Below are 241537 nucleotides of genomic sequence, written 5' to 3'. Positions count from 1 at the left end.
AAAAAGGAGCTCCCCGCTTCTTATTTCTCTCGTAAGACTCATTTTCTGACATAAAGCTGGTTGCTTTGCTGATCTTGTCCTGATGTAAATACTCATGCATCCCCATAAAAGACACACAAATAAAAGGAGTGCAAGGTCCCAAGGACACACCTTGCACTCCCTTTAGCGATGTCCTCTCTTCTATTGGACACGCAGAAAAGCAGCTTTTGAATGTAATTATTTTTTGTGAGTGGTGATTTCCATCATAAAGATCATTTTAGTTTTATTTACCTCCGCCTCCCCTATAGTTGCTGGGTCCAGCATATAATTCTCAAAGCAGTAGTAATAGAAATAGTGATTGTAGCCTAACTGTGCAATGATATGTCATTTTCTGTTATAATTTATAATGTTTTAGTAGCCTACTAACTAGTAATAGTTGTAGGTCTATTAGTGGTAGGACTACTTTGCAGTGTAGTGTAACAAAATAATAATACTTTGTTCTAAGTATTTTTTGGGAGTATCTGTACTTGTGTTTTTATCTTTCTGTCCTCTTTTACTCCACTATATTTCCCCTAAAAAAAAATTAGTTATTTACTACAAAATAGGTAAGGACAGAGGGATGAATGAAGCATTTAAAAAAAAAAGATATTTTTTGGGCATTTTGCCTTTAATTGATAGGCCAGCAGAGGTGTGGAGGAGGGAGAGAGGGGTGGGGTGACATGCAGCAAAGGTCTGAGGCTGGAATTGATCTTGTAGTTGTAAAAAAGTTGTAAAAAAGACCTTGTTTTTCTTCAAGTGTATTAAAGGGTCCATTGGTGTACATTTCAAAGAAATGAACATAATTCTCAAAATTTGGACTGCAATACTTTTTTATTAACAGAATGTACTTTTACTTTCAATATTTAAGTACATTTGATCATAAAATTAATATCAGATACTTTAAGACTTTTACTCAAGTAATATTCTAGTGAGTGACTTCAACTTCTAGCAAAGTAATTTTTGGGTAAGCTTTCTGTACTCAAGTGTGGCTTTCAGGTACTTCATTCACCACTGTTGATACTGATGGTTGTTTAATATAAGCAGTGATAAAGAGTTATAGCAGCACGAACAGTATCAACAGAGATAAGAAAAAGCTAATGCTTGTGGTAGTGACAAGTACTAAGTACTGTAGTAAATAAAGTAGTAAAGAAGTACTAGTTTTGTAGTATCAGTAATAATGGTGGTTGTAATGGCAGTAGTGCTCCTGTATGTAGAATCTTTTTTACTTAAACAGCGATGTTTGATTAACATGATAAAGGTGGGGTTATATAACACGTTAGGGTCTGTAAAACCTGTATCAGCGTCAGCCTTCAGTACCTGCATGTAAACACCACAGTCATCTCAGTAAAATAGAAATAGCCATTATAAAACCTTTATTTAGGAGTCAAACAGGATATCAAAATGGTTCAGTGGATGATGTCAAACACAGAGAAGTGGTGACTCGTTTGTCTCCAAAATTAGCAATCCATCATTTGAAAGAGTGATTTGCAAAATTTGTAGGTCTGTGGTTAACTCGAGTTGTGTTTTGACTCTGTTGGAATTTGAAAGAAGCCTGTCACATGACTGCAGGGTCACAGGTTTGACCTCCACAGCAGCTGCAGTTTGTCCATCAACAACGGCCCCGTGTCCTGTCAGCGGGCTCAGAAATGAAAACCAAAGGTTTGGTTGCTCCCACTGATCATCCAGATTCTGAAATTTTCAACATTCTTCTTGAAAAACAAACCCTTAATAACTTTTGTAAATCCTCAAAACTAAGGCATTTAAGGGGACTAAATGAAATAGTAAAGCTTCCTCCCCATTTTGATAAATTTGACGTGGCAAAGAAAAATTCCCCCATGCACAGCAGTACTTCACGGGGTGCGTGTGATGTGAAGCAGCTGCATCCTTGAGGCCACAGGAAACGCTGAAATCTGCTGATCGACCCCCAAAACATTAGACAGTATGAGATGTGCTGCAGACATGCTGTTACTGTTACTTACTGTTACTTTTAATCTTACTTTTCATTGTGCCCGTTTGTCTATGTACACCTGTAGCCCTTTTCTGTCTGTGTTTTTCTGCTAATTCTTCGGTTTCAAAGTCAACATCTGTCTTTGCACAGGGAGCTCAGACCCGGCCTGATAGATTGTCCTTAAATCCGGCTTTTATGTATCTTTTTGGGGCTTTCCTTCTCGGTGGTGCCCTTCTTTGTCTCCATGCTCCTCCTTTCTTCTTCTGCGATCAAATCTGCTGACCCGGTCAAGGAAGCTGCAGCATGCAAAAGTTCTACGGTGGAAATTATGGTCATATAAACAACAAATTTCTCATCCACCTCTTTGCATACTTCAGGAAAGTAAAACTTCTCCGGCCACAGACTAGAACTTTAAGAGCATTAGAGACACTCCCAAATAGAAATGAGTGAAAACTCCATCTAAATATACCATTGTTGGATCTTTTGGTCACCCTTTTACTTCTTCTTTTGGTACAAAGCAATCTAAAAGTTTGTCTCACAAAGCAAGATCACTAATTATGTGTCCACACCAAACGCAAAGCTAGCGTTTCACATGGCAATATTGCATACAAACTCAACGCAAATAAAATTATATAGCCAAAATTCGCGCTGGTTGGTGCGAATGACACAAAGACACAAAATTGGCTCTATTTGCGTATTCCTGCAATAGAGCTATCTACCCAATTACCTATCAGCATTAAGATCCAGTTGAGATACTCCTGATGCTACTGAGAATCAGATACGGGGGAAAAACGTCTTGTTGTTGACTGTGGGAAACTGGACTTCCATGACTCAATGTCGGTACTCTCCAGAGACAGAAGAAATAAGGAGAGGGCTAAGAGATTAGTGCGGGAGGCCACAGGACTACATGGTAAGTTCTGAAAATATGTAATTGTTACTTGTGTACGCTTTTTTGTTCAGTAGTTTTCTTTAGCAAAATGCTTTAAGTTGGCCTTTTATTGTGGCAGGTAAATAATAGGAGGAGAGAAGCAGTATTATGCTGCTGTGATGGTATGAAAAATAAAGGGTGTTGTCATCTTGGTTCACACTGGTCCAGAGCACAGGGCCTCCATGTTTACCGTGTTTACATCACTTGACTCCAGCTATTGGTTGTACTTTTACAACCAAGGGAGCCATTAGCTGCCTGCCTCGGTTAGTTAGCGCAACTGTTGGCACTGCTGTTGCAAAACACTCCAAAAAACACTTCAGTGGTTGTATTTGTGCTGAAAATTTGCTTCACGTTCAGTGGGAATACACCATAAGTCATCATAAATTTTGATATATAAATTTAGAAAAGCTTTTTTTTTTTTCAACTTTAGTACTCCTGCTTGGTGGGACAGGTCAGTGTTTAGTCAACTCGGTTGAAAAAAGAAAAAAAAAAAGATGACAGTGTGCTTTAAATTAAGTCATATGGTCACTGTGCTCGCTGGTGAGTTCCCGATGAGGTCCCAGGAAGAATGGATTCTTAATTTGACAGTTTTATCTAGATGCTCCTACTGCAGCAAAGACAGTGACAGGTATTCGACCAAGTAAACTAAAAACTCGAGTTGTGCTTGGTTTTAATTCCCATATTCATAAACATCCTTTGAAACAGACACTTTCATTGCAAAAGATTACAATTCCGATCACATTCTCCAATATTTTTTCTGTCCAACTGGAGTCTTTAAAAGTTTGGGGATTTTAAGGTGCACTTGGTTTCACTCCTCTCAAAACTTCTCAACAGCTGCATACATACATACACACTTCAACCTCCAGATAAGTAAACCAGACATTTCTGATGTGTCTCTTCCTTTAGCAATGTTCTGATCCAGCACAGATCTTCAGTAAACCAGGATTTTAGACCCAACAGATCCGCACTTGATTTATTCTTATTCATGATAAACAGTGAAGAGGCGTCAAAAAGTCTTAAAAAACGTTCCATCCAGCTACAGCACCTTGACATGACGTGCTCATGCATCTTCACTCTGTCAGAGCAGCTCACTGTGCAGGTCTTTGAGGCTGTGAATGGGTGGCGGGGTTCGTGGAGGCTGAAAGGTCACAGGGACGGGGTTAGGGGTCAGGAGAAGGGGACTTCCCATCTCTGTGTGTACGCACTCAGTTCGCAGGGGCTAATGACGAGCATTCGAGAGGAGTCCATCCCGTCTAGAGCCATCTCCGAGTCCAGACAGAACCGAGAGACGAGGTGTTCCAGGTGAGTCCCCGACTTCTGCCACCGCTGGAGGCAAAAACAAAGAATGTGTTTAAAAATGAACAAATAATACTGTCAGCAAATTTAAAAAGGTTCAGAAAAAACCCCAAAGTAATTAAAATTGACTATTTGCAATGAAAATAAAAATCTAATGATCATATATCGTTGTTTGACAACCTGCAATGTTTTCTAAAGGTAAATATCTAGAACTGGTAATATTACTAATTCCATGGTAAATATATATATATATATATATATATATAATATATATATATATACAAGCATCATGGGTGGTCATGGTGTTTTATTTAGGTTTTTTTTCTGTTTTACAAATACTATGAAGTAACATCGTTTGGTAGAGGCCTATTTAAAGAAACACAGGGTCTTAAAACATTTAAAAAAAAATGTTATTATTGATATATATAGACATTTTCAAAAGTTNTTTTTTTTCTGTTTTACAAATACTATGAAGTAACATCGTTTGGTAGAGGCCTATTTAAAGAAACACAGGGTCTTAAAACATTTAAAAAAAAATGTTATTATTGATATATATAGACATTTTCAAAAGTTTTAGTTCACTGCTCAGTTTGGGAAAACATCAAACCACCAACTGACCGTTAGTTTGATTTCTATGCTTGCTATTAATTATATTTTAATAGAAGGAGGCAATATTGCAGCATGCAAAGCAGTAATTAGCTGAAAAAATCAGCTGAGACCAACTCAGAAAAGATCTTCAGTTGTGCTCTGCAGGGCAGGTACAGTACTGTGCGACCAAGGTGCAAAATGCAAAAAAAAAAAAAACAACAACCATAAATCTGCCACAATTTGCAATGAGATTTGATGTCACACTCAGTTAGTCATAATGGTCATTTCAGAGGGCTTTTTTTCTGTGTTTTTGTTTGACTCAGAGACAAACGTTTGACATTCTGTAAAAAACAGGTTTTAGTTTTTTTTGGAAGGCTATATGAACGATATACATTGTTTTATTTAAGTCCTCTTTTCCTCTAAGCTCTGCAATGAAGCGCAAAATTGAAACAACCTTTAGAGCCACAATGGCCAAATTAACTGTAAATACACTAGACTGAAAAAACAACCCGCATTTGGGTAACTGTGGTAGTGTCTAATATATAACACTCAAAGAAAATAGAGTGGGTATATTGCAGCATTAACATTTGCAACCACCACAGCTAAAAAAAAATAAAAAAAAATCAAACCCTCACAGAAATTACAAGAAAAAAGACACTGCAGGGTGCAGAAACACCACAGTAATCAGGGTAATCATGAGGGTTAATTACAGAGAACTTTGTCTAAATTGAATATGATTATAGATGAATAAAAACAGGCTTATTAAGGAAATGCCTTTTGATTTTTCTCAAAACCTCAAAATCAAACTGATAAACGTTAAAGGTTTAATCCATTGCACATTTACCTACCGAACATTTCCAATAACCTACATGTCACTGCAGGTGTATAAAGTCTGCGATTGTTGACAAAAGATGAGATTTGAGACAGTGAAATGTTATTATGTAAGGGAAATTATTTTATAATGGGCTAATGAATTTCCAACAGCAGGTATATATGAATGCCATAGAGAGTTTAATTGTCAACATTCAACTTGGAAATTATGCTGAAAACATTGGAAATATGGACTGCAGAAGCATCAGGTTTGATACCAGCCAAGCACATTTTAAGATAGCTTTTATAATAAATCTTATTAAAAAACCTTTTAAAAAAAAAACAATTTTAGTCTATGACGAGTAGTATTTCATTCATTCATTCATTCATTCATTCATTCATATATGGTTTATTTGCTCATGTTAGTGTATAATTTCCAAAACAATAACAAAAACCCATTACACCTTTTCTTATAACAATTCTACACATTCCCTGAACAAACAGCAGCAGGAAGAAGACAGTCTTGTAATACCTTCCCCTTCCTTACTAATAACAAAAACTGCTGTAAATAGAGGAACAAATAGCCATCCTTTCTATATTTACCAATCAAATCATATTTTTAAAAAGCTGATTTAAGTCCAAATTACAGTTTGTTTGGGTCAAAATTTATATTAATTTATTTTTTCATGACATTCATTGTCATTGACAAACACATCGGAAGCAATATTGAGTTTAATGTCTATAGCCAGTTACTGGGTCACCCGATCAGCTTGTTTTGTATTGTATGTCATACTTCTTGATAAAGTTGGTAACTTTTATGAAAATAACTTTGTGTCATATTTTCTGAAACTGTCACTATATTCTAAAAGAAGTAAACAAGACAAAAACCTCCTCCTCTTCCACCTGCTTCTACTGGCATTTGCTCAAATCAACCCTGGTACACCAACAACAATCAATCAGACCAGGGAAGTCACTAACGCAGCTCTCAATCATGTAAATCATGACTTGTAAACTGCGGTCAAACTGTCAAAATAGGCAGCGCTGATCAAAAATGAATCAAGATTCGGTCACTGCATTGCTTATTTCCCTCCTTAAATGTTTTCAGAAACAGTCATGGATCAACTTTCTCATTTTACAGCTAAACAGTGCACTAAAATAAGTTTCTGAAAACATCTGGGACAAAAAAAGTGCAACACAGTAACAGAATCTTGATTCAAATGTAATCAAGGCTGCCTAGTTTTACAGTTTGACCACAGGTCACGACTGTGACTGACGTGATTGACAGCTGCATTAGAGACTCCTGATTGGTTGTTTTCGTTTACGTGTCATAAGGCACTGGGAAGTACTAAAAGACAAAAGAGAGGGCAGAAGAATGCGATTTTTTTTCACAGATTATCTGTCTCATGTAGTGCTGTGTCACAATCGAGTCAGTTTCAGCAAATATGACAAAAGTTTTTTTAAATTTTTTTATAAACATTACCAACTGCAGCTTTATGAGGTCACATGGGAACTGGTGCTTGAACTAACTGTGATTTCTATCAGTCACCACTAGATGGAGGCCTCATCTGACTTTTTGCTTTGATCCAGAGGTTCTCTGACCAACCACAGTTGAGAGTGTGTGTTTGTGTGTGTGTGTGTGTGTGTGTGTGTGTGAGAGAGAGAGAGAAAGTGTGTGTGTCATTGTGTTTGTGTGTGTGTGCATTATTCATAGCTGGATTCTTTAGCTGGGAAACAAAGCGGCAGATATGATCAGACATGAAAAGAGGCTTTCATCCAGCTGTGGGTGTGAAACCCAGTCATCAGAGACACAGAGAGAGAGAGAACGAGAGAGAGAGCTGAGATTGACAGACAAAGAGAGACAGAGAAAGCGAGGGAAAAAAGAGATGAGAGGAAAAGAGAGAATCTGGGTGTGAGCATGTAATATCTATAAGTGTATCTGTGTGTGTGTGTGTGTAATCTGAGCGTGCACATGGATTTATGTGTGTTTATACCCGTGCATAAGTGTGTGTATTGGCAAAGATCTGCCATGTGTTTGTTTGCTGGGCCTGTGAAGCGTTTTGCTGTCATGTATCTTGATCTTGTAAGACCTTGTAACAACATGCACACACACACACATACACACATAAGCTGGCTTTGTTCTGTAGAGTCGCATTGTGGATCCATTGCGGCGTTGTCAAGATGACACGCTCATCACAGTGTAGCGATGGGCCGAGGAGCTTTTTAATTGAAAAGAAAAAAAGACGAAGGGGATAATTAAAAGTAAATCAATTAGTATTCACCTCATTACTGAGTGCTGCAGCAATGCTGACGTCGGCCTGCGAGAATAACACTTTGCATCTGTCCCTCTCTACACATCACCATCCCTCTCTTATATACTGTACATACATAAAGCTTCTCAGTCTGTTTGTTCCTTTTCAGGGTGACAGGGGAGGAGACTGGATCCCAGAATGCACTGCGATCGGGTCATCGTAGGGTGAACACAGATAGACCTGAAATCCCCTCCTTTGAGGCTTTTGCGGGTATTAAAATTTCATGACTACTTGGCTTCCCTACTTCAGGGGAATTCCACGAGTTAGGGATTTGATGCATTGTTGTTTTGCATAAAATAATTTGATTACACTCCATTTAGTGCAGAAAAAAACAGTGAAAGTTACACAATCAGTCAGTTGTAAAATACACAGGGATGCACAATATATATCGAGGCTGATAATGTAAAATTGATATTATTATTAGGGATGTCCTGATCAGATGGGAAGGATCAGTATCGGACCAGAGCAGTTCATGTTGTATTTATCAGGATTGGTTATTTTGAGCACGAGCCCTGCTCAATCCTTTGTTAACGTCCGTTGTCACTCAGGTGTCTTAAACAGAGCACAATTTGCAGCAGATATTCAATTTTTTTGTAATGTTGCTACTCCAATAAGTAGGAACTGATTATTTTTTCATTTTCAAATTAAGCTGCTACACCATTTTATGTAGAATTGAAATATTTGTTTTTTATTTTTAGTAAACTAGTTTTACTATAATGCTGTAATAAGCAGAACTGTGACCAATTTTTCTTTGTTGTGACTGGGAGTGTTGAAGTTCAGCTACAACATGACTTTGAAGTGGAACTGTGCTTATAAGACTCGCTTTTAGTGTTCTCTACTTTTATTGCAATGCTACATTAAATGGATTTGAGGGCAATTTCTGAAGACACATTTCACTTTGTTAACTTTGTTATTTTGCTGAAAAAACAAATGTTGCACTAAATGGAGCTGTTGTGAGAGCCATATCAAAAATAATTAGTTTGTTTACTTTGTTTTCATATACAGTGGATTGATCTGAATCACTTCAAAGTACTTGAACAGTGCGCTGGGCAGCTGTACAGTTCAGGTAAATAAAAGTATCAGATCAGGACTTAGCATTGGCAGATACCCCATGTCAAATAATTCGGATAGAGGTAGGGGGCAAAAAAAACTTGATCGGGACATCCCTAATTATTATGTATTATTCTGATGATGAAATCATAGCTGATAAATACTGTTGATAATACAAAGCCAGACCGCATTCATTGACAAAACAAGGGCAGCATCTTTACACTTTTAAAGGTTATTTGGGAAACGCCTAAAAATACGGAAATATGAAGAAGAACAAGTGCAGCACGCTGACTTGAGAGCCAAATACGTTGTTGTCAGTGTGGACAGCTTTAACAGTTTCAGAGGAAGACAACAATGCTGATCCCCAACTGCCCAACTCCCCACCAGATCAGAAAACTTCCTGCTGCTATTAAACAGGTTAGGTACAGTGCTGAAGGGCCGTCTCCAGAGTGTTACTAGCAAACACAGCAGCAGCGGCTTATGTCCAACATCAAGCCTTTTAACAGCCCCAGAAAACTCACACCAAAAAGGCCAGACTCTGTCGTTAAACTGATGAATAACTGTTAGGTAACGCTAGCCGTGTGATGCTACAGTTAGCCCTGTCACTGTGTGTGTGTGCAGTTGATCTATCGCCCACTGTCCCTGGTGCAGCATTTATACATCTACAGCAGGAACATCGGTCTTCTAGTGTCTGTGTGGAGTAGCAGGGGACTTTTCTCTCTGTTTCAATACTGGTGTAAAACACATTGACATGTCTCTTTAACGGATTACGTTGAAGCGTTTAATTTAAATTCTTGGGCAAAATGCTCTATAAAAACCAAAGTATGTTTGGGAAGTATTTATATATATATATATATATATATATATATATATACATATATGTATCTATATATATTACTAGTAGACATAAATGTATATATATATATATATATATATATATATATATATATATATATTACAGAAAACATAAATGTACATTTGAAGAGTCAGAGTCAGTTTTTGTTTTTGTTGTGTTAACAGTGGGGATGTAATTTAAATTAGGTTAGGTCAGGGCTATGGAATACTAAATCATCCAAATTTTCTCATTAAATCTTAACCTTCTTATCCTCATATGTGCTCAAGCTAAAGGCTATAAATACTTTTTTAAAATTAAGAAATGGGAAATAATTGGTCACCATATCTGTATCGGACACGAGAAGCAGGTAATCATCAGTTTCGGCTGAAAAAAACGTTTTTTTCCCCAAAATTACATCCTGATGAATTATTGTCATTATATTATGTTATTATATATTGTTACTATAAAATACCCTGATCCTCAATAACTGGAATACACTTCTCACAGGCCTTGAACTCTGTGGCAAACCTCATGAGGACATGATAGAGAGGCCAGCATGTCTGAATGTTTGCTACCAAGATGCTCTGTGATACTATGGCTGTTGACATTCTTGTACATCTGTCTCTGGCTCCCGCTTTTGCGATCGTATCTGCATGTAACGAAGGTTGAGACGCACCACAAGGAATGATTGGACAGGGTTCAGCCAGTCTGACGTGTCTTTTGGCTTTGTCATGCCAGGAATTTAAGGCACCATGACAGCCTTACATAGTGACCATCTCAAAAGACGTGACTGTCATGCATGTCATCCTGGGCTCAGAAAATTGTGTTTGCTCGGCTTGGTGGTAATTTAACACAAAACTGGTGAGTTAGAGGGTCTATAGCACTGCATCATTTTGTTGGAGAAATTCTTCCTGTACTGTAGGTATCCCCAAGAGGTGGAGACAGGCGCCAACAGCCACAACAACGTGATAGAGATAGCTGTTCCTGATCCAGCTGAAGCTCTGTAATTACAGACTGCAGGCACTGAGACAAAGGTAACAGAGCAAAAAACAAGATACTCAGGACTTGAAGCCCTCACTTTATTTGACAGAAAACGTTATGACAGTAACTGTGTGGAACAGGAAGTTACGCCCATGCTACTTTTAAATTTGAATAACTGGCTGGAATCTCTATTTATGCAACACATCCTCATACAATTGTTTATATATCATAAGAATTAGTGCTATGATAGTTTTCAAATAATTGTAATAAACTGTAATTTCCCTTTGATTTACCAAAACTTGGCTAAATCCTGCACAACACCATTTAACCAGGCGCCTCCTTTTCTATATTATCATCTAGTGGAGCAGAGGACACTGGCAAGAAGAGAGGAGAAGTCTGACTTTAATAACGAATGGCAATTAATAACGAATGGTGTGTCGGAGGGAATGTGAGGTGATCCCGGTTCAGCTAACCGCCTTAACATTTCACTGTGCGGAGGCAACTGCGGTGCAGTGTTGCAGAGTTCAGGAATAGTGACCCTTCTGATTGTTTTGTCGAGGTCTGAAAACATGGACATTTAAATCAGTCTACAGCCAGAAACCACTGATTACCAGAACCATCCAGAAACATAGACAATTACAAAGCATCAACCAAAGATGTAAAAACACCAGCTCATTCTCATTCCAAAGTCATCAAATACCGCCGCTGTGACAGTGTTTTCGGCATATGATCAAACACCAAAAGCCACCTTTCGCGTCTGCATGATCTACCACTGGACAACATTAGCTAAGAAAGGGGCTAGACAGAACCGGTCACAGCATAATTAGATGCCACCAGAAGACAACTGCTGTAGCAGCCTGATACGCAGACAGGCGTTGTCACTTGAGAACATGGTCGAATGGAAGCTGTTGTGTCTGCATTATACACCACAATCGGCATCAAGAAACACTGCCAGTAACCCTGTTACATAAGGAGCGCGAAGGATGTGTCCAACAAACCCGGGACTTTCATGCGGGAGTCATGTGTTCGCCTCCCATATGAATGTGATGTTTATTTTCTACACCTTGCCATGTGCCTCCTTTCCCTAATCCTACCCATCCATGGCAGCATGTGCGTTTGTTGATGTCCCAGAGTTGGACACCATGTGCAGCGTCATCCCACCATTTGCGTGTTTTGACATCGCAGTAGTGGCATCCTGGAACGTAAGAGCCCTTACCAGTCAGGTTAGGTTTAACAAAAGATTCATAGATGGGTGTTGTCGGAAGTTACATTGTTACTTAAAATAGCTCAGGGTTGACTTTGGTTTCACATGACACACAAACTGCAGTCATACTGAAAGTTTTCACCATGACTTTACTTCTTTCTATTTATACCCCCCCCCTCTCTCTCTTTCTCTCTCTTTCTGTTGTGGCTTGTGTAGTTCTACTGTCTCCACCACTGTCAGTTTTTTTGTCTTTCTCCATGTCTCTTGTCCCATCAGCCTCCCCATCTCTCTCTATCCTTAATTTAACCTCACTCTGAATATTCCCCTGTCTTTCTCTCTCTCTCAGCAGTGTGTGTCAGTGTCTCTACCAGTAAGCTCTGGGCTGTGTTTCTCCAGTGGATCTTCACTCTAATTAGCTATCATCGCTCTACTTCCTGCTTTCTGACACACGCACGCACACACACACACACACACACACACACACACACACACACACACACACACACACACACACACACACACACACACCACTGGGACATTTGACAGCACTCTGTGCAAGTGTGCATGTTTGTGTGTGTGTTGGTACAAAGGTTTACTCATTTCAGTTACATGACAGCGATGTGCTTCAGTGGCTTAGCTCAAGTACAAACACAACACACACACACAAAACATACACAGGCTCTGGTATGCGAGAGGGTGTGCTATGTTTTACCAGCCTTGTATCCGATATATGTAACAGGCCCAAATTCCTCCAGCTATATATGATCTGCCTGAGTTGTACATACAGTATGTATGTGTGTTTGTGTTGTGAACACCTCTCTTATTTAATGGTCACCTCAGCTCTTTTCTTCACTTCCTTCCTTTGTTTTCTCCCCCTCTAGCTTTTTCTTTGTTTTAGGGCTGTCAGCGTTAACACGTCAATCGCGATGCGATTAAGGTTGGAACGTTTTTTTTATTTATTTATTCATTTTTTAAAAATTGCGTTCATCACTGACCAACATTCCTGTCTTCAAAAGACTTTTCCAGGCTGGGTTTTAAAGCGACAGTGATGATACTGGTTTCATATTAAACTAAAAGAAAATGTTATAATAGCTTGTCAGGAAGGGGGCTAAATAAAACTCCAAAGTTAGGCTAAATTTTGGTGATGGAACAGCATGGCTATTTCACTGGGATCACTTGACCTCTGACCTGATATCTGAATGAAATTGGGTTCTGTGGATACCCATGAGTCTCTTTTTTACAGATGTGCCCACTTTATGCCAGTTCCATGCAGGTTTTTTGCTGTCATTGGATTCTTAATCAAGACAACCTGTTAATAATTGCTTTACCTCATCAATGTGGACTTCATAAATACTTTGTAATGCAAAATAATGAAATTAAAAAAATGCCATTTATTGTAGTTAACTACTGAAATTGTGTGATTAATTGCAATTTAAAAAATGTAACATTTGACAGCCCCAGTTTTTTCTCCCTTCCTTTCCCTCTGTCTTTTAGTATTTCTTCCTCTCTTGCTGTCCAGCCTCCCTACATTTTTCTTTTTTGTTGCCTACCTTTGATCCTTCCTTCCTTCCTGTCATTATGCTTCCTTCCTTCCTGCCTACCTGCCTTCTCTCCTCCCTTTGCTTTCTTCTTTTTCTCCTCCTGCCCTTTCTGTCTGTCAGACACCTGCTCAGAAAGAACGAAATATACCACTGTTCTAATTTTCAGCTCTGACATCAGTGGACACATTTTTATTTTTATTCGCTCCCTCGACTGGCATGTCTACCGCACTTCGACTTCTTGTCTTGTGTGCTGATAGCACATCTTCTTTTGTGGTGCTGCTGCTGTCACAGGGGAACCAATTCTCGCGGTATAAAAATATCCAGACCTGTTGAGGCCACAGACTCACTATTGTGAAGCCAGAGCAGGAAGAACTGGTTAGAAAAACATACAAAAGACTCCTGAATTCAGAGTCCTGGGTCAAAATTCACTGTGTTTGATGTATTATGCTTCTGACTTTGCTTTGAGGTTCTGTTGACGCGCTGCTGTGTGTTCACTGTTCTCTATGTGTGTAAACTGATGTCTTATATGACGCACTGCTGACCAGTTTGTTGGACTGGACTCCTCCAGTTTTGCTTTTCAAATATTGCCACTTCCTTTCTTTTCTCCTCTTCCTTTATCCTTCTCTATAGTTCCAGATTTCTATCTCTTTCTCAGCTCCTGTGTTCACCACGTCATTCTTCCCGTCCTCCTTTTAGTTGCCTTGTCTTTTTGTTTGCAACCTTTCTCCTTCTCCTTTCTGCTCGCCTTTCTTTTCTCTCTTTACTTCCTTATCTTTGTTCATGTTTCTTCCTTCCTCTTCCTTCAATTTTCTCTTTTCATGTCTTTCTTTCGGCCCACATTCTTACCCGTCACCAATGCATCATAGATCAGAAAATTCATAAAAACTGCAGTGACAAACACAGTGACACACACACACCTGATGATATCCAGTAGATTTGTTTCACATTGCAAGACTACAGATTCTCTCACACACACACACACACACACACGCACACACGCACACACACACACGCACACACGCACACATGCACAACCACACACACAACCTTCAGCACATTTTTCCATGCAGACTGAACAGTTGGTGAGGTGTAATGAGCTAATCTTCAGCTACCTCGCTCTCTCCCTTGACTCCCCTAGCTCCCTCCTTCTCCGTCCTCTCTCCCGTCTCTTTTTCTCCCCTACTTTCTCTCAACCCTCCCTCCCTTTCTCTTCTTCTCCTCCTTTGTCTGTCTTGCTTCACCTTTCCACCTGCACTTCTCCTCCTCCTCCTCTCTCCCTCTCCTCGCTCTCTCTCTCAGGTGATTTATTGGTTGTCAGGTTGTTCTCTGCTGCAAGGGCTTCTGGGACGCCGTCAAGGTGCCCAGTGGTCAGGCAATGACAAGTGTGTGTGTGTGTGTGTGTGTGTGTGTGTGTCTGTGTGTTCAGAGTATTTCAAGAAGCCTGTCCAAAAAAGTGTCAAGCATCTGCCCCTGCAGCATGAATGTGTGTGTGTAACGATCATCTTTGGACAAATTTAGCTTTAGATTAATTAACATTTAGATTAATTTATCAGCCTTATGATATATGGTAGTGGCTTGCCTGCAGCTACACACCACATTAAATGTACTTTTATTTGTGTGTGTCTGTGTGTGTGTGTGTGTGTGTGTGTGTGTGTGTGTGTGTGTGTGTGTGTGTGTGTGTGTGTGGGGCTACACAGACCTGCTTGCCATCAGCCATGTTGCAGGGCATCAGCAGGACCTGGGAGGCAGGGAAGGTGGTGGACAGAGACAGACAGTGCTGCTGCTGTCGGATCTGTTGCCCATGAGTGTACACCCACTCCTGGAGACAGACAGAGACAGAGAGAGTTATGATTTTTTTTTTTATCATTTTAGTGTTTCAAGTGTTGTTTATCAGCCAGGTTTCTCAAAATTGACATTTACAACTGCTCTGCTGGCTTTGTTTCTGATAAGCAGTCATGAGGATAAAGTCTGAGAGAGGGGAGCAAAGTGACATTTAGTTAAAAGGCAATTTAACTCTATTGGTACTTGTGCATTTCCATTGTGTGTTCCTACATTTAGACTACAGGTTTGCTGCTATAACAGCCTCCACACTGGTTTCAGTCTCTCCACCAGATGTTGAATTTGCTGCAGGTACTTTCTCCCCTTCAGACACAAGACCATTAGTGGGGGGTCAAAAACGGATGTGTGTGTCTGGCTCACAGTTGGAGTTTAAGGTCATACCAAAAGGTATTAGATCGGGTTGAGGCCAGAGCTCTGTGCAGGTCTTTCACATTTCTTTATGGTTTGGACTTTGTGGAGTGGGCACTGTCATATTGAAACAAAATAGAAAAAGTCCTTCCCAAACTGTTGTCACAAAGTTTGAAGGACACTATTACTAAAATGTCAATGTATGCTGAAGCACTGAGATTTTTAAGGGGCCTAACAGCGAAAAAACAACCCCAAATGAAAGGTAAACAAAAGTATGTACTTCTGTTATCATAGTGTATGATTAATACAGATTAAGCTACACTGGCTCCTTAAACTTGAGTACAATTTTGATTGAGGTACTTTAACTTGTAATTGAGTTTTTTTTATAATGTGGTGCTGTAATTTTTTAATCAACTGAATGGACTGATTACTTTTTTTTTACACTGGATAGCAAGGCTCTATATTGTACTTCAAACTAAACCACTTTATTCGCCAACATTTTTTTGAGTTTTCCAATAAAAGCCCAAGATCAACGGCAAATCCCTATTGGCTCAGTGCTCACAAATCGGTGCTCGAGTGCCATGTGTGGACTGTTCAAAGCTGCGAGCCGAGAGGTTCTCCGATGCATTGCAGACGCTCCCCAAATATCTAGCGCACTGAATATTTGGACCTGTCTCGAACCTTGTTGGTGAACGACAGCCAATGAGAGTGCAAGACACAGGTTGTGGAAAGCAATGTTTTCTACGGCGTGTGTGTGAGAGAAAGGGAAAGGGAAAGAGAGTGACAGACAGAGGAGGAGAAGGTGGAAGGTGGACTATTGTGAGCAATGTTTCTGTAAGTTTTTAGCCTGATAATTTCTTTATTTTCTACTGAGTACCCCCAGACCCTGGGGTGCAGTATGTGCTGCGCATCACATTACACACTCATTGGGGATTCGTCATGGTGATTGGATCTTGTAGTGTGTGGCCCCTTTTCTCTAGTCAGTCATGTAGTTTGACAACCACAAAGACTTCAAGAATCAAGATTGCAGGACATCTAGTTGTTTAGTGTGAACAATACAGTGATCTGACGACTTTGATAGTTGCGTAGTGTGAACTTAGAGACCCACTAGAGACATACTTGGGACTAACAAAGGACAGACAGCATAGAGTATACTAATAAAGAGGTTAAGAGAGTGGAAAGAGCAATATTTAGAAGAGTAATGGGGAAAACAGATTTTAATTGCTGGGCTGTTGAAAATATAGTTTGCTATAATATATTAGTATATAATGCCTGTGATAGTGAAAAAATAAAACACAATATTCAAACACACACAGACAGAATTTGTGGTAGCAGTTGTATACTGATGTGTATTCATAACCACTCTGACAGTCTGACATCTCGCTCTTTCTCTCTCTCACACGTACACACAGACACTTTTGCACATTGTTACAGGCAACAAATACTAAAGAGGTCAAGGTTTAAAGTTACAGTGGCCTGATGTATTAATAATCATGTAGGAGAAAACGTGTTAGGAAAGAAAATAAGAGCTGAGAGGAAAAGCACACACACACACACACACACACACAGAACGTATAACTAGGTCAGGGTTATTATAGTAGCAAACAGGATGGTAAATTGTCCAATGTTTGTGTGTGTGTGTGTGCGTTAAGGGCTTTCAACACCCTTGGGGGACAGACAGTGTAAAGGTCACATCAAAGTGAACCACATCTTGACACATCTAGAGCACAAAGTTGCACACACTTGCACCTCATATTTAAGTGATGTTTAAAAAATATCCAGTTAACTACTTTAATAATTGCCATTTTGTGGTTACAAGACATTAATGGACAGTATTATTACATTATTAATGATTAATAATGCTAATGATAACTAATGATTAAATTAATTATTGTCTGTTTTATTTTGTCAGACTGAGAGCCAAACATATCTAATATGCAATACTATGAAACACATAATAGCAGAAATGTGTGCATGAGTGGTGCATGACTCATACTCATGTATTTAAGTGTAAATTTCAGGTCCAACTACGCATTTTTTACTCCATTACAATTTACTTGACAGCTTTAGTTACATATAACTTTAGAGATTTAGTAATGAGTTAGCAAAAAATGTGATGCTTTGTTATAGATTTATCGCCAACAACATATAAATTAGCTCCAATTTGATAAAGTACATTAATGAAGTACTGCTCAGACACAAAAGCGACATCGATCTAATGGCAACAAAGGTGATCTGTTGCGTCACCTCACATAGTTGCATTGAAACGCAAAGCAAAGACCACAGCCAACGGCCCACTGGCATGTATGCTGTGTGTTAGAGGAAGTAACTCTCCATAGCAGCAGATAGTCTGTATTCTTCTTTCAAAAAGGGAAACCAGGAGACCGACATTACGGATTCAAGACACTAGTTAGCCAATTAGCACATTAACAACACAACTCAATGCTGAAAGATCAATGGATATTTACTATGTGTGAGCGAACAATAACAATCATTAAACCTTTCTGCTAAATGGCTAAAAACATTATCTGACCTATTTTCACTTTTTTGAAACATTTTGGTAATAATCATTGGGTAATGATACTTAAATGACATTGTGAAAGCAGGATTTGTAGTTTGTACTATATTTATATTATTACAGTATTGCTATTTTTACTTCACTTGAGTAAAGGATCTGAGTTTAAATTGTTTGACTTGTTCACTTGAACAACTTCATCACAATAACAACCAGTGGATTATTTGTTGAGTTTATCAACTGTTTTCATCATGTGGAAATTATTAACAATTATTATATTTCTAATGATTTACCCTGGATTTTAGAGTGACATATCAATACATCTTTAAAAGTTATGGCCATAATCACACTACTATAAGGCTGCTCACTGGCCTGTACGAGGTAATGGAGGGTGAGGGTTGGCTGGAGTAGAGACAGTGACAGTGGGAGGTCTTTTCAAAGCAGCTCTATGATTTATGGAGTTTTGTCTCGAATTACTCAACGCCAAAGGGTTTATTTCACCGTATGATTGATTTATTGAACTGCAGCAAAGAGAATGACATTAGAGGTTAATTGGTGCTGTAGCTCAATATATCTTCTCCGCTGGAGCCTCCCGGGGAGTCACCTCACTACTGAAACTGTCATGTGAACACATTTTGTGAAACATAACCAGTTTGTTATGTTCAAACATAATGCGGACATCTTTGTATGGTTCCTATTTCAATTTTAAATTTACTGGGTTTTTTTTATTATTATTATCATTTATTGTAGGAGTAGAATGCAACAGAACTACACCATAATAACACCTTTCTTGTGGTATTATCTTAATATATTCACATCTCATATAGTCATAATCAATATATCATTCCTAAACTATATCATATTTTCAAAATTGTAATGTATTATATGTAATTATATACATGTTCAACAAAATATATAATTAATTGTTTGTCATTATCATTATATTAACTCTTTTATATAAAGATCTATAACTATTTTGCATATCTTAAATGCATGATAAAGACTTAATTGCACTTTTTTTGCACACTTGTTGAGGGTTTTGCACTGAGCATGCCTTACTAACTCATTTTATTTTCTTTTTGTATATTTTTTCAGATTATGTGTATCCTGCTCCGACTTCCTATCTCCTCTCTTGTGCTGCTTTACTATTTAATATCCCAGGGGGTAAAAAAGATCTTACGTTATCTTATTCAAATACATCGAGCTTCAGTATTGTATTTCTAAACTAAACAATACGTTAAAATGCAGCACAGTGATAATTAGCAGACCAAATGTTAAGTGAAAACATGATGTTAACAAGCCTGTTTTAGGCAGTTTTTTGAGTAGATCACTTAGTGTAATCAGAGTTGTTGGTTTGCAGATAACCATGCTCAGTGGTTGAAGCATGTCAGAGCTGAAACAGAGCCTATGTGCTCAGCAGAAATGCTCCCCGGATGAATGGAGGTTAAACACAAAGTGCACTTTGGCTGAAAATAATGTTGACACCTGCGGCCCTGTCTACAGAGATGTGAATAAGCATTATTTTTCTGACAAAGTTGACTGAGCTGCCTCGTATTCATGCTCACACTCACTTCCAGCAGTAGAAACGATACAGCACCATGCTTTTACACTCATTACATTTGGGCCAAATTGTGTTCAGAATGATGTTTTTGTGGCTCAGTGGGTCGCGTTTCACACCTGTCACTCTCCTCCTCCCTCACCTCTGTTATACACAGCTGTCACCTTTAAATTTTGCGAAACCTTTAGAAACTTGTAATGGAACAGTAGAATACATTTGACTCCTAGATGACTGGCATTACAAACTGTGGTATTTTTTCTGCTGGTGTGGATTTAGAAATTCAGTCTCTCTGCTTCTCTGCTATTGGTTTCTGTTAGTATGTCAAATGCTGCTGTAAAGAAATCCTGTCTTTGTTTCAGAAGGACTGAAACTATAATCTTAATGCATACAATGAATGGTTCATATTACTTTCACATTTCTGCTATTGGCTGCTAGAAATGTCTCAATAGGATCAATACGGTCTCTATAAAGCTGTAAAGTTTATTTAGCTGTTTTTACTCAAAAAGGTTATTGTTTTCATGGTTTGTATGCTTTGCTTCTACTATGATAACAATTTACTCATCAACTTTATTGTTAAAAAACTAGGATGCTTCAACCAAGCGGAAGCCTCTGAGGCTAAAAAACGAAACATTTTTCATGCTATGAGGGATTCTATCCACCTTTTTGGGTGCAATAACTTTAGCTTTCACTTTCAAATAATAATAATAACTTGACATATTGATTTGTGTGCTGTGCATAATGACTCAATATGTCCTATTTTTACTTTTACCTTCAGCTCAGGTTAGCTTTAAAACTCATACACTCCATTCTTTGCTAGACATGGGAGGTTGAACTAGAGGCTTAGTAACTGGGATATATTTACTCTTAATGTCTGCAAATCACTGGCAGTTCATCAGATCTGATTTTCAAAAATCCAAACCATAAACTGATACAGTTCAAATTTCTGCAGAGGTTGTTTCCTGCTCCCAAAAAACTTCACCTAACTGCAAGCTCTGCCCTAATGGCGACATGAGGTCTTTTCTGCATATGCACTGAAAATGCCCAGGGGTAGTATATTTCTGGAAAATGGTATCTACAACCTGATCTGACCTACTTAATACTGAAGTGCCATATTTTCCAAAGCTGCTCCTATTGAATGATAGAGACTCTAGCATGCCTCTGATGGCACTTTGTTGGCAGCCTGCTCATTCTCTCTCCTGGAATCATTGGCTACAATATTTATTGGATCTAACATATATGGAGATGTCAGCAGCAAGGATACATAATGCCAAACAATCTGCCATCTGCATCTGGGCCCTCCTTACTAACAAAGTAAAAGATCTTCTGAGGACTCCCACAAGGTCACAGATCCCATATGATTATTATTACTTTTTAAAATATATTCATTTCTTCCATAGATTCTTCATTTTCCTGTAGATAAATTGTTATGTATTTGTGTGTGTATGCTGTTTGTTACCTATGTTAAATAATAAAAAAGTTGTTAAAATAAAAGATAATATGGCTTAAGACCCTCCCTTTGATGAGGAGGCTTAGTGCTATTGACATGTGAGTTGGCAGTTTAACATATCTGCAAATATACAGTAACTTTTAAGATAATAAACAATTAATACTTGAAAAATACATCAGGCTATTCCCTAAATTAATACATTGGCTATGTTTACATGCACAAATATCACATGTATTCTGAATATGACAAATATTCTGAATTTGATGCTGATTATGTAAACTACATATTCTGAATTAGGCCCTTTTCCCGATTTAGCATTTTCAAATAAAGACATGGGATATTCTGATAATATTCTGGCTTTAATATTATTTGGGCATGTATACCGCACATTTGGAATATGCATCTTAATTATTTTCTTTCATGTATGACTGGGAATGATTAAAAGAAGCTAACATTAACTGTAAGAAGGAGATGTGATTTGAACATCCTCTTCCTGTGTAAAAGTCAGACACTATGTACGTCCCACCAACACTGGCAAAATGGTTTGGCTTCTGACAGTTTTGCTTTAGAGATAGGATGGTCGATATTTGCATGACCGGAAGAAATAAACATAGATAATTTTACATTATGTATCTGACAGCACATGTTACTGCTCTGTTAGACTCTGTGTTTCGTTTTGTCACCAGTATTCAGCAATTAACTTGATGATTATCAGAACCTGATAGTAATGATCACCAAAACCGTAAAACACAAAGGATGTAAAAAAAAGAAAAAAACCTTGAATGTGGATTTTGTCTTAGAATTAGATTGGCTACGGATATTTGCAAACACAAGGGGAAAAATACCTCACTTTTTAAGGGAAAAACTGATAGAGGAGAAAAATTAATTTAATTCTTTAAGTTAAAAAAACATTCCCACCTGGGAGCCACTCAGTTCAAACTAGACTTCTAAAAATGAACAAACAGGGATTAAGAGCCTTCCTTCAGGGCTTCTCTACAGAAGCTGATAAAGGAGAGTTTCTCACTCATACACACAAACATCTCAGTGGTTTTCCCTGTCAGTTCAGGGATCTGAACCAGCAACCTTCCAGTGAGAGGCCAGCCTCTCCAGCCTTCAGGCATTTCAGCTGCTGACATATTCGCTCTCCGCAAGGCAGCTTGTTAGAGCGGATCACAGCCTCCACACTCGCTCTAAACACAGAATAATGAGAATCCTACGGGTATTAATTATGGCTTAGAGAAGGCAGAACGTGCGCGCGCGCACACGCACACGCACACGCACACACACACAAAGTGTGCATGCACACGCACACACAAAAACAAATACACACACTCACACACACACATCTATATAACAGTGGTTATATAGCAACAACTACGGCTCCACAACGACCAAAAGTGGACCACTTTTTCTGGTCCTTTTGACAAAACAAAAGTGAAATATAAAATTTTCTTGAAAGGAATTTTTTTAGGATACAAGCAAAAACACATTTACATTTTTTTGTTTGTTTAAAAAACTTAATGGTCGAGAGAAGGGTTGCATTCCCTCATGATGTTTACCTGTTAAAGAGGGGACTGCCAGCCTGCATTGGAACACAAACTTCATATTTAATACCTTAGGTATATAAATAGGTATAACAACTTTCTCGATGTCTCTCAGAATGGATAGCTTAATTATATTATATATTTTCATATGTGTCACAAATCTTAACAAAATCTTCACAGCCACTTCAGAGTTTGAATAAACGTTTTACTATAAATCTTCAGTTACTTGGCTTCAAGCACTTTTATACTACACATACTAAGAAGTGTAATATCAATCAAATTTTTAAAATATACGTACCTCCCCAGTGACTTTTTAGTTTCTTTTAGGGGTAATAACATTTTTGCTGTTACTGTATGTGAATATCATGAACTCAGTGGAGTGCTGGAGTATGAATTGTAACTAGGATTACTTTTTTATCCTGGGGATCTTTTGTTTGATTTGAATATATGACCTCTCTGTGGAAAGAGAAAACATTTTCACAAATCTCAGGGTGTGCTCTGAATCATGCTCGGACAAGAGTTACTTGTTTGAGCATCTCCAGAGCATTTATTTCAAAGTCATCCATGAATCGATAGTTTGAGAAAACATCCGGAGTCAATCTTTCTTTAACAAAGACAAGTCATAATTCTGATTTGATCTTCTGTCTCTTTGCATCCATACTACAGTATGAATATTACTCCATGCTGTTAAAGAAGGAACCGGTATGACTTCTCACACACACACACAAACACACACACACACACGCACACACACACACACACACACACTCTCTGCTGAAGCCTCATTATGTTTAAATTTGACCACTCTCTCTTAGAGGAATCTTGTTTACATCTACTAATGAAAGCGAAAGAGAGAAAGAGGGGGAGAGGTGAGCTGAGGTGAGCAACATTGCCTCATCCATCTTAATAGATAACTTATTTTTTAACATCAACCCCGCACAACACATTTCCTACTTCTCAATACAGCCAGAGTCGGGTAGAAGCCACTATGTGTAGAAACCTTAATGTGATTCTAATTGTGTACATTTAGTTGGAAAAAAGACAACTCCCTTCATCCTCCCAGGGGTGGGTAGAGTACTGAAAATCTATACTCCAAAGTACAATTACCCCCACGAAAATGACTCAAGTTAAAGTTTAAATGTCCATTTAGGAAATATTCTCATGTAAAACTCAAAATGTTCCTGGCAAATAAATTACCCCAGTTCAGGTTACCATCCATATTGTTGCACTTGTTGGTAAAACTGTATTTTGGGGTTTTTCTTTTACATTAAGCAGAGCAGGTAGGGTTAACAAATACATAAAGATAGCCTATACAATTGAGATATGAACAATCTACCTGTCTCTCTCCACCTCTTCCTATGTACCCCTCTCTTCCTTGTAAGATCAAATATGTTAGTAGCTAACTACATTTCACTTACAGTATTTGCAGCTTATTTCAATGCACTTGTGTGGGTTAGAAGAGGAGTTTTTAAAAGTGGAAATCTCAGTGTTTTCCATCGGCACAGCAAGCATCATTTAAGTAGCCAGATGTGGTCAGCAATTGTCACTTCCATCATAATTGCATCAAGCTCAAAAGACAGGTGGTACTTTTTGTTTTGTTTAGGCACCTGGAAATATGGAATCTGCAGTAGAGGTGATCCTTGCATGCTCTCCTCCACTACACTCAATCTTCTCTTTTAGTGCAAACTACATGAAACAAAGTTATAAATAGCAAATGTTGCAAAGTATATTTTTAGCTCAAATTTAGATTAGATTTATATACATATCGTAGGTGTACACTTAGATGTACATATCTCACACATTTTCTGGTTTCACTACAAGATTTGTATATGTTTGTATATCTGAAGTAATGCCAGACAACAATTTTGCAAAATGTGCAATTTCTTTTAACATTATTTCCCTTTTACAAATTCTTACAATTCCAGATGAGAAACAAGGCTAATTGAAGGATTTCTTTCAATGCTTTCATGGGTATTGGAAAAAAAGAACACAGCCGCAGACACCATTTAACACCAATATTTACAGAAATATCACTACAATATGTTTTATGCTATGATCACATGGAAATGGCGGTTGCTTTACATAACACATTCAGTGTAACTAGATTTCTAGATAGCTCCTGTGTTGTGGGGAATAAAAAAAGGAGCATCTATAATTTCACATCAGCTGATTTGATGGTTTGTAAACTGACTTGTTAACTGTATTTTGTAACCTCTCCTCGTGTTTTTACACATCATTGTCTTTCTAACTCATGGTTGACCCACCTGGTTGGGAGCAGGGACCCCCTCTTTTCCTATGCAGGGAGCCAGTGTGAGGACGGGCAGCTCCTGGCCCTCTAGCTTGCGAGACTCCAGGCAGTTCTGCCGCTGTCTGATCACCCCAGACTGAGAGTCAGAGTCATCTGGGACCCTGATGGAGGAAACGCAATGTTTAATTTATGCACTTAAGGGGTTGATTGTATTGAAGAGACATATTACAAATCCTAAATAGAACCAAAACTGCATAACTAGAAACCACTTGAGGTAAGTGAGAAAATATTTATTTTATTCTTAGTGGACTGACCCTTTAATCCCCAAAACCACATTTTTGTAAAGTGGAAGCAACAGGATTTAGAGGATATATCATCTTAATTTTGAGATACACGAACAGCCTCACTGAGATGAGACAGAAGACCCCAATCATCTCCACCATGGTCTCATTAACTACATCAAGATATCACAGTTAATTTGACAGTGATTTATCAGCATTTTTTCCAAAACGACGTGCTGCACCTTTAAAAATCCGCTGAAGGCCACGATTCTCTAAACTCATTACTTTGGAAAGTTTCTTTCCAATCTTCCTCTCTGATAAACTTCCTCAGTCTTTCTTGTTAAATTCTCGGCCACGCTATAAACTCGGGCTTAAGCCCTGTAGCATTAATTCAATCTGCTATCTCTCTCTCTGTTTTAATAACCCGTTAAAGGTTATTCTGCGTTTTAAGGGTCAGGTCTGTCCTCCCCTGAGAGCAAGCCTGTTAATTCCATTCTGAGGGATTAACACCAGCCTCCAGTGGATAAATGGGTATTTAAGTGTGTGTGAGTGTGTGTGTGTGTGTGTGTGTGTGTGTGTGTGTGTGTGTGTGTGTGTATTAAAATGTGTTTGAAAGAGAGAGAAAGTGTTTAAATGAGAGTGCTTATGTGTCTTAAAAGTTATTTGCAGTGGCATGTTTGTGTGAGTGTAGACAGTGTATGTGTGCACTGTGTGTATAAGGAAGAATCATTGCATTAAAGGCGTGCAATGTTATAAAGTGTTACTGTGTGTTTACATATGAGTGAGTGTGCTGTGTGCTGTGTACTGTGTGTGTGTGTGTGTGTGTGTGTGGACAGGGCAGTCAGTCTGAGTAACCAGGGCCCCTGGGAACTCAGCCAATCAGGATGGTGGGAGAGATTTAAGACACACTATGAGGTTTTCAAAAAGACATAAAGATGGACTGCATGCGCGCATGTGTGTGTGTGCTTAAAGGCTGGTGACTCACTGCAGGCATGAATTTCAACGACTAAAACCAGACGTGCATTCAGCATCACATTTGCAGACAACAGAAAACATTTGCACAGGTGTGTGCAGTTTTTGAAAAACATGATAAATTTACAACCATTTCCACCATAATACCCATCCTGTGGTCTTTTTGCCTCAAAATTTGACTACATTTTGCCAGAACAAAAAACCAAAAATGCTCTGACTGCATAATAATTACGCTCCCCTCTGCACCGCTATACCACAGAATCCTGCTTTAGGTCAGATACCTGTTGGGTGACCAGCAACAAATATGATTCAGAGCTGGCATTTTGTCTTAATTTTTTGGTTCTGGAAGAAAAAAGAACATTCAGGTCGGATCATGGGTGTTGGATGGTAAATAAGTTAAAATAAAATGAGAGTAATAATAACTTAATTGAATGTTTTCATCCTCTGACAGCTGACTTTATGTGTTGGCTCTGTTCTCTGTGCCAGCAGGGATATTACAGCTGCTTCAATCAGGTGCATTACTAACAAGCCTGTTAACTGTGGAGATGTGCTGCATATTATTATAAAATGTAGCCTAATCCCTTACTTTCCTTTGTTTTAAAGAATATTATCTTTTTCACATGTAAGGAATATGCCAAAATGATTACTTTAAATGTGCTGTCTAACGAGGATTTTCCGTTTTGGGTCGGGCTGTATATCTTGAGTCAGCGGGTCGGGTTGTGGAACTAATTGGTCATATGTGCTGGTGGCTGGGGCAGATGTGGTATTGCACATTACAGTTCCAGTTCAGCATGAAGTCTTGAAAATCCGATTCATATAGAACTCTCGCCTATTATCTTTTATTGAAGCTACTTTTCATTTGGGGTCCCTGGGAATGTTGGGGCTTAACTTGACAAAGCTCTTGCAGAGCCATAAGACATATCATATATACACCTGATTTTACAGGCTGATTAGTACTCCCCATGGTGAATAAACTGACCCGATGTATAAAGACAAAGGCATTTCCGTTTAAAAGTTAAAAAGACACAAAAACAAACCAAAAAAAGTAATAAAAGTGATCTCATCTTTAAAATGCCTCAGACAATAATAAAGCCAGTTTTGGTGTCAGTCTTGAAATGTATCTTCTCTCTCAGTTGTGTGCTCAGCAGAAGCTTTCTCTGGACAGATAGTTCAAAGACACACACACACACACACACACACACACACACACACACACACACACACACACACACACACACACACACACACACACTTACTTGAGCTCTGGGTAGACATTGTCCAAGTACCACTTAAAGGATTTGCACTTGAGCTTCTTGCGGAGTTCCACTCTGCCTCGGATGCTGGTGACACACACAGATATACACACAAGCACACAAAAGCAGACAGTCAGATAAAGAGAAAAGCAGCCAGATAAACAGTCAATCAGATAAGCAGAAGCCTTTTCACTAATGCTCAGACAAGAAGCATTCAAAGACAGAACAAAATTGTCACAGATATGGGAACATTAACGTACGGCCAGGACAAATAATGGAGTGTGTGATGTGAAAAGGCAGGTAAAAGTTTACAGCTGTGTTTAAATGTCAGTGTTTACCTGTGTCTGACAGATAAACACTGACATTTAAGCACAGCTGTGGGCTTTAATGTCTGGTCCTGCTGTGTTTGCATTAGTCTTGTATTAAATCACATTGTGGGGATTTGCCTCCCACTTGGGGACAAAACATTGGTCTGAGGTAAACCATTTATTTTAGGCTTAAGACTTTCTGTTTAGAAAGTAACACACCAGGCCGAACAGCAGTGTTTCAGTTAAACTTAAACCTCTGGATGTCAGCAAAAACATGATTTTCAGAGGGTGTTCAGTTACTCCTTAATGTCCAGGGATTGAATTATGGTTCCCTTTTCACTCCTGTTAGTATCTCTGGTCGTATTAGTCCATTGTGAGCAGTGTTGCAAATCAATATACAGGGCTACTTTATGACCCTATTTGAGTCACAGGATTTTTGCATTATTGTGATGGAGTACAGCTGCAGAAGCTGTTAAGAGCACTTAACTCCTTTTAAGAGTTTATATTTCTGTCACCTTCTGCAAGTAGCAACGATCTGTATAGCTGTGCCAGTCTATCCTTGTTTCCACTGAAATTGGCCATTTGTCTAAGTTTTTTTCTTCCATTATTTGGTAGTTTACAGCTGAGATTAAAAAAAAAAAAAAAACACTGAGAAAGAACGAAACGGGTGACATGCAAATAAAGAGAACCCATCTCAAGACATAATGTTGCAGTTAAATGGTATGCAACTTAATCTTATCTGTGTTTCTGGCAAAAGATCAATGCCATCAGTATTAGCAACAAAGCTCAGGGTTGACTGGAGATGCACGCCCAGTTCAGAGATCTGGAACCAGGCTCACCAGTACAAATATCAGGTGTGTTTCAGTTGTGTGTTTCTGTGTTCTTACTCTCCGTAGGATTTCCCGCGTGCTGCTGGGCGAGCAGAGTAGTAAAAGAGACGGAAGTCGTCCATCCACACCTCAGCTGTGCGACGTGTGTTCCTGTAAAAACACACACACACACACACACACACACACACACACACACACACACACAGTTTAGTCCATGATAGCTCGCAACGTAATTGCTTGCTGCAGTAAATTTGCTTTATGTAGATGGATAGATACTTTTATTTGTCTCCGTGGGGAAATTGGTTTGCAGTACATTACAAAGGTATTTTAGCGCACAATCACAAAGTCACCATAAACATATACATACCAATATCCTGAAAGTCACACCAGTAGACTTGCTTAGACATAACAGACATACTCATTCATATACTAAATAAAATATTATGAGGCAGGGAACAGACCAGACCAGCTGGACAACTTTTGAGACCAGGAACTAGTGGCCTCAATGCATATGGGAAAAGGTGCTAGAGAATTACCAATTTAAAAACTACATTATATCATGAAAGTCAATGATGGCAGTAGAGGCTGAGATGAACATTCTCCTTTTCTCTTGCAATCAAACTCTCAGTGACTGAACGCACCAACAACAGCAGTTTTGAAAAAAACAATCTCCGCTTGCAACTTCCAAATAACAATTATGTGACCTTGATCTAAAATGAAAGCAACTATTATTTATTTACTTGAATGGATTACTGAACTCCAAAATGTTTCAAGCCTGAGTAATTTTATTCTCAACAGAATAAAACATAATATGTGGTAAATGGATTAAAAAAAACTTAAAACTATTGGTACAGGCATTGAACAAGCTTCAGATTTTGCTTTGCTAAATTAAAATGTAAAATTTTACAGGTGTGGACATGTGACAAATTCAATTTGGGACAGAGGAGTGATTCATTAATCACACCAAAGGTCTCCACATAGTATGAAAACACATAAAACAGCTTTATCACTAATATAAAACCATAATTTCTGTTTCCTGTACATGTTTAGGGTTGATATTTGAGGCTTGGCAGTTAAATTATGGTATCATTGGGCAAAAATCCCCTTAATAACATTTCAGCATAATAATAAGCATAAAATTTGAAGTGGTCTGAGAGAAAAGTAGACTTATGCACTTCCTGTTGGCTCTTTTTTCAGGATTTTGAAAATCTAGCCTGTGATGGGAGACTTTTACATCCCGGAGAAAACCTGTTTCAATGGCAGAGAATCCTACAATAACAGATAATTTATTCTAATTATTCAATGCTATTTGACCATTGGCAACAACTGCCTACACTGCCAAGCAACCCAAAATAGGAATACTAACTTATCAAAGAGAAAATCTAAAAGAGAATCGGACAATTCACAAAATCAAACAATTGTCACTATCAGACGAGCATTTCAGTGATGGAGGAAAAATGTTCAAACCCTGCCTACAGGCTTACAGCTGTGGCTTCCAGTTTATGTAGTTAGCCAGTGCCTCAAAACACAGCATGTCCTGCACCTGGCTAGCTAATTCTTGTCCCATTTGTGGTCTGATAAACACAGAGAGAGGAGGGCTTGGAGGGGATTAGTAAATTCTGTGAATGTAATTCAGCAATTGAATAAGATTAAATAATTTAATGTATGTGAAACACCGAGTGCATGCATATTGCCGCGTTCCATTGTATGCAGAACTCTGGAAAAAACGACCGCAGACTCGGAAAACTGTGATGGAACGGCCATTCAAGTCGGTATTCAAATTGGGAAACTTAGGCAAGATCCATGTAGATCAAGTCAGTTGATGTCATAGCAATATGGCAGCGCACATGGTGAATGGTAAGCAGAATTACTTGTTCATCACTTTTTTTGTACTTTTTTGTAGTGCTATAACAACTTTGTAGTAACATTTCCATTCTGTTGATTTGTGTTTGATAGAAATTTTTGCAAGCATGTAGTGGCCTCCTAGCCTACTCCTCCTGTCTCTGTTAGCTAGCTACATCAATGAATCTGCATCTAGCCTACTATGAGATCTAAAAATCAGCCAAAAGTTTTCTATGAGAGGTGGGGTGTCTGCGAATAGTGTCAACAGTCTACATGCATGTGATGTTCAGAGGCTAGCCAAACAAACATGACTTTCCTGCAGGCAACCACGTTTTCTTGAACAGATGCACTGGAACGCATTTAGGTCGGAATTCAGAAAAAAAAACCCGACACAGAATTATAGACTTGCAGTGGAGTGCAGCATATACCCGCGGTCGTCTGGTGGGAGGGGCTTAGGAAAGAGAGGGGAGAGCTGCAGCAGGAAGGTGTATTTTCAAATTCTGATTTTTTTTTTTTTGTTGCCGTTTTATTTTGCATTTCAAAGAAAAGTGCATATCCAAGCTTCAAATGTTTAAATGAGAAACAAGTGATATATGCAACACTCCCTGAATGTGAGTCAAATCCGACCCCCCCTTCCATTGACTGCATGGACTCAGCTGATACTTTATCCACAGCGAAATAAAGGATAGGCTGCAGGAAGGAGGAGGGAAAGAAGCAAGTAAAAACAGACATCAGCAGTCGTCACCTGCTGCCTTTAAACATACAGCTCTGTTGAAGGGACATTAGCCCCCCTCAAGATGTGGTCTGGCCGATCCGTCCACATTCATTTACAACTCTTACCCTTCACTTGTGTTTTTCCTATCTCAAATACAAAAGCCAGATTCAGATTGCATGTTTATACCTGGTGTAAATCCTTCCAACTGCTGTATCTCTCATTTAGCTCAGTTCAGTTCAGTTCAACTCAGCGCGCTTTATTCACCCACACCAACAGCGGAGCACACTTTCTTTATCTCTCGCTCTTATTCAATCCTTTCTCCCTCATTCTCTTTTTCTCTCTCTGTAGTAATTAGCTATTAGCTGAGTTTCTCTGAGCTGTGAACTATCTCATTGAAATGACAGAAACCCTCCATTACAGGCATTACACACACTGGCTGTGGCGGTTTAATGAAAGGGGAAGAGAGAGAGGATATGAGATGCTTGTGGGCGTATAAACATAAATACGTGTCACACGCAGGCTTACAATTAAAAAATCACTCATCGCACACACATATATGCACACGCACGCACAAGAACAGATCAGCAGGCCTCGGTGAGGGAGGAAACGGCATAATCTTTGTAATCGAATTATTAAGCAGCTCTTTTTATTTAGCATATTCATAACCCAGACTGCCAGCACCGAGCCTCCAGCTAATTAACCGGCAGAGCACCACGCGAGCAGACAACTGCAGCTTTGTTTGGGAGATCGGCGTGTTGATCACAAACATCAGGCCATCGTGATACGAATAAAAGTCATCATCATCCACACTGAACAGATGTTGCCTCGGTAACAGCCAACAGGGAGCGCAATGACGGCCCGACTGAAAAAAGAAAAGTGTTAGTGTGGATTGGCTGGTTGGCACAAAACAATAAGTTTACATGAGGCGTTTGGCGGAAGCTTTGCTCCAAAGTGCCGTTCAGCAGCGGGGGTCCATCGTTTTGGGAGCTGAACCCCTCTGTCCTGGCAGCGTTAGTGTCTTGCTCCGCTTATTAAGCTACAAAGGGAATGAAACTTCCAACCACTGGCAGTGTTAATGCCTTGCTCACATGCTGATGTTCATGAGTTACTGAAGTGTTAAAGGAATAATCCGCCAGATGAATCATTGGCTTGTGGCGTTCAGTGGATCCCAGAAGTTATTTTGTGATTAAGTGCTGTAATTTCTGTGAACTCACTCTCTCAGTTTATCATTTACAGTGTTTCCCAAAATGCCTTTTAAATACATGCCTGATATTGGCTTTTCTGTGGATATTCACTAACGAAGGAAACAATCTATAAAACGCGTTTTAAATATTAAAGAATAAGTCTTTTTCTCGTGTAACCTCAGAAAGAAACAAGCATTGTTTTCCATACTATTCCTTTTTTTTTCCCCATACTATAAAACACTTTGATGAATACACCATGCAGGGATGTTGAAAATGCACTTGATTTTTGTAATCCGAATGGAAGCAGCATCCTTATTGTAGCCATGATTAATCTATTTATACGAGATCAATTCACATGCAGTCATGAGCACATTAGTCCTGTTAATGGATTATTGGACTGCCTGTAAACATCTTTCTGTTTGAACTGTTAGAAAGGGGCAGAGAACAGAATACAGCTTATGCTAATAGGATAATATTGTACTCGCAGCTCAAAGGCTCCCAGGCAGCTGTAAATCCACTTTAACAATGATGTGAACAGCTTTCGGTGGCTGTGACACACAGCTCAGAGTGCAAACGCTGCACATCTGTTTCCTGTGGGTTTTATTGGTCAAACAGTGAGTCAGTTGGCTGGAAAGTTAGTGGGATTATTGGTTAGGTCAGTAGGGTAGTGAGTAGGTGCACAACAGATGATATTAGGAATTGACAGACAAGTTCTACAAGTAATTTGTTAGTTTTAAACCAAAGTTAGACAATAAGGAGTTCTTTTAGGAATGGATCAGCTCATAGGTCAGTGATAGCTGTATGAGGACCTGGAAAGTCTTGAAATAAAAAAAATGGACACAAAAAGACTGATCTTTTCCACTATACATATGTAGAACATTTAGTCTTGACGGTAAGAAAAGCAGCACATGTTGAATGCAGATACAGAGAATAACACATTGTAAGAGTTACGTTGCCAATCAATCCTAGGGATCCTGCAAGAACACAACTTTTTGCAAAACCTAACCAAAACAGAAACTGACTTTAATCAGAAACACTAAAATGTATGCTCAGCTACAGACTTTCACCATTTTAACATTTGTTCTCAAGTTTTTTGCCATTTTTTTTATTATCTCTAATATCTATCTTTTTAATATCACTAATATCTCTTTTAATCACATTTTGTTGACGGTCCTGACAACAGTCGTACAAAATCAAGCACTTTGATGACTAAAAAAAATCTAAATGCCATCAAGAAATAAAGACGTGTAATGCATTCACTTAACAAAAAACTGATGAGATTACTACTTTGTTAATTTAAAAAAAAACACAACCTTTTTTTTCCATGACAACTTTTCTCTAAATTCTGAGATATTAATCTTGCTAATTCAGAAAAACAGTGCATACTTGCTTTTTTTTCTCAAGTGAAGGCATTATGCTTCCACAGGAAGTGGCTAGATCAGAGGGTAAATAATCCTTGAGTCCTTAAATGGGAACTGCGCTCATTTTCAAAATTCATACATGTTATTCCTTAGATCCAAGACAGTCCAAAAACATGAACATAAAGAACACCCTCTCAAATTCAAAAGAGAGCATGCTAAAACAAATTTGTGGCGTCATCAAGTATAAAGTCTGGAGCAGACAGACACTAAATTTGGAAAGATGTACTAATGATGCTGACAGCAGCAAGAGGAATGTTCTGAGTATCTGGGAACATTTTCTGTTTTAGAAGTGAGAACATTCTGTGGATTATCAGGTGACTGAGCAGCTCAAAACTTTCGAGAGAGAATGAACTCTCCTTGGCAACGGGGGAAAATGGAATTCCTAAATTAGGTGGCATTCCCTTTTAATCACTACACATCCTATAAAATCATTTGCCAATTATACTCCTACACTAAACTATACTGTACTCAAAATGTTGCTGCCGTATTGACCTTTTTCTTCGTGCCTTAAATTGCCACAAATCAAGCAGCCCTCTAATATCTCCAACATATTAGATGAATTTAATCTGTGCAGCAAAAAAAAAAAAAACAACAGAGAACAAAAAACAAACTGAAAATGGAAATTCTGACATCAATATGAGTCAAAGTTGTAAAGAGACTTACTTGATGTACGTGTTGGCATTACCCTCAGGGAATACATACGGGTGTTTCTTCCTAAAGACATGACCCACTCTGCTGCAGGGCAAGATTTCCAGACTGCCACCACACTGCCACACCCGGAATGAGATCTCTGCAATCAAGTATAAACCCAACTTTAAATGTATATATTGTCTGCTTGTTTTTATATATTACACATTTTCAACCAGCTTCATTCTCCTGAATATAAAAGACATTTTTCCTGCAACATGTTTTGGTTTCTTTTCTCAGGCCAACACAATACTCATCACTGATACCACAGCAAGAACAGATGTAACCCTCGTTATGTAACATTACCTGTGTTTTAATGCAGCTCCTCTTAAGTCTGAATTTGTGGTCTGTCTTACTGTTATTGTGCAGCACTTTGTGAGATTCTATTCTTACTACAGACACTTAATTAAGGTGGTAACTGGGTATCTTTACATGCTCTCTCTCTGTGTAACCAGGCTTGCTTGTTTGAATATCTTTTTCGTTCAGCGTCTCCCTGCTATCACGCCTAAGTGGGCCAAACTTCTCTGAATATTTGATGATGTGCTGACGAAGTCTGATTTGTTTGTCTGATTCTGATTTGTCTGTGTGTGTGTGTGTGTGTGTGTGTGAGAATGTATATGTGCTTCTGCTTCATGTGCAAGTGTGTGCATAAGTCAACATGCATGTGTGTTCATCTGACCTGCTTACATTGTGTTCATTTTCTGTGCATTGTATGCGTGTGTGTGTTGTTGGCATTTGTGTAATGTAATTGACAGAGCTGATGTCGGTCTGTGAGCTCTGAGGAGAGAAAGAGCAAAGTAAGAGTTTCCCCAAAAGAACGAGATGCTGAGAACTTTACAAAGTTGAACAGAGAGGGAGAGAGAGAGAACGGAGAGAGGAAGTGAAAATGAGAGCATGGACTGGGTTTGATGAGGAAGAGCAGAGATGGAAGTAAAGATGAAACACCAGAGAGTACAAAGGAGAACAAGAGAAGTCAGCGAGATACTGAGATACTGACACAGAGCCTGTGAGACTGACAGAAACATGACACAGAGCAAATTAATGTGTGTGAGTGTGTGTGTGTGTGTGTGTGTGTGTGTGTGTGTGTGTGTGTGTGGGCGTGTGTGCGTGAGCGTCAGAGAGAGAGAGAGAGAGGAAAAACAGGCTAACAGTCTTTCATTGATCTGAGAAAAGCAGCAGTACAGCAATCAGCAAACTGACTCCAACACTCTATTACTGCATGCGTGCGCACACACGCACACGCGCACGCGCACGTGCGCTCACACACACACACACACACACGCAGTTCAGATGACTGCAGGCAGGCAGCAGCAGGAGAGCCAGATGTTGCTCTAGATGGATGTCAGACTGTTAAGACTTTTTTTTCTGCTGAATGAAAAGTTCACTTTCATTCAGCTGATATTAACGGACCTTCGAATTCCTATCAGCTATCTTATCTTTGTGGGGCACCTGTGTCTTAGGATGTAGAGAGGGTCATCCACTAATTGGAAGATTGCCGCTTTGAGCGGTCAGAAGACTAGGAGGCCCTATACAGATGCAGGTATATTTACCAATTAACGTACAAGCTTGATCATTCCTTCCTCTTAGCTTTCTAATGAGCCATTCAATGATAGCTGATCTAAAAGCCAGTCATCCATTTATTATCCGTGACCTGTTAAGGGCCAGACTATCACAGGGCTGACACATAGAGACAGAAACAAAAACAAAGTGGGTGACATCACATTTCTGACAACATCATTATTATTATTATATTAGCTGTTAATGAACAAAACGTTAAGAGGACAAACAAATGAGCATTTCTTATGGGTACTGCTGCCTCATTAAGGCTATGTGCAAGTATGAGCATGCTATTACATTATAATCATAATCAAATCCTTGAAAACATTTAAAGGAGCTGTAAACAACATGTGGAGCATATCAATGAGCCTGGAGTCAGATTGTCTGCGAATAGTTCTCAATATGGAGGTGGCTGAGCTGGCAGCTTGCACCTAACAGTACTAACTCCATAAACAGCATGAAACAACAGCAACAGTGCTGACAGAGCTAACAGTGCTAACCATGGGGGAAACCAGAGTGAGGCCACTCCAATCAATAACGACACTGTGTGGTTATCAGTGGTGACTGTCGTGTGAGTGCAGTAATTAGCTGGCAAGAGGGACACACACACACACACACACACACACACACACGATGCACTAAGGCCTCATTTCCACCAAGTAGTTCAGTTCATTACACAAAAACAGTAAACCTGTCCAGTTGTTTTATCCACTGACAATATTGATACTATGATATTAAATTACAGATACCATGAAAAAAGTTTGTATTCCACTGTAAACCATTAATAACATTGTGAGAAGGAGGTAGTGGTGAACTCGAGCACTGTCTTTATCATATGAAACTCCAGAAAAAGGAAAAGGGTCAGCACAAATTGTTAGCTATCTTTTGAGGCTTTTTAACATAATTTACGTGCATTTGTTTCTGCTCCTCGCCGGAAATGTGTTTTTTCCTCCTATTAATATTACTATTCAAATTTATTTGGTAAAGATTTTTCAGTTGGTACATCCTGTAGTAAACTATTAGAACTAGTATAAATGATTAAAAATATGTTTTTGGATGAATTTTGTAGTGAGATTTTTATTTTTAGTATTTCTCCAGTAATATAAAGTAGTGTATTTTGTCTTTTACTTTTACCAGCTATCTCTGGCAGAATGATGATGAAAACAGACTGTCAGACTATCAGAGTTGCAGAAGCCAAAAAGGGATCAATTACAGCTCTTTGTATATTCAAACCTTTTGGATTCTGGCTTGGAAAACAGTTTGCATCACTATGGTTGCATTACAAATAATCGTAATTCTGATGTAATCACCCCACATCTGCAAAGTGAGACTTTGTTCTTTTATTTGTAAAAGAACCAATAGGAAAAAAAGAGAAAAAAGAAAAGGGAGAGGCTAGATCCGTTGATATTTTTTGTAAATAAAACTATAGTGCTGAAACAAGACGGACTAAAACTTGTTTCAATCGCAACATCTCAACCACTACATTTCCCTTCTTTCCTCTGTGATGATATGTCACAGTGGTCAGCAGTAACAGACACTACCGACGACTCACCAAAGTTCTCCCCACCCCAGATGTCCATAGCGGTGTCGTATTTGCCAAGGTGATTGAACCAGGATCTGTCAATTACAAAGAGGCCGCCGGCAATGATGGGAGTCCTGTCAGAGAGAAACAACAAGATAGAGTGTGTGTGGTTTCTCGTTGGATAAGACAGTAACAACGTATCAGTATGTCATTTTATTCATGACGTTTGTGCTTGAATTTCCCCAGAAACTGATCGAAAAGCAAAAAGACTAATTCAGTACTTTTGTTGCTCTCTGTGTTTTCCAGAATAGACAAGAGCAACTGGTTTGCTGCCACACACACACACACACACACACACACACACACACACACACACACACACACACAATCACAAACACACACCCAAAACTGAGGGTGAATCATGATGTGGACAATGTGACGAGTGTATAGCCGAGGGCCAGCATGTGTCATCAAATACCCTCTGTTTATCAACAATTATCCTGCCGTCACCACCTGCAAATAGCACTCTGTGTGTGTGTGTGTGTGTGTGTGTGTGTGTGTGTGTGTGTGTGTGAGATTGTGTTTTTGTATGTGGGTGGAAGCACATAAAACCTTTTTCAAGCTCAATTTGTCCTTGTGTGTTTAAAGGAAAAGGCTATGTGTGTACGTAAAATGTGCTTTGTGCGACTGAGGGAATTAAATAGCATAAAATAACTTGGCAAATAAATGAAATGAGACAAGACTGATGCATATTTGTGTGTATATGTGTGTGTGTGTGTGTGTGTGTGTATGTGCTCTTAGTACTGCCATCTTTGTTAGGACTGACGAAGGCCAGAAAACAAGTTTCAAGGCTTATCAGACACAAAAAGAAAGCACAGAGGGTATGAAACCATGAGACAGGATTTTACAACTCTGAATATTTGTATTTTATAGTACGGCTTGGCAATAGGGCCAAAAATATTTCCACTGTAAGATTCTCATATCAGCTGATATCAGCAATTATCAAAACAATTAATAAATTCCAGATGATTATTTCTTTCAATTTTAAAATCTGACCTTTGTTCTTGAGTGAAAGTTGAAAAAAACCTTATGGTTATTTTTTAATTAAACAATTCTTTACTGTCAGATAGTGGGAAAAACATTTAAGAAACTGCAGAATATTTGAGATAGATTCCAAATAAAATAATAAACACTGATAAAGGGTAATAATAAGGTTATAAATAAAACAAAATATGGGCAAATAAATCTCAATTTTCATTAGCAGCATGTCAAACTCTTTGTACAAACATTTTTAATTGTTTTAGCTGGCATAAGAAAAGGAATAAAAAAATAGAAGAATAATCTTGACTGTGGTCAGTATTTTCAGTACAAGCTTAAAATGCAGAGTAGGCAAGGTCTGTTGATTCTCAGTCAAAAAAATAACAAAACACAGGCTTTGATGATGTGGATGAGAAGGTTTGTGACCCAGCCGTGATGTTAGAAATAGTCAAGTGATGCACCAAGCACCATCTGGACCAACTTTCTGTTTTTTCTGGGCTGTTTAATTTGACCCAAGTTTAGGAGCAGCAATTAAAATGATTGACAGCTGTGTTAGAAGTTCTTTGCTTCTGATTGGTTGTTCTTGTTCATGAGCCATAAGGCCATGAGAAGTGCTACAGTAGGCGGAGGAGTATAATATTTTTCACAGATCTTTAGTGTCATGTAACTCTGGTGTAAATAGAGTGACAGTTTCTGCAGACATGACAAACAGTGTTTTTTTTAAATAAAGGATACCAACTACAGCTTTAAGCACAATTTGTAAAAATATATTTAGGAAATAACGACATTAATAGATGCTACATGTCCTCACAAATGTGTGCGTGTTCCCAGATGAACATGGTGACTCAGTGCAGCCCCCGCAGGTTCACACTGCACAGACAGAAGCAGCACACTGACATCCAGGTCGAGACAGATCATCATACAAAACAAGCTACAACATCTCTCTCTCACACACTCACACACTCACACACACACACACACACACACACACACACACACACACACGCACGCACACCACCACCACCACCACCACCACCCGTCCATCTGTAAGTGTTTAACACTCCATTGCCACAAAAAAAAACATGCACGAAGTCAGACAGTCACAAGTTGGCACAGCAGTAAATCTGGGTTCCTGCCACCAATCTGACTTATGAAGAAGGAACAGAGCCAAAGTTTATTATTTATAACTGTGTGTGTGTGTGTGTGTGTGTGTGTGTGTGTGTGTGTTGAGGCTGAGGCTCCTCTGCCTTCCCTTGCTTCTTCCTTGCCCAGCAGGGGGCGCTGCAGCAGTAACAGGGTGATATAGTATTTGTTTGTTAGTAATTGTTGCAAAAAGCATCTGCGTCATTTGTCATTGTAGCAGCGGTCGGTCGCCACAGCCCTGCAATTAACCACCTCAGCCACTGGAAATGAGACGTTGTTGATTTATTCATTATCTTTCCGTGCTCGTTTCTGTTTTCATGCTCTGTTGTAATAGCCTGTGATTGTGGGTTACTTCTACCACTTTTACATTATATTAAATTATTGTTTTTATACACCGCAATGTCTGGCGTACAGCAAATAAAATTTATGTATCATATTTTTTTAATTTCGAAAACTTGATGCATTGGAAATATATAATTTATAGCACAAACACTTGTTCTGAAGCATTGTGACAGTAACTGTCACATTTATGACGGTTTGACTTGCTGTGTATTTGCTGCTGCTCAGTTTCATTGTTGAGTGCAGCTCTTTGCTACATTTCAGACATTTAATGCTGATAAAGTCTGCTTCAAGTTTTCTGAAAGAATATTGTAGGATTTTTCGATATCAGCTAAAGAGAAATTTTATATTATATTTTAAATTTTAAAACCCTGTTATTTCGATATTTTGAGTTATATTTTTTCTTCCCTATGGAGACTTCTGAAAATGGCTTCTCTGTACAGAACAGATCGAAATCACACACACACACACACACACACACACACACACACACATACACACGATGTGCACACAGAAACACTCAGACCACATATAGCAGCAATTAAAACTCTCCACTCAAGCTTGAAAACTGGAAGTGAAGATCGGGGTTAAACGCCCACGTCAAACTTTGTGCAGCAACTTTTTCGACTGAACTTTCTGAACATGAGCATAACTTTCTCACTTTTTTGGTGAATAATTGGAGAAGGACAAACTCAACATGTTAGAGACTTGCTTGAGCTTTCAGATTTTAAAAGAAAGCAACAGCAGTGGTCGTTAAATTTCTGTGTCAGCTTTTTTCAGCATTGAATTTTATCTCCTTTCTTTCTTAATTCCTCACTCCTTTACTGTCTCCTTTCTCTTCTCTTTCAGTTTTTCTACTTGGATTTACACACTCTCTGTTATTCACTTATATACATTATACTGTTTGTGTGTGTGTCAGGGTATTACTTGATTGGCTGGGTCGGGTCTGTCCGACTGGCTCTCTGTTCAGGTGACAGTTGCTCCCACTTGAAATGGAGACTCCAATCAAAACCTGAGACAGAAAAAGTACATTCATTATAGTCATCAGCGAGATAAGTCCAAGGGCCGGAATTTTTCTAGAAGACACTGTGTGGGCCGGACTTTCAAAATATAGAAATATGTAGCAATGGCTTTGTCCATATTCTTGCATGAAGATATGACCCAAGCGTTTTAGCTTCACTTATCCAATTTGCACCTCTCAACCAGAAAAAATGGGTTGATCAGCTGTAACCTGACCTGAACTACAAACCACAAATTGTATGCATTGTAGTAGCACAGTTGTTAGGACTGAAGACGAAGACACAGACAGACACAGACTGAATGCCAAAGCTAAGTGTGTGTGTGTGTGTGTGTGTGTGTGTGTGCGTGTGTGTGTGTGTGTGTGTGAGAGAGAGAGAAAGAATGGCAGAAAGAGGGGAAGAGAATATGGAAGTTGAACTACTGCGTGCAATGTTTCTGTAAGTTATTAATAACTTGCTCATAACCAGTGTTAGGAAGTAAACAGTTACATGTAACTAGTTACAGTAATTAAATTACAAAATAAATGTAATTGTAATCAGTTACTGAGAAAAAATTATGTATTTAAATTACAGTTACTAATGAAAATCTTGATGATTACAAAGGGTTTAAATATGAAAAAGAAATATTTTATTATGTTGCTTTACATCTTTTTGCCGTGCAGTAATGCCTTCTTTTGGCAGATTTTTGGACAATGCAGGTCAGCAAAGCCATCAAGAAATGTTTGAGCACAACATCTATGCACTCAGGTTTTTAGGTCTTTTCAGATTTATTGTCCTGTTTAAAATGTTTTTGGGAAAGTAATCAAATGTTATAAGTTGAATTACTTTGATGAAGTAATTAAAACAGTTATGGAACTTATTACGTTTTTAACAGGGTAACTAGTAATCTGTAACCTATTCAATTTTAAAAGTGCCCTTCCCAACACTGCTCATAACGATACTTTGAAACTCTTTGATATTTTGAATTTTTTCTAGTTAGCTTACTGGACCAGCAGCATCCCTACCACTAACAATAACTAACTTATGGATTTGCAGTGTCTTTAGTTCTTGCGGGTAAAACATATTTGGGGATGGTAAATCATTCCTAATAAGAATTTTTCCATCTAGATAAAACACTAGATATCCCAAATACTGTTATGGATGTTTTTTCCTCTTCACATTGTCTGAATTTTTGAATATTTTGCGGGCCGGATAGAAAGCTATTGCAGCCCAGATGTGGCCCGTTGTTCACCAGCTGACAATTGCTGCATTGTACTGTGGATCATACTGTCCTGTATCAAGGCTTTAATTAAGATAAATGCTCTAAAAGCAGGGAAGCAGTAGTGAAATACCACAACAGACTGGAATTAAGTAAGAATTACAGGTGGGCAGATAATATATAATCTTGGTTTAATATGGTTTGGTTTAATATTCATATTACAGTAATAACAGTAACAACAGTAATAAATGAAAACACACATCCAGCCATATGGCCCTTTGCTGATATTGTGGGAAATACTCAAAATATGTTCAGAAACAAACATAGTGAGAAATTTATATGTTGGGATCAGTCAGTTAAATATACAAATTTCTTTGTGACATTTCTGTGTTCGATTTCTGTCTTTTGAATTATCATTTACTTCCTTTGTCAATAATCCATTTGTTTTATGTGTGTGGACTTACAAGCAAGCAAACATGTGTGTGTTGGCCTGTGTATGTGTTTGCTGATTAGGCAGTCCAGCGAGCCAAGGAGTTGCTGCCACAGCACTCCCATCCCCCATCTGTGAGTGTGTTCGTGTGTGTGACTGTGTGTCTCGACATGTGCGTGCGTGTGCGTGTGTGCGTGTGTGTGAATGTGTGTCTGGATCAATGAAAGTCCATCTTATAACCATCTTTTTTATGTTATGAGCGACAGCTTCATCTATAATTAAAATGTCCTTTGTGAGCCCAACTATCACCATCGATTTCGACAACCCCTTTGTGTGTGTATGTGTGTGTGTGTGTATGAGATAGAGAAAGAAAGAGAAAGAGACTGAGCCATGGACAGGGCTATTATCAGCATTGATTGGCGGATTGCTGTTACCAGGAGGAGAAGATTGGAATAAGACAGGCTAATGGAAAGAGAGAGGGACGATGAGGCTCTCAGGAGAGATTGGCTTCAGAAAAAGTGAGGGATGACAGACGGGTGGAGAACACTGTTGTGTGTTGTTCTGATGCATTATCAGACCATTTGGTTTCAGCTCATCTGTAACTGCAGGATCTTGTCGAGCTTAAAAGGAAAAGGCCCTCCTCTGATTGTCTGTTCTGCATCATCAGTCAGTGATGCTCTGTGCATTAGAGGACTAGTTACTGATTCATCCACAACTGCATCCACCACTTTCACTGCTATTAGTGATTATTTGGTTTAAAGCTTTCAAGCCTGTATTTTAGCAACGCACAAATAATTATCCTTGAACTGGCGTTTTTAAATGGTAGACACTCTGGAATATAAGACTTCTTAAAAATTAGACACCACCTCTGATATGATAGACAAGCATAAACTGGCTGGACATCTAAATGCACTCGCTAAGAGATTTTACAGTTTGTGTTCATTGCTTGTTTAGGCAATGACATGGATGACAGTTGGAGCACTTCAACAAATCGATGGACATGTTTTCCTTTTTTTTCGGTGTGTTGTAAGCATTAAAATAAATTTATGAACTACATTATGTCAGACTTTTTCAGAGATAAAATGGATAGAATGGGATCATCTTATTTAAATTGTTATTCCTGATGTTTTTACAGCCTGGACAACCATATCAGAAATGTTTCTTTGATAAAAAATCAAAGCTATCAGACTCTGTGCATTAAAAAGGTGCAAAGTCACATATGATTTACAACAAGAGATATTCTAATATGAGGCATTTAATCGCTTAACTTATAACTCTTCATGTGCGGGAGCTAAAACTTCAGCATTGTAGAAACGTTAAGACAATCAGCAATATGTTTTGTGCATATAGTTTTGCACTTTCAATGATGTGGCTCAGATAGTTGCTTTATATTCTGTTTTTATTCTTGATGTGCATTGCCTTTGTAAAGCCCTCTGCGACTTATGTCTGTGAAAAGTGCGATATAAATAAATTTTACTTGCTTTTACTTAGTAACAAACTGACGGGGAAAAAAACATAATTTCTCATAATAAGTTTAAATAATTGGAACTAATAACATCCATAACACAAACTAATCATACTATTAAATTATACACAAATCCCTTGACTTGTTTCATTTTTTTATGGCAGGAAATCATTTTGAAAAATTAGCAGTGGCCTGAATGGAAAATCAGGGATTTGGGGGTGCTATAGGCTGTTGTTAAAAAATTTGAAAATGTATATATAGTAACATAAAGTACAGTGTGGATGTTTTCATCTATCTCTGCATCAAGCATTAATCAAATATTAAATATATATATTTAACTAAATTACTTCTCAAGGTCCCTCTGAGATTCAACTTGAGGATCTTTGCTAGAAGCAAACAAGTGTTTTTGTTTTAGGTTCACTGCAGAGAGAACATGAACACATCATGAAGGGCTCCTTCAGAAATCAGAAACCTTCAGGGGGTTCTTTCTGTCATCAAAACACACCCTGAAGATGCCTTGGAGTCATTTTTATTTCTGAGTGTAGACAGAGGAAAGCCTTTCCATACCTCCACGGAGATCAGCGGAGGCCGCCACGTAGGCAAAAGTGTCCATGTTAATGATGTCGATGACTGGGCTGACCACACAGGTTGGGTCCTGGACACAAGCACACAGAAATCACAAATGATTCGTGAGTTAGAGCCATAACGCAAATTAAAATAAAAAGAAAGAGTATCAAAGGAATAAGTCAAAAGGGGAAAAAGAGGTCACAAACTTTGAAAAACAAAAATAACAGAGAATGGCGGAGAAAAGAGAGAAAAAGACGAAGCGACTGAGAAGGTGAATGTGTTCCTGTGTGCAGGCCATCAAATTTCATTGCGATTAATTCATTTTACAGTCCAATGTGTGTGTCTGTGTGTGTATGTGAAACAGACTGTATATTCCAAGGTCGTGATATTACACCACATTAAAAGGAATTTCAGTCATTCAGCACCAATCATGCACACAGCACATTTAGTGAGGTGAAAGTGACCTCTACCTCTGTTCACTTCTATTCAGCTCTGTTTTATTCACTTTACTGGCATAACTGTCAGACTGTTGAGCTATATGAAAATAAGAAACACTGAAAATTCTTCTAAATGAAAAGAGACTTCATCAGGATGGAGCAAAAATGAATAACTCTGAATATAGTGCCAATGAATGTAAGCACACAAGAACATCAGCAAATTGGCTATACATTTTATCGGTGATAGGGATATGACAGAGCTGATATCTCAAGGATACTGATATCCTGACAGCCTATTGGTCTGATGGGAAACAACTGCAGTGTCCTTTAGATGTTCCATAGATTTTTAACTTGATTTTATTGAAAAATCAAGAAATGTTTAGAAGTACATGATCATCAGTTGATTGATTGATTTGTTTTTATTGTTGTATTATGCATTAATAATATGCCCAGCCCAAACAGGCTTACAAGACACCATTATTTAGAAAAGAGACAAAATTTAAGCATTAAATCAAACAACCATTCCATTCTGTCATCGTCAGTGCCCCAAACATTTTTTTGAGTTTGAACAAACATTTAATTAAATATCAATATTCTTAACCCATCATAATAAGGACAATACAGAAGAGGACGTGACACACTCACAACTTTCCAACAAAACCTCAATAACATGAGGTTTAGTGTCATAATTGTGCTTGATTTGTATTCATAATTTTGGTTTTAACAACATGTCTTTTAACCATTTCTTAGCATCTAGCAAGTATTTTTCTTCTAAGTTTGCACTGCATGGTGAATAATTGTATTAAAATCACACCCATATCACCCTAAACAGCCAATATAGGAGCAAACCTATGAAAGACTAAAAATCATAATTATTTTGGCAGTTTCTACATTTAACCATAACTACACACAATACCCGACTGGGACTGGCAAGCTTTAAAGTTATAGGAACAGTCCAAAGTCTTCACCCTAAAGGCCTACTTTACCTCTAGATGTTAATGTTCCTACCAATGGGTTTAACATGCATTTAACTTACAAATACAGCCTATATACAGCCTAAATACAGCCTACACTGCGATTATTGCTAAAGTCATCACATCATGTCCCTGTGAAATGCAGATTGAGAATGCTGTGACACTGAGGCTTGCTTTTGGTATTCACCTAAAATTGTTTTCCACTTTGCAGATGATACACTTTTCTCAAGGAACTGACTCATGTGCCAGCATCTGCCTCACATAACAAGACCTTACAGTGGTGTGAATAATTGTTATGACACAACAGCACTTGGAAATACAATTTATGTTATTTTTCCCATTTCTGTTTATGTAAGAGTTAAACAAATAATATTTAGTGTAAATAATATATAATGTCTTAATTACTTTAGGTAAAATTTTAAACTTTGGGAACTTCAGGCTATAACTGTTTGTCTCAGCTTCCCGTTGTTATGAAAAGCGGTATAAGGTATGGTATATCTCCTTTCAATCTTGGAAAAAAGCAACTAGAAAATGCCTTGTTCAGACTGCCAAACCAAATTCCTTTTTTTGACATATCTAGATTGTATCCCGATTGATTTGAGAAAGTCTGGACAGCAAAAAAAAAAAAAAAAAGTAAATTGCAATTTTTGGAAACTGACCAGACCAGATTGACCAACCATGTTGGCAGGGTGAAAAAGAGAGAGGCTGGTACTTTTTAGTGTGCACATTTAAGTAGCTTACCAAAGTAATGCTTAATAAGTTCACAGATTTACGATGGCTTACACACAGAATCTATACCAGTGAAAAAATATTAAATTGACAGCTATCACTGCCCATATCGCTCATAACACTTCTTAGTGTTTAACCATCCATAAGGCCATACAAGTCTTATGGATTTAGCTTAGTCATTGCCTCCTTAACCCTTAAACTGAGTCCCAAACCCTTGTAAAAGAAAGAACTGGAAAAATGTCTGCACTTGATTTCCCTCATATTTCTTTCTTTATGGCACCATTTGCTCTTTACAAGGATAAAAGTACAACACACACACACACACACACACACACACACACACACACACACAGACACACACACACACACACACAGGGCCATGGCAGACTTCAGGTCCCTGTTAAATCATCGACTGTCCCTCTATTAGTTTGGTCAAACGGCTGGATGCATCTTTAGCCAGTGATATTACAGAGCAGGTGGAGCGGTTCTGGACCATTAGCTGCAGGGTCAGTGCAAGGGGACGCAGGCTGCATCCCTCTACGGCTCCAGCCACATTACAAAGCACTGCGTCTGCTTTAATAGCTGTTACGGTAATGACACTGTGCAGCACTCAGGGTGAAGCATTCGCAACATTACTGTTGTAATTGGATGAGTGTTATTCTCAAATCACTTGGGAGCAGTTTCTTAATTTCAGCCATTTCTTCTTTTTTTTCTGCTTGATTTGAAATGAGAACATTTGATAACCGAGCTGAGAGTAAAACTGACCCCCAAACATCCTGCATCATCATCCTTCATGCACGTCTCCTGCATTTGTTCTTTACTAAACATTATGCCCAATGACCACAGCAGATCATATAATGATAATTCAGGCGGGATGAACTTTCAGCTTTTATGTCCAAAATGAGACACAAGAATGCAGAAGTCAATCCAAACTTCACTTAACTAGTGTTAGACCACTTTAAGTTTGTCTTTAACATATATTAAGGTATTTGCAATTTGATATTGAAGAGCAGTTGAGCGAGAGAGACTGCTATCTGTTTTCTTTTGTTAGTCTGTAACTTGTTGTTGGCCAGGACTCTTGACAAAAATGTATTTAATGTCAGTGGGGCGTTCTATGAGGCTGGTTAAAATGTGATCAGCTGAAAGAAACACGTCAAGCATTCAAAAATGAAACTGATAATCTGCAAGTCTATCATCTCAATGTTGGCTTCTATGTTTTGCTTTCAGGACTGCAGCTAATATCAAAAAACTCAACCCATCATTTTTAAACATAAATAACTCCACACTGCACTATTGTGTAGGTTTCTCTTTGTGTGTGTTTTACCTAATCTTGACGAGGCAGTGCAAGTGTGCACTGTAGTTTCGATTCATAGACGCTCTTTGAGTACGCCTCCCTCTGTGCTGCTGAAATAACTCTCTTCATTTTGTAAATGAAGTTTGAGTTTCTGTGAGTGGCTTTAATTCCTCTGTTAATTAAACCTTCGCTGCTCAGGTATAGTATCAAATAAATGCTAAAACATAACCGTATCTGTTACTTACTCACTTACTTAAACTATCGAGGGAAACACCTAAAATCACTCACTATTATCAGTCAAGCACTACATACTTTTTACTGTGCTTACTTTTAGTGCTCACTGATTGAGACTATTTCTGCATTATGTAATTGAGTCAAATTATCTTTCAGTAAAACATCAAAATTAGTAACCAAGCAATGCCACTACACAAACTGTGGTTACCACCATCTCTTGAACATGACGTAAACTAACATTACTGCTCCATGGCTGCAGGCTTCAAAATTCAGTTCATCCCTATGTCTAACTTAAAGTGTGTGCCAAATTCTAGGAAACTCCCTCAAGGCCTTGTGACATTGCATTTACCTAAATGAGATGGAAGCGAGGTTACACTGACCTTGACCTTTGACCATCAAAATCACATCAGTTCATTGCTGAGTCCAAGTGAACATTTGTGTAAAATTTGACAAAATTCCCTTAAAGTGCTCTTGAGATATTGCGTTCACAGGAATGAGACAGGCGAGGTCACAGTGACCTTGACCTTTCACCTATGATCACCAAAATCTGTACATTAATCCTTGAGTCCAAGTGAATGTTTGTCTTAAATTTGAAGAAATTCCCTCAAGGTGTTTATGAGATATCGTATTCACGGGAATAGGACGGGCAGACAAACAGAAAACATAATGTCTTCGTCCACAGCTATCACCAGCAAAAAGGCATAAAAATATGAAAATATACTTTTTTGACAAATGACCTTTACAATTCCACATATGCTACACTAAAAAAAACAACCAAATAACTACAGTTTTTCTTGATTGCTGAAACACGCTTAATAAAACTGGGATCCACATTTAACAAAGATCTTGTTGAAAGACCCGAAACTCTCTTGGATTAACTGTTAATGAAAAGGCAAAAGGAACACATCTATTCACATCTGATAGAAATTACTCACATAATTATGAATCTTTGATGTACCTGTGTGAAACTCCTTTGCACAACTCTTCAATCAGCAATCAGTCCTCATTCATGTATAAAAGATGCCACCTCTGTGTTGCTGTTTGCAAGCATTAAACAAAGAGGTCAAAGGCACATAGAAGGGTTTGTTATTTCTGGTAAAAATCATTTTTGGAAAGAACAATTCATGCTGTGATATGCTTGCTTGCCTTTTGTTGACACATAATTTACAATTTTTCATATTCAAAACAGTTCACACACAGGCCTAAACTGAAAGTCCCCCGCCAAAATGATCCATTTTGTCTGCAAAATATTCCAACACTCACAAATGATTAAAAACATGCAATAAAAGCAAATACTTCCATCAAAAAATCTTTTGATCAATTATTTCACAATAGGCAATAAAACACAAAATTAAGCTTACAGAATGATGACAAACAAACAAACAAACAAATCAGAGCAAGAATGGTATTCTTTTCTCCAAAGATGATTTTACTAAAATTAACAAACCATACTGCACTCTGCACCTTTCTCACTTTTTGAGATAACCTGCTGAAGTATTGTAGAAAAAAGGAAGAGACATTTTCTAAGAAAGTTTGTATTACAAACATTCTTTATTTGTATGTGCCTTTGATGTCTTTGTTCAATGCTTGAAAATGACAACACAGAGGCGACATCTTTTATATATGCATTAGGTCTGATTGCTGATTGAAGAGCTGTGCAAAGGAGTTTCACACAGGTGCATCAGAGATTCATACATATGCAAGTAATTTCTATCGTCTGTGAGTAGATTCTTTCCATTTAATCAAATAGAGTTTGGGGTCTTTCTATGAGATTGGTGTTTGCAAGAAACAACTTCTGCTGTGCTATGAGGGTGATGATGAAATTTAAGTGGATCCTAGTTTTATTATGTGTGTGATCACGATAACTGTAACTATGTAAAGTATCAATGAATGGCAGAGGCATATGGTATAAATTACAGTTAGACAGGTTTATATCGACAGCTGTACTCCATGTAGTCCATTGTGTTATAATCGATGAAAAGAATATATTCATTTGACCGCAAGTTTTGCTGTTTGATGGAAATATTTGCTTTTGTTGCATATTTTTTATATTTTGTGAGTGTTAGAACATTTTGCATACAAAATGTGCCATTTTGGCCAGAGACTTTCCAGTTTAGGCCTGTGTGTGAAGTGTTGTGAAAATGTAACTTCTGAATGGACAAATTTGTTCAAGCAAATGAAAACTTATTATGGATTAATTCAGCCAGGTTAAATTACCACTCCACTGGATCAATCAGCAGAAGAGAATATCTCTCTCGTTTGACCATAAAATAAACACAAAATTTTGCATGAATGATTAAACAATGACTAGCTACAAAAAATTGACAACATTGTGCTCAATGAGTCTTAGATATTTAAATGCTATTAAAGCATCTTAGGAAATGTAAAAAATGTTGTCTTCTTCCCTAAAATCTTGTTTGGTGGCAGACATATATAATATAGGCAGTGCAGTAATACTCGAATGAAAATATAAACTCCTTATGTGAGAACACAATGAAAGCAAGTGGAGCAGACGACCACCAGGAAGTTGGATGGGACTTAAACTCTCTATATCAACAAGACAGACCATTATTTTAAGGGGAATATAACTTTATGGCATGGCGCTCTGCCTGTGTGTGTGTGTGTGTGTGTGTTTACCTGGATCAATACCTCATACATTTAAATCTAAATATATGACTATAAAGTGAGTGGGCAGACAGTGATGGATGACTCTCCTGCACAGACAGACAGACACACACACACACACACACACACACACACACACACACACACTTAAAGTGTGTGTATGAATATGGATGATGTCAGTGCAGCAGCAGAATCCGATCAGACTCTGTGGCTTACTTATCGATCGCTATTTTATGGATGGAGATCAAAGGTCATTAATATCAGCAAAAACAACTGTTGACTTGATGTATTGGAGGAGAAGGAGACAGGTGAGAGAATGAGGAGATGGGGAGAAATAAGAGGACAGATGGTGTGAGGGGGGAGAGGAGTCAGATAGGTGATAAAGGAGGAAATGGTGGAAGGAGAAGGAAAATGAAGGAAATGAGAGAGGATATATGGGAAAAGTGTGAAGGAAACAAAGGACACATGAGGGAAGGAGGAGAAAGATGAGATTAAGGAGAGAGGATGGAAGATTAGAGGAGACAAGTGGAGATAAAAAAAGACAATAAAAAGAGAAAAGAGAAAAAAGGCCCAGAGATGAGTAAAAGGAGGAGAGGAGGTGATGTGAGGACAGGGAACCAGAGAGGAGGAAATACAGGAAAAAAAAGAGAAGAAGTAAAAGATGAGAGAAAGATGATGAGAAGACAGGGGAGTTAAAAGGAAAAACACATCAAATGAGAGACAAAGAGTAAAGGAGACAAGAAAAAGGAGTTGGTGACGTAAGGAAAAGAGGACTAGAGAGGAGGAGATGGAGGCAAAAGGAGAGAGCAAGTGTAGGAAGGAAGATGACAGGAGACAAAGGGAGATAAGGAAAGAGGAGAAAAGAGGGGTAATGAAGTTGATGAGATGTTGTGTGGAAAGAGGACTACAGAGGAGGAGATAAAGGCAAAAGGAGGAGACAAAAAAGAGGGATAAGTGGTGGAACAGAGGAAAAAGGAAAGATGAGCAGCAATTAATAAAAACAAACCGAGATGAAAGGAGATGCGGGAAGAGTAGGTAGAAATAGAAAGGAGAGAAAGCATTGTGAGAGAGGTGCAAAGAGCACTAAAGGTTAGAGGAGGAGGATGGGAAAATGGAAAGAGCAAAGAGGAGAAGTGTCTAAATGAGAAGAGTCAAAAAAGGTGACAGATGGAAAGAAAAGGAGGCAGAAAGAGACAGTAGAAGAGAAGAAAAACTGATGTAAGGGAAGAGAAAATGGGAGGAGAGGTTTAGAGAAAGATAAAATGGATAAAGAAAGGAAGAGATGGAAGAAGGGGGAGTAAGAAGAAAGGCAATAATGTGACAGGAAATGATGTCAAGAAAGGAAAGAGAAGAGTCAAATAAGGCAAGTCAGTAAAAGTGAAGGAGATCAAAGAAGAAAAGAGAAGGGGGTGTGAGAAGAGGAAAGAAATGGAGAGACGGCAAAGGTGTGTAAGAGAAGAGGAAAAGGAGATGAGGTGTCTAGAAAACTAAACAAAAGGTTAGAGGAGAGACATGATGAGAACGATGACATGAGGTGGCGGGAAGCCCAAATAAGAGAGGAGAGAGAATTAGATGAGAGGAGAGATACAGAGAGGTAAGGGAGAGAAGAAGAGGAAAGAAGGAGGTGAAGAGAGAAACATGAGAAAAGAGGAGAGGAAACAGTTGAAGGACAAGAAGAAGGCAAGAGGAGAAGAGAGGGGAGGAAAGGACAGAGAAGGAGGCAAGGTGAGAAAAGGGAGGATGAGTTGACAAGTGGTAAAAAGTGAGGAGAAGAGAAGATGAGGAGGAGAAAGAGGAGACACAAACAGCGGCGAGCTGAGGGGAGGAGCAGGGTGAAGGAGAGAGTGCAGCACTTATTTCTTAATGAGAGGCAATCAGACCGACAGCTATTTTCTCCCATGGTGCTATTTCACCTCGAACACTGGAGTCATCTCACACACACACACACACACACACACACACACACACACACACACACACAAAAAAAATTTCTGTAGTGTAGTGAAGTGCTCCATATTTTTGAAGTGGCCTAGCTGAAGTTATTGACACTCATGATCCTATTCACACACAGTACACACACACACACACACACTTCCTCAAGGTTAGGCACGAAAGTGAGCAGAATACGGATTTAACAGTTTGCAGACATCAGCGTGTGGTTGCAGTCTACCTGTTTGATCCTCTGCAGCAGCGGAGGCAGCCAGTCCTTGTTGACCTCACAGTGGCTGTCCAGGAAGGTGAGGACCCCGGCCCTCGCAGCATCGGCCCCTCGAACTCTGGATCTGATCAGACCTGTCACATAAAAAGAAATACAAGTATGGTGTTTAGGAGTGCTTCATAAGCCCCATTCATAAATAATGATCCCCTTTGTAATATTCAACTTCTCATTTTGGGAAGGAGCTCCATTTATTATCATATGTGTTGATGTTAACAATAAGTTTCAGTTCAGTAACCACCTGCTGATGTATTCAACTTCAACTTCATGTCATAAGAGACTCAATAGAAATGTCATATGAAAGAGTCACACTGTATATTATCATGAACTAATCAAGCAATAACCTAAATGTATAATTTGTTTGGGTGTACAGAAAAAAACATGGGGCATGTTTTGGCAGTAGCATCCTCCTTTGATAAGTGCATTATAATGAGGTAGTGTCATCCAGTACAGTCCGCTGCTCTTTGTGAAAAAAAAACAGCTTTGATTTTTTTTAAACTTTGTATTACACAGTGTTTTTCCTGTGAGGTTTGAAAAGGTTTCTACAAGCATCATTTTATTTTATTTTGAGTTAAATATAGACTTTAAAGTTTTACTACTGTTTTAGCTTACTCCCACAGGATGATCAATGGTGTACTGAATACTGCCAAGAAACTGTACAGGGATTATGTTTTGTTGTTTGTAACGAACAAAAATGATAAATAAAGGTTTTCAAGTTTATCAGAACACCAACAGAAAGTAGGTAGTGACGCTATTGTGACAAGTTATCACATCAGTGAAGAAATTAGTTGTAATTTGCATTATTAGTTTTTGCTTTTCCGAATTGATTTTTTTTGTAAGTAACAAATAGGAAAACTGAGAAAGAAGAACTATGCATGGGTGTCATTTTAGGACCTAAGATTATATTATAATTGCAATACTACATCTACATCTTCTACTACTACTACTACTAATAATAATAATAATTATAAAAATAGTAAAACGTTGTTCTGAATAGAAATAAGAATTGTAATAAATGTAATGGTGTTGTGAAATTATGATTTGTGTTTAAATTTCTATGCAGCCAGTGAAGGAAGAAGAATCACAGATAATTTATTTAAGTAAAATTAGCAATAAAACTGTGTTAAAATACTCCCTGAGAAGTTAATGTCCTGCATTCAAAACTGCACATAAGTACATTGGTTCTATCAGCTAAATTTACTTAAAGCATAAATGTAAAAGACCCCTGTTTTATATTATATCACTTGATAATAATTACTGCATTGCATTTTTATGTACACAGCATTTCCATGTGGTAAGGTGACTGAATTTGAAATGTTAAATAAATACGATTGAGTGAAAAGCACGATATTTCCCTTTAAGATAGTGGAATACAAGAAGAAATGAAAATAAAATCAATATGCTTAAGTAGAGCACCTCAGAATTGTACTTGGGAACAGTACTTGAGTAAATGTATTTAGTTACTCTAAACCACTGCATGGAGCAGGTTTTGTGGCAGCTAACTAGAGTTTCAGATTTGAAGCCCACTTCTGACAAGTGGTCTTGATTCTTGTTAACTGTCTCAGTGACTCATCATCTCTGATACACGCTATGAATGCATAAATTCATACATACTTTAACAGCAAACCATGCAGTCTCCACACAGTAGACATGCACTGTGATTACAGCTGATATCCAACATCCAGCCTCAGAGCGGTCAGAGCTGCTCTCCGCTGAATTGAAATGCTCCTCTTTGCCTGCTGAAATTGATTCTTTTCAGGGCGGCAGATCGGATAAGACAGTATATATTCAACTTTCACGCTCTCGAGCTGTGACTATCAGTTACACACACATCCACCATCCTCCTCCCACACTTGCAGACATACACAGAATACTTTTAGACATTGGAAGGGCATGGAACCCTTAACCTTGCTATTGTTAGTGCCTTGCTCTTCCTATTGACATCCCCTATCTCTCTCTCTCTCACTCACTCTCACTCTCGCTAGCTCTCTCTCTCAGTCAGTCAGCAAAAGGGAAAATCGATGCAGGGCTCTTAGAGGCCCTGTCAGACATGGACACAACCTTTTAACAGGCCCATCACACTCTGCATGTGTGTGTGTTAGAGGAAAGGTTTCTGCGTGTGTGTGAGAGAGAGGAAGAGAAAGGGAGTGAAGGTGAGTGTCAGGAAGAGAGCGTGTGTGTGTCGGCTGGTTGTGTTGTAGGAGGACAGAGATAGACAGTGTGTGTGTGTGTTTGTGTGTGTGTTTAAATGAGCCTGTTAGGGAGGTCTCCCTGATGGGGGCCAGTGTTCTCCTCTATTTGGACTAAATGGTCTAATCAATACTCCCTGACATGGAGATGTACTCTCTGTGTGTGTGTGCTCCTTTGAATAAGTGTGTACACATGTGCACAAGGCTTGGCGTGCAATACTGCTTGTTCGTGTGTAACCGTGACTGTGCGCTGGGTCTGTCGTGAGTGTGTGTGTCGGTGACATTGTACGAGGGGCCGTGAAGTTTCACGCTGCGCTGTTAGGCCGAGGCTCAGCCAATTAAAAATCCCATTTCATCCTCAATAAGGCTTTATTTTCTGGATGGATGGACACACACACACATACACACACAAACACGCACACACACAGGCCTCACATGCAAGCATGCACATACATACATAAGCACACACACACACTGGACATTATTTCAGATACACACACACACACCGTATACAGTACAGGACAGGCTGACTTTGTACAGGGGAGTGTGTTAATACACACTAATAACTCTTAACTGTATCTACCCATCACACCTGTCCGTGTGTTACTGTTTTATTGTGTGTTTGTAAAGTGAAAATTTGAGTTTTAGACCTACCCTACATGAGGTGGGTGTGTATTTTGGATTATTCATTGAGGAAAATAATACAAAATTTCACTACCAGTGCTGGAAAGGTGTTCAGCAATTAATCAAATACTTAGTTTGAATCACAGTAATCCCATTAAGTCTTGGGTTTTAGATTAAAGGAACGGTCCACCAAAAATCTTTTAATACTCACTGACTGAAGCACTGAAAGGTTTTGGTCCTTCATGGGGAACGGCGGTTATAATGGATTCTTGCGTTCACACTACAAGCAACACAGCAACAGGCTCAAGACATTTTCAGTGAAAGTCAGGGACTTGAAGCTACAAGCCGACGTCCGATACTTGAGGCAGCTTCAGCTATTTTCAGCGCTCCAATGACGCATTGAAGCATCTAACAATCACGTTTTTATTTCTAGCTGTGGTTCTGTGTTATTTAGAGAAGTTAAATGACACTATGCTAGCCTTCTGCGCATTGTGGTGCACATGGGGATACAATGGGGTGGCAAAATGTGATGTTAAAATGGAGCTCAGACACTGATGATGTTCAGTCAAGGTGCTTTGTGGCAAAGTCCATAAGCTACTCGTTAACACTCACTTGTCAATGTAGCCGGTTGTGCTGTTGTGTTGTTGCTGGTAGTAAATAAGAATGACCCAGACACACAACGACAAACCGTCAATCCTTTATGGTTAGTATGCTCCAACAAATCTTAACACAAAGACATACTCATACGTCATATATCTGGGTTTCTCAACAGCTTCCTCATAGCTTTAAAGATCTGCCAAAATGGCGCTTTTAGCTATTTATTGGCAAAGCAACGATTGTTTGGAACATACTGAATATGTGGATGAACAGCGAACAAACGACTGCTCTTGGGAGGTAAAGCGAGGGCAGCTTATATCTTCTTTTGAAAAAAGAAAAACAAAAAACATATCCATCCCAGAGCTTAAGGACTCCACTAAATGCATTTACAGGGACAAATAGCAACATGACAGGGTCTGGTGGGGGACAAAAGAGAAAGTCCTAAAGTTTCCAGAGTTGTCATACAAACACAAATACGCTCATGCCACACAAACACACATACACAGTGCATTTGTAAGACATCATTTGTACAGATGGTACATTGGCTTTTTGTGGCAAATAAGTATGGACTATAAAAAATCTCTAGTCAGGTTTGTCTGAAACATAGATGAAGTGGATGTAGCTAGGCAGTACCCGAGTTATGCTGGTAAAATCAGATTTGGCAGTGCAATACGAATATTTGACAAGCCATTTTGTTTTCCATCCAAAGTCTGAACGGGCGGCAAGGGAGGTTACGTGTGACAGCGGCATTCATGTCATGTGGATAACAAGCTAACGGATGGATCGCAAATGCGCAACAACATTTGTTTTGCTGATACTAGACATCAACAAAAGACTGTCAGAGACTGTGTCGTATTAACCTGCTGTGATCTGTAAATTCACCACCTTATGGTGCAGTCTCTCTCTCCCTCTGTGCTGCTGCCTGCAAAGAGTAGCGTCAAAGTCAAGAGTACTTACTCCTCAGCAAAATCTGGGGACCAAAGTGTCCCCAGAAGTACACTGCACAGAAAAAAAGACTGCTTGACTTGAAGCAGTCTCAATCAACTGGGGGTCTCTGACTGATGATTCAAGTCTCTGACTTTCAAAGGGCAGCCCTTAGCGGAATTACCCACTGGTTTTTGGACTCCTGATATAAAGCCTGACCATCTTAATTTTTTGGAGCCAGATATGACCGTGTTAAGCGAGAGGATGGAGCTGTGGAGGAGCGAAGGGTGGAACTAACTGAAAACCTGAGGCTGCCATTGTAGAAGTGACTAGGCAAGCACAAGGTAGCAGCGCCGTAAAGCATAAGCTGCCTTATCCTCTATGTTACTCTGAATGGGACCATAATTTACAAAATGAACATTATGATCTATTAAACAAGACTTACAAGACTTGAGACCATAAACTCATTACGTAGATGTTTACCGAGGTAATAAATCAAGTGAGAAGTAAGATCATTCTCTCGTAGACTTCTGTACAATTGGACTACTTTTGGCAACCAGTGGAGCCCCCCCCCCCCTCTGCTAGCTATTAGAAAGAATGCAGGTTTATGGCACTTCTGCATTAACTTCACTTTTCTAAAACTAGATCATACTTAGGCTAATGTTAGGGAAAGCATTTTGCCTCAGATGGTCCTCACAAGTACAATAAGTAAGTAGTTATTGTGTGCTTGTGTGTGTGTCAGAGAAGACATATAGTATCAGCCTGGTGGGTTTTTATGGGCATTAAAAAGACAATCAAGTCACAAGGCCTGAAGCAATAAACTATTAACTAGCTGAACTGATGAACCCTGCCTGTGTGTGTGTGCGTGTGTGTTTGCCAGTGTGTGATCAGCATGACTGTGCTATAATGAAATCCTTCAGTGACAGCATGTAGGACAAGTGTTCCTGTTGTTAAAGAGAGAGAGAGGCAGGCGGCGAGGTGAGTGAGAGACGAAGGGAACAACTATAAAATACAAGAAACAGAAAAAAGGGGAAAATAAAAGAGAGAAAAAAGTGTGAGACGTGGAGGGGAAGAGAGAAAAGTACTTGCAAAAACAAGAGAAATAATGGTGAAGTGAGACTCTTATTTTGAGGTGTTTCTGTGCAGTAATCTGAGTTCAGATGGCACTGCTCTCACCAAGCCAACAACAAGCATGTTAAAAGTGGTTTCTGAGTGTCCTCCACTTTAGTTTGCCCCAGTGAGAACAGTGCTATTTGAACTCAGGTGTCACCAAAATAACAGCAATGAAAAGTCTGAAAATGTCTTTGCCTGTCATTTTGCAGAAGCACAGTGTGGAGGTTAGTCAGAGTCAGATGGTAATCTGAACCATCCAGAAAAGATGACGCTTAAATGTAACGATTACTGTGAAGGTTTAAGTGTAGGTTTGTTCACTCATACTTTGGACCCTGTTCACAATGGCAACTTTGAACTCTGAAAACCAAAGGTATTAGCTGAAATTACTTTAAAGGTCTGTGTTTCTATAGGATATGAATTACTGCTGGTGTGGTACTTATGTTCACTTGATTGAATGAGTTAGGCTCCGGTAATTACAGAGCTGTCAGAAAGTTTGGAACAGGGTGATGGTTATGTTTCAGGTATAGCATTCAGAGAGAAAGCTTTTAAAGAGGCATATATTGTATCAGACAGTTTTTCATGTTCTTTATATCCATGGCAAACATGATCGGAAAAAGAGTCATGCAGTCAGAAGTTGAGACTACAACCAGGTGCTGCTTCGGGCAGAGGTGAAACAGATTTGTTTTTATCTTAACACTAAATCTGCAGAGGGACTTTATGGGTCTTGTTTTTTTTTTTGTTTTCTTCTTGATAGTGTCTTCATGGTCTGCATGCTCTTGTCTGCATTTTGCTTATCACTGCATCATTTAATATTATTATTATTTAGTTCTCCATCAGCTTCAGTCGTTGCTTGTCATCCTGCTATTTATATACAGTGCTGTGAAAAAGTATTTGTCCCCTTACCGAATTCTTACTTTTTTTGCATCTTTGTCACTCAGCCATTTCAGATCAAGCAAACTTAAAGATAAGTTTATAAGATAACTCACAAGTAAACACAAAATGCAGTTTTAAGTGCCGATTTTATTTATTAAGGGAAAAAAAGCCATCTGAACCTACATGGCCCATGTGAAAAAGTAATTGCCCCTTACACCTAATAACTGGTTGAACCACCCTTAGCAGCAACAACTGCAGTCAAGCATTTGCAATAACTGGCAATGAGTCTTTCACATCGCTGTGGAGGAATTTTGGCCCACTCTTCTTTGCAGAATTGTTTTAAATCAGCCACATTGGAGGGTTTCCGAGCATGAACCGCCTTTTTAAGGTCATGCCACAGCATCTCAATTGGGTTCAGGTGTGGACTTTGACTAGGCCACTCCAAAACACTCATTTTGGTTTTTTTTAAGCCATTCAGAAGTGGACCTGCTGGTTTGCTTTGGATCATTGTCCTGCTGCAGAACCCAAGTGCGCTTCAGCTTGAGGTCACGAACTGATGGCCGGACATTCTCCTTCAGGGTTTGTTGGTAGAGAGCAGAGTTCATGGTTCCTTCAATCACAGCAAGTAGTCCAGGTCCTGAAGCAGCAAAGCAGCCCCAAACCATGACACAACCACCACCATGTTTCACTGTTGGCGTGATATTCTTTTTATCAACTGCTGTGTTCATTTTATGCCAGATGTAACGGGATGCACTCCTTCCAAAAAGTTCAACTTTTGTTTCATCAGTTCACAGAATATTTTCCCAAAAGCTTTGGGGATCATCACAATGTTTTTTGGCAAAAGTGAGACAAGACTTTATGTTCTTTTTTGTCAGCAGTGGCTTTCGCCTTGGAACTCTGCCATGCAGGCCATTTTTGCCTCGTCTCTTTCTATGGTTGAGTCATGAACACTGACCTTGACTGAGGCAAGTGAGGCCTGCAGTTGTTTAGATGTTGTTCTGGGTTCCTTTGTGACCTCTTGGATCAGTTGCCACTGTGCTCTTGGGGTACTGTTTGTAGGCCAGCCACTCGTGGGAAGGTTCACCACTGTACCATGCTTTCTCCATTTGTGGATAATGGCTCTCACCGTGGTTCGCTGGAGTCCCAAAGATTTAGAAATGGCTTTGTAACCTTTTCCAGACTGAGACATGTCAATTTTTTTCTTCTGATCGGATCGCGGCATGATGTCTAGGGTTCAATATGGCCTACTTCACCCTGTCAGACAGGTTCTATTTAACTGATCTCTTGATTTGAAAGGTCTGGCAGCAATCAGGCCTGGGTGTGGCTATGAAATTAAACTCAGTTTTCCACAATAATATGATTAATCACAATTACCTCATTATTTGACAAGGAGGGGAATTACTTTTTCACACAGGATCATGTAGGTTTGGATAGTATTTTTCTCTTAACAAATAAAATCTTCACAGAAAAACTGCATTTTATGTTTACTTCGGTTATCTTTGTTTAATATTTAAATTTGTTTGATGATCTGAAACAGTTGAGTGTGACACATGCAAAAAAGCAAGAAATCAGGGAGGGGGCAAATACTTTTTCACAGCACTGTAGTTTTAAGGGAAATACCCAACAAGTTTTAGGTTTAATGATTCCAATGGATGATGTGGGGCAAAGAACCTCCAACAATGCAAAAAAAAAAAAAAAATGCCGTAAGTAATCAGATTAAAAATACCACTCATTTATTTATATAAACAACTGATTTCGACCTTGTGTTGCTGTTTTAAATATCATATAATATAAATCCAGAGTTGTTTATACCTACAGTTAAATACTGGGTACATGCAGCCAATTCTCATTCCAAAGTTGTTCGATAAACCTGCTTACAGATAAGATCCCGATGCCAACAGCTACGTTTCACATTTGTGTGATAGGCCACTGGACAGCCGGTTGATAACCTGGCTGGACAGAACCGGTTGCATCTGCATGATACACGGCAGTAAGGCGTCAGGTTGAACAGCACAGTTGAACAGAATGCGATGCAGGTTTTTTTGCACTACACCATGTGCCTCTTTCCTCTAATCCTAACTATTCATGCCAACATGTGCGTTTGATGATGTCCCAGCATTGGCTGCCATGTGCTTTTATTGCCTAAACATAACCACGCCCTGGCTGAATTATGCTACAATTGTGGTCTCTGGGCTACTGCCTGCTCTCCTCCTGGCAAAGTAAGGCCAAAATACACCGCTGATATGCTCGTGTCAAAACAGCCACCTCTGTTGATGAACTGAAGGGCATCTCTCTCATCTTCCAAACCAGCCTTCAATCAGCTGAAGCACCAAATTATTTAATGCTAATCTAACAGCTTGCCATGGACTGAAACCCACACAATGTGATTTCTCCATGCAGCAAAAAAACAAAAAAAAAACTGTCTACATTTATATGCCCCTGACAGCTTCTGGGCCCCAGTGCACTGCGCAAGTTTCACTTTACACCATTGCACAAAATATGTCCATCAAAAAAACAGAAACATTGCGTGGTAAAATTTTAATGGACATCTTAAGTCCTCCACCTGACTGTTTCAAATAATAGTGAAACTTTCTGTGAGTCCTGAGCGTCAAACACCACTTTAAGCTCTCAGAAACATTCGCAGTGAAGTAACAGGAACCTTTTCTGGCTCCTAACCATGCATTTAGTTCCCAAAATGTTTGTGACCCCATCACATTGTCAGGCTGTCATGTTAATTCTCATATTGCATTCATTTGTATTCTATATTTAAGAGCATGCAGGCTGCTCCAAATGGATTACATAGAAAAATGATGAGCATAGCCATGATGTACGACTGTGTTAAAAACTAAAAATGAGGAGCAACATCCATATTTAGTGTGATTGAGGCATTCACTCCCTCACTGGTTGTCATTTATGCATTTTGCTGCTTTTACGCAGCTTTTCTAGCATTTTAAAGTAAGAAGTCAAATCTTAGGTTGTGGTCTTTTGCTTTTGAATCCACGGTATATTTGGATTTCAGCTGATGGAAGACATTTTCTCTTCAGTAACATTTCTTTTATGATAGTCGGCGTCTCTCTGCCTCTATTTCAGTAGCAGCTCCTGTCACTTCAATTCACTTCAGGTCATTTCGGTTCTGCAGCTCCATATGTAGCCAAAGATGAATGAATCAATTTCACATCACTCACTGTCTGTCTGTCTGTCTGAGTGTGTGCATACACATGGAAATGTTTAATGAAGGGATGCAAAGGCCAATTCATTCATTGTGTACACACACACATGCATACACACAGTACACAGCTGATATGCAGAGACACACACAAATACCAAAGCAGTGCTGATAATTAAATAGGCAAATACAAACTTATTAAAAATGCTATTATGAATTATCACACACACATATGTAAACAAAATACACATGCACACACACACACCTCCTACCTTCTCTCTTGTTGTTGCGAAAACATTTGACTTTGGGCAGTTTGGTGAGAAGCTGACAGTCACTTTCTGAAACAAACACACACACAATAAATTCAAATAAACGGATTAATGATAATAATATAATAGAATTGAAAAGAATATTGTGTGCTGTGTAATATATTCTGATAATTTCTTGACTCTGGGGGGAAATTAGCAGCTTGTTGAAAAGCTCAGCAGCAGCAGGATGGCAATTCAAAGCTTTCAGTTTGACAACCCAGACATTTGTTTAGTTGCTGTTCAGGCGACTGTGTGCTCCCCGCTGAATTTTAAAGTTGAATTAATATATTATCTTAAATATAACTGTCTGCTGTAATACATGTTTAAAATAATGCTCTGGTGGAAAAGTGTCATAATGAAAAGAAGAAAAAGAAATAGGGGAAAAAATACAACAGCTGGGTTATGAGTCAAAAGTGGACTGAATATTTAATACATGTTTTTGAAACAACAATGGCTTTCGAAAATATTGCCCGAGCACAGGGCAATATTTTGTATTAAATTAGATTTAATACAATTCTATTATCTCTGAGAAAGGGCTACCTTCAACAATAGTGAGGTAAAAATGAGAAAAGTAGAGAATTCCTAAAACTGCAACAACTGAGAAGTCAAAATAAACACACGTTTATTTCCAAGAGTAGGGCTGTAGATAACAGTTATTTTCATTATTGATTATTCTGCCGATTGCTTTCTGAATTACACAATTAAAGCTGTAGTTGTTGACTTTAATTAAAAAAACAAAAAAATTGTCATAGTTGCTGAAACTGTCACTATATTCACAAAGCACTAAATGAGACAGATAATCTGTAAAAAAAAAAAAAAAAAGCTTATATTCTTCTACCCACTCTGTTACCTACACTGTTTTGCAACATTTCTAATGGCCTTACCACACGTGAACAAAAACAACCAATCAGAGCCGAGGACCGTCTACTGCAGCTGTCAGTCATGTCAATCACTGCTCGTGAACTGCAAACTAGGCAGCGCTAATGAATCAAGATTCTGTTACTGCTTTGTCACTCACTTCAAATGTTTTCAGCAACCTATTTTAGTTCCCTGTTTGGCTGTAAAATGAGAAGGTTTGCTTTTTCCAACATGGCGGTATAAAACATTCTCATTTTACAATTAAACAGTACACTAAAAGATGCTTCTGAAAACATTTGAGGTGAGAAATAGGCAATGCAGTAACAGAATCTTCGTTCATATTTGATCATTTCTGCCTAGTTTGACAATTTGACCGCACTTCACGAGCAGGGATTGATATCACTGACAGCTGCATTAGAGACTCCTCCGCTCTGATTGGTTGTTTTTGGTAAGCTGCATTAGACTGCAGCAGATGCCATTAGAGGCAGTTTGAAGAGGATGGAAATTATTTTTTTCCCACAAACTATCTGTCTCATGTACTTCTTTCAAAATGTGGTGACAGTTTCAGCAAATATAATGAAAAGTCATTTTCATTATATTTCAGTTACTAACCGCAGCTTCAATTGTTACAGTGAAAATAACCCATCATGATGTTGTGTTTGTGGCATTTTTAAGTCGAATGTTTTGTCCATAAAACAGCCCAAAATCCAAATATACTTAGTTTACCATATTTTTTTATGATCTACAACAGAAAAAAAGCAGCAAATCATTAAAGAGTTTAAGGATTAAGCAATTAATTTTCTAATTGACCAATTTCTTAATTTCATATTTATCTGGTTCTGTCCTGAAACAATCAGTAGTATTATCTATTATATACTAGAAAACAACATTGTTACATCCTCATGTTGTCATTGGGCTTATCTTATATGGTGATGTGATCAATTTATTAAGTTTTCCTAAGCTGTATTATATGCCTTAATATATTAACAGGTGCAATCATAGTGCTGTATTAAATTACTAATTAATTCTGAATTATGACTTTTACTAAGTGCCTTATTCAATTCTATTCATTTTTAGTTAGCACTGAGACCACAGGAAGAGAATTAGTGAGGAAGTAGTTACAACTCTTTACTGCTGTTGCTCTCTCTTCTATTGTTATATGAAAAGAACAAATACCAAAGAAAAAAAACCCTCAGTCAAAAAGTGTCAAAGTTTAGTGGCCCTGAATGACTGAAAACCTCCATCAGAGCCCTTTGACCCAGAGGAGACGCCTGGTCGCTCTCCTCTCCACTGACCATCTCCTTTCAAGTGGGAACGTGTGAGATCTTTGTGAAAAACAGCAAGAAAGTAGTTTGACCCAAAAAGAAATATTTTCACCCATTATGAGGCTTGATTCTAAAAAATAGTATTTTTTTTTAACTTGGGTTCAAAACTACTTTTTTTTGGCCCTGCTCAAGCTCAACAACACAGAAGATGCACAGTATTTATTAAACATTAGCACACGTTAGGGAAGCAACAACTAAATGCTAAAACAGGAAGAGAAGACTGGAGCTTGAAAAGATACATTTCTGATTACTGGCAGCAGTTTAGTTACCAGAATACCTTGCACAACAGCTTCTGGCAATATCATGAGATCACGCAAGAATCGGGGGATCACAAGATCACTCAAAAACCATCTTGTCGGGCTTCAAGTGATGTGTCCATGTCCGAATCAAGTATTAGATGTGACTACAAAAAAAGTGTGCGTGCTAGCCTGAAAAACTAAGCGGTTCCATTTACAAAAAGTGACTCACTGTGATGACTAGAACAGCAACTCTCAGCCAGACGTAGGCCACATGTACACCAGGAGTGCTTCTGCAGTTACTGGATGTAATCTGGATGATTGTTGAGGAGCTCAGCTACTAAACAGAGACCTGAATCTTGACTATTAGGCTAATATCAACTTCCATATAATTAATAGTGTTAAAAACCTATTAAAAGATCAGTTTGAACACATTTAGGCCATGACAGGCTTTGTCAATAAAGTGGTACCTGAACTCATCTGACCAGACTGTGAGGGTATATCAAATAACTGAAGGTTAGGAACGAGGGACGTCAACAGTTAACTGTCAATCAGTTAACCAGAGACAATATTCTGAACCAGTTATGCGTGTGCGTCTGCAGGTTAATTTTGCTTCTCTTCAGTTTACTGTGTCTACCTGCTAGTCTGACAGGAGATGCTAGCAGTACTGGTCATTCGGTGATTACCATTTGTAACACCGTCCTGACGCAACAGTGTTGCTGTGGAAACTCTGGATATCATCCCACATTACCCAGAGAGTAAGCAGCTCACTTTTGAGCTGTAAAACCATTTTATCCATTGTTTAGCTCTATTAGCACTGTTTGCAAATAAAACGACTTACTCCTTGGGGAAGCTGGGGCTAGATCTGGGCACAATGTTTGCACAGCACTGTGTTTTTGGGACCAGGACGACATTACCAGCCGTATCACCAATGCTGCTAGCTACCTAATGTTGGCTCCCACCAAACCCCAGTGGTGTGCAGTATGGGACCAGTGGGGACCGTAGGTTGGTTGGTTGGCATGTCTCCACAAAGCCAATGGAAAATAAAAAAGTGACATTTACATCACAAAATATTAAAATCACCAATGCTAAATAGATTGCACTTTGAAATGCAGTGCTAAAGCTCACTTAAACAACGGAGCACCAGACAAAAAGGGCAGAATTAACTGAAACTAACATCCCCATTAGCAACCACTTGTAAGGAAAATGTACATACATTTTTGCAATATTCATAATCATGATCAAGAGTTTTTCTGGTTGAGACAAAAACATTCTACAGCAGCAGGATATTAGAGGGGGAAAAAAATTCATACTAGGTCAAATATCCCAAAATAAATCACTGTAAGAAATTAGGATTGTAGCCAAAGGCAGGATATAAATGTTATCAAATGACACACTGCTGCGTGGGAGGAAATGAAGTTCTTGAACAGTTTTTGTTGCTCAGACTTTGCACTCAGTTGTAGGGTACCATGTTTAAAGTGTACATACAGTATCATTAACACTGTTTGTCATGCTGTCGCTCATTTGCACATATTCTATCTTTGGTTGTTTACTTGCATATATATCAGTCTCCACTGCTGATTGCATCTCTCCGCTGCTCCCCTCATCTGTTTTGATCATTTCTTCATAGTCTAAATCTGGGACTATTTTGCCTTCATCACTTGGATTTTCACTTCTGTACATGTGCGTACGACACCATCTGTCCTGATTGGCTGTCAGGTCGACTCAGCAGGTGTCTTTGATAATAGGCTATTGGAAAGGCTACGGAGAATAGTCAGCGGGTAGTACTGAGCCACCAGTATCACAGCACATGTTCTGCACAGTTGAGTTTTCTTTACCGAAATAATTGGCACTGAAGTTTTTGTTGCTTTCTCTGTAGTTTCCTTTTAAAACATTTAAACTGTTACTTTGAAGAGGATGAATACACCAGCAATACTAGATCACCCTCGAACATGGATGAATAAACTTTGTGTCACTGAACTCAGATAAAGTTCCAGAGACAAATCAAATCTTGTTATCTGGGATTTGGTTCCACTTCTCCTGAAACTGCTGTTTCACTGTACTTGTACACACTGTCACTGACCTTTCTGATGCATGTTTTTCTTATCAGCGCTGCACTCCCTGGCCATAAAAAGCAAAGTGCAGACATATTGTTTTTGATCGTATCAAGGTCAGCTCAGCAGATATGGAGAAGAACTTATTTTCTAGCAAGAGTAGAAAGAAAATTGGAAATGACAGCAGATCAGGACAATTCCTGTAATTGCCCCTCTTGTAAAAATGTTTGAGGCTTTGAACTGTTGATATAGAAAAAAAACTTTAATCGACTGTCCCTGTTTATCAGTGATAGAAAGTAACTCAGTACATTTACTCAAGAACTGTTTTCAAATTCAGCTTCGAGGCACATGCACATTACTTCAGCTCTAGTTTTTCCACTCGTGATGTTTTAGTCTTGGTACCTTTGTGACTTTGCCTGTCTTGTCTGTGGTACTCAGCCGCAAAGCCCATTGGTTCCTACTGAAGACACAAATCTTCATATATCCACAAGTATATATGCTTATATAGTTTCGGGTTCAGTAACTTTCTAACACAGATGGACAATGTTGCAGTTCTTAGCAAATGTTACTCACAGTTGTTTGGGACGATTTTCAGCGATGGAATAATCCACATTTGTTTCTCTAGTGATTACTTGGGGCAGTACGAGGGTGAATATGGGACTGAATTAAGGTTAACTAGAGTGTGTGTGTTCTGCTTGTTAGATGCATACAGTCTTTTTTTAATATAAACTTACATTGGTGAAACACTTTGTATTTATGTTTCCTTGTGCAGAACAAGCACATGGTTAGGTTAAGAAAGGGCAGAACCACCCCATAAGGACTTTCCAGCTCCTTATAAGGTATTACAGCATTACAAGCATAATTTCAAACTGATGCCATCTGGCGGCCTGTCACACTGCCGCGAAAGGTGCCATCCAGCTGCGTTTTAAACTGATGATGCCCATTAGCAGATAATATGGCCACAAAAGGTGGCTTTTGGTGTTGGCTTATGACACAAAAATCACTGACCAAGCTGTGGTATTTGATGAGTTCAGAATAAGTGTGGGCTTTAGTGTAATAAGAACTACATTTAATGACAGAAACCACCTTTAAAAAAAGATTTATCTGATGTGTACTTGTTTTTTTTTGTTTATATTTTATTGTGTAGCTCATGTCCCATCCCTTAACATGGAGGGGGCAGGGTTTAAGATCTATAATGCAGCCAGCCCCCAGGGGAGATCTAGATGTTTTGGCCTTAGTTTTGGAGTGTTGTTATGTACACATTATATACAGTCCATGGTTTTTATCTTTTAATAAGATTTGCAATGCAATAACAGAAACGAACAATATCTAATCTAAAAGTAATCTTAAGTTTTCAATCTTAACTTTTCTCTTTGGTCTGTTTGGATCATTTCACCTTGACTTTGTATCTCTCTGGAGACGAACAAGACACAGCTTTGGGCGAGACACTGTTCATACACAGCTCGTCTGTCTCTTTGACCCAGAACGGAGGTCTCTTTTCATCTTCATTGTACTGTAACTGTGGACCCAGCTGCTGTGGACACATTCCTCCCTCTGACCTGTTATGAAGGTCTCATCTCTGTTATCTCTGACCTGGAAGAGACCTGGAATGTGTGTGTTTGTATATGTGTGTGAGTGTGTAATGTGTGTGTCCAGCTGCAGCTCACCGTCGTCGCTGAAGTCATCCACCAGAATGATCTCGTGGATGAGATGAACTGGAGTTCTGTTCAAAACACTAGAGAGACAAAAGAAAAAAATTGTCTCACATATGCATGAACACGTGCATACAGTCGTAAAAAAGGCATGTGCAATACACTGAAAGCTGACAAGTAAATGCCAGCCTACACACACACACACACAAACACACACACAGGTACTCGTGAACTCATTATGTATGCAGTGCACGCCATATGAAACAACATATTGAAAATGTCAGCCCAAATTCCTGTTATGAAAATGTATGACGTGTCGCCTCTAAGAAACTATTTCATTAAAGAGGAAGATTGAAACATAAAAAATTCATAACTTTTACTGGAGGAAAATAAGAAAACGTGTTTTGTCCTGGGTGTTCTGCTCTATTTTATTTCATTATTTCTGCTATTCAATAACCTCTGTGTTCATCATCCCCTCGGGATAAGGCTGAAGAGGAGAGACAGAGGAGGGAGGAAAGGAGAAAGGAGCGAAGGAAGATAGAGGAAAAAGGAGGTAAATAGGAAGGAAAGGGACAAGAAAAAGGATGATGGAGTAGAAAAAATGAAAAGAAAGGAAAGACGGGGGCAAGGGGAAGTAAGGAAAGGAGAGATAAAAACTAATGAAAAGGGATTAGAAGGAAGGAGGGAAGAAGGATAAATGGATGCAGAGAAATTAAAGGGGGGGTGCAGGAAGTAAGAGAGGTGGGGAGAGAACAAGAAAAGGAAGGCAGAAGCAAAAAAGGAAAGAAGAAAGTAGGATGCCAAAGATAGCTGGATGCCATTAAAAAGAGAGGAAAGGATGGACGAGAAAAACAGGGATCAAAGAAGAGATTATGTTAAAAAAGAAAGGAAGGAAAGAAGGAAGGAAAGAGAGAAACAGAAAGAAAAAGAAAAATGAAAGTGTAAGAAGCAGACAAAGACAGGAAAAACAGGCAAACACGAAGGATGGAGGAAAGTTGAAGGGAAGAAAGAAAAGGAGGGAGAGAAGGGGAAGAAACTACCATATGTTATACTGTAGCATTATTTATTGATGTGTGTACTATTTTTTGCATATTTATGAATTCTGTAAGGTGTGCCATGTTTTGTTTTGTTTTAGTGCCTTCTAAACATGGCCAGGGACTGTTCTTTTTTCTGCTTTCTGTTGATAAATTCAGTGTCACTGTAAAATAAACTAATACAACTAAATTAAAAAGAACATGAACAAAGATGCAAAGCATCAATGTACAAAGTTTCAATATGCAGCAAAGATGGAAGAAAACAAAGGAGCTAAGGAGAAAAGGAAGGGGGGGTACACACCTTTGGTTAATAGAGACAGATCAAGGGAAGGAAAGGTACATGCAGAACAATGGATGGAATTTGGTTTAGGTGAAAACGAAGGAGGGAGCAACAGAGGGATGCAAGGAGTTGAAGCTGAAAATGCAGGAGGAGGAGATGTGGAGCAAAACTATGAGTCTCTGAGGCACTGGACCCCATCAGGAGGAGTGATGGATGCAGGGAGGGGAGGAGAGGAAGGTGGAGTGAGATGAAAGAGTGAGGAATAATGAAGGAGGAGCGAGAGAGAGGAAGAGAGAAAGAGAGAGAGATGGCAGGCAAGTAAGGGAGACAAATAACCCTCTCTCTCTCTCTCTCTCTCTCTCTCTCTTTCTCTCTCTCTCTCTCTGTGTGTGTGTGTGTGTGTGTGTGTGTGTGTGTGTGTTGCTGATCAGGAAAGGTGGATGAATTGGACTGATGGATGGAGGGAAGCAGGAGAGGAGGAGGAATGGTGTAGGGCAAGCAAATAAGAAAGAAGGGTGGAATTAAGATAGAGGAAGGGATAAAGATGAAGAGATGAGGTGATCAAGTAGAAAGATAACAGTGTATTATTCTTATTTGATCACATTAAATCCTCCACCCAGTCTATCTATCCATCTGTCTATGTATCTATCTATCTATCTGCCAGTCTGTCCGTCTGTCGATCTGCAGTATGGTAGACAGACATGGACAGATGGACACAATCTCTTTATTCTTTTTCTTTCTCTCAACCTCCTCTTCCACCTTTCATCACCTTCCTACTTCTCTCTGTCTGTCTCTCTGTCTCTCTCTCTCTCACACACACACGCACATACAGGAGCTCCCATTCTCTGGTTCACAGGCCACTAGCTATGAGGCTTAACCTCCCCTCAGGCGTGCTGAGGGAGAAGCTATCTACAGCTCACAGAAAATATTATCACCGCTGACAATACCGCAGTCAGCTGCCACAGAATAGCAGCTCTGTATCTGCGCCGCTCATTTCCAACAGCCGTATATCAATTTAAGGGGGGGGGGGGGATTTTTTTGAAAAATTTTCATTACCTACAGCTGCCATTTGGAGAGTGCTTTCATCCAGAGCGCCTTAAGAGCATGCATTTTTAGAGCTGCGTGTGTGTGTGCAGGCCCCAGTGGGAATTGAACCCCACTCTCTGGCAGCCGTAGCGCTGATGCTAAATGGGTGCTGCTGTGTGACTGCCAGGGTGAGGGGTTCAATTCCCTCGGGAGCCATCCATGCTCAGCACTTACCTTAGAGTAGGGGAATTTGGAAAGAAGTGGTTAAAGGTGATACCAAAATAGTTCCTCGAAGACCAGAGCAGTAACAACAGAGGTTATGTCACAACCTGGTTTTGGCCATGTTGCCCTCAGCTCTTTGGTCGCAGAGAGGAAATGTGGCTGCATCATCAAATGGACAACTGCACCACCTCTACAGAATTTAACAGTCATGGAGAATTACTTTTTGTTCAATGATATGTTTGATCAATTTTGTGTCTTATCAGTTGGCTAGTGCTTGCAAACTGTCCATTGTGCCCCAGCTTCTTGCCAAGTGCTTGCTGGGACAGGATCCAGCCCCTACACAAGCCCAAACAGGGTAAGCATTTCAGAGAAAGGACAGATGGATGGAAAGTCGATTAGCTCGCTAACTATAACATAAGGCTTGCTAAATGTGAAACACGTGCAGACTGAAGTAGCCAATTTTATAATTTGCAGACACTCAGACGAGTTCAAACTGTAGGCCAATGTAAAAGTCAGGAACATTTTCTGTGTGACTTTTTAAGAGTGACTGTAACTTCATTAGAAAGTAAGCCAGAAGTGTCAGCAGTAAGAGAGTTGTATACTGTGGGATGTGAGCTTACATGAAAAGACGATCGATTCTACTATTTTCTTTATCTGTTTTTTTCTTAGTGGCCCATGCTTGTATTGTTTCATGTGAAGATGTTACAACTTTTAAAATAAATTTAACCACAGTGGCTGCTTGGCTCTAGGGATGGCAATGTTGCTCAATTAGTTGCACCATTTTGGTCCAAACTGAACAACTCAACAACTTCTGCATGGGTTGCCATGAAATTTCATACAGATATCCATAGTTCCTAAATGATGAAGCCTAATGACTTTGGCGGTCTCTTCACTTTTCCTGCAAAGCCACAAGGTCAAAATAAAAAATGGAGCCAATGCAAAAGTGCCAAAAGCTGCAGTTCCTTGAATGGCCACTTGAAATTTAATCCAAGCGCAACCCAATGATAAAATGGCCGGCTTTACAGCAGAAATACAAGTTTACAGCCTGTAAAAAAATGTTCTTATAGGGAAATTTCAATGTTCATGAGAACTGTAAGTGGAATTAATTTTTGTATAACTCACTTATTTATATTTTATTAAGACTTAAAGTTATGCATCATTAAGGGTTTGGCCACTCTGCATGACAGGTGGGTGCCATCTGTTGACAAGTCGCCACCATGGCAACATTGGTCAGGTTGTGTAACCATGTCATATCCAAAGATTTCAAAGAGTATAGGCATGATGTCACTTGCTGTAATAACTGTCACTAGTTCAGTGGTTTTCATTTCATGAAAGTCCATTGTAACGTTTTGGTCACTTAAAAAAATCTTGTTCAGCATTTTGTTCTACCAAAAGACTCACTATGGTTTTGGATATTCATTTTTTTTTTAAGTATGTTTCGTTTTTCACTAGAAAAAATTAGCACAAATCAGCATTAGTATTATCACAGTTAGTTAGATGTACATGCAACTCACTGACCAAGATAGCAGCAAGCATTATGGTCACCTCCACCCTCTCGTCCAAATTTGGTCAACTCTGGGTCCAAAAAAGGCAATACGCAAACCACTGGGTGACGTCACAGTGGCTTCACCAATTATTACGGTCTAAGGAAATATCTCAAGACATATACTTGATGGATCGACATAATATTTGGTGCAGAATTCATGTTTCCTTTAGGATAAAATGTTAGATTTTGAGGATCCGTTGACTGTTCATTGAGCATCGTAAAAATCTAATTTGTCAAGTACTTTGCTATATAACCAAATCCCTGAAAATGAATTCCATTTACAAATTTGTAAAAAGAAATGATGAAAAATAAAAGAAAAGATTATGGCTTGTTAGAAAGTGTAAGTGTGGGAGTTTGATTTAGCCCCTCTCATTCTTGGGATGTTGATCTTAAATCTTAACTAGACAATGATTTAGAAACGTAATGATCCCACTTTCGACAGTGTCACTGGGATGTTGTGAAGATATGCTTGCTAGAAAACGCATCTAGATGTAGCTATTAGTTTGTATTGTATGTTAACAGCTTATTTGCTTTAGTACCTCGCTAACTACTGTAGCAAATAACAGTTAACAGTTAACAGTTCTCAGGCTGACTGACCTGATTTATCTCAAAACAACAACTCAGATAAGTAGCTCCAGTTGTTAAACCATTTTTTTCACTTTTGATTGGGCATCAACAACGCTCCGTGGGTCCTTCACTAAGGCAGTAGGTCTGCTGAGCATGTGACACAACTACAAAGTCTCTATTACAGGTTTCAGATTGTCTTGCCACTCTGCTGCCCTGGATTTATGGATTTATTTACACCTGAGAAGTGATGCTTTCAAGTGTTGTGAGCAAGATATCTTCTGCTCTGTTGATTTCTGTAAAAACACATCAAGACTCTCCTTCATGCATATTTGTTATTTTGTTCGACTTCGATTGTAAATCAGCTGCAGAATTGTTTTCCACTAACGCCGTTCTCTACAGGTGAGGAGTCAAATTAGTTTCCACTGTTCATGCAATATTTGCTTGAGGCACAATTTTCTTTCTTTTTTTCCTCTCTAAAGCTTTCTCCCTTTCCATATTTCTCTATTTTGCACCTCAGCTCGGTTCTCTCCCTCTTTTTTCCTCTCTTGCTCTCTCTCTCTGCCTGATTGGTTAGCTGACAGCCAGTTCTTCCATCCTCCACCTTGCTAGAGTAATTCATCACTCTTTTCTCATCACCTCTGCATCCACCACTCTTTCCATTTCTCCGCATCCCACCATCTTTCGGCACCCAAATTAAATATCAAGACCTCTGACAGTAATGGAAGAATTTTACTGCAAAAATTAAATGTCCACTTTTTGGAAAAAAAAACCCTATTTATTCCTAAATGGTACTAAAGACAAGATTATTATTAAAAGTCAGGACATTTTAAAAATGTGTAGCAATGAACATTATGCCTTACAAAACAGATTTTCACTGCTTGTTAAATCTTTCTTGGTCTGACAGAAAGTCTCTCCCAGCAAATCTGCAGAAACCGTTCTAGGAAAGAAATCCTGATTCAGCCACTCAATACGTTCTCTTCTGTCTAACCACCAGTGATGCATTATGCTATAGATCTGCAGCCAGTAAATACTGTCTCATCACTACTGATCTACAGTCCTGTACATCTACATTTATCAGCCCCAGTCTGGCGTCAAACGGTTAGTTTGTCCATGTTAAATACAGTCTTGTCACTGCTAATTAACAATGATCTGTATCTATATTCACTAATTGCTCTCTGATGATGTTTATTTAGAGGATGCTGTATGTGGGAGCTCATTGGTGATAATCTGATGCCTCAAACATGCACTGATGATATCTAGATGGGTTACGAAATCTCATCACTGATGATCTGTGATGCTACACATTAGCATCCTGTAAACACTGTCAAGTTTTGTCATATGCCAAATATATATATGTATTTGGTGAATGCTAAGGGGACTATATATGTTTTTATGCCTCTGCAATAGCCGAGGATAGAGGCATTACGTTCTTTGGGTTGACTGTCCATCTGTCTGTCCGTCTCTTCATCCCATCCGTGTGAATGTGATAGCTCAAGAATGCCTTGAAGGAATTTTGTCAAATTTGGCAAAACATCCACTTGGACTCAATAATGAACTTATTAGATCTTGGTGGTCAAAGGTTGAGGTTGCTGCGAGCTTGTGTCCGCCCTATTCTCATAAACACAATATCAAGAAAGTCTTAACTTTTTTTTTTCAGTTTTAGCAAAAATGTCCACTTAGACTCAATGATGAACTGATTAAGATTTTGGAGGTCATACATCAATCAAGGTCACAGTGACGTAGTCTGTCTCCCTCTTATGAGAGCGATATCTCAAGAACACCGCAAGGATTTTTTTTTGTCAAATTTGGAACAAGTAGTTACTTGGATTAACAACGCACTGATTAGCTTTGGTAGTCATAGGTCAAGGTCACAATTACCTTGCATCCATCTCATTCTTGTGAATTCAGTTTCTCAAAAAGGCCCTCAGGGAGTTTCTTCAAATTTGGCACAAAGGTCCACTTGGACTTAAGAATTATCTGATTAGAATTTGGTCATTGAAAGTCAAAGGTCAAGGTCACTGTGACCTCACGAAACATACTTTGGCTATAACTCAAGATTTTATACGTTAATTAAGACAGGATTTCACATAAAAGGTGACATCATAATACTCTACAAAAGACTTGTGGCCATTAGTCAAAGTCATAATTCAAGAACAGAAGGGGAGACATTTGTTCAGATTTTTAATTGGTGACACAAATCTTGACACTAATCTTGAGTGTAGAGGCCAAAATCTGTAAAGACTTGGTGTAAATAAATGTTTCAGTTATACAATATGTTTGCTCCAATTGTGTGCAAGAAATGATTAAAGATAGAGATAGAAGTGAAAAGGGGGAAGGGTACAATAGAGAAGCACTAAATCTCCAAGAAATCAGTAAAACTTGCCGGAGAAAGCAAAAGCTGTAAATCTACCTAACGACCTCCCCCTAATAAATCCTGTGTGATCAGTTGAAGAGGAAGCGATCCGGATTCTTTACTGTGCGGTTTTAGGACCACTGAATCAGAAAGTGCTGAGCTGGTGCTGATCGAGAGCTCTCCCTCTTTCTCTTTTTTTCCCCCATGATGCTCTTGTGGCTCCTCCATAATTATGGAACCTCTGCAGCTGAGGAAGATGTTTTACACACACACACACACACACACACACACAAATATGCAGCGCCAAAACAAACTAAACCCATTAAAACCAAACCAAACATGTCGTCGTCAAAAGCTCCAGATCTCTTTTCTCTCCCTCTTCGCCTGCTTATCTCTCGCCCAGCGGAGACGGAGAAGATGAGATCAATTTTCGGATCCAAGCTTGATTAAATATCGACAAGGCCCGGTTCCCCCTCAGAAAGCAGCTCTTTGATCACGAGATGAAAAGCTTTCAAAGTGCCCATCATTGTCTTAGAAATCAAACTTATTAGTTTCGCCCTGCATATCGCCAAGCCCCTAAGGGCACAAAAACTCTAAAATTATACTCTTTTATAATGTAATTGTAGGCAATACGCTTTCAGTGTTTTCAGAGTCCCCGGAGCAAAGCATGATTGCAGATAGTAAAAAGAAAACTTATCTGGCTATTATCTGGCCATTCAATTTTTTTTCTCTGCTTGAAAACTGACGGTTAAAATCAGATTTCAATTTTTTTTGCTGTCTTTGACTAAATATGTTTCGAAGCCTCTTAGAAGAAGTTTCATAACACTGAATATCTTTTGTAAACTTTTCAGCTATGATCCAATAACGATTGGAGAATAAGCAGATTGATATTTTTCAGAAGAATTCACCCATAAAGATTGATGATGGAGGCTTTTTCTCAGCTCAGTACTTCACATTATTATAGTTTCTAACATTCAAATTTGGGAGCGACCAACATCCACTGATCTTGAAGGGCATAGCAGTAACATCTATGAGAACAGTAACATTTGTACTATATAATAACTTTCTCAAGCTTGCACCAACCCTTATTTTCTTCCTTAATTCCTTTATATCCTTTTTTATTTCTAACTTTATTTTTTTGTAGCATTTTTGTGCTTGTGGAAAACTACAGCATACAATGTCTGTGAGTGTGAGCTACAGGAACTACACTGGAATATATTACACTGCCTCACAGGACCTTAAGGTTTATCTATGAATATTACTACTTAACATTAAATCTCACTACACACAACACTATATACACTATAAAAGCAAAAACATTGATATAAGGTCATTTTCACATCAAAGTTTTAAGCCCATGCAGAACTTTAGAGCAACTGTTTTTGCTGCCTGCACCTAATTTCACTTTCCAGAATTTGAGCCACCAAAACGAAAAGTGTTCTTCATTGACCTTTTGCAGTGTTTTCTAGCGGGTTTTGAGATACACAGATAGCAGGTGTTTTAAACAACACTCCACAGCATTTCTCAGTGGCATTGAGCCACCAAATGGGGTTGTTTTTTCTGACCCCATCCCTGCTTTTCAAGTAGCTTTTGTGCCAACAAACACAGATGTTAAAGACAAGACTTAATCTTTAACTAACCATAACCAGTGTTTTTTGTGTTTAAAGCTAACCACACATTGACTATAATACTGTTAAAAAAACATTTAATGTCAAACTATCAACAATAAGATGATGTACAAATGTAATGTATCTGTGGTTTACAAAAAAACACAATGCAAACATGTTTCCCTAGCTGTTGGGTCATCTTACTTCAAAAGCAATGTGCTGTGGTTTCTGGGATCATCAGCTGTCAGAGAAATGGGTTTTCAGTCCAATAGTACATTTATTTGGACTAAAGGGGCTTTAGAATTTTGGGCCATTGGAAAAATGGCCAGTCCCCATTTTTAAATACCCCAAAACAGTTTTAAAATCTTCTTGCTCACAAATACAGCGCCAAGAGACAATAATGTAACTGTGACAAACGATAAAGGTGCAGTGTTCACTGTAATGGATTACATATCTTAAATCATTTCATGTCTCTACAAGTTTTACTGAAATAAACTGAAACAATAGGTGCAAAATCAATCTAAAAATTGATGGTTTGCTTTGGCTCAGCAGTAATGTAAATTACACACAATCTGTAGTTAATGGGCCAAAACCGGCAAAACCACATGATGGTCCATTAAATATCCGTAAGGGAGGCACTAACACTCCTAAGTCCAGTCGACCTCTCTGTGGAGTCAGCAAGGAAAAAGGGACTTTGAGAGGTACAAAATAAGAAGAATCACTGTCTAAAATACATGCAGATTCTTAGAAGGCACCTTTTTTAAAAACTTTGTTTCCATATCAACCAAACACCTCTCTACAAAGAAAAAGTTGCATGTTCAGCTTTTTGTCCATTTAAACTTTAAAACAAACCAGTTGCGCCACACTTATTGTATCTTAACTCATTACATAACCATTTTCTGTTGGCTGATGCCTTTGTGTGATTCACTGACTCATGAAAAAAACTGTAAATGTCAAGTGATCTTTTGTAGTACTATTAACTTTTTTTTCCAGCAACTTCACCAAAGTACTTCAGTCTGCCTGTGAAGACACCAGGAAAAGCACGGCTCTAAAAGTGGACACTGTCTGTAAACCTGCTGCTCCCTCCGTCTAAAGTACACCAGAAAATGGCAACTTGAAAAGTATAAAATGTCAAGATAACAGAGACTATCTAGCCATTATTAGTATTTGTACAATGAATGACATTTTGCTCCATTTCTTTGAAAGCAGGTCTTTCAACCCACCTTTGAGTGTTGTCAATCACTGCAGCTAAAAACAATTAGCCTTTAGGCGTTGCTGAGTGACGTTTTTTATGAACTAGTCTGCTAGTTTCAGATGGGTTCCTGCGCATCTTCCATTTTGAAACATTTTTTTCTAGGCTCAAATTACTAGACTTCTTGGTAGATTTTTTTAGATCATATTTTACACAAATAGCCAGCCGTTCAGTCCACACACTGACCCAGAAAGTTGGACAATGTTTCACTGCCAAATATCTCTGCCCAAAGAGGAAGTAAACCTGTGGATGTTCATATTATCATAATAATGCTATTTAAGTAAAACTAGTTTAAAATGTTAAGACACTGCCGCATTTCCTTTCAAACTAATTTGGTTGTGGATGTCCAGATTTGGTCGGTTATGAGGCACTTGGGGGCAGAGCTGTTTTGCAGACTCTGACGTACAGGCATAGAGGCAGCTCTGCACACCACACTTCTTGCCTCGCTTTCAGCGACATCAAGCTCGCTCTGACCGGCACTCCCACACACACTGGTAATTATTTTGGCTGCACCCGCCTGCTCCAGACGCCATGAAAAGCAGTCTGTACGATCAATATACTTCTAGAATTTCCAAATTTTATATTTTCAAAAGCAGAGCAAAAGTGTGGATATGCAAGTATGTTCTATATGTTCTATGTTCTAAGGCAAACCTTACCTTTAGTCCTGCTGCTTAATTTTCCCAGAACTGCAACACAAAAATCCACTGCAGCCAAAAATCCTGTCCTTCACAATATTGTCATAATAAATGACATGCATGAAAAACTGTTGGCAAATCGCATAAATTAGCAAGCAAGGCCAACTATTACTCTTTACATTAATTTTTAATTTTAGCTAGATTTAATAAAGATTTCTCAGGGCCAGGGTTACATGCACATGAATATTCCTTGATTATTGCAAATATGATTATATTCTGAATTTCATGAGAGTCATAAAAACAGCATATTCCATTTATATATTCTAAATGAGGCTTTTTCCAACGTAAGCATTTTCTGAATAAGACGTGAGATTTGCCAGTATTTGTAGTATTATTTGGACACGTATGTAACCAGTTTAGAATGAGTATCTCAGCTGGGGTTTTTACTGCAGTTTGCGACACAGCCTCTCGTCGGCTCTGTGCGTTGTCATGGATACTCTGTACAAAAACACACTTGCCATCAGTTTGCAGGGCTCTGGTAAAAATGCATAAAGCAAATCCCACATTTATGGTTGGAAAACACACCTAATTTAAAATATTATAAAAGCCATGGATATCAACAGGATTTTATATATGAGAAAATATAACACCAACCTTTTCAAGAAGGGGGTTAAAGGAATGAAAGAAGGAGTCTGAGCTCCTCATGCGTTAGGAAACTGTCCTCATGCGTTAGGAAACTGTGAAAAAAATCCTACTTTAATGCAAAGAAGCAAAATGACAAGCGGCTCTCACTGTTTTACTTTTCCATATTTTTACATAATAAATGACGTTAGAGCACGTTAGTCGAAGTACGCACAGCTGCATGTAAATGGGATTGTTAGTGGAATATTTATATTCATTAGCCATGTAAACCGCTTATTAGGAATATTGTCTTTTTCGTCATGTAAACATACTCGCCGCTAACAACTATGTAATTCCACTGTTTGTTACAAACAATGTGCGATTTTAACATTTAGAGCATCAAGTCCTCAGAACTGCATATGGAAATATCTTGTTTTCATTTACTATTTTGATATATCTATCTGCACTTGAGGGCGTATAAAAACATAAAACATAAAATTTCTAAATCATAATGGATTATCTCTGCCATAAATATCTTTTAAACAAAAGATTTGTTCATCTCGAAATGTTCCCATGTCAAATACAAGCTGCTTGCAGCAGCAAAGACGCTTCAGAAGATACCGTGCATTCTGGTGAGCGAAAATGTTCCAAATTCACAAACTAAAAATAAAAGGCAGCGAAACTACTTCCAGCTCCAAGTCACCACCGGCAAACACACACACACACACACACACACAGACTTACATACGGAGTGCCAGAGCCAAAGGGAGCAGAGGGGCCCAGGGAGACAGATTGTCTTTTAATTGGTTGAAAACTGCAGAGCTTTGAGAAGGGCTGAAGGGGAGAATACACACACACACTCATAGAAAACACACATGCACACTTGCACAAGAAACACACAATGTCCTCTGTGATAGTAAGGAGACGTAGCCGGTCCCTGCTGATTGACTGGTATAATGAGCTGAACCATGGCCAAAACCTGGAGGTGTATGCGTGTGTGTGTGTGTATCTGTTTGTATTGTATATGTGAGCGGCAACCTGCTGATATCATCAAACTAAAACACAGAATGAAGGTTCAGAGATTGAGGGTCAGCAAAGAAAATGTGTGTGTGTGTGTGTGTGTGTGTGTGTAAAGGTTTGTTTTGCTGTAGCATCACTGTATCTCTACTGTAACTTCTGGCAGCTCAGTGTTCTTTAATCATCAGCCAACATTTACACTGGCAGGTTTCTGAAAACTGAATTTCATTAAAGTAATTTCAAAGTGAAGATGCTGATATCTAATTTTCGACCAGAATTTAATGTCATTTTGCAGTTTGCAATGCCAACTGCATCAGTTCCTTAAATACAAGTTGTACATGCAAATACAAACACAGATACATATACAATATATACATACATGTATATATTGTATATGTATATTAACACAATTACACTTTACACCTCTTCAGGTGTTAGAAAATAATCAAACCCCACCTCTTTAAATATACAATCGCGATGGAACTTTTTTTTTATGATTTCCAAAATAAAACTTGAATGTATTCCCAAATTCAAGTTTTCCAGCTGAATGAGCAAAGAAAATTTCACATTGGAAGATGCTGCAGGGACAGCTGCCTTGTCCAGAGCTTCTTCTCAAATTTGCTTTTTTGGTTCCTTTTTTGTTGTATTTGTTCCCTATATTTTAACTTCTGCATTATTCATGTCTTGGAGTCTCCATTTTTGCTTACATTATTTTCTTTTTTTATACATATTTAATAAGAATTGTTGGGGAGAGCCTGACATCTGACATTTTCATTGCCAAGTTCTGCTTCTCTGTAATTGTTTTGTCTTTGACAATAGGTAACTTGAACCTGGTGTGTGTGTGTGTGTGTGTGTGTGTGTGTGTTTGCGTGTGTGTGTGTGTGTGTGTGTGTGTGTGTGTGTTACCTCCTGATGGTGCGCAGAAGGGTGGATCTGGCCTCATTGTGGAAGGTGATGATGATGGATGTTGGAGAAAGATCAGAGTCATAATGAAGAGTGGTGCACCTACAGAGAGAGAGAAAGAGAATGATTGAACATGATATTTGATCCATCGAAAGGCATGTCCCATATTTAGGCAAAACTACTGCTATAAGCGCATCTCAATGCCATCCTTTAAAAAAGAAATAAAATAAAATAGCATGTGAATGTAACAGTTAAGTTCACAACTTAAGTTGATGTTCTCTTTTAAAGAATCTGTTTTTTTTTCTAATTGAATATAATGAAAGTTCTGGAATTAGGAATCTAAGATATAGAATGAAAATAAACAGTTTTGGCATGTGTGTCCAAAATGTTAAATGAGCTGTGGTGATCAGACAAGACCTGTTGAAGATGAATTACTGATAACCAGCCAGAGCTCATTAAAATACACCACACAACAATGTAAGAGTGTGTGTGGTGTGTGCTGCCTTCGCTGGGTCAGCAGCCTGTTCTTCTGAAAGAGCAGAGGCACACACACACACACACACAGTATAATGAGAAGACTGGCCTTTACCTATCAGATTGATGGATTGGTGACATTTTCAAACAGAAACAGTCTGCTTGCTCTCTTCTAGCCTTCATTTTTAAAAACCTCACCTTTCACAAGTGTGTGTGTGTGTGTGTGTGTGTGCGTGTGTGTAAATTGTCCATGTAAAAGTTAACGCAACACACTGCACCATTGCCCAGTTTGACGCGTGGCTCTCTGCTGCCTAAATCCACACTTATACGGTGTGTTTCATTATTTTTGTATTGAAGGTGTTGAGGGTGAAATATTCAATTGAAAACAAAAAAAAAGTTTGATTGGTTTTTGCATTTTTTTTTACACTTAGAAACATTTGGGTATCATGGTGGGGTGAAACGCCTGGAATGAAAAGTAGGATTTGCCCTTTCATTTATTTCTAAGTAATTAGTGCCATACCTAAATTAAAACTGGCCGAATGAACTGGCTGAAAGACTGAACTTTCTGTAAAAAAAATAATGAAAGCTCTCTGATTGCCCTCTCATCCCTTAAAGGCGCAAAATGGTTTAGTCCACCCCTGCACTATGATAAGTCTCGAACACTGCTGGAACTAAGTGGGGGACAGCTTAAGCTGCTGGAGCACCACCATACTTTGTCACTGTTTCTGTAGGAAAGGGACAGAAATGGGTTCTGGAGAGGAGAGGAGAGGAGAGGAGAGGAGAAGAAAAGTTTCAAAAGCTATGTGGGAGAGACACAGATCAAGAGAGGAAGAGTGTGCATCGCAGGGCCCAGACTTTGGTTCTATGGCCCTGACTGTACAGACAGAAAAGATTAAAAATATCAGTTGCCTGTTTACAGATCATGAGAAAACATGGCATATGAGGCATTATTCAGAAGGTACATGATCTAACAATAGCAATATCTGCCCTTCAAAAACATTAATCAATTATAAAACAACTGTGATCTTATGACATACAAACTGAGAGACATACATATTACAATTTAGAAGTTTAAACTTGATTTGCTGTCTGGCACAAAAAAAGTTATAATTACTTACAGAAAAAGTTGTAACATAAGTAATTCTATTTCTGCAGAGACAGAACTGTATTGTTAATATTTTCCATTTAATCATTTAAACTTGGTTTTGGCTTTAAACTCATAGGGTATCATTTTTTGGGATCATAACATCAAACTCTAAGTGTTGTAACTAACCGTAAACATTTTCTACATTCATTAAACACAAAAAGTGACAGCAATACAACACAACTACAAAGCCACATTTATTATAACTGCCACACATATCTCTCACACATAACCCTAGCCCTTGCCAACAAAAAAAATGTTAGGAAGATTTTCTCTGCGGCTGCCTCACTTTGTAGTTTAAAAAGATAAGATATATATTTTTTACAGAAAGATTTTAGCTTGTGTAGCTCAGAGGAAAGAAATCTGTCAAAGGGCATCAACAAAATGTTTGAACTGGCCAAACTTTGTAGAGATTCTAGCTTTTTATCTGTTTATCTGTCCAACCAAAATTCACACATGCAACTCTTTCCCCTTTTTTTTGTTGTTCGGTTATGTCTAAAGAATTCTGCATTATATTCCCCAACAAATACTGCTTAATATGGACTCTCGCAGACTTGTGTGTGAATTATTGGTTCCAAATATCCAACATATTGTGGCTCAGTTCCTACAAAAAACCCAGCATGTGCCGTCGAAGTGTCCTTGAGCCAAACATTGAACCACCTCCTGTGATTTGCTGTGGGGTTAGAACACAAGCTCAGCTCCTAATTTGTTGTATTAACAGGTCGGCACGCAGGATCAGTCAGTGCACTCGAGCACCCGGCTGTGAAATAATACAATCAGCACCTCATTAACTCGCAATTTGATTTTTTTTTTTTTTTTTTTTAGTTTAGAGGCATGATGATTAAGTGGGGAAACAATATCGGCAAAGCAGATTACAGAATGTGGAGAAAAAAACCATCAGAAATAAGTGTATGATTCATGCTCTTACAGCTGTAAAATGTTCATGTAGCGATGCAAGGAGAGGGTTCAGCGTCCTGCTCGAGGGCACGTTGGCCAGTTTAAATCGATGTTTGTTAGCCTCTCTTTCTTACTTTCTATACTGTCCTCCTCCATACCTATCTTTCTTCTCTATGCTTTCCTCTCCTCTTTTATTGCATCCTAACTACCACTGTCGTCTTTTTTCCTCTTCGTGTTAATTTTCATTTGTTCTGTTTTGCTTTACTCCAAACATTTCCTTCTTCTTGCTTTTTCTTCCCTTCTGTTTTTCCTCTCTCTTTATATTTTCTTCTATCTTAATGCTTTCATCCAAAACTCATTCTAGTCCTCCCTCGTCTCTCTCTTCCGCCGTTTTCTTGTCTTTTTGTTTTTCTTTGCTCGCCTCCCTTCTTTAGTTTTCATTATTGTCATTCATCCTCTCTTTTCAATGTGTATCCATCTATCTATCATTACTGACGTCCTTTATCTACTGCGTACCTTTCTTGTCCTTTACTATTTCCAACCATCCTTCTGTTTTTCTTGCTATTGTTTCCTTCTTTTTATCAGTCTTTTATTTTTTCAGTTCCTGCACTTGTGGCTTTTTCAGTTCTTTCTTTTCCTGTTTACTTTGTTTTTCCACTTTCTTAACTGCATTATCAGCTGCATTTTCTATCATCAAATCATTAGATTTATGAATGAAATTAAACATGATTTAAGGACTGAAAGACATATAACAGAAAAGAATAAAAGTTGAACCAACTGCACTTTTTGTGAGTTGCAGACACATACATACTTTGGGAACAAGAGATTTTTGAATTGGAGGCCAGAACACGCTGCAAGCAGGCTGTTGTCACTTTGCATTCAGATTTCTTTCTGTCTTTCTTTGCTCCCCCTCCCTTCTTCCGTTCCTCTTTGCTCTGCCATTGTTTCCATCAATCTCCTAGTGAGAATAGGAATATGCACTGTATATATTTGTCATATCATATCCCATCATGCCCCTCTCTGCCTCCTCCATCCCTCTATCGCCTCGTCTCCATCTCCGGTTTTTCTGCAGTTGATTTATTCAGCAGCTCTACCAGAGAGGAACGATGAGAAGATAAAGACGAGCCACTACTGCGTGTGTGTATGTGTGTGCGAATGAGAAAGAAAAAGAGGGAGAGAGAGAGAGAGAGAGAGGGAGAGACAGAGAGAGAGAGACACAATGACAGACAGGCAGAGAGAGAGACAGACAGAGATGTACAGATAAAAGTTGTGCTGACAGATGACTGATGTTGAAGCTGATATGAACAAGCTTCCATACTCCCAGAGCGCATGTATGTGTGTGTGCGTGTGCGTGTGTGTGTGTGTGTGTGTGTGCACTAACTTCCTGATGCATCAAAGCTCAAGAGAGCACACACACACACACATACACACACACACTGGGATGAAAACAGGAGGAAATGCAGGAGAAAAAAAGTGATGAGGAAGAGAAGAGGGACAGGAGGAAATGGAGAAGGGGGTAAATAATGTGTAAGGAAAGAGAGGAAAGTAGGATGAAAGGAGGTATAAAGAATGAATAAAGGAGAGAATAGGAGGTGAGAAGAAGAAAAGCGAGAAGATAAAATCGAGGTGAGAGGGTATGAGCAAATATGAGAAAGGGGAAGAGAGGAGAGATTAGGAGAGGATGTATGGAGGGAAAAGATGAGGAAAACAGAGAGGGAAGGATGAAGAGTGAGGAGAGAGCCTCGATGAGACAAGGGAGAGGACAGGGGAAGAGAGAATAGGAGGAGAGAAGAGACATAATAAGGACATAAAAAACAGAGAAGATGGAAGAGGACAGGAGACAAGAACGGGAGAGAAAATAAAGGAGAGGAGAGAGGACAGGAAAAGAGGAGGAGAATGTAAGATCAGAGAGAGGCGAGCGATGGGGATGAGGAAGAGAAGCAATGTGCGAAAGCAAATGAAAACAAGGTAAAAGGAGAGGAGGACATACACTATGGATGGAAGAAGAGAAGTGTGTGAAAAACAGCTGAAAAACGAGTAAAAGAAAAAAAAATAGTGGAGAAATTGTTGGAATAGTGGAGAAAAACTGTTAATGAAGAGAGGGTGACAGCACTGTCACAAGAATAAAATGTTGGCATTGTAAGTTTTTTCAAACCATAGATACTTTGCATTTAACATTTCATTTCATTTCAGTATCATAGTTGAGATTATGTATATTAGCTAATGTAGGGGACAACTGTTCAGGACTAACAAAGCCTGGTATTTTTTACACGAGAGTTCAGGACATTTTCAAACGGTCTGTGGTGACAAAAGCATTATGAAACTGAAAATTGAAATAAACATCGCAGCATATCCGCTCCATATGAAAGTTTACAAATGGTACATACTGTATCTGGTTTTTAGAAACATACAGTGCCAACAATTATTCTGGCAATTGGGCTGAGGGTGAGAAGAAGAGAAAATGACACTAGAGGAAACAAAAGGAGAAAAAGTTTCCAAATAAATGAAAAAGAGAGTAGCTAAAAGGGACAGAAATTTTAAGAATGACTTAAAAAGTACCAAAAATCATAGAGAAATCTATGAAGTCCACTGAAGATAAAAACAAGAAGCAAACACAAAAAGACCACCAGGGGGAAACTGTTATGTCTAATTCTTGGTGGAAAAGCTTGTGCTGAGCCACAGAGATGAGTTGCGGGGCTTAGAGAGACACAGCAGATACCAGCCTTTTATATACTGCTGTACTGGCGTCTCTCTTTCATTAAGTATAGAGGTACTGAGGTTTATAATGGAGCTCTGTCAATCTCAGTTACACAAACTTCAATAGCAAGTTTTGTGCTGTTGTTGTGACATGATGCTTGCAATCTGCTCCATTTTTTACACTGTATATGCCTGGCATGCGCAAAATGCAAAGGTATTGTAGAACTCCGGGGGGTCTCCACAGGTCAGAAGAGTTTCAAATATGACTTGAAATAGCTTGTTACGGTCACACTGCACATTTAATGTTTGCAGGGAAGCTCAGACATCCCTCACAGGTCATATTTTTGTAAAAGTAGAAACAAATGTCATGTTTAGAGTCCCAGCTTGTAGCAAAAGCAACGTGTCGATCCAAGCGGTGACTCCTGTCTGACCCTGATGTGTCCAGGTTACGTCCTCACGTCAGTGTGCGTTACCATGGTTACCAAAAGCATTTAAAGAAGCAGTCCACAGAGAGGCAGTAAAACATAGACTAAATCTTTCACTACCCAATGCAATCACAAATCTAGAGCTTCATTGTCTTCCAAACAAAGCTAACCATTTTAAAGCTGCATGTCCCCACACTGTCCACAGGTTGATCACAGGCAAGAGATGAAAACAAAATAGGAGGTGTAAACGTGGAGGAGACAAGGAAAGCAAAGACAAAGAAGAAAAAAGGGAGAAAGGGGAAAAGAAAACAAAATGAAGAAAAGTTTAAAAAAGAGTACAGAAGGTAAAAGAAAGGATGACCATAAAGAATACTAGGAGAGGAGAAAAAAGGAAAATAAGAGTGGAGCGATGAGCAGAGTGTTTACTGTATTTCTGTCCAGATGGTGCGAAAATCATTCATATTTGATGAGCGGCACCATTTGAGGAGGGGATGTTGTTTGTTTGCGTGTCTGTGCGTGCGTCTGTGCGTCTGTGTGTGTGTGTGTGTGATTGTGTGTGAATTATGGTTCATCAAAGTTCATTTGGAGGTGAGATAAAAAAATGAAAGGAGGTCAACACACACACACACTAAGACACACACACACACACACATAGTCCCTCTCTGCGGGCGGTGCAGCAGACCTGTCAAAGTGTGTGTTCGTGCTAAAAAATACTAATGGCCACTGATGTAGCCCTGAGATACTGCCAGACTTTTTCACATACACACACACACACGCATGCACGCACGCACGCACGCACACACACACACACGCACACACACACCTCCCTACCTGCAGCCTCTGATTAACACCTCTAAAGCTCTCCTGCCTCTCCGTCCTTCACTTGTTCTGCCTCTCAGCTTTTTTCTGTTCTCTTTTTTCAAAGTTTCTTTCATTTTTTCTGCACCCTGTCTAGCCCTCTTTGTTTCTCAGTCTCCTGTGTTTTTGTCTCACTCGCGGCTGAAAAGAAGGAAACACAAAAACACAAAGACTTGGAGTTAATGTAAGAAAGTAGTGAGTTAGAACAGTGGATTGGGGGTAAATTCTGCCACAAAAGAGCTAAATGCTTCACCGCTATATTAAACCTCTGCAAAGTCGACCCTGACTGACACTGAGCCAAGTCCTCCAACCTGAACAACAGCAAATGTTTGCCATTGCTTTTCAAAATGACCCATAAGAGCAATTCCTGATCTGGAATGTAGGTTGCATCAGTGGCAGTTCTAGACCAGTTTTACTGGGGGGGCCAGGCTGGGGCCAAGGGTTTTGTCAAAGGGACACATTAAACCCGGGCAAAAGACACAAAGACAAGCGTTCAAGCATTCAAAATCTTTAGTTTATATAATAATATTGTACAACAGTATTCCAGTTGCAGTTAAGCTTTGTTTGAATATGTTAGTTACAATTTTCTACAATATTGCAAACCAAATAAAACATTCTTGTTGGCTTCAGCAACAAAGCAGTGTTTAAGCCTTCAACATTTTTAGTTCAGTATAAAGTACAATAACATCAAAAATACCATTATTGGTATTTGTTTCAGAAACAATACGGAAAATGAAAATGAAATAAATCAATAAGAGCTTCAGCTAAAGCCTTTATAAGGCTAGTCTAGAGGGTCTCTGCATCCCAGTCTATTTACCTTTATAGGATTTCACATTACAGCAACTGTATTCTGCGGTTTTGGTGATTTCTGGCAAACCGATCAATTCTTTATTCTTGCTTCTGCCTCTCGTCAAGTGATCAGTGTAGTAGCCTATTTTTCGAGTCATCTGTGCATCATCCAGCCAGGGATCCGACTGGAAGCAAATGCCACATGCATTTGTTCCGCATTTCGCGGCAGAGCTAATCGCAATTTTTATTATTTATATTTTTGCTCGGAGTGGGGGGGCCACAGGGGGGTCCAGGTTCAGTGTTACAGGGGCACTGGCCCCTGTTGGCCCCTCCCCAGAACTGCCATTGGATTGCATCACTTTTTATTGCTTTCTAAAACTGCCTGTACTAACCAATCAGAGGAAGAGTAGGGTGAGTCATATCTTTGTTTTATGTCATCTTGGGGGTCACAAAGGCTTGACATCATTTTGGAGCGCAGTTCTATCTCTTCAATCAATTCATTCCTCTGTGAAGTTTAAGCTGTTTTTCTGTGACCTGCAATAATTTTGGCAGCTGCAAAAAAATTATTGATATTTTACATTATAACTGAGGAAAAGAGTCCAATCTTAAATGTGATAATGCTGGTCTGAGTTGCAGGCTTTTAGCAAAGCTGTAGACTCAAGATTAAACTGAATTTGATCCACAACAATTAACAAAAAATTGATTTCACTTGATTGCCTGAAAATGTGATTTGGCAGGAAAGGCCATGTGGAGTCTGAAGCAGCGAGACTTAACTTACTAATGACTTAGAAAACGGCTCAGGCCATTAGCACATGGTTAACAGGACATTGATTTCTTCTCTTTGTAGTCAATATTCTTAATTTCCTCAGTTCCTGTGTCATCCTTTGTATATTTGCAAACTATGCAGAAGCAGTGAACTCCACATGCAAAAACAGAAAAGTGCTTACAGTGTGCAAATACAGCACTCTCTGAGGAGATAATATAAGACGACTAGGAAGAGTATGAAATATATTTTTTCAATGAGAAAATCTTAAGAATAAACATGTGGAATGGTAAGTGAAATATCATTTTGTTTTTACTTGGGCAGCCTGATATGAAACAATGTCAGTTTAATCTGAGCAAAGTCACAGAACGCCTGCTGGAGTAAGATATTTTGGTAAGCTTTTCACCTCTGCCCTTTCTTTCTTTCTCTTCCTACTATCTCTGTCTCACTCCTATTCAGGTGTTCACAGAGGAGAAGATGGCCTAGTTTTGGCTGGTTAGGCAACAGCCATTTACATATTTACACACACACACACACACACACACACACACGTAGCTGGTGAATGAGGGAGCAAGGGATTTCTCTCCTCTTGATTGAGAGAAAGAAAAGAAAAGAGAAAAGAGACAGCGAGGGACAGTTGATAATACCTCATTTCTTCTTTTACTGGAAAATTCCATTAGGAAAATTTCCGAGCCAATGACTCCAATGAATGAATAGCTCAAATGAATAGTTCAGTGGATTCAACTATTTTAATTGAAGCAGGTTAAATCCCCAAAAGGAGAGTGGGAGAGGGAGTGTACATACTCTGCAAAAGGAAAACTGACTTAGCTGTGGCCTCATATTCACTGTTTTCTGCTGCCAAAGTTGAGATTTGAGTTTATTCAGTTTCTAACAATAACGTCATTCACAATGTTGTTTACTCCCAAACGCACACACAGACCCATATAAACACATCAAGGTTGGATGAAACTTTAATTCATATTGTATTACATCTCAGTAGACTAAGAACTCCAGGATCAACACAATAAACTACTTACTAAACAACTCTTTGGTACAAGATGAATTGACTCGATCTTTCTCTTAATAGACAGTTGAATTATGAGCAAGAAAATGCAATTATTCAGTTAATCAATTAATTCAATGCACCAATTAGTCTTACTATGACAGTCTTGGTTGATCTGGTACAAGGGGTTATCTTAGGGTCTAGAGAGTGAAACTAAACCCGGCTTTCTTTTTCATTTTGCACTCATACATGCGCTCACACACACACTCACACTCAAGCCCTTTTTCATTCACTGGTCACCTCTGATGCTCACACATGCAGTGATTTGGACACTGCTGTGATGCTACTGGATATTAATACTGCTGCTATCTGCCAACATTCATATACCCTGTGGTTACCTTGTGACTAAAAAGTCACTACTTCAACTCCTCCTACCCTAACTCCTCCACAGCTCCACCCTCTCATCCAAGTATTGTCATTTTTGTCACTAGAAGCGAAGATAATTAAAATGCCAAACCTGACACTTCAAAATGGGAGTACGCAATGTCTTGGGTGTGGTGTAACCATTAGAGTATGATGGCTAATGTCAGCAAACAAATATTGCTGTGTTTCTGCCATTACTTTGTCTCTTCACTATTTGTGCTGCTGTTGCAGTACACTTTAGCGTGTACCCTGATCATGTTATTGTCACTTGATCCCCTTTGCCCCCTAAAGATAGTAAGGAAGGGTAGAGCAGAAGAGGCTAAGTTCGAGTCAAAATATCATCAAAATGACATTTCTGCAAACTGTATTTTGAGAGTCAAGAACAACCTGAGCCACAGATTAGTCATTTTAACCCAGCCATGACATTGGGACAATGAGGCTACTACAAACAATGAATGCAAGGAAGCTATTTTATTCAAAATCAAAATACAGCACTTTTTTTGTAAACCGATGGAATCTCCCTTGTTGACAGTCGCACGTCAGTATTTAGAGACAGATGGTGAAGTTGTCACAGTCATCAAAAGAGTCACGGCTTTAAAAGGGAGATCTGATTTTGGATGCTTCATTATCATCACTCAATAACTGTCCTAGTGCATTATCATAAGATAAATATTCCTTCTGATCTGAGCTAAATTGGGCCAAGTAAACAGATTTAACTGCAGACTCTGATCTGATCCATTTAAAGGGATTTCACTAACAGACACTGTGAAAGTGCCATCATTTAATGCTATTGTTTAAATAATAGTGTACAACTTAAAATGAATGAATGTGCAGTAACGACTAACGTGTAATCAAGTTCAGTAATAAAGAAGTTCAGTATTTCTTTTACTGTCATTATGATCTTTTTTTAACTTTTGTTTCGTTTTGAAAGAGCGCCATAAAGCAACTAAATTTAGCGGAAGAGGAGGAGGAGGAGGCGAGATTGTCACACATACTGCAAATCCTGGCGAAAAATACAGAGGGAGAGCATCTTCCAAACTAACTCAAACACCCACTGTCAGATTAAAAAGAGAATCCTGTCACCCAGGAGGGCTTGTTTAGGCCTCTCCGACAGGCAAACCTGAGAAACATGATCCCCACGGCGAGAACGCTAAAAGCGGCTTATAAAGTAGATGCATGATGGTTTCAGAGCGAAGCAAAACTTAAGGACTAGTTGTTATTAGTGAAGTTAAGAAATGGGAAGATGGTGTCAGAGATGAACAAAGGCAGAGATTTTCACGTACGACAGAAGATAGGATGCTTTTTTTATTTTAACAACTCCCGGGGCTCCTCTGGTTCCTTGTTAGTGCTGCTGCGATCCCCCAGCGGAGCGAGAGAGGCTCGTGTTTTCCAGAGTTTTCTGACTGTTTAAAAAACATGAGGCGGGAACTGCTGGGAGAGATGCTTCACCCCTGTGCTGCTTATATATTCATGCTTTACAGTTCCACAACTCCAACTGCTTCTGACTCTGTGTGTGTGTGTGTGTGTGCAGCATGTGTGTTTATGCATAGGTATTTATACTTGTGCACATACATTTTGCATGAATTTGAGTTTGCGTATTGTCATGTACACATATTCAAAGTGTTTTTGTGGGTGTAGAATGTGTATGTGTAGGTGTGTAATTAATATAATTGATGCATACAGTGCTGAAAGACCAGAGGATGTTTTAATTAACCAAACAGGGAAGCACATGAAATTACCTATTGTATCATGTAATAATGCATGTAAAACCTCCACCAACTCTTACACAACAGGTGTTTTCAGCCATTTAATTGGTCAAAGATACAAAGACATTGACCGGTCTCTCTACGATCTCTTGTTTTTCTTTTCCACCTCTTGTGGGATCTAGTTAGCTGCCTTTCTTTTCTTTCATTTCATATTGTTATATAAGTAAACCTCTTTGAAGAAACTTTGCAGTCAGACAGCACACATGAGTGGGTATCTGTGCCGTTAAAGGAATCCCACGAGGAAGTTCTTCACTGGGATTTTAGCAACTGGTCCAAAGCCGAGCCGAGCTGCTTTATCAAAGGAAAACCTGTGATAATAATATGAAGATATGCAGTTTATTTGTGTACTAGATGATTTTACTGTGTACAGTGTTATATCTTTACTACATTATGTTTGTACTTGCTTCTTTGATGCTTCAATTACCCCATGTGGAGTACATAAAGTGCATCTTAAAAAGTCTATCTTGCTACTACAACAATGGTACTACTACAGCAAATGCAACTACAGTTTCAGTAATCAGTTTCACTTTCAGTCTACTGCTTTCTCCTCTACAACTGATAATCCTGTTACCTATTAAAAGTACTGTAATCACTTTGCTACTACTACTACTACTACTATTTTTACTAATTCCATAATCACCACATGTACAACAACTGCCTCTAGGAACAGTTCTACTACTAATTGATTGATTGATTTGTGTATTTAAGTTTCATGTACTTAGTTGTGCCCAGCCCACAATGGCTTATAAGACACTGACGATAACGATGCAAGAATACAAAGATGGTCACATAGCCTATTCTAATACATCCACAAATTTATACAAGTGGCATTTCAAAACATACAAATCAATAAGCATTTGAAAATATACAAATCAATAATAGACAATTGTACTATTATAGTGGATACAGTGTTTTCTGTCGTAATATCCATGCATTTTCACTGAATCTGACGAAGGTATAAATCTCCTCCACACAGAACCATCTCAACATATCACACTCAGCCAACCAAAATAAGTCAGGGCTCTTCGCCTGAACTTTTCCAAACAAATGCTTTCTCAGGTCACTATACATAGGGCAGTAGAACAAAAAATGAAATTCATCCTTGACAGCTTCAAGATCACACAAAACACACAAATGCTGCCCTTCAGGAATACCTTTATACCGACTTCTATTGCCAGAGGCAAGGTACCAGATCTTAACTGAGCACACAGGGACCCCCGTCCCCTTCTTAAGTTTTATGTTAAATAAGGTTTTGTGTAGTAATCTTCTTTAATTTCAACATCATTTCTGAGTTTTGGCTGATTCCCAATCTCTCCCTGCCAACATTTCCTATGAAGGTGTAGTCTTTTTTGTTTGACTGCATTTATTTTACACTTTGATTATTAATGAAAATATAATGTAACTGTATAAAAGAAAGTATTGCAGGAATGTCTATTCACGGAGGGTAATTGTGTGCTCGATCCCACTTTCATCTGGCAACTGAGCAAAAAGGTTCCAAAGCCAAAACATTTCACATCTTCGCTTTGGCAGACAGAATTCCCATCCCTGCTAAAGCTACTTTCATTACTTCCACATCCAGTAGTATTTCTTTTTGGGGTTTTTTTGGAAACGTATGACAGACACAGCTACTGCTACTGCCTCCAGCACTCTTACCACTGCTGCTACAACAACCACTACTTACTTGTGAACACTACTGCTATTACTATGACTGTGACTACCACTTCTGCTACTACCACTCATACTATCAACGGTTCATTACAACTGCTGCTACTTTTATCACTACTCATAAAGCTTTTGTACACTCACCAGCCTACCGCCACTATCACTACAACTACTCAATTAGAAAAAACAGTGCCACTGGGGATGTAAGACAATGTCTATACACTCGAGTATTGAGATATGTTTTGAGAAACTGTATTGATTGTTTTTAACTTTTTACAATTTACATTTTCTTAATTTGTTTACCTAAAGACTTATGCAAGTACTTTTAAAACGATTTTTAACTGATATAGTCAAATGTTAATTCCTTTGAAAAGTAGTGCTGTGATGTTGGATGTAACAGAGGTGTGATAAATGCAAATGCACATCCCACTATACTGATTGAATAAAACAGTAAACTTTTTTGTGTTCTTTGAACTAAGACATTTTTATTCAGGTAGTAGCCTATCGTATAACCAGATTCTTGCCAATACACAGCCCTAACTACCACTACAACTACAACCACCACTTTCAAAAACACAAAAACACAAAAGGTCCTATCCAGAGCTAATATTTGGTTTGTCCATTCTGGGCTGTAGAATCCATTCTAAGATAAGAAAAATACACTTTTTACTTATTTTCGGTTAATTATAAACTAATGCACACATAGTTATGATTATTATATTTCATTCCTGCCAATAGATGCCCCTAAATCCTACACATGGGACCTTAATAACTGATATTACACTACTAACACTACCACTGCTGCTAATGCTCCTTCTGCTGCCTCAATTGATCCCAGCTCAACTAGTACAACCAACACTACAACTATTACTTCTACTAAATATACAAAACAATGCATACAATATGGTATTGCTACAACTGCTACAGCGTATACGTCCACAGTAGTACTACAATCTAGCAATATTACTGCAGAGAGGTTGCTCAAGTATTACGAGTTCTGGTGACAAAGTCTTTCTTTATTCATGACAGGAACAAATGTAATTGGAAATTTTCACAGTACATGATCCTGTTTGTTAATGATAGAGCATGATTGATTGTTTGCTTTTGTTTTTTGTGTGCATTTGAGAGAGAGCGAGCAGCAAAGAGAAACAGAGCGAGAACAAGGCTCAAAGAGAGATAGGAAGTGACTGAACGAGTCAGTGCACAATACTAATACCAACGGTACTATCACTAATAACAACAATAATACCATAATGTCCTCGTTCACACACCCACTCTGTCCTTCTCTCTGTCTTTCTTGCTCCTAATTCTTCCTCCCTTCCTTCTCTCTGTAGCTGCACCTCCCCTGTCCTTATACCCTTGTCTCTGTCTATCTCCTTTCATCCTGTCATGTCAGAGCAAAGAGAAAGCAGGATCCAAACTCAGGGCTTTGAACAATAAAGCAGATGAGAGATCTGTCACTAAGAACGGCAGAGAGAGAGAGAAAGAAAGGGAGGGAGTCTGTTCTTTCTCTCTCTGTGTCATACCATTGTCTCTATTTCTATCTCTATCAGCTGGACTTCAGAGAGAGAGACGATTTTGAGAGTTGGACAAAGAAAAAGAGAGTGGGGATGAAGGCAAAGGGGGATGAGAAAACGACAGGATGAAAAAGAGGAAGAGGAGGAAACTGATAAATAAACACTGTGAAGTGGAGTGACTCAGTAGAAGTGATAGAACAGCAGAAAGAAAGAGAGAGAAGAGACAGGCAATGAAACAAAAGGGGAAACGACTGAGCTCTCCTTATGATATCATTTTGTAATCACAGCTTAGATACCTCCACAGGACAGGGATAATTGCAGGATGTTTGGCTTGTTTGTCATTTCAGTGCTTTATTTGAAAAAATCCACTATTTGCTGAATAGTAACCAGTACTGAAATCTTTATTTGCTGTCCTCAAATGTCTGAAAATCTTTAGTGTCGTCATTCTGGGAGTGGTAGTCAATTCAGTGATTATACAAGTACATGCATAACCCTTTAAAACACTTATCATGTGTTGCTTTCAGAAACAAGGGGAAAAGACAATGAGCAATTTGGTGAGAAATTTTCTACAAACTGCAATAAATACATAGTACATTTAAGGAATTATAAAAATAAAATAAAGCTAGGGAAAGTTGTAAAGGGATAGAAGAAGAAAAAAAGCAGGGAAACACTGTGTTTATGATCATTATAATTTTCAAGCACATTTTCCGGGTCATTTCCCTTTTTTTTTGTTTGTTTTGTTTTTTACATTTATATATATATTTACTAATTTTCATGCAATTTTCTGTACTTTTTTTCAGAATTTCTTGCAATTTTTTGGACAGTTTCTTCATTGCGTTCTTCCCATGTTTTGAAAGAAATTTAGCCGATTTGCTTAGGTTTCAAACAGTAAAGCATATAAACTATGTGTCAGCATGTATTTTACACTGAAAAAGACTGAGATCCATGAAGCTTATACTTTACAGTCAGATATTACCATACTCAGTGGATCTCATTAAACAACATTAAAAATGGTTAGTTTCTTGTTTTACCAATGTATTCCTGAGTTGTTAAAACAATATGGTTCAGACTCCGGTCACAAGACATCTCCGCAGTCTACTTTCTTGCAAAAAGCAAATGTGAAAGGTGACAGTTTTTCAGGTAATATCAGCTTGCCAGGTGGAGCTTGACGTGAAGCACCAGCCTGCCATTTTTGTAGCCTGTGCACTCTTTTGTGCAAAGGAGTGAGGAAAAAAGTTCCAGAAACTGAATTTGGAGAAGACAGCTTGAGAGGTTCAGACATTACAGGTTGTGTTTTCAGCAGCGAGGGCTGGAAGAAAAGTTTAAAGCCCCACCTGTTCTATGTCTGTTGGTTATTGTTTATACCGCATATGGTAATGCACACATGCGGATACAGCAGGAGACTCAGATTCGTCTTGTTAGTGCTGAGTTGAGCACATTTATGAGCAAACATGCATTAGCATTCAGTCAAACTGTGATAAACTCAGTCCCTACTTTCAGTGTCAGGAGTCAGAGGTGCTACTTCATATTTACAGCACGTAATGAAAGTAAAGTTTCTTATTTTGCAAAAAAATGCGGCAAACCATAACGACAGAAAGTTACATATTCAGTGCGACGAGTCAGATTCATCTGTATGGTAAACTTGAACTTTTCTTGTCCTGCATAGACAGCTTCTGACACCTGTCTCCCTGACTTTTTGCTGCTGTTGCTGCGTCAACATGAGCTCCAGATACAATTCTGACAGGATGACTCACTGAACCTCAGCAGCCTAGAGACAAGGCTTCAGTATTAGGAATTGGTCCTGAAATGTAATCAATTTCGAACACAGACAATTAATATAAACTGTGGTTTCATTCATTTTGGATCTGTGGATGCCTCGGCATACAAGTAAATAGGTAAATGCCTATCAAAGACCCATATATGAGAAAGGATTTTCCCTGCAGCATGTTAGGAAAACGCAGCAGACTGAGAAAAGAGTCATTACTGTTTCCATATTTTTTTCTGTCTTCATCGCATCATTTTTTTTAAAAAGCTGAATAATATTCTTGTGTTTTTCTGCCCATATTCTGCTCTAAATGTGTATCTTACACTGTGCTGGACAGTAAAAGTTTAACACCTGACATTCAACAGCTACAGCTCCCATGAGTCTTTAACATTGTGCCAACAGCACTGGGATAATTGGACTAGCAGGACATGTAGTTGTTAAATACTTATGATGTGTTTTTTCTTACCATATTGGCCCAAAAATGTGTAAAAGTATGTTTTCCCAAATGTTCCTCAACTCCCAACTCATCAAATACAGCAGTTTGGTCTGCGTCAGTGACCCTTATGCTTCAAACTGACACTCTATAGGTACCCCTATAGTGTCAATTTTGGACGCGTCACTTTCCGTCTCAATTTTTGCTTATTTAATGTTATGTGTCTTTCAAAATAAACCACAACTACTTTAGGTTTAGGCAGCAAAACTACTTGGTTAGGTTTAGAAAACAAGAATTTGGGTTAAAATAACTACATGTGTTACAGTAACTTAAGGAGCGTGTCACTTGATGATTATGTCATGTAATGTACACCAGTAACTACAATTTGTGGTTTAAAAAACTTTATCTGACTTTTCGTTTATGCGGAAAATGAAATCCATCCATTTCCGATGTGAGTACCCCTACCTCCCACTCTACTTGAACTTTCTCAGTCCTTCTGCTACATAATTGCTGTGGATTGCACTACATCTGAGTTAACTGGAAGTCTTGTGCAGCGCATACAGCTGCAGTAATGCGCCTTGTGCGTCAAAAACAGAGGCCAAGGGCCACTGGCCAGGCTGCAGTATTTGACGCTCAAGTAGTAAGAACAGGCTGGTTTCGGTGTTTGCCTTTCCTGATGTGCAGCGGTGGCTAAGGAAATAGAGCAGATAGTCACAAGGTTGGCAGTTCAATCCCTAGCTCCTCCTGTACGCAAGTCAAATTTTCTTTGAGTTGCTCCTAATGGACAGGCTAGGGCCGTGCATGACATCTGGCCAATATTGGTGTAAAAATATGTGTGTGAATGGATGAACGAGAGGCAAACTGTAAAGCACTTTGTACGGTAAAGTAGAAAGGCACTATATAAATGAAGTACATTTAAAATTTCCCATGTCTTAACTGCATACACAGACAATGGGCCACATCATCTGACCCAAGAACTACCACCATATAACAAGGAACCAAAAAAGACAATCTGAAGCAGAACATCATTCCAACACCATGTAAGAGACAGAAATAAGAGAGCATGTGACTGCTCATGACTGGTCTTCAAAACATACCTGGATACGCTAGACAAGTTAAGTTCAAATTAGACTTCAGTATAAATATTGTTTCACTCTGTCAAGAGAAAAGGCTTCAAGGATGAGGACTACCCTATTCTAGGAAAAACAAAATCTAAGGGAAACTTTCCAGAAATGACCAGTCTGACCTGTGTTTTATCCTTTAACATATATGGTTGGAAAAGATGGTGTGTGCATCTTAAAATCGGAAAGAATCAGACGGAAGTCTCACAAACTGTATTAAATACTCCCACTAATTTTATTTATGCTGGAGCTGCAAGTTTTGACCTAACAGAGATCTTTGTCATATCTGTTTTGAAAATGCCTGAAAAGATCTCTGTTAGTTCGAAACTACAGGGAGCTTGTAATACAGTGTGCAAATCTCCTGTCTGATTCTTGCCTTAGTTTGATTTTTTAATCCAGCAACTGTAAAAGTTTTTTGAATGTTTGTAGCCTCCAACCTGCTTGTTCCATCTTAAAACTGGACAAATACATTTATTTTTGTATAAATACAAGATGTTCAAGTTTTACTATTCAGCATAGCAGCAGACAATATCCGTTTATCATAGAGCATGAAGAGAAACCCTCAGCAATGTGTTTTAAAATTTCAGAGAGAAACGTAAACCCACTGAGTCAAGGAAAGCTAGTGAAATAAAGGCTTTCACTTTAATTTTTATGACTTCATACATATAGATGGAGTAATAAAAACCATTACATATTTCAAATTTTTGCCCCATATGTTTGCAGATGTCTTCGCCGCCAGCAGCCTGACAATCTTCTCCTCTCAACTCCACTCACATTACAGTATACGGAAGAGAGACTCTGTCAGCATCCATATATTCTATTACTCTGTGTGTGTGTGTATGTGTGTGTGTGTGTGTGTGTGTGTGTGTGTGTGTGTGTGTGTGTGTGTGTGTGCGTGCGTGCATGTGTGTGTGTGTGTGTGTGTGTCAGTCCTAACATAGCTGCAACTCTTAAGTCAGTTTGCTTCACATAGGCAGGAAACCATCACTCACTTTGCAGCCCCAGGATGCATACACACACACCAATACCCATACCCACACTTACACACATACAGTAGTAGATGAATGTTTGGAGGCAGGCAATGGGAGAGTTTTCCACATGGAGGATTCTGTACAATGGATCTGTGGTCACTCTCCATCACACAAACACACAAAATGCATGAGGAGGCACACACAGAATATATTGATGCAAAAAAGTACACACACACACACACGGCAATGACAGTATGTGTGTGTTCTGCTGGGTGATGAATGAAGCAATATTTCAGTCTAAACCAGCACTCCCTCACAGATGGTGGTATAGAAAAATGCTTATACATTACACACACATGCTGGCATATACACACTCATTGCTTCTCTTTCTCTCTTTCTCTCTCTCTCTCTCTCTCACTCACACACACACACACACACATACACAAACACAAACACACACACACAATGCTGTGAAAACCCCATCTGTCACAGTGCGACAGGGTCTGGAGAACAAGAATCACCTGTCTTACTACTATACACACATACTCACTTGTGAATATGCACATTAATGTAAATCTATATACAAACATAAATACACAGAAAACATGGTCACACACACAGGCAAACAGACAGACACACTCATTAAACTCTGCAGAGAGTGTTGTGTTGTTTCATTGTGTTAGACAAAAGCCCAGAGGGCAAGAATCTCAGTGCCAAGCAAGTATTAGCAGTACCTCACACACACACACACACACACAGACACACACACACACACACACACACACAGACACACAGACTGACACACTCACATATACAGCAAGTGTGTTCTCCCACACACATGCAAAGACAGACACACAGTGTCGGGGCTTAACAGTCTGTGTGATGCCAGGTTGCCTGCAGGTCTAGTAGCAAGGGCCTCTGCTGTCCTAGTTGTTTCCCATCCAAACCTCTTGCTCTTGCTCTTGCTCTTTCTCTCTCTCTCTCTCTCTCTCTCTCTCTCTCACTCACACACACACACACACACACACACACAGATAATAGAGGGGTGAGATGTGCAGAAGCAGAGGCACAGGCAGCTATTTTAAAATACCAGCATGTTTCATTAATAATTTTGGTAAATGAATCTCAGTAAAATTAATATTTGATAACACACTCAGCAGCTGCAGAACCAAGGAACTAACATTGACCCTCCTGAGATGTCCCTAAGCAAGATGCCAAAATTCCAAAGGAAGCCTTAACTTGAACTCTTAACATCTGACCTCCCTTTGGAAGAATACAGAAAACAGACTTTCCTTACATGTAGAAGAAAGCTGAGGACCTCATCATAAACAAGCTTAGATCAGCGCAAGGCAGAAAGTCTATGTCACTATTTAAGCCAGTCATCAGCCATCAGTTTATTCAGAAGACTTCACAGCCTTTTTAACATGCAGGTGACGAATCAAACCAAACTAAATGCATATCAGCAGTAGGTGAATGCTTTGTCCAACAGTTACATCTGTCAAAACAGTGCCATGGGTTAAGAAGCAGTCAGAGGATTAGACATATTGTAAAGATAAACCAGTATTATACTATTTGGATGAGAAAACAAAATCATTAAGTGAAATTATTACTTAAACTGTGTTAGAAATTGCTTTTAGACCAACTATGACTGACGACTTGCCATATTCTCCCCATTACAAAAAGCAGTTATTAATAACAATTCGGGGTACAATCACTTTTGGTTTCATTTACAGAGATTTGGATAAAGAATTCCCAACTTTTTTCTTTTTTTTTTGCATGTGCATTGTATCAGCCTTCTTTGGTTTAATATAATCAACAGTTGATGGGGATAGGATATGGACTGATGAGAAAAGATGAAGCATAGACAGCAAATTGAAGGTTATTAGCAGGTGGGACAAAGTCATTGCTTAAGTAAGTCTAAACTCTTTGCACTCAAGTCCTAAGTCAAGACAGGCGAGTCCCGAATCAAGTCCAAAACTTTGAGTTTCAAGTCCTAATGTGCTCTTCAACAAATGTAATGCCAATGATAAATTTACAAATTCTATATGTTAAAATAAGTAATACAAGCTAAGCTTTACCCCATTAACTAAGCTCAAATTAGCCTCAACTTAACTGTCCTTTGTGCAACTTAAATGTCAAAAGACGTTCATAGTTTTTTGCATCTTTGTAGTTTTAGATCCTCATATTTACCACACTGCAATTCAGTTTTTGTACACGAACAGTACAAAATGATGTTTTTTTGTTTTTTTTTTCCAACTGGTGCTCAGTTACTTAAATTCTCTATGGTTCAAATTGGTTCAAACAAAGAGGATCTGTGGAATTAAATATCAGGTTGCTAGGAATAATGTTATTGTTAGTTGATTCAGGAAGTGAAGGAAATTAATTGATTACTGGCAGACTTTTAAAATACTATACTTTTTAGTCTTCTCGCTTGGGGGAAGGTACTACATATTTTCAAGTAAAAAAGGTCCAAGTCCAAGTGACGTCACAAGTCATTGGCTTTAAAGTTATTTTGAATTTTGTCAAGTTGAGTCTAACATCATTAAATTTGTGACTCAAGTCTGGCACAAGTCCAAGTCATGTGTCTCTACTCACCTGGTTTACATTACTGCAAAATGTCCATCAAATGTTATGATTATATTCTGATTTCTTTTGTCAAATTATATTGTTTTCCTGCAGCCCTTGATTGCATTGGATGGGTGTTTCTGACTCTGATCTTTGCTGGCATTACAAACAGGATAAAGGTATTTTTATCATATGGTATGGACATGCACTAAGGTAAAAACCTTCTGGGAAAATTTTACACAGTCAGTAAGGAAACCTATGCTATACTCCTACAATACAATTCACTGTGATCCAGCAATGTGTCTTTTGAATTATACTGTGAAAGGACACTGGTAAAACAAAACCAATACATTTTAACAACTGGGTGCATGACAGCTAAAAGACGCAATGTGAGATAAGTATTCCCCTTACAAATGTGGCCCTGCAGGAAACACTGGATTAATTAATATGGCTTGGCTGGTTTATTTAAGACCTGTCTAATTGTCTGACTGGTGGCCCCTCTTAATATGTTTAACTTTGTTGGAACAAGGTGTACCTTAGCAATTACTTCAGTTCTCACAACCAATCAGAAATTCCACAAAAACAAGAACCAGAGCTGTGATAAACTTTAACGAGTTAAAATCACAAACTTTTAAATTCTAATGCACCCATAAATGCTGGCAAAGTCAACCATAAAGACCGCTGGTAAAGAAAATATAATCAGCGCTGTTCTGTGTGCTTTTACAAACAGGTTAGGTGTTTTTTCATTCTCGTTTCATTGCAGCAATTTTTCTTCTTTTGAAATTCATTTCAGTAGCACATTTTTTGCCATTATTTATGCATTTGTTGTTGAACCATTTTCCTCCTAGATGAGCTTTTATGTCATTTGGATCTGTGTTTCATTTTGATCTTTTGCAGCAAGATGCTTCTATAAAACCCTTGGGAATGCTTTTTGTCATATCTGCAATGTTTGTACATGATATCCTTTTCATCTGTCTCCTTTCCAGCAGGGATGCACATCATTAGCCATATTTTATAGCAATAATGGCCATGACTGGTATAAAAAACTTGTCCAAGAAATTGTTTATGTGCTTTCGTTTGGTTCCCTTCCTGTATTTACTGGCCTGTTTGTGCAGTAAGACATGCAAGGTGGAAAATTTAAACCAACCATCCAGCTACTGTAAAATTTGGTCCAACTGCTTTGGCAGGCAACCAACCAGGCTGTTCTCTGCTTGATTCAGCACTTTGTCTGCTGAAATACTGAAAGTTGTGGGTGGAATTCAGAAACTATTAACTTGACTGGTGGAAAAAACAAGTCAAGGCTAAGAAAGTTGAGCAAAAGTAAACACAAAGAAACATTCTGTGGTGGGAATGAGCTCAAGCTGCCAGGTATACAAAAAAAAATGACTTTTTTTCTCTACCAATTACTATTGTTGGAGACTTATCAGAAAATCTGAATGTGACCGGTTTACTGTCCTGGCAACACAAAAAATAATATGAATGCAGCACTCTTGTTGAGTCTCAGATGTGTATTTACTGTTTATGCAATGTCAGAATAAAATACACTGTTGTTACATCCCCACACCCCTTACATTAGATTGGTCCACGAGGTTTAGCAGGAAATAAGTGAAATCCAGACAGAGAGAGTGGAGTATAAAATGACAATACAAATTTCATGGATAAAAGAGCTAAAAAAAAACCCAAAAAGGTGGAGAAGAAAAAGTTAGAGTCAAAAAGAAAGCGTACTCAAGCAGCACGCTGATACCAGGGGAATAACGTTACAGGTCAAAGAACAAAAAGAGGAGGTCACTGCTGAGCATGTGCAGCATGACAACTTCTCAGCAGGTGACACTGTTACAGCTTAGCTAGCTCATATAGTGACACTTAGGCTAAGTGATTGGTAGCATTGGGGCTGGTCAAGAAGAAAACTGCCACGTCCAAATTTTGTTCCCAGTCCGGCCTTGGTTGGGTGCCATGACAATTGTTAGGTAATGTAACTATGGCAAGACCCCATATTCATACAGTACAGGTATAGCTGCAGCTGTTGGCTATGGAAGTTAACTGTGAAATTTTGGTCGCCTAATTAAGTCTCATTCAGCTTTGGGTGTAATAAAGGACTCTCTGAGGAGACAGTTTTTCCAATGAATGCATTTTGTTTTAATGGTTTAAGCCCGTTTTTCACTGGGAAAACATAGCAAAAGGTTAATCATTATGACAGATAAGCATAGCTGTAAATGCAGTGTGCTAGCCATGTAGCAGCAAGTGTTAGGGTTAGCTTCAAACACTCATCCAAATATGGTCACTTCTGGCTCAAACCCAAAATAGTGACAAACAAAATGCCAAACTCACTGTGGCTACATCGATTATTTTCTTCAGTCTATGCTAGCCACTCTTTTTTTTTTTTATTTCAGTCCAAACTGACAGGTGTTTTCAGAAAAGAAAATCAAAAATGACAACTCATAGGGTAGTTTGTAATCTCTGTTTTAAGTTTTTGAAATTTTTTGAGTCAGTTTAACCTCAAGGTTGTGAAATAATTTCGGTGATGAACTAGTTCACATTATCCAATTTATAGAAATGCCAACCAATCATCCTTCTCCTCCTCCTCTCTTGTCAATACTAAAGTGACTGGGGCCTGTTTAAAACCTCATCTAACAGGTTTTTATATAAGTTTTCCTATCAAGTGCCGTGCCATAATAACTACTTTTTATTCAGTTTTGGCTTGATTTGGTAAGTGAACTTGAGTCTTTAATTAGCATCATGTTGCTTGACATTCACACAGTTTTGCACATTGAACCCCAGGAGCACAAGCAGTCTATTAATGATGCTGGTTGAGTGCCTTGCTCAAGGTTACTGCAGGAAAGGACGTGTTCATTTTTTTCCTTCCCAGTGTGTCACATCCAATAAAACGGGAGATGCCCTGACAATAACTTGTGCAAAATAAAACGACAGGGCTGGTGAGTTATTTTTTAGGAGGAGCGAGGGAGGGCACAGCTCACAAGGGGGTCTGAGGTACCTGAGTGCCACCGCTGGTGTTTGAAGTCAAACTAATTTCACCTCCTGGGACGCTCAAGTTAATCTGACCCAGTTTGGTTGAAACATGCCAGTGAGCGATGATACCTTCTAAAAACCAATTAAAATGCATGGATTCAAAACCAATTTTCACTTCAAATGCTCATGAGTGTCACATTGTGATAATGATTTAGAAATAATATTTAGCTTTAATTTGTCCAGGGAACATCCACTGAGCCACAACCTTTATCAGAAAACACTAATTCATTTCTCAGTAAGACATTCTTTACTCCTGAGAGTTGCTACTGTTGACATGAATACATGAAGCCAAGCTGCAGAAGCTGCAAGAAAAAAACACTCTGAAGCATTTCAAAGTACCAGAAAAAGCTAGTCAGTGAACCTTGAGTTACAGGGACAATAAATATTTTTCTTGTTACCTAAAGTGCTATATATCAATCTAGATTTTTTTTGGTGTGAGTTGCTGAGTGTTGGTGATATCTGTCATGGAGATGTCTGCCATCTCTCCAATATAATGGAGCTAGATGGCACTTGGCTTGTGGTGCTCAAAGTGCCAAAAAGAGAGAGAGAGAGAGAGAGAGAGAGAGAGAGAGAAACCACTAAAAAACAACAATGTCTCTTTGTAGAAATTATGACCCAGATGCTCAAGGTTATCCACAGACCTTGTTGTTAGCAGTTTCCTGGAGGAACTATTTTCTTTCTACTGTACTACCCCCTCACCTTGCAGACGGAAGTGTGCATCTACTCATAGACAAGAGGCTCGTGTTCATGACAGACTAAGATGTAAACATTAATGCCAAGGAGAGCTAGCGGTAGATGCATGCTTCCTTCTGTTTTATCTTTATCCAAACTACACCCACAAATAGTATTGTTGCACAGAAGCCTGCATCTACTGCTAGCTCAGCAAGCACCACTAAGCTAGCTAACATAACAGCTCAGCTGAGGAGGATGGCATTAATGTTTACATCCCGCACTGTCACAAGCACAAGCAATACCATTACAGGTAAGAGTCAGAGTATCTGATTTTAGGCTGAACTATCATTTGAAGATTTTTTGCTCAAGCTACTGTTTTTCAAGAAAGAACTATTGTGCAAAATTGAGGGCATCTTACTATTTTTTATCCATTTGCAGAAAACTTTGAGATTCAAATCATTGACTAACATTGTCCCTATTTCCAACTATTCATTAAAGTGATGCTTGGTCTGCAAAAATGTTCAACAACAGGACTATAAAGAACAAAAAAATCAAACCTTAATGTTAACATTTGCTACTTCAGTTACAAATGTTATCCCTGATTTAAACACTATTTCAGGAAAATTTAAGAGTATTTTGAAACAACATTATTTTGGAGAGGCGAATCCCATATTATCACCGCAATTAGACACACGTACACACACACACACACACACACACAGACACACACACTACAGTCTAAAACTGTGCTTTCTAATATTTCTTGGATCTCCCATCTGTGATTCAGGTCTCGTCTAGTGATGCCTTGCGGCTGAATGTTGCAGGAAGTGATGCTGAAAAAGAGTTGTGTTTCTCCCTCTGGCCTTCTTCTCCTCTCATCTGTCTCACACACACACACACACACACGCACGCACACACACACACACACACAGACACGGACACACACACACACCCTTTTATGCCATACTTATGAGAACAGTATTGACTGCAACTGAGTACACCCAGTTGGCAGGCGAGTCCTGACAATGTGATACACATAAGCACACACATTTACAAGAAAAAAAACAGAAAATATAAATCCAAAACTAAACTGGAATTTCCATAAGGACAAACAATTTCACATAATCAACAAAGAAATGTAGGGATAGGAAGTGTAACACACACACACACATACACACACAGGCTCACGGATGGCTGCAGGCTGAGAGTTTTGTACTTCGATGAGACTCGCAGTGTGACCAGGCCACAGAGCTAAAAGTGGAACACCGCTGACGCTGATCTATGGCTAAACTCTGCGGTGCGTCCAGGAAGACCTTGTAATGACATTAATGATGAAGTGGTTTTGTTTTGTTTAGCTTTAGTGCAATCTCTGTTATTTTCTGCATCTTAAATTCTTATTAAAAGTGAATTCTTCTCATAATTTTTATTTGGCAGATGTTTTGTTTTTTGTAAACCAACTTTGTATTTTTTTTTTTTTTATTCCCGAAAACATGCAGGTGAATTTTAGGATTCAGTCTTTTGCTCATGGACATTTCAGCATGTGGAGAGGAGGAGCCACAAACCCACTCCACTACCTAAACTACACCTTTTTCTATATCGCCAACCTCACATAACCAACAATGACAAAAACTAAAATATCTTGTATGATACTCTTTTTACCACATTCAGTGCTTTATTTGAGCTGGATTTAGATTCCCCTGTGTGTTTGAAGAATGTATTTCATGTCTGATTGTTTTATTTCTGTGCTGTCTCAGGTGTCCTTCTGAAAAACATTTCTATCTCAAGGCTTTCATGGTTAAATAAGGGTTAAATTAACAAAAAAAAAATCAAGATGTTAAAATAAATAGATAAGATATTCAAATAAATTTTTTTAAAAATAATTTAAGATATTCAAATAAATAAATAAAACTCAGCAATTATTTGTCCAGCTGCTCATTTTCCAGCTCATGTTTTGTGGTTTCAAACATGTGATGTTAAGCATCCTAACATGCTCACAATTAGCGCTAGCGTGGCTCAGCTGTACCGTGAGTTTAATGCTAACATAGCATGTTAGCATGCAAACCGTAAGCATATTTACATGGTAGGCTGGGTTTAGGCTGAAAGCACAGCTGAGCCTACAGCTGAGTCGCACAAAAATAGTTCAAAGCTAAGCTTATGTTGTGGTTCTGCATTCTGAAAAATATAAAATGTCATTGATTTAAATTTGGCTTAATTCTTTTAAGATGAAATGTTGATAAAAAAGAAAATAGATATGAATAAACGTTGTGGCACCTCTGGTCAGTCAGTACTGTGCAGCAGGAACCCAATCTGTGAGGAACTGCCTCTTTTGATCGCAAAAAAAATGAACACCACTTTCAAACACTTTGGGTTGATCACCGCAGGCCTTTCAAAGCATTCCCACAACAACTGTCCCAATTTGAAGTGAGTACTTTGAACTCGGAGTTCATACTGGTGATAATGGTTTCAGTGGGCGCACTTGTTATTCTCAATATGTGTGTTTTTGTGTTTGTAACTATTCTGAATGTCTGTGTTTGGTACCTGTGTGCACCTGCGAATGCACATGTGTGCTATTTGTATTGTAAATATTCATGTGTTGTACTGAATTTCATACTATTGTGGCCGTGACGCTTCTTCACACAGCCAGCCACACACACATACACACACACACACACACATACACACGCACAGAGCTCCTCAGTTCTCTTGCAGCCAGCAGGCAGATGACCTTCTCTTCAAAGTGCTGATGTCCTGTTTCCTCCAAACCCCTCAACACTTAGCCAGCAGAGCTCTGCAGAGAAGCCTCCGTCGCTCCTGCTGTTGCTATGAGACAAATGGAAATCTGTCGGGTGAGCAATGCTCCTTTTCCCTTTCTGAAGGTCCAGCAATATTAAATAGTAGTGTGTTGTAAAATAAAGAATCTTCATCCAGAAGGAAAATCTTAAACAGCAGATAAAAAATCATTTAATTTAAATTCAGCTAATATTTGTTGACATTTATATTTTCAATTAATTACAACTACTGATATCAGGACTATATTTACCAACCCTATTTTAAGGTTTTGATAATTCAAATTCGTATTTTTTTTTAAACTTAATTATGGCAATATGTATAATGTCCTGTCGAGCTTTGAGAGCTCATGCCAGGACCACTGGTTGAAAATGTTTTCGTAAACAAAACGGTGCTACATGATTCTGGGAAACTTCTGTCATTACTAAAATGTGCCAGTGTCAGTGTTCAGTTGGGGAATACCTGACACGCCTGCTTAAATTATAGATGCAGTGAGTAGGATTTAGTGAAATCTAGTGTTAAGGTAGCAGAGTTAAAACTTCTCCTGTGTGTTGGAGAGCTGCAATGAGCAAAGCAAAAATGCGAAACCATGAAAAACGAAAAATGGCCCCGTCTAGAATCAGTGTTTGATTTATCTGTTCAGGGCTACTGTACAAACAACATGGCGAATTCTGCGAAAGAGGACTCACTCTGTATGCAGATATAAACGTCTCATTCTAAGTCACCAAAAACACAACAATTTTAATATTCAGATGTTAATAAACTAATGAAAACATAGCTATGAATATTATATTCCATTTCTGCCAATGGACGCCCCTAATCCTACTTTACCATGATACGTATCAGGCAGAGAAGAGTCAGCAAAACAGATATCATTTTAGTGGTTGAGAGCAGGACGGTAAAATTAGGTGAGGTTGACTGAGAATAGTGACAAATATTTAACCCATCGATCAAGAGTTCTAATTCAAGCTATCGTGCACACAAACAGCTAGAGGGTTGAGGGTCTTGCTCAAGGATATTTGAGCTGGGTAAAGGACTGTTGAACCCATCACCTTCAAGGTTCAGGACAATTTCAGCCAGCACATGGCCATCTGGCTGCCGTTTCATAGAGCAGCGTGAAGCTATTAGAACCTCCACCTCAGTGTCATCCAGAGATCGTCTAATCAAATCTGATGGCGGGGTAAAGTGAGTGACAGTGTGTGAGTGTGTGTTAATGTGTGTGTGTGTGTGTGTGTGTGTGTGTGTGTGTGTGTGTGTGTGTTTGTATGTGTGTGTGTGTGTGTGTGTGTGTGTGTGGTCCTCCAAATTTAGTGGCAGCTATCTGAGGTAAACAGCTGGTGATTGGAGGGGGTACGTCCTATTTTGGAGAGCTTCCCAGACACTCATTCACTCACAAACACACGCGCACACACACACACACACGTGCACACACACACACACACACACACACACACACACACACACTCAGAGAGTGACAGTGAGAACAGAAAAAAAACTGTCCTCACTCTAATATACTACATGCCTCATCACTTCCCTAAACACACACATACACACTAAATCACACTCTAAACTGTGGACACACACTTCAGCACAAGCACGTGAATAAACAAAGACAGACACAATAACAGGCCACCAGAGTCCACTTTGGCCGCACGCACGCGCGCACACACACAACACACACACACACACACACACACACACACACACAGCCATTACAAAAGATTGTCATGTTCCCAAAAACAATATTTATCCATCAAGGCTTTCACTGAGCCTCACAATAACTATCATATGATACAAAACATGTCAAAACACAAGATAACACTGCAGTTATTTCCAGGCTGATACCAAAGGTAAAAGTTAGAAGCTGCACAAAGACAAAATCTCTCCAGAGTAACGTTCACTTTAAGATTTAAAGTCATACTTACACCAAAATGATGTTAAAGAGTTAAAAACAAAGACACAGACACTTAAAGTAAGTGTTGTGCTGCTGAGTCATTGTATAAATTGAGTGTTGAAACTTTAAAAACACTTTTTATGCAGCCCAATAGACCAGCAGTTCCCAACCTGGGGCTGCATATGATTTATTGAATCCAAAAACGTACATTTCTAATATGCAAATGTCTCACCATGTTGTTAATCTTGGTGATAAATGCCCTTTTCCTGTGAAATAATAAATGCTTGCAGCCTCTTGCTTCCTGCTTTTATTATTTGGATTAAAAAAAAGCAAACGGCAGCATTTGGTTTCTGAACAATGTTTTGTGCAGTCGATCAGTTCAGTCATACAGTTGGTCCACCAACTGTATGACAAAATTAGTCATATACAAACTCAGTGGGCTCATTTCCAAAACAGAAAATAAAACATGCTTATAACCTCATAGATTTCTATTCTGATACTGTTGCTATGCACAAAAACACTGCCATGCCATTACATGAAATCATCAGTCTAATTTGCCCAATTTTCTTCAGATGCTGTGGAAAAACAAACAAGACCAGGCAGAAGGATCTCGTTCATGGGGTCAAACGGGCCGACAAGCCTGATGGCTGTGTGATGGCTAGTCAAACCTGTCTTACAATTTTGACTAAGACAGGCTACAAATTTTGGGGGTAACTTGTTTTGTTCAGAGAATTCTTGGTGTCAACCAATTTGAAATAGTGTCATGCTATATTGACATACACAATATCCCTACTCCCGATAAACTCATTGCCTAAATTATGGGTGTAACTTGCAGTAATATATTTCAATGAACTTGCATCTGACATAATTAGTGGTATGCTACATGTTCTCAGAGATTTTTGAAAATAAATCATAACACAACATGCCAAATGTTAAACAGAATAGTGCAGCAACAACCTTAGGTCAGCGACAAGTAGCATTATTCAGGGCTGAACCAGCAGTCAAGCTAAACTCAACATGTGGTTAGACATACTATACAGTATGTATAATAATAACTTGACACTGGATGACAAGATGGCATCTATTCATTCCAATGGAGTTGCTCGTCTGGCGCAAATGCCAAAAGAGTTTAAAAAAATTATTAAGTAATGCATAACTGTACATGACACATGCATTAGTTCAGGATGTATTATGAATTAATATTTACAATTAAGGGAGCTGCATATATATGATTCAGAGGTTGTCTGCACACGGCTGTAAACATGGAGGTGGCTGGGATGGCAGCTAGCAGCACTAACAGTGCTAACAATAACAACAGTGCTGACAGAAATAACATTGTTAACCTGGGGGAACCAGAGTATAGGCTTCCACTACAAAGCTGTCCCAACCTACAGTGGAAGAATGGCGCTGTCGGTAACTGGGCTAAGCGCAGTATGAGCAAGTGGCTCGCCAGTAGATACACGCACAGGGACTCACATGCACCAACTTGCAGGCACAGCCAAACCGTCTACCACAACAACAAACAGAGAAGGATTACAACACACACACAGAGGGGTGTGACTTCATCCTCTGCTCAGGACGCCCTTACTCCACTGTATCTTCACATAGCACATAGTTGTTTGCTACTATATTCATGCTCTGAAGGCTGTTAACAGCTTAATAAATATTCAGATGCTTGGTTAATGCTAAATGGATCATCAATAAACGAATGTTAACTCATAGTTACTTCATACATTAATTTATATGCCACCAAATGAGCTGGAATCCAGTTTCACAGACAGAAAAGAAGCAGACCCATGCACTTGATCAGACTCTGAATGCAAAACAGTTCTTGTTCTCAAAGAAACACAAAGCTGTTTTAATCAGCAGCAGCATGTAAATGATTGCATCTGACTGTCATCTACATCTGATCTGACTGACTGAGTCCAACATTCCCTTTTCAAATTACATAAACTAACAGTGATTTGATCTTATTATGATTCTGAGCTAAAGAAATGTATGTAATACCCTGCTTTAGTTCCTATATTAAATAGTTATGCATATCTTAAGCCTGTGCTCTGCACTCTCATTATAAAGTCATACCAATAAGGTAAGTAAAGTTGTCTTTGTGTGAAAAAAATGCAGTGGGGAGTTTTATTTATCTACCATAATATGTATAATTAAAATTAAAATGAAAAAGGGTTGGCAGTGGTAACCAACAATTTTAAATCAAAGCCATGATTATACAGTTTCTGTATTTTAATGACGTAAAGCTTAGTAATCGTGTTTGATTATAATTCAAACCTGATGTCTTTTAGTTTAGAGAGGTCTAGAGTATGATTTAAAATTTAGTTTTTATAGGTATTCTTCTTATGATCTACTCAACATCTTCCTCTATCAGAGTGTTGGTTCATTTTGTAATAAGATGAAAAAAAGAAAAGAAATCCTGATTAAAAAGCTAAACATTAGACACCAGAGTATGGTTTGCATTTTGTATCATTTATTTTGTATCATCATTCATAGGTGTGTTCATCTTTTCAAGTGTTTCTAATAAAAAAATGTGATCAGATTAGCTTGCTGTGACTCGTGCGCTCTCTATCTCACACTGTTGCTGCTAAAACATCATGGTTGGAGCCAGGAGGGGAGGACCACATCTACCTCTTACATCTTTTGGCAGAAAGCATTTTGAAAACTGATGCGGACTTCTTTTTTTATAGAGGGATTCCATTCCTTGGGTTTCAAACCCTTGCATCCTCTCTTGCATCCTTGCTCCTTTGTACTCCTCCTGTATGCCTTAATGGTACTGAGACAAAACTTTGTCATGGAACATTTGCCTATATTGTGAAATTTCTTTTGAGATGGTCATGTGAATAGGGAGTCATTGTCAGATTACATTTAGACCACTACATATCAGAAATTACATTCTTTTACAAGCTGCATGATGGTCGATCTTGTTCCCAGGGCTTCAGGATACGCTACTTGGGCATCCTTTAGTGTCTATGTGAGGTGCTTCAGGCATTTCACCAACTCAAATATAACCCTATCTGTGTCATTATTAGTGGCTCAGAGCTATGGACATAGTTTGAAGAGGTTATAAGTCTGATCAGGGTGGCAGGGAGATGGTTCCAGCAAACACTAGACTTTGACCCAGGTGACCAGTATCTAGTACAAGAACGGTTTCAGTGTTTGTGCCACTCAAAGCCCAGTCTTTTTTGGCAACACATCGCTGCCTTTCAAGCCATGTTTGCGCCACTCAGGCCAGGTCTCTCTTTAGCGTCACACCGCTGCCTTTCCAGGTAAGTTTGTGCCTCTTAAAGCTGTATTATTCTTGGTCATATCCACAATATTTTCCTAACCACAACCAAGTACTTTTGTTAACTAAACCTACACACTGACCCCTTCTAACTACTGCTTTAGTGCCACTCAAAGCCAAATGTTTGTTTGGGGGTTTTTGGGGTTGTTTTTTTTTTTTTTTTTAGCAATACACTGCTTCCTTTGCATTTGTGCCACTCAAAGCTGGGTCTTTTTTTAGTGTCACACAGCTGCTCTTGCCAGTTTTTTGCCACCCAAAGCCTGCTCTTTTTTTTTCTTTTTTTTTTTTTTTTTTTTATAATTTTGGGGTTTTCATCTTTAATTAATAGGACAGTTTTAAACATGAAAGTAGGAGAGAGAGGGAATGACATGCAACAAAGAGCCGACAAGGACACAGTCTTTTTACATAGGGCACCCCAGAGCTAGATATTTTTTAAATGACACATTGCTGACTTTCCAGCCATCTTTGTGCCACCTAAAGCTGGGTCTTTTTAAAGCATCACACAGCTGCCTTTTTCTATTTGCATTTTTGCTGCTCAAAGCTGGGTCTTTTTTTCCTTTCTAGCCATGCAAAGCCAGCTGTTTTATAACATCCATGATCTTCTCCTTACCATGAAGTTTTGTTGCTTAAACCTAACTGCCGACACCTTTCCACTACCGACCACTTTTGTGTGAAGATACAACACAAAAAGCTGCAACTGCGTCACCTCAGTAATGAGCTTCTGCCCAACTGGCAAGATATGATGAGTAGGGATGACATTTTGTTGTGCATGACATGCTGAAGGGTCCAGAGATAGATTTCTGGGATCAGGAATGTCAGCAAACATGACAACCCAAAATGTGATGAAACACGTAATGTCCTATTTGTTTTCCACAGCCCTCATGTTAATTAGGAAAATATGAGCAGCCAGTAAGTCAGTGCACCAGTCAGCGAATCAGTTCATTAATCAGGCAGTCTGTAGAATCGCTGTCACAGACGGCCTGGTTGGGAAGAAATGGTTGTTCTGTTGTTAAGGAGCATGCTCGTTAGGCATAAAACACACACTTACTCACTCACAACCACACACAAACAGAGAACACACATGCACACACTCACAAAAAGAAGCTGCAGTCCCCGTGGACCCATTAGTGCATCCCCCTGTCATCTATCTGGGCTTAAGTTCTCTATTGTTTGTGACAGACCAGACAGAGACACACACAGACAGACAGCCACACACGCGCACACACACACACACACACACACACACACACACACTTACATATGCTGAGATACAACTTTGCAACCGCCCCCTTGACACACACATGCACACACACACACACCCGCACAGAGAGAGAGAGAGGGAGAGAAAACACTGCGGCACCTGTCAGTGCCCCCAGGGAGTTATATTGGTGTTTAGAAGCAGCCGTTACAGAGGCATATAGGCTAATTAAAACACACTCCTTCCTTGACAGGCTCCACACACATACCAACACACACTAAAATCAGGAGAAGGTGTCTGTGAGAGAGAAGGGGAGCTAGAGAGTGTGAAACAACAACAAAAAAAGACTGACACTGCTTGTATAGTGGTGTGTGTGTTTCCGTGTATGTGTGTGAGAGAGAGGTAAACCAAGAGAGACAGCAGTAGGTAGCTGAGGGCCACGCCAGGTGGTGGATGTGCCTGTTTGCTTATATCACAACATGTTGATGTGTGTGTGTGTGTGTGTGTGTGTGTTTGTGTGTTAGTGTGTGTGCACGGCAGATGGTGCGTGACGACTGTATTGCTCCAAGCAGCACAGCTGTCCGAGGCAATACAGCTTGGACACACACCTCTTCATCAAGTTAAATAACAGCTACACACACGCACACACACACACACACACACACACACACACACACACACACACACGCACGCACGCACACACACACACACACACACACTAACACACAAAACAAACACACTACAGCCTTTCAATAAACTTATATTTAGAGGTTTCAGCTCCAAAAATGGAAAAATTAGATACATTTTACACGCAAGTGTAATGGAAGTGTAAATACAAGTTGTCGGTACCAGGAGTTTTGGAACAAGCACACAGATAAACATCAGAAATGTGGATGACAGTTACAGAGACACAACAGCCGACAGTGACTGAATTCATCTGATGAAGTGAGAGGCACACAGTGCTGCTGCTAACACTATTAAGTAGGATTGTTTACTTGCAGTGTGACTCTCTGTGAATCGCTTAACAGGCGTAGAGAGAGGAAAATGCTCCAGACATGCTCAATAACACACATTAAACATCTCACATCGACACATGAAAAATAAAAACATCACCAGATATTAAACAATCCAACAGCCCTGCTGCCACACAGAGGAGGAGGAGGGAGCGAGGAAGAGCCAGCTGGAAGAACAACAGTGATTATGATAATAATAAGAGGGTGTATTAGTTCATTCGGTGCTGCCCACCTGCTCTCCTTTGACCACAGCTGGTGAGGAAGTATGATTTATTCTATTTTTAATTGTAACATTACACTGGAGCTGTGTGGGAGGGCTGCGGCCTAACCTGCATTGTCCTGCCATAAACTGCTGCTAAATCCACCTATAATTCAGGATCCAGAGGATAATGTCAAAGTGTCATCATGGCACTTTGAAACTAAAACTGTCTTTAACCATCTGCAGCTGGCCTCATCAACAAGGTCCAAGGCCTCCACTGACACTGACTTCCAGCCCGCCCCCCAACCACACCACACCTTACATTCATGTCAAGTTTTACCATCTTCAGCTCATTTAGCTCCCACCTGACCCAGGTAGTGTACAGAGCAGAACAGCCATGGTTTATTGTCAGCTATGTGGAAACCAGAAGCTGGAAAGGGGGTGCTATGTTTTTGGCATGAGCTGCTTCCAGACACCATTCACAAGTATTTAAACCTTTAAACCCTGAGTATTAAAAGTTTACAAAATCATATACATGCAGATGACAAAAAGACTATGTGCTGGACAAAAGACAGTACAAGAGAAGGAAAAACACAGTCCACACACTAGATTATGCTCCCATGAATATTTCATAAAATTATAATTGGTTGATTTCTTCCAAATACAATGGAAAAAAGGCAATGAGCAACTTGGTAAGAAATGTTTTGTTTTGTTTTGTTTTGTTTTTTTTTTTTAAAAAAAAACTATACTTAAAACCCCATTTTCAGATAATTTCCTTGTTGTTGTTTTTTTTTTTTACTTTTTTTTTCCCCCTGATTTTCAAATGATCTTCTTGTACTTTTTGTATTTTCTCCCTAAGTTGCTCATTGCCTTTTTCCAATGTTTTTAGAAGCCAATGTGCTCAGGTTTTAGAGGGTTAAGATGCTCACCAGCTGTCTGTCTCATACCAGAACCTGATTAACAGTTAACTGTTGACATCGCTAGTTAAAGCTGACTGTTGTATGCAAACTTGTGCATAACAGTGGCATGACCTTTGAACGGACCACAACTTAACTGCCATTGGTGCACTCTGGTGCTTAAACAAGCACCACTGAATAGAGACTAAACAAAAGCATTTGATGTCTTCAGCAACAGTTAGTATGCTAATAAGAATTCCAGATGTAGTTTTATAGGCACCCTGTCATGAACTTGAGTTTTAGTTGTTTGTAGTTCATACAGAGAAGAAGTACGCTTTGTAGTTGTAATATTTTTGTTTTCTTACTTTTGCCTATATTATACAGAGTAAATGAAAAGTGGATGGATGTGTCACTCAAGTCAACAAATGCACAAATAATAATTAAAAGGAAGAAAAAATGCATGCTAATCACAAGCTACAACAACATATAAATACTGGCATCCAAAAAATATAAAAAACAGTTGCACACATTAATAAAAAAAAAAACATCTATGAAGAATTAAGCAGACAGATGAGAAACTGCCCTATTTAAAAAAGAAAACAAAACATGTTTATTCCAAAAAGAAAAGCTTCTCCTTCATTATTATAGCTGTTTCATGTCCACCTTTTAAGCTTGGTGTATTCCTTTTGAGTTAGAAAACATGCAGCTTCAGCAGAGGGATTCTCCAATATATTCACTCTTTAACTGAGTCTTTTGCTCAGAGTTTAAACAAGACAGCAGAGCATTTATTTCAACATGAAGCAAACAGACTTAAACTGATGCAATTAACAGGGAGCAGAAAAGAACAAGTGGAGACAGCAAATGTTGCTGAACCGGGGTTGAGATATTGTTCTAATGCACCTCCTATCGTGAAAATTTAATTTTCATTTGAACACGAATAGAGTCAAAACTAATCTAATTTAATCTGCACTCTTCTCTCATTTCCCTTGCTGTCTCTTCTCGTTGCCACCGCTGTCTCCTGAGCTCCTCTCCATCGTTTCACATCCTCCTCTCCTCTCCTTTTATCTTCTTTCAACTCTTCACCTCTCTCCTCTGCTTTCATCTCCATCCCCTTTCCCCTATTCCTTTGCTCTCCTTCTTTCCATTTTCTCCCCTTTCCCATCCTTTCCTCTCCTATTTTTACCTCAACGAGGCCTTTATTAATGAAGCAGAGATTTATAAATAGAGAGAGAGAAAGTGAGGCAGAGATATAGATAAAACCAAAGCGAGTGAGAGCGATGAGAGAGAGGTGGAGATTGGGACAGGGAGGGTGAGAGAGGCTGGAAATAAGTGAGGCAGATAGAGAGAAAGAGGGAGAGGTGGCCGTTGGGTTTTTATAATTGGCTGTCTGTGACTCAGAGAGGGTGACTACAGTATCCCTCTGCCTCCACACACACACACACACACACACACACACACACACACTCTCTCAAAGAGATCACATTTCCTCCTCTCGCCTCCCCTAACATGACATGAAACCAGCTTCAGAAGCCTCGGGGCTCTGAACATTTAAATTATCTCCTATCTCCTCGACTCACTGTGGGCTAAAGATCACAGATTCAGCTTCACAGCAGCAGCACACGCTGTCATTTCCTTCAGATTCGCCTAATTAGCGTCGCTAACGACTTCTCCGTACAATGTCCCCATTCTAACCTGCGTATTAATCCGTACGGCAATATTGTGAGTAGCTTATTGATGGAGGGATATCACCACTGTTGGCTGTACATAGTGTTTTAATCTGTGTGTTTTTACTGTCAGCTTTTGAAAAGTACTGCAAGAAGTGTGGTATTGTATTAGAGTAATGATACAGTGCAGGTGTTTAGTGAAAACTGACATGGTAAATAGAGTGCACTTGTAAAGCACTTTTCTAGTCACTTTTGAACACTCAAACCGCATTCATAGTGCAAGTCACATTCACCCATTCACACACACATTCATACACTGATGGCCGAGGCTACTGTACAAGGTGTCACCTGTTTCTCAGTTCTTTGACCATTCACACACACCAAAGGAACAGCCATCAGGGGCAATTTGGGGTTCAGTACCTTGCCCAAGGATACAACACATTGACTGGAGGAGCTGCGAATCAAACCGCCAACCCTCTAATTACAGTACAACCCTCTCTACCTCTGAACTTTATTAACGAGAGTTAAATAGAATTCAACGGTCAGTGGTAGGATTTATTTAGGTACATTTACTCCAGTGCTGTACTCAATTCAAAGGTACTTTTCACTTGAGTGAGTACCTCACTTGAGTACTTCGTGTTTTTACTCAACCACATCAATTTATATCCTCCAGTAATTCATTATTCAAGTTTTGAAATGGCTGTTTTGCTTGATGAGCAATTATACTTTTGGGACTTTTAGGATATTTTCATGCTTATACTTTGGTTATATTAAAAAAAACAAAAGAAAACAAATGTAGCAAACTAAAAGTAGGTATTATTATTTTATATTATTTGACACGGACGATGCAATTTAACAACACAGACTATAATACTGATCTATTGCACATAGAGTTTATAGCTATTGATCATTTTCAATGATAAAGGGTTTACTGTGCATATACACGTACATAGCAGAAGAAGTGCACAAAATTTAATATTAAATTAAATTAGTGCAGTTACAGGTCAGATAATTTAAAGGGGATGGCAGCTGTAGGAGTGCAGGTCGAAAATGTTTATCTCAGTCAGTAGTCTGTCCTGTTCTGATGGGGAATGGTTGTAAAGGGTAATAGCAGCTGGCAGGAAGGACCTCCGAGCGATCCTTGTCACATTTGAGCTGGATCAGTCTCTTACTGAGTGCGCCGCTGTTTGACTGGGCAGTCGTAAAGAGGATGTTAGATGTTGTCACCCTCTTTTCCACCACCACCTCTAACAGCTCTGGGGTAGTTCTCAGAACAGAGCTGGCCTTTCTGATGAGTTTGTTCAATCTTTTTTGGTCACCAGCTCTGACACAACTGCCCCAGCACATTGCAGCCCAAAATACTGCACTTGCAACAAAGACTAGTCAAAGATTGTCAACATATTTCTGCAACCATTAAAAAAACTGAGTTTCCTCAGAAGGGCTGCTCTGTCCTTTCCTCTATACAGCCTTAAGGACTTTGTGCACTTAGTCCTTTTTTTCATCTGACAATATTGCATGCTTAAAAATAAATACAAATCACACCCTGTCAATAACATTTGCACATTTTCTCAGAAACTTACAGCTGTCATTCAACATTTTGGGACAGGTTCAATTTTTGCATCTGTCTATGAAAAGCCATATCCATTTCAACTGGCATAAATCTGATTTGGGTACAGCCCTACCCTCATGAAATGCAATGTCAGGGCAACTGATGCATAGTCATTGGGATTGTGGAGAGATACTCTTTTATTTTTATTTTTAGCACTGGCACCCTCTCCTGGGTCAGGCTAAGGTTAAAAAGGTGCTTGAAAATCCCACACAGCTGGAAAGCACAGACTCTGATGACCCGAGGGCTGCTGCCTTCTGGGCCTGCAGCCTTGTGCTCCCATTCACAAAGTAAAGGTTATATGTAATGTACATATGTTTTTCCTGGTAAGATAAAAAAAAAATGCATTATTTTTGGTATCACATTATTATTAAGAAATGTCATCAATTTTAAAAAGTAGAATTGAATTAAAATGTAAAATTTGCTTCCTATGATATTCCTATACATTGATGACACAAAAGGCCTTCTTTTTGTGGCAATGTAATGACCAGTACAAGCAGCCAAAGCACAAAGAATATTGGATGATTTTCAAAGTGTTATGTAATGTAATCATCTGGATAAAAAACACAGGGAGTCTGGCTTAAATTTGAAATATGGGGGAAAATGCAACCTTTTACTTAGCCTTTCATCATACTTTTTGAGTTATTTAAATGTGTCAGTCAGAGGTACAACCTATGATGTACAAGTCAGGTCTATAGCACCTAAAAGAGAGTGATACTGAGTAAGAGGGAGCAGAAGACAAACTCGTGCTGCACTTTAATGAAACATCCTACATACATCAGACTCGGTCTGCTAGGTAGCTGCTTCTTAATATTCCCATGGTTTTCACAGATGTAAGTAAAACTGGCTTTTCTTGTAATGGACCCTGGGTGATGGTAGGAAACATCTACAAGGCCTAATTAAACAAGACACACTACCTTCTGTTCAGGACTTTAGAAACCACATTAAAGTCACTTTCACAGGAAGTTTGTGTCCTCGTTTCTGATTCTACCAGACAAAACTCTCCTCCTTTTTTATGTTCAGTTGGGATTGCTATTGTTACTGCGGTCCTCATTTTGTCTGGATCTCGCGGAACTTTTTTGTGAAATAAAGGTGAAATAAAAGTGATCAATAAAACAGAGAGAGGGAAAGCAAACAGTAACAACTTAAAGCTCCCCAGGCAGTGAAAGGGAGGATGTATATTATGACTGAAAGTTGGGTGGAGCTGCTCTGTGGTCAGACAGAAATGTAGAGATACGGTATAGACATTTAGCCCAGCTGTCTCTGTGGGTGGAGCGCATACCGTGGTTGATGTGAGCTATAATAAAACTGACCAACACAGCATGCCTGCTTCATGACAATCCAAACTGCACCTCTCACATCTGTTGAAATTATCTATTTTGATTGAGATTGAAGGGGACATATCATGCTTATTTTCAGGTTCATAGTAGTTTTTTCTTTTCGTTTCTAGGCTTTTCTTAGTTTGACATGTTTACAAAAGCACTTTATTTTCCCCATACAGTCTGTGCTAGAACGTCTGTTCACTGTGACGGCCTCACTAATCTGTGCCTCTCTCCTCAGCTTCTTCCTTTGCTGCAGCCCCAGAGTAGTTGGGCCGTCTAAATGGCTGGCCACACCTATAGGCGGGGCCTACCTCTATAAAAGGGCTGCTGGAGTCACTCTGCTCTCTCTCTCTGGTGGTTGAGCAGCTGACGCCTCATGGCCGACATGGTTTAGTTTAGTTTGGTTTGTTCTTTGTTTGTTGTGCACACACACACACACATACCTCATTCCACCTCACACACTGATCTACTGATATGCACCTTATTTTCCTTTTAATTATGTTTAGTTAAATAAACATCTCCTTATTCCCTGGCAAACTTTGTGTGGACTCTCTCTTTGTTGCAAACCAGTGAGCCAGGTTTGTATCATCACCCTCTGACTGAAACACTTAATTTAAGCACCTGTTGCTTCAAAAGCCTCTCCTGAAAAAGCCCAGTCTGCTCTGTTGGGTCAATATCAGCAATGTTTTTCACATCTTGGCCTCTATGGCCTCTTGGCCCAATAGAAGCCCCAAACACAACACATGTTTCAGCAGGAATGTGATCCAAAAAGGAGGAGAAATTAACAACAAGGGCAAAATTGCTCCATGTAGCAGTGTACTTTCAACCCTGTAATGACTGTATACAGGCATTTTATCTGGTTGAAAATTACCAGTAGAGGTTCTAAACACAACTGGACATGCTCCAGCAAGAATAGGATCTGAAATCATGAAGAAATTACAATCATCATCAACCGTCATCTGCGATCAAGATTCATGTTGCCTTACCATGTTGCTTAATGTGGCAGTGTAGGCTACAGTGTAGGCTGCAGCGTGCCTAAAGCAGATAACCATAAAAAGAATTCTGTCACGAGCAGACATCAGCTTGTCTCAAAAGAAGAAAAAATGTTTGAAACAGAGTATAGAGTGCCCTAGGGATGACATTTTTCTGTAGGGAGAAGTCGAAGTTAGTGTCGACCTGGTTTATTGTTCAAAAAGCCCATGGGATTTTTCCATTGCATTTTGGATTGTTGCAAAAATAAGCTCTGTGGTGAACAAGCATTTATGATACTTAGATCATGATCTGATACCTCAGCAAGATAATCTTCACAAATGAACATCGCCTCATAGGATTTAAAAGCATAAAAGAAAGATTGCCTGGCATTCTGGCATAAATCCCAGAAGTTAAAGGTTAATGTTTGTAATGGTCTACACTACAATTGCATGACTTCAAACGCACCACCACAACAAGACCTTAAAGCTGTGATTGGCGTGGTTCAGCATGATGACATTCTGTATTCTCTTTTAGCCACTTAGCCAATGCCTTTTTTTAAGACACATGCAAGCCTTAAAGTTCACAAGCGGGATATTTATGGTCTTATTTTATGTGGTAGAACAAAACATAAAAGTCTCTGAAGCTGGTGTTAACCACAGACCTTATTTTAGGCTTCTAACCGAAAAACGCATTCAAAAAACCCATCGACTTCGAGACAGAGGAACCAGGAGTGCTGAAATTTCGAGGTCATTTCGAGGTTTTAGGAGTCATTCCTGCGGCACTCAAAATGGTCTGAAGCCTGAGGTTTTTGCTCACAATGATTACTTTTACTTGCATTTACCTTATTATTATTATTCAAACCATTTAACATTTAACATAAGCATTTGACATTATCAAATTATGACCGAATGATTGAAACCTTAGAAGAAAGACAATAGTTTCAGCTTTCATCCTTATGTAGCAATTTCCGGAAGAACTCGAACCAGTGGTGCACATCAAAAAGCACAGGTAATGGCCCACAGTGCCACTTTCATAATTCAAGTCTTTTCTGTCCGCATTAGACTTACTAGAGTAACTTGGTGGACCCCATGTGACGAAGGGGTGTGTTGCATTCACAGCGAAAAAAAGTCTGTATTTCACCCAAATGCACTGTCCAAATTCCAATGGTTATCAGTAGATCAGTTGAAACATAATGACTCACCACGCTGTGAAGCCAGATGAATCTCTGAACTGGCTTCCGAAATACTATCAGAGGCCTCATTAATAATTTACACTGCAGCTTTCATAATTCTCAACCCAGAGGAGGAAGAAAAAGAAGAAACTATACAGATACTAAGATACACACGGGACTTACATTATGAGAAGACTGCTATGTTTGGGGAAATAATTTGTGGTGGAATTTTTAATTCACAGATTAAGGCCATGGCAGATTTGCATTACATTAAAAACAAAACCTCTGCAGTTATTAGATATCACTGAAGGACTCCAAGACGAGTCCCATATAAATAAGGCTTTCTTTAGGGGAAGATAATACATTTTCTTCCCTTGTTGCTGTTATTATAGAGAAGTGGGTCGTGAATAAATCAGTGTATGATCTCCAGGTGAAGAGGCAGAACCACCCTGAGCAGTTTTGCTGTAGTCTGAAAACTATCAGGTAATCCTTGACACTAAAACTGCATGTCAAGCTTTTTTTACTGAGAGAGCCATGACTGCACAACTCCCCTACATCAAGTCACAATTGCAAACTGTGAAATGGCATTTCATTGGGTGCACAGCTTTTCTTTTTCAGAGTCACGCCTTTCAACATGCTCCGTCACAAAATCTGAGCCTTTTTCCTTTTTCCTTTTTATTTCATTCTACTGCAGCTTGATAAATTCAGTTATTTGGTGAAAATGTTGACAAGGAGATGCTATAAATGGATTGCAGCAGAGCCAGCAGGCATCAGCCAGCTCTGTCCTGTATGACTGTTTTTTGGTGAATCGATTTCAAGATACAGTAACTGCATCTCATGGTTCAACAGGTGAACAAAGCTGTCCCGGAAATCAAAGACTGAGGAAAAGCTCAGAGCCAGAATACATCACACTCTGTTTTCACAGTGTTCACTTGTAATGTGTTTGGAGTGTGTTTCGATTTATGTTATGTTGTATAGTTTAGAGATGTTTTATTTGGTTGTGCTATTGCGTTTCTGTGCAGGGCTGTGTCCACATGTCTTTCAACAAGAGAGGTGTTAGTACGTTAATGAACTGGAGCTAAATGCTAAAATAATATATCAAGGGACATACCTAAAAATAGAGGTGTTGATCCAATAATAACTGGCTGTAGGGAAATACAAACTTTAATTTGGTGTTTGTTTATTTTTTTTATTGGAAATCACCTGTTCTCTTGGGGATACAAAAATGACAGATTTCATTGGTCAAATCTCTGTGAGGAATGGCCATTGCATTACTTTGCATTGCACTACTTTGCGTTGTGTTGCTTTGTGTTACATTACTTTGCGTTACATGACTTTGTATTCAGAATTGTGTTAATACTAATATTACAAAGTGCTTCACATTTAGATAAAATATACACATGAAAATTCAAGTACAAGCACATGTAAATACAAACAGGACTGGTTTTAGAAAAAGGCCAACCTACAGAAATTAGTTTTCAGGAGTTGCTTAAACCAAGGCTCATATTCAGCACTTCTGATTACAAAGGGTAGGCTGTTCCAGAGTTAGGGAGCTACGACTGCAAAAAGCTCTGTCACTTCTGTATTTAAAATAAAAATTGGCAATACATAGGAGGCCTCGATCTGATGATAGGTGGCCAACCAGTAGAATAGGGGCTCAACATCTCTGCTATATGTTGCATTACTTTGCATTGCATTACTTTACATTGAGTTACTTTGCTTTGCATTATATGCGGTGCATACATAGTATTTGCACTGAAGGTGTACAGAAGGGAAGTGAACAAAACAATCAAACAAATACTAACTTAAGGTAACCATGGCAGAGCTTTACACACTGCAAACCTTCTTTGTATGGCTATCATGAACCCAACAAAAAGCTATCTATGAACTCTATCCTGAAACATAAAATACACAGTTCCTGCATGCAACACCACAGTTTTCAATCTCCACCATGTCCTTGCTCTGCTGGTTGGCAGCGATCTCAGTAATTGATCTCAGTAATTGATCCCCACACCAGAATACATGACAGTGATTTGTCCTTTTCACATGTACATCATATTCATCCCTGGCATCTGGCATAATGTGCTCACTCACACACACATACACATAAACATACACACTGAGCCAAGAAATAATATCTTCCTGTCCTGAGGAAGAGATATTGATTGTAGCGCGCTGAGCACATTGTTTCGATTTACACATTTAGAGTTTGACGGCAGCCGTGTCGGCCATTTGGCTGTCGTTAGCAGCGAAATGCTCATAACTTACAGCATAAATGGCTCAACAGGAAATATAAACCACTAAACACTTGAGAGAGAGGAAAGGCGAGGGAGAGACAGTGAGAAAGGGGAGATGATTGTTTGCTTGAGTGCACATTTATGCAATTAAAACATGTTTACTATCACTGAGCAACATTGTTATGAGTAGGAATAGTTTTCTAGTTTTGTTTTTTTCTCACTCTGTCTCACATTCATGGCTGTTTAGAAGCAGGAATAATACAAGAGGGTCATCTGTGCGTGTGTGGGCTGTTTGTTTTCGCTGTTGTCAGCTGTGCAGCCGTTGCAGGTGAGTGTATGTGGGAGCTGACGAATTGTTTTTATTTACAGTTTTATTCTGTTTGGTTGTGAGATGTCTTAATAAAAACCATCAAAAGTCCCTCTCACTAACTGCCTTCTTGTGCCTAAGAGTTGAGCCTCGAAAAAAATTAAGTAATGAATTCTTGGGACGATTGCCTTAATGACATCCATCAAGCCTGAATTCATTATAAGGTGCTTTTTAAATGGTTTTAACACACACACACACACACTCATAAGTCACACACACAGAACAGAAGAAGGCAGTTAATAGTAAAGTAATGAAGAGTTACAGCATAAACTCTTTATAAGCCTCTCATCGCTCATAAATCACTTAGAAACCAATTTCATACCAAAGCAGGGAAAAAGAGAGAGGAGGAGGAGGTCTGCATTGAAGAAAAGACTTTGCAAGAAAAAGGGAAAAAGAGATGAGAGAAAGAAGTACCGAGTGATGCAGAGGGTAGGAGGAACGGGAATGAGGACTTAGTTTGAGAAGGAGTACGTTTAGAGAGGAAAAGAGGAAGAGAGAGGGTTAAGTTAAAAAAGGGAGGGGGGGGGGGGGGTGTTGGGATAAGAAGACAGATCAGAAAGAGGGATAATAAGGAGGGAAGGTTGGATGAAAGGGAAGGAGTGAGTCAGGGATTATGAGAGTACTAGAGCAACAGAGGAAAGCATGGAGAGGAAAAGAAGTGAGTACGAGTTTGGGGAAGGATGGGAGCGGTGGAGGGAGGCCGATGGACCGAAGGAGAAAACAAGGGAGTCGAAGAGAAGATGTGCAAGGAGGTGAGGGCATCTCTGTGATTGAGAATTAAAGTAGAGGTACCCTTGAGGAAAGCATTCAACCCTCAGCTGCTTATGTCCAAACAGAAGACAGCTAGTAAAGATTATAGAAAACATGATCTCCACTTTTCTTCTGGTTTTTTTTCAGAATATTTGTTCAATTTCAATGTATTATATTTTCTTTTTCTTATGTTTTTAAATATAATTTTAACACATTTCTTCACTTTTATGTGACTTAGCCATAATCTGTAAAGAATAATCAACACCTCTGTGGCTTGTGGACTCCCATGTAAGGCCTAATGTTTGACATTTTGGCGTCGCCATCTTGGTTTATTTGGAGTAAGAAGTGACCATATTTGGGTGAGAGGTGGATCTAAGTGAGAAATCAAGGCAACAGTAGCACTCAAAGTAGCCCTTAAATTGTGTCTAATTTTAAGCCTTTACAAAATGTGAACCAGTGAGTTTTACAGTATATAAATTCACCCCTTTTTCAGTTGTCATGAATGAGGAAATTATTCAGGCATTTTAATATAGGGGTCTACGGGGATGGACTCTGCTCTGGAGCCGGCCTCAAGTGGCCATTAAATGAACCGACTTTTTTTTTTCGCATTTTGACTGCCATCAGATGCCTTTTAAGCACTATTTTTTTTCTATTTTCCATGATGGCAGCTATACAGAAAGTCTATCTTTCAAAGTTTTCTGGATATTAAAAAGATTATAGTTGTCTTTACCTGGAGGTTGTGGCAGTAAACCTAGAAGAAAACAACCACATATGCCTCATGTTGAGAATTAATCATCTGATATTTTAAAAGAAAACTACATGCAGTATATGAGGAGATCCACAGCTTGTATGACACCAATGTGAGCACCTGTGCTGACAGCTTCAGGCAAATAAAGTGGATCCACAGCTTAAATTTTTTATCTTAATTTCAAAAAATTAATCTCACAGGGTCTTCAGTTTAGTATAATACAGAGCAATTATTTTATCCACTGCTACCTCTATGATATTAAGGAGAGAGTACAGTCATTTGAATGGGTACGTAAAATGACCAGTGCCCTGTGTCAGAAATTATGTCTTAATTTTTACCAGGTTCAGGGAACTAGCTCAGTCTGAGTTAGACTTTATTCAGTTAAACAAGTGTTTTCTAGACACTCAGGTGGATGCAGAGGTGGGAGTGTGGTGCTGTGGGAGCACGGTGTTGCAGAAACCGAGAGCACTGCTGAACAAATTCATGTTTAATTCATGGATAGATTTAGTCTCTGCAGTTGGAAAATCCATCACAGGTGGGAGGATGTGCAGCTAAGTGTGAGTTTGATGCTTGTTTGATTTCTGTTGTGCAGCTACTAGGGGTTGAAGGGGCTTTGTGCTGCCTCAACAGTGCAGTTACAAAACTATAGCAGCAACAAAACACAGTGCAGCTCCAATAAACATATGTAGTCTTGAATGTGCATGCTGTAATTTTACTAGTATGCTGGTCTCTTTTGTACACAAGACGCACTGCATGTGTGTTGGTCCAGGGAGAGGGGTCCCTACTCAGTTGCTCTTCTTTCCCCTTTTAAGGGTTTTTTTGGTGGCGAGTTTTTCCTGGTCTGAATCAAGGGTCGAAGGAAAGATGGCGTCGATGGCATTATAAATAAAATTGACCTCACTTCACTGAATAGCGTCATTTTACACAAACCAACACATAGCTTTCAGCTCCAGGTAGTAGATAAAATCTTATAAGGTTGTTTTCTTCACTCCCCAGGAAGGTTGTATTACATGGAAGTTATTTGTTATAATTGTGGAGGTTGTTTGTGATTATTCCTGTGCAAATCTGCCATGCCTGTAATTTGTCAGGTATTCCATCATATGATATCAATATTTGACCAAACACAGAGGTCATGTGATAATAGTAGTCCCTTGCAAATCTGCATCTCAGTGATTGGGGTCATATTTAATTTTTGTTTTCTGCACGCCTCTTTGCCTGCCAAGTATGACTGAGGCTGCATTGGCAATTATAAATGAAAAGTTTGACAGCATTTTGACAGTGATTTCTTGATCACATGTGGTCCCCAGGTAATACTAGTCCCATGTGAATAACGGTTTAGAACGCTAGATTGGTCGAAGTTGGTTTGTATACATTTCTAAACACTAAGGCATCACTGGCATATTGTCACATTGCTACATATTGACTCTGAACAAACAGTTAAGGTAATTTAAAAGTCTTATCAGAATATCAGAAATATCAGCAACAAAATGTGTAAAACAAAAGGGGTTGCAACATTGTCGTAACGGTACATGCGTGACCTCAGGAGAAATTTAACCATGGAGGAAATCTTTAAAAAATGCTGCACTTTGACTTGATATGTGTATTATGTATTGTTACATTGAGTAATATGTTTTCTTTTTTTATCACATGCAAATAATTACCCCATTCATAACACTGCCAGTATTCACTAACTTTCTACTTCAGCATTACTTTCCTGATATTAACACATAGAGTAGCAACTTCAAAAAAGACTTTCCCGGTTGATTCAGGGTTAAAAACATAACAAAGACAGAGCGAGATATAGCTGAGCAGGCCAGAAGAAAATTTTACTCACACTTATACACACACACAGACAGAAAGTCACAGACTGGAAACGGCTTGGAATAGACCTTGTATTAATCTGCAGGCAGAGCCAATGGAGAAGCTCCTGGGAGGCTATTAGCTTTAGGACTATTCAGCGCTCCATTTGGATTAGGCTGCACTGGGACAGGGATTAAACGAACTCTGCTGCCACATTACAATAGATCCAGCAACCCTTGCTGTACCACTGTGTCACCTTTGCTGCTGCTGTCTTTTGAAAACAGAACAAAGAGCTTCAGATGCATAAGATATATCCTGCAATTTTTAATGTCATAATTCTGTTTTCCAGTGTCATGGATTTGTTTTTCAGTCGTGTTTGTGTTGAACGGTCCACCCCTGTTTGTTATCTATCATGTTTGATCCCTACTTTTTAATGTTTATACCATGTGTCTATCACCTGTTTAAGTCTTGAATAAAACTTGGTTTAATCTGATTTAAAACAAAAATGGAAGCCTTGGCAGCTCATGGTCATTTAACTAGTTATTCACATATGGACCAAGGAGAAATATGTGTTTGAGGTTGTACTTCGAGGTTGCATTTTACTTTCTCATTGTCACTTTGACAGACAGAGTCATAATCCATCTTTACCTGTAATTTCAATTTTGCGTTGTTTTAACTTAACAACACACGGCTAACATAATTTAAAGGTTAGGTATGGCGTAAACAACAAAGTCGAGACTTTTCAGTGTTTGTTGGAACCATAGACTTTTTTGTTAAAGGCTCTGTGTTGAATGTTAACTCATGCCACTGTGTCAGCTCGTGCTATCTGGGCAGATATTGAAATCACATCATCTACTACTTTTTTCACCTTGTTTGTCAAAGCCATCAGAATCATTGGGCTTTTAAAAGAAACTTGTGACATTTAGTTTCTGAGTTATTTTGCAATGATATGTAGCAATATAGCCTACATATGTGATGGCCATTGCCAAAAAGAATTCAAACATGCTGGACTTTCTACCGGGATGTTGTGAGTTGTCTAAGATACAGCGTCAGTTGTCTTCAACTATCACAAATTACAATGAAATGATTAATTATCATGCACAACACTCATTGTCATTCACAATCCAAACTGACACTGTACTTTGCTCAGGCTATAATGGGGCTGATATTGTGCAGTGTGAAACTGGCATGAAGCAAAGAGGTAACCCATGGTAACCTCCTGGGCTAAAGCCAGCTAGACAATGAGGTATGTATGTGAGATCAAAGACAAAAGTAGACATGGCTAATTAAAACGTTCATTCTGTCAAGTGGACAGGGGTATGAGTTACTGTAGATCACGCTGATTCTGCTCTAATCTTCAGATTTTTCCTTCATTGTCAATGATAGAAAATTTGCGGTTAATGTGACCTGTAGTTATAGTATTTGTGCTGTTTGCAAGACAAAAGAAACATCTGACTTTCCAACCGAACTAACAGTACGTGTTGAGTCCACTGGTAGCATTTTGTCAATTCAAGTATATTGTGTTATTTTTGTAAAATGGCATTTAAAATCTTCTAAATTTACATAATTATTGAAGAGCGTTTTGAGTAAGTTTAAAATCATATACAGTATGTTGTTCTAACTAAACTTATAAACAGCTGGTGCAAGTGCTTTTTTTTCATCCATGCTCAAAGGCACCTCAGATGGGACAGATGCTTGAAGAGAAGGTAAAAGCAGTCACTTTGTCAGTTAATATTCAGGACAATAAAAAAATAACAACACCAGCTGCTTGATGATAGCCTACCTTTTACAATGATAACACGCAACAATGCCTGTAAGAAAACTAATACCTGAGGCAGTAAAACCATTCTGTTGGAGTCCTAACCCTGCTGAGGACGTCCCTAACTGTGATTAGAGGTCCAGCAATGCGGCTGGTCTGCAGCACCAGAGTGCCCATAATCACAGTTAAGGACATCCCGAGGAGTATTATGGTTTTTTATTCAGCGGTCACCCATGCATGTGTGCTGACTGAACTATTTTCTTTAAAGAAGTGCGCATACATTATAGTGGGGGCATTCGGAGCAGCTCACACTTGAGAAGGTTATTTATTCACGCAATACAGTAGAGCTTCAGATGGGCATTTACATTTAGAGTATTTCAAGGTCCAGATGAGTTTATTTGTCTTGCCTGAAAGTGTTGCAGCATATGACCTTAAACAAGAGTGTGCTATTTTACATCTCAAGGACGGAAGGCAGAGATAAAAAATGTTTTTGATAGAAACATAAAGAAAAAAAAGGAACTTCTGTTTTCCACTTGTGTCATTAACACTTTAAAGACGACACCGAACAGATGTCTAAAGGAAAGATTCAGCGAGAACTGCGTCATCAATGCGCTGCACAGCTGTGAACAGAAGGTAACTGCAGTGTGAAACGGAAGTGGGTTTGTAACCAAAAAACCCTCATTGACAGTAAGAAAATGAGAATGGGTCCTTCATGCTGCCTTTGAGTTAAGCATTTAAACTGACAATGATCCAAGTCATCACAGGTCAAACAATGCAATCGTAAAGACCACCAAAACTCCAACAAACAAGCACTAAATCCTGAACATAACCAACTGCATGGGGCATACATGGCCTAGGACAGGGGGGCTCTGCAGCTGATAATTCAAATCACCCAAGGACATTATTGGTACCCAATTAAGCAGCATTAATGAGGCGATATGCCTGTGCAGTGATCAAAGGAGCCCGTTCACACTGTTGCCGAGTCACCAGACAACACTGAAGCTTCTTTCCTTAAGCCGCGAGTCTCCTTAACTCATCCTTCACATTTAACAATAATAATTTAAACAGCTTTCTGTATTTAACACCTTTAAAAGAGAAACAGGATACTCAGAAAGCAATACAGCAAGAGAGAACCAAAACAAAACATAAGCGAAACAAAGCTATGGTAGAGATTAAGATAAAGATAAAACAAGAGGACAAAAAATGCAGAATGCAAGACATAAATGTCAATAAATACAAATAAGGATTTTTAAATTGGTCTGTGTCACCGCCATGTGTGGAGTCTGTGCAGACCGAGAATCTGGTGTATATGGGAAAAATGAGTCATTTCGTGGCAGATTTTGGTTTGTGGACGGGCAGGCAGCCCCTGGAGCAGGCAGCACTGAAACTGTTGATCTGTATACACTCCTCACATTACAGTGACACAGACCTGGTTGAAAACCGTCAAAGTATCCCGTTAAATATAAAGTTAAGTACAACTAACTCCTGCCTTGAAATTAAGGATTAGGGAATAGATTGGTAACCAAAAACCTTATAAGGCAGGCTACGCTACAAGCAGTAAAGAAGCCGTGGATATTTTCCCCAGTTTGTTCAGGTTCCTTTAAGCAAGACATGAAGCGCTCAGGAGGCCTAGAAGCAGCTTACTGTGGTAGGCTGCAAATCCCATAAATTGTAAAAAAGAAATCCTCCACGAGTATACCTCAACTACAGATATTTTCCAAGTGCTGGAACACATTTTTAGCAGGTCTTTCCACAGACCATACTGTGAGAGATATTTTTTCAGTTATTTGGCACAACATGCATTTAATTAACATAGTTTTGTAAATTCTTCAATTCATTCCTCACTCATGTTCATCTGCCAGCAAAACGAAATACTTCTACAGCCAAATTTGCAACTGCAATTTCTGAAATTTGATGAAAGCACAAACGCATTTCAGCCTCAAAAGAGGCACATAACATTATCAAACCCTGGAGCAGTGATTATGTGAATAATACTGGGAGTAAAAGTGTCAATGCAAAGCAAGTCATCTCTAAAATTCTGAGGCATTTCATGCTCTTTTGCAAAGGTTTCAAAATGAGAACAAATGTAATGAATTCAGTGTGACACATCAGAATATATTGTTCTGTTTATATGTGCCATGACATCTTTGGTTTATTACATTATTTCGTGTTATTTTGTGTATTTGGAGTTTTGTGTCCCATGAAAAACTGAATATTTCAAAAGATTTTACAATGTGACAGTAATAGTGGGACAACAGATATTTTGTACAGATGCTTGGGTTTTTAGCAGAAGTACATGCTCCTCTGTGGATTGCAATGATTTTCAAAACTACTGGGGCAAGTACAGCCTTTTCATCACCAGAAACTTTTTAAAAAATTAATAGTGCTCAGGCTGAAAACAAGTTTTTCCTAAAGACTGGAAGGAGGCTAAAAAGAGACTTAAAGGGATAGTTCAGAAATTTTGTATTACGGGGATGTCAGTCGGCATGCCTTTAGTTTGGGAAAGCAGACTGGGGTTTCACATGGAAGCAGGGCAACGTAATGCTGTGGAGGGGTCAGCTGCAAAACATATTTTAGCCTCCTAAAACAAAGCCCCACATGAAAAATTAAATATCAGTTAAAGTATATGCCATATTGAGAGCAGTTTCACTGCTTTATTTTTTCAGACGGACCAAAGTAAACAAAAAACAAGTAATTTTTGCTTGCTGAATACAGAAACCTCTGATCTACCGCTACTTCGATCACTTAGTTTGTGTAATTGTGTGACATTGGTAAATCAGAACCCTTTTTAAACACCAAAGTCACATAATACAATAAACAAAATAACTATTATAGACAGAAGTAGACCAAGAGCTTCTGTGTTTAGCGATGTTAAATCACAGTTTTTCTAAAGAGACTCTCGCTGTGAGGAGAGCAATATAACAGCTTCAAATTCATAGCAGGATACAACTGTGAAAATATTGCATACACTTAAACTGATATCGATTTTTTTAGGTGGATCATTTTTTGGGTGGCTAAAAAACATTTTGTTGTGGACTCAATCCACAGCAGTACCTTGCTTAGCTTCCGTGTTGCACTACCAGCCTCCTTCTCCAAACTGGGGTTATGCCGACTGACACCCACTGTATTTATTACACTACCTATGAATGAGTACCATATACAACCTCACTTCAAAAAATCAAACCTATCCCTTTAATCCTGCTACAGTAATATGTATATAAGTATTGTCCGACAAATATTCTACTTTTTATCGTGTCTCTCTCTCTCTTCTCAATCCCACTCGCTTTATTACAGTAGTGGACTTGATTAGAGGGAATTAGCGCTCTGCAGCCCTCAGCTAGCAGAGGTTGAAGCTTCTGTCACTTGAGGGCAGATCGATGTTCAGTTAGCTACTGTCAATGCAGCATGTTAACTCTGCACTGCCACACAAAAGCACACAACCCTGCACTACTGTGTAGTTTAAAGGTCAAAGGCCATGATCAGGGATTAACTGTCATATTAAATATAATATATTCATTACTAATGATGAATTACGAGCTGCTGAGGTCTTTTGTCGAGGAAGGAAATGAAATGTTAATCATTGGATCCTCTAGCGCAGTGAAAGGTCATGAGGAGTATTTATTGTATTGACGTTATTTCATATGACCGCAAATGATGCTCAAAGGACTTTACTTTTAATCAGACTCAGTTCATAATTAATGTCTTGTTTTTTTACTGTAATGTAGCACCAAGTGTTAATGGCAAATGCATCTGGAAAAAAAACACTCACCACACCAGTACTGTCTGAGAAAGCTTTACAATGGTCTGATTTACAATTACAATTACTCCAAAGAGTTATGAATAATTTGGCCGAGAAATTAATGTTTAAAACACAGAGCACCTGCTGAATCCTGAGTGCAGCTGCCAGTCAGTCTGTCTGTGTCCTGCACGGAGCTACAGTCGTCTACTGGCTGTCTAGACCCACCAGGCTGACGGCTATTTTAAGATGCATCACGCTTTCTGTTGTGTGTTGGTTCTATATTGGGGGGAGTGACAGTATGTCTTGTGGTAAGACGAGAAGCTGTTTTCTCTGCCAGCAGAACGTGACCCAGTCGGTCTCTTCATTTAACAACGTGTCCTCTCTGTCTCTCTCACCCTATTCAATTTTAATATACTTTGGCTGGCATGAGGTAATTTGTAGCTAGACACAGCTAATAAGTCTGTCCCAGTGTGATTTAATTTGGTTAATCTGCTATCTGGAGTTAATGTTATTCACCTCAAAACAACAACTGACTTTACTTGATGTCAATATATGGTGTAAGTTATTTTATGTGAGTAATTTAGGAATCAATAGAGGTTGATTTTGAAACAGTTTGTACAATTATTAATAGTAAATTTACACAAACAATTAGCAACCTTAGCTCCAATAGTTGAAAGGATTCATTTCCTTTTCTAAAGGTCTAGAAGAGCCAAACTGTAAGCAAGGTTAAGAGAAAAAAATGAGAGTAAAGAGAAAAAAAAAGTATTTTTGTTTTGGGGATGGACTGTCCCTTGAAAAAAGAAAGAAAAAAAATATTTATATTAGCTACATTATCTGAACAAAATTGCAACTTGTTGCTCGTCCTTTACATAATAGTACAGGTGAGGCTAATGGAAATATCATTAGTTTAAAAAGTTTAAGGAAAGTATTTCCAGTGCATTCTCTGGGGACCTTGAACGTGGGTACAGCATTTAATTTGCAATCCATCCAATAGGTGTTGAAGTATTTCAAGAAAATATAAAAATGCCAAACTGATATTGGTTCATGAGAAAAAGTCAGGGGACCACCAAAGTCTTTGGCATAAATCCTCTGAGGAACATGAATGTCTGTACAAAATTTCATGTGAATACACCCAACCATAAAACAAGCAGGATTATTTTGTTGTGCAGATGTTCATTTAAGATTATGTCTAGCTGAATTCATGTGCTTATAAGGGATACGTCTGCATTTATTCCCTTAAAAGTTTGATGACTCAGAAATCTGGGACTCCCAATGATACATATGCTTTTAATAACCCCTTACTGATTTTTTTTTTGTAGGCTCCTGCTTATATTTAGAATAAAGCCAACTTGGCATTACAACAGCAGCAGCAGTGTAACATCCTGGTGATGGGAGGAGCTGAGGAGAGATGCTGGATGCTGGTGTTCTCTCTCCTCCTCCTCCTCCTCCTCCTCCTCCCCTCTCTCCTGTCCCTCGCTCTATTAACCCGAGCTATTTGCATGGACTGTTCCATTAGACGGCTGGACAGCAGAGCAGATGAGACCAGAGAGAGAGGGAGAGAGAGAGAGAAGAAGAGGACAGACAGCAGCAGAGAGCATTGCAGGATAATGATACAACACCCAGGGATCCTGACAGAACAATTTCCTCTCTCTCTTTGTCTCTTTTTTATCTCTCTCTCTCCCCGCACACACACACACACACACACACACCGTTGTCTGATGAGGCTGTCATGTTGGGAGATCGGCTGATCCATCTCTCCTCCTCTATCTTTCTTTTTCTTTCTGTCTGTCTTTCTCTCTGTCTCTCCTCCCTCCATTAAACTTTTATTAGTCCCTCTCTCTCTTTTCGCATCTCTCCCAGGCACTCAGTTCCCTTTCAGTCTAATTCAGAAAATTACAATCCATGAATTTATAGAAGAATGTAATGTGGAGGGAATGGTATTATCACCTCCGGTCAGTGATCCCGGCTGAATAGCTTTTATTTCTTTTTTCGTTTAATCCCCCCCTGAATTATGAACATCCATCCACCATCTCCAGAAACTAATGGGTATTATTTGAAGATGTGTCCAGACTGCATGCTGATAAGCAATAATCAAGCCTAATCTTTTCATTAGTCTGGGGTCAAAGGTCAGGTCACCATCAGAGGTCACAGTGATCTATAATCTTACTGCATCAAACGTATTTAGAAAAAAATCTATATTTTAAACCACTCTCCGGACTTCAATGTTATTCAGTATTTTGGGTGTTACTTAAGCACATCAATAATTTGTATTTAAAAAAATGTTAAAAATAAAAATTAAACATAAAAAACAAAGATTTAGACACAAATAGTATAATTCTTTTACCATTTATACTTAATTGAGTGTGTGCACTGTTGCACAATATCATTTTTGCAGCTGCAACCTAATTTTCCCACAGAGAGCGCTGAGGTTGAATCAAATCAACATTAATCTGATCTAATTAAATGTAATCTAAATAAGGTTGCAGTTCTATACCAACACTGAATTTCTCTGGGTCTTGTAATCCAGACGGACTTCACTAATTGTGTTAATCACCATGTCGAACCAAATGGGATTAAATGATGCTGCAGTTCTGTGTGGATGGGATTAGTGTTACATAAAGACATTTCCAAACTGTGCACTTAGCACATCAGTCTTTTAAACTAGAAATATAAATGTCATTTATGAGTTACTTAAACTCAACTATATATGCCTGAGCTCAAGGGTTAGGGTGAGAGGGTCATGATCTCCAAATTAGTAATTTAGTGTACTAATATTTTAGATTACTTTAATCAGATTTAAAATAAATAAATAAATAAATAAAAATGGCTATGGCATTAATTGCAGGAACATGAGAACTACAATTATCAAAAATAATTTTCTTGATGCTAAATTTAATTTTTTTAATTTATTCAGTGTAATTGGTGCATGGGACATAATTTTCGTTGGTCCTGAGGTAAAAACTGAGGAAAGTAGCTTCTCTGTAATGTACCTGTAACCCCTGTATTTTGCTTTGCTGAGGCTGATGCACCTGTGTGAAGCTTCTCTTTAAGCAACAAGTGTCCCATCATCAAAGTAGTGTATACTGGTTGGACGTTGCTGTGGTTAAACCCTGCATCATGATCTCAGAGGTTCTGAATAGATCAAACACGAGACAGGCTGACAGACAGACAGACAGACGGGCATGTGCCAAGGACAGTTTGAGCCAGATCTCCTCTCCGCCTGCCAAAAAGCCCTGACCTGCGTGCGTGTGACTGAAACTGAACAGCGTCTGAGTGGGTGCCAGTCGTCATCTGAAAGCCCCTCAGAGCTGATTAGAGTAAAACTGCTCGGGCCTCAAATTTCAGCCTGTGCTCCAAGTGGCTCGATTCATTCCAGACCAAGCCCAATACAAAACATTTTATCGCAACCTAAACCAAATACAAATCCAGTGACGCAAAGTGATCACCACTGGTATGTGGCTTTGAAAAATAACACCTTATGGCCTCTAGAACTGATAGGAAATCTCTGTGCCCCTATTGTCACCTCTCAGTGTGGTCTAACTTGTAATCTGTTTTGGTAAATACAAGCTGAAATGCATATATATTTCTTGGCTATTATTTAAAATAACCTCTTATGGAAATAAAGTAGATATCCTATTGTCGAAACAGGAGCACTTTGATATATGGCTTCAACTGTATGTGTGTATCTGTCCTCTTGTTTCTGTGACCTCTGACCCCTGAACTACTCTCTTTTAGTGTCTTAATATGATGCAGATCTGGGATGAAGCTTTCTCTGCTGTTACACTTTGTTGATTTGAAAAACTGCACTGGCTAAACACCTTCACTTAAAAAAAGTAACAAAACCACTGGGAGCCTGGGTGAGTTTGTTTCGACATCCTTGTGTGGGTGTTAACTTGTGCTTGACAAAGTCTTCACACCCGAGCGTGCCACTTAAAAGCCAGTCAGCTAAATGTAATGTAATGCGAGGCGATGTTTCACTCGGCTAGAACATCTATATATTTCACCACGCTCGATTTGAGCTGATGAACGGTCGACATCCGACGTTAGTCGCCACTATGATCCATCTGCATTCTGCGTATTTCTCAGCTGTCATTATAGATCACTTCAAACAAGGAAAACACTTTCTGAACTTTCTCCCTCTGTGTGTGTGTGTAAGACTGCATGTGTGTGTGTAAGGGAGGTATTCGAGCACAATAATGTATGCACGTATTTGTTTGTGCCTTACATACTTTATATATGTGGTGCAAATGTCCATGAAATATAGGTTTGTGTATGTCTATATGTGTGGATGTGTGTGCAATAGCATGAATGCGTGTGTGTGTGTGTGTGTGTGTGTGTGTGTGTGTGTGTGTGTCTGTGTGTTTGTGTGCCTGTGTGAAGAGCCAGCCTGTAGTGGCGGCTTTGGGCCCTGAACCAAAAGGGACCCGCATATGATTTAAAAATGTGATTTTTGTTTGTGTTCCTCTTTCCATATGTTTGTCATAATTGAGCTGACACCTGGCTGTTGGGAGGCAAAAACTGCTTTTAAATCCCTAAAAAGTTGGGAACTGTCAACACAGGTTTATCATTCAAACCCAGACTCACACCTGTCTCACATAATATCCTGAGATTATAAAACATATATTTAAGGGGCACTACATCAACGTTGTGGATTGGAAAGTGATAAAACTAAGTTTAAGAGAGTGACATACTGTATAACACATTTGTAGAAATGCTACATTTTAGGAACATAACAAAGATACAGTTGTAACAAATGCATTTTGAAAAGATCTTAAAGAATAAATAACACATTTTGAGACTGCTAAACCAAACATGGGTATGAATGATGCACAAGTCAACCCTGACCTAAGGGTAAGGCCACAGGTTTTGGGGGCCTGATCATTGAGTGATAAAGCAGCATTCTGAATAAGCTGTTAATAATTGACAGATACATTGTGCAATAGTCCACCCTCCACGTTCTCTTCCCCTCTCTCATTCTCTCTGTCTGCCTCTCTCTCAAACACAAGCAAGCAGCTTTATCATCAGCGTTGCTGCGCTCAGGGTTTCTGTTATCCAGTTTTTGAACAAGATAATCTTTTGAAGTCTGACATTTAAATCTCTCCAGTCATAATGTCCAGTAAAATATTTCCCTCTGAGAATAAGCAGCCCTAACACTGTCGTAACAGCATGCAAGCGTCTCTCTCTGTCCACACTGAATCCTGAAGTCCCATGAATAGGCTTATATGTGTACACTGTGGGTATGTGTCTGCATGGTTGTCTGTCTGTCAGTAAAGTGTGTGTGTATGTGTCTTACACAGTAATAGGAGGAGAATGGCTTTATGAAAGGACTTGCTGGTTTCAGCAACCCTGGTTTCAATCGGCTGCTTTATTTATTGCTACATGGCGATGGCTAAGCTGACCTTGACAATCTGCAGGTAAAGACTACAGGCATGAAAATCCTATCATGTGTCTACGTTTAGAGTCAAAGTTTGGATCCAAAGATTGCTGGTTTGCACACTGAGACTAGTAACCTGACAAAACAATACAAACAATGATCCCCTTTCTCATTGACTATGCAAAAGCGGCATTAAATAAAACCACATGGTGAAAGTATGCCTAAAAACAAAAGAAGACAAATAAACCAAGAAGAACTAGCTGAACATCTAGATTGTTCTGTCATGGCCATGAATCAACTCAGCTCCAATACAGTTACAATGTGAGAGAAGCTTTATCGGGGAACCCGTGGTTCATTTTCTTTTTTTCTGACAGACGATGATATGTGACTCATTTAGAGCATTTCTACAACTTGGATCGCCACAAAACTCTCTTGGTTGTATCATGATTCCAGAAGATTAACTCCTAAATTAGAAAATATCTTTGACAAAATCAAGAGTACAAGTCAGGAAAAAAAACACCTCTGGCTACAGTATCCCTTCCATTTCGCAACTGCCTGAACATCTTTATGGACAACACTCCAATTATTTATTGAATCTATTCATGCACAGATGTGCGGGGCAGAAGCTAGGCCATCTCTGCCCATATCACTAAACAGGTTTGTGCTCATTGACAGCTGTTTGCCTTTGTTCCACAGCTCTGTAGGTCATCCGATAATAACGGAGATAAAATCACGATAAGCATTTTCATTTCCTTTGAGATGAAAGGCTTCAGCAGTCTGTGATGTTGTCTTGGTTGTTGACTTCATCTCTGTGAGGATCTGATTAGTTTGTCGTTACGTGCACCTGGGCATCCGCTCTGTCACCTGCGTTCATTGCCTCCTTTGTTCCTCCTACTTCCTCGCTCGCGTGTTCATTTGTTAATTATCCATCTGATCTGGTTAATCAGTTCATTAACTGTTTACTAACACATTAATTAGTTTATACGTCTGTTTTAGGTTCTCATGCATCTGTTTAATCTGTCGATCAATGTTTGCATTTTTTTCTGAGCTTTATCAGCTGAAAGTTATTAGCGAACTCTGCATGCTGCATAGAGAACAGAAGCCCAGCAGGTCCAAACTGCAGTAAACTCCACACTCAACTCAACTTATGTGTGTGTGTGAGAAAAACGAGAGAGAGAGAGAGAGAGAGAGAGAGAGAGAGAAAGAGAGAGAGAGAGAGAGAGAAGAGAGACAGAGAGTAGGTGGGTGTTTACTGCAGTGTTTTACTTGTAATTATCAACAACTCAGCAGGGGAGTCTGGTGTGCTTTTGTTTGCAATTGTGCACAGGTTTTGGATTGTGTGTGTGTGTGTGTGTGTGTGTGTGTGTGTGTGTGTGTGTGTGTGTGTGTGTGTGTGTGTGTGTGTGTGTGTGTCTGTGTGTGTCTGTATGTGTGCATGAACAGGATGTTGGAGGGCTTCAGCATGAAGTAACATCCAGCTGTTTGCAGGATCATCAACAGTAACCCTGCCCTGCACATGTTCAGACAAGCACAACATGTCTCTCTTTCAACTAAAGACACTTTATGGACAAAGTGAGATAATACATGCAGTAACTATCATTATAACAATAATACAAATAATAATAATAATAATAACAATAACAAAAATGTCAAACAGTGACATGACAAAAAAGAAAGAACAACCTGTTCACTTGCTCTTCATAGTGATATAGAAGTTTTTCTCTTAATATATCCAACATTATATAACTTTGAGTTTATTTATATGTATGGTATTTATAACGAACATCAAATTTGGGGGCACAATATCAAATGTTAGAATTTGAAGCTGATGTATTATTAAAAGCTTGTAATATACAAAATGCATCTTTTGTACTTGAGAAAATTGTATTCAAGAAATTAACATGAGCTGCTTTTGCAGAATGACTTGTGTTGTTTTGCTGTTTGAATAAGGCAACGTGGACATACCCCATGATAGCACTTTATAACCTCGTCTTGTGCTTGAACTGACGCACTGAACAAGCTCTTAGCTGTTTGTTCCGAAGGGATGCACGTAAAGTTGAAGCACTTAACTGCAGCTTTGGACAAAAAGCTTTTGTTTATTGAATTAGGGATGCACCAATCTGAACTGCATCAAGACATTATTAAAATGATCAGGTAGGTGTATGTCAGATAATCTACGTAGTGTCGTTATAAAACTCAGTATTTCTGCTATCAGTTAAATTCATTCAGTCATGATGAAAATGATCTCCATGCAGTGTGGTAGATTTATTATTTAATACCACTGGACTGGGAATCAGTACGAGCACATAACCTGAGTTTAGGTAGCAGAATCGCAAATAAAGTTGAATCTGTGTATCCCTAAAAATTAATGTAATGTAATAAATTCTATAAAAGAAAATTCCTTGACTCATAAATTAAATACAACTAAAAATGCTGTAACACATTAACATAATAAAAACTGGATTTGCAATATTGACTCATTTGGATCAGTGTTGCTCTGACTGTCTGTCTCTCTCTCTCTCACTCTCTTTTTTCTAACCGTCTTACTTTCACATTTTTAAAAATGCTAGTGCGCGCGCGCGCGCACACACACACACACACACACACACACACACACACACACACACCTGCAGGGATCAGGCAGTATTGACTGTTCCCTGGCTCCAGCTCAATTTAAATATGGCCTAAAGGATTGAAGATGGAGGATGAAGAGAAACAGAAGGAAATGAGGAGGAAGTAGAAGAGCAAGAGAGAAAGAACACACCAGGAAAGTAAAGAGCGAGAATGGAGGACGGAGGAGGGGAAGGGTGACTGTAACTGTCTGGGCATGAAGGGGATCAGCGCTGCTCAATACAAGACTAACACACACACACACACACATACACACACACACACACACACAGAGCAGATGTGGAAGTAACAGCAATCGTTCTTGTGAGGAGTGGCGGTGACAGGGTGGTTGACAGGCACTTACACCAGCCAATCAATGAAGACGGATCAATATGTGACTGGGCCAACTGAAGGCTGCCACAGCCTCTGTAAGACACACACACACACACACACACACACACCCATACACACACACATCCATATATACTGCCATTACACAGCCCCATTTGAAGCCATGTCACGGTAAACGGTACATAAATTTCTCATTAAAGTGTGAAATAAGTGCAGTGTGATAATAATTATCATATTTCACAGCATGTAATTGAATTCATTTATTTTTAATACTGATGTGTTACACCGTTTACTATGTGGGCGAACAGGAAGCCATGTTGGGAAACATTATACACATTTATTGACTGTGACATGCACAGATCCTGCACACTGACAAAGGCCTCAGTCCTCATAAGGATATATTTTTCATTGCATACCTTCATCACGACTGCAGAATCTTTTTTAAATGTTTTACAAACAAATTTAATTTTTTTTCTCAATTCCAATATGTGTCGAAATACTTACAGTATAAGTAATTGTATGCCATGACCCTCACAGTCACCTAATTTAACAGCAATGGATGAGTTTTTAACTTGAAATCCCCAAACAAAAATTAGTCTGGAACCTCAAGTTTAATGTCAGCTGCAGCCATCTTGATTGTTTCCAAATATGCCTCGATGGCAGGCCTCTTTATAAGATTTATGCTCAACTTCATGTCCTTGATGTGAGGGTGCGCAAGCAAAAAATGACATCACCATGCATTTTGTGTAAAGCACAAAGGCTCGACCAGTTGTTAGTCATCGGATCAAACCCAAAACTTATTATATAAACAGCTGTGATTGGCCCAACATAAGCCTTTTCGGGTGGAAATCTGTCAGAGTTCAAATCTGAAGTCTGAGGGGGACCAACGAGGAAGACAGTACTTTCCACAACAATTAATATCTAAACACCAAATGAGGAAATATGTGAGAGGTACAGTGTTCATTCACCATTCCAGAGACTCCTTTGCCTGGGTCCAGACCTTTGAATCTGCCCACGTCACTGAGTTCGAGTTGACTGATTCTGGTCTGGCATCTTGACATGAAACAGTAGTTTCTCAGTTAAAATAAAAACAACCAATGAGCACCACATGGGGACTAACAAATCAGCACCATGTATTGACGTAAACACTGCCCATGCAGCTGAAATTTAGCGGTGGGTGTGACGTATCCATCGGCTCTGATAACTCAAAGTGGACTAAAAATTACCTTAGATTCAGGCGGATACGTTGGACTCTAGTGACTGGTTAGGCAAAGTTGTATCTCCCTCCCCCATAAAAATCAGATGGAGTGGAGGCAATGTCAGACTGAAGATGGAAATGCTGTTTAACAAAGTTGACAATTCTGTATGATATCAGGCAAGAGCAGTGACGCACCTAAATTCTCCACTTGTCTGTGTATTGTGACACTTTATGTTTGCATTTCTTTTCAATAATCAGAAATCTGTACTTTGAAACTGTCACTTTGGTGCAATAGTTGGCACTTTGATAGGTTTTATGACATACTCAGTATATTCTGGGTTAGTAGTTTCCAACTATTTTGGTTTGTCCTCACCCAAAACAAAAAAAAGCAACTCCTCCTTTCCATATTGCTTGATTTGAGAAATATTTGAAGAAAGAAAAAAGCAAAGTATGAAAAATGTAAATAATAAATGGACTGTACTTGTATAGCGCTTTTTCGACCACTCAAAGCGCTTTCACAGGAAATGTCACATTCACCCATTCACACATCACACAGTGGTGGCAGAGGCTACCATACTACCTACTAGGTGGTAACCATTCAGACGCATGCACATGCTGATGATGTGGCATCAGGAGCAATTTGGGGTTCAGTATCTTGCCCAAAGACACTTCTGTTGCCTGGAGGAGCTGGGGATCGAACCGCTGACCTTCCGATTAGAAGACAACCCACTCACCTCTGAGCCACAGCCACGCCAAAATTTAAAATAGTTGTGAGTAATAAAACCCTGTTATTTATACTTTATGTTAATAACTCATGAGCCCCTAAAATTGATTTTGAAGTTCCTGTAGGGCTGGACCCCCAGGCTATATCGATCTAAATGCTAGAAATAATCAACACTATCATCAGTGTCTATCTTTTTTTGTTATTTTTTGATGAAGTTTGTACTTTACTTTTGTGGTGAAACCTTTTTTATCTAAGCTGCTTTAGCAACTTCTATTGGGAGAAATAAAATGCCAAACGCCCAGCGGTGCAAAACACAACACCGATAGCTGTGTTAGTGTTTCAGGCTGGACTGTTTCTTTAAATTTCACTATCCATGACTGAATATATATGAGGGCTTAAAAATTCAGTCTTTAATCTGCCTCCTCCCCTTCTTCTCCATCTCGCCTCCACAACTGAAGTGGATTTAAGAGGTGAAATCAATGAGACATCAGAGCTTCACACAGATCCACCGTCTCAGTCTATTTCCAGGACCGGCTCTGCCTCATTTTTCAAACACACTGTGTGTTTTCTCACATTGTCATTTTCTGTAATTCTCTGCACTCATCAACAAAGCACATTGTACAAAAGAAAAGTAGGAATTTGGAGAAAAGCACTGCAGAAAAGCTGCAAAAAAGGACAGAATCCAAAAGCACTGAGGCGAAATAAGAGCCAAACAAATCTAATCAGGTATCAGAGCAGATACAGTTGTAACGCCGTCTGCTCGGTGATTGTTTCGACATGCAGTCGTCTCAGAGGCAGAGCAGGACGGTTAGCTGAGGCACTAGCTACGGTAAAGCTGCTTAGCGTCACTGTCACTCTGTGCTGTTGTAGAGCACCGGGGTGCTTCAGAGCTCAGGTTCCACATCAGCAGATTACCCACAATACACCAAGGGGATTTCCTCGCCTCACAGAGAGCTTTCTGCCATGGTTTGTGCTGTTTGTTAAATTCAGTGTAAACAGCCGTTAAACATAACAGGAGTCATCATGTTGTTGTTTTTTTCTGATAGAAAAACTTCTTGGACAGGTGAACCAGAGTTCAGACTCAGACAGTAGACTGTATATTGTGTCTTAAAGGAGTCCATTATGATCCATACAATGGTAAAATCTGACTGAATCTGCTTGACTCAACTTTCTCAAGTCTCAAGTTTCTGAGTATTGAAGTATGCATATGTCTGTTTAAGACAAAGCATCACAGCTGGATTTAATCAATCAATCCATTTTCATTTCTTTCACACCATTTTTACACTTTTTCAGGTGTGCAGATTCCATTTTGACACTTTTAACCCGATCTATAAAATGTCTGTGTAGGGATTTCAACCTTGAACCTTCTAGTCACAGATTTATTTTCACATCATTAATTCATGCCACAGATAGATTGCTCTGAAGGTATACATTAATCTTGCAGCATTGTCATTTAAACTTCACCAAGTAAAATGTGCTGAAAGGTTTCTAAAAATTATTTAAGTAAACAGTTCCGAGGTTGCTTGTTTTACTCTGCCTCTTTTTCAACAGTCCTAAAATTTTCAGCACTTCATATGGCCTGGTGCTAATTGACAGCCGTTTCCACAGCTGTAGAATAAAAAGGGACAATCATAGCTTGGTGGGTAGGATTAAAAATACAGACATTATCATCCTATTCCAGTTTCACATAAATAGTGACACAAAAACTGCAATAAAAATGGGCTGAAGAGTTTGACTAAGCTGGACTGGTCGCTGTCGGTCGACTTAAAGCAATAACAATGCTTGAATCTGCATTTCCTGCTACTGCAGCCTCCGTGTTAACTTAAAATTAAGCTAATTTGTTGGATACATCACTCAGTTGCTAGTGTCAGGGAAAAATAACAACCTTTCCAATGAAGAGAACAGATCAAATGAACAAGAAGTCAGACTGAATTATTCAGTGAAAATAAATTGGCAGTTCAGTCTGATTACAAAGCTAGTTTTATGCTAAAAACATAATTTGAGTGATGGGAGTTTAAGAGAGATCTCAATATTTCTAAGCTAAACCCAGATCTCTTCTGGTTTAGATGGATGCTTGTTAAACTTGTAGATTGTATGTAACCATTTATGGAACAAGCACAAGTGTGTGCAGATGAACGGTATTAAGGTGCCCCTCGGGCCACCAGCTCTCAACGCCCTCTGCCCGAACCATGAGCAAAAATCTGCCAAATTTTAGCTTTTGATTCAAAATCCTATTCAATTCAAAGTACAAGTAGCAAAATGTACTTAAAGTATCAAAGTGAAAGTACTCATAATGTGGCAGAATGTCATATTTTTGTATAATTACTACGTAATATGCACGTTAATTTAACTAATTTTTATACAGTTGAGTAGTCTGTCGCAGTTAATCTATAATGAATCTATAATGCATATTTTATAAACTGAGCACAAATTGTGCAGGTTTGCACCTTTCATTATTTCTATTGTCGATTGTTCTGTTTATTTACTTGATAAATCAATAACTTTTGATGTAAAATGTCAGAAAAACGTGACAAAAGTCGATCAGTGTTACCAAAGATTTGATGTTTTTAAATGTGTTGCTTTGTCCAAAACCTGAAGATATTCAGTTTACTGTCACAGAGGAGTAAACGAACCAGAAAACCGGAAAACATTCATATTTAAGAAGCTAGAATCTGAGAATTTTGACCTTTTGTTCTTAAAAAAAGAACATTTAAAACAATGAAATTAGTTGGAGAATAATTTAATAGTTGAGAACTAACTAATGGACTAATCATGGCAGCCCTAGTGCTGTATGTATGTGTAACTAGCAGCTGTAAGGGTCCTGTAGTGGAGTGAAAAGTACAACATCTGAATTGTAGTGGGGTAGAAGTATAAAGAGGCATAAAATGGAAATACTTAAGTAAAGTATAAGTACCTTAAAACTATACTTGAGTGCAGTCTTTGAGTCAATGCGCTATGGTACATTCCACCACTGCATTTCAGTATTGTTTCAACAGCACCTCAATTATTACATTTCAGCATGTAGTTAGAATCTGCCAAACACTAAAAAATGTGATCATTATCAACAAATCGTGATAATCAGACTGAACTTCTGTCTTGTTTCCACTTCATTATTTCGTCTGACACCATGTTCATCTTTGCACTGTTTTTGTGTTTGGGAGTTTGTTTTTCCAAACGAGAAAACAGCCGACAATGAGACCTGTTTAAATCAGTACGAAAGTCAGAGATGATGTGGGCGGTTTTTAACTTTTAACTTTAATTGGTTGAGGCAACAATTTAATGTAATCTAGACATCTAAAAACTTTCACTTTTTTTAACCATGCTTAGCCTCTAATCTAATCCAAACAGCAAGATGTATATTCGCTTGCAAATCACCACATCAGTGTTTACCGGAAGAAAGTGGATAAAGAATTGCAGTGAATGATGTTTCAAGTTTTTAGAGGTCAAATCTGTTTTCAGATCCTTTTTGGAGAACATCAGTTCACAGCAAATCAGAGCCTCGAGGGTGTTTTATGTTTCCTCCATCTGCTTTTGATACCAGACTCTTTGATCATCCATCACCGGAGCAGGTAATCGAATAAATGAGCATGACGAGGGAAAATAAAACTCATCCAGTGTCAGAGTTCAGAGGTTTGTTTTTTTTTCCTTGTGTTTTTTTCGGGACTCGTGATCTGAGGAGGCTGAGGAGCGTCTCAGCGTGGGAGGCACCAAAGCTAATACAGTGATTAATGTTTAGCTGCATGTTGTGATTCATGGTAACATGACTAAGTGGTTGACTGAGTGTGAAAGACGCTGATGCTACTCCACACACACACACACACACACGCACACACACGCACACACACGCACACACAGGCACACACAGGCACACGCAGGCACACACTGCAGACACAAACACACACATGGATGGGGTTACTGAATGACTGCAGGATCTGGTTGCTGATAAGTGTTCAAGGATCACTGGGTCACAATGCAACGAAATAATTAGTAACCAACTCGGTGGACCGTCGATGTTTTTCCCCTACAGCGCAGGCCTGTCTGGTTGCTGATGGTTACGAGGAGGATGCCTCCATTTTGGAGCAGTGACAACAAAGCACTGGAGCGTTATCACATCTCCCGCCCTGGCAAAAACAAAGAAGATGACAAATGTGTGCAGGGTGGTGTTTTGTTCAGTTGTGCCTCAGAGGAGAGAGAGGTGATAATTTTACACCCTTTTAATGTCACTGCTTCAAACATGGTGACATTTCTCTCGTGACCAGTGAACGCCTCTGTTGTTTTAGTAAAAAGGTGCTTTTTTGTGCTATCCAAGAATTTCTATGATGGTTTGGTTTGTTTTGCTATTGTCTTTTAGTCAGACATCCCTTCATTTGATTGACATCTTTATCTTTGAAACCTTTTTTTCTAAATTTGATTGAGTGGAATGTAACAACGTACATAGAAATTGAAGATACTTGCACTTTACTTGAGTATTTCAATTTTGTGCAACTTTCAGCTTTTACTCAACTATCCCTCTGAGACAAATATTGTACCTTTTACTCCATATATTTATATGACAGCTTTAGTTACTTCTCAGATTAAAATGTTTCTGTCTGAAAGTCAAGTATCTCCAAATGTGGTGGTTTCGACTGTTTTATCTGCGACACCTCAGGAAATGCCAGGTATCCCCTAAAATACTGAGGAATTTCTAGGGTGCGTTTTCTTTTTACTTTTAGTAGGTACTACCGATGCCTTCACAAAGTATGTACTGTTGCATACTGCATGCACACATTCACAACATACTACTTTCTCACAACACTGCACCCTGAACTTTACTACTACTATTATTATTATTTTATTATTATTAGTTACAAAAACATTTTTTTTGTTTGGTTAAACTAAGGTTGTATTACTATAATTAAAAACTGAATAAATTTTCTTGAATGGAAGTATGTGTGAAAAGTCTCCCTTTTGAAAATAAATAAATAACAGGAAGAGTTCACTTTTTGTTTAAAATAACATTAATAAACAAATGATATCCATTAATTTCATGTATCTTGAAATTAATATACCGCTGCAAAACTACAACTAAAGTTGGTCAAAGGTGAAAAAGTTTAACAGCCAACAAACTGCTAACTTACTGAAACCAACTAAAAGATGTTAATTATATTCTTTCAAAAATATAAGTGAGATGACGTATATTCACGTTATAATGGGAAAACTTTAAACCTACAGACTGATATTTGACAGCCACACAGGTTTTCATCGGAGATAAATTCTTGACATCTATTTTGAATATAACGATAGTAAAACAATAAGCTCAGGGACAAAATATGTTTTTTCCTATCATGAAAACTTCACAGTTATCTTACTCTGTATTCTATATAACAGTTTTGTTACCATTTACCTTATTGTACACACTTTTCCTCTCGATTTGCCTTTGTCTTACATTGGAACAGTTTTCTTACGCAGTTCTTGTTGCCATATCAACCCATCGTGTAGTACTGTAGGACACGTTTCCTCTCTGTACTGTATCAGCCCATTGTCTTCACGCTTGGATCTAATCCCTGCGGTGGAGCGGCTGTTGGGCTTATAGACTGCCTGTCTGTTGCAGAGCAGACGGAGGGAGGTTCCCCTGTTCACCAAGATAATAGCAGAGCACTGGAGTGGTTTATACACACACACAGCCTCTCAAGCTCTGCATGTGGCAATTATCTCTCTTCTCAGCAGCTTGTGGCATCTCCCCCATCTCCTCCTCTTCTCCTCCACCTCTCCTTCTCTCCTCTTCCTAATCTCTACTTGACTTTTCTTCTTCTTCCTCCTCCTCCTCCTCCTCTTCCCTCCTGCAACTACCTTCTCATCCCTATCTCCCCATCTTTTCCTAAGCCGTCTATTGCTCTCCTCACATCTCCTCTCTGCTCTCCCTACCCTGAACTTGAGATAGTGACAGAGCACTCCTCCAATACACAATAACGACCCAAACAATCAGCCTCCCCTTCCCCCCAAAAAAGGAAAAAAGTTTCCCGTTTCCCACCAATAACACCACTGTTTTTTTGCTTGTTTTTCTTTTCACTGCTTAACACACATACCAGCAACACAAGCGATGCGTGAGTGAACAGACACTTTGAGGATAACTGTCAAACTCAGAGAGCAAAAATTTAAGACTGCACAAAAAGGTTTCTGACAGAACAGTTTGTAACTTTGTTCACTTTCTTTTGACTTTGTAGGTTACTGGAGCAAATCCTAATTTCTATTTGACAAATAAACATCATGAGTTTGCATTATGATAGAGAAGTTTGGGTCTCTCCATTTACTTCAATATTGTAGTACTAACTTCCTGTGGTCAAACTGCAGGCAGAGTTCCTCGGTTCCTTAAAATGTTCTCACACATTCATTTATTTGTAGTGGGCTGCCACTGACAAAACAGCTAGCACCACACATAGATTTTCTATTTTTTGGAACTGGATTGTTCATTAGGAGCACTCTTGCATTATATAAACCTTTCGGTTATTGATTGCACCACACTCTCTGAGCACAGAGTGTACTCTGGGCACAGATGGAGCAGTAGAATGTCAGGCACATTGAAAGTGAAACTTAACTGTTCATTCTAGAAGTTTGCATTCCCTCACAAACAGCTGGTCCTCTCATCCAGTGATCTGACCTGATCAGCTCTGAATGGGTTTACAGATCAATTATCCACCCCGCAAGATACAAATTGCTGCAGAGGAAGAAAAGAACTCAGAGAGATCCAACTGTGCTGCATTCACAGACCCACAACACCTCAAAATTAATAAAGGGGACACAGAATGACACAAAGGGACAAACAGGCATTTAAAAGGAAAGGAAAACATGTTGTTGTTATGTCGTTGAAGTTTAAGTTTAGTAGACCTTTTAACTACACGTAAAAGTTATAAATGTTGTATAGAACGCTCCTGGATATTCCTTCTCCCACCTCTCAAGATAATGAAGATGCAAATTGTGTCCACAGTTACAAAGAAATCACACCTGCATTACACTAATCCCAATGGAAACTGGTGAGTGCACCCATAGTCACTATTATTCCAGATTTCTTGCAGGCTGCAGGCTCTGCTTAGACCAGCCGCGCATCTTCAGGTCAAAAGCTTGTTTCTCTAATCTTTAGGTTATCATTGCCCCGCTGGGAAAATAACAGATGTGGAGCCTCCTCCTCAAACCTGCTGTGCTTTCTCTACATGAGTTGTGCTTTAGAGTAGTAATCTACCAGGTTCTCTTGTTTTTGTGTCTTTATATTCAGTTTTTAAGGCTCGTTGCTGAAGCGTGTCTGCAACTATATTACCCAGAAATCACCTGACAATCAAACAGCGTCTTTCCTTGAATTTTCCAGCGGCGTGGTTTGAGTTTCTGCTGTCTATTGCTGCTAATGCAAACAAAATGGTTTGTAATGCATTAAGAAAAAGGAGATATTTGTGTATTTTACAGTGCTAATGTTAATTTTAAGACCAAATCTTTGATCTTAGATACACTGCATTCCCTTAGTACCTTAGTCTGCCACCAACACAGATTCTTCAGTGGCATTACAGGGGTCATAGATGTAACACTGTGAATGATTTGGTAACATAACTTTATTTTTCCTAATAGGACAGTAATGGTTATTTGAAACTCTGTTATTATCCTGCTATTACTAAGATAAAAAAAACATTAGGTAATGTCTTAGCACTATGATATATATATTTCATTTTATCTTCAGTTGAATAATTTAAATCAGCACTTATGCCAGTATTAGCAATATGACTGCATGGGGGAATAGGGAGTGACAGGAGAGGGTCTAAAACAACTGTGTTTTGAGATCAGTGTGTCTGAGCTGTCACACAGAATGGGTATGAGGAAACATCCTTACTGTCATTCGACCAAAGAGACTGAAAAACAACTCCAGCTCCAAATTCACTTCACGTTTTAACCTAAATGCAGCTTCCTCGAAAAGATGGACTTCATTTTGGAGTGAAGAACACAAACAGTCTGACTTTGAAAAATGCTGCTCATATTTGGCAGTCAAATGTTTGCTGAGACAAGGACAGAGAACAGGGACTGAGTGCCGTGGCATATGTGTGTGCGAGAATGTGTGTTTTCAGAGAGAGTGACAGAGAGAGGCAAGGAGAAGGTGTACTGCACAGACATGTTTCTGTAAGTTATTAATAACTAACTCTGGATGCTGCTTTGTTATTTTGCTGCAATAAAAAAATGACTAAAATGATTTCATTAAGTAAAACAGATGTTAACAAAATGTATCTTTGGAGACATAATTTGCATTTGAACAAAGGTAATAAATTGCGATATATGTTATTAAGGCTGTCGCAATATTGCAATAATGATGAGACACACATGGATGGCAAGAAACTGCTGCTATGATTACTTTTGTTTGCTTGTTTGTTTGTTTGTTTGTTTGTTTTTTCATGGGAGCACCATGTAAATGCCAGCAGCGTGATAAGGTGTTGAGCATGTATTCTGCACCGTGCTGCACACTGGGCTTTATTTTTTTTTTTATTATTGGTTACCGAAAGTAAAAAAAAATCAGCCATGGGTAAAATACTGCAGCCGCTTGACATCACTTTTAACCCCGTGGTCCAATCACAGTGGAGAAGGGGCAGGATAAAAACTCTATTACAAAGACCGACCATCACATCGCTGAATGACAACAGCAATGGAGAAGAAAGAATACTGAACTCATACAGACTAATTTCATCCAGAGCAAGTATTTGACCTTGTGCAAGTATTTTCACTTCCACAGATATTCTGTATCATAGCAAACACACGCAACTAAAGCATCTGAGGTAAAAAAAAAAAAAAATTAAAAAAACACTACGCACCTTATTCTTCCTCATTGCACCATTATATTCAAGAACAAGTATTTAATTTGTTTTAAAACAGTGTCATTGTTGTCAGCTTATGTAAAATACACTAAATTCAGGAAAAATTAAGTCATTTGCAAAAACAACAAAAAATGGCGATAAAACTGCATATCGCACTGGTGAGCAACCCTTAATCACCACAAGGAAAATTCCTTCACTGTGACAGTCCTATATGTTATGGCCATACCCCGTTACTTCTACTAATTGCAAAAATATTGCATTGTGGGGCCTCTGGTGAGTCGCACCAAAAATGGAAAGTAAGTTTAAACTTGTTGGCAATAGAATTTAACTGCCATCACCAGAAGTAAAATAAATCCTCATCAACAACACCATAAATTTAAACTGCTCCATTTCCAAAGCTCCTCCAACCAGTCCTTTCCCTCACTTTTTTGTGCCCTTTCTACAAATTTCACACCACCTTGAATTCTCACCAAAAGCTCGCCTTTGGGAACGCAGCCAAAATGTAGGAAGCGCCTCAGTGAGTCTGCAGAAGAAGAGAAGGTGTTTCTAAGAATACAAAACCTCAGAGGCTTCATCTGAGGATTTCACTGCAGTTTTTTCTTTCCATCCTAACAGGAGTATAGGGTGCTATCATTTCCCCTGCCAAGCACTCCTGAGATGTACAGCTACACGGTAACTGAGTTAACAGATAATCACATAACAGCAAACCCCCACCCGTCCACACACACACACACACACACACACACACCCTTCATTGCTGTCCTATACGAGATAAATGAGCACTATCAGCCCCCTACCTCCCTGCTAGCAGATTAATGTGTAAGCGTATCCCTGGTTTCCCGCCTCCTACACACACTTCTCACTTTCTCTGTCAAACACACACACACACACTTCTCAGCCGCCTTATGTCAGCTCAACAGTGAATTTCCCTCCTCCTCGGAAACACAGCAGATGATGCAGGCGGTCGACACATTTAGGCACATTAGCGTACACATGTGGACATGTGGAAACACTCACACACATACTTGTGCACGCGCACACACACACACACACACACACACACACACACACACACACAGTTTGACACACACACTGTCAGGAGCTATGATTGAGTCAGCCATCATACATCCCATCATCTGCGGGTACATCTTGAAAATGTCGCACACATTCACACACAGAGTGATGTACGTGCCAGTTATGCTAACAGATTTTAGCTTCCTACGTGAGTCGTGGAGCCGTACCCCGCTGTGCTCACCACCGCCAGCCGCAGCAGCAGCAACCTTCTAGGGCTTAGTCATGTTCAGTGTAAGTGCCAAAACAAACAGCCACCCAATTAACGCCCACATGCAGCTTCCTCTTAGAGAGCTGGGTCACTGCAAGCTGCCTGGTAACCTTTAATCACAAAACCACTATCGGCTGAAAGCCACGCCGTCACAGCGGGCAGAACGGATGTTCCAGCTGGATTTGTTTGTCTTTTGCATTAACTTTTTTGTACTTTTTGCAGGTCCAAAAATACTGTCAGACACATTCAGGTCATTAAAGACTGAACAAACAGTGCCAATGGCACCTCTAAACTAAAGTGTGGCTGTTTCAGGACAGACAAAAGAAAAAAGTAACCCCAGCACCTTAAAAAATACATTAACTTTCTTTTAGGAAAAGGATGGTATTTTTGTAATTGTCAACAAGTCCCATTAATAGACAATAACCAGGAGTTTGTTAGTCTGTCTCTCATTACTTGCTGATTTTCCCATTTTTTCAGTGGCATTCAGCCCACTGCCTCTTGCTGAACTTTAAAAAAACTTAAAAACTCTTAAAAAAAGTTTTCAAATATGTCAGGGTAAATTTGATGGGAAATCTATATAAATGCATGCACCACTAATCTAGAATATGTCCATATGATGTAAAAAACAAAATGCCTGGAGCATTAATATTTCAATCAGTGAAGATTTAAACTACATATGGTAACTGAAGAAAATAAGGGGAGATTCTTAAGATTTAAGAGATTTAAAAAAGAAACCCAAAATGAACATCCCCTTGTAAACCTATTAAATCATTAATCATGCTGAGAGCTGATAGTCACACAGTATTTTTTCCATATAACCATATGTCAAAAATGATATTAATGAAAGTCATGTTATTAAAAGCATAATGAAAGATCAAAGTACTTAAATGCTGTGATTGCTGACTGAGAGAATCATGGAAACAGTAGTTCAGGAAGAGTGTGTGAGTGAGTGTGAGTGTGTGTGTGTGTGTGTGTGTGTGTGTGTGTGTGTGTGTGTGTGTGTGTGTGTGTGTGTGTGTGTGTGCGCTGCACTGGACCTCTTCACGCTTTCCACAAGTGCCTGGAAGTTTTTATCTGCTGAAATGTGTAAGAAGGCAGCTGCTGTCAAAGCAGACGAGCTCCTTATCTTCCTGCTGAGCGTCTTTCCAACAGATGAGGACGGGCGCTCCACTAAGAGGATTTCTATTTTGGTGTTTAATTTAATTTCTTAGCAGCTGGATTGTAATTTGGTGATTTTTATGTGAAAATGTGTTTGGTTCCATAATCTAAATTTGTTTTAGTGCAGATAGGAGATTAATTATGAGCTCAGAGAGTGGCTGCTGTGTTACTGTTTGACCCTGTGTGTGTGTGCGTGTGTTTGTGCATGTGTTTGTGTGAGTGTGTGTACATACCTGTAATATAGTGACGTGTGTACTGATGTGTTTGTTTGTGCTATTGGAGTTCAGGTTTGTACGTGCACTGATAAGCTTTATTCCTAAGCAGCAGAGCTGCGATTGCTTCATATATCATATTGTAGAGAGTGTGTGATAAACGTGTTCTTCCAGAGGATGGATTAAATACACTGCGCCGTGTTTCTCAGATTGTAGAGATAAAGTTCACCACACAGTGTACATATTTTTTCAAACACATCTGGCATCTTAAATGCTGATTCAAACAAAAGCACAAAGACAAGTGTGTATGTGTTTGTGTGTACCTGTAGTGTCGTGTGTCTCTCAGGGCTCGGTTGCTGGGGATGCGTTCACTCTCTCTCTGGTTGAAGGCATACAGGGTGTACGGGTCATCGCCGGGCTTCCAGCGTCGAGCACTCAGGTAACCACGCTCATCAAAACCCTCCAACAAGTCCTCCCACTCTGCATCTGAGATCTTTTTTTTTTAAAAAAAAAAAAATCTGTCAGTTTGTGCACAATATTTTCATGTCATCTCAGCAATTTTATTAACTACTGTGTTTTATTTGGCTTGTTTTGTCTGACCAACAGTCCAGAACCTAAAGAGATGTAATTTGATGTAAGTTGATGCAAAACAAAGGAAAGCAGCTAATCCACATATTTAAGAAGCTGGAACCTGCAAATGGAATTTTATTTGATTATTCGATTAACCAAATTTAATCAGGGGCTGCGCAGGTAGATCTATTTGTATGGGGACCAGAGCTTTTACTTGCAGCTCATTTTCATTTTAAAAACAGAAATACACACTATTGTTCTCCATATGCCAACACACCGTGCTGTTAATTGATGCACATGCTTGGAGGATCACACATACCACTACATTGGGATACACCACTGATCTTTTTCCCCAGCAGCGATTCCCCAATGAAACAGCAGTTTTGTCCTATTCACTCCTAAACTCTGCCCATCCTACCTACTGTACCGCCCCCACATCTCCTTATAATAATAATAATAATAATAATAATAATATATAATAATAACAATAATAATAATAACAATAATAATAACAACAATTAATAATAGACTATTATATAGCAATTTTCTAAACAAAGAACTACAATGAAGCAAAAAATTAGACAGTCACAAAAATACAAAATTAATATGGAAATAAAATGCAAAAAATCATGTAAAAATAGGGAGCAAAAACTAAAAGAGATGAGACATAAAATAAAATGGTGTGCTCTCATTATTCAGAGGGCACACAGACTATCTTTGCGGGTCTTAAGGAAGCGTTATCTGTACAATAAAACAAGTATTTTGTCAGTTAATCTATGAATTTTTTCAGCTTTTGTCTATCAATATTTCAGTCTGTCAACCAAAAGATCAATCACATTAACACTGTAATTTATCAATCAATCAGAGACTCTGCACATAGTTGTGTGTTAAAGGCAAATGAAACACCTCAGAGCAGAGAGTGTGTTTCTAGGCTTGAAGCAGCCAGTATCAGGTTTTGTTGACTGACATTTTCTTTGTAACAGTCATCAGACTGGATGACAACTGAATGTGAGATTTAGTCATAAATGTCACAGTCTGAGTCTTTGGATTGTAACCTGTGATTATCCACCAAAGATATGCTGAAAGAGTGTGTGCATGTGTGTGTACAGCTGTCTGCGGCGAGGGGCTCTTTAAAAGCATCAGGAGAGCTTTTAGAGGTCATTTTACTAAAAAGAAGATTGAGAAGGGTTTTTAACTTTCTGCTGTTTGGTATTTAACAAGATGTATGTTGGACTTCAGCTTTTCATCGCAGTTGTTCTCTCCTTGTTTTGTGACTAAATGCTGCACTTTGTCGCTCTGCAGCTTTGCTCTACTGATCTGAGTGCTGCTGGAGGCTTTATGTTGGTTTGTGCTTAAAAGGCCTGATTCTTTATTTCTTGATCATAGAAATTTGACCTAAATAAATACACCAAAAAAAATTCAGAAGACATTATCACGGTACAACAAGTAAATAACTTAAATCAATCCATCAATCAATCCAATCAATCCTTAAACCAAATCAATTAGTTTCAATGCCATATTTCGATATTTTGCTGGTGTTTTTAATTGGGATCACAAATGTAACTTTAAATGTTAGTGTCTGAATATTATTGGGCTCTTTCACAGCTGCTCATGCTTTAAAGGCAGAGTCATTCAGTTAGCCAATTAATAATTTGATCAGTCCTCAAACCTAATATGTAGCTGGTTCAAATTCATACTGCCGACCCCCCCCCCCTCCCTTCCTTCCATTCAATGTGAGCAGTGGGGCGAATAAAAAGAAAAAGCTAATTTGCATCTTTGCATTGCATGGAGCTCAACTTTGGTAAACTTTGATCGATAAAGTCACAACCTCAACCAATAGCAATAGAGTACATGTGGAGGAGACATAAATTGTTGCTGTGTTTATCCAGCCAATATAATAATAAGAACTTTATTTATATGGCACCTTTAAAAACAGCATTTACAAAGTGCTTTGACAAACAAAGCAAAGCAGAGGCAAGAAACCCCAGAGACAATAACAATAAAAGCCAAACAATAATGTTGAACAAAGGCCAGACAACAATTAAGGTAGAATTAAACGAGAGCAGAGGCAGAAAAATGTTTCAGAAAATTATTGTGAGATATTGGTGACAAAAAATACTAACTGCCCCACATGACACATGCTGCCAGCTTGTAGCGAGTCGGGAGACAGGCAAATAAGGCAAGAAAGTGGTTAATGTACCAAAAACATATTTTTTCTTCATATTTAATTAGTAAGTAAGCTAACATTAGCTTAGTGTTTGTGTCATACTGCATTGCCTACGTTATAACCTTGGCAGGTGATGGTTACTCGCCTACAGTCGCTCATGTGAGACTGTGCCTTGATAGTGATTTGTACATTAATCAAGTGCTGGTCAACATACACATTCTAGCTTATTAATTACAAATCCCATAGACTTTATACTGCTGAACACTTTTTTAAAGCTCAAAATTGTTTTTACCCATATACTTAGGTTAATTTGGTCCAAAACAAACAAACAAACAAAAAAAAAAAATCATCTTCCGTAGCCTCATTTACATCGCATTGAACAAATAAAATGCCTGAAAAAGGCGTACATCACTTTCCACACAAAAATTGTGATTTATATAAACAAACTTGACAGGAGAATCTGCACACAAACTCTGCCTCATGTGTACGACTTTTTATGCTTGTGCTCGTCAGCTTTCACTATTCCATAAGCACCTTTAAATTGTAAAAGATATAAACCAACTAAAATCTCAAAACACATTGGGTTTGATATTTCATCAACGCTGTCTCATCACGTTCCCCCCCTGGAGCACAAAAGAGAGTGCCAGACTGTACTGACACTCGTGCTCAGTTGTGGAGCACGCTGTCCGCAGCTGTAGAAATGCTGGATGACGCCAGGATGTAACAGGTGGCAGGATACAGGAAAGTCTGGCTTCCTTTTCCCAGATATTAAGCATGAATATTGAATCCAAGATAACATCAAGTAGCATTAAAGTCCTGAGGAACACAGCGTCAATAGTTTCCAATAATATCTTCTGATACTGTGCGTTTATCACCCAGTAGGATTTCATAAAGGTACATTGTCAGCACCTGCATATTGGGTCTGAAGATAAAGCCAGTCTCAACTTTTACACTCCATGTCCTCATAATAAGTCCAAATCATTATGATCAGCAGCATTGATCAGAGAGTTCAATCCTATGTATCAACATTGATAAGGTGCTTTGACCATGAATGGCTGAATGTGAGCATGTAAAGGGCAGGACATGATCTTCATTGCACACATTTCGAGCTGGACTGTGAATTTTAAAGGGAACATTGCCTGATGGTTTGCATGCACAGAGTTTTTTTTGTTGTTTCTTTTATTTAATGCCATTTCTGGCTTTTGCGCACATGTACACTTTTAGTATGGCTCCTACACACTGTTTTATAAATGAGTCCCCTGGTCTTGTTTGGAGTTAACTCTCATGTATCACACTTAGGAAATCCCTGCCTTGACACTTCCCACTATCAGCAGATGGACCCAGTACTAGTTTCGCTTGGCACCAGCATAAACAAACCCAACCAAACGGGCAAACACACTGTTTGAAAAACCTTACTGGGTACCCTGACATAAGGTTTTGGATTCATTGGTTTCAGCTCTTTCTGTAATGCATGAAAATCACATGCAGACACTTAAAAACATGCTTGAGATACAGAAGGTAATCCATCTTGCCTTAAGCTTTTTGTCACTTATCACTTAGTGGTAATGAACGTGCATTCAATTCATTATGACGTGAGAATTAATGGCTGGCTGCTGAACTGCACTGCATTCATGGTTTTTGCTGTTGGAAAATCAACCCCATAAGACAAATGATGAGCACGCGTGAATGTTGTGAAAAGAGTAAGGAGAGCTTGTTTGTTTCCTGCCTTTTAAATGAACTTACTCTTAGATGTCTGGGTTTCAATGAAACATTAACCAGGAAAGACTATTAACTGCAGTATTTCACCGATATGAAGAGGGTCACATAAAACTAGGCTGTCTATGCAGTAGAAATTCTTTTGAAATCATTGCTACATGACCAGAGAAAAAGAGAAAAAGGACTAGTGCTGCACGATTTGGTAAAAATGTGCGATTGCGATTATACTGAACAATAGTGCGATTTGCAATTGCGATTATGATAAAATAAATAAATAAATGATATCATGAGTCTATCTTCTTGGTTATCAAGGAAAATGCAGAGAATAGTTATGGTTTTGAAGTGTGTATTTCTCAACTCAAAACATACAAATATTAAGTAGAATAACAAAAATACAAAACCTTATGTTTTTACAGTACTGTTTTAAAAATAAATTTTCCAAAAAAAGTAATTTTTTTTAACTTAACTGGCTAAAGTTTTCTTCTTGGCTTTGGCTGCAAGTGGACTTCCCACATCCGTCGTCCTCCATTAACACGCAAATCATAGCCTTTTATGCAGTTACATAATCGCACAGCCTGAAATTGCGATTTCAATAAAAAGGACTGCCACTCACTTCAGAATGCATTGCACCAAACCAGACCAATAAATGCTCCCACTGGTGGGTGACGCAATGCAAACTCATCCATTTGACACAATGGCAGAAGGCTGGTCACAAATTACCTTGTATTACAGGTAAACAGTAATAGAAATGGAGAAACTGGCAACTCTATAACAGAATCTGGGTTTATATTTGATCAACACTGCTTAGTTTGACTGATCTCTGTTTGTTTTGTTTTTTTTCCCATTTTTACTGTGCAAAAACAGTATAGTGCCCACTTCCTGTTCACTAAATCATGCCATTACAGCTAAAGAGTGCACTAAAATATGCTTTTCAAAAAACAGTTTTGACAAGAAATAGTCAGCACAGTTCTATAATCCTGATTTATATTCACTCAGCACTGGCAACATGAAAATGCAGTACAGTTTGTAGTTCAAGCAACAGCCGGCAAAAGCCAGTGAAACTCTGCCAAATGATGTAAATACACCATCCGCAGGACTTTTTCCTGGGGAAGAAGGATATCTAGGCAGTGTTTACACATACTGCCCACACTGTTTTGATTAAAAGCTGGTTGAAAATCGACAAAGTATCCCATTAACTTTAGCAATAAACTTAAGGTAACGAAAATGTTCACTGTGATGAATTTCTTAGCTCAGGCTAATTTTGACATTTCTGCAGGTTGCTACAGTGGATAAACAGAAGTCAACGACTGCCTGGAAGATAAGAAATCCTTAAAGCCCACAGGATGCTTTGGAAAACAGGCTGCAATAATGTAAAACATGTGCAATGTGCAGTTAATGAGCTGAAGCACGCAAAAGCAGCTGTATGGTCCTTTAATATGCTAATCACAGGCCAAGTTCTCAGTGTGAGCCGCAGTTAAAGTCACTCCTGCCTCATGTTATTCTCTGCAAGTACTGAAATGATTTTGTTTCCAGCGTAGCGCAGAGTGGAAACAACCAAGTCTGCAGAAACCTCCGCTTCTTCAGAAAATACAAATGTTATAAAGTAAGATGTAAAATGTTAATGTAGCACATAAATCCTGTTCAGCTCCAAACAGCTGGTGGAGGAAAACACAAGGTGGCAACTACTTGTTAAAAAAACAGAAAAGCTACAGCTGCACTTTCTGTCTGTCGAAGCTCTACTGTGAGTGTAGTTTAAAAGATAGTGTATATCATTTATGAGAGTACAGAAGCCTGTTTGCATGCAGGAAGAAGTGTGTGTCTGTGTCTGTGTGTGTGTGTGTGTGTGTGTGTGTGTGTGTGTGTGTGTGTGTTGAACGACTGAGGGAGTAAATGCATTTGTATCATTTATGAGCGTGTGTGCTTGTAGGTATTTTTTGAGAGGCTGAAGAGTGTGTGTTTCAGTTGATAGAGAGAGTGTGTGTTCCCGTGTGTGTTTGTGAAATGAATAAGAGAGAGGATGTGTCTTTGAGGGCGAGAGATGTGAAGAATGCACATTATCATTCTCTCTCTCTTTTGCCCCATCATAAACATAACACAGGAGCTTCAGCAAAAACCCCAGAGGCCATATTTCTACCCAACGACCACACACACTGACATATAGTGGAGATTAATGTTCACACACACACGCACACACACACACACAACGCAGGGTGACAGCACTGATGGTGTGTGTAAGAGAACAACATTTACGGTGGAGCAGCAGTCTGGATGGAGGGATGCGGAAAACGACTAACACTCCTCCTCCTCATCTTCTTCTCTTGTCCTCCTCCTCCGACTTCTCTCCTCATTATTCAGCCATACGACTTGCTGATGCGACACATTGTCTAAATGGGGCCATTAGAGGGCTGGGAGTCAGACTCTTTGTGTGCGTGTGTGTGTGTGTTAGTCTGTGTTGCTAGTTCTTCCCCTGGTGGCTGTAACAACGAAGCATGAAGAACAAGAGGGAGGAGAAAGAAAAAGAGAGAGATAGAATGGAAGAAGGATAGGGGGAGGGATGGATGGAAAGAGAGATGTAGAGAACAGAGAAGAGAACAAAAGAGAAGGGAGGGTAAGCGGGAGGCGAAGAAGTGAGAGAGGAAGAAGGAAATATGGAAGAAGAGAAAGGGTAAGGGGTGACGAGGATGAAAGAGGAAAAGGAAAGGAGGAAGGAAAAGAATAAAAACTGGGTGGAAAGAAAGGAGGAAACTGAGGAATTAATGAAAAGCGTAGGGGAGAACAAGGATTGGTAAGATACACCTATTCACCATTATTGAGTGTGATATCGTACATAAATTCACATAAAATTGTTCATATGATATCTAGTGAATTAGTGTCCCACAAATGACGTACATACGTAACGTAAAGCTACACAGGTTAGATTTCGGAAAAGAAACATGGTGACAGTGTTTCTTAAAATGATTCAAACTTCACTTGGTTTGACACAGTTGAACACAGGTCTCCTGGGTAAAGTCCTGTGTCTGTTTGATCCCTCCACCCATCCAACCAGCCTCCTAATGCAGACTTTCACTCTTTGTACTTCTTACATCTCTATTGCCATCAACATGTTGGTCATGTGATCACAACTTTCCTGATTACGCAGATTATGTACGAATTACTAGCTCATAATTACATGGCTTGTATATGTATTGTGGTGCCTTACTTTTCTTAGGTATATGTACAAACTTGAGGTTATGTACAAACTAGTGCATCAGAACAGCCTGAGCTAGCTGCTTATTAGCACGTTTATTGCTAGCATATTGGCTCTTCATCATTCATTATAAAACAGTGCTTCTCAACTAGGGGTCTGAGGACCCCCAGCGGTACATGAGGGAGTTTCAGGGGAGAACACTTTGTTTTCACTTTTCAATTCACTATAAGTGAGCCAAATGTGAGTTAGTCATATAAATGATTATTCTGATCAGTTTCATTTCCTCCATGGCTATCTTCTCCAGGTTGCTCCAGGTAGGTTAAGAGGCACTGTAAGATTAACACGATCTTATCATTTGTGTATTATTAACATGATGTCAAAATTTAGTTGTTAAGGGTCAGTAAGTATAGGAATTTGGTTGCATCTATTGGCAAAAATGGAATTTTATATTTAAAATTGTGTTGTCGTTCATTTATAATAATTTGAAACTAACTAACTTATGTGTGTTTTCATTACCTTAGAATGAGCCAATAAAATTTACATATAGAGCAGGTCCTCTTCTACAGAGTTTGTCATGTTTTTCTACATTTGCCCAGAGCAGACAAACTGAACACTGGCTTTAGATAGAGCCATTTGAATTTTTGCTTCAGCTAACATAGCTACAGGTTATGCACATGGGATCAGGTTATTGTCAATAATGGTATATTGCAACAACACTTCACATTTAGTAAATCCATTATGGCATTGCGCAGTTAGTAGACCCTATTGTTAAGTGACACCTTACGTCTTGAAAAAAACAGAGGTCTATTGAAAAGCTCTATTTGAACAAAGTCAGCACAAATAGAAATATCCCCTTTATTAATGGACCACTTCAGAGATTTCAGACATATCTATTAAAAATGTAAAGCCTTACCCCTCATACGGGGAAGGAGACAAAAAGGAAGAAACTGGATGTAGAGGAATGGAAGAAATAAGGAGAAAAAAAAAGGACAAGAGGAAGAAATACAGAACTGAGCGGGGAGAGGAGTACGAGAGAAGAAGAGGGACAGAGAGAGGGAAAAAAAGGGACAAATATAAAAGAAAAGGCAAAAATACAAAACAAAATGGAGATGAAAGATGAAAAAACAGAGGGACGTAGACAGAGAAAAAGAGAGAGAAATGAAAGAAACAGAAGAAAAAAGAGAAAAGATGAAAGAAAAACAGAAAAAAGAAAAGGCTCTCAGAGTCACAGTTAGAGGAGTAGGAAGATAAGAGCTGGGGAGGTAAGGTGATGAAGACAGGAGGAAAAAAGATGGTAAAAAGGGAAAGCACTAAGCAAAAAGAAGGTGAAAATTTAAGTGAGGATATTATGTGGAATAGAGGGGGAAAAAAGAAAAACAGGGAGAAGTGGAATGAAGAAAAAAAGAAAAGGATATGATTAAAACAAAGCAAAGAGATGAGAAGCATGTGAAAAGAATTAGGGAGGAGAGAGGAGCCAAGATGTCAGATTAGGAGAGCACAAAGTTAATAAAGGAGCAAAGATAGAGAGGAGGGGAAGAATGAAGGAGGAGAAGAAGAGGAGCAAGAAGAAGAAGAAGACAATAAAAAAAAGAGAGGAGAAAAAGTGTGAGGAGTGCAGTGGAGAGAGAAGACAGGATGAGAGAAGAAGCAAGACAAGGCTGGAGTGCGATTTAAGCTTGTCGGTGTTTCTCTTTCTCTCTCTCTCTCTCTCACACACACACACACACACACACACACACACACACACACACACACAAACACACCTGCGGCCTTCTCTCCTCTCTGTAAGATTTGTTTGCGTCTCATCTCGCTAGGAGCTCAGGAGAGGCTGCGTTCAACTTCGACTCTATCCTATTTACAAGACACACTAACACACTAACACACACACACACACACACACACATAGCTTGTCTTCCTAATGCACCGTGGCATCCTCTCAATGCCTCTCACGGCCTCTTACATGAACACAGACATTCAATTAACGAAACCTGAGGCACTAGGCGCTGGACAAACAGCATGTGTGTGTGTGTGTGTGATTTTGTGTGTGTGTGTGTGTGTGTGTGTGTGTGTGTGCGTGTGTGTGTGTGTGTCTGTGTGTGTGTGTCTGTGTGTTTGAGCGAGCCAAGCCACCAAGGAACCTATTAATTCATCCAGTCGAGACAGACTGATACATTTAGAATCATAATGAGAAAGCTGAAGCCTGCACTCACACACATACACAACCACGCACACACACACAACCACACACATGTCCACTGCGTACTTTTTGACAGCTCACATTGGAGAAAGACAGCAAAGGTAAAAATTGAAACAGAGACAGAGATAGAGAGTGAATACTGAATATTAAAACCTTTAGGTTGCTGGTTTGAGTCTCAGTTTGAAAAAGTCAAACACTCATGACCAACAGCTGTTATTACTGCTTAGTTACTGTACTCATGGTGACAGTAGGATTACTGTAATTTAAGGTCGGGCCATTGTAAACATTTTCAAACCAGCCCGATATTTAGCCAGTCACTTGACGAGTATACCAAATTTGATCACAGGGTGTCACACTTGATTCAGTAGCAGCTGAGTGGAACCGAGTGAGACTTTTGGAGCCCATGAATGACAGTGTAGCAACTCCAGCCCACTTGATAGCGGTAGTCAACCTCTACGCTGGTTTTAAAACACTTAATCTGAGAGCGAAGCACATGATACAATCAGCAGGACAACTGACATTGCTTTGTCTTTGTCCCCTCACTTCATGCGCCAGCCTTTAAATCCAAAAGGTTGCCGTACTGGTGCACTTTTACTTTTCTTTGAGACTAACCCCGCCATGTCTCGTCTGGTCACTCCAAAAAACACATCAACTTTCTGGAAAACAAACACAACCTGCACTGCTCTTGTGCCTCACACCTCTACTGAAATTTCTCTTCATGTTGCCGACCTTTGCTGAGTAATAAACTGCGCAAGGCCTGTCAGACACCAGTGGCTCTGTTAGTCACTTATAAACAAACACAATCTTATGTTAATCACATTGTCATTGTCATTGTTGCTTTTTACAATTGCAGTACAAGTTGGGTTTAGCGCTGTGATGCCAAACCACATTTTGGAATAATGATGACAGACGGAAACATCTTGGAGTACACTTACAGAAGTAGAAATGGTAGCTATAGTTAAGTTTATTTTCATTTCTGGGCTATAGGTTAGGCCCTGTCACCATGCCATAGCTGCAGTGAGAAAAAAATGTAAATATGCTACACACTGGGGCTACAGCAGCGACAACAACACATAAAGGTGGTCTTAGACTCTCAGACTGTGACTGTGTAAAGTAAACTTCTCTTCCTTGCAAGGAAATGCCTACTATGTAATGTAATCCAAGATAAAACCCCATTGTTAACACAAAGGTATAAAGGAATTTTCAGAATACTTCCCACGAAAACATTCAGCGCCCAAAAAAAAGGAAATGAGAGTAGCTTCAGCCCAGTGACTGCCGACTTGGCCCATCTAAGGATCTTAATTCAAAAAGGAAGTACCATAAAGTACTGAAAAGCTAAGCCCCTCTGACAATCACTTTATGAATAATTTGAAAGTAAAAAATATTAAGAGCAGTGTGCTCTCAAAATATTGTTATTTCTCTCTTATTTTATTTGTTTTTATATGCTTTTATTTTTGTTGTTGTTTTTTTCTTCTTTTTTAGTATAGTACAGTATTACTATACTTGCAGTAATATACAGATCTGCATGATTTTTTTTTATCTAAGGCCTATTACAAAACAAAAATGTTATAATTGTGGAAAAAAATAATACAAATTTCATTATTTCATTATCCAAAAACAAAAAATTAGAATGGTTGAGAGTGAAGACATGTAGTTGAGTTGTCTCACCCTTCACAATAAAAGACATCTCGCAAAGTCATCCCCACTGTAACCCTCATGTTTACAGACACCCCTGCTCACTATCACAGTGAGTCACAGATCCACAGAATAGTCCCTCATATTAGAAATGAAATGAAGTGGATCATACTAGCGTCCCTCACAAAATGAATAACAGTGTGGAAACAGTCACTGTGGGGAGTAAAAGCACAATATGACCTGATCACATACATTAGGTCCTCTGCTGTACAGCAGCTGTCCTTTTAACTTCTTGCATCAACCATAAATCTGGTATATGTCTATGTCTAAATGCAATACTGTAGTACTGATACTCAAAAAAGGAGAAATGGTGGTTATTGTAGTACTTGTAAGAGTAGTTAGCATTGGGGATGATACTGACTGTGTGTAGAAGCAGAAACACAGTGTATTGCAGTATGCATGTCATTACCTGTATTAGTAATCAGTGGCAACATTATTAGTGATCACATTTTCAGTGTGTTGCCTGATTCACACACAGAGAAGCAAAGAGCTAAAGAATTACAGAAGAGAGACATCAGGACTGCTGCTAATGAGGACGCTGCTCTTTGAAGACATGCACGTGTGTGTGAGAGCGTGTGTATTTGTGCTGGTGGGTGTGTTTGAGAACAAGTGTCAGGTTCAGCTATACTTGTGAGGACACAAGCAAATGTCTTTATTTACATCGTCACTGTCCTTGTGCTTTACAATTGGCCTCTCATTTACACACACAGACACAGACACACACACACACACACACAATTGGCAGCAAGACACCATGCAGGACACAGGCCTTACCATCAGAGGCATTTGGGGTTTAGTTCCTTGCTCAACGGCACTACAGCTCAGTCTGAGACTGATACTCAACCAGCTTTAACTGATCAAATATGTCATCTGAAATGTGGATGTTTATTCAGACTTTTTTTTTCATCTGTTCCCACCTTTTTAAAAAAAATGTTGGCCTATAGTCATGGTTTGTTTTTTTGTGTATGTGTTTAGGTGTGTTTGTGTGTAACGTGACAAAGAGATGGAAGATACAGTGAGAACAGTGTGTAGTTTTAGAAAAACAGACATTACAAATCAAATTTTCAATTTAATGCTGCTGTTGTTTCTGATAAACCTGCACACCGCTAAGCGCTCACTCTCCTGCTTTCTCAGTGTCTCTTAACCTTAATATGTGCCCCAGTCAGATGATGAATTACCCATTACATCCAGGGCATAAATCATGAATGAAGCGTGTGTGTGTGTGCGCCCTCTTTATTATCCCCCGTTCATGTGCACCATATGAGCAATGACCTCTCTTTCTCTCACACACACATAAACACACACATCAACCCCTCTATTATATTGTGATGTATCACCTCTGTAGCAACTGTAACAAAGCTGTGAAACAAATGTGATATCTCCATTATTTTAGATTCCTTCTTAAATTATCTATTTGCTTTTTCAGAGGCCGATTAAAGCCTGAGAGTTGGCAGTTATCATATTACGTAAGTAATCCATCTCCTCCAGTTTTAAAATTATCTGGCTCAGGTTGCTGAGGTGGGATTATTGTAGAAAGGAGATTATAATTTTTCCTCTTCTTTTGTGTTTTATATGTGGTTCTTAGTTTTCCTCTTTTTCTTACTTTATTCTTCCTTTAGTGAATTTTGGTTCTGTGACATGTTGACATCATTCAGCTGCCATTTTGGTCTAAAAAAGACATTTAGATCTCAAGAGTATCCCTTGTAGTTGAACAACGCTCACATATGACAAAGTAAATAAATAAAATGTGGAATACAAAAACTGAACAATGCTGAGCCTTTTTTCCCCCAAGCTTTGGTCATGCAAAAGAGGCAAAAAGTCCTCTGCATCAGTATGACAGACATATGAATATGCATCTTCAGTTCCCCATTAAGAAGCACAGACTGACGGTGAAATCCTTTGTTCAAATTATCCAACAAAAACAGACAAGAGACATTCAGACAAGATTATACAGGATACAGAAACAAAACAAAAAAAGAAAGAAAACAGGAAAAGGTAGATCAGTTGCTGGTCAGACACGGCACAAAACATCCATGTTTAAAAAAAAAAAAGAAGACTTTTTCTTCTTTAAATCCCTCACAGCAAGACAGACCTGATTTACATAGACTCTGTTCTAATCCTGTTATCTACAGCTTGCCAATTAGTTTTTGTGCCACAACGAGGTTTCAAACTTTTGTTATCTTCGGGTCACGACTAACTATCTTGTTATCCTGTGAAACTGAAAACTGTTTTGTCAGATCAAGACTTTAGATCTTCAGATCGACATCAGAGCGGCTCGGGGTGGTGTCGCCCTTTATAGTCCGTCTCATTGAAGAGAAACCAAAGCAGCAGAGGCACAGTCAGAGGAAACGATTGATCAACTCCTCTCATTCTGCTTTAATCAGGGTGGAACTGCACCCAGCGTTTCTATTATAGATAAAATTCAAAGTTCAGTTGAACTGATGGCTTTTATATTTTGCTGTCTTGAGATAATGAGATCACTAAAGCTTGATCTTGAGAATATGAAGTTTGATGTGTTTTGGTAATGATGATTAATTTGTGAAAATTTATGCAAATACCAGTAAGAGAGTGAGTTCAAGGGTAGACATGTCTGAAAACAAAAGTTTGATCCTTAAACTTAGCATCTATTTTTCATTATGCTTTCTAAAGGAATAAACCAGACTTTCTTTGTTAGATGTTTTAAAAAAAAATGTTAAACTTTTTTTTTTAACAATTCCCTGGAAGAGCAAAAAGGGTGAGAAGTTCTGCTAGAAGTCAGTTTTACTTGCCCCTGTACACATTGTTTTATTTATTAGATGTCATCAAATGACATCAAAAACCAAAGTTAAATGTCATGTTTAATCTCACTGAAGGAAATGAAACGCAACCTGACTTGCCTCCGAATTCTTGTTTCGTGAAAGCGCCAGCGAAGCCCTGGAGGAAGGATTGTTGGCAGCCCTCTCAGCTGCCATGCAAGCGAGATGCTGTTGGCTCTTGTTATGGCACTCCAGCAACATTTTTTGGAAACTCGTGCCTTTGTAAAACTACACTGTTTTATCACACACAAACTTGCTGCAACCTGTTGAATGCATAGTTGGAGTTTTGCTTGCACCCTTTAATACCAACCAACTAAAACTGTGTCTCCAGGATAATTAAAATGTTTGCTTGTGTTTAAGCTTAAAAACTTTGCCTTTATCAGCCACTATTTTCTTGGGAGTGCCCAATCTGTACTGTGCATTTATGGAGGACTGAAACTGACAAAATCAAAAATAAATAAATGTGTCAATAAATACATTAAAATGAAATGAATAAAAATCTTAACATAACCTAATACTAACAGCTGTGTAAAACGGGCAACATGCTTTCAGTGAGGGTTGCTGGATTTCAGTAAGTCTTTCTAATGCGCATGAAAGAAGGCTTTTTCGTGTGGGTTCAAGTAGGGTGGGGCCAAATTTTTCGGGCTAAATCAGAGCTCTACAGGAGAATAGTGTGAAAACACCTGCACGAATTTGTTTTGCGTGGAAGTGGGAATGAGACTTTATCTGAAAATATACAAACTTACAGAAGGTTGGTAACTGTAGTTCATAGGAGCACAAATTTCCAAAATCATAACAATGCATTTTGTGACCCAGCATGTCAAACAAAAGGATTGGTTGATACCTTTCTGGAGGCGTTAGCATTATACCAAAATCTGCAAAAGTAATAGCGAACAACTGTGAATGTTTGCTTACCCACAGACAAAGATGTATTGCTCAAAACAATGCTCCATAGCACTCCTTTAAGTGACACAAGTCCGAACCAAACACCTACAAAGCAAAACCAGATGGCTGAACTGTGTTTACATGCCTGGAATAATGCAAAACAAACAGAGTTTTGATCTGACTGATTTTCTCTGTAGTGACTTGTCAGTATGAGAGACTGAACACAGTAAAAAAAAAAAAAAAAAAGAAAAAAAAAAAAACATCTCAGTTCTGTGCTTGAATACATCGCTGCTCATCTGAGATTAAAAAACTAAAGTCGTGATCACATCAGCTACAAGAAGTACATTTTCTCCCTCCTCATTTCATCCTCTTTCTCTCCATCATTTTCTCTCCCCCGATCCTCTCTCCATCCTCACCTGCATTTCCTGTTCTTCCTTTTTCTCTCATCTGCCCCTCCTTCAACCCACATCACTGTTTTCTTGGTTACTACACAGCCTTACTCTTCCTGCTCTGCTATCTCCTCATTTATTTTTACCACCTCGTCTTTCCTTCCTCCTCTCCCCTCTTCTCCTCCTCCTGTGTGAAGTGGTTGCTGTTTGTTTGAAGTCAGGGCTTATTGAGCTCAGGTCTGGAGAGAGCGCTGCTACGTCAATACTACACACACACACACACACACACACCGAGACAAACACCTTCTCTGCTCCCCCCCCCCCCCCCCCCCTTCAATGCCACCTCACACACAAGCACAGGGGAGAACGCACGTACACACACACACACACACACACACACAGCTCAGTCATCAATTAAGAGTGTGTATAGATCTCTCCCTGCAGCAGTGGTGCTTGTTTGGTTTCTACATTGTTTTCTGTTCCAGCTCATACATCTCTGTCGATGACACACACACACACACACACACACACACACACACACACACACACACACACACACACACACACACACACACAACCATCTAAACACACAGACATGCTTGCATACTGCTATGCGATCAGCCTTTTTTTCCCCTGAAATACAGACTTTTTTCTGGAACCTTTTTAGAAACTCTGGAACTTTATCTGCATTCTGACCGCAGGAGTGAAGTTCTAGTTTTGTTTTTGGGGCCCTACAAAGTTCCTGCTCCCAATAGATCAATGCTCCTGTGACACCTGATGGCACAGCATCTATCAGAGTGAAGTCTGCAGGGAAGAAAAATTTTAACATTGCATTTACACAAAGGTTTTCCACTGAGTTCCTGAATTGTCTAAAAACAAGCACAGTGAGCATATCATGCAATTTCTTAAAGCAGAAAAATACACAGAAAAAAAAACTATTCTAGTTCAAACATAAAGTCCAACTTCACACAGCTGCACAGTAGTGAGAATATGAAGAATCTGTGTTGTGAGTTTCAGACCAATAACGGATGAAAATGTGACAGCATGGTTTAATTTGTGCACAGCTCTTGAAAAGCTGTGCACATGGCAAAGATGATTGCACTAAAACACCTGAACACTGAGCATGCTTTTCCTTTTTCAAATTTTCGATAGATATGAAACAATGAATAGAATTAGTTGCTGAACAGAAAATCAATCTGCAACTATTTTGATTTTTCATCAGAGTGATTTTTTCAAACAAAAATACCAAAATCATGCAGCCGCCCCATTTCAATGTTAATCGTTCCACCTCTGAACGTCTCCTATTCAGCATCTACTCAAACAGCACAGTCACATAACAGGAAATTACAAAGATTGACAAGATGCCTCTTTGTTACCCTCTCATGGATGCAAAAATTATAAACCATGCTGCTGCTTTTTAATTTATTTTTAGTCTGATTTTGCTAATCTTTACATGGAAATCAAACACAAATTTGCTGAAGGAACTTTTCAGCTCCTGGCAGTCCTGGGAATCAGGGAAAAAAACCCAGAAATAATCTTTCTCCAAAAAGCACACACAGATATACACACACATAGCCATATCATATCTCATAGCCCAGACACAGAACTCTCCACTGAACCTGAAATCTACCAGCGGTGCAATGAATCATGGGAGCACAGGGACATGAGAGGAATTGGTCTGACAGCAATTGGGTGGTATGTAGTGTGTGTGTGTGTGTGTGTGTGTGTTCGTGTGTGTGTGTGTGTTCTCCATCTTTATATCAGTAGGATTAGGTCACGGGCTGAAAGCAGAAAACACTTGCCTTCCCCTTAAAAGCACAGAAATGGTTTCTGCATTGACCCAACATACATTATTGCACACAGATATTCACACAAATAATGGTACCCAGTCACCTACAGTGAATAGCATTTTGATTCAACTAAAACGAAAAACGAGCCAAAAAAGTGTTTTTGCTGAACATTATGATGTCACAGTGCAGTTGACTTTGACCTCTTGGATAAAAAAATGTGATCACTTCATTATTTTATTCTACTAGAGATTTGTGAAAGATTTTGTCATCTAGTACATAAATTCTTTAGATATGGCTAAAACGTGTTTTGTGAGCTTACACCTTGACCTTTGAACACCAAATTCTGATCAAAGTGGATGTTTGTGTTAAATCTGAGAAAGGCTTTCTTGAGAAAATTGCATTTATGAGAATGAATCAGACACAAGGTCAGCGGGACCTTGACCTATTGACTACCAAAATCTAATAAGCTCATCGTTGAGACCAAGTAATCGTTTGTGTCAAATTCGAAGAATGTCCCTAAAGGTGCTATTGTGCATATTGTGTTCACAAAAATGAGGTGGGGGGGTGGCTCAGTTGGTAGAGCTGGCACCCCATGAACAGAAGTTGTGTCCTCGCCGCAGCGACCATAGGTTCGATTACGGCCTCGCCCCTTTGCTGCATGTCATCCCCTCTCTCTCCCCCTTTCACGCTCGATCTGATCTATCCTATCAATAAAGGAAAAAGCCCATAGTAATAATCTTTTAAAAAAAAAAAATGAGGTGAATGCAAGGTCATTGTGATCTTGACTTTTGACATTCAAAATCTAATCAGTTAATCTCTCAGTGCAAGTGGACATTTGAGCTAAATTTGAATAAATCCCTCGCATTATTTATGAGATTACGGCATTTACGAGAACAGGACAGACGGACAGATGGACAGGTGGAGAACGGACAGACAGACAACCTAAAAACATAATGCCTCAGCTATTACCAGAGGCATAATAAAATAATTTTAGTTCACTTGTGTATCAGTGTCCACTTTCATCACACAAAAAAACTAAAAGCAAATTTAAATGTGTTATCAATGCTTAGTTGGGTAACGGACGCTTCAATTGCTACTGCTCCATACAGCAGCAGAAGCAGAATTACAGAACAGAACACTGCCAGAAACAAGTCAAGACACCCAAATGTTGAGGGTTGGATGTTGAAGGAAGAAGCGTCCGTTCTCAAGAAGAGGGCGCATCCCGTGACAGAAGACTGAGATGAAGAGGAGGAGGTGGCAAGAACTGCCACACCTACTCATCATGTTCCCTTTTGTTCAAAGTAAGGGGGAGATCTAACGGTCTAACATTAAAAATCAAAGTAATGCTTTACACACATTGAGCATCACTGATGTAAATCTGTTCTTTTAAAATATCAGGTGTAAACGAGTTTGTTAACCAATGGGAAAATTTCCTCACAATAGCATCAACTGACATAACGTGAACCAACGTGACTAAATGTAACATGAATGAAATTCTTTACTTAATACATTTCCTCATCCATGAACAAGACTTCTGTCTGGGTCACATGAACACATCAACTCCCATGATCTACTTCATGAGATCATCAAAGTCCACATTTTGTTATTGTTTTGATTGAGTTACCACTAGTGGCAGAAATTTACATACTTTAATTAAACATTTTTTAAAAAGTCCCTGGAAAAAAACACACAAAAAAAAAACACAAGACAAAAAACAAAACATGACAAATCTAGCCCCACCATCCCCTCTTAAACAGTAGACTCACAGTCCAGCTGAAGTGCTGTTAAGCAAGGCACTGAATGTGTATCAGTTCTAGGTAGTGGCTGCTTTGTAACAGAGCCCCGCCTCTGACCTCTGACCCCGCCAGTAGAGGCGGCAGGGCAGGGATGAGGTGGAGTTTCCCCACAGGGATCAAGAGAGGATCACATCGCATATTCATGGTAGAGCAAAGAGACGGGGATGAAAGCATCTACCAAAAAGCATATGGAGAGAGAGGGAGAGCGGTAGAGAGAGGGGGAGATAAACAGAGAGAAATAGAGAATGTGTTTGTAGGTGTTTACTTCTAAAAATTCTCCTTGAATTTAAAGTATTTTTCTTCGCAGCTCAGCAAGGCTTTCTGTCGCTGTTCAGCTGAGCTCAGAAGTGTAGCGAAAAACAACCAAGGCCGTTCGTCTTTCTGTGTGTTTGTGTGCATGTGTGTGTACATGCATATGTATGAGGTAACAGATGGGGTGTAATTTAAACGTTACCTTGTACAGATGCACATTTTACACTTGACGTACATGAGACACTCTCAGAATGAAAACTGATGCAAGAAATACTTTCACAGTCACTAAAACTGAGACGTGGTTAGATATTGCTGATATACTGCCAGTGAGTACTTACAAACTACACAAATGTGGTTATCCATACTACTGAAACAACATAGTTCACATTACTGAAATTCTATAAACGACACTGAAGCTAAACTACAAAAGACTGTGAGCACCATAATCAAATATTTATACCTATATTACTGGATGTCCTGATTTATCGTCCACACATCGGAATCAGTTGATATTTGCTTTATTGACTGCTATGTTCACCTATGTCAGTGGCCGATGTTTTCTGGTGTGTCACATCAATTTTGCGTTTGGGTTCGTGACTAAGAGCAACAGAAAGTGTGTTTGGGACAAACACAGATCTTCCCTTGAGTGGGACAAAAGGGTGCAGTAAACTCAGTATGTGAGGTCATGCATCCCATTGTCCCTCTGATAATGCTATATTGAGAACAAAAAAATTGTGCTGACACCAGCAGGAAGAGAGATAGCTAACATTAGCTGTAGGCAGCTAACTAACTGCTGTCAGAGGCTGCATTTTGTTATTCTATGATGCATTCCAGCTCTCTGGTAAAAACGAATACTGGTCAAAGCTTAATTATAACGTTCTCCAGATGTGTTCAATTATAATCTTGTTACATGTAGTTTTTGGCGTGAAACTTGAATAAATACAGTTTTTGTTTCCCTGGCACAAAAGGGTGAATAAATAACAAACAAAAAAACATCTGTATGTTATTTTAGATATCGGTATCTATATCGGCCCAGAATTTTGTGCATTCCTATTATTTTTGTTACCAAATTATGTTTGACAGGGAACATATCTGTGCAAAAATATTCACAATCACTCAGGCAGCATCATAAGATGGATAATTCATTCTAGTGTGAGCAGATATTGAAAAATAAGCAAAAAAGAAAAAATGCATGAAGCCTCTGCAATGGACATGATTTTTGGATGCATTTAGTATCCACGACAGGAACTTAAGTATAGTTAATGGTGTCATGGCGCCATGTTGGCATGTAATAACTCCAGTGACGACACATCTACTGCCTGTTGGTTAAGATTAGGAAAGGAACTCTGATCATAGTCGAGTGATAAAAATGATCCTGCAGTTTGTGCAACATTTATCTCTGCAACACCCTGCAGACTGTAAGTGAAAGCATCAATTCGCATTGATTTTTTTTTTAAACGAACAGCAAAAATGTGCAGCTTTGTGGTTAGAAAAAAAGAACTGTATTATATTTTTTTCTTTTGTGCCATGGTGCTATGACACAGCTAGTAAATCACAGGTGCTTGAAATAAAAACAGTGTTGTTTTTGAAATTCAAACAAAATTCATGCTCTGACTTGCAGTTTTTGGCGCTTTTATACCACAGTGACTACAGAAGGAGCATGTGTAGGAATGAAGACTGAGTACAAACACCGTGTCCTCCACACTTCTGTTTCTTCCCTGCTCTGAATTAACATCACATCACATCCTGTATTGCCATGGAAAACTGTGACCAATTTAATCAATGTTTTGAAACTGTTGCATTTGCTAATGCATGATACTGTACAAACATATCTGAAAACCAGTATGTTTTTTTGCTCCTCTACAAAATAACATCACATCAACAATTCAGGTGCTGTTGTTGCCATAGAATATTACCGCTCTCCCTCTCCTTCCCTCTCTCTCTAATCCATACATATATCCCAGTGGACAGCAGGCTGGGAAACTGTTTATCCAATCACTTCTGTTCAAAATTCCTCACCTTCTCCCACAAAACCTACCTTCACTGGTGAATATGAATGCATAGGACTCTGTGTGTGTGTGTGTGTGTGTGTGTGTGTGTGTGTGTGTGTGTTGTTGCGTGGTGCGGGATGCTTAGCAAACACTGCAGCGCAAGCAGTCTGGAAGCAGAGCAATAATTCACCCTCTGCAAAAGCCATGAATAAAAACAAACTTAAGAGAAGCGACAAAATACAAAATGTGCTCATTCTTCTCCTCTATTTCTCTCTGTCTCCTTCTCTCTCTCTCTTTGTCTCTCTCTCCATATCTCTCTCTCTCTCTCTCTCTCTCTCTCTCCCTCTCCCTTTCTCGCTCACACACACATGCACACACATCTTCTCCGCCTATCTTTCACCTTTTCTTGGTATGGAGCCTCCCTCAAAGAAAATACATTTTTGGAATTTCAATCCTAGTTACTTACAAATAATGAAATAAATATCATGTAAAAAACAGCAAAGTCAAACACACATAGACACACTCTCTCACATACACACACACACACACACACACACACACACACACACACACACACACTTGTTATAAAAGGACAAACTGGAGAAGTTATAAAAACTAATAACGACAGAGAAGTATGCCTGCTCTGTGAAAACACTCTCACATACACACTTAAGGATGTAATCACAACACACACACACACACACACACACACACACACACACACAGATTCATTATTAAATGTCCTGACTGCAGCTGCGTATGTGTGTGTGTTAGAGGTGTGTGCAGAGTTTAGAGCTTTCAATCTAATCCCTTTCTTTATTGGCCTCAAGCAGCAGGGCCAGTCGGGGAATACACAATAGTGTGTGTGTGTGTGTGTGTGTGCGCGTGTGCGTGTGCGTGTAGGTGTGTGTGTGTGTGTCTTTGTTGCAGAGGAAGAATAAAAGATTTGAGTTTTCAGAGGGGAGTTGAGCAGGAGGAGGAAGAGGAGGAGGAGGAGGAGGAGGAGGAAGAAGAAGATAGGGGCAGCGCTCGTTTAAATCCTCCTGGTAATATTGCTTTCTTCACTCTCTTGGCAAAGAGATTAACTGCTAATGGAGAGGATATGTCTGCTATTAGCCCCAACAACAGCAGCAGCAGCAGTGACAACACCGACAGCAAGGGAGTGCGACAGTGACGATGACGACTGCAACGACAGCAATACACAGAGCAGGACAACACAATCTGTTCTCTGGATATGACAACATGAACCAATATGAGGTCCAAAAGGTGCAGCTATAGAACAAGCTTTGGCTCTGAGATTACAAAGGCAGAGCTACAAATTAAGTCAGATTTCAATCACAAAGATGAGGATGGAACCGTCCCATATTCTCAGAGCTCGTTTGGTCCTGGTAGCACGCATTTCAGTTATGGTGGACAGCAGACATCACTGTTCACACCTGTGCCGATCGTGCATCTCCAGTTGAGCACTCATGTTCAGATCTTGTTACTGCCCTGAGCACAATTATGTCCACTCTTTTGATAGCTTCTCATATTATGCTTGCTACTCATGTTAGCAGTTGTGTTGGTACAGCTGGAGATATTGCTGTCAGCAGAATCCAACGCGTCCTTTTCCATCGGGCTAAATGAGGGACAGTCATATACCACTTTGTCCAACTTGACATAAAATGGTTACGTTACAGAGCATTAGCGCACTGCCACCAAAACAACCACTGCATCCTGCATTGATGACATTGTTTACGTCGGAAACGCATCAGGACAGCATTTGCGTTTATTCTACAAAACATATGCGTCCCAGACCAACCCAGCAAGTGGCTTGAGTGATCGGATCGGAAATGCATCTCGGTAGCTGTTTGTAGCTATACTAAGCACTATCTAGTTGAGATCAGATCACTTGAGATGCATGTTGATGGCAGGTCTAAACAGGGTTTGAGATTTGACATGGGACTTTAAAGTGTTAGTTCACCCACTAACAATATGAATTGAAAATAGTACCTCTATAGGCTCTCTATGTTCCCAAGAAACATTTTCTATCGAAAAGTGAAAGTATATCAGTGTAAACTGATTTTGAAGGAGACCGAAAGAAGGCCAGCAAGAAGTAGGGCTGTCCACTGAACGTCAAAGATTCGAATCAGCAGTTGGAGACCCCTCAGTTGACTGAGATTCTTTAAATCCAGCAGTCATTTTTCTGGGCACATTTAGCTGTAGAGTGAGCGTTCTGCGGACCCAGATCCAGGGCGAGTCTGGGTGAGACAGTGGCAGCTGCCTGGATGAAGAAATGCTTTTTTTTGGTCAGGCTCTGAGAATATGTTATCTTGTGTTGTACATTTCCAATCCATCCTTAGTTTATTTACTATTTTACGTCACTGTCACCATGGACATCCCACTGAACCTCGTCAAACTCTATATGGAAAAAAGGAACAAATATTTGAATATTTGTCTTGAACAGCCAAATCAGGTACAGCCCAAGAAAAAATGATCTAAAATGTTTCATAAATACATACAAGTCATTTGGCTAATGCTGCACAGGAGTTTAGAAAATTCTTCAGACACTTTATTACCTTTCATTCGGACTCCATCAAAGTCTGTTTTTATTTTTCGGATGCTTCACTCTCATAAAAGCTATTTATTAGAACACATTTTTCTGGGATCATAGACAGCCCTATGGTGAGTCCCTTGCACAATTTGTATTGTTTTTGTGTTAAGGTTTCGACCTGGTAAAATACCAGAAAAGCAAAGACAAGTGCAGTAAGATGATTGAACAACACCTAAATCATTAAACCCATGTATGGAGAGAAGTCTCAGATGTATATACAATGAACACAGTTTTCACAGGGAACTGTTCATATGCTTTCTTAAAATTTTCCAATATCTGTGCCAACATGATAGTTAGTTTATAGTTTAGGTACAAATGAGAATCAGACTCAGAAATACTTCATTGATCCCAAGGGGGATATTGTGGTTCGTTATAGTCCCTCTGATGACAAGAATAGGGAATTATAGAAGGCGGAAATAATTAGCAGCCCAAAGTAAATAAAATTATTTTAAAAAATAGAAATACAGTGCTAATTATAGGAAAACACAGAGACCAACCTTTATTTATCAGTTATTATAATATTTTACTCGCCAAAGTTATTCTAGTTACTTGTTTAGTTATCCCATTGCTTTTCTAAGCAACAAGAGATTTCATCCAATATTTTGCACACTTTTTAAATCAATAATACATCTAATCTGTTTGATTATAACCTACAGTATGTGGTTTGACTACTGGTGTCCTTTGTTTTATGTTTGTGGCATCCTCATCACCTGCTTTCCAGCACAAAAAGCTCAAAATGGGATAACAATGATAAAACACACCTAAAAGACTACATTATTGTAAGTTAAGAGAATCATGAAGAGTTGTCCTCCACTAACTGGCTTCTTGTATGTTTCACGTCAATACATAAACCCACCATGCGGTCCAGTAGCAGTATTGATACTAGCTTGTGCTAACACAGAGGCAGTGACAGGAGAATCTGGCTGTTACTGGCACTGAGCAGAGAAATGACACATGGAGCACAAATGACTGGCGACTGCGAAAAACAGCTTGTTCTCTGTCTGCTTTAAACCAGTTCATTTGCTCCCTGTCGTCTTACTGTTGTTGTTCTTGTTTTGTGTGTTGGCTTTTTCTGCCTCTCTTTTGTCTCTCTTTTCCTCACCCCCATCTATATTTTCCTATTTTTTTCTATATCTTATCCATTTCTTCTTTCTCATTTTGGTTCTCATCTTGCATCACGCTCTCCTATTCTTCATCTTTTCTATTCTCATCTCGTATTCACTTTGTCTCTTATTTTCTGTCCTCCCTTTTCTGTCACCGCTGTTGTCTCTCATTTCTCTCCCTTTATTTGGCCCTCTCTCTCCATGTTTTTCCATCTTGTTCTCTGCTTTGTGTGCCCTCTCTCTCGTCTCTCAGTTTTTGACTTTCCTCTTTCGTTCTCTCCCCTCTCTCTCTGTTATCTTTCTCCCTCACTCTCTTTATCCTCACTTTACCCTCCGCTCTCTATAAACTAGATTGATGGCTTAATCCTACATGCATCAAGGTGAGAATTACAATTTTCGCACCAGCACACACACACACACACACACACACACACACACACACACACACACAGTGACAGCCCTACTTACACACTCACTGCCTTTTACCTCCCACACACATAAAAACACACTATTCTTTCCTCTCTATGTCGACATTCACAAAGTAACCAGGTATTAGAGAGGGTGTTTACCTGAAACTTGCCAAAAGTCAGATATATTCACTCCAAACTCCCTTTTTTAGCCATGATAGACATACTGTTAGTGTCATAGCGTTAATTACCACTTGGTTAATAAAAATATCTGTTTCTGATAGGCTTGAAGATGTGCAAAAAGATCCTAATGACTGAAAGTTGTAAGTTTAAAAAAAATATCTATCAGAAAAGTGGTACAAAAGGTCAAATATTTGGCTGTATGATACAGACCAAAGATCCAACCAAATTCTACTATCAAAAATCCTTTTTTCAAAGTAACTCTGTCTCTGAATTGCATTGTACCGTATTGATCATTACAAATGTATCTGTATCATTTTTGCATCAGATTACGGAAGAAACAGACACAGCCCCACTTAGGTCACTGCAGACATTGCTCCGGTTGACAGTCAAAATACTGCAATAATTAAACCAGTTACAGTATATCCAATTGCAAGTAACTGTAGCAACAGTTCTGCATCCACTTCAACGACGCTTGCGGACCTTGGTGCAAATGCCTCAGTCCCAAAAGCACATCTCCTTGTGTAATATTGCTTAAATGTGACATAGTGTAAAAGTACCTTGAGATAGCAAACGACTAAAAAAAAATCACTTTTTTTGATAGGACAGGTAAGTGCTGGTGGTTAGTGTAGTTAGCTTTTCCATTAGGACAGATAAAACATTCATACAAAATTACAGTTGCTTAAAGTAAACACAAGCAGTGTATGGAGGAGTAACATACAATTCCTTCATAAATCCGCCCATAACGTTTGAAAAAAGTAACACTTCATAGTTTTTAAAAAAGGTAAATATGACAAAAACTTCAACTCCACAGTCAGTCACATGCTTAGTTTATGTTGACCATCCATACTGACCTCTGTACACGAGATTGCAGTGAAAAACCACATCACACTACTTCCCCTGTTGTAATTAGAGAGCGCAGTCATTATTCAGATGTCCACAAGAGGTCACTTGTTGGGAAAACACACAGGTTGTTTCAAGCGTTTCAACAAACAACCAATGCTGATGTTTTTCTGGTGAGAACAGAAATTTGAAAACAACCTCTTTGCAGTGCAGTGCTGTGAAATAAAAGAGCAGACACTTTTTACTGTATGAATGTCTGATTCTTGCAATCTGTTTGGTCATTTAGATTTGGACTATTTATTTATCAATTTTCCCTTATATCTTTGTTTGAGTTTTAGATTAGCTTTGATTGTTTCTGATACAAGGACACAGCACTGCGATCTTTCTTTCTTTTCATGCATCTGTGTTGCGGCCACAGCATTACTTTCCCTGTCTAAGGTCATGCACATGTGCTCTGCTAAAACCTTGTTAGAGACCTATTTTTGTGTCTTCATTAGACAGAGGTGAGATTTCTGCAGCAGCTGTGTTAACCTGGCTTCTTTTCATCCCTAAAACACAACAAAGGAAACCAGATTTCTGAAACACGTCCGGCCACTGGTGTAAGTTGACAGTGAACTGGTCGCTTAAACTTAAAGTCATGGAAACATGGTCTTTCTTCAACCCGTTACTGCTGCCAATCTGCAGACCACTGCAAATTACTGTTCCAGACCAGCAAAAAACAGAAGTAGGTGTTTTTAGAGACATTGGCAGCATTTCCATCCATGATTGTGCCACCTAAACCACACATTTTAAGCCAAAACCTGATCTTTTCCTAACCATAACCAAGTGGTTTTTGTGCCTAAACATAACCACATGTTAACCATAGCGTTGTTGACACATAAAGTTTCAACGTATCAACTAGATATTAATGCACAAATGTTACATATTTGTGGCTTTCAGGAACATGCAATGCCAACATTTACAGTATGCTGATGTTTAGGTTGCTCTCTCCATCTCTCTCTCTTTCTCAAACACACACAAACTATAGCGCAAAGGCATGTGTACGTGCGTAGTCAAAGATGCTTGATTATGCCGCATCCTCAACTTTAAGAAATCCCATTTATGCTGATTCTCGCTGTTTTTTCATGAATCATCTGAATCATTTATAAAGGAGAGAGAGATGTGGAGGGGGAAAATGCAAAACACACTTTCTTGTGCTTTTGTGAGAAACATGCTTCTAAATGCTGGAACGGCACGGTGATTGCAAATTGCCCGTCTGTGTATAATATCAGAGCAACTGTTCATTTAGCTGAGAAGCTGCAGAGAAGCAAAACAAGGAATCACCGGAGTTAATGTCTGAAACTCCTCACTTACCTATCTGTCATCTCCTCAATGAACACCTCTCTACCATGACAACATTTAGCTCTACCTGCAGTCTGGTAACCTTGGACCTTCAGATTCGAGGGTATTTCTACATAATGCTGCATTGACAATTCAAAAGCCTAAACGGGGAAAGGAGCTGCAAATCACTTCGGCTGTGCCTCATATTCTGCACATTGCATCTGTTGTGCCTGGTTCTGTATGCAACGATGTTGCTCTCTCTGAAGTTTGAAAGTAAAGCACCTAAATCTTAATTTGCAAATAGTTTCTAAAGGTGCTGAGTGAAATTGAAAAAAGAGACACATAAGCTCCAATACCGCATTCAGGTGACGATCATGTGAGGGGACCCATTAAGCTTTTCTTTATTTTCTATCATAATGTTACAGTGTCAGATGTTAATATTAAACGTGGCCAGTTTCAAATATTGAGGATAACATATGTAAAAGTAATCCCTGGGAGCAAAAACTTCAGGCTTCAGACCTTTCTAAGCACTGTTTCCAACTTTTTTCTATATGGGTACAAGCTAACATCAGCTTGTGACAGATATATTTAAATGGTCACCTTCTCCAGGCACACCACTCAACATTACATAAAGCTACATGCTAATGTCAGGTAAATATGTAATCTTGGTTGCAGATTTTGTTAATTTCTCCATGATTTTGGATCATATTTCTACTGGGACATGTCTAGTTGTGTTTATTGAAGATTTGTCGTGTTGCTACTGCTGCTACTCTTTGTTAAAGTAATTCTCGCTGCTGCAATGGTGGTGCAGAGATGCAGAGATGCAGAGATGCTGAGTACTTGGAAACGCTGACCAATCAGAACAGACTAGGCTTTTTCGGGAGGGGGTCTTAACAGCACTAGAACAGAGCGTTTCAGACAGAGGGTGAATACAGGTGTTCCAGCACAGAACATAAATGTAAATACATATGTTCTAGCATAAACCCAAAATACCAGTATGAACCTGAAATTTAGCATAACAGGTCCTCTTTAAGTTGGTAAACAACTATTATTAATATTTACCAATTGGTAAAACAATGCAGGGTATAAATAAAAGAAAGCAGGTATACACCTGAGTTTCAGTTAGCAGAATAGATACACTCACAACATGAGTTTTAATGTAAGTAAATTCAACATTTACCTGGTACATTGGTTGGCATTTATCCAAAGTCACAAATGTCACCTCAAGTGTTATGTTTTTTTTCCAAGAGTTTACAAGTGGTGGCATTTTAATGAGCCTTTTAACTGAGTCCTTTAAATGAGCCATAGCAGGGAAAATACAGGTGTTAGTCATTTATCATTGTGTTTGTTCCAGGGCCCAGCTATTGATCATGGTGGCTCCCTGGCATGACTTACAGGTACCGGGCCATCATTATTGTAATTGTTATCACTTCTGTTTTTATGATAAAAAGTCTATTTATTCCAAAATAGTGGGTTCTGTTGCAGTGTGAAATGAACTGCCTCAACCATACCTGGATCCATTCGAATTTACTATGCTTTATCGGCAGTAAAAATACATGTTAGAAAAAAATTCTGAAAGTTTTACTGGACCCTTGGTAACAATTTCATGACAGTCAGTGCAGTCCTAACAGCAACATTGCCTTGTCTTTAGTCAGATTCCTATTTTAATTCTGGTGATATGGGTGCACAGCATTATGAATTTGTGCCATAAACACATTTTACACAGAATTGAGGGACTTGTGCACCAAAATACTGCAAAGACTTATACCGTGAAGCAGCTGCAGGAAGTGTTGACCTTGCATCAAATTTGGCTTTCAAGTTATGGCTACAGTTGATATGTTCTGCAAAAGGTTAACAGTCTATCGTCAAGACTCAAAAAGAAAACAAAATAGGTTAATAAGTGAGGGAAATGAATTCATGTTATTTCTTAGTGATGGACTGAAAATTTTACTAATCACAACACCCTTTAGTGACATTTGTAATCTATGGAAGCCCATGGTCCATTTAAATTTAATTTAACCTTTTCTATTGTTTTAAAACCCTGGACTGTCGCCATGTAAGCTCTCCTGTCCGACACAAATTATCACAAAAAAATAAACCCTTCACACTCAACATCTTGTAAAATTCATCTGTTAAATTAATGAATCTGGCAGGTGATTCTGATTTTACATTTTTCCACACTGATGTACTTTGGCAGCCTGAGGAGCAAACTGGCCGGTGACTTTCGTGATTTATCAGCCACTGTAGCTTTTGAACCACAGACAGGTTCATTTCCCCAGCGTGTTTCACAAATGAGGCCCTCTGTGCCAGAGGCCAGTCTAGTTAGCCAACCTGTGGGCCCTGCTGTACAGAGAGCCTCATATAAAACATTATTATTATTATTCCCTCCCTGGGAGCTGGTTATAGCCGCTCTGAAAACTCATTTCCCTCTCCTCTTGTCCATGTGAATACCTCCTGATAGGGAGAGGGAAGGAGAAAGGAACAATAACTGCATTTCATATGACGGAGAAATGAATAATTTCAACTGCGTGTGTGCGCGCAGTGTGTGTGTAAATGTGTGCGTAAATGTGCCGTGTAGGGTATTGTGTGTGTGTGATTGGGCGTTGTGATACACAAGGCAAGCACACAGATTGGAGCATCGATCTTGTTTCCTCGAGAAGTGAAAGAGAAAGAGAAACTGAGACAGAAACTAAAAAATGGAAAGAGAGATTCAGTTGCAAAGAAAGTTGCAATAAAGATTCAGTACATGAGTTTGGAAAATCGTCTGTCTGAATATTTTATTTTGCCAGTTCATACTGTAACTGTTTTTAATGTATGATCTCTCCAAAAGTCCAATTTAGTCATTCACACTGGCGCATGCTCTCTTACACAGTCTGGAAATCATGCAGCTAAGGAAATGCAAAAAAGAGATTGGACAGAGTGAGACAACAACATTAAACCTGTTATTCCCTTTACCACCCTGTCTCTCACACACATACACCATCTCCACACAGACACTGAAAACAATCAGGTCTGATGCTGGAAGTTCATCAGCTCATAATGAAGAATGACTGCAAATATTAAGATAAACTGTAATATTGTTGCATTAGAGCTTGGTTTTTCAAGCATTACAAACACAGAAATCACTCACTGATACAGAAAACACATCTATGGGACAACAACACTTCCTGTTATGGTCATTTCCAGGTTCATACTTTTATTTTGGTAGAGCATGCTTTAATGTTCAAAATAAAAAAACTTTACTTTCATCATACAGTCTGTGTTAAAACATCCGTATTTATCCTGTGCCACAAACGCTCCATTCTGGGCGCCCGAAAAAGCCCATTCTGCTCTGATGGGCCAGTGTTTCTGGGACTTTCTGGGACATCTCACACTTTTAACCCCCCACCCCTTGTGTTTCACATTAGTCCTGCCCTACTGTGCTGTGATTGGCTAGTACTCATTTAGTTCAGCAGTAAATACTAGCCAATCCCAGCACAGTGGGGCAGGAATAGGCAGAACACATATGGAAAATAAAATAATGCCAGTGTCTCTACACTGTCAATGTAACCGGTGAATGACTGTAACAGAATACAGAAGCGCTTTCTACCACAAAAAAAAAAAAAAAAAAACACTTAGAAAAGTTGCTAAATCAAAATCTTCACATCTGGACATTTTCAAGCATGAATATGATAAGAGACAGTGGAGATATAAACATCAACAACCAAAATTGCATGTTTCCCTGACTTTAGTGTGTAGCTAAATGTAGCAGCATAGACTGCGTAACATGAACACTTGCAGAAGCGTGCATGAAGCAGATAACCATATTAAGAAATTTGTCACAAGCCTACATCAGCTTGTTTCAAAAGTGAAAAAAGACAGCTGGAAACAGAGTACTCAGAACAGTCTGGAGCCTGAGGTTTTCCATCACAGGGATTACTTTTATACACATTTACATCATTATTTGAAACTTTGGCCATGTTTACGATGAACAACCGACGTTGTATGACTGAAAATAAGGAAAATCATAATAGGCTGCATTTAATTAACACAAACTCATTCATTTTGCCCTGATGTGAGAAGAACAGGATGACAAAATGAAAGTTTGAAAACATTCTGGCTGAACACACAAAGAGCCTTTAGAACCTGACAAACTGAGGACTGATACATTTTCTCACTTAGATTTTTTTACTCTTTATCTATCTCTTTAAGTAACCAGTAGCCAAACATAGCTGGCAAGACACAACAAGTCACTGTTATTCTGTTCTACATCTGTCTGTATATAGACATGAAGCAAGTCAAGGACAAAACCATCAGTGTGTTTTGAAGTCAGTGTTGTTCATGTCTCAGACTCCCACCCTCTGGTGTACATGAAATTAATAAACAAATATGGATTGTATAAATATGTACAGGCAAACACAGATAGCAGCATTGGGTAAAGTCCTACAGTGCAGTGTGAGTTCTCTCGTATGTGTATATATTGTACGGTAATTTATAGAGCAGATACCAACAAAATGCAACAATCCAACAGTCAGCTGAAGTTTGACTGCAGTCAGCTGTAGTGTCAAGTGTTAATGAAGCACCAGAGCTAACAATCTGCTGAGACAAATGGACGGTTTTGGTGACAAAGTTCTTATTACTTAAAAGGCAGGGTCTTCCATAAAATAAGTGTCATTTCTTGACTCGTGTGATATCTAATCATTACTGGTCCACTGCACAGCACATCCTGCTTGAATTCTGATCAAACACCTGCTCACCTGCCCTGGGATGTCTCACATCTGTCCATAACAGAAAGAGAGAAAAAAAGATTAAGCGAGGGAGAGAGCGAGAGAGAGAGAGCGGCACACACAAAGAGGCAGAGTGTCCTTCACTATTCAACGAACCAACAGATTGTTTCCTCTCATGTTTGGACTTCTGAAGGCAGAAACTCCATAAAGATCCCCTGCCAACCTGCCTGAGGACACAGGCACTCTCCAGCCACACTGCTTCAAAGGCTCTCCAAAGGCTCTCTCTGTGTGTGTGTGTGTGTGTGTGTGTGTGTGTGTGTGTGTGTGTTCTCCCCTCCATGCAAGAAATACCTTTTTTCTTATATGCAGATGAGGGTGTGATCCTGCATATAAGTGCTTCTGTGTGTGTGTGTGCACACACACATGTGCATGTGCAAACAGGAGAATCGTTTCTTGTACAGGAAGTAGTCGTCCTAGGTAAACAGGAGTGCAGGCTAATCCTGTGGGAAATGGGAACTCTACATTAGCATTTGAATAGCGCCACAGTGCCACAAGTACTGCTGACAAAACTAACACGCATCCTCAGTCATGGCTTAGATTCGCACACAAATACACTGCACACACCATACTCAGAGCTGAAAAGGAAGATTTTTTATATAGCGGTCAGAAATATGTAGCTTGTATGTAGGATTCTTCACAGAAAAAAAAAAAATCACTATCTGCTGTTTGTTTTTGACACATTTGAGGTTTTCCATGGGAGGTTTCATATTTACACACCTCTGCACATGTTCACCTGCAAGCTGTCTGACACAGCTACAGGCCACATTTACATGCACATAAATAATGTGATTACACTGTAATTAGGCCAATAATGAGGGTAAGAGCCCATGTAAACAACATCTGATTACGCTGGTGTCTGGATGAAAACCTTGCTTTTCCAAATGTTATCTGTGTTACTGTGCAATTATGATTAACAGTTTATCGAAACTTCAAGGATAAAGGTCCACAAAGTGACAAGTTTCGGCATTCTACCAGTAACAGTTTGTAGAAACTCAGGGGTTTTAAATGCATTTTGGCTGAACTCTTTGATCAGTTTGGGATTTGGGGTCATAGATCCTTTTATCGAAAAGTCCCAGCTTTAAAAAAAAAAAAAAAAAAAAGACAAGCATGCTTTGTTTTCATGTTTCATGTACCTTTGTATTAAAATATTCCATGTGTCCTTGTGAAATGTGCTCTGCTTTATGTAGAATATTGCTGGTCTGTTGGATTTCATGTGTCTTTTGTAGCTGTCATTACCCCTGCTCTTGACTGCATTTGAAAATTGGCAAAATGAATAAACTGGCACATTTACAGAAATGTCTTAATGTGCTCTATCCCTGTAACTTTTAAAATATACTATGTAGGATTAAATCTGAAAAATACAGAGGTAATCCCCTCAACCATCACTTATGACCCACTAGAAGTGTGTGAAGGTGTATTTTACTCCAGAGACTCCACTCTCCCTGGATTTTCTTCTTATTTTCTGTGTTCAGGACATTCATGGGTGTGTACTCCCACAGCACTCAGGTGAGGTCAAGGCTTTTTAAAAAGGTAGACTTTAACTCTCACTAGGCTAGTGTGTTTACCAACAGTAACTGACAACCCTGCAAACCAGTGTGTGGCGAGACTCGACTCGCCTCTGCTGCATGAGGAGAGCAAAGAGGAGGACGTTTGTAAAGTTTCTGTGTGTTCAGCTCTTTTGTAGCCTCTCACTGAATCTCTGTGGTTTGGAATTTAATCCCTCTTGCTTGTACTTCAGATATCTGCTTTATTTTAATGTTTTATGTTAATGTTCAGAAATCTGTTAAGTTGCAGCCACTAAACACAACATTTCCTTATTTTGCAACTTCACAATAAAAACATTTACATGACAAACTAACGAGGGACTTTTATTGTGAAGAATCTTTGGGAAATAAAATGTGTTTATCACCAGACTAGCAGAATTTTGTTAGCTGCTTACGAATACAACGGAGGAGAATGAAACAGCCTCAGTGAGATGACGAGCTACAGATAACAGGCTCTTACTGCATCTCTGCAAACAGTTCACCAACAGGTGAACTTCTTTACCTGCCTGCTGTGTGATGGAAAAACATACACACACACACACAAAAACAACAGGGCAGTTTAGCACTCTACTTACACATTATCACCCGCAACAAGCCCTACTCAGTTAAAGACATGCCTTTGAGCAGGTAGCCCTTTTGTAATGGAAATGGAAATTTCTGCAGCGCTTGCCTGGCTGGGTCAGTCTTAAACCGAGTAATGCCAAACCACACCACTGATGGAAAGTCTCTCTTTCTGTGCGTGGGAGGCTTCCAGTAGCATGTAAACACTGGTGTGCAGAAACCGTGAGCTCTCATTGGTCTTGCACGAGTGTGCATGCGTGAACGCCCACTCTAGAGGCAAAGGCAACAGGCTACAACAAGGCTAACAATATGACACTGGTGACATTTTTCAAAACAATCTGGCATGGCGGGGCTTCAGGACATTTGGATTACTGTGGGTAAGCAGTAAGGAGACATTTTGTGGTTTTATCATGTTTTTTATATATATTAAAATATATATTTGCATCCTGGTCACCATTTGCAACAGTTGTTTGGAGGATGAGTGCAACGCCGAAACTCCAGCAGTGTTTTGTGTACTATAAAACATCACCTGACTTTCCATTGGCATGAGGGTGCATAGATAATGAATGAATTTTCATTTTTGGGTGAACTATCCCTTTAAAGGGAACTATTAGTAGAGTGTACCATCAAATTTGGAAAAAGAACATCAGGTTTTTAAAATTGAGACCTGCTATATCTCAGAACATTAAAAATATAAAATTGAGCCCCCTATTTTTTGTAAAGTTTAGCTCAGCACACACACCTACCATGTGTTTTTAGAGAGCCTTGCTGTTTTGGTTGAAATTTTTTTCTAATTAGAACTGCATCATATCGCTGATCCTGTTCTAACTCATGTTTGAACAATGTACCAACTCACCAGAAGGGTCCAATTTAGGTGTCTTTTTTATGATAGGAACAGACTGTGTGCATGGTAATAATGATACAAGGCGGTCTGTGCCTGCTGACAGATCCTACAGTTTTACACTGGGTGTGAAAACTGTAGGATTAAGTTGGCATGTCTGTGTCTGGCATGGAAGATCATTAGCCGAGGTGTTTTACAGCATGTGTCCTGACTTGAAAATGATTCTCTCTCTCTCTCTCTCTCTCTCTCTCTCTCTCTCTCTCTCACACACACACACACACACACACACACACACACACACACAGACTGTCTCGCTGAATGAACAGATATTCTCTTATAAGCTTGTAGGCTGAAATCGCACAGAACAAGTCTACACAAGACAAGACAGTTTTTTTCTTCCCTCTTCCTGCTCTCCTTCTGATCGGCTAAGTGGTTGCAGCTGTTTCAACCCCTTCTACTCAAGTACTTTAATTACATTTCAAATTTTATATTTGAGGCATTTATCTGGTCAACTTACAACAAGAGCAACAGCAGATTAAGCTTCAATGCCTGAATAATACACCATTAGAAAAAAAAGCACCTCCTACTCCCACAAAATTAAGGCAGGCCTCAAATTTAAGACAAAACAGTGGCTCATCTTAAAGAACTGTTCATGTCTTGAGAGCTTTGTTCCGACATAATTATTATACTCAACTGTTTTTTTCAACAAATACTAAATTGTGCTTATCTTTATTATAAACTTCTGTGCAGATCAAACAAATGGATGAGCTATTTCAGAGGATAAGTGTCAATTGTGACTTACTGCTAGTGCTACGTGTTCAGTCATGAGAACACCTAAGTCCAGGGGATTCGTCCTCGAGCACCATGAATATGTGTACTTAATGTCATGGCCATTCATCTGATAGTTGTTGGGATATACTGTGTGACCAACCAACTGACTGCCAGCATTGCCAGCCCTAGAAAAATTTGACCTCACCACATCTGCATCACGAGTTGGTATTTGAGTCCAACTTTCTGACTCAGTGTTCAGACTTGTTTCAGGACCAAGCTCTTTTCTTTTAAATAACTGGCTGCCACTGTTCAAGAGTTGGCTACATGTTTCGGAGCTCTGTGGCAGCAGAGAGTTGCTGGTCTGGTCCATTTTGATCCTTTTAAAAACACTGTAGCACTTAAACCTCTGAAATGTAATACATCACACATAAACTCAAACTGTTACACAGACACACACATGCTTCTGACTACAGGCGATCCTACAGTAATGTGTTTTTATGCTGTTTACTCATACCTCTCTAAAAGCTTTCATTCAGCTTGCATTTGCATTTTACATTTCAGCTGTTTAAATCATCCTCATATTCAAAATGACTCACGTATTGAGAAACACCACCTGCATTACAAGCAACCACTAACAAGGAGCTCAGGGAGGTCAGAGGTCACAACATGCTGCTGATCAATAAAACTAAAAATCCTACATATTAGGAAACTACAAGAAACACAGAGAGCTAAGTGAAGAGCCATCCAATTTTCTTTGCAGTATTTATGTATTTCTGTTGTCTCTACATAAACACTTGTCACTGTGACACAGACTGCTGAATCTCAGTGTGTGGTGGAGCTGAATATGCAGCAACACTACACACACACAAATGCGTTGCACGCAAATTGATGAGCTTTCCATCGAAACATTCTCTGTCCTGATTCCTGTTGAATTCATGCTATTAATAAAATGCAATTAAGTGGGGGGATTGTGTACCTGTAGTGTGGAGGGACTCACAAATAAAGGCATAAATTCTGATTATGGTACAAGTGAATTTTATTATTTGAATGAGCACACTGCTTACCCTCACAGTTGAGACCTCATACTTGGCTTACAATATTTTTTATATTCATTATTTATACTACATCATCATTTTTTATCTCCTCTCATCTTACAAGCCTCCTATAGAAAAATCTCAAAAATGTGTGCTGTTACAGGATTTCGTGTGTGTGTGTGTGTGTGTGTGTGTGTGTGTGTGTGTGCTAGCAGTTCAATGAAACAAGGTAAGAGAGGCACGATCAATACAATTTATCCCACCAGCCACAGTTAACATGCTGCAGGTCTTTTGCATAACAGACGTCTTGCAGTGCACACCAGGCGCAGACACCAAGCCGGGTCGAAAATGAACCCAATTATCTTCAAAAGCAGCCACAGCAATCTGCTCATGATTTTATACTATGATAGGAGCCCCTATAGTGCATGTATGGGTATATTATAGAGCTAGCACTTAGAGTATATTCAGAGGAAATAAAAAGTTGAGTGAAACATCACAATCTATAGAGCCAGAAATAATGCAGGATTAAATATAAATGTCCTGCAGATTAATGCCCACTGATGCCAAAGATAAAACTAAAGAAAATAACATTTAAAGTTACAATGTAGCAGATTTACTTTAGTTTTGCAATGGGAGCAGACAGAGAAACACTGGAGGGGGGAAATAAGTAAATTTTCCCAACGTAAGTTCTTAGAGTTTGGCACCTTTGGTGTTTGAATTGAACTCCCCTGCATTTCACAAGGAGGTGTACTTTTCGCATCTCTGAATTACTTACAATGATTTAATCTTAAACACTCTAAAAAGTCTCAAAATATGAATCCCTGCGATTTAAACTACTCATCAGTGCCAATTAGCTGCACCTGAGCCAACTACAATTAAACACACATAGTAAATGAACTTCTCCATCATTTACTTTCCTCATTTACATTTTGCTGCTAATTTGCTCCATTTCAAATGTTGCTACATTTATTCAAGGCCACTTTTTTCCAGCACTGACACTGACAAACTATCCTTGACGTCTGAAAGAAAACTGCATCGATATCACAGCCAAACTAGAAGTCTTTAAAGGGATGTAAACGCCAAAAAAAAACAAAAAAAAACACAAACACTACTGCCACTATAAACTCATCATTGATGCACTTGCGGATGGGTTTACTCCAGGAGATAACACCCTGCTCAGACTGCTGTTAACTCCACAGAAACACGGATATCAGGGCATTTTGTCTCTTTCGGACACACGCGCTCAGTTTATGTCGCGCACACACAGTGGGAGAGGTAGTAGTATTTCTACTTCACCTGTTTGTAGGCTGTCTCTCCGCCTCCTGCTACTCCTCCTCCTCCGCCCCCTGCTCCTGCTCCGGTACCGAGCTCCGGCAGCCTCCTCCGGCTCAGCACCAGCAGGTAAACCAGCGCCCCCAGCCACACCAGCACCGCCACGGCCACCGCCAGCCTCCGACAGAGACGCTTCATTTTCCGGTCAGGAGGAGCCGGCGGCGCCCGCAGCCCGGCTGCTGTCAGAAGCTCATTTTATAGAAGCGAGCAAACAAATAAAACAACCAGACTGAACCGGACAGCCTCCACAAACTAACACACACAAGTCTGCTCGGTCCCGCTGACGGTGGGTAAAACACTGACTACACAGCACGCGCTCTCTCGCACACACACTCTCTCTCTCTCTCTCTCTCTCTCTCTCTCTCTCAACTCAGAGAGGCTCGAGCGCTTCTCCGACACGCCTGACAGCCGTGTGCGCGTGCATGCGTGCATGTGTCTGTGTGTGTCTGTGTGACACTGTGTTTCGCTCAGGGAGTCCTGGACCCTCCTGAAGGTTTGAATGGAAGAGCATGGAGCTCCACCTGCCGACACCCACAACTACTCCAATTAAGTAGAATAGAATAGAAACAGACATGGGAAACGACACTAATAAATTAATCTGCAACAAATCTGACCATGAATTAATCATTCAACAAGTCTTTTTTTTTTTAGCAAAGCTGCCAGTAATTCGATCATCTCTATGCACCCCGTCCACGAGAAAGGGAATGCTTATTAACGTGAGCCATAAATTGCCACTTCAAAAAAATAAATTCCCAAACAAGTGCCTCAAATAAAGTCATTTAACAATAAATGCAGAGGGATGGAAACGAAAAATGGAAAAAGAAGAAGATTTCACACTAAAAAATAATAATTGACCCTCAGTACAGGACAGATGTAATGGGTAAACCTTTCTCCAGTGTTTTAATTTAAGTGTTATGTTCCTATTACTGTCAGGTTATTGTATCACAACATTGTCTGTTTGTTGGGGTGGTTAATGCCCACAGATACTTGGTAAGATTAACCCATCACTGCCAGTATCAACAGTGATTTGTGTAGACCAAGAGAAAAAAAGAATATGATAAAATGTAGAAATGCAAAAAAAAAAAAATTGCCAAAAAAAAAAGGAGGAAGGGCAAAAAAAAAAGGGGGACAGAGGATGAAAAAAAAGGTGGGGTGGGAAGAAGAAAACATTATTTTTTCTGTTGCAGTCACATAAGCAGACAACTTGACAACAAGTTCTCGCACATTTTATCTCAATAAATTATCAGACACATCACGGGTTCCATCTTCGTGTTTTTAATTAAACACGGAACAAAATTGAAACAAAAATAAAAATTACCCTTTATCTAGTGTGAGAAGTGAACCCCAAGAAAAACACTTTACTGTCTTAGTGCGCCATCTAGTGTTTAAGAAAAGCAGCTGTCCTCTTTGTGAACAATATGTGAGTATTTTAAACCTCAACAACAATGTATAATGTATCATTAATTATGATCCAATAAAGTAAATCCAGTATAATATAAATTATTCTGAAATAGGCCATTCTGCATGATGAGTACTTTTACTTAAGTAAAATGTGGAACCTTGGTGTTTTACTTGTAACAAAGTTTTTCCACAGTGTGGTCCTTACACTTTCACTTAAGTAAAATATGTGAATTCTTCTACGGTCTTTGATTCCATTTAAATAAATGTGTATTGAAACACAATTACAAAAAAAATATATCCACAGGGCATTAAAAAAAGTAACTCCAACTCAAATATACATATAACCAGTGTACAAGCTGCAATGTCAGGTTTGAGATGTACCTGCAGTGAAAATACAAAAAGTGTCTATTTTCTCTCAGTTTTAGAACGAACACTGAGATTACTTTTACAAATGGAGATTTTAAGACTTATTGTTTTAGGTGCAAACTGAAAACCGTTGTGGCTCTGATGTACATCATCAGAGTCATATATATTGTGAGACCTTATAGACAGGTGTGTGCCTCTCCAAAACATGTCCACTAAAATGAATATATTGCAGATGGACTCCAAACAAGGTGTAGAAACATGTCAAAGATGTTCAAAAGAAATGTGAGGTACATGAGCTAATGCTTATATCAGTATGATACTTTAGTTCTGAATAAATTTTTCTTTGTTGTTGTGGGACACTGAGTGCAGACTGATGAAGGGGAAAGAATTTAAAATATTTTAGCATAAGGCTGCAATATAACAACATGAAAAAAACTGAAGGGGTCTGAATATTTTCTGAGTGCACTGTACTATCAAATGTCAAAGAGAGTACTTAGATATGGAGCATGCAACTTCAAATGCTCTGCACTGGACATCACATGTATACTTAATGTTGATTTGGAGAAATGTTTTACATACCTTTTAAAGTGACTTCTCAGTAGTTTCCTTTCTCAATCAGATCTTCTTCCTCTCTGCGTGTCTGAGTTCATTGGCGCTGAAGATTAGTGGAGAAATCCCCCAGCAGAACAGTGAGCGAGAAGATGGAGATGTGGGATTTAATTCCTGCAGCAAAAAAGGGCAACCAACAGTCAAAATAAAATAAAAGCCAATAAATGGAGGGTCTAAGACAATATGACTCATTCTAACACTAGAACTACACATATAGAAAATAAAACTGCAACAACTGTGGTTGGTTGTTTCTGCATTCAAAACTCTACAGAAACTATATTGTAGTGGAAAAAGTACTGTGAGGCTTAAAAGTGTCAATTCCACAATATGGGGGTACTCCTGTACTACTAAAAGTAAAAGTCCTGCATTCAAAATCTTACTTAAGTAGGCTTATGTAAGTACTATCAGCAAAATGTACATAAAAGAAGACTGACAGGTGAGCACTAAAAACTATTTGTAAATTACAACTGTGGTTTAGCTTATTTTCATGTATCTATTTTACTGAAATTCAAATCTTTCTTTACACTGCCTTCTTTCTTACATATCTTACATTACATTTTTATCTAATACATTTCCTTATCATAAAAGGTGCAATATAAAAAAAACGAACCTTGCCTTAAGACAGCTATATCAGACGAACAGCCAGCTAACTAGCTGTTAGCTAAATGACTGAACTGGTCCAGCATTTGTAAATTTTAACTTTTCTTTTACGGTCTTAAGAACCTGCTGACGCTCTGTCCACCGTAATAACCCCGTGAAAAACGTTTACTTACACGCACGTACATGTTTTTATAAGAGGAAGCGTTTTTCTAGCAATTTAGTGAAATAGATTTTGTATGTTAGCTAACGTTAGCTGTTAACCTAGCCTCAGTCTAATTATGCTAAAGAGGATGCAGGTGAGTGGCCCCGCCCCTTTCAGTCAGCTCAGCCAATGAGAATCATTCTGCGTTTGAACCATTTATAACAGAGCCATGGTTTGAACGTTCATTTACGGCCACAGAAACAGCAGCTGAGGAAATAATCACAACTCACTGTCCATTTACCAGTTTGCTCTGGAGGTTTTAACTGTGATACATGGTAATCATCCACAGGCTGAGTTTGCATTTCTGTTGCATGCAAGATGTCAGTCTAGCATCAGTTTATCATTTACATCAGGCTTTTCATTTTGTGCTACTTTCCTCTTCTGCCACAGTAAATATTTCATATTTTATGTACTTTTTACTCCACTGTATTAATCTAATTGCAATATTAACTGGTTTTAAGATTATGATTTTAGGTATTTTACACAAACTATGATGAGTTCATCAAATTATACATGATGATGAAGGATTAAACAAATTAAGTTAAAATTTACCGTATCGACCACCAACACCATTGTATAATGATTTGATGTTATTGGTACCTTTAATCTGATAATATATGATGTGGCAATAAAACACTTAATGCCTAATAAGTATCTACATGAAACATGAATTATGGTGAAGCTATTTTGTAGAAAACAGCAACATGTAGGTTAAACAATACCCTCATATCCCTTTTTGGGTTCTATATTTTTTAAAGACAGTGCTGCAAATTTCTTTAACACATTTTGGCAGAAACTAAATTAATTCCTAAACTACAAAAAAATGCTGAAATTTAAGCAATTAGAGCTCATCAAGCATTTTATGATATCTACTCAAGCTCCAAACTGTGGCCTTCCATTCTGGGTTACTAGATTTTAATAATTACCAGTATTACAGGCTAATCCTGCTACCTTCTTAGGCCAGTAATCTGGAAAAATGGGCAAATTTTCAAAACTTATCCTTGACTTTCGAAGGACCCATAATTGCCTGGAGTTTTCAAACACATCAGATTCACACTTAATTTAAACATAATAAGCTAATTGGCATACATTTCAGCAGAGGTGGAACACAGGGAGACATTTAAGAAATGTATGTGATAGTGTCCAAAATGTCACACATTGACACACATTAAGAGCTATGTTACATCAACAGAGCTACAGAAAATAAATTTGGTGTTGTGTTATGCAAAAATTAATATATTACACACAACAGAAAAATAACTCTTCCAAAACTTCATTTTTTTTTTTTTTTTTACTAATTTCATGTCTTTTCGAGGCCTAAAAAATGTGATAGTAAAATTTCATGACTTTTTCAAGTTTACAATGACCGTGGGAACCCTGGTTTTAATATCAAAATAAAAACAGCTTTTAAAAAATTACCGCAGGAAAAACAGAAATAAGGGTAGGTTTAAAATCATGATCCACAGTTTCAACTCTCCTTGACATTTAAGCTACAAACTCTGAAGGATATTATGGCATTCTGTCCATGATTTATTCACAGAGAAAAGAGCCCATTTCAAACAAATTTTAAGATGGGAAAAGGAAACAGATTAACACACACCACATCCTCTAATCCAGTTTATTTTCCTCAGCAGAAAATGGAACACGATAAAATTAAAAGGAGAAAATAGGACAGAATTATGTTCTTGCTTTTTTTATACATTTAACTAAATATGCCACTCTATGCTAGGGTGTAAGTAACTCAAACTGATATAAGGTTAAATAATTTTTTTCTCTAAAAGGTACAGAAAGATATTCCATTTCTTCCATTTCTCATTAGCACTCAAAAAAAGGAACAAGTTTTTCAAAATATCAAAATAAGAACCAGCCACGACATTTCTCCGAGCTCCCTTTATGCTTCGCCGTGTTCTCATTGGAAAAAGACGAGAGGGGTTGGGGAGAGGTGAGGGGAAGAACAAACAATAACTTGTGCATGAGGATTAGCATAGTTAAGTGGTGTCTGGTTATAAGGGTTCTCCACCTGAATCAACTTTTTCAAAGTTAGTTTGTCACAAAAAAAAGACATTGATTTTCCTGCCATTTAAGGAAATCTGCTGCTTCATGTTTCCCCAAACTGAGAAACGAAACATACAATTCAGCATCATCAATCTGCATTTCATGTGATGCTGCGAAGTACATTTTATAGAGGTTCCGTACCTGTGTTAAACAAATCACAACTTGAACTTTTAATGCACCAACAATGCGTGCTGAATGACAAACGAACAACAGAAATTTTAATTTGAGAGAAAAAAAAAGTCAACTTCTGCAATGTCACAAACAAACAAAAAAAAAAGTTGATTTTGGTAGAATACACCTTTAGGAGAGGAAGGAAGAGAGGTGTGTAACTGAACAATATGCACAGCACAAAGTCCAAGCAGTCAGACTGTGTAGGCTGATTAAGAGCGGGGTTGGAAACAATGCCAAAACAAAAAACATATACGGGAAAACCACTCAATTTAAGAATTCACATGTTATTCCTGCTACCAGAACCAGCTAAGGCATCATTACTGGAGAGCAGTTTGAATCTGTGATGTCAATAGGTGCACTACAACTCTGGCCTGATTATGGTTAATTAATAGCAAAACTGAACTGAGGAGAACCAATCATGGTTGATAACTTTTCTGAAGTTAAGAGTCCAGCCTTCAAACTGATCATATTTTTGCTTTAGGCCTGTATCATCTACACGTAAACCAGCTTTTGGTTAATTTCTCAGCCTTAAAACCAAATGATCACTTATGCTGTGTATCAATATGACATCACTGATTTAAACTGTGACAAAACTCTTTGATTTTATGAAAGCTCACTAGCAGAAATGACACCCCTGGATGGCAATCAGTGTAAAAAAACAAAAAAAAAGAAAAAGAAATTATAATATTTCAAGAATTATTTCCCCCCGATTTTAAACTTATATGACACCTAATCCTACCCACAAAACACAAAATAAATTATAGAACAATCTTAAGGGTAGTACGTCATTTATGCATTCAATTTAGCACTCTTGACTGATCGTCCACAACCACAGAGACACTCAGTGATGAACTTCGGGTATTTGTTTTTCTAAATGAATACATGGCATTTTGGCGAAGAACTCTTAATTTGAATACAAAAATTCAGTCGCACTCCCCTTTATGTAAAACAACAGTACTACTCAGTAAATTGAAAAAAAGGGGAGGAGAGAGGGAGAAGAGGATCTGCTACACAGAGGATTCACCCAAGTGATTCTTGTCCATTAGTGTGGTTTTTTTAATGTTATTTTTTAATATTTATTTTTCTTTTTATCAACAGTCCGTGTGAGCAGAGGCAGGGATTGGCTGTATTGTCCTCCACAACGCCGTGGATAAGCAGTAAAAACAGAGCTAATCACCATGACGGCCACACAGGAAAAAAAAAAATCAAACCATGACAGCATCCTTGGACTGCCTCACGTTACCACACTCAAACCTGCACAAATACACTGTTGCTGGTACCATGCACAAGCAAAACGCGGTCAGTGATGCTGCACATGGACCCAAACGTTGTTGGAAGAAAAACAGAAGAAGAAGAGGAAGGCGGGGCTACAGGTTTGATACTCCAACCCCTTTATGACGACCTGAGGAGTGGTCGTGGGATAGCTGGACCCCTCACCCGCGACCAAGAAATGGAAAAAAAAAAAAAAGAGAGAAAGAAACAAAAACTGTCAAATGAGAATCCAAACTGATCAGTTCAGCCAAACGCTACAACAGTTCACCTTCCATAACTTCCTGTACTGAAAAAAAAAGGAGCATGAGCAAAGAGGAGGAAACCGTGGCGAGAAACATGTGCATAATGTACGACTAACTGGATCCGTCTCCACGGCGTCCTTCCTCTGAAGACTTGGGGGGTTGGGGGGGACGGGGGGGTGGGGGTGGGTTGGGTTAAGGCTGTGTGTGTGAACATGCGATACTGAACGTGGCTCCACAGAACAGCCACCGGGCCCCCTGTGGGCCCCGAGCGGCCTCGTCCAGAGCCGAGTCCAAACAGACGCTCCACGCAGGAAATCGGGACATCAACAGGGGCGGCGTCAAGCTCAGATCCAGAATTGTCGGGTCAGATGCAGGATGTTACAACCATGCTCCCTCCCCTCCTCCTCCTCTTCTTCCCTCCCTCCCTCCCTCCCTCCCTCCCCTCCCTCCCATCACCCCAGTTGTCATTTCTCCTAGCTCTCCTTCCACCACCACCTCCTCCTCCTCCTCCTCCTCCTCTTTGTAAGCGCCTCATCTCTAACTGGCTGGTCACGGCGTGGCCAATCAGGAGCACTCCTCCCCGATGCGTTGGCACGAGCGGCCCACCTTGCGGTCCAACTTCACCATCTTGAGGACAGCCTCCTCGCGCCCGCGGCCCAGATGGTCAAACAGACAGTCGTGCTGCTCTGGTAGACGGTGAAGCATGCAGAATACATAGCCTGGGAGGGAAACAGAAAGCGAAGAGGTGAGGGAGGAAGTGACCTCAATGAATGTTCTGTTGTTCCCATTTTGTTTGGGAGAAAACATTACGAGCACGCTCGGTCAGAAAACAGTGTGTGTAAAACGGCCAGTGTCAGTCTGTGAAATAGTGTGAAACAGGCTTTCAGGCACGTTTTCTCTCATTCGGTGGGTGCGTCAATTACACATGTAAACAAACTTTATATGGCATTAGAAAACATTACTATCTTTACTTTGTATGTCCCAATCAGCCTAAAGTATTAAAAGATTTAAATCTGGTGCTTTACATTTGAATGACAGACCATAAAAAACCCAAGTAAGCATAGAACTGTGGGCTAACATCCCAGCTTTAGAGCCGTGGTTTATGTAATTTAAGTTTTTTACAGGTCAAACAAAAAAAAGTACAGCAGCTGACTTTGTTTCTTGACACAGTTTCAGCCACAGCAGAGGAACTGAGTCAGTGAAATTAAAGTGGTGGTATAACGCTGGAGGTGAGTGATGATACAGTTAAAGCCACACGGATGTGTTGGTACTGACCACAGCGACAGGAGCCCAGTTCCTGCTGCACCAGCTCTAGCTTGGTTTGGCAGCGATAGCAGCGCCGACGGTTCTTCTGCTTGGGCGTCCCACGGGCCTCCTCGCTGCTCCCCTCCTTCTCGTCTGTCCGTGGCCGCTTCTCTGGCGTCGCCTCGCTCTCCGAGCCCGACGCTGAAAGCAAAACACATTGTTAAGAGTTGGCATTCTAAGTGGGGCAGGTCATGCGAAGCTACTGGCAGGAAAAAGAGGGCCGACTGTACCTGATTCTCGTGGACGTTTTGTGGGTGTGCAGAGTGTGCCTTGGGCTGTTTCTGTGGACGACATGCCTACAGATGGAGGACAAAGACACGCGTGAGACTAGATGTAAAACATTCTCTTCACCCAACATGAATACATGTTATTCAAAAATAATACCGAATATACTGATGAACCACTCTTGAAGAATATCCAATCGTTTGAGAAGACTGGCGACTTATTTTCATATCAACTGTAAATGTCACATTTATCAGCAATCTTGTATTTTTGATGTTACTGAATAACATTTGAGGGTTGACTGTAGGCTGGGCAATACACTGATATATGGATATCGTGTTAGGAGACTAGATGACGTCTTAGAATTTTGGATATCGATGAAGATGTTGTTTTTTCCTGGTTTTAAAAGCAGAATTACAGTAAAGCAATGTGGTTTTCTGAATTAACCAGACTGTTTTAGCTGTTCTATTGTTTGCCTTTACCCACTTGGTCATTATATCCACATTACTGATAATTAATTATCAAAAATCTCATTGTGTAAACATTTTGTAAAAGCACCATTAGGCATCATTGAGCTTTTGTTGCAATTTCAATATTGACATTTGGTGACAAAAAATTGTATTTCTTATCTTTATGTTTTTCCATATCACCCAGTTCTTACCCTAAGTCCTTTTTACATCTAGAAACAAAGAAGTAGATGCCTACAGCACTTGCCGTTGGTATATTACTCTTCGTTTATTCGGGCACACAGCTTGCGTCAGTCCCACCCATGGAACTGATTGGTTAATTGATAATTCCACTGAGGCCCTCACTGGATGTTTTTGAATTTAACTGTCAAACCGCTGTTTCATGTCATGACACCAGACGAATCAGTCAACCTAAAATTTGGTGGACGTATTCCAAGGTCTGGACCCAGGAAAGTGAAGTGTTTTTTTTTTTTTAACTTTCCAATAAAAAAGTAGATTCAATAATGTTGGCATACATGGTAAACATACTGGGCAATCAGATAGTAAAAATGAGATGCTTTCACTAAGAAACATGCTCTTTACTATCCATTGTTTATTTATCTTGTACTGTATGTGAGCTCCAGTTGTCCCGTGTGTCACTTTGTACTAGAGGCATAAAAGACTGATTCCTGTATCTTTATCGAGCTTGTAACACTGCATCAATCTGAAAATAGAGAAGGCTGCACGGCAATGTCTCTGCTTGCACGACTGGTCCAACCTCAAAGACATCATACTGCTGACAACTCTACAGAAACACTAATGCTGTCTGCAGCTCAGCAATTGTTTAGAGAGCTGCAATATGAAATGGTTCCCTGAGTTGTGTAATGTACTTTGCATGAAATGATGCTTCCTTGGAAGCAGTTGAAGTGCCCTGTCACTCTGTGAGTGAATGCAATCACAACTTTATCTCCGGTTTGTGTGGCTCTATTTCACTCTGTACTTTCCCATTGGGTTTTAAGACGTACAAAACAGACAGTTCAATCTTCATAAACAGCATGCCGTGGACAATAAGTGCTGTATTTATCGATTCTGAGATAATGTTTTTTTGTCTTTTTTTGGGTGTTTTTCATGAGAACATAAAAGGTGTGTTGAGAGGGGTCTTGTTTTCTGGTAGATAACAAGAAAAATAAAAAATAGCACAGAAAAGAGCATTGCATTGAGCATCCCATCTCACCTTCCCTCGTGCTGGGAAACGTCGGCGAGGGCTCTTCGGTTGACGGCTGCTCGGAGCTAGAGGGCGGTGACGACAATAGGGATTGGCTACTGCTACTGCTCGTCTCGCTACTGAAAACTGGTGATTGGCTACTCCCAGTGCTTTGGATGGGCTTGGAGGTGCAGTCCTCCCCTGGCTGCTTCTTCTGGATGTCTGTTCAAGGACAGTAAGTAAGCAGGCAGAGGGAAATGTAAAAATAGGATGGGGAAACGGATAGATGCAGGCAGAGAGGGAGGAAGAGCGGAAAAGAGGGACAACACAGAAACTAAGTTGAAACACTCAAATCTGGACTGTTTATGGTGTGTAGTACAGAAATACAGCTGCACATCCCAAATCTCCTCACACTGTCTGTAATAACAGGTTATATATTGCAAGTACACTTACAACAGTGCACTATAACTAGCAGGAAGGCTAACATTATTGATATTTTTATAAAATAAAACAGTACCTTGCGAAACATTTAAGTATAAATATATAATTTAACTCAAATTGTTGGTGAATTTTAGTGGGCAGTGCTTTGCCCACAGGAATAAAGAAATACAGCTGTCAAATTTCTTTGGTTTTTCCTGTCCATGAAATGATCACACATTGGATTGCAGTTTCCATTTCCAATATTGGATAAAGGTTGAAATAATAATAAGTTTGGAGCAGAAAACAGCCAATAGCAGATTGATAAACCCATGCGTCAACTCAAATTACTTTCTCAATGATTCATGAATCAAAAAAGAACAGTGCTATAGTGCTGGACTAGTTGTTGCAGCTGAAAACAATACATGTTGATGTTGTTGAAGAACATTACATTTCGACCCATTCACACAGCAGAGGGGAACTGCTTTTCCTCGAGCTGAATCCGCCGATTAAGCTCCTTTTTGCTCGATTTAACACAATGATAATGTTTGTTCCTGCATGACTGTTGAAGGCTGCACAGGCATCAGCCGCTATCAGAGGCAAATTCCGCCAATAACAATATTTTGTAAAACTACCGGCACTGGTTAACCGTCCAAACTGATTAATCATTCAACCTCTAGTGCATATGCAGTCTGTTAATGCAGTCTCTTTTATTGCTGGTTGCCTAAATGTCCCTGCTGGATACAGTATTCATGATAATCAAAAAATTGGAAATTTATTGATTTAATGACATTTTCTTTTTACCACAATCTGTAATAAAAATCATATAAGATCACATCCCTTCAACCCATAACAAAGGATGCATGATAATACTGCCGCATCATCAGGATCGGCAGATATTGGCTTTCAAATGAAATATCGGAATCGGCCAACATGCTGATTTCTGCCGATATCAAAAACTGATCATTTTTATTTGTTTTTATTGACAAAGTGAAAATGAACAAAAATCAACCCAGAGTTTAAATATTTTTCATATTTTGCAAAATAAATAATTATTACATACATTGAAAAGCATTGCATTTCATGTCTCCATCTGCTGGTGGGCTATACGAGTATGCATAATATGATGTTTATTTCAATACATTAGAGATTTGATGATCACTAAAAATATGTGGGTGGTGGTAATATCGATATCTGCATTAGCCAAATGAGTTGTTATATATGGGCAAACATTTGGTCACATTACTGCAGCTGAGAGCACTTCAATTTATAAAACTTGAGGAAGCTCCAATAAAATTTGTCAATAAACTGCTTTAAGGCTTTCTATTCACATTTTTGTTCGAAAATCTTATTTTCCTCTGCTAACATTCTCATTACACAAAAGATAATTTGGTTTGAGATGAAAGAATTAGTTGATTAACTGACTGGTCATTTCATTTGATTAATTGATAAATCATACAAGTTGTGTTTTTGTTTTTTTGGTTAAACAAATATGCCAAAAACTTCTTGGTTCTAGCTTCCAGCTATCTTGTTGTTTGATGACAGTAAATTGAATTTTGTAGGGTTACATTGTTTATCCAAAATAAAACAATATGAGGACATCCCCAGCCCTGGTGCATTGTGCTAGGCAGTTTTCACTATTGTTTAATATGTTAATGATTAACTGAACAGATGAAAAAAACAATCATTAGTTCCAATCCTCATGCTCCAAATTTATCTTTCGCTCTTTTCATTTCTTCCTTTCATTTCCTGTCAACTCTCTGTTGTCATCTGTCTAAAAAAAATAAAAAAAGATGAACATATTGTCCCCAAAAACACAAGTTTTATTTTAAGTCTCACTTAATGCTCCGAACTCAAAAAGTTTTCAAAACGGTCTCCACTCTCAGCTGCATAACCACGTGACTATAAGCTAACTCTGCAAACTGAAACCTCATTTGGTGAAAGAAAGACACCATCACCTTGGAGATGCACTTCCAACCTCTCTCTATACTGATAATCTCAGATCACATCGATCCGTGAGGATATTGTCTACTTGTTTCCCTCCAGGGAGGGTGAGGGAGGTCAGCCTAGATTTTAGTTTCTCCTCCACATGCTGGACTAACCCACTTCTGCTCAGCCTCTATTACTCATGTGTATTGAGTCTATTCTGAGCGTTGCTGCCGTCTGTGATGCCAGACTCAAAGCCGGGCCCTTAGGTCCTCGCTGTCTGCCGTACTCACTGGTTGCCATAGCCACCGACAGGGCTGCAGTGCACCCTCAGCCAATCCTCTCAAACCAGACTGGAGGTGTCATTGAAAAAACTTCATGCATAACTTGACATTTCCAAACTTCAACTGGGCATTTTTCTTTGTCTGACAAGTGTCATATTGTGGAAGAACAAATGTTCAGTGGTCTGTTTTCCCAAATGCACAGTGGACTCTGCCCTTAAAGTGAGCTATACACAGATTTAAATTATTGTTAAGTATAATCGGATACCACCTTAAGTGTTCCTCCTAATGGCGGATGCATTATTTCAGAGTCTGACTCTTTTACTTCCATTTTCCTAGAATGACTTCTTAGCATTGTTAGCATTCCTAGCTGGAATCAGCTGGCACACCTAGCCTCAAGCTGCTGCTAGCTGCATGTCTGGCTGTAAGTGAGAACAGCTCTGCATGCCAAGAAGCAACTTAACAGAAAAAACAAATGTGAAGCTGTTTTCCCCTGTTTATATGTGACAAGTAACCAGCTGACAATGTTAGCAATGAGAGACATGAAATTCAATGTCCTCCTCTGGTCTAATTATATTATTCTCATAAGCCTGCACAGATATGGTCCTTTGTATGAATTCACTCAGTAGCCAAGCAAGAAATATACATTTTACAGCTTAAGAACAGGAAAGGCACAGCAGCAAGTGAATGAGAGAGCAACTTTCCAATCACAGTATTTCTTTATTATTCAAGAAACACTGTGTACTGAGAGTAAACTTACCAGCAAAACATTTGGAGCAGAGGTTCATGGTTTTACTGGACCTGAGGAGACAGGAGAAAAAAAAAATGTCATTGACTTCCTGACAATCGTCTAAGCTTTGCCTCTGCTTTTTAAAACTGTTTTCTCAACATGACTTTTTTCTAATACAAAACAAAAATTAAATGTTTTTAGTTATAGACAATATCATGACATGAAAGACAAAAGAGATAAAAATCTGCTGCATCATTTTTGTCAGTTAGTTAATAAGTCAATGACTTTTGTGCCCCAATCCACCAATGCCCAAATTTATTTTATACAATGTAGCTTAACATAAATGTGGAAGGCAAATGCCATTCTGATATATGGCAGTGCCTCCAAAAAAGACACTAGTAGGACCCTTTTTTCCAATATCTCAAACGACGATTACATCACAAACACAACATCTTTCATAATGGCGTCTAATATTCCATCTCACCAACCTTTTTGTTTGTCTTTCTGGATATCAGGCCTCTCAAACCAATGAATTCAAGGTGGTATGACAGGAAATCTCAGAGGACAACAAAGAGGGAGCATATAGTTGATATGAATTAGATTATTTTACAATTTTACTATTATAATTAATTTTCTGTCAATGGACTGATTGTTTCAGCAACTCTATTTTCAAAGAGAGACCAAAGGTTCTGGCAGGCAAATTAAGGCTATGTCCTTTAACATGTTGCTACACTGTCACTAATTTTGGGTTTAGCTCAAATCGACTCTAGGTGCCATTATGATGATTTTACACCCATGCAAAACACATTTGAACAATCAGACACTGCATATATCAAATAGGGGTGTAAGATTCACTCGAGTATCGCAATAATACGTTTTGTAGTATGCCAAGCCTTTTTAATTAATAGTTTTTTGGGCCTCGTTAACCTGTTAATGGTGATGTGATTAAGGTCCTTACATAACAACAAAAATTTTATCTATTTATTTTTTTTAATTTAATTAAAAAGTTAATCATTGGCCGATATTCCTGTCTTTAGGAGGTTGTACCACGCTGAGTTTTTTTTAAAGCTAGAAGACCTAAAGAATCCAGTAGTGCAATGTCACGCTTCTCAGAAAGGGGGGTAAATAACGCTCCAAAGTTAGGCTAAATTTGGAAATTTGATGGAAAAACAGCATGGCACCTCTGACCTCAAGATATCTAAATGTAACTGGGTTCTGTGGGTCTCCCCTTTACAGACACGCCCACTTTATACCAGTCTCACGCAGTTGTTTGCCGACATTTGATTCCTAATCAAGACAATTGCAATACCTTGTTAATACGGACTTCAAAACTTTTTTAGAAATGCAAAATAATGAAATTGTAAACGTGTGACGTTTAAAAATTTGACAAATCACTATTAACAATGAAAATTTCATGATTGAAAAAACATTGTTTGACAGCCCAATTGTTTTGTTAGTTTTTTAGCAGTGGTTTAATTAGTGTTGTGTTTAAACCTATAACCGCTAAATAGCAGTTTTGTTATATCAATATTAAGCTATTTGATGCTAGCATGTTATAGGGACTGTAAGAAATACAAATGCAGATCCCAGCGTAACTCATGTTATGCATATGGTGGCGCGATGATGGAAATAGTCCTATCTAGATCTAGTGTTAGATTTGTCCATTCTGGGCCACTATAGAAACAACATGGTGGATTCCCTGGAAGAGGACCCACTTTATATGTAAATATAATGGGCTCATTCTGAGATTAAAAAAAAAAACAACAATTTATTTTCTGTGATTATAAATGAATGACAACATAGTTATGAATATTTCATACCATGTCTGCCAATAGATGTCCTACCCCCTTAATCCTACACACAGGACCTTTAAAAAATAAATGGCAATATAACGCCTTGTTTACGGTATCCTAATAAGATACTGTAAGCCCTGTATCATGATATGTATCAAATCACCAATTTCTTACCAACACACAGCCCTAACATATAAAAATGATAAGCCTAAATGTAATCAGTCTATAACTATCTCCATAGCACGCTAGATTTACACTTAAATTTAAGAACAGCTGACAAAGTGCAGCTTAGCGTGTCAAAGGTCAGCTAAAAATGACAAGACCTCAGTCTAATGAAAGCTGATTTAAAGCCTGACAACAAAGAGATGAGCCTTACAAGTTGAGTATGTGATGTCCTAAAATGGCCACCGTACCTTCGAGATTTGGCTAAACTATATTCAAAATGCTATTGGCTGCCCTTAAGTGCAAAGGGGGAGGATGTGTCATGGATGCAGGTTTCACTTACAGCATTAGGTCCTGCAAAAGCTTCTGTCAGTCACCTTTTTCAGTCATGGCTGCACAGTAAGCCAGCCTACTTAGAGACCTTAACAAAAACAGTATTTTTTTCTTGCCATGATTTTACTATGGCAGAGAACCACAGGGACACAGGGAACGAATTGTCATAACACAGCGACCTCTAATTAAGACTAAGCATAATGTAATACACGCTGTGAACATAAAGTTCAAAATTTTACTTTAAGACCATTTGTAGCACAACGGAGGTTTATAAACCTGTGAACCTCTGATTGTTTTAGTCTTCAAATTGTCATTTTTAATATTAAAACAGAGAATTAAAAAAAATTGTTTTTTTTCTTCTGTCTCTTGTTCAGGTTGGGCAATAGGATGGTATATACCGTGCAACAGTAAAAAAATGTGTCTATCGGAAATGATATGACAATATTGTGTCTACCGTGGGAACTGTTTTGGACAGGCTATGTAGCAAATCAATCATCTTGAATGATTTCATGTTTCTTGCATGAACGTGATTTGGGCAGTCACACAGGAGAGTGAAGTTGTAAATACAGAATCCTGCTACACTTGAAACTATTGTTCTCAGGAACCTTAAAGCTTGCATTTCACCCATTGTTGTCTCCTTTGAGGCAGTTGTTTCTTGTTTTTATGGAGGTTCCCAATCAAAACAGAAAATAATCAAAAAGGTACAATATGTTTTTTTAAAAGTTCCTTGATTTCATTTATAATTGGGCTGGGCAATATGTCTGCATTACAGTTAAAGAATGTAATTTTCTCAATTTATGAGATTGTTGTGGCTTCCTGTTATTGCTATGTTTTGCCTTTAGTAGGACTGCCACAAATAATCAATTTGTTGTAAACTATTAAATTGCCAACTAATTTATTATATAATTTGATAACTGATCATTTATCAGTTTGAGTAGTTTTTTCCAGAGAAAGAGCAAAAACTTTCCCAAATTCTACCATTTTAAATTTGATTTTTTTCTCTACTCCTGCAAGACAGCAAACTGATTAACTTTACGATCGGACAAAACAAAATATTTGAGGACATAATTTTCGGCTTTGGGGAACACTGATCGTGATTTCCATTTAAAAACCATTTTCAGACTTTTTTTTTTTTACTTAACAACTAATTGATTGATCAAGAATATAATCAACAGCTTAAAGTTGCAGCCCTAGTCTCTACCATCTCAATCATTATTAACATTACTGAGGATTATGTATCAAAAGTCTAATTGAGAAAATATTTTGTAAAATTGCCAATAGTCAACCTATAATATCGTGGCAATATTGGGGTATTTGGGAAAAAAATAACAGTATTTGATTTTCTCTAAATTGCCCAACCCTTATTATAAACAATTACTTTATTGCGATACATAATGTTACTGTTACATGAAATTACACATACAGTGAAAGAGGATCTTGTGTATATCGCCCGTCCCTTTCTCCTAGTTTTCTTGGTGGTTCGTGCTACCTTTCCCCACAGGTATGCCATGTCTTTCCCTCCCTCCCCTTCTGGAGCTCTCTTTAATGTTCATACCACCACAATGCAGCCATTTCTGTCAGCTGTGAGTGCTGTCAATGGTACAGGAGCTGGAACTCCGTAGGGTATTCAAATCATTGTTCCTACAGGAGCTATGTGACTAATGCAGCAGGACAAGCCTGCGCAGACTGTTTTTTCCTCCACCTCCTCCAGGAGGTGAAGTTTATCAACTATACAGTCATCCACTTCACCAAGATATCTTATTATCTATAAATGGATTCCTATAAAATTTGGTAGAAAGAAAGGGAAGCTGGGGAAAGAAACAATTGATGAGGCTTTAGCGACCACCCTGATCTATTATTTTCATAATGAAGACACACACTTATATTTTGTCCATCCCCATTAACGAATGTGAACTAAATATCAAAAACTATAATGCAATCCTCTATAAGGAAGATGAAAGTGCAGCTTCCAAATGAGGTGTCAAAAATCGAAAATCAAAAAAGACATCTATGCATGAATTTGAAAAGGCAGTGAAGAAAGCTAAAACAAAGTATAAAGACAACTAAAAAACATGCTTAACCACCTGAAACCTGGACGGACATCAGTTTACTTGTGCTGTGTTCAAACATCATTCACGAGCATTTAAACCTTTGAAACCTGAGAAAATGGGATTGATTTTGTTTATTAGAAAACATAATTGTGCACATTGGTGACAAGAAAGAGAGAAGAAAGCAAATTACCTGAAAATTGGCTTTAAAGAGGGGTGAGAGAGATCATTAGAGAGAATATACTGTATACTCAATAGTATTATTTCTGGTTTTATAGCACTTTACAGGTCATTTCATGTTTTTTCTTCCTTTTTTGTGCTAATTTCCACTTTTTTATTATTACTTTTTACTAATAAGTTGCTAATATTTGGGTCTTTGCTCATTAAGTTGCACATTGCCATCTTTCAATGTTTTTGAAATAAATCAAGCCAATGCATTCATGTTTCAAAGGATTAACTCTTGAGGAACACAGACAGATATGGCATGTTTTTTAATTAATAACTAATTACACAACAAATTATTTCACCCTAGATACTTAACCTAACCTGCCTCTTGAGTTAAATACATTTTATTACAGTTTTGATACTAAAGCTGACCCACAGCCTTGTCCTGTTGGTGTATCTGAGCCTGCTACTCCACTTTTTTTGCCGGGAGCTTGAGGCAAAAAACCTGCTTCACAGGCAACAGTAGGAAGGCTGCGGGACCTGGTCTATCATCTGCTACCTTGTGCCTCCAGTTCAATTTCAACTGATATTTTTAAGTGGTCTCTTGCACAGCAGAAGGTCCCAGCATGTTTTAGGTCAGCTGTGATTGTGCCTGTGCCTAAGACATCCAGCCCAAACTGTCTAAAGCACTATAGACCTGTTGCTTTGACATCTGTTATCATGAAAATCTTTGAACGCCTGGTATGTAACCATGTCTCCAGTGTTTTCCTAGAGTTGTATCAGTTTGCATAAAGCAAACAGGTCTGTTGGTGATGCAGATTCTTTGTGCCTACACTCTATATTTCAACACCCAGAGGGCTCAAACATATATGCAACTCAAGTTCTGTTTGTCGATTACAGTTTGGCTTTTAATTCTATTCTCCCATCCAGGCTGTGTGACAAACTCTTTCATAAGGGAGTTCAACTGTGTCATTTGGCCACTTTTTGTTGGAGAGGATCCAGGTGGTTAGACTTTACTGGCTGTAAATGGCCGTATTTCCCACTCCACATCTGCTATGATGTTTAAATTTGCTGATGACACCCCAGTAGAGGGTTTAATCTAAAACAATGATAAAACCGCTTACATATGTAACATGAACAACTGGGAATGAAATGCTTCCAAAACAAATGAATTAGTAGTGGACCTTTGCAGGAGCTGTGGGGAACACCTAGCCAATGTTATCAACAGCAACAAAATTCCACAATTGGACAGATACAAAATACCTGGGAGTGACGATCTCTTCCAAATGGAAATAGGGTAACAACACCACTATTATCCACATAAAAGAACAACAGAAACTTTTCTTTAAAGACAATTTAAATCAACGTTGCGTGTCCAACTCGTAGCAGGAATACATTAAGTTAGGCTCCAAAAGTTGGGCCTAAAGGTTTTTAAGGATCACCTAGCCTGACTAAATATTTATTTAATGTTCATCCTTCTAAAAAAAGATAAAGCATTGGAAGCAGAATATCCAGGTTCCATAACAGCACAGATCCTGCATTGCAGGCCACCAGGCAAGCTGAATAATTGTGCACTAAGTTAGATGTTTTGGTAACGCTTTATTCGAAAAGTGAACCCCCAGATAGTTTAAAGAGTATCTGTAACATTTCAACAGCTCATATGCTGAGATTCAACAACTCAACTGTTTCACTTTGTCCATAGATGTGACAAGTCAATACATATACTCAGTAATTTACTAGTCACTCAACCAATGCTGAATAGGTTAAGTGAATATTTAAACTTCAACTGGGTAGGTATTTTTCATAAATTATCGTACATAATCTATAAATAATCTTAACATTTACAGACAAATTGAAATAGTGCCATTTGTCGAATATCAACTAATAAGATGTTGAAATGTTACAGAGACTCTAAACTTGCTGTAGACAGGCTATCCAAATAGTGTTACCAATGTTTTTAATGCACTAGTAGCACTTTATCTCGAGGGGTAATTTCATGTGCTGGTAAGTTCCCTATGAGGACTCATGTTTTTATATATGGTGCTTTTATGTGTTGGATAATTATAACAATTATTTTATGGGTAGAAATAGTAGCTATCTGTTTTTTGCTTCATGTATTGTGAGCTTTATGAGTTGGTGATTACTATGTCTGTCTTTCTTTGTCTTTGTTTACGTGAGCTCACCAAGAACAAATTCAAATCAACCCTGTTAATGTGGCAATAAAATATTGAATCCCGCATCTTTACACCACTAACCACAGCCTTAAGAAAAGCCACAGACTTAAATCAGCAAACTTTCTGACCCAATGTCAACAAAAACTGAACATAAAGGCTTTATGGAGATAGCATTTATCCCTGCTATTAGACTGTACAGGTATACCTAATAACTGGGAAAAGGTGTAATCCCTGACCAATAAAAATTGTGAAATAAAAACGGTACAGTGCTACAGCTAATGTTATTCTACAAGTTGACTGTGTTCAAGTGAACTTAAAAGTTGTTAAAAAGTTTGCTGTAACAAAAAAAAAAATGTGTTTGTTTATTAAGCTTAATATTCAACAATACTGATTCTGGGCTCCCAAACACAAGAGAACAATGTCACCTTCATCTGTATTTAAACTGACATGCCATGTAGTTAATTTAAACTTTCTTGTCTCCTTTACCAAGCCATTAAAAAGGACAAGCAGAAAATCATTTTAAAAAACATGCAGATGTATCTACTTGTTGAATTGACATGCTAATAATTAAGCACTTATAAAAGACGTTCAGCCAGCTACCACAGGTGTTCATCCCTGAGCAAATACCTTGAAGGTGGATAAGATAAAACTTTATTTATTCCAAGGGAAACTGCTGAAACAGGATTAAGAGTATGTTATCGCAGCTTTCTCAATATTATTTTGCAAGAACAAAATCAAGTAAATTTTATCAGTTGGCTGTTACGTACCCCTTAATGGTACACAGGAGAGGCACAAAGAAGAACATGCTTGTGTTGCTTCTCGAGCAAAGCTAAAGCCCCATCCCAGCAACACGCTGCATTCAGACAGTGTTTAGTGAATTTTGGGCTTGCTTTGACTGGTGGAGTTCCTGCAGTCTGTGCCTTTTGGCCACAAACTGTCAATGGATGAGTTCCCCGATGGACGTTTGCTGTGACAACAAGAACCAACTGTATGTGTGCGATGGCTCAGACTGACATTTCTTCCTGGCATTTCCAATTGTCTCATCTTTTCTGCAGACACTCTCCCATTCTGCTCCTGTCGTTGTACTTTCAAGGAGTCATACAACTTACTACAATATTCAAAGGTTTGTTGCCGATGAAAAAGTGCTGTAAAATAATTAGCCCTGCCAGAAATCAGACATTTTCACTTTATCCTAATTAGGATATCCCAAGTTATTTAGTACATTTTCAAAACAAGGATCAACTGGAAAACCATGCCTTTTATAAAATCTAAGAAAACACAACTTCAAATTTTACTTTTGAAGAGCAATGAATAGGGACATTCATTCTGTCATCACTTGTTCTCAGAAAAATAAAACTGTTAAAATGTGTTTACGCCCTTGATTTCCAAAAAACAAGTTAAAGTCAAGCAAAATAAAAACCATTTACACAAACATATTACAGAGGAAGAGGAAGTTTTGCAATGCAAAACTAACATGACGTCCATTTTGTAGCAGCATAACCTGGTCAGCTGAGCTAGAGACCACATACAAAACATGAATTTATCCCAGTAAGGTCACCCACAAAAGGACACAAAATATCCTTTGTGTAGCTATAACTCAAAACATATATACACCCTACACCAGGTAGGTGTAACCAATCCTCTGGTACAGGTAGATAAGATGGAAATTTTTTGTTATGTCGACCAAAAACATGCCACAACCACGTTGCGCATGTCATTAAGGCCTTTAAAACCCAACTAGTTCATTAGAAAGCAACATGCAGAGTGAAAAAAACCCAAACCCAGATAACACAGAAAACAAGCCTTTAACCTTGAATCCTGGATAAAACATTTAACTGAGGCAGCAAGCATTTTGTAAAATTCTCAGATTAATTTAATATTGTTCTATATTAGCCAATAGAAATGCCAATGCAGCACAGATATACGGGCTGATACATTGTTATTGCATTTTCAAAAATCAACGTTGGTTGTCAGTCAGGCTATACTGTTAACCCACCCTCACAAATCTAAAACTGATCTTTGGTGGGCAGTTTTAACTTTGAACAACGGTCTACTTTGTCTACTAGTGTCTCTCATCAACACCTCAGGTTAGCATTCCAATCAGGTAATCTCACTGATTGACAACGCTTCCCCCAAAGCAGAATAACAACTCAATAACATCACCTGGGGTAGTCTTTGACTGGAATTAAAACCTGTTGACTATCAGGATGTTTGTACCTTGTCTTTTAGAGATGGACAAGAATTGAAACCTTGGAAACACTGAGTACACTAATTGTCATTTTATAATATTACATAAACAAATTGAACATTTTGTAGACTACCTAGACTAATAAAATCAATAGCTTTTTCAGTCCACTAGATACATTCTGCTGCAATAAAAATGATTGAAGTGACGTGACAAGACTAAAAATGTTTTTGTATTGGATAAAGCAGATGTTGACAAAGTTTTCTTTTGGGGACATAATTTGCAGTTGAGTAAAGGTAATATGTCACAATACCTTTTATCATAATACACAGCATATTGCAACATGATTAAAATTGCAATAATAATTTTGTATCGTGACTAACATATAGTGATCATATTATATTGTGGGGCCTCTGGTATTGGCACTCTGTATCAGTCACACCTTACCTTAAACAAACCGCAATATTGGGTAAACCACATAAAACACTGTATCAACATGTGAATCACATGCCATTAATACTACCTGGTTAGGATGCTACAATCCATGCTTAAAAAAAACTTATTATTTAATACTTCAAAATACAAAACATGATGTCATGGAAGTACCTCTCTTTGAGGCCTTGAGTTTCAGTGACATGTGTGAAGAGGCTGTTGTGGGACTGGACACCCAGCAGCCCCAGGCCAGGTGTTATTCTGAGCTGAGACAAGCAGGGCCGTAAAAACACAACGCTGCCATTTGTGTCACCTGACATTGACAGGTGGGTTACTGGTTCCAGTTTGCTTACTGGACACCACAAAATGAAGGCAACTGGGGGATGGGGCTAGAGGGAGGGGGGTCTGTAACCAAATGACAAGTCATATGACAATGTTCTGCAAAGATATTACCTTAAAACAGGAGGAGTATTATCTTATTGGTTGTATTTGGCACAGTAGTAGCAGGTAGCCACCCTAAAATCCCTTTTATTAGTGTAATGCAGGCATTACAGGGGTTTACAGTGAGTCTATATGGTGGTTAGTAATGACATGACAGTATTCTTATCTTATTGTGTTTTTCTGCTGCTTTGGAACAGCTAGAGCACCCATAAGAAGAAGCAGTCAGTCATGTGCGAGTGTCATTGTTGAATCAAATAACAGGTTAGATGTAATCATTTTTCATATGGGGTAACATAAGAGACATCAGTGAATCACATCCGGTATGCAACACACATCCACTACTTGACATACCCGAATGTAAAAAGGATGTAAAATAACTGAAAAGCTGGTTTATCAGCACTGCTCAGGTTGAGGATTTAACCAAAGTAACGTGTTGATCGATTATTTGCTGCTTTTCTTCGAGGTGATTCAAGAAAACAGGGCAGGTTTAAAAGGAACCTGCTGGCAATAAATCATTTTCTATCTCGGGTACGTCATCTCCTGGTTTACAAATTGCCTTTAAAACACGATGTAGGACGATTAAAAATAACAGCCGGCGTTAGAAACGACGACAGGGAGTTTACAGAGTTAGAAAACAGTGGAAATTTAGCTAGTTTTCAAGCTAGGAGGTTTATTTATTAGCCAACTTCCCAACCCCCCACCCTCGGCCTGCACAACAGAACAACAACAATGGGTTTGGACTAGTTGAACCCGTTGAGCATATTTCACCGGATTTACCTTTCACTTAAATGTAAAGGGTTTAATCGAGTGTATATTAGGTTAAACTCTTACCCCCAAAATCCACAGGGACAACGGGGAGGTAGACTCGGAGGTTTGCTTCGTTCACTAGTGTCTCCCATGACTTCCAACAAAAACCGATATGGAAACGCGAGGCTGGGGATGAGTCCGGGGCCTGGTCGCTCAATAAGAAAAACGATCCGACACTCAATTTAGACAAAAAGATAAATGTCCTCTTTCTTGTAAAGTCCACAAGTCGGTGAAAAGAGGCGAAAAATCGGCCCTTTTCGGCCACAAAAAAACATCCGTTAAGTCGAACAAAACGGCTCAGTTTGAACTGGAATAATTGAACGGCACTCAAAGCAATCAGCTGGACGTTCGGACGTTACGACCGACAAACGAAAAGAGGGGGCGCCCCGGTGTTTTACTCGACACTAAAAAACTCCGAAACACCTCCAGTCGTCCACAGATGTAGATGAATTACAATTATATCGATGTTAAGTCCGTGTATGGGTAGGAGAAAAGGAAAAATAAATAGACTGGGTAAGGCCTTCCCCTCTCGACTGTTAATGACCACCCCTATTCACACGTCGCTGGTACGAAGTATGCTGGGCCGGAAACGCGTACATCAAACCAGAAATGTCAATATTGCCCAACGAAATGAAGGCAAAACAGTGCCACAAACTGACACGTAAATGCAACTTTACACGACTAAAATCCGACAATTATCTAAAAAGTATGCATTCCTTGTCGCCGTACTCACTCGAAATAAAGAGTGCATAAGGGGTTTGACTACCTTTCATCACAGTAATCCGTTTTACCTGATTACAGTGAAGATTACAGTGAAGACTTCACTCTATTCGATTTGTGATTAAAATAAAATAAAATACACACCTGTATGAAAAGAAGCCTCTGGCGATACAGTATGTAAGTTACACTGAAATGTGTTCAACAAATGCTCATTTTACACACAGGTCTGAAATTCAAACCCAAGATCAATGATAGTATTGTGTACATCTTACTTTGTGGTAGTTCCAGTGTGATTAAACCAGCATGAATTTACTTTTCTTAGCAACCAGCTACAGGCACAACCATGGCATATCATCTTAAAACTCTAATACAGCAAGCATGTTAGAAGAGAGCTGCCTGACTTAATTTTAATGTATGAAAATAGGATAAATACAAACTGCATGGCAGTCATGTTTGGGGCGACCTAATGAATGCAAATCCAATATTCATTGGTTCTCCAGCAACTCCACAAGGATATATCTGGCTCAATAGCTTCTCAATGCCTCACTGCGTTCACCTACAGTCGCTGACTTCATCCATGTGCTTTTTGGTGCTGGAAAGGTAGTATGTAGCAGGTTTATTGGAGTTTTCTCCCCCAAAACATCTGCCTGCTGCAGCTGGAAATCAAAACAGTGACTTAATAAAGTAAAATGTGCCATGTAAGCACAAGATTAAGTGAAATAATAAAGGCTTTAGAACTAGATCTTATACCAGGACCCCTCTACAGGCAGAGCCTCAAGATTAGGTTAATGCAAGTGATGCCTCAAGGCCCCTTTTTTAAATTTTGTACATTGCACTTTTAGTGGAGGATATGGTATTACCAAACAAATTTGCAATTACTCAAATTACCACAAACCTGGAGGCTTTTCACCCCCTGAGGCAGTTTCCCACATTGTCCTTAACATTACTGGTATCAAGTCTGTCCATGATCAGTGATAATATTGGAGACAGAACCCACAGAGGTACATGAAGCTAAAGTGTGAAAATTTCCATATAATGCTCAGCAGTTTATCAGGTAAACTTCACTGCTCAGATGGGTTTGCTCTCCATCACCTCTCTGTTTTCTACATCGTTTCTGTCCCACTGTTCTAGCTGAGAACACTTGGTTGCTGTTCTTACCGTCCGGGTCAAAGAAGGCAATCATTTCACAAACAGAAACAAGACAAATACAATTAGAGCTTCAAAATTAGATATTTTAAATGTTTCATGACAGTAAAACAGCTCCTTAGGCAGCATTACACATCAACATTTTCTAAAGAGCTGCCGGGGCATCAGTGCCTTGAGCATGATGAATACATGTTGACTGATCAATCACTGCTTCTGTAACAGAGGCTCTCGAGACTAAACAGAAGATAGAGATTACTGTATTGCTTGTATCAAAGACCTCCACTGTGATCAACAGCAGCGAGTCAGGCAAGCAGACAGGCATAACCCCTCACAGCCATGAGCATTAATAAACAATGTCAGTTGTTTCCATTATCACATTTTGACAGGCAATGTACTGAATAAGAGGCAGTGAAATGCAATCCCACGTCAATATTCAAAACTAATATATATATTAAGTAAAACTATACACAAACATAAAAGGTAGATGATGGGTGGGGAGTGTTATCTACATTACAATGTAACCTGAACAAAGCCCTATATCAGTTCTCGTTAGTTATCAAGGAAGACGTTATCCAACTATTCAGCTAAGGGTGCTATTCTAAAATGTAGATGGGGGTGATTAAAGAAGGCTTACAGAAACATCGGTGGGTCACCCAGGGTCGTTAGGTATTTCAGGTTATTTAACATCAAATAAAAGGATCTTTTTAAAAAGGAGTTTTTCAACACAAACAACTCAAAAGTGCAACACCAGGACAAAAATAAAACAAAAAAAAACAACAAACAAACAGGAACCACAGCACTGATAGCTTAAAAACAATCCTCCAAAAACACACAAAAGACAGCTCGAACCTGACTAAGAGCGAGGAAGTGTTTAAATTAATGTCACAAACAAACAGAAAGTTAGCAAATCCAGCACTCCAGTACTGTTCTTCAGTCAGAAGACCCAAGCTGCAACCTTTATTTCTGTGTACTTGAGTAAAATAAAGTGCCAATAGCAGCTGCTCGTGTATCTACTGTATATAAACCTTCTTCCCTGCAGCCCTAGTGCATATCGTAATTTGGTCCAAGCCCCTTAGCCCCAAATTTCACAACCTAATTGATTTCCCCAATCGTTTGTGCTAAGCTATTCGAGTGCTTAAAATTAAGACACTTAATTCAATCTAAGATCAGTTTGAGTGAGGTTTTTCTTGAGGTATGAATTTCAACTTTCAAAAAGTCACACCACATAAGAACCATGGATTTTGGTTTTGGGTGTGAAATCCTGTCAACAAATACTCATCAGCAAATACTTAATATGCAAATGCTTAATTGGATTAAGTGCAAGTTGCATACAAATGCCACAGAATGCATTAGCTCCACAACTTTGGCAAACCTTTGTAGAATTTAATTCCAAACATTTGAAAAATACTTTACTGCTACTCATTTAGCTCGATGGTATGAAAAGTGAGCAGTGTTGTTTTAAGACAGTTTCTTAAAAAAATAGCTTGTTTGCGGATAAAATCCATCTCTTTTGGAAATATTAACTCGTAAAATTCAGATAGCAACCCCCCCCCCCCCCCCCCCACCGGTCTTACTGCTCTTTGGTGGTACAATATAACCACATATCAGTGTGTTTGTGTGTGTGCCTCGTCTTTGGAGAAGTTAAGATTCCACTTTGATGATTTTGAAGGAAAAAACTTGAGTCTTAGTAGCTAAAAAGTACCTTCACAAAAATGTATGAGCCAGTGGATGTGATACCTAACCATCTGTTTCCGACCTGGGAAGACTGAAGCCCTAAACGCTGCTGCTACAGATTTATCAGTCTTAAATGTTGCACTTATGACAGAGGACCATGGGATATGACAATGACACGATCGCCTTTAGCAGCGCTGTAGCAGTGCAGTCTGGATGATGAAGGCTGTGCAAAATGGCATTCTGAGGCCTCCCTTCCTCTCAACGCCCTCCATTGAAGGGGTGAGGGGGAAAGGGCGCTTAATGATGGGACTGGGAGGAAGATGAGGAGGAGGAAGAGGGCTGGGAGGGCATTAGGCTGTGTGTGCGTGAAGGTCGTTGGGGTCGTGGCTGCGGTGAGGTGGACCCAGAATCAGTGGAGTCCACGCCCGGGCTGCCTTCATTAACCTCCGTGTCCAACTGGGCCGGGCACTCGAAGTGAACACAGTGGAACACCTGAGGAGAGATCAGAGTCAGACGACGACAGGAGAAATCAACGCCACATACAACACTGTGTACGTGTGCTTGTGGTTGAAAATTGATCTTCTTTAACAACTTATAGTGATATCCAGACAAAATAAACTAAGGTACTAATATTCTTCATTACATAAAACCAGAATGATATTACTGAGTGCCCAAGGAATTTCCAAGTTCAATTCAAGACTTTTAAAGATCTTTTCAATACCACTTAGAATGAAATCACAAGCCAACTTCACAGCCATACTGACAAAGTATGAGGGATTTAATGGAAAATCAGTATGGATTCTAAAGGGATAGCTTGGATTTTTTGACGTGGGGTTGTATGGGGTACATGTCAGTGTACTACATACAGTAGATGTTACTCAGCATGCCCCCAGTTTGCAAAAGCAGCCTGGAGTCTAAAACAGTGGCTAAGCAATGTACTACTGTTGATGGGGGTCAGCAACAAGTTGTATTTTAGTCACCTAAAAGTATTAGATTGTTAGATTATTTCAAACATGCCATATAAAATGGGAGAAAAATAAAAGTAAGAAAAATAACACCAGAATGACCATCGGATATATTAAGTTAACAACCTAAGTATTTCATGTCCGAAAAGGAGATGGAAGAAGTAAATTCTAATCAAATCCTAGATTAGTTGGGAGGGCGGGCAAAGGGCTGAGGCCAGAATCGAACCCGCAGCTGCTGCAGTGTGGACATACACTCTGTACATGGGGCCACTGGGTAACTGCTTTACCAACTGAGCTACTGGGTGCCCCCCTTTTTCAATATTAAAAAAAAAAAAAAAATTCAAAAGCAGTCCCACTTAAAAGCAACTGAGTCAAAGCCACCAGGCTCCATTAAGAAAAACGGTCATTTTAACTCACTGAACACGGGAGCTGCTGGTTTATCGCTGCCTTGATCAGTTAGTTTGTGTTATTGTATGACTTCAATGAATCTGAACGAACCCTTTTAACTGCCAAAGTCACACAATAAAACAAACAAAACAACTGTTTGAGGCTGCCGCAGTAGACCAGCAGCTCCTGTGTTAAGCTGCCTTAAATGACTGTTTTTCTCAATGGAGTCTGGCTTTGAAGAGGGGGATACAACAGCTTCATTTTCCCACTGGAAGTCACTGTCTGAAAGGTGAAAATTATCTAAATACAACATACACTTTAACTGATAGTCTTATTTTAGGTGAGTAAGATATGTTTTGTTGCTGACTTCTCCACAGCAGTACATTGCTCATCTTCCATGTGAGACTCCAGCCTGCTTGTGCAAAATGGAGGCGTGCCGGCTGGCATCTACTGTCGACAAATAAGTACCCCATACAGTCCAGTTTAAAAATCTGAACTGTCCCTTTAAACCCGAAAAAATACTTATTTACCAAGAGGGCCCTACCAGTGGTGGAGGAAGTATTCAGATCTTTTACTTAAGTAAAAGTATTAATACTACATTGTAAAAATACTTTATTACAAGTCCTGCATTCAAAATGTACTCAAGTAAGTATTTTAGATTCATATGTATTATCATACTGAATTACAATCAGTGATAGATCATCATTTATTGCAGCATTCATAATCTGCAAAGTAACCAGTTTCTAAAGTTATGTGTATTTAGTGAATTAAAAAGTACAATATTTACCTCCACAATATTGCTTAGTAGTAGTATAAAGAAGAATACAAAGAAATACTCAAGTACAGTATAGTACAAGAAAGTGCAAGATTTTTTCTTTTACTGGCAGAGCTTGCCAACACTCAATGGTCAGGGGAGTAAAGCAATACACTGAAGTATACAGTACCAGTACTGTAATTTAACATCCAAGTCACACCTCTTTATGAGTATCCTGTATTAAATCAATTTAGCTACCCAGTGATTTTGGACAAATAAAATACGATGACTGAGCCAATGGAAGTTCGATCTAACGCCCCTGACACTCGTCGTTAACACAGATTTTGTTTTTAAAAAGTAGGATTTTGTGCTTCTTATAAAATTGAAAAAGAACCAGAAAGAGGCCTTATGACCAACTGTGTTTTCACCTCATTAGCAGTGTTGTGAGTCCCAACAATCCGGATGAAGGAAGCAGGCTGCTTATCAAACTTCAGTGTCTGCCATGATCTGTAAGAGGGCGGTAAAAAACATCAAAAGCTAAATATGAAACATTGAGACTGTATCTCAGTTTGCATAGGTTTACAAAATCTGTGTTCGTTATGATTATGTGTCTCTGACAGGGCCTTCATTATTCTACATTTTATAGGAAATGTTTGTTAACTCTTTGTCAAGAAGTTTGACATTTCTGGTCCTTAAAGCTTGAAATTTAGCCTACATTCTACAAGAGCAACAGCTATTTAACTGTACATCTGCCAGAAATGAAGATTTAATCAATGTTAGCTGGAATATGACCAGATGTTTTTTTTATGCTGCACCCTGAAAGAGGTAATTTTTTAGATAAGCTTGCTCTTTTCTTAGTGAGGAAAACAAAGCTCAATGTTCTTTTATGATTAGACAGACTTTCACGAGAGTATGTGTTCCTGTTGTTTTAAAGTTCAAGGCTCAGTGGGATGGTATTATACAAAAAAACAGATTCATTATAAATTAACAATATTAGGTATTATGACAAAAATGTAAAAACTTTGTGCACAGGACAAAATATACTGTTTGTAACGGGTTACGTTTAGACACTATGCCCTAAAGCAGTGGTTCCCAACTGGTGGGTAGCGGTCCAAAAGTGGGTTAAAGGTCCACTCTGAATAGACCACAAGTAACTTGAGAATTTGTAAACTTTGCAAAAAACACACTTTACTTTGAGGTACGGTGAATTTTCAGCACAGAGCTTTTATTTTTAAGTGCTGGTTGTGTTTATTCTTCCAATATGTTTAATTTCTATGGGTTCTGAGCCAGTGTGTTATTTACATTTTGTGAAATTAAACTGAAATTGTAGTATTTTATCAAAAGTGTGGACTTTGAACAAATGACTCAGGAGAACTTTGGACCCTGTGCCTGTACAATTTGGGAACCACTGACCTAAAGATGCAATTCTAAACAAACTGTTAACACACTGAAATAATGAGCAATTTGGTGCCAAAACTGCTGTAACCTCAGAGCCTTGATCAATAATGTATTGTCTTCAGCTGAAACATGTTCCTCACAGCCTTTAGTCTTTAACGTATTTAGTATCAGTTATTCAACACGTCTACATCCCAGGTTTGGCACATTAGACCTGTGATGAAGTGGTGCAAGTAACAGAAAAAAGCAACAGTGTGGTAAAAGAGGTGATAAAGGAGGAAATGGGAGACTCACCGACACGCCACCCTGGTGCGGTCTACCACCTTCGTCCACTGTTGCTGGTTGGTCGAGACTTCAATATAATAACTGTAGGAGCGCTCGTCGCAGTCCCACAGCAGCAGCCTGAACCGGTACATGAAGTTAAGGAAATAATAGGGAACAATAAGAAACAATAATACTTGTTTTAAGCTCAACTTTCCTTCAGTTGTGTTTTAAAACTGCAATCACAAGATCTTAATGCTATTTCAGACTTGGACACAATACCACATTTTCACAATAAAAAACAGCCAAAAAGTTCACAATAATGCTACCTACAGAAAAATAATAATATAAAAAATATATCATTTTTCTTGTTATTATGATCTACCTCAAGGATCCAATGGAGTAGGGCTGAGCCAGCTGGATGACAATTGCTCCAGAACCCAGTTGATGGCAGGTGTAGCCGGAGTCCCAGTCGTAGTTGCGCGTGTCGCCGTTGAGCAAGGCATTTCTGCTGCGGCTCACACCCTCGATTACACTGGCACACGATGCGATGGTTGCCACATTCTCACTGGGCACTGCAAACATTAGGCACACAGTTATAGACTTATGTTTCTACAATCTGCACTTTTTTGTTCTTTGTGTTTGCATTAAAGGGATTTAGCTGTCTGCATTTATCCTGAACCAGATAAACTTAGGAAGGGCTTCATCTCCCAAATTACACACACTAAAATCGACTCAGTGAAGCAAGGATGAAATTCACGACACATGATGTAACCTGAATGTTTGAAACCATTACAGTAAAAGGAAATTATTACTAAACTAAGAATGCTGCACTGGGGACATTTCCCCCACTGGTTAATAAACTCATGACAACACTGGTGTAACCATTTTACAGGAAAAGATATTTTTCAGCGGTGCTTAATATCTCTAGAGTGCTATATTAACTAATACAAACCAAAACCTTCCTACTGCTGCAGCTTCACATTAAAAACATTCAAGTTTTATTGTAAGGTAGTCACAGGAAATGCAATGTGTTTGTTGTTAATGAGATCAGTACTATTGCTCATGTTCATCAAAAATATGTCGACAAAACAAGAGAACAAGATGACACAAAATCCTCTGTCATCGTCTTTAGGTCAACGCCTCTTACTTGGTTACATGAAAAGTAAAAACTTTCTGACTCCAGCTCTCTGCTGCTGCTATAGAGAGCAGACACTTTCAGTTCATAACTGCAGAGTTCATCATTCGAATGATTATTAACAACGGTGGGGTCACAGGGCAAGTTATGTAATCACTGTGTAACACTGGTATCACTGACTGCCGTGGCAAGCCTATAAGAAACATTTCAGATTACATATGTAATGAAGACACAATGTTCATTTCTTGAACTTACCCAAAAGTCCGTTCTCCAGAGTAAATGAGTGGTTGGTGAACATACATTCAAAGGCCACGAGATGGAAGACCTTGTTGACTGTGTTGTGTGTTCCCACAATGCGAATGTACCTGAAACAAAAAAAAAAACATTATTAAGGCAGGATTTATTGTAGGACTATACTTTTAAGGTAAAGAAATTAAAAAAGAATTTAACATAATTCTTTGGAAGTGGAATATTGGTTTGTTGGTTGCCTCTGTTAGTACAATGGTACAGCACCATTATTGCATTCTTGAGGACAAGCATGAGTCATGTCTTCTAACATCCGTTTGGATGTTTACACACTGTTATCTCAAACAAGACATGCCCACAACACATTATCTCAAATCTGGAGTATCTCCAACTTCACCTTGATATGTCAAACAAGGTGAAAACAAGGTTGTCCAAACTCAGGAGGCACCAAAATACTGTACTGTGATACTGTGACAGCATGATTCTCTGTCCTGTGCCAAGCAAATATCAGTGTGGTTTGTAAACATTGAGAGTATAATCCAAATCAACTACAGGCAACAACCTCAAAACACACTGTAATTGTTATGTACACCAGGTGAAGGCAAATTACAGCAAAGAGCACAGACAAGTCTTTCGTGCTTGGCAAAAATTACAGTGATTTCTTTTTTACTTGTCCTGCCACCAAGACCTCCAGCCTGGCAAGATGGCATAAAACCAAAAGAGTTTCAACTACTTATAAGTACACCTGTCTCTTGTTTATGAGCCCTGGTTTCTTGAAAATAGGCAGAGTGAACATACATGACATGCAACAAACTCAGCCTTTTTACAGCAGCTCAAGCAAAGAGATGTGTTTATGTAACTGAACCAGGAGTCAAAGGGTTTTGTTTACCTGCAAACTCGTGGTGTGAAGAACAGATTCTGCCAAGAGCGACAGAGGTACTTTGAATGGTCCACAACACGAACCCAGTCCAGCTCATCCATAGATACCTCGATGTAGTAGGAGTAGGACCTGACATAATCAAGAATGACAGTTGAAATCATAACAGACTCACTTTGTCATGAAATAAGTCAGGATTATGAGGTTCACTAAAAAACAAAAACTAAAAACACATTTAAGAAATGTACCAGAATAACTAGAATTACATGTTAAAAATACAAGTAGATACGAATATCTCCTGGATACAAGAAAGTCTAAAAGGAGTCCCAAAAATGGGTTCTGTCTGTCACCGATATTTTTTTTTTAAGTACAGTGATTTTTATTTCTTAACTGGCAAGGCTTTTTTATTTTGAAACAACAAAAGAAAAATACTGTTACAAATACACACAGCCTTTTTATCATCTTGCCAACACAGTTTGTTGGAGTCAGCAGAACTAGATATAAGCTTAGTCCATCACCTACTTTAGCAATAAATTGAGCTTGAGTACGCACTAAATACTCAATAAAAAATGGGGAATTATACAACATACGTCTAAAGTAAAAATTTAAGCCCTGCTTTGCTAGCCTGTAACCTTCTTTATTTTTTATCAGGGTGAAATAAGCCAGTCTTACCGACTGTCTCTGTCCCACAGCAGTAACCGGATGTGGTTGATGATGGACGACTGGCCGAGTTTGACCTGGATCCCGGCCCTACCATCCTCCTCGATGGGATGTCTGGAGAAACCATGGTCCAGGTCGTAGTTCTGGGTATCTCCATCCAGCAGCGCTGACTTCAGCTCCCCTTTTACTACCTGAGCTCCATGCTTCATGGTGGCAATGTTCTCCTCTGGGACTGAAACCCGAGACGAAGAAATGTATGTCCAAATAAATACATAGATAAAAAATAAACTCCATAAAATGTCTGATTCAACATCTGATGTGATTCATAATAGTGATAACAACAGCAAGCAGATGGAGAAGTGAGAGAACTGACTGAGCATGCCACGGTAGTTAAGGTCCATGTTGCGGCTCTCAGAGCGGGTCTTGATGGCGTCCAGCAGGTCGTCTGGGCTCAGCAGGCCGGACGGTCGTACCACGTTTAGCATTTCTGTCAGAGTCATGAGTGGCAGCCGTACTGCTGACATCACTTCCTGGGTGTCAGTCCCATCTTCATGCTGTCGGCACCAACGGCTCAAGGCCTGGAAGATCTCCTTCTCACTGGCAGCAAACGAGTCCCGCCGGACCACAGTAAGCAGAGCATTCTGCAAACACACGTACTTTAATTTAACAACTGTTTAAGTTAGCTTTTGGTTATGAGTGTTTGCTTGTTTTCATGCATTTCACATCATGTTGGGTTTTTTTTGTTTGTTTTTTACCATTGACCAGACTTTTAAAACATTACCTCACACTCAGACAATTTGAGGTAAGAATCTGTTATGTTTTACAAGCTCTGTGACGATTGACAAACTGATAAAATTCAAAATCAAGATCAACTCAGCGCAATAGCAGATGAACACAGCAGAAAAATATCTTTATCTGAGTATATAAAGTTTATGGGACTGTTTCTGTACCATTATCTTAGCTCAGGTTACATCAAGTAATATTTTCTGTGTCCCTAAAAGCCTGTTGTTCCAAACTCACCTTTTTTAAATGCCGATCTCTGTTGCACGGTACCGTAGAAATCACTTAACTGCTACTAGAGGTATCTCAGATTTATGTACTACCAAAGGCACATGAGATTATTCTAACATTTCAAACCATATTTGGCTGTGTATACAGAAATTAAGGTTTCTCTGATGTTAAAATGCACCACATGTAATACTGATTATAACTCTTCATACACCATTCTGTAATCCTACCTTGGAAAGCATGAGGAAGCCGTCAGAATTCAACACTTCAGGTCCATGTCTGTCCATATAGGCACAGCAGGCTGCGCTAAGCGCGCTCAGAGAGTACAGACTGGCCACGTCAAAAACCAGACAGACATTGTTGGTGTGCAGGATGGTGCGGAGGAACTCAGAGGTGGAGTCTTCTAGCGGCTGGAGTCCGTAGCGGTGAGCCAGGCCCAGAAAGTCCAGCAGCACCTCTTCCCGGGCAGAGCTGAGGCTGGCCCGGCCTGTGTACAGGTAGTTTAGCAGCATCGAGAAGGCCTCAGCTCGAGTCTCCTCTAAACAAACCTCTGCCTGGGGCTGGGACTCTTTCATCCCACCGTACAGAAGGGCCCTTCAGAAGAAGCAAAAAGATTGAGTGTTAATTTTCACTTTCAGAGCCCATACGTTCTCTTACTAACTTTCTTTGCAAAAGTTCCAGAAATGACATCTCTTACAAGTTTTAGATTGTCTTAAACAGCAGCCAGCAGTCTCACAAACATATGCCAAAGCATTCTGACAAGCATACTGAATAATAAAAACTGGCAGGGTACAGAGATTGTGTAAATCATGTGTATATGTAGCATTAAATGCTCCTTGTGTACACAAAGCACAAATATTGTTGAATACTACTTTTTTAATATGCCACAAAATGTGATTAATTTCATTGTTGCTGTGGAAGGAAGCTTTGGTGGGAAAATATAGAAATATGCAGCCCACAGGACCAAAATATAATCAATCAAAATTTGAAACAATGCATGTTGACCTTAGCTTGTGTTATCTAAAATGTATTATGGGAATCCTAGACTTTTTTATTATGGTCAAAAGTCCATAATTATCCACCCAAGTGTCACAAGATAAAGGAAATGTACAACTAAGAAGGTGGAACAGGTAAATGTTTGGCATCTGTGTTTGAAAATGGCCTAAACAATACATTTATGGTCAAAATCAAACAACACTTTGATTGAGTGTTATAGTCTTAACATTTGGGGTTGTAGTTTGTCAAGATGTGTTTTAACTTCAATTTCATCCCTGGAGGGCAAGTAATTAGCATATACTCAGTAAAAACACTCAAAGGGCATGAATGAACAAGAAACAAGTCACTGTAATGTAAAAAAAAAAAAAAAACATATATCTGTGCCAACTGAACGATGAGGCGCATCTGAAGTACACAACGGTAAATAAAGTGCAGTAACTCTGAAAGGCAGGATAAGATGGATTACAAAACTAACATCTCTCCATTATGACACGGTTTATAAGAATGGGCTTGGCTAATATCGTATAGGAATCACATAAGTAACACAAGTGACAGGAACAGTTGGTTTGGACATTTCCACCTACCTGAAGTAGTGACAGCGAGCTGCCAGGATGACCCGATGAGCCGGGAACCGCTTTCCCTCCACGATGAAGGTAACATCGCTGTACTCCTCACCGAGAACCAGGGCTCCCAGCTGCTCCGACAACAGGTGAATGTGGTCGATCTCCGACACGGAGGCCAGTGGACGCAGAGGGTGGCTGTTACTCATGGTCGACGGCTGCCAGAGTCACATCTGACACAGGAGTAAACATGTCAAACTCAGCGTAAACCAGGCATTTGGCGAGAAACCAGAGGCTCGCGGCATATCATTGCTAGCTTAATGCTAAGAGCTAACTGAAATGGCATCAACAATAATGGCAAGCGCAGACACATGAAGTGAGCCAACAATTCGTTTTAAAGGCTAGTATTTTCCGGTGACTGTTCGTATTTCAGTGAAACAACGCCGTGTGTTGGTTCCACTAGCAAAGATTTTGAGCTTTCTTGTTTACAGCCGCTGTTGTCGCGGACATTTGACACCCTTACAAATGTCAGCTAGCTAGCTAGCTAACAGCGCACGAACGTCCCCTTTCCTGTTTATTCTGTTTTTTTAAACTCACCGAGCAGCTCGCGTGCACTCCTGTGTTTAAATAAAGACTATTTCAAAAATTATAGTCCTTGTTGTTTACCAACTATGTGGGAAAATTGAGCACGAAATTCACAATCCTTCCAACATGACACCAACGGAAACCAATTCTGGGTCAACGGACAGGCACTTCCGGTTCGAGAAACTGTCCTTCAAAATAAAAGGTCCCCCGCGTGCAGCGTGGAAAGTAATTTATGTTTACTCAAATACTATAGCACAAGTGGTATTCTGAAGTACTGCTAAAGTACTTACCGAAGCTACTCTGCAGAAATTAAAAAATTGATAGCTACGCATTGTGATTTAGTAAATTAAATTAACTCAACAGTATGTAGACTCCTATTGCAGCCGACAATCTAATCTAGTTGATAGTATAAAATCAGAAAACATACTGTTACTTGCAAAGGAGTGTTTGTTTTTAAATGAATGATACGTCCTCAATGACTGCAAATCTATATGGCAGATGCATAAGGGTATGGGTTTAAACACTTAATTTTCTGCATTCTGTTGGCTTTTATGCACTATTTTTTGTCTTTTATATATCAATTTGTGGTGTAAATATCATTAATTTTGTCAAAGTCAAAGTCCTCTGCTATTTTCATGTTTATATTTGGGGTGGACTAAATACTGAGGGGAACGTGTGCCCTGCGTCCCCACTGAAATCTGCACCTATGCTGGTACACATCAACTCTGCCTTTTTTTTCACTCTGTGCTGTAAACTTTTATAGTGTATCACCAATAGGTGGCACTAAGGCGGCATAAAAGATTTAACTCTATGACAACTCAGTTTTGCATATAAGATCTTTGTCCCAAACGCCAATCACTCCAGGAAAAAATTAAAGTCAATAAGGATGATAATCCATAAAGACATTTTACTGACCACTGACTATTGTTCATCTCTGTTTGTCATTTCTTTGCTGTTCTCAAACTGTAAAGACTAACTAATCTTACATTTTCTATTTCCTGTGATCAGTGTCACTTCCTCATAAGTCTCATCCTTTTTTAGTTTAATTCTTATGTGCACATCTCCCTGATGATTCAGTGTTACTTTTGAATTTCAACAATTTTCACAATCAATTATTTAATAAGCCATGGAACATCACACCTCCTTTCGAGCAAGCTCAAATTACATTATATCAAACAATACCAGAAATATATGACAATATATGACAATAAAAAAACAGCAATATGACATTATCAGTGAAATAGCTCAACTCAGATAAGTTATTCAGGAAATAATTACAGGCAATACACCACAAAATAAGATTGGCATATGCATCAGTGAGCACATTCAAGTGCCTGACAGCTGGTTAATCAGGCAAAATGTGTCATATATTACTGTTTATAGAAACATGTTAAGTATTTACTTCCCCTTTTTACATTGCGCAGCTATTTCCACACTACATCACTTTCCAGAAAGAAAGCTATTTACAATAATACATCCTGATGATCCAAAATGATCACTGCAAAAACACGTTAGCAGAGTTTTGCAAAGACCTGATGACATGAGTTTGGTTTGTTTGGTTAGTTGATGGTAGCATAGAGGCTGCTGGGCTCAACGGAGGAGGTTTTCACAGTTGAGTAGGTCACTGCATCACCATCATCATCATCATATTTGCTCTGAACCTGCCGGGAAAAACACCATCTAAATTACAAAACAGCATACAGCACAGCCTAACCTGTCACAATAACACATTATAACCCTATAAAAGATAACAGGGCAAGCATCAGTGGATTACTGAACAGGTCTATTGGGCTCAGACCAAAGGAACCAACATTTTAGGAGCCCCCTGGCTTTCACCTGCAAAATGTAACCAGACAATAAATGATAACAAAAGCAATACAAAAGAACGACAAAGAGACATGAGATGCATAACAACCAAAGAAAATACAGTTATACCAAAAAGAGACACAGACTGACCTTTCTAAAGACTCAAAACTACAACTAAGACATGCAAAGGAACTACAAAGGGATGCAATACTACTTAAAAGAGACACAAAATGATCAAAAAGGTAATAAAGACACTCCTAAGAGACTTAGAGAAAAAAATCCTCAAAGAGACATAAAATGACATTTAAAGAGATGCAATCAACAAACTCTACAAAGAGACAGAGAACATCAACAAACACAAATTGACCAGAAAGACACAAAAGTATCCCAAAGAGGCACAAAATGACTTTGAAGAGACGTAAAACAACTATAATGAGCCAAAAGCACTACAAAGAGATGCAAAATTACCTCAAAGAGACACAATCAATTACAAAGAAACAGACACAAAAACCCATAAAGACACAAAATGACCACAAAGAGACAAAAAAAAAACACAAAAGGTGCAAAGGGACTACAAAGAGGCACAAAACCTTTAAAGAGATGCAAAATGACAATAGAGACATGCATAGGACATGCAAACCATAAAACTACAAAGAGAAACAAAATGATTTAAGGAGGCTAAATAAATTACAAAGAAACAAAAAACAACCACAAGGACACACAGAACTACCACAAAGAGACACAAAATAACAAAAGATGGCAGAGGCAAAACAACAACAAAAACAAAAAGGCAAAAGCAGCAAAAAGTCTCTGTCTTGTTCTGATGCAGAAGAGGTGGTGGGGCCTTTAACCAGGGGCCCGATTGTCTCATAATCTGCCCATGTGTGCAAAGCATTAACAATATCAACAGTACAACACAAAGACATCAAAACCCAACAAACATATACCAAAACACAATAACACAACACAATATAAAAATCTAAGCATTTTTTCTTCATTTACTAACAACAAAACAGTCACACAGTTTACCTGGGCTTTAATCTTGGTCGTCTTGGTGTAGCTGACAGAGGCGTAGGAAACACCATCTTCAGGATCAGCCTGCACACAGAGAAGATAACATAATGACTGCTTACTAACATGCAAATTCATACTGGCTCACACATTTTTTTTTCATCCTATTCAATTATATAAATTTCATTACCTCTGCCATGGAGTTCATGTTATATATATTTTAAATGATTTCTGAAAATGTTGTTATTTTTTATGTTAGTGTGACTTCTTGTTTTACAACCTCCATGCTACCCATGTTCCCTTCCGGTGAAGTTGCATCATCTTACTTCCCTTTTTATCTTTATTGCACACTCTCAAACTCTCAAGAATGTTGTATATTAATATCTCGGAGGACGCATACATGTCAGTGAGTGTAACTTTGTACTGTTTGTTATGTGTGATCTCACCGTGTCCTTACTGGCTTCTGGAGCAGACTTCGTCACTGCAGGGTTTGCAGTGAGCACCTAGACAATAAGCATGGTACACTTTAGTTGTCAGGACCTGTTTTCTCACTTTCTTGTGTCTAAGTGACTAATAGGAACAACAATTTTTGAAGTTAGTCCAGTATTGAGTGAGACAGCTGCAGCAGTGAAACAGGCTGCAGAGTAACCACTCAGAGCATTTGTGCACTGTCAATTTATGTCTTCTAAAATTACTTGTTTTTAACATACATGGGCTCAGATTCTAATTCTATGTGTCTGACACATATTTAATACAATATTTAATACAATTACCACCAAGGGGATGATTTAAGAGACACACTTTATGAGACACTCTTAAAAACTTGGGAAACAGGGCCCAGGTGAAAAAAATACAGAAGTCGACCTTTAATTCCTCTCAATCACCTTCTCAAACTTTGCATCCGCAACCACATATTTCTAATACATCACAGTGAGTACTATTTATCGCATCTTGTCATTTTCAGGTATAAAATAAAGATTCGTAGTAAAGAACAGTTTTTAAACTTACATCAGTGTCATTCTTCTGGGTTTTCTTCCCTGAAATGACAAAACAATACGGATGAAAAAAGCTTCCACAGAGAAAATCCATTTTCATTAAAACCTGTTTATATCTTTTCTCTCACCTTTATTTCTCCTCCATGTGATGATTGCCACAATGAGTATAAAGAGTGCTGCTAAAGCCACAGCCATGATGATGTACACCCACAAACCTGCAAGGACAATAATAATATTTTGGCTGCAGGTGTTTGTCCTATTCAAAATATTGTGGCAAAACAATTACTGAGCATTTGCCCGACAGTATTTGCCAAATAAAACAATTATTTTTGGTACAAAACCTATATGAACACAACCTGCAACTAGTTTAAAACAAACAAACAAACAAACAAACAAACACTTAACTCAAAGCCCATCTATAAGTTCTTCTATCATTTCACAGTTAAAATGTTAGTGAAAGCTCTACAATAATATAAAGATAAAAAGTTGGCACCTTTTAGTTTTGGTGAAGCATCATTGGCACCTGCTGTTATGTTATTTTCAGTTGTTGATTCTGTTGTTGCTGTTTTTGTTTCTTCGCCTGAACAGATGAACACAACTCAGACTGCTGTGATGAAATATTAAAACTTCAAACTCACAAAATTAACAAATATTTTAGTTCATTATTCTCATCAGTTTGAAGTGACTTTAAACAGCTCAGCATGTTCTCACCTGAGGTTTGAGATCTGAAGGAAAACTGATGCAACTTTAACACCGTCAGTCACTTCACATTTAAATAACTCATATCTTGATGTGTAGATGGAGAGAGAAGTATCAAAGGCCACAGAGGCATAACAGGGAGACTGTGATGTCCTCATATCTCGGTTGTTTTTATCCACTTCTTTACCCTCAAACAGCCACTCAGCTGTGTGTGTACATGGTCCATATGTCCTCACAGAGCAGTGTAACGTCACACGATCACCGGCCACATGTTCATCCACTATATGAGATATTGTGAGAGAAAGAGTTAACTTTATCACTGTAATCATAATTATTGTAATGTTTCAGTAGATTGTTCTAGTAAGACAGTTGAGCTGAAAACATACTCACAGGTAACAACAGAGAGATAAACCACAGCGTCTTGACTTTGTCGTGTTGATTTGTGCCGTCTGCAGGTATACTGACCAACATCGTCATCTGTGACCTTCTTTATAACCAGAGAACATTTATCTGTAACAGTACTATCAATCAGTCTGTCTGATTTAGATTTGTCCTCTGCAACAATCTGTCCAGCAGTAAAAAAGACTTTTGAATGTGCTCTTGCTGATGAACTAAAAAGCCATATAGTACTGTCACAATTATTCTGATCAGCAATCACATTTTCACAGGGCAAAGTGACGTCATCTTCGACTCTGACAGTGTAGGAGAGGGCTCCTGCTGCTGTGAGACGAGAGAGAAATATAAAGAATAAAGAAAAATATAAAAATGCAATGTTTATGTCAGTGTGAAGATAATTTAAGATACAACAAAAGTCTGCATACTGTAAAACTTCAATCAATAGCCTGGCTATTATTTGCTTAAATCACTGAACTCAACAGGCTTAAATTTGAGATGGCAGTCTATACAGGACGAGCTTTACATTTGTTTCACACAAAACATGCTCAGCAACAATGGAAATACAATCAGATTATTTATTGACCCCTCTGAGACCTGGACAAAATGGCTATATTTGATTCAAAAACAGAAGGGTAATGGATGAAGAAGGTAAAGAGCAACAAAAAAAAGACATGACCTACAGATCAGCAAGAAATCTGTGACAAGTACAAGAAAATTACCTGAAAATTTGCCAAAATAACAAACAAACAAACAAAAATAACCAAAAAAGAGAAAGCAAGAAAGAAAAAAAAAAAAAACCCAAACATGATGAAATAAGAAATAAGCATGAAAAATAATTAAAGATTATTATAATGATTTTGTTAAATGTCTAATTATGAATACAGGTCACTGGACATTTTTTCCCGAGCTTAAAAAAATGTCCTCTTTGGTGTTCATGGTTTCATTAAAATTACTTGATACTTGATTTTTGATAACTTGATGATTGAATTGTGAGAATCTTTGGAAGCTAAAGATTTGTGCAGTATGTTGATATTGACAAAAAATTAAAAATATATACATATTGTATGAGTGATCTCAGCAGCTGACTAAGGTTATCTCCAGCAAGTAGCCAACAACCGGGGGTTTATACACCTAAAAAACTTCAATAAGAATTAACAGCATGGTAACAAGACCAGGCCTCTTATTGAGACAGACATTTATTTGCAAAAATGTGCAGCCACAGTTGGCTATTAAAGGGACTCGGTGTCTTATTGGGACTCGGCTTTGATTTGAAGTTTTACAGTATATGCCTCACTGCTGGTTTCACTAAACTCACTATTCAGCTCACTGGAAATCAAACAAACACTTGTGTGTCTTGGTTAAACAAACTTTAGGTAAGAAAGTAACATTAATGATTGCAATAAGTTTGCTCTTTTAAATGTTTCTGTTATTCCTTTATATGATGTGTATCCTTACCTGTTAAATGAAGCAGCACTATGAGAAATAAAGACATTTTAATCCATCTGAATTCAGCCATCGTGTCTCTCTGTCTCTCTCCGTTTCTTCTTCGTGTAAATCTCTAAACTAGCTGTTTCTTAAAGACAAACGATGTATTTACTTCCTCTAATTAATGAAGTGTCACTTCCTCATTGTGACTGTCATCCTTTTTTCTTTCTCTCATATGTCACTTTTTGGACAAACCACATTAGCTTTTAACTCTTTAACTGCTGACCAACATGAGCTGATACGAAATCCAAACTGAGCAGAAGAATCTGACATTAACAGCAGTGAACAATTTCAAAGTTTCCTCTCAGTCAGCTATTAAACTCAAACTCTCAAAAGTGACTCACACAAGATGTGTCACTTACTGTTAGTTTGCTTTAATAACTTTCATACCAGAACATAAAAAATAAACTGAATACAGATACAGACACATTCAAGTGCCCACAGCACATTTTAACATGTATAATGCTCATTTATATTTCCAGCAGCCTTGTGGTGTTGAGTTATTGTGCTGCTAGTGAACCTACTGCACCCCCCTCTGGACAAAAAGGCTTTCTACAGTTAAAATGAACGTAACTGTTTGTTTGTTTGGTTTGTTGATTAAGTGGCTGCTTGGTAACATGTGGCAATCATTGTTTTCTGCTGTATTCTGTTCTGGCGTCGTTCAGCTGCATCAT

At 38.9% G+C, this 241537-nt stretch overlaps 3 protein-coding genes across 3 annotated transcripts; all 3 read right to left on the bottom strand.

Moving 5' to 3' along the window:
* Window positions 1–1152: 1152 nt before the first annotated feature.
* Window positions 1153–197375, bottom strand: galnt14 (UDP-N-acetyl-alpha-D-galactosamine:polypeptide N-acetylgalactosaminyltransferase 14 (GalNAc-T14)). Its single transcript, XM_042503819.1, has 15 exons — window positions 197075–197375; window positions 158709–158878; window positions 82272–82370; window positions 69221–69288; window positions 63045–63110; window positions 53242–53363; window positions 44779–44866; window positions 41027–41111; window positions 37610–37713; window positions 34477–34603; window positions 28709–28801; window positions 27517–27600; window positions 25024–25168; window positions 15208–15327; window positions 1153–4220 (listed from the first exon to the last, which is right to left on the bottom strand). Exons 1-15 carry the CDS (start codon window positions 197246–197248, stop codon window positions 4062–4064), a joined length of 1704 nt encoding a protein of 567 aa, XP_042359753.1. The 5' UTR covers window positions 197249–197375; the 3' UTR covers window positions 1153–4061.
* A 7149-nt stretch (window positions 197376–204524) lies between these two features.
* Window positions 204525–221620, bottom strand: zfand3 (zinc finger, AN1-type domain 3). Its single transcript, XM_042503843.1, has 6 exons — window positions 221124–221620; window positions 210590–210630; window positions 207236–207427; window positions 205564–205629; window positions 205304–205474; window positions 204525–204747 (listed from the first exon to the last, which is right to left on the bottom strand). The coding sequence occupies exons 1-6, from the start codon at window positions 221189–221191 to the stop codon at window positions 204593–204595; spliced, it is 693 nt and encodes a 230-aa protein (XP_042359777.1). The 5' UTR covers window positions 221192–221620; the 3' UTR covers window positions 204525–204592.
* A 1410-nt stretch (window positions 221621–223030) lies between these two features.
* On the bottom strand, window positions 223031–234622 carry btbd9 (BTB (POZ) domain containing 9). The gene is made up of 11 exons (XM_042504075.1): window positions 234484–234622; window positions 233911–234119; window positions 232561–232924; window positions 231696–231963; window positions 231335–231554; window positions 230675–230794; window positions 229795–229904; window positions 228787–228976; window positions 228435–228542; window positions 227174–227252; window positions 223031–225131 (listed from the first exon to the last, which is right to left on the bottom strand). Exons 2-11 carry the CDS (start codon window positions 234093–234095, stop codon window positions 224937–224939), a joined length of 1839 nt encoding a protein of 612 aa, XP_042360009.1. The 5' UTR covers window positions 234096–234119; window positions 234484–234622; the 3' UTR covers window positions 223031–224936.
* Window positions 234623–241537: the final 6915 nt, after the last annotated feature.

Source organism: Plectropomus leopardus, chromosome 16 (genome assembly GCF_008729295.1).
Source record: "Plectropomus leopardus isolate mb chromosome 16, YSFRI_Pleo_2.0, whole genome shotgun sequence".
Classification (NCBI taxonomy): Eukaryota; Metazoa; Chordata; class Actinopteri; order Perciformes; family Serranidae; genus Plectropomus; species Plectropomus leopardus.
This window is presented reverse-complemented; position numbering and strand designations above follow the sequence as displayed.

Excerpts from the sequence above, each read along its gene's own strand:
- galnt14 (XM_042503819.1), bottom strand. The coding sequence starts at position 197,248 with ATGAAGCGTCTCTGTCGGAGGCTGGCGGTGGCCGTGGCGGTGCTGGTG. Across the intron at positions 158,879-197,074 it reads GAGAGACAGCCTACAAACAG|ATCTCAGATGCAGAGTGGGA; the intron begins GTGAAGTAGAAA and ends TAAAAAAAAAAG. Across the intron at positions 41,112-44,778 it reads CTCCGCTGATCTCCGTGGAG|GTTTTGATTGGAGTCTCCAT; the intron begins GTATGGAAAGGC and ends TTTCTGTCTCAG.
- zfand3 (XM_042503843.1), bottom strand. The coding sequence starts at position 221,191 with ATGGGAGACACTAGTGAACGAAGCAAACCTCCGAGTCTACCTCCCCGT. Across the intron at positions 205,630-207,235 it reads GTTTCCCAGCACGAGGGAAG|GCATGTCGTCCACAGAAACA; the intron begins GTGAGATGGGAT and ends CTCCATCTGTAG. Across the intron at positions 204,748-205,303 it reads ACTGGGCTCCTGTCGCTGTG|GCTATGTATTCTGCATGCTT; the intron begins GTCAGTACCAAC and ends TTTCCCTCCCAG.
- btbd9 (XM_042504075.1), bottom strand. The coding sequence starts at position 234,095 with ATGAGTAACAGCCACCCTCTGCGTCCACTGGCCTCCGTGTCGGAGATC. Across the intron at positions 231,555-231,695 it reads TAACTACCGTGGCATGCTCA|TCCCAGAGGAGAACATTGCC; the intron begins GTCAGTTCTCTC and ends CTCGGGTTTCAG. Across the intron at positions 228,543-228,786 it reads TACTCCATTGGATCCTTGAG|GCTGCTGCTGTGGGACTGCG; the intron begins GTAGATCATAAT and ends GTACCGGTTCAG.